This window comes from Lithobates pipiens, unplaced genomic scaffold, assembly GCF_037356315.1.
Source record: "Lithobates pipiens isolate NorthernLeopardFrog02 unplaced genomic scaffold, aLitPip1_a1.2 Scaffold_16, whole genome shotgun sequence".
NCBI classification, from domain to species: Eukaryota; Metazoa; Chordata; class Amphibia; order Anura; family Ranidae; genus Lithobates; species Lithobates pipiens.
Genome location: NW_027507748.1, coordinates 83535304 through 83823661, shown reverse-complemented (window position 1 = coordinate 83823661; position 288358 = coordinate 83535304). Strand labels below are relative to the sequence as shown.

Here is a 288358-nt window from a genome sequence, read left to right as displayed (position 1 = left end):
ATGCCTGCCAGAAGAGACAGTGCCCCTGTGGTCAGGCTGAACATCTCATAGTCCAGTCAGACTGATGCTGAAGTCCAAATTTAGACAATTGTACCCAAACCAAACTGTAGTTCAAGTGTAACCTTAAATTTGAAAAACACATAGCGCATGCTCTTCAGGAGCCAGCGCTACATATACATATTACACTCACTTTTTGATGGCAACGTGCTTGCGCTTACCAAGCCTCACTCTCGCACATGGGCAGAACAGCCTGGGAAACAAAATCAGGAAGTATACGGTGGCTGGAGAGCAGAAGGAACCAGCCATCATGCCTGCCATCCATGCTGCACCCAGCAGACGGGTGGGGGAACACAGGGCACACAAGAGGGCAACAAACACAAGTCACAAATACTGCTGCCATAAAAAGGAACAAGCCGGACTTGTTATCTGACCAATCCGCATCTTGCTTGCCAGTGTCTAGGCCTCTAGCTTCTTCCACTGACTCTTCCATATGCTCACTGCATACCCCGCTAGTATCTAGGGCTTATCTGAGAATTGCGACTCTTCTTCTGATTGTAGGAGGAGAATTTTCGGGTAGGAAGACCATCAACTGGGTCCTTCAGAGGAAGACAAAAAAAAAAAAGAACACGGCTGCTGGCTCCGATTAAAGGTTTATGGGAGTGGAGTCCTACAGGGTAGTAGTAGAGGTGGGGCTAAACTCACACGTATGCTGCCATGGAGTCTGTCAGGAAAAATGAATTGTCTAAGTATTGTAGATTTTGTTTTGTTTTTTTGTTGTTTAATATTTGTTTTGTCTGTCATTTGTTATATTAAAATGTTCAAAAATAAAATCTGATATACCAAAAAAAATTAGCAGGGGTGTGTAATTCCAAATTTTTTTTTTTAATTTTCAACTGACTTTTTTTTTTTAATTGCCCGGGCCCCTGTTCAAATCCAATCTGGGATAAAACCGGGGACAGACTTATTCTAAGGACAGTGTCCTCAGTCTGGGAACTGTCCCCAGAAACCGGGGACGTCTGATCACCCTAAACTACGGACAACCCCCGCTCTATACTATGGTGATATAGAAAAGGTTATTTGTTTTGTAGTTTCAACACACTTCCTGTCCTAGGGTGACAATGCTTCTCCTCCATAAATACAGTAGAATGATTGAGTGTTGTCACCCCTGGACATGAAGTGTGTTACTGACAGGATCAATAGGTTAAATTAAAGGGAAAAATCCTGAAAAGGGGTAAATAATGCACTTACTGGGTATGCACCTTCTTCTTTTTTTTTATTTATTCCTTGCCTATGTTTCATTATTAAGCTGCTGCCCCAGGTTTCCTGTTCCAGGGCATCTCCTTTCATTAGCAGCATCCTATGGAGCCATCCTTGCATGCAGGGACTAGAGCTGTGTCTCCCTACACTGTGTGCATCAATAGAAACACACAGACCTGTAATTTAGGATTGCAGGGAACTCGTCTGTTCCTCCTTCCTTCTCCAAGCTCAAAAGACTGACTCCAGACTGCACTGTCTATTGTTAACGCTTTCCTGTGTAGAGTGAAAGTTCAGGGAAGCAGCTATGAGAGAGTAGAAGCCAGCAGATGAAAGTTGTAAACTGCAAGTTCTGGGGTAAGAATTTTTAAGAATTTTAATAAATAGTTTACTGGGGGTTGTTTATTTTTTTAGTGCCCAATATGTTAAACTAAAAAGTTTAATAGCATAATTTTTATGTCTGACCACATCGTACCTTTGACTCTATACTAAAGCAATAACTGCAGTAGTATGTTAGGAGGGGCTATCCATATTCTTTATCTTATATCCATTTTCTATCTCAATGGCCAAGGAACATAAGCCAAAATGAACCAGAACACCAGAGATTAAATGGCCAGACCTCGGCGTAACATCTTATTATCCCCTATTATCCCCATTCTTCATATTCATGACAAGTTCAGTATGCAGTAAAATATGAAAACATATTCGCTGCAGAGGAGAGAACAAAATTATCACTGCTGTTATCGCTGGGTGAAAAGTTTAAGGTTGGCTGGGAGTACTCGTTCCCTCGGCTCTTCCCTTTAATCATGGGGTCAGAAAGTTAATAATAACAGAAATGCAACTTCAGAGATCTCTTACTCATAGCCTGAACTTAAAACGTAACTTTTTTTTCTAGAGGGCAAAAGTTGACACTGTAATATGTAGGGCAGCCGCCCTTGTGAGGCTTCCATCCTAAAAGAGCCTCTTGTTCCACCATGGGCAGTTAAAAAGTTTAAGATAAATATTTTGGACATGCTTGAGGTCACGCAAGCGGCTCTGGTTAATAATTATTGAAATGTTACTTTGTAACAGACTATGTCTGGTCTTGGAAATAGGACCTAAGCAACACAGATTTTTCATCGTTCAGTAGTTCCAGATTAGCTGTTTGTAGACGGCTTGCAACACATTACGTCTATGCAGACTCAATCACTGAAATTCTCATATAAGATTAAACACGATTTTAAAGCTGAAGTTTAGGTATGGAAATTTTTATATAGTTACATTGGTCCAACATGGACCAATGCAAATGTATACACTATATTGCCAAAATTATTGGGACAGCTGCCTTTACATGCACATGAACTTTAATGGCACCCCAGTCTTAAGCCTCGTACACACAGCGTTGTGGAAGTGAAGAGGTTACTAACCATACGAAAATTCTCATACAACAGAATTCAACTTCAGAAGTGACATAATGTGTTGACTAGTTTTGTATGTGTTCTTTCGTTTCTGAGCATGTGTAGTCTTGCTCTTATGATTTTTTTTTTAGGGACGAAAACCGTACTAATTAAACGGAAATGAGCCGTTGTGTTCACATCCAACAAATAATTTTATAGTTTGCACATTCAGCTTTTGTCTGACAAAAAAGCGAAATAGGTTGTCGAAAACAACATACTTAAAATCTGAAAATTGGCAGATCGTTAGTTGGAAAATATCAAGGGAAGATTGGGACTTTAGATGAAGCGAATTGGATAGTGGCAGTAAATAACATTGTATTTAAATTTCACCATAGAAATGTTTAATTGTTAACATAAATATATAAACAGAGAGCAATATCAGTTCCATATACATACAGGTAACGTACACAAAGCAAAAGCATAGTAAAAAATATCCATATATGTAGTGACACATAGTTTTGATGGTACATACAATGTTATTTACCTCCACTATCCAATTTGCTTCATCTAAAGTCCCAATCTTCCCTTGATATGTACCAATTATCGGGATGGAGGCACTTAATTATTCCTCATTTAAAGTCCCAAACTCCCCCCCTTTGTTTGGATCTTTCGTTGGATGAAATTTTACTTCCGATTTTCGCATTGTGTGTACGTGCCTTTAGTCAGTAGGGTTCAATATTGAGTTTTAAAGGAAAGAAAAAGGCGCTTCTAAGTGCAGAGGTTAAAAGATTTATTACAGGCATAGTGGGGGAAAATAATTCATAGTAACAGGGAAAGTACACAAAAAAAAAGAATTCTACACATTGTTCCACCGAATATGTAGTCTACTGCTCGTCCTGTCCCTGCGGTCTTCATTACGTAGGCCGAACGATACACACCTGAAGCAAACGTTTCTGGGAACACCGCAAGTTTATTGACGCCGACAAAGATGGGCATATTGTTTCTCGACACTTCGCATAATACCATCAAAAATCCACTGCGGGCCTCAAAGTATGGATCATTGAATCCATCCCTGATAGTTTCCCAGAGGCAGAGAGATATCAACGTCTCTGTCAAAGGGAAACATACTGGATATATGCCCTGGACATACTCTCCTCAGGAGGTATAAACAAGGAAATGGAACACCATACTCTAGAACTGAGATACGATATCCTCATACATCATTAACATCCACTGAGATCCTTGCATTTGCCACACACACCTGGACAGATAAGGTATAATTCACAATACTGTGAACAATTCCATTCTTCATTCTGCATCAAATGAACTTGACATTCAACATCAAATGTACTTAACATTTACATTCAATATTGAATGTACCATTTTCCATTCAGCATCAAATGTACTTGACAATCTCACTCTCCATTCAGCATGGAATGTACGTGAAATTTAACATCGAATGTACTGAACAGTTTCCATTCAACCGAATGTACTTAACATTGGCCATTCAATAGCAAATATACTCAACATTTTACATCAAATGTACTTGACTCCCTCTATCACCATATGCATTAAGGCCCAATTGGTTATAATCCATCCCCCTATTTATTTGCATGGACAGTAACTCATAAGTACCTGCTTTTTCCCACTCGACATCGAATGTGCCAAATTTTTTTCATTCAACATCGAATGTTGACAATGTACTTGACAATTTCTCTCTCCATTCAGCATCGATTGTACTTGACATTCACCATTGAATATACTTAACATATTCCATTTAACATAGAATGTACTCAATATTTTTATTCATTGAATATACTTTACTTCCTTTATCACCCAACAAAGTAACTTGGTTGTAATCTATCCCCTCCATATGTATGTATGGACAGGTACATATACATAAATATATATATATATATTTTGCTAATCACCTCTCATAAGCCCATCAGGCAAGCATGGGCGTAGATCTGAAGAAGGAGCCGTGTATGCTTTGAAATGCGTTACTGCCCACCACCTTCATCTGATGTTACATCAGCCGTGTGTGTTCCAGCTTGGTTCCAGAACCCGGGCCGCCTCATCGCATCTTCACCTCCTCGCAGCTGCAGGGTGGCTCTCTTTTTCTTCCAGACAGATGAGGAGTACAGTGGTCTGCATGAGGACTAATTAATACATGTCTATGACCTCTTACTCTCTTGTAAGAGTTTTTAATCCCATTGTGACTGTAATAAATCTTTTAACCACTGAACTTAGAGGCGCCTTTCTCTTTCCTTTATGACACTCCAGAGCTGCTTCTTCTCTATAAAGTGCTGCCTTCAGGGCCATCTCTCCACTGCTACTAAGGACCAAATACCCAGCTTCACCAGAGTGCCCTCATCTCTCCCTGCTTTCTTCAATATTGCGTTGGCCCATCCTTTGCAGCTATAACCCCTTCAGCTCTTCTGGGAAGGCTGTCTACAAGGTTTAGGAGTGTGTCTATGGGAATGTTTGACCATTCTTCTAGAAACACATTCGTGAAGTCAGGCACTGATGTTGGATGAGAAGGACTGGGTCGCAGTCTCTGCTCTAATTCACCCCAAAGGTGTTCTTTCGGGTTAATGTCAGGACTCTGCGCAGGGCAGTCAAGTTCATCCACCCCAAACGCACTCATCAATGTCTTTATGGATGTTGCTTTGTGTACTATTGGGCAGTTATGTTGGAACAGGAAGAGGCCATCCCCAAATTTTCCCACAAAAATTGGGAGCATGAAATTATCCAAAATGTCTTGGTATGCTGATGCCTTAAGAGTTCCCTTCACTGGAACTAAGGGGCCAAGCCCAACCCCTGAAAAATTACCCCACAACATAATCCCCTCTCCACCAAATGATTTGGAGGGGTGGCCAATACTTTTGACAATATAGTGTGGATGAGTGAGTTTGGGATGGAGGAACTTGACTGGCCTGCACAGAATCCTGACCACAACCCGATAGAACACCTTTGGATGAATTAGAGCGGAGACTGTGAGCCAGACATTCTTGTCCAACATCAGTGCCTGACCTCACAAATGTGCTTCTAGAAGAATAGTCAAACATTCCCATAGACACACTCCTAAACTTTGTGGATGGCATTCCCAGAAGAGTTGAGGGCTGTTATAGCTGCAAAGGGTGGGGCAACTCAATATTGAACCCTACTAACTAAGACTTGGATCCCATTAAAGTTCATGTGCGTGTAAAGACAGGTGTCACAGTAGTTTTGGCAATATAGTGTATGGTGCCATACCTGTGGGATCCCTTTGGAAAATGGAAATTACTGTAGAAGTGATTGCCATTAGCTTCCAGATCCAATGCTGAGCGGCTGCCCTGCTGCCTATTGAACAAAGGGGACCACTTACGTGACACGGATACCATTCAGAGAGCACTTATCATTTTTTTCAATAAACACAAGGTGATCTCTGATTGAAAGAAGTGAAGATTGTGACATCGCCACCCCGTCTCTCACTTGTTCTGTGAATGGTGGCAGTGCCAAGCAAGCAGACCACTTATCGTCAATGTGCAGAGGAGAAGCTGCTTGGCACAGAACCTGGAAGATCGGAGCTATCACTGGAGTAGCACTGACTACTACAGTGATTGCCAGCTTTCCAAGCCAAAATCAGGTGTAGCACCCTCTAGTGTGCAACTAGTGTAGGTAACTTTATTTGGTATGACTCATGGTAGTTGTGTGAATCTGTAATTAGATCAGGTTACTGCAGGTCAGGCTGGATGGTTCTACAGGGCAGGTCTCCGGTACCTTCCCCTGGATCTAGAAGCTCGGAGAAACTTCTGGAAGTTAGTGGGCGGAGGTCAGGAGGACCTGATCTGCATGCTTGAGGGAATCTGGCCAATACCAAGGCAGAGGGCCTGGCAGGGTCAGCCCTAAATATCGTGGAACCTTGCCAGCAGGGAAGTCGGGTGGAAGAGTGTTGAGGGTATAGTCGTGTGGTCTGGGAGGAGACCCTGGGGCTGGGGACTGAAAAATGGAAGAAGAGGAATCCTAAGAGAGCAATCTCTATTATGGTTGAACATCCAGGCTGGCGTGGGAAGATCTGATCAGTTGGAGGCCTGAACATGAGTCTTGCCCAGTGCAGCGGGGAGCAAAGGACAGTTTGAGTACCTCAGCACACCCAGTGGAATACAAGGGGAGAGACTGCCAGATGTAGCTTACTTTCTAAGGACAGTGTTGTGCTAAATCCTGATCCCTTGTCTTGGGGAGTTCTTCAGAGCAGCCAGGTGGGTTAGTAGTCAAGCAGCCAGGGAGGCTAGTAGTATCTGCAAGCATCAGACTGGGTGAAGTTCTGCAGAGGAGACAAAATATTTCTGCATACGTTGTGCAATTTCACTAAAGGGGATTGAGAGCTCCTGATTCATAAAGGATCTTGTCACTGAGCCATAGGAACTGTTTTTAATTCAGTGGGTGTACAGTCCAGGATCTTCATTTTTGTACATAGAGAAGAAAGTCTGTCCTCATCTGTTCTTCTTCAAGTCAAGTTGGGCATCCCTTAGCCCCTATACTTTAGCCAAGTTGTTTTCCCCAATAAAATAACAAAAACATGCTTATGGACTGATTTATTGTGTCTGGATGCAAGTTGGAAATGTGTGTTGCCTGGCTGTACAGGAATAGGGGGAACCAGTACCAGCAGCTCCTGCGGGCATAGTGCTACACTGGTATGAAATATGCATACTTATATTGGTCCAAGTTGGACCAACGAAAGTATGTAATACAGATCATATCTGGCATTCAGCTTTAAATCTGAAGATTTTATTGAAATAATACTGGGTGATCCTGACCTAAAGTTCCTTGTTCAGGAACTTCCAGTTCAAGGGTGACAACGTTGTGTCCCCACCTCCCAATTGTGCCCCTCCAAGTGCAGGTTTAGTATCACTGAGTAGAATTTCCTGCCTGCCCAATGCAGGTGCAGAGACCAATTTTGTGTCACTGAAAGCTTCACTCGCTGGGCCCTCTAGGCAGGCAGCTCAGTAAAGCCCCAACCACCTCAGCTGTCCTCATGGGCAGCATGGTCATGTGTGGCACACTGTTATTACCACCAGGAAACCTGCTCAGAAATACACCATACAGCCATTGCGGTAGCACAAGCATTCAGGCAGGAAGTGGATGCAAAGTGACTGCAGGATATAGACACCAAGAAGCAAAAAAGGATAAAAAGAGGTGAAATCAAGTACTTTATTTAAAAAAAAATGTCAGTTGTTTATGGTTCACAGAAAATGACACTAAATGTCATTCATTAGGGCAGCCTTTTTCAACCATGGTGCCTTCTGGGTTCTTCAGGGGTGCCTTGGGTGGATCAGGTTTGCCTTGTTGTTAAACAAAGCCACGGGTTTATTGTGCAGCACTAAGATCTTGGGCACTCTGTGGGCCAAATGCCAGTGTCCAAGAGCCAATGACATGATAGGTTGATAAGGTGGACAACAGGCGCTTGAGGGCACCCTAGTTTGCCCCTCATCTGCTCCTCCCGTTCAGTGCTGGGGTCAAGTTAGCTTAGTGAGAAAGAGAAACTGAGAGAGAAGAGAAACACTAAATACCAGTTATTTCCAGCTTTGTAAGAATAAATCACCTCTAATGTCAGGTCTCCTACATGCGTGCTGCGATATGTAAAAATATTTGTTTTGTTTTTTTAAATTTAGAATGGGGTGCCGTGAGGCTGCGCATAATTTGAAAGGGTGCCCTGACTGAAAAAAGGTTGAGAGACACTGCATAAGGGTATAGATCTACTTTAATCTCCCATTGCCTAGCATTTAAACATTTCCTGTGTACTTCAGAAGTAAAAGTCCAGCTTCCATTACTGTCCATCTCCCCTATATTGAATTAACTTGACATTGTGTGTCAAAGAAGCTTTATGATTAGATTATGAAGATGTCTGCGTGGAGCTTGTGACCGGTGCAATGCTCCCATATGTACTATACCTTCAGGGGTCCGTCATTTCCACATTTTGTTCTGTAGTCACTGCAAGTTCATATGTGATTACTTGGACTGTGTGACATTCAGAGTTTAAAAGGATATTGCCTGCAGCTTTATATGTTTTACATGACACAGAAAAGGACATGACACAAGCTGCCAAGTCAAAGATATAGAGATGCAAGTTGAAGCAACAACTAAAATACAAGATGTGCAACAGTGAAGCCAGATGGTCACAACTTTAAAGTAAATTTGACCCAGTTAGGCCCTGCTCACACAGGTGGCCGAGAGGCGGTAAAATTACGTGGTTGAGCCACAGTTTCACTTTGACCCACCCAGTTGCAATTTAACTGGCCACATTAGTACACACTGCCATGGGTCGTATTTGCCATATGCAGGAGTGACTCCTAAATCTAGTCTGCATGCCTGTAATCAGCCAGTGCTAATTTTAAGTTTTGTCTTGCTCATTTACCCTAGTTGTCAATTCTCCCTTCTGCCACTGGGTGTTACTGACATCTCTGGCACTAGTAGGAGGTTTTAGGAGTTCCCTGTGGCTATGGTGCATGCTGGGTAAGGGTATAAATATTTGGAATGAACAGCTGCAAGCTCTCTTCCTCCAGGGCTCAGGCTTGAGGAGAGTGCACATGATGGAGCTTCTCGTTCAGGTCTGCCTGGATACGAGGTTTGCCTTTCTGGGGAAGCTTACATTGGAAAGGAAGCTAAAGTAGCTCCTGAAAAGTGTAGACCAGGAATGGTGGTAGGTTCTACTGAAGGACAACATTTGAATATTCTAAGGTCTAGCTCAGGATGGGAGTCCTAAGTAATGGTGTTACATACTCCTGAAGATACTACTTATGTCAACTAAAAGGATACTAACACTGGAGTGTTACTATTGAATGGGAAAGGTTTCCTTTAATGTTTGAATATGTACTATGCTAAAGTTCTACCTTAACCCAGAGCATGTATAAGATTTACCCTTTTCTCCATGAACTGTGAGTAATTGAGTTATTCTTTATTTTTACCTAAACGTTCTGGCACCTTCCATTCTTTTGCTTTTCAAAAACCAGGACTCGTCCCTGGGGAATTGAATGTGAGCTCTCTACAGTGCCAGTGCAGCCCAGTGGTGTGCAATCAACTCCCAGGAGTAAGCAAGTTGCCTGTCTATGCATTAAGAATACAGTGGCCATGGCAGCCCAATGCATATGGTGATGTCCGACCGTGTGTACATTAGAGAAAACCTTTTTTTTAACCCTTTTCTCCATGAACTGTGAGTAATTGAGTTATTCTTTATTTTTACCTAAACGTTCTGGCAACTTCCATTCTTTTGCTTTCCAAAAACCATGACTCGTCCATGGGAAATTGAATGTGAGCTCTCTACAGTGCCAGTGCAGCCTAGTGGTGTGCAATCAACTCCCAGGAGTCAGCAAATTGCCTTGTCTATGCATTAGGAATACAGTGGCCATGGCGGCCCAATGCATATGGTGACGGTCTTTCCAACGGTCTTTGCGATGGCGTTCCACTGAAACGGACTTGCCTACCCACGATCACACCAAAGTCCGCTCGTTTAGAACGCAATGACGTACGACAGGACTAGAAAAAGGAAGTTCAATAGCCAGTAGCCAATAGCTGCCCTTGCGTTGTTTTTGGTCTGTTGGAATAGCATACAGACGAACGAATTGATTCTGTCGGAAAGATTTAAAACATCTTCTATTTCTAGGTCTGTCAGAATTTTTGAAAATAAAAGTCCAATGAAGCCCACACACAATCGGAATATCCGATGAAATGATTCCGTCAGACCTTTTCTGCAGGAAAGTCCAACCGTGTATACACAGCATTAGAGAAAACCGTTTTTCTCTTTAGTTTTGGATGGTGTGGAAGGAATAGACAGTCAATTTTCTATTGCTGTCTGAGGGTAGATTCACCCCTCTGTTTCTACTGATGACTATTATCAGAGCTGTCCACAGAGCAAGTTGTAAGGGGAAATTTTCCAATGGGGATACAGTGCCTTAAAAATGTCTTCATTCCTGTTGAAATTTTCCACGTTTTGTCATGTTACAACCAAAAACATAAATGTATTTTATGTAATAGACCAACACAAAGTGGCACATAATTGTGAAGTAGAAGGAAAATGTGAAAAGGTTTTCAAATTTTTTTACAAATAAATATCTGAAAAGTGTGGCATGTATTTGTATTCAGCCCCCTTTACTCTGATACCCCTAACTAAAATCTAGTGGAACCAACTGCCTTCAGAAGTCACCTAATTAGTAAATAGAGTCCGCCTGTGTGTAATTTAATCTCAGTATAAATACAGTTGTTCTGTGAATCCTTCAGAGGTTTGTTAGAGAGTCTTGGTTAAATGGCAGCATCATGAAGGCCAAGGAACACACCAGACATGTGAGGGATAAAGGGGAGAAGTTTAAAGTGATTGTAAAGTCTTTTTTTTTTTCTCTAAAAATAACAAACATGTTACACTTACCTCCTCTGTGCAGTTGGTTTTTCACAGAGCAGCCCAGTTCCTCCTCTTCTCGGGTCCCTCTTCAGCTCTCCTGGCCTATCCATCCTGTTGAGTGCCCCCACAACAAGCAGCTTGTGATGGGGGCACCTGAACCAAGTCACAGCTCCCTGTCTCCATTCAGACACAGACCCCTGATTTGGTCCCCTCCCTTCTCTCTCCTTATTGGCTAACTGACTTTGATTGACAGCAGCAGAAGCCAATAGCGCCGCTGCTGTGTCTATGCCAATCAGGAGGAGAGTCCTGGACAGCCAAGGAACTCGTAGACATTGCTGGAGAGAGATGGGGTTCCGGTGAGTATTAGGGGGTAATGGGGCAGCTGCTGTACACATGTTTTTTTTATCTTAATGCATTAGTATAAAAAAAACTTCTGCCTTTACAACTCCTTTAAAGCAGAGTTAGGTTATAAAAAAAATATCCCAAGCTTTGAACATCTCACAGAGCACTGTTCAATCTATCATCCGAAAATGGAAAGAGTATGGCACAACTGCAAACCAACCAAGACGTGGCCGTCCACCTAAACTGACAGGACGGGCAAGGAGAGCATTAATCAGAGAAGCAGCCAAGAGGCCCATGGTAACTCTGGAGGAGCTGCAAAGATCCACAGCACAGGTCAGAGAATCTGTCCACAGGACAACTATTAGTTGTGCATGCCACAAATCTGGCATTTATGGAAGAGTGGCAAGAAGAAAGCCATTGTTGAAAGACATAAGAATTCCCATTTGCAGTTTGCGAGAAGCCATGTGGGGGACACAGCAAACATGTGTAAGAAGGCACTCTGATCAGAAGAGACCTAAATTTAACTTTTTGGCCTAACTAACTAACTAACACTGCACATCACCCTGAACACATCTTCCTCACCGTGAATCATGGTGGTGGCAGCATCATGTTGTGGGGATGCTTTTCTTCAGCAGGGACAGGGAAGCTGGTCAGAGTTGATGGGAAGATGGATGGAGCCAAATACAGGACAATCTTAGAAGAAAATATGCAAAAGACTTGAGACTGGAGTGGAGGTTCACCTTCCAGCAGGACAACGACCCTAAACATACAGCTAGGACTACAATGGAATGGTTTAGATGAAAGCATATTATGTGTTAAAATGGCCCAGTCAAGGTCCAGACCTAAATCCAATTGAGAATCTGTGGCAAGACTTGAAAATTGCTGTTCACAGATGCGCTCCATCCAATGTGACAGAGCTTGATCCCCAAAAAGACTTGCACCTGTAATTGCAGAGAAAGGCGGTTCTACAAAGTATTGACTCAGGGGGCTAAATAAAAATGCACGCCACACTTTTTACATATTTATTTGTAAACAATTTGGAAAACCATTTATCATTTTTCTTCCACTTCACAACTATGTGCCACTTTGTGTTGGTCTATCACATAAAATCCCAATAAAATACATTTACGTTTTAGTTTGTAACATGACAAAATGTGGAAAATTTCAAGAGGTATGAATACTTTTTCAAGGTACTGTATCTGACACAGGGACAACTACCTAAGGGCTTGTTCACACCAGAGTATGGTGCAGGAAACCCATGTTCTGTGTGGGTTCCTGCATGTTCAAAACATACTGGGTGTGTGATCTGCTGCAGGTGTCAATGTATTCCTAATGAAACACCAAATGCAGATCATAAACACAGTGCGTTTGCCTGCACTGGATTCCATGGTATCACAGTAGCATGTGAGCTGATTGCAGTCTGTTTTTAAAAGTATTGCATGCACTACTCTTGGTGTGATCTGGTGCGATTTAAGCCCACACAGAATTACATAGGAATGCGAACCGCTTTCCTGTGTGATTCAGGTGTGAATTGGCCCTAAGAAGGAATTGCTCTCACTTTGGGAGATTTTATCTAACTTCCTGCTATGTTTCTGGGACAGGAAGTGAAGGGAAATTTCCCTTTTTTTTACCCTTCCCTACTCTATCCAAAAAACACAACAAAATAAAATTGGAAATCTCTCTAAAGTGAAGAGATTCTTCTTATTAAACAGCTATCTCTGGAAGAGGTGTCCTCATTGCAAGAGTTTCCTATCACCGTATGTTTTGGAGATAACAGTACAGGACAAATAAAAGAGTAAATCTTTCCAGTAGGGACAAAGGCAGCAATAGAAAAATACAACTCTATCCTGCTGTAACCAATAAAAAGTTTAAAGAGGAGCTGCACCTAAAAAAAAAATATTAAAAGCCAGCAGCTACTAATATTGCAGCTGCTGACTTTTAATAAAATCACACTTACCTGTCCCAGGTTCCAGCGATGTCGGCGGCAGATGACGAGCGATCGCTCGTCTCGCTGCTGCCACCGCCGCCATCCTCTGTCAGGGAATCGGGAAGTGAAGCATGACGGCTTCACTGCCCGGTTCCCTACTGCGCATGCGCGAGTCGCGCTGCGCGTCTCTTATGGTCCCCCGCTGTGTCTCTGGGAACTGTGTGTTTCCCAGAACACAACGGGGGAGGGGCGGAGCGTCTGCGGGGGTCTGCGGCGGTCTGGCCGGAAGTGGGTGCAGTTACCTGGATTATCCAGGTAACTGCACCCCCCTCCCCCCTGAAAGGTGCCGATTGTGGCACCGGAGGGGGGGAGGGATAAGATTAGCGGAACTTCCCCTTTAGGGTGAAGAACCGCTTTAAGCTTTAGATACATTTTAATCTTTTAAATACGCTACTGGTAAATAAGCAGAGCTTGTGGTCATGCCTGAACCCTCCATCATTATGGACCCAGATCCTGCTCCATTCTCTGCACCTTTATTATCTACACCCTAGTATAGAGATTCTCCACCAGGATTCTGCCACAGTTGCAGCAGATTTATATCAGCCCAATATTGGCTTGACTTCCCCCTTACAGCTACAGGACAGGATGATGCTTGGTGTGACATTACTAGACACCCATAAAAGTAAAGGCTTAAAGTTCTGGCTCTATGGGGATGTCCCTTTTTTTCCTTAAAACCAACCTATACCTGGAGTTCCTGTGTACTGCGCTTCCATCCAAAGCAGCCTGTGTGGACCCTGTCCCTGACGCATGTGCAGTGGGATCTCCTCTCCTGTTCTGACCCTGGAAAGGGGAAGAACACTATGGGGTGAGCTCATTCATGAATTATCAGTCTCCTCTCTTGAAAATGCAGAGCCCCCAAAAATAACTAGCTCCCCTCCGGAGCATTTTTTTTTTCTTTGTCGCACACATGCAAAAATCCAAATTTTTGGCAATAAAATTACATAGACCCCCATGTAATCATTTTCTAAAAGCAGATAGGTAACGCTTTAAAAGCCATTACAGCTAATCAGTTTGGAGTTAACTAGAAGTTATTGTGCTAGAATTATTGTTCTCACTGTGACGTTCGTGGTGATATATCACATGTGTGGTGCAACCACGGTTTATATACAGGTACGCACCCTGGGCTTACATTTGCGTTTGAGCAGGTGTGCGGGGCAACGGGTGTTTTGGATTTATTTTTTTAATTATGTATTTTATTATCTTTTTTTTTTTAATACTTTTTTCCTTTTATTTTTTATTTATTTTTACGTGATTGCTATCACAAGGGGTTAATTACCACCTATGTGATAGAATTAAGCACATGACAGATACTCTTTTTGGAGATATTAGGGGACAGCCCGGGAACCACGGGAGGAGGGTGGGCCGCCAGCGGGAGGGGGAGGGGCACCGTGTGGCCGCTGAGTGAAAGTAATTGGCAGCTATGAAGCTGCCACATAACTTTCACTTTGAAGCAGGTCAAAGGTTCACCCTGCAACCAAAGAGCTGAACTGGTTAAAGCTGAATTCCAGGTATGGCAATTTTTATATCATTACATTTTCCAGCTTGGACCAATGTAAGTATGTATGTGCCATACCTTTGGGATCGTAGTGGAATCTGGAAATCACTGTAGTAAATAATCACTGATTCCAATGATTCCAAATTGGCTACCATTCACAATTGAACCAATATTTTGCACTCTTTAGTTTTAGTAAATCAGCTCTAAAGCGTTTTGTAATTGAACAAGGTGAAGATCGTGCTGGCCCCACCCCTCTTATCTACCTCGTCCAATCAGAAAATGCTTTTCATTTATTGAGAACATGTAAAGCGTTCCCTGCATGGCACCTATGCCGAGTGAGGGACCTCCTTTGATATACAGGACCCAGAAGCTAGTGGGATCACTTTACTAAGGGTGCCTACTACAGTCATTTCCAGATTCCACAGAGAACCCACAGGTATGGCACATACATACTTACATTGCTTCAAGGTGGGCCAGTAAACTAAGTAAAATTGCAATACCTAAACTTCAGCTTTCCTTTTTTTATAGCTGAACACAAACGCAAAGTTAAAAGTGTTACTAAACCCAGGAGCCTGCATTCACTATATCTGGTCTCCCACAGTAACCAAAACATTGAAATGCAATTATTTTAGTAAACATAAACTGCTAAATACTTTTTCTCATCAGCAGTTATAGCAGTCTTGTGACTTCTATTAGTGTCTGGTTAAAGCTTGTAGGCGAGATTTTCACCCTCATCTGAATGTCCTATCAGGCTGCATGACCCCTGACCCTCTGTCTGGACAGTGCTGATTGGCCCTGTTCTATTCACATGCACTCTCCTGAGAAAAAAAAAAAAAACTCTCTAGCAATACACACCAAGCTGAGCATGTGCAGAGTGACTCCTAAGCTCTGTTCTTTCAGGAGAGGAGGATTGGGGACTGTGGAAGGAAGGGGAAGATCAGAGAAGACAGGATCAAACAGCCCTTTTAAACAATGCAGAGGATTAACCCCTTAGGTTCCACAATGAGTATAACAGGCATGCTTTACTGCATATACAGACTGGCTTTACTGCATATACAGACTGACTTTACTTTTATTGGTTTAGTAACACTTTAAAAGTTTGCATTGAGCACCAATGAATATTCAGTGTTTTTTGTGACCCGGTCATTCGGATATTTAGTATGCAATTCTGTTTTATATTTTATTACTGTTTGTTATATCTACATATTATTGCTATATCTACAACTCACTGATCACACTAATGTACCACGAGCTGTAGATAAGAAAATTATTTCTGGGGTTCACCGAGCTCTGAAAATGTTTTCAAGGGTTCCTCGAGCGTTGAAAAAAGGCTGCCATAATATCTACTAATAAATGAAAAAGAAAACTCAATAATAATTACAGAATGGAAAAAAAAAAATTAATTATTCAGTTTTTTATTATTTACTAGAATATGCCTTTTTTTTTATTATTGCATCGCTAATGTCCCACAAAAGAATTCCTAGTTACACTGTGACATGCCAAAAGTTGCTTTGCCAAAAGCTGGCAACAAACCGGGTACTGTATAAGCAAACAGATCATAATCATCAATCTTAAGCAACTCATTAAAATTGTATTTTTAAATAGATTCTTTATGGAGAACAAATGCCTCATTAATCCAGAACATTTCAAACCGTGAGCACAAGTAAGGTCAGAGAGAATAATGACTGACAAGACAGGTCCGCCAGGCTAGGCATGTATCTTACCTTCAAGTCTTCCGCTATATAAAGGTCAACAGGTTTGTTAAAGAAAGAGAAAAATGAACAGTTATCTCACCGATTAGAAGCAAATCTCTGAATTACGGGTTATTTAAAGGTGCTCTCTCATTCATAAGTGCCGAGTAATGGAAAAGTGAACACATGACGATGACAAGGATCATTTGTCTTAAAGACTAATTGTACTGTAAAGTAAATCTGTGTCTATCACATATCTGAAGCGGGAACATAACCCCTTAATGTTCATCACGTAATGTAAAATTCTGCTCTATAAACACTGCAGCAAATTTGCGTACCACCCTCCTAGGTAGGAGCTAGAAGAGAGTATAGTTTTTAGTCTTTCTGCTTACCAGGAAGATTGTCAGGCAAACTTAGACTACTTTCACACTGCAGCCACTCCGCATTAGCTGTAAAGTGGCGCTAATTTTAACGGTGCTTTACTACCGCTTTAGCAGCGCTTTTAATCCCAGCTAGCGGCGCTTTTAATCCCCGCTAGCGGCCGAAGAAAGGGTTAACAGTGCTCATGTTGCGGCGCTACCGGAGTGGTGCCCATTCATTTCAATGGGAAGGGCATGTTGGTAGCGGTGTATACAGTGCTCCCAAACCTCCCCAAAGATGCTGCTTGCAGGACTTTTCAGAATGTCCTGCAAGCGTACAGCCCCAGTGTGAAAAGTCACACTGAAATGAAGGAGGAGGTGGATTTCAGGAGGTGGATTTCTTGCGCTAAAACACTTGAAACCCGCCTCAGTGTGTCAGCAGCCTTATGCCTTATGGTCAGATTTTCCAATGGAAAATGTGTGATAGGACCTTGTTGTTGGAAATTCTGACTGTGTGTAGGCTCCATCACACATTTTCCATAGGAATTTCCACCACACAAAATGTAATATCTGGTTCTCAGATTTTCCAACAACATAATCCGTTGTTGGAAATTCCGATCATGTGTACACAATTCCAACACACAAAGTGTCACGCATGCTTAAAATCAAGCAATAGAGCAGCACTGGCTATTGAACTTCATTTTTCTCGACGTGTTGTACGTCACCACGTTCTTGACATTCGGAATTTCCGACCAACTTTGTGTGACCGTGTGTATGCAAGACAAGTTTGAGCCAACATCCGTCGTAAAAAATCCCATGGATTTTGTTGTCGGAAAATCCTATCGTGTGTACAGGGCATAAGAGTGCTCTCTGCCTACCAGAGAGCAGGATCTATCGGTGGGGTCTGCTCATTGTGCAGCTCAGCTTGTCTGAATGTCCCACACTGGTCCAATAGGGAGGCATATTGGACAGTGGGAGGGAACCTGGCAAGTGAGGGCACAGGCATTGTTACAGCCCTGGCTATTTGCAGAGGAAAGTGCCTCAATGCATGCTGGGATACAAGGGCACATGTGCTTGGGGTCTTTCGGCTGGAGAGCAGGGTCCCGGAGGGAGGAGTAGCTGCCCCTCCTCTGTAGAAGTTGTAATTCGGCCTTGGGTAGTCAACCTAAGGGCATGAAGTCAGAGTTGAGCTGAACCCAGAGGTCCTGCAGAACTGACTGGAAGGGGAACACCGGCAAGGATCTGATTCTGCCTACAATGAGTACAGTACTGTGTATTTGGCAGTGTCCAGAGGGCCACCCCTTCAGCTAGAAGATTTAGTGGACGGGTGTTAGTCAAGGGGATGCTAGAGAGTACCCTGAAGATAAAGTAGTTGCATCAAGTCTGCTGCTAGAGAGAGTAAGAGGACTTGATTCTTCCATACATGTGGCAGTATGGTTAAAGCAGTGTGCCTGCTTTCACAAATCTTCTAGTAATGTCAAGTGAGAGTTTTCCCACTATTCCCTTCTCCCATCCAAGTTCCAAATAAATATCAAAACCACAAATACCCTGGACTGTTTATTGAGTAACGAGCAAGCGGGAGTAAGGGGGGATAAGTGAAAAGCCCTAGCAACTGGCTACAGCTAATGAGAGGGAGGCCAAAAAAGCCAACACACGGTAAGCCCTACGGGGACATTGCTACATTTGGTATATGCTCCTGCTCTGTAGAAATCGAGAGAGGTAGTTTCAGAGAACAAAATATTACAGCGCACACATGCAAAAAACATTTACCTCCAGCAAGGCTTATTTAAAACACCTAGACATTTTCAAAAAATGTTATCAAAAATATGGGTATATGGTCACACCATATTGCTATATGGTGCTTAAGACCACTTACTGCGACAATGTACCCCATGATTAGTGGGTCCTACACTATCCATAGACCTGCTTCTCTAAACCATGGGAGCTATACTCCTCTATATGGGAACTTGAGGTCTCCACCCATGACACAGGTGGACATTAATGAGAGGTACTTCATTTCAGAGATCTCGCTGAAGTCAAAAGTAATTTCAAATACCGTATATACTCGAGTATAAGCCGAGATTTTCAGCCTCTTTTTTGAGGCTGAAAGTGCCCCCCTCGGCTTATACTCGAGTCATCGCTGTCTGCCCGCTCGATCAGCGTGTCGAGCAGACAGACAGCGGCCATTCTATAATTCAAAAGCCGCGCCTCCGGCTCCGCCTTCGCCTGTGATAGGCGGAACACTGAATTTCCCAGCAGCCTGTGTTCCGCCTATCACGGACATCGTATCATCCTCGTACTACGGACGAGGATGATACGATGTCCGTGATAGGCGGAACACAGGCTGCTGGGAAATTCAGTGTTCCGCCTATCACAGGCGAAGGCGGAGGCGCGGCTTTTGAATTTTACAATGGCCGCCGAGGCGCCGACGAAGAGGGCACGGGACGGAGGCAAGGCAAGGCAAGGCACGGCACGGGACGGGACGGGACGGAGGCAAGGCAAGGCACGACACGGGACGGAGGCAAGGCACGGCACGGGACGGAGGCAAGGAGGCAAGGCACGGGACGGAGGCTCGGGACAAAGGCTCGGGACACAGGTAGGCTGGACACACACACACACACACACACACACACACACACACACACACACACGGATGGATGGAGACACACACACACACAGGGATGGATGGATACACACACACACAGGGATGGATGGATGGATGGAGACACACACACACAGGGATGGATGGATGGAGACACACACACACAGGGATGGATGGATGGATGGATGGAGACACACACACACAGGGATGGATGGATGGATGGACACACACACACACAGGGATGGATGGACGGACACACAGGGATGGACGGACACACAGGGATGGACGGACACACAGGGATGGACGGACACACACACAGGGATGGACAGGCATGTCTCACCCTCGGCTTATACACGAGTCAATAAGTTTGCCAGTTTTTTTGGGGGTAAATTGGGGGCCTCGGCTTATATTCGGGTCGGCCTATACTCGAGTATATACGGTAACTGTACAGCAGAAGGCTCTACTTACAATACAATTGGTCACTGGTTAAAATGGCAGGCGCTTGCAGCAGTTGTCAGCACCTTCGTTCTGATTGGGCAAACCTTTGACATCTCCTAGGAATGTCAGAGCTTGCCCATCCCCTTCCACTGCACACATTTCTTTTGGCCAGTGGGGCAGCCAATATAGTGATGGACTAATAGGACTATTTTGGAGGTGGGAGGTAGCTGGTAAGCTCAGACGCTACCACTGTCAGTAGCTATTTTTCCTGTTAAAGTAGTATTAAACCCAAAAGCAAACATTTATTATTTTGCAGCTTATCAATTATTAGATTTGATAGCTGCATTCTTTTCTTTTTTAGTTTTTTTTTTTTCTATTTTCATCTGGTGATCCAGTCAGAAAGTCTGTTGCTTTTCAAAAGCACAAGCTCTCTAGCAGAATGTATAAGTTTAAATGGATGAGACAAACCATTTAGCAATGGCAAGGGTACTAAAAGCGGGACTGCACTGCGGAAAAAAATATTAAAAGCCAGCAGCTACAAATACTGCAGCTGCTGACTTTTAATAAATGGACACTAACCTGTCCCGGGGTCCAGCGATGCCGGCAGCCAAGGCCAATCGATCGCTCGGCTCTCGGCTGCTGCCGCCACCATTCTAGGTGAGGGAATCAGGAAGTGAAGCGAAGCGGCTTCACTTTCCGGTTCCCTACTGTGCATGCGCGAGTCGCGCAGCGCAATAGGAATTGTCCGCGCTGTTTCTGGGACCCGTGTGTGTCCCAGCAGACAGCGCGCAAGGACAGGAAGAGGCATAGACTCCCGTGGAAGTGGGTGTAAATACCTGTCTTTGACAGGTATCTGCATCCCCCTCCCCCCTGAAAGGTGCCAATTGTGACACAGGAGGGGGGGAGGGTTCCGATCAGCGGAAGTTCCACTTTAGGGTGGAACCCCGCTTTAACCATTTCAATACTGGGCACTTTCACCCCACCCCCCGCTCAGGCCAATTTTCAGCTTTCAGCACTATCGCACTTTGAATGACAATTGCAACACTATACAAAAAACTAAATTTTTATCATTCTCTTCCCACAAATAGAGCTGTCTTTTGGTGGTATTTAATCAATAATGCTTATTTTCCTTGTTTTCTAAATAAACAAAAAAGTTTGGCAATTAAAAAAAAAAACTATATTTATTTATACTATGACCAGCGCAATACAGTGTTACCATAGTAACATTGTACTGCTCTGGGGAAGGGATCAGCTTTTTTCTTCTTTTTTCAGTGAATTGGTATAAGCAACCATTTTTACTGAATAAAATTGATTCATTCAGTGTGTATTGTTGTGATTAGCTGTGATTGGCCACAGCTAATCACATAATACAGATGGGCTGTGATTGGCCTTTTTTGTACCATGTGATTACTGTGACCAATCACAGCTAGCAACATAATTGTACACAATGAATGCCATGAATCAATGCCATTCATTGTTTACAATTGTCATGTCATCTGCTGTGATGGATCACAATGATGACATGGTCCTGGCAGTGGGTCAGTACACTGATCAGTCATTGGCTGTGTCTGGTGGACACAGTCTGTAACTGATCGTGTCGCAACACGGCCTGTGGTGCATGTTCTGGGAGGACATCATATGACATCCACCTAGCACTACAAAGGTCCTGTTCAGCCTATTGTCAAGTGACGGAAATGACGGAAATTGGTTAAAATTATCAACTTTTATTTATAGTTGTAAAACTTTGTTACTGTATCTAAATCTGCTAATACATTTAACAGACTACCCCACAATGGTGCTGTGTGCTGTGCCTCATGTGTTCCTTCAGCTAGAGTGGTATCTCACTATTACAGGAGGTGTGTGGATAACCAGATCACCAGGTGAAAACAGAGGGGAAAAAAGCCAAAGAAAATAAAACAAATGCAGCCACCACAACTAATGATTTGTAAACTGCAATATAATATATTTTTTGTTTTGGGTTTAAAACTGCTTTAACATATCACTTTAAATTGGAGGTCCGCCCACCACTTCAAAAATGAAAAGCTAGCAGTTACACATACTGCAGCTGCTGGCTTCTAATAATAGGACACTTACATTTCCTGGAGTCCAGCGATGTGGGCACCACAGCTGATGATTCCATTACTACTGGGTCCTCCCCGGGAACCCTACTGTGCATGCATGAGGCTCCGCTCCTCTCTCCTACTGGCTTGGCGATAGAGGAGGGAGCCAAGCGGTGACGTCAATAGCCGCGGCTGTGGCTCCCGGAAGTGGGAGTAGGTATCCCGTCAACCCCTTCCTCCCCCATAAGGTGCCAAATGTGATATCGGAGGGGGGTGGAGGAGACAAATGAGTGTAAGTTCAACTTTTGAGTAGAACTCTACTTTAAGATATGCAGCCTTTCTCCGGGTATGGTGCAGTAAAGAATATAACCATGGATGCCTCTAATTTTGGCTTCTGGGAAAGATAGAGAGTCAAATGCAGGAACAGGGGGATGAGGACTGGTGAGAAACTGTCTATAAACATTTACAAGAAAAGACATTTGTACATTTTGTCAGTTTCTGAAAATCATGGCTGCATTTTGATTGAAGCTGAAAAGTAATGTATAATGACAGAGTGAAACATGAGCTATAACTTGGAAAGGGTTGGAGAGTATTGTATTCTATGTCCTTCTCAGGGGCGTATTTACCACAAGGCAAACAAGGAGTTTGCCTGGGGCATCATTTTTAGGGGGGCGGTGTCTGTACTGGGGTTATCACCCCAGTATAGTTTTTTTTAGAGGTGGCAGTCGGCTCTCTTGTAATAGCAATCGGAGCGGCTTACTAGCCGCTCAATAGCTATTACTAGCTGCTAAATTGCTATTACAAGCAGAGGGAGGGGATTTCCCCCCCCCCCCCACTGCCTTCCGCAGCTCCCCCGGGCTCCCTCTTCCCCGAGAGACGCGCCGGCTGGCCAGGATCGTCTTGCTCGGCTGTTCGTAACAATAAACCGAAAGTGATGACATGACATTACTTCTGATTTACTCGGGAACCATTGCCACAGTTTTGAAAAATCGAAAGCATTCAAAAACACTGATCTTGGTGTTTTGAATGCTTTTTAGGGCAGAGGAGGGATTTGGAGTCTTATAGGAAAAAAAATAGCGACAGTGTAAAAAAAAAAAAACTAAAAAACTTTTTTTAAAGTGCCCCCATTCTCCCGTGCTTGCTCGCAAAGTCAGTTCCGCACACCAGAAAACAGCGATCGCCCCACACATGTGAGGTATCACCCCAAGTGTCAGATCATGGGCAGTAATTTTAGCACCAGACTATCTCTGTAAATTTAAAGTGGTAACCTGTAAAGGATTTGAAAATGTCACCTATGGATAGTAAAATTTACATTGTTTGTCTCCATTGCAAGGACGTGCCCAATTTTAAAGTGGCTGGAGTGGGACTCTGGGGGAGGGGCCCTGTTTTTAGTCTTGTCTAGGGCAGCATAAAACCAAAATATACCACTGGTCCTTCTCCATACCTCCCAACAGTCCCGGATTGTGCAGGACTGTCCCACATATTAGTCCCATGGTCCCGTATACACAGGCTTTGTCCCACATTATTATCTAATCACAGCAGCAAGCCCCTGCAATCCAGTCTGGAACACACCACTTCAATATTACTAAATGTCTGGAGTAGCTGTTATTAACAGTGTTTGATCTTTTATTCTGGTCTAAATCTAGTTGATCTTTTTACTTTGAACCCTTGACCTCAAACAATTATACTGATGTATCACTAACCCCTTGAAGGAGCTGCTGGTTAGATTTGGGCTTACCGTTACCTTCTGTTTTCTTCGTTGCACGACTACTGGGCCATTTCCCAGTGGTAAATGGCCCAGTAACTTGAGAGGCCGACAACAGATCCACTTGAATGGATTTTATTTGCAAAACTTAGATAATGAACAGTCTCTTAAATTGGGATCAGAGGGTTGGAAAGGAAATTCAGGTACTCCTAGTGTCAAAGTCAAAATGTTAAAGAACTTGCTTACTTTGACTGCATCTAGAGAATAGCCATTCGTAACTGGATGATCACTCAAGTTGGACAGTCCCTCTCTCACAAGGCCTAGCAGCCAACAAGGTGCTTAACTCAGGAACAAGTCTCTCCCACAGACCTTGTTGTAGAACACGTAGGGAAACTTAAGCTTGAAAACACTCGTAGGATACCTGGATCTTTCAGCCAGCTTGGCGATATCCACAAGACCAGATTCTATCGGGTACCTCAGCCCTTCCAGGCTCTTACTAAGAAACTAACCCATACGTGTCTTCTTCTGAAGAGTCCTCCTCTGGAATGCTTGAAGTCACTTGGTCTCTCCCAAACCGGAGACGGCACCCAACCACCTCAGGATTCTTCTTTAGTTTCCTTGCCTCGGGCTAGCCAGCCCTGAGACATCAAAATTGGGTGGATCTGCACCCCAGGACATAGCCTTCCTGGAGGTCAGCACATGAAGACAGCACATCATTCTGGATGTGAACCCTTAAGTACCCTCTCCCAGAAAGCACAGTGAGAGCGCCACTCGCACTGGGCGGGCTCCGAGAGAGAGTAACGTAAGCACCTAACCAGACCATAGTTCCATGCCTGCCAAAAGAGACAGTGCCCCCTGTGGCCAGGCTGAACATCTCACAGTCCAGTCAGACTGATGCTGAATTCTAAATTTAGACAATTGTACCCAAACCAAACTGCAGTTCAGGCATAACTTTAACTTTGAAAAACGCATAGCACGTGCTCTTCAGGAGCTGCCGCTACACTGACAATGACTTCTGACTTTTCTTTGACTTTTGTGAACTGTTTACTTTTTCTGGGTTGGCGATTCAGAAGGAACTGAAGGCCAGTAGGTTACCATAAAGGCCAAAACATCAGTTTTAGAAGACAATTAGCAATGGGAGCTCCCGTTTGCTGGGATTGTCTTCCTTTTAGAAGCAAATCCCTCTTTCCCTCTTTTTCCCCTTAGATGTCCATTTTTGGTCTGATGTGTAGATGTCTATTAAAGAAGTTCTTTTTTTAGTGGTAAAAAACACTTGTAGGCTGAGCCAATTACTTTTGGCATCATGATTTTTCAGAAGCTGGGGGCATGGCAGTGGTGTGTCCTTTGCCTAATTATTTTGAACAACATGGTGTCCCTCATTCTCAATCGCTGCCCGAAGCTTTAGGCCCCACGTCCACGGGACGTTTTTACAACCTCTCCTGAACTATTTAACTTGACAGATAGTAACCCACATTTAAATTGTCAGTTTTGCCGCGTTTAACTTAATTTTGCTGCGTTTGTGTTTAGAAGCGTTTAAAAAAAAAAATTTTTAAATGGGCAAAAATGAAAAAAAAGCCTATAAACAAAACGCCGCTAAATGTGAGCTGCCACGTTTAGATGGGTTTAGCCGCATTTGACATCTGAAACGTCAGAAACTTCTGCGTCTGAACCCATTTTTTTCTTTCGGAGAAACGCTGTTAAACGCAACTGCCTAAAAACATCAATAAACGAGACGTGTACGCGGTCACATAGGATAACATTGAATTAGTTCATGGGCAGTTGAAAAAAGCGTCCGACTGCCTCTGAACATACGTTTAGTAGCGTCAAGTGTACATGGAGCCTTACTCTACAGTACAGTGATATGTACAATATATCCTTACCATCTTGCTGATAATTAGTCTTGACGTGTATTTTATTGACCTCTAGGTGGCATCCTTGCGGCTGTAATTAAAGCAAAAATATACAACAAACACAGGAAATACAATCTATCACCACATCACATCCCAACTATGCAGGGCTTTCATTGCTAACATCTCAGTCGTATTATATATAATAAAACATGACCATACTCCTTTAACAATTAACACAAATTTAGCAATTAGATAAAGCATAAAGCTTAAAAGCAGACTGAAAAAAATATTATTACCACTTGTACCACCTCCCCTCCCTTTAGATTGCAAGCTTCATGAGCAGGGCCCTACTATTCCTTCTTTATTGTACTGTATTATAATTGTACTGTCCTCCTTTATATTGTAAAGCTCTGCGCAAACTGGTGCCGCTATATATATCATGTCCAATAATAATAATGATAATAGCTGCAGAGATTGAAAAATATGAGACCAAAAAAAAATTATATAAATGTCTAGTTCTTGCTGTGCCTAGATTGGAAAATACTACATACAGTGATTAAATAATAATCAAGCTTTAAAAAAAAAAAAAAAAAAAAAAACATACTAGCTGGTTTATAAAACAGACAATACATCTATTTATTACGTTTATATACATTCTTCTTGTGGTGGGGTGACTGCTAATTTGTGTCCTGGTACTTGATATCCTTGGAAACGATAACATGGTCATTGACACCAAGGCACTGTCATACCAAACCATTGAAAGCTTACTTTGCACCATAGGAACTGACACTCCTATCCCATGGTTCAGATCAGTTATGACAGAGGTGACCCCAAACACATGAACACACATCTACATTATTTCTGAAGGTCACCCTGCATGCAGATATCATTGTGCTTATGTAATAAGATACGCGCAAAGACTTCTGTGATTTTTCAGTAAAGGAGTATAAAGAGCAAGGAAGTTGTTCAGCTGAAACCCACAGCGTCCAATAAGATTTCAGAAAAGCAAAAGATCATTTCAGATTTTTATTTGATTTTTTGTACTTTGCACATTTTGCCTTTTGGAATAACCTTGTATAAGGTACAACCCCAATTCCAAAAAAAAAGGGGAGGCTGTGTAAAATATGCATAAAAACAGAATGCACTGATTTGCAAATTTCATAAACTCATACTTTTTTTGCAATAGAAAATAGAAAACATGTAAAATGTGTAAACTGGGAAAATTTACAATTTTAAGATAAAAAAATGGTAATTATGAAAATGATGGCAGCAACACATCTCAAAAAAGTTGATACAGGGCAAAAAAAAGCTGGCAAAGTAAGTGGTACTAACGAAGGAGAGCTGGAAGAACATTGTGCAAATTATTAGATTAATTGGCAACAGGTCAGTAACATGATTGGATATAAAAAGAGCATCTTAGAGAGTCAGAGTGTCTCTGAAGTAAGGATGGGCAGAGGTTCAGCAATCTGTGAAAAGCTGTAACTAAAAATTATCAAACAATTTCAGAATAATGTTTCTTAACGTAAAATCGAAATATATCATCATCTACAGTGCATTATATTATCAAAATATTCGAAGAATCTGGAGAAATCTGTCTGCGCAAAGGACAAGCCCCAAATGCAATAATTGATGCCCGTGATCCCATATCTTGTAATCCTATGGCCTGTGATCTTATGGCCCGTACTCTAATGGCCCCCTTATGGTACTGCATTAAAAACAGGCATTATTCTGTTATGGACATCACTGCATGGGCAGAGGAATATTTCCAAAAATCACTGTCTGTAAACAGTTTGTGCAAATAAACAACAATAAATAAACTGTATTTCATTATCAGCCCCTTTTTTTGATTTTGGTGTCTATATTTGACACAGGAGGTGTGTGCGGCACACCTTGAAGTTTGGAGCACAACTGCACTTTAATATTTGGAGCACTTTACACAATGTATATAGACATTTTTATTTTGTTTCACATATAAATTTTAACATTTTGTGAGTGCTGTATTTATATGTAACATTTGTAACATTTTTTTCAGGTGAATAGCACTTTGTGTACAGCAGCTGCAAACACTAGATCAATTTTTGATATGTATGATATGCTATCACTTCAAGCACAAGTATATATATATATATATATATATATATATATATATATATATATATATATATAGATAGATAGATAGATAGATAGATAGATAGATAGATAGATAGATATAAAAACATTTTTCTGGAGACCATGATGTAAGAGGGAGACTCTCTGGGGACCCTGATGTAAGTGGGGGCTGCTCTCTGGGGACCCTGATGTAAGAGGAGCTCTCTGGGGACTCTGATGTAAGGGGGAGGCTCTCTGGGGACCCTGATGTAAGGGGGAGGCTCACTGGGGAGCCTGAGGTAAGGGAGGGGGCTCTGATGTACGGGGGTCTCTCTGTGGACCCTAATGTAATGAGGGGAGCTCTGGGGACCCTGATCTATTGATAATATACATAATATGTAATGTAATTGTAGCAGGCATGTTGTAATGCGATTTCTCCTTTTGGTCACAAGATGGAGACAGATAGATGCTGACTTGTCCATCCAGAAAACCTAGAGACACAAAGCACACTGGGGAAAAAGGGAAGTTTCAGGAAGTGCTGAGGTGAGAGAAAAGGGAGAGAGACAGGGTTTTCCACATGGCACTACAGAGAGATTGCTGACAGAAGATCCGAAGAGGGCTGTCTGAGGAGAGTAAGGAGAGCAGTCTGAGGTACCAGCATCTGATTGAGGGGAGAGACACAAGCTGAAAAAAGGGACTGTGTGACCCAACAGAGGGAGAGAAAAACACATTTCTCTTGAGACTACCAGGGAGAGTTACCCTGAGAAGAGGTGATAGAGGACAGGAAGGGTCAGGTGATGGGACTGTGTGGTGGAACTCCACCTGAGAGAGAACCACACTGTATACCAGCATCTGAGAGAGAGAGAGAGCCATGCTTTTCCCAAGACTGCTGCCAAGAGACTGAGGATAAAGGAGCCAGGAACAGTGTCACCCACACGGTCCTCCACCATTCAGCCCAGGCACCCTTCTCAGCAACTCAGAACCATCTGGCCCAGTGGAGACAACCCACACACTGCTTCGGGGATCACTAGACCCATCCAGGTGTCCCATTGGCAATTGTCCCATCACCCAGCCGACAGGAGGTGATCCATTGCCTTACAACATTGGCAGGAGACTGCATGCAGACACCTATTCCCCTTTCTACTGTCAGAGGATGCTTGTTTGGAGCTGCCACTTTTAGCCATTCTGTTCTTACAAACCACTACCTAACAGGATTTCCTAGAGGATTACTGTCTCACTTTTGATTGATTAAACCTACTCTCTTTACAAAGGGCCCAACTTTTGCTAGCAGAAGACACTGGTACCCTTCAACTCAGGACCTGTAACATTAAAGAGTTGTGCTTACTGTACCTGTTAACCCATTTTTTCTTTTTTTATTATTACTTTCAATGGTGTTTGTGGCCCAGAAGGAGCTGAGAAGTTGATAGATCTTCTCTCCTCCCTCTCAGCGTCTGTGTTATGGGCATATAGATTACTGCTCTTTTCTAAGTTTACAGTTGCTAAGTATTAAAGGTTGTCTCTTCTAATGTATTCATTCTTTGCAGAAAGATTTAACAGTGTTTTAAGCTTCCATATGCTTTAAACCGTGATAATATATTCAATTTGTTTATCACTACCAGGTGTGTGTCTGTTTTTGGTGATAATCCACAGTCAGGATAACTGTATTTTCCACATGTGTCTTTAAATGTGTTTGCAGTAATTTAATTTAACCAATTGTGCCGGAGGGGCTGAGGTCATTCTTGGGTTGAGGCGGAGATCAGAGAACCTAAATTAATAAGCGGCTCCTTTGGGGGTGGCGCTATATATATATATATATATATATATATATATATATATATATATATATATATATATACATACACACAGACACACACACACAGACATATATATATATATATATATATATATATATTATATACATGTGTATGCCTGCCCAAGCATATGACTTTCTTTACTTTGCTGCTGTGGGCCCTACCCCCAGATCTGTTGTAGACCTAGCAACGCCTTTGGTAACAGTCTGTCAAAGTAATGGCTGTGTTTAGCATAGCTGTAATGCCTATAAGAGAAATAAAGTAGAATGACTAATGGCCAGTGAAGGGGGGGGGGGGGCTTGTGTGGCCATCGAGGGTGGCCAGGGTGGGGGGGGGCAAGTTTGGCCAGCCAGTGTGGGAGAGACCTGTCATCCACACTGCCCATCACCTCACTTCATAGCCGGCTTAGCCTCAGCGCTGCTGCATTACCGAAAGACAGCCAATGGCTGTGCAGCAATGCCGGTTTCTGAAATTCCAGCCAATGAGGCTGTATCAATGTTCCTGATGATGTTAACCCTCCGACTTTACGCAGTGATGTGAGAAGGAAGAGAAAAATACCAAGGAGAATAAGTGAAATAATGAAAAAGTTTAATGAGTTATTTATGACACCTGTCATTGAACGAAGTGTAACTGAAGCCGTGTACACACGGGCGGACTGTATGGCCTACTTAGTCCGTCATACAATCCGACGGACAGTCCGTCCTACTTTCGAATGAACGGACTTGACCACACACGGATGCACAAACAGTCCGTCGAAAGCTTGCGCGATGACGTGTACAGCACGTACGACGGGACTAGAAATAGGAAGTCCAATACACAGCAATGCAACCTTTCGCCGTGTAAATCCTTTCTGAGCATGCGCCATTCTTAGTCCGTCGAACTAGCCTACTGACAAGCGGATTGTCCGCTGAAACCAAAGTATGACGGACAGTATTTAGAAAAATCAGAAATACTTAGTACGCCAGACTGCACGCTGAAAAAGTCAGCTGAAGCCCACACACGAGCGGACTGTCCGCTGAAATGTGTTTAGACGGACTAAGTAGGCCATACAGTGCGCCCGTGTGTACGCGGCCTAACACGTCATTCTAAAGGCATATGCAATTTTGGAATGCATCTTTATGTCTACATAAAGAGTTTAAAAAAAAGCCTTTATACTTACAGTGGAATGTTTTGACTTTTTATTATTTTTTTTACGCAATTGCGTATAGTTTATATACTGTTTTTGTGCGTGATTGCAAAATTAAAGTGGGCCAGTCTGGATGAAGCCCTGCTCCCTAATTATAATATATAATCAAAATATATGTTGTGGTTAGAGGATATTCACTTTAATATGATCTAAGCAAGAAATTTTGTTTATTGTGATGATCTATGATTTGAGTGATATCAGTATTGATTTTTCTACATGTGTCTCCAAAATATTCAATGTTGACGCACAGATTTGCTTTTATACTTTCACACCTTTATCTGCACTGTTTTTTAAAATTTGTTATCTGGATTTTGTTATAACATATGAATTTGTAGATAACCCTTTTGATCGGGCCCCAGTACAATAATTTTTCACTAGATTAGAGCTGCACTTTTTATTTATTTATGAAATCTTAGTCTGCATAGGCTACAACAATTGCCACTGCATGTATAAAAAAGCCTGCCTGTGATAGGTTGTTCTGGCTGCCCATGCATTGTCTCAGTTACCTAACAGCCAGTTACCAATCCTTGGACAATAGCACATTGATAAAGGTGGGCAAGTAACGACTTTCACTTACATGAAGAGACAGCTTAGCCGGAGCAAGGGAAATCTAAAATAAGACATGGCAAGTTTTAATACCATTCGCAGGTATGAGAAAATACTCTATCTTTATGAGCCACCCTACTTTTAAGTTTGTGCCATTGCACTTTCCGTGCCACTAGTGTATGTAAAAATAGTGGGTGCAGTGAAAACATACCGTGACCGTAAAGGGGATAGGACATTGATAATTTGACATTGACTTACATACTGTGAACTATTTAAAGCCATTCAGTGAAAAACCCGATACACATGAACAAGTTATTTCTTGCGTCATCACCTGCTATATTGGGATGTCCGAGTGGTTCAGTAATGAATTGGACAGTGCTGTGTATACATCTAGTCTGTGGCAAGTACATAAGGAACAGCAGTCAAGGTCATTTATTGGTAATGGAATAAGCACACACAGGTGAACATTCTCCCAGGCTGTACAAGGAACAGCTTCACATTACTCTGCCTTTCTAGCGTCCTCAACATTCATAGACGTCACCAGTTTAAAACAATTTCCAAGGACACTTTCTTGTTGAGTATGTAACTTAAAGAAGAATTCCAGTTATGGATATTTTTTCATAGGTACAGCTTGGACCAATGTATATACCATACCTGTAGCTACTCCAGTGATCTCCAATAGCTTCCATGTCCCATGTCAAGTGATTGCCCTGCTGCATTGTGAACAGAGGAGAACCAGGGTGCCATTCAGGGAAGACTTTGCATTTTCTCAATAAATGCAAAGCTTTCTCTGATTGGATAAAGTGGAGAGGCAGGGTGATGATGTCATGATCTCCACCTCATCCATTCGGAGGATGCTTTGCATTCAATGAAAAAATGCAAAGTGTTCTCTGAATGGCACCAATGCCCAGCGGCTGACCTTCGGTGTTCACAATGCAACAGGGCAGCTGCTTGGCAGGGGACCTTGAAACAAGTGGAGTTCACTGGAGTAGGGGAGTCTACTATAGAGATATCAAGCTTCTCAAGGGACCCCACAGGTATGGTATGCATAGGTATATTGTTCCGAGCTTTAACTATGTAAAAATATCAAAACCCGGAATCATTTTTTCAAGTCTACCCCTGACCCATGTATGCTCAACATTTCCAAGCTTCATGTCAGAGCTTACGCAAGGTTGATGATGTTATGGTCCCCCTCACATTACAGGGTTCAGATCTGGCAATTGACCACTAGTCCTCAGCTCTGCATCATGGCAGAAGGTCACATGCTCCCCTTGTGGCATCTCTACTGGCGCAACCGAGCAGCGGGGAGTGTGTGGGGAAAGTGACTATAAGTCAGTGGTTGGTTGGCTGCTAAAGAGTCTCTTTCATCACAACAGTCTCTTTCATCACTGTGCTGTATTTGAGGACACTATATAACTAATAATTACAGATAAAGTGGGATTACAGTCCACAAGCCCTCTGTCGATTCCCTCTATTCAGAACCGACAACTCACTGAGCATCAGCTCCAAAAGGTACTACTGCTGACAAAGCTGTTTGGCTTTACTCAGCACAATGTAGCCATATCTGAAAAAAGCTATTTATTTTTTTATCAATGCAGCTCAAACTGGGAAACCAATTAAAGTCCAACTTCAGCCAAAAATGTTTTGGTACAATAGGGAAGGTAGGTAATGTACACCTGTGAAAGGATTATGCAAGCTGGCCTATCCTTTTACAAATGCTAGTTCCCTGGTTGGCACCTTGATGCTTTGGATTACCTGACCCAAGGCAGGTATAGAGATTTAGCACTCCTAGATAGGTGCTAGGATGTACACAATTAGGTTAGTGTAATTTGCTTCTCCACCTAACCGGATAGCTAAGAGGCAAATGTATTTATTTAAATTTTTAGCACGCTGCCTAACAGAGTGCTGTAATTTATTAATCAGGACTGCTCATGATGTTCTGGTGCTGTTAAAGCAGAGTTCCACTTCATTTTGTGTTTATTAAAAGTTTTAATGACTTTTAATAAACACACACTCACCTGTCCCACGATCCAATGATGCGGCCACCCAAAAACCTTGGTTCTCTCCAGTGCCAGCATCACAAGTGTGGGCACTCGGCTGTGACAGCTTGCTACTTCACAGCTAGGTGAGCACTGCGCATGCGTGAGTCGCGCTGCACCTTTTAAATGGCCGGGCAATCTTCTGGGACCTGTGACGTGTCACTAAAGATTGTAGAAAGAGGGAGAGGAGAACTTCCACTCAAGACGCTTAAGCGCCCCGATTGGAAGTGGGAGCTATGTACCTGTCAAAACTAGGTACTCACTCCCCTACCAAAAAAAAATGACATCCCAAATGTGGCATGTAAGGGGGTGAGGAGACCTTAAAGCAGAAATTCCACTTTTGGGTGAAACTCTGCTTTAAGCTTGCCTGGGCTCCTCCTACCTTCTGGAAACCACTGAAGCTTTCCATAACATAGGTGGGAGCTAGGCAAATGAGCAGCATGAATATGAATGCAGCTCTGGCCAATTACAGGGGAGGGTGCCCCTGAACAAGCTGGGTTCTGGCATTTCTATTCTGTGAAGACATGGGCTTGGGGTCCTTCCCATAGTGGATTGCACCAGCCAGGGTTGAGGCAGGCTTGCCTCCCCTGGCACCTGCTGCCAAGAGGCCTCAGGTGGGCAGCCTGAGGGCCTGAAACTGGAATAGAAGAGTGGCCCTGGTTCTTCTAAAGCTGACTGAGCAGGAAGTTCGCTGAGGATCCGTCATCCATGTGGTATCTGTCATCCATGTTGAGAGGCTGCGGGTTGCTCTACAATGGCCTGTGAGTACAGAAATCTGTGGGATCTCAGGGACTAGTACTTTTAACCCACCTCTGCTATTCTCTGGTCAGCTAAAGGGCCCGGCTAAAAAGATCACTGGCTAGTGATCTGAAGAGCTCTGTCTACCTGTGACTTACAAGAGAAGTCTGCCATCTGCTCCTAGCAAGGGACTTCACCTAAGGCTCAATCTTAAAACAGCCAGTGTCCTCAAGTTGTGAATATTTTTTTTTTCATTATCCTATTGCAATCCCCTTACCCTATCCAAGTTCCTCTAAAATAAAACTACAACACTCCTAAACTGGTCTTTGACTCCAACAAGCTGAAGTGTGGGTGCACCTGGCTGCAGAAATACCTTGTGTCTGTCTGTCAGTACAGAAGTGGGGAATACCTGGGCAATACTCTAGGAGCTCCTACGGGGGGTAGTGCTACAGATATAAGGATTTTTTACACTTTTCGTACACTAATTTGCAGCATACTTTTTCCAGGTCTGTGGCTCTAAAGCCCTTCAGGCCATTTCATGTGGCCCTTGCACCTCTACTGCAGCTGCGGAATCCCTTGCCTCTACCTCCTCTGGTTTCAGCATTCAGCTTACTCCAGGCCTCCTCTGGTCCTTTTCCAGACCCTGTACTTTCTGCTTCCCAGCTTTGTACCCAGCTTTGTCATGACAGTAGCACAGGGTAAGCGGGCTGCACTGTAATGTAAGGGAGGGTGGGGGACTCTTGACTTCTGATGGTGGGGGGCTCCTCACATCTGATGTAAGGAGGGGGGGTTGCTCTGGCCATCGAGTCTTACAGATACAACTGGCCCTTTGAGGACAATCATAATGCTGAGGCGGCCCACAATGAAATTATAAATATATATATATATATATATATATATATATATATTTTGCAATTGTTTATGTTGAAATCCATTGTACTGTCGTCCTATGTTGGAATGACAGCACAATTACTGTAATCACCCTTTGAAACATATTCACAGTAAAATATATTTAATTAAGTATCCAGTTGCGTGGAGTGTTGTTTTCTCCCAGCAAGTGGAGTCAGTGGATCCTGAGGTTACAATACAGGTATATTGTATTATATTATCTTGTACTTTATTGTATTGCACCACAGCTGTGTCAAGGGGACTGAGCCAATTCAGGGGGGTTCATTAGCAGAGTACAGGCCCGAATCAAATTTCAGCAGCTCCTTCGGGGGTTAGTGCTACACGTGGGGGCTCGCAGTCCGGGATTTATCGTTATCTCTCCAAAAGAAAGAACTGCAATGCAAACTGTTTTATGTGACAAATCTTAAATGCGTTTGTTATTTTCCTTCCTTCTCCTTTTCCAAAACCCCAAAAGCTCAGGTACTTAAACATTTTTTTGTAGTGTTAAGAGTTTTTTTTTAGCTAGATTATGAGGACATTGTCTAAATGACCTGGGGGAGTGTGTAACGCCGGTTTCTCCTGAAGAGTACATGCTATGTTTGTAAATTTAGTTTTTCCTAAGACTATAGTTTGGTCTTGCGGTTAATTTCACTAAATTGTGATTCTGGCATTAGTTTGGCTGGACTGTACTATGTTCTGCCTGGTCATAGGTGCATGTATCATCTCTGACAGGCATTGGAACGCAGTCTGGTTGGACGCGTTGGGTACCAATCTCTCTCTCGGAGCCAATCAGGGGGTGCGTTGTCTCGCTGTTTTCCAGGAGAGGGTACTTAAGGTGCTGAAGTCACATGGTTCTGGGTTCCGGTCCAGAAGTATGTTCTGACTCCATGGTCCTGGTCCTCCTGACCAGCTCCCAGAGGCCCTTATGGCCTGGGGTGTGGATCCATCCGTTTTCCGAGTCTCGGGCTGGCTAGTCCGAGGCGCAGTAACTGGAAGGAGGATTTCAAGGTGGTCCAGTGCCATCTCGGGTTTTGGAGAGGCCCAGCAACTCAAAATGCACCCAGGGGAGGACTCTTCGGAAGAGGGCCATGCACGAGACTGGCTGCTCGGTAACAGCCTGGAAGTGGAGCTGTAAGGACACCAAGTAAATCCGCATTCTTATGGTATCGCTGGACCGGCTGCAAGATTCTGGTACTGTAAGAAAGTTCCTAATTTCATCCTTCGATTACAACTAAGTTTCTGTGAGAGGCTTTGCTAAGTTTGAATCACTTGTTGGCTGCAAAATCCATGAACCAGGATTTATCCGACAGTTGAAGTATCCAGTTTCGAGTAGCTATTCCCTGGATCATCTAGAGAGAGACATTTCAAGTGTCAGTTGTTTCCAAACAAGTACTTGAGCTTTCCTACTCATACCCTCTATTCCCAACTGAGAGGCTGTGTTTTGTTCAACGTTTTATGCAAATAAAAATTCCTCAAAAGGGATTCAAGTGTTGGTCTCTGCAGTTATTGGGGCATCAACCTTGGGAACCCCTAGACAAGAACAATGAGGTGGAGAAGGTAAACGTAAGCCCATAAAACCAGCCGCTCCTTCGGGGTAAGTGCTACATATGGGGGCTCGCCTGGGATAACTGTCACTCTGCAGTCACCCCCCAACACTAGAGGACACCCCTACAGCACCAGAATGGATTCTCTCCAGAAGCCTGTTAGGGAGAGAGTCGGGCGAATCCCACTGGGGGATCTTGAAGACTTGAGGGAACAGCTGGCTGAACTCAAATGGACTGGCATTATCAGAGAGTCCTTACGCCTCCTCGATTGTGGTGGTAAGAAAGAAAAAACGGGTCTCTACGACTATAGGACCCTGAACCGGAGGACCATTCCTGACCAGTACACCACACCTCAGATAGAGGATGCCTTACAGAGCCTCTTGGGGGCGAAGTGGTTCAGTGTGCTGGACCTAAAGAGTGGGTACTATCAGATACCCATGTGCCCTAAAGATAGAAAGAAAAACGCTTTTATCACCCCCATGGGCTTCTTCGAGTTCAATGGGATGCCACAAGGTCTGTCTAGAGCCCCAGCAACCTTACAGAGATTGATGGAGAAGACAGTGGGTGATATGAACCTGATTGAAGTGCTGGTGTACCTGGATGATGTCAAAGTGTTTGGAAGAATGCTAGAAGAACACGAAGAACGCCTAGAGAAGATCCTGAAGAGACTTCACGATGAAGGCCTGAAACTCTCGATGGAGAAATGGCAATTCTACCAACCCTCAGTGAACTACTTAGGACACATTGTGTCTGAAGAAGGAGTAGCAACAGATCCCAAAAAACTGGAAGCTGTCACTTCTTGGTCCAGACCCACAAATGTGACTGAGCTTATCATCATTATTATCATGATCATTTCTAGGCTTCTGTTCATACTACAGAAGGTTCGTAGAAGGGTTTACCAAGATAGCTAACCTGCTTACTGAACTATTGAAGAATCCAGAGGAAACTGGCATAGACCCAAATAAGCCTGGAAAGCCAAAAGAAGGGCCCAGGAAGAAAAAGTACATTCAGGATCAGTGGACTCCAGACTGCGAGGAAGCCTTCAGACAATTGAAGTGGAGTCTTACTACTGCTCCGGTTTTGGCATATGCAGACCCTGCCAAACCCTACGAATTACACGTAGATGCCAGCCGAGATGGCCTAGGAGGGGTGCTCTACCAAGAATATGATGGGCACCTGTGGCCCGTCGCCTACGTAGAAGTTTAATTCCTGCCGAAAGAAAGTACCCGACTCACAAGCTTGAATTTCTGGCTCTGAAGTGGGCAGTGGTAGACAATTGAAGGACTACCTCTACGGGGCTGAATTCGTAGTCAAGACAAACAACAACCTCCTCACATACTTGCTCACCACTGCGAAGCTGGATGCCACTGGCCACAGGTGGTTGGCTGCTCTCTCTGTGTTTACCTTCAGCCTGAAGTAGAGACCAGGGGTTGGTAATCGAGATGTGGATGCCTTGTCAAGAAGGCCTCGTGACTCCCAAAGCCCCTCAGAAGACTGGATTCAACTTACCCGGAAGGAAAAGAGCCCTCTGTGAAGGGACAAGCCAGCAAGGGAAAGTTGGAGCCAGAGCCGAAGAAGTGGGAGTGACCTCAATGGGGGTACCCAGGTGCTATTTTAACATCTCTTAGATTATGCAAGAGGGTCTTCCCAAGCTATCAAAAAAAGATCAAAGAAGAGATCAGGAGGAAGATTCGCTCTGTGGATTAGTGCTGAAAGCAATGGAGAACAAACAGCCTGATCTGCTGCGGAAGAAGCCCGGCTACTACCCCACAAGGGGTGGTCTACTGAAGGGGCCCCTCTGAAGATCCCGAAGAGAAGTGGCAACTGCTTTTGCCGGAAAAGCACAGAGAGGGTGCTGATGGCTCTGCAAGACCATCATGGTCATCTAGGAGCCGAGAGGACTCCTCAACTCATAAGGGACAGATTCTACTGGCCTCACATGAGGACCGAAGTGGAGAGCTCTTGCCATTCCTGCCTCAGGTGCATACAACGGAAGACTCTGCCTCAGAGGGCTGCTCCAATGGGCCACCTAGAGAGCCAAGGGCCAATGGATCTAGTCTGCATAGATTTTTTGTGCCTGGAACCCGACCTGAGTGGGCAAGGGGACATTTTAGTGGTTACAGATCATTTCACCCGCTATGCCCAGGCGTTCCCTACTAGAGACCAGCAAGCAGCCACAGTAGCAAAGACTCTTGTAGAAAAGTACTTTGTCCATTATGGCTTACCTCAACGGATACATTCGGACCAAGGAAGAGACTTTGAGAGCATGCTGATAAAAAGACTATTGGATCTACCAAGCATACAAAAATCCAGGACTACTCCCTACCACCCACAAGGGGACCCTCAACCGGAGAGGTTCAACAAGACTCTTCTGAACATGTTGGGGACGTTAACTGCAGAGCAGAAACCCCATTGGAGCAAGCATATCACTGCACTGGTCCATGCTTACAATAGTACCAAGAGTGATGTTACTGGGTATTCGCCTTACAGATTAATGTTCGGCTGTGAAGCCAGGCTACCAGTAGATCTAGCCTTTGGGACCTCCTTGGATCACACATTAGAGACCTCTCATCGAGGGTATGTGGACAGACTGCGGAGGAATTTGAAGATAGCTTACGAACAGGCTAGAGCCACCTCGAACTCCAGAGAAAATAGGAATAAAAGGAAACTTGATCTGAAAGTAAGAGTTCAGGATCTTCAACCAGGTGACCGGGTTTTACTGAGGAATCTAGGTATTCCAGGCAAACATAAGTTGGCTGACCACTGGAGATCACAGCCATATGTTGTGTGCAGGAAACTCCCAAGGCTCTCAGTGTATGAAATCAAGCCAGAAGGAAACACTGGGCTGGTAAAAACCTGGCATCAGAATCACCTCTTACCCCCTCACAGTCAGGATAACTCCAGAGGAAGAACTCCCCTCCACATCCACTGTTGTGCGCAGGCCAGTAACTAGGTCCCAGCCTACACCCTCTGCAGATGAGGAGAAAGAAGCAGAAATTAGTTGGTTGTGGCCTCCTGAGGCATCAGAGACAGACGTTGATGCCCCCCCAAAGACAGGGGAAGATAATAATGGGACTTTTAGGGCAGAGGCCCCAGAGTTTGTGCCTATAACCCATCACACAGAAGAGCAAAATACCCCTGTTTACTCTCCACTACCAGCATCTGAGATGAGGAATGAGGATACTTGCCCAATAGTGGTGGACACACCAAAAATACAAAGAACAAAGAGAGACATTCGCCCACCAAAAAGACTGACATATGATACATTGGGCGAATGCTCCAAAGCGACTCAAATTACCAGCAAGAGAAATCCTGAAGTGCCTTGTTCCTCTACTGCTGATTCAGTAAGGGACAACCACAGCTCACCCCTTGACACATCTGTACCAGCTGTGAGAGCACAGGACAGCTCCCCATCATATGTGAATTGGTGGGAAGCTCCTCTTTCAGATTTGTGTTATAAGATGAACCATTTGAGTTTAGACTCTGGTTATGGAATGCAACTTGGTTGTTATCATACTAACCTGTTCTCTCCGCATGTAAATGATAGCATGTAATAGGCAAAAATGTTTGATAGAACCAAGATTCTAAATATCTTTGGGGACCAAAGACTAAAAGTAGGGAGAGTATGTAGCGCAGACATATTTTCCCTATTAATGTGATGTTAATAGTTTACAATGCGAGCCTATGGACAATTCTATAGCTTAGTATTTGGTGCCATCTAGCGGCCAAATACAGGAAGTGGACTGGGATAACTTTGGTTTTTCAAGCATTAAATACAACACAGGAAGTGACTTATTGTTTACATTGAAGGTTGACCTTTTTTACCCGGGATGCTTGGCGACCTATCCATGGACACCATCTCTTGCACTGCATGCTGGGTAGGACATAAAAGGACCCCGAGCTGCCATTTTAGCTCTCTTGGGATCGCATGGCCTGCCTGTGAGGATCTGTGAGGAGGCCTCCCATGAGAAGGGGCCTACAGCCATCGCAGAGAGCAACTTCAACAGTTTGTGTGAGTGACCTGACGGTGCCAGAGACACAGTGACCAGTTTGGAGAGATCCAGAGACACTCGTTTGCGCATCAGAGGACCAGGTTCACCCAGCGGAGTGGAACGGAGAGACGAACCCAGCTGACGGAGAAGCAAGCTGCAGTCACTGGACCAAAGCTACTACACGGAGCTCCGATTCAGTTAGTGAGCGGGTTACGGCCCACAGTTTGTTAACTTTCACACGCAGTTAGACTCATACACAGGCCTCACTGTGATTTATAGTTCCACGGAGGAGGAGCAGAGCAACTGACACTGAGCAGACTTGAGGCCTATCTACCCTGACGTCCTAGGCTTTGTAATATAGTTACTGAAATTACACCAGGCGTACCTTTACCTCAACTTAACTTACTTTAACCTGTGCATTACAAATCACAAGGAGTTACTTTAGCTAGCAAAGACAAGAAGATCAAGGACTAAGTACTTTAACCACTTACAGACCAGACCATTTTGCTGGTCAAAGACCAGACCACTTTTTGCGATTCGGCACTGCGTCGCTTTAACTGACAATTGCGCGGTCGTGCGACGTGGCTCCCAAACAAAATTGACGTCCTTTTTTTCCCACAAATAGAGCTTTCTTTTGGCGGTATTTGATCACCCCTGCGGTTTTTATTTTTTGCGCTATAAACAAAAATAGTACGACAATTTTTATTTTTTACTTTTTGTTATAATAAATATCCCCCAAAAATATATAAAAAAAACATTTTTTTCCCTCAGTTTAGGCCAATACGTATTCTTCTACATATTTTTGGTAAAAAATCGCAATAAGCGATTATTGATTGGTTTGCGCAAAAGTTATAGCGTTTACAAAATAGGGATAGTTTTATGGCATTTTTATTAATCATTTTTTATTTTATTTTTTTACTAGTAATGGCAGCGATCAGCGATTTTTTTATTGTGACTGTGACATTATGGCGGACACATCGGACATTTTTGACACATTTTTGGGACCACTGTCAGTTATACAGCAATCACTGCTATATAAATGCAGTGATTCCTGTGTAAATGACACTGGCAGTGAAGGGGTTAACCAGTGGGTGGCAGTGTAGGGGTTAAGTGTTCCTAGGGGTGTGTTACTAACTGTGGGGGGTTGGGCTTTCATTTAGTGAACACTGCACTGATCTCTGCTCCAATCACATGGAGCAGAGATCAGTGTCACTAGTTGCTAGGCAGAATGGAGAAATGTTGTTTAGAATGGCATTTCTCCATTCAGCCATCCCGTGAGACGATCACGGGTATGCCCGCGGCGATCGAGTCCGCGGGACCTGCGACCGGACTCACGGGGGTCCCGACCGGCATGCGAGCGCGCTGCCGGCGGCGCTCTTGCGATGGCAGAGCGGCATTGAAGATTGGACTACCTGTACGCCAATATGCCTGCCCGTGCCATTCTGCCGACTTACATCGGCGTGCGCTGGTCGGGAACCGGTTAAGTGAGATCTCACGCGTAGCTTTAAAAGTAGGGGGAGCTCCCTGGTATAAAAAAAAAAATATATATATATATATATATATATATATATATATATATATATATATATATATTTTTTGCAATTGTTTATGTTGAAATCCATTGTACTGTCATCCTATGTTGGAATGACAGCACAATTACTGTAATCACCTTTTGAAACATATTAACATTAAAATATATTTGAGTAAGTATCCAGTTGTGTGGAGTGTTGTTTTCTCCCAGCAGGTGGAGTCAGTGGATCCTGAGGTTAAAATACAGGTATATTGTATTATATTATCTTGTACTTTATTGTATTGCACCACAGTTGTGTCAAGGGGACTGAGCCAATTCAGTGGGGTTCATTAGCAGAGTGCAGGCCCGAATCAAATTTCAGAAGCTCCTTCGGGGGTTAGTGCTACACTAATAAAGAGCTAACCAAATTGGGGTAAAGAGTAACAGAACAATAAAGAAAAAAAGAAACTTAATTTGTCACACAGACTCAGTAAATGTATTACATTTTTATCAGGATAACACAAATTTGTTTTTGTAAATAGAAAATGTCATTTTATTCAAACAATTAAAAACCTGTATAAGGTGTAAAAACACACTATAAAAAAAAACGTAGGCATGCCCAGCCCCAATTTAAGGACTATATCCATGTATTTCAATGTCGATCACTAATACATGTCTATATCTACAAAAATATTTATAGAGACATAAATAATTCAGTTTCTCAACATGTAAACAACGTTAGCATTATACCAGTTCTAGGCTACATAGATTCATCATGCTCCTTACAGTACAAATGAACAATGATTAATGGTGAATCAGTACTCAAAACACCCCCCCCCCCCCCCCCCAGTACCAACTGGGAAGGAAGGTGCCACTAGCAATTACAGACAAGCTGTGAGGCCCACACTGCAAGAGGCAATAGAATGGCTGAATAATAAGTGTTAGGCAAACAGTCCCAGAGGATCCCATAGTTCCATAAATAAATACATATATACCTAAAAGGTCCATTATCGAGTCTAAAAAAAAAAGATATATGATTTGCTGTAAAAGCATATGTAGCATGGAAATTGTTTAGTCAAAAACAAAACATGATGTCACACAGCAGAGTTGTAAAGTGAACTGGTAGGCTATGGTGGAGCAAAACCCTGGCAAAAATTAACGCTTACTGGTGTAAGTAGCAGACAAGTTCATGTAATGATAGTTATATAGAATAATATTTGTAAGTTAGCGAAGCTAGTAAGAATAGTTCCCAGCAGCTGAGGGTGTAGGATCTGTAATGTATATAAATCAGCTAGCGGTCATATGAGATATTCCATGCCAGTGGTAAGCCTAGTTATGCAGACATCCATGTTCTCATATGTTAAAGTATAGGGGTCCTGTCATTATGCGGGCAGTCAACAGAGGTAAATAGGTGTCATCCAAATTTACTCGTAAGGGATATGTTAGAATAGATACTCCCAATAGTTGGTAGTATGGGTAACATCCAAGCTGTTGAAGGAACACTTCAATCAACAACCAGTCAAACTCAAATACTATATATACTTAGCTAAGTCTTCAAAAGCATTGGAGATTCTATATCAGCATAGTGATAGTCAGCAGGTATAGTAGCCTGGAGCCATTATAAAGTATTAGCCAGATATTAGTGTGGCGGGAGGGTGGCCATGTGCAAAGCAAAATCAGTGTGTCACCAAAATGTTTTGCCAGGAAAGGCATCCACAGAGGGTCCCCAACATACATTATCTCCATTACTTATTCCCCACCACCTCATTCCATATGTGATGCTGTATGTTCCCTGTTCCACAAGACCACATTCCATGCTGTGTGCCTATTCCTTTCCATCACCTTATTCTGTATACCATACTGGATATTCTCTATTCCCACTGCCTCATTCTGTATATTCTGCGGTACATTTTCTATTCCTATTGCTTCATTCCATATACCACTCTATATATTCCCTATTCTGCAACATCTCATTCCTATATTATGTTGTACACTTCTTATTACCATCGCCTCATTCAGTATACCATGCAGTATGTTCTCTATTCCCATCGCCTCATCCTTATACCATGCAGTATGTGCTCTATTCCCATCGCCTCATTTAGTATACCATGCAGTATGTGCTCTATTCCCATCGCCTCATCCTTATACCATGCAGTATGTGCTCTATTCCCATCGCCTCATCCTTATACCATGCAGTATGTGCTCTATTCCCATCGCCTCATTTAGTATACCATGCAGTATGTGCTCTATTCCCATCGCCTCATTCAGTATACCATGCAGTATGTGCTCTATTCCCATCGCCTCACCCGTATACCATGCTGTACATTCTCTACTCTTACTGCCTCGTTCTATATACCACGCTGTACATTCCCTATTCTGCAAAGCCTGGTTTCTTATACCTGCTGTATGCTGTATGTTCTCAGTTCTGCACTGCCTCATTCCGTATACCATGCTGTATAATCCCTATTCCGCACTGCTTCATTCCAAATGTCATGTATTACGTTCACTAATCCACATCAGCCTTGTTGTACTTACACATTCCACACTGCCTCGTTCTGTACACTGTGCTGTATGCAGATCCATACTTACCTCATTATCACTGGCACTTCCTTTTTTCCCTTTGTCACCTGCCATAGCAATTAAGGTCTTGTACAATAGGGCCATGTATATGTGTGACTGTGGGTCAGGGAATACCTTGGCCACTTATGATGAGTGACAGCTTCCTGGCGGGATAGCTCAGGCAGGTCTGAACTTGGATCCATACACTCCTGGGCTCAACCCTGCTCCTGAGAATCCAAAATGTAAGAAATATTTTTTTGGTGCATTGTGTGAATAGGAACACATAACAAACATACTGTATAATGGAGTTTTCTCAAATTTAGGGCAAGTTTGCTACTTTCAGTTTCAAAGTACAAAGCCTATTGGTAATAAGGTAATTTTTATAATCAGAAGCTAAACTTCAGAAGTGTATAAAACTAAACCATTTAATATAGTTATTTATAAAAAATCATTAAATATATTTTTTAGTGAAATCAGTTTAACTTGCCCTCTGGAAGATATACCCCCCTTCATGACCAGCACGATATGGCAGTGCGTTACTTTAACTGCAATTGCGCGGCCGTGTGATGCTGTACCCAAACAAAATTGATGTCCTTTTTTTCCACAAATAGAGCATTTTTTTGGTAGTATTTGATCACCTCTGCGTTTTTTATTTTTTGCATTATAAACAAAAAAAGGCCAACAATTTTGAAAAAAAAAAAAAAATATTTTTACTTTCTGCTATAAAACACATCCAATAAAAAAAAATGTAAAAAATAAAATTTCTTCATCAATTTGAGGCAATATGTATTCTGATACATATTTTTGTTAAAAAAATTCCAATAAACGTATATTGAATGGTTTGCGCAAAAGTTATAGCGTGTACAAACTGTGAGATATGTTTATTTATTTAAATTTTATTTTTTTACATCAGCTTATAGCAGGACTGCAATATTGCGGCGAATATTCTGACACTGACACTTTTGACACTTTTTGGGAGCGGTGAAGAATGTGATTAAAATACAAGTGAGTGGGTGCCGCTTTATGGCACAAAATCACGTGAGTGGACTTAAATAAACTCTTATTCATAAACGTATTACACGATTATTGCGCTATTGCTTTTTCCATTTGGGATTTTCCTGCTGGTGGAACTGCATAAGACCAAGGAGGTGAACGCTGGGCACGTACCACCCTTTAAAGTTACAAAAGCTGTGAGGGTCCTGGTGGCCCAAAAGCTTCTAGTGAGTGACCTCCTTTACACTGCATGGTGGATCAAATATTTTAAATAGAGAATTTATTAAATGATGAGAGCATGTAGCACAAGAGCACATGTGGTGACAAGAAGAATTTGAATAGAAGAATAATTATGTTCACAATTTTTTTGGACTTTTTTCGTTATTTTTACAGTCACAGGACTTTCATTTATTGTTAAGTTGAACGTACAGATTGTTTGCACTGCAATTAGTGGTTGACTAATTATTTGTAAATTGGGATTTGTATTTAAATATTTCACACAGATTATAAAAGCTAGCGCCTCAAAACAGGGTATACACAGTTTTTGGTGGCATCCACCACAAAATTGATGGCAGCTGCTTAATTACTATCACAAATATATTATTTAGTGCTCATGCACACGAATGTTTTAAAAAACTGGCTGCAAAGCTAGCCCTGACACCTGGAAAAATCGGCGTTAAAAATGCAATTTTTACCGCGTTTTGCATTGACGTTTTTGCGTGTTTTTGCGCGTTTTTTAACGTTAGCGTTAAGTAGCGTTTTTTAAAGAAACACATCTCTTGGCTATAGCACTCCCAAATTTCCCACAATGCCACAGAAAACAAAAATATTGTACGCGTTTATGCGCGTTTTTGCGCGTTTTTTCGCGATTCGCGTTTTTACAGCTCTAGCTCCGCGCCACGGAACGCACTGGTCCTGGGTTTTTTTTTACAGCTTAAAAACGCCTATGCCATTTGCAGCTCAAGAACGCCTAGGTGGGCATGAAGCCATAGACTAACATGGACAGCCGTTTTTAAGCTGCAAAAAAAGCTCAAAAATGCGGCTGTAAAAATGTCCGTGTGCATGAGGCCTTAGAGCGGTGGTCATCAACCCTGTGCTCAGGGCCCACTAACAGGCCAAATTTGCAGGATAACTGAAATGCATAACAGGTGATATCAGTGATTGGAGTATTCGAGTCTGCATCTCCACAAGGTGATACATAAAACCTGGCCTGTTAGTGGGCCCTGAGGACAGGGTTGATTTAGAGGCGCCATTTTCCTCCTCATTTATATTTAGATGTCAGTTTTGGTACGTCGACATCTATACACAGTACAGATGTGCCACTTTACAGGCAGACTAAGACGACCCTCCCCCGACACAATATTTAAAGGAATTGTTCATTTTTATTGTTTCACTTTAAGCATCATTAAAATCACTGCTCCTGTAAAAATTTTCTTTTTTTAAGGGGGGGCATTTGGCCCATCTCTAATCCATATATATATATATATATATATATATATATATATATATATTTATATATATATATATATATCGATTAATACATATAAATATTCATAGGCAGAAAGATAGGCATTAAATAATACAGTACTTAAAAACAAAGATTTATTTAGCTTTTATAACATTACCCATTTGTGCAGCTAGTTACATCAGCCTGCTGGTCAGCCTGAGCCTGGAATATTGCAGTCCATGTGTTCCCTGGTTCTCAGCTCTGTCCACTGCACATCTTAACATATACTGCGAAGCACTGTGATAAGCCTGATGAACCCACAATTATAGATTCTATAACATTTACATTACAAATAAACTGAGCATCTTCTGCAAAGTAATAAATATTTTAATAGATGCCTGTTATGGTTTGTACCCACAATTATAGATTCTATAACATTTACATTACAAATAAACTGAGCATCTTCTGCAAAGTAATAAATATTTTAATAGATGCCTGTTATGGTTTGTTATACATTTCAGGATCACAGCATTATATTCTATAGCTATAGCACTGTAAGGCTTTCTTCTAGATTAGATGTCAGTTTTGTGCCAAGCAATTTTTCACTTTTGTAGTCGATTCATTTTTTTTCTTTTGGTGGGATAAGTCGATCTTAACTCTGGAAGCAAAATCAAATATATTTACTTTTATATTATAAGTCCTAAAGAAAAACTAAGCTGTAACCAAAAAAGGTAGGCAGAGGGCAAAGGACTAGTCACCAGTATTGGCTGTGGTCTCCCTGCAGTTGATCTTTCCCCCATTAGTGACTTATCATGTCTTGTTCTACACGGTGGCCATCTTTGTAGATGCAGGGCTCTACTTCCCCATATCAGAGTCTCCATCAACGTGAACAATGATCAGCATAGTCCAGAGCAAAGTCTACGGTATCAAAACTCAGCCACAGCTACCCCTTTGGTGGGATGACCATTTCACAACATAACTGAACCAGAACTTGCAGCAGACTTGCAGAATGCTTGCAAAGAAAGTTGATCTGGAGTCATGCAATGCAGACTTGCTGCCAGGGTCATTTTTAAGGCAGGGCAAAAGGGGCAGCTGCCCTGGGCCCTGTCATTGTTGTGGGGCCCAAAGCAGCTGTGTCATACTTGCCAACTATCCTGGTTTAAATTCCCTCACCCTTTGAGGTTTTAGTCCTAATGCTGCCCAGATCTGCCCTATTGTTGTGTACAGATGACTCACCTGCAGACCCTGTGTTTACATGTAAATTACTGGCATTCATATATAATATGTATATAGTAATGGCATTCATATATAAATATTGGCGGCCGGCAGCATTGATGTGTATATTATACCCCCCTGAGGTCATATCCACAGTAATCTCTAGCAACCAATCAACAAGCAGAAATCATGTGCTGTAACCTCTAGCAACTAACCAGTAAGCCGTAATGTGTGCTGTAACCTCTGGCAACCAATCTCAATAGCTGCCTGATCTGATTCAGTAAACCGATTTTGAGTCTAGCTGCTATTTATTGTAGGTATCAGAGGAGGTGGAGAGCAAAACTGCATGGGGAGGGGGGGCCCAAGAAAAGTTTTGCCCATTCAATATTAAAGACGGCCCTGCTTGCTGCAACTGTGCAATAAACACGTGAAGCCTGGCAAGTCTAGCAATAGCTTAGCAAGTCATTTTCAAACCTGCAGATCAATTTCTTACTATCTGGGGTAGTGACATCGCCAAATCTCAGCATCTCCTGGGACTAGCAGTGAGGGTCAGTTGTGCCATAGGTCTTACGCTGCAGATAAACAGCTAAGAGACTGTAAAGCAGGACAAATACACAGCATACCAGGAAGTGCACTGATATTTAAGTTAAAAAAAAAGATTTTTCAGGGTACTCCTTAGGTGTATTTTATGTTCCTCTATAAGATAACAAATCTTCACTTTTTGAGTTCAGATTCACTTAACCACTTCCCACCCGGCCAATGCATATATACGGCCGGGTGGGAGCCGTCTACTCCTGATAGGACGTTCCTGAACGTCATTCAGGAGTAGCGGGATCGCGCGCGCGCGTGCCCGCGCAGCGGCGCGATCCCGATGTGCTCGTGTCACCCGGACACAGCACATCTCAGATCGGCAGGAGGGCTCTGTGATTGGCCCTCCTGATCACATGACGGCCGTGTCCAATCACGGCCGTCATGTGATGTAAACAAACAGCCGGTTGCTAGGCAATCGGCTCTCCTCTCCTCACACGGAAGTCACCGCTGAGGAGAGGAGAGCAGAACGCTGCAGCCGGCTGATGATCAGTGAGTATGGGCTGCTTTTTACAGCTTTTTACTCACTGATCATCAGTGTAGTGTAAACACACAACACACCACACAGTACAAACACAGTCCCCACATATGTCCCCAAAACACACATGTCCCCAAAACATACATGTCCCCAAATAATAAATACACATGTCCCTAATAATAAAAACATGTCCCCCACATATGTCCCACTAAAATCACATGTCCCAATGATTATCTGCACACATATGTACGTGATCACCTGCACACATCTGTACATGATCATTTGCGTACATATGTCCGTGATCACACAAACCAATTATTATACACTTAACGGAATTTTTTTTACCAAAAACATGTAGCAGAATACATTTTGGCTTAAATTTATGACAAAATTTGATTTTATTGGATTTCTTTACAAATAGAAAAAAGAAAATATTGTTTTTTTTCCAAATTTCCGCTTTTTTTGCGCTTATATCGCAAAAAAAAAAAACGGAGTCGTGAATAAATAACACCAAAATAAAGCTCTATTTGTGCGAACAAAATGATAACAATTTCATTTGGGTACAGTGTAGCATGACCGCGCAATTGTCACTGAAAGCGCTAGAGCGCTGAAAGCTGAAAATTGGGCTGGGAAGGAAGGGGGTGAAAGTGCCCTGTATTGTAGTGGTTAAATAAGCAAAACTACAAAAAAAAAAAAAAAAGATTTCTTGTAATTTGTTCATGATTCTTTTTTTAGAAAGTGCAATCCCAGATATGCACTTATCAGGGCTGAATGACACTGTGCTTTGAGAATGCACATTGGGATCTAGATGTTGTGTGTTTATTTTTTTATTTTATTGATTGATTTTTTTACACTTTTATTTGTTCATCTTGTATCAAGTCAGATAATTGGATTCACACCATATGGACGTTTGCAGCAACGGGTCACTTGTAATATCGGGGCTTTCATTTGCAGTTCTATTAAAGGGCTTCAACATTAAGTTTGTCACATGTTGTCCTCCACTTTTACACAAAAAAAACTTTTTCCAGTTCCAGTTTTGCTGTACACTTGTAACCTTCAAATTATTTTGAACAATCTATATATATTCTTGTCTCTTTGCGGCATCTGCTTTCTTCAAGGTTACATTACCTAAATGGATGCCCCTAGCTGCTTCAGATTCATATCTATACATCGGAAATGATATATCTGTTCAGCAGCTTCTCACACCGCTCTTATTTTATAGAATAATTACACCGCTGGCCTTTAAAGAGGTAAATCTGCTAAGACCAAAAATATTAAAGTGAGCTGTTGGCACGCTATTCGCCGTGTCACATATTGTGATCTGCTGATATAAGCTTTCTGTTTATCTAACTTTTACATGGCCAATATATAAGGCAGGGACTCGGCCGCAGTGAAAGCTTGCAATAGGCGTGTGTCATTTGCAGGAAAGATTTTTGGGCAGCCTGGGGGAAAGGGGCACAATACAATTACAATTCATTTTTCAGTAACTATGTCATGTATAAGAACAGACTGTTAGCTCAAGATGTGAAAGTTTCAGCACAAAGTTTTCATAACAAATTCATAACATAAATTGCTTATATGGAAAAAAAAATTAAATAACCTAACATTGTCGAAATTAGTATAAGATTTTGTTATTAATGATGGAAAAATCTATTGTTCAGGGAAAGAAAGGTGAAGGTGATATTGGTTATAAGGTGATATCATTGTTAAGGGTAAGAAAGGTGAAAGTGATATGGGCTATATAGTAGTACCATTGTTAAAGGTAAGAATGGTGAAGTTGTTATGGGTTATATAGTGAAACCAATGTTAAGGGTAAGAATGGTGATGCTGATATTGGTTTATGGTGGTAGCATTGTTAAAGTTAAGAATGGTGATGCCACTGAATAACCTGGTCCAAAATCTGAAATGCTGCGAGGGCTCTCATTACAGCTGAGTGCTTGGTGTCCCTGAAGATGGTAACAGGAATTACAAAGTCCAAAGAACCAGGGATTTCTGGCTGTGCCATGGATATCAGATGCTGTAGTGGCAACCTCCCTGTAGATGGACTCCATGTGAGAGAAGCAGCTGGTCTTGGAAAGGGTGCAAACAGAACACAGCAGGACTGTAGCAGAAAGTAGGTCATAGCAGGTAGGTACATTAAGCTGGCCACAGCAGGTAAATACAGTAGGCTGAACACAGCAGGCAAGTACAGCAAGCTGATTGCATTAGATAAGTACAGCAAGCGAGTTGCAGCTGGTTCCCTAGGTGGATCTAGCTGGTACCCTAGGTGAATCACAGCAGGCAGGGCAAGACAGGAGACATAGTCATTGTCTGTAGCTAAGGTCAGAGAACCAGTGGTCAGCAGACAGAGGATCAGAGACATGGTCAGCAAAGCTGCGGGAAAGCACAGTATTGGAGACAGGAGCATGTCCATGTACAAGCTGAGGTCAGAGCCAGGACCGAGACAAGAGGAATCCAAGATAAGGTTGGTAGTGGGTAGTTCAGTAGTACAAGCACAAAGGGTCATGGGTATCAGGAAGCTGAAGACCAGTCAGAGGCGTCCTGCGTGCATCTGTTATTCCTTTAAAGGCCAGAGGGCACCAGAATCTACCATGGGCGGCGTGTGTCGGCACACACAAGAATATGCCATGGCGCTTATGCGTGCGTCTGCTCACTTCCATTGCGTATGTGCGCATTTCTGCGTAAACTGGTACGCCCATGTTGAATATTGGCAATCATACCAGATCTCTGGGCAAATCTCTGGACAGGAGAAGGTGGTATGGGTTATATGGTGATACCAATGTTAAGTGTAAGAATGGTGATGTTGATATCGGTTTTATGGTGGTGGTATTGTTAATGTTAAGAATGGTGAAGTTGACATGGGTTATATGGTGGTACCATTGTTAAGGGTATGAATGGTGAGGGTGATATAGGTTATATAGTGATACCTCTGTTACCTCGGATAAAAATGGTGAAGGTGATATAGGTTGTATTCTGCTACCATTGTAAAGGGTCTGAGTCATAAGGATGAAATGGGTAATATGGTTCAACGACCAAGGGTAAAAGTGGTGAGGCTGAAATGAATTGCATGACAGTTCAAAGTGAAAGGTGGAAAAGTATGTAAAGAACATGAGGGTATGTTTTGGGAGGGTGGATACTGCAAGTAAGTAATATGTGAGGGTTGGAGGGGGTTTGAAAAGGGAGGGAAGTGGAGTGGGGAGGAAACGATTTGGGAGAGGAGATTAAAAGAAAGAAGGTTGGTGGGGAAAGGGGGCAGAAGGGGTTGGGGGCAGGAAAGAGTGGGGATGGGACCTGAATAAGTCCCAGAATGATGGGGCTATGGGGGTGGACTAAGGTTGTTGGTATGATTATTTTATATTGCACATTTGAGTTAGTGTTGTGTATTCAGGATGCCCATGTGGTTCTAAAGTTTTCTTGCTTGTCGCAAATTGCTTGAAATCATGACAAAGAAAATTTCAAGCTTGCATCTGTATTAATATCAGCACGATAGTACTGAGTTTGTTGTGATGATTTTTTTTCTTTAAGAAATTATGATTAGGGTACTAGGTCTACTTTAAAGTTGTACTTTTGTTGTTCTGAAGTTCTCTTTGCTGTTTCCCTTTGTGTGACGCTTCCATGAACTTCTGGCCAAGAAATGTGCATTAAGCAAACCAATTATTACTAATAATTCATATAGAATAATACGTTCAAATTGTTTTGTAATATTATAATCCACTCTTACCTCTTTCTGATAGAATTCACAGTATTATCTATAGAAATCCCATAGAATTGAGGTGCTGTCAAACACCCTTGTAGGAGGAGCATGACAGGAGAGAGACTGTGCATCCTGTGTCAGGGCACCTACTGCCCTGGAACATGCTCATCCAAGTGGCTCCAGGGTGACCCTACAAGTCAGTGTAGTCACTGGAAAGGCAGAAGTGGAGCATACCAACTTGGATGGCTAATTTTCCTTGAATGACAGGCTGAACCATAAAGGGGACAGCAAACCAAGGACTTTATAAGGTATGCTGCTATATGAATTTTTTTTCTTCACAGAGTTTAAAAAACACTTTAATGTTAGCCAAATGCATGGAAATTTTAAGACAATTTAGATACTTTCGTCTTGAAAAAATTATGAAATAAATCAATACGATATACCAGCCCTTTCTAATAGGCATTGAATAGAAAAAGTGAGAATGCAGCCTGGCAGTCACCAGTTCATGAGCCCACTGCAGCTTCATCTATAGACATTGCATCATGGAAGGCACATTGCACAACACAGGATCATATGACAAAGGCTTAATTTACACTTGCGATTGGGGGGTTGTTAAATACTTTCGGTTGAGTTGTGTTTGAATTGCTCCTGCTCCAATGGTCCCCAACTAAAATGCAAAGACAGCTGTACAGGGGTAAACACATGCTGTGACCATGATGCTTTGCATTGTGGCCCTGCAAAAATTATCCCCTGTCGCGTTTGATAGGCAGTACCACCCAACAATTGCGACCCATTCAAGTGGAGGGCCATGCCACTGCTTTGTGTAGTAGTGCAGGATTTTAGGGATTAGAACAGGAGGGGAGGAAGTAATATAACGTTTGTACACTGACTGTGAAATGCTCTTGATAAAGTGATGCATCATGGATCAACCTTCAGAGCATGAACTAGCCAGATGGGTTGCACCCCTGTACAGAAGAACAATAAAAAATGAGTTAATCTGAATGGATTAAATTTAATTGAATTCATATAACAGTTACATGTTTGTCTACAGAGGTAATTCCTAGACAGAGTTATTGGTTCAGTGATAAGGACTTGTTAGTTGATGTTACCTTTGGTAGGATCAGTCGCCTCAAACTGCTACCAGCCATCAGCTTCTTTGATCTCTCCCAGATGAAAGCATCATGTTTTCTATCTCTGTAATTCCTGGGTTCCTCCTCTATAAGGTCACTGTAAAGGGGTGTTGTTATTTTTCTGTGCACTAAGAACTGGGTTTATCTGTGACCTGTGAAAACAACCATAATGCTTGTGCCTTGCAATAGTCTTTCTGTGCAGACAGTCCTTGGTTCCATCACTGTAGATACATTACATACAGTAGATACTAGACCCCAAGGATTGCCAGTGCCAGAACAAGGGGTTGGCAGGAAGGACAGCTGCCAAGGGTACAGTGGTAGGGAGAGCGCTCCTTCAATGCGCGCAATCTCAAGATCAGTGGTTAGCAACCAGCAGGCCGCAGATTCGTGTCTGCTCTGACAGCTACTGATGTCACGCTATGCTCCAACTTGCTAAGTCTAAACCCCATCTGCCCACAACTGACGTAAAAAAAAATGTGTGCATATGCCACTGCCTTCTATTTGCTAGAAAGCAAGCAATTCGCCAAACGTGTAGTGAACACTCCATAGCAACCATTGACAGCCGGAGCAAGGAGGCAGAGAATGGGTGAACGGAGGTACGCTCATTCTATGGCATGTAGTAGGAGCAGAAGAGGGGGGATGCAGTTCTGCATCCTTGCCCAGGGCGCCAACTGAACCTGTCCCAGTACTGCTCCCTGCGGTTTATTTTTCTGAGGATTCTCTCCTAAAATCTATTCAAACTGTTTGTTTTTTGTTTGCTACTTGAACACCTGTCTCACGCAAGCAACACATACAGTATCAGCTCTAATTTATGTCTATTGTCCCTGCTCTGCCCCTTCATTTCAGCAGCCAGTACACAAACTTCTACTGTCAGCCTGATTTCAAATGTACTGTAGATGTTATGCCAGAGACAATGCAAATGTGAAAATTACAGACTCTTATGCATGGCCCTTTTTTTCCATTACATTTTAATATAGATTTTCTTTTAGTAAAATACATAAACCATCATTGATTGCGAACTTCTTTGCCGAGAAGTGCCGTTGTATGTCCTGTACCGGCTTGCTGTGTATCAGTGAGGTGTTGATGACAGTCTCTGATTGAATGTAAGCATCAGCTGTATTGATTTTATCACCTTCTTGTAAATCCTTGTGCGAGAACTGTCACCTTCTTGTCGTCTCATTAAGATAATGTACTGTGTTTGCAAAGCAAAGCTAAGTCTTTATGGCTCATTAACTTAAAAAGGTTGCAAATGGTCTGAGATCACCAATTCCCAAAGCTACCGTGTTTGTGTAATTTGTAAACCTTGCCCCTTGATTCTAGAGCACACTAGGGCTGTGGGGGCCACTTTGCTGTAGAGTTGGGTGTAAACGTTTTATTTAAAGTAGAAAATAGTCTACTGAAGATAGAGCTCTGTCTTCACATAGGATGTCAATGTCCTTTGCTACCTTATACATTACAAACAAGCATTACCCAAACTGGTTTTGTAACAGCGGTCATCCTTTGACACCATTAGTGAGACCATCTCAAAAGTTACTATGTGACATTTCTCTTAACAAATGCATGCACTTATATAGTGACAATTTGTGAGCTTGTGTCATAATATGAAGCTGGCCATACATTAATCATTTTTTTTCCTTCAACCAGCGGGTTAATAAAAAAAGTTGACCCAATTTTTCCATCCACACATGTACAACCAACCTGCCCATACATTGATCTTAATTCGGACGGTCCCTGCAGAACCTGCCAAATTTCAAACCATGGATGGTTGTCTTTAGGCCCGTTCACACTGGAACGATTTTCTGCTTGAAGCTTAAAGCTATAAAACACTCAACAAGAAAAATCCCATTCATTTTAATGGCCCCTGTTCACATTTGAGCATTCTGTCGTCTCAAGCAAAATGCCTGTCCCTCAAGTAAGTACAATAACTTCTTTTTGGCAGATTAGGCCCCTATAGACTTCAATGGGAATGCCTGAACATGTGCAACATGAGCATTTTACAAGCTCTTTGTCATGCGTTTTCTGCTTAAACAGCAGCTCTCCACCTCTAATCACCTCCACCCTCCTTCCCCTAGTACTTTCTATTTGCTAAACAAATGGACCACCCTCTAGTGTTCAGTCTAGAGTATGATAATGGACTCTGATTCACTGTAGTCTGGGTGAGTCTGGGTTACTGTAGGTCAGGCTGGAGGGCTCTGTAGGTCATACTTCTGGTACCTCCACCTGGTTATGAAGCTTGGGGAAGTTTCTAGAAGCTAGTGGGTGAAGGCTAGGAGGTCCTGATCTGCATAGTTGTGGGAATCCAGCTAATCCCCAGGCAGGAGACCTGGCAGGGTGACTGGGTCAGCCCATAAATATCATGAAGCTTTGCCAGCAGCCAATCTAGCCAATCCCTGGAAGGCTGACCCAGAAGATGTGGCTGGGGAGAAGATAAAAGTTTTTGGAATGTCTGTTATGAGCTCTCTTGCTTTGGGGTCTCCCCCCTGGGATACAGTCTGTGTGTTACAGTTACATAAATACTGTTACACCTCAGCATGTACTTGGCCTCGGAGGAACCTGGACTTAAAAGTGGCTTGCTGGAAAACATAACCTGTGGAAGTTGTGCTGATATCTAATCCCAGTCCAATCGGATAAGCTGCTGCTCCCTACACTATAAGGTTTCACATATAAAATGTTAATGTGTGTCCCTAAGTGCCTATTCACACTATGTGCGGTGACTGGTGGTTTTCTGCACTTGATCAACACCAGTCACCACAATGGCACATCAAAAACCAACCTAAAACCCCTCTTAGTTTTCACCAGAACAGGTGTCCATATCTACCACCACCGGGTACTGACAAAGGATCCCACCCTTCTCCCCCAAAAAAGTGTTGGCTCCAATTAAACATATTATTTTGCTTCGCATAGGAAATTTAAGTAAGCTACCTATAGCAAATGGCTCAATAGCACCTCTAGCATTGATTTGTCAGTCTTTTGAGTCAATATATAAAATATAACTTGGTAAATACCTTTGCATTTTATACATTTATACCTTATACCAGGGGTCAGCAACCCATAGATCGCAGGCACGCTTCCTTTCCTTGTTGACCCACTCACATGCAGAGCCGTGCAGGGAAGTAACAACCTAGTATTCTGCGCTGATCCTGGCCAGCCCTTCTCTCACACCCATCCCAGGTGCTTGTGTGTGACATCACATGGGATGGACAAGAGAGGAGGGCCAGCCGGGATCAGCATGCCAGGAGAACAAAGAGTAGTGTGTCCATGCTCTACTGCTCTACTAGCTCAGCTAGTGCCTCTGTTCCTTCTGGACATTGCTCCTTAGTCAAAGTACTGGTCACCACAAGACATTGCCCTTGTTTTAGGAGTCTATGAACTTTGAAGTCCCAAGTAGGTTAGCTGTGCAGCCAGTTTACTGTCTCTCAGGGAGATGATACCCTGCAGAGCTCACTGAAAGCATGACTTTACTCTGCCTTTGCCGAGCCAATGAGTCCACTGCCTTACTGACACTGTCCACTGCCCTACTGATATTGTCCACTGCCATGTTGACACTGTCCACTGCCCTACTGCAACCATCCACTGACCTGACACCGTCCACTGCTCTACTGACACCATCCGCTGCTCTACAGATTGACACCATCCACCGCCCTTCTGACACCATCCTCTGCTCTACTGACACCATACACTACTCTACTGACGCTGTCTACTGCTCTACTGCTCTACTGACACCATCTACTGCCCTACCGACCCTGCCCTCTGCCCTGCTGACCCCTATAATCTGCCCTACAAACTGACCTGACTTGCACTTTGCCCTACCTACTACTGACCTCTGTACACTGCAATACAGCCTACTGATGCCTGTACAGTACCCTACATTCTAATGACCTCTGTACATTGCTCATTGCTTCTATCCGCTGATGACACTGCCTGATATTTGGCGTGCAGTACTGTGGTCCACCAGCAGATTTCCCCAGGCAGTCTGAACCTGCCAGGGGAGCTTTCCCCTGTTGATAGTATTATGTAATCTTTGGGCCACAGTACTGGCGTCCATCAGCGGGTGGTTCCTGGCAGTGTGTGGCCGACATCATCTCCTGCAATCTGATTGAGATGAGTATAAATACCTGACAAGTGCACACATACCTTGCCCTGGTATTGTCCTTGTGCCCTGACCTGCAGCTTGTTTATCTGCTATCCTGATCCTGAACCTGAACCCTGATTCTTGTATATGACCCTGTTTGTATCTATTCCTCTATCCTTGGATCCTTGACCTGCAGCCTGATCTCTTCCATCCTGTTCCCTGTCTGTTTACTCCTGGCCCTCCATCTGCTGATCTCCTGTTTATGACCCTGGCCTGGCTTGACTACGATTCTGGTACTCCCTTTTGCTATATATGCTGGTTGGTTTATTATCACAATTTGGTTGTTTGGTTTGTTCACTCTGTTTGTATTGGTGGTGTGTTCACATTTATATGCATTTACTTTAATAAATGTACTTACTTTCACCTATTTATGTCTGGTTCACTCTGTCGCAGTCACACAGTTCTGGTCACATCTGGTTGACAGTTAGGCCCGAAACTAGTTGAGCAAGTCAACCTGCAGTATCAGTTGTTCTGCCTTCAAGTTGGACTCTTGTATCAGACTTGTGGGGATGACTAATTACTCTAAATATGAATACAATTGTGAATAAAAGTGAATATATTTTCTCACTGAAGCTACTGTAACTTCAGAGGTAAGCAAAGTTTATATTTTTACAGTGACATTTGTTTTATTATAGTTTTCCTCATGCCATCCAAATCCCGGTGATCTTTGATCTCTTTCATGTTCTCCACCTCTCAAAGGTTGCCTACCTTTGTCTTTTACCTGTATACATTAGATTTTATAACTTTATAAACATTATTTTGTGGTCACATGACCTCTAATCTTCCTTTCTGCCTGGGTTGTGGGCATGGATTTTCAGGGGCTAACATCATTGCAGGAAGTGACCTACTGCATGAACAGCAGTGCAATAAACTTCTAGCCCTCTGCCGCTCACATATATCAGAGGGTATGAGCTGTAGGGATGGGCCTTAACTGTTGCGGCTTGTTCACCTGTGTGGCAGCACAATGGACAGCACCACAGCAGAGAGCTGACAATTCTTGAAAGTTCAATGGTAGACAGCAACTTCAATGGCAGCCAGAAAGTGTTGGTCCTTCACCAGAAGTCTAATGCACAACTGGAAACTGGCAGGAGGACAAGTAATTGCAAAGAGTTATGACAGGAGGTGCTACATTGCCATAATATTAACATTCATTAGATATAATATACTATGCGCATCCAAATTTTTGTTTTTGGTTGGAGAAAAACTTTGAAAGTTACTCCAAGTTTTAGGCCAAAGCAAGGAAGGACATGGTCACTGTCAATTAACTTATCTGCATCACTAAGATTTTCGCAGGGAATTGGAAAATGAAAAAATACACGTTGCCATTAAGTTCTCATTTACGGATACTGCACATGCGTTAACTCTAATCGACTGTAATTAATTGTTGATTAATTGCAACAGCCAATGACATTGACCCCAATTTAGTGATAACAAAAAGCAATTAAAGTGCAATTTAAAACAACCGCATAACAAGTACAAAAATAAAACAACTCTGCACAGTTGCATTTATACCATCCATGATCAACTTAATAAAATGTAATCAAGACTGAAGGTAAAGTGAGAAAAAAGTCACCCGGTGGAGAGGAATAGGCTGTCACCCTACACAGATCTCTGCAGTATAATGGAGATGTACCACCATTAAAAAGTGCTATGCAGTTTATAACACAATGACTTCTTCACAGGTCAAAGCATTTGCATATTCATACCTTATAACTGGAGAATAGATTCCAACTGACTCACCAGCATCTTGGAACATGAAACCAATACAATCTATTCATTATAATATGAGCCTATTTCAAATGGCCATGATCATCAAAATAAGAAAACACGAAGAATGAAAATATATCACACACAATAGAAAATGAATGTATGAGTCTATGTAAAAGTGTTGCGACATTGTGCGTGTAAAATAAATATAATTTAATATGTCTGTAAATCCAAAATCTAATCTTAAGTACGTCTGTCATCATGCCTAACTATACATATATAAATATTTTTTTGTGACTCTACTGCAAACCTGATAGGCAGATCAATGGCCAACTGAAGGATCACATAGCAGGCTGACAAGGCTGCTGCTAATTGTTACATAGTTACATAGTTGGTGAGGTTGAAAAAAGACACAAGTTCATCAAGTACAACCTATGGCAACTGCTTAGTGTTGTCAGCTTAAAATAGGAAGAGAGATGTGACTCTAATAATCTTAAGGTAATAACTTTGCAGCGTATTCACAAAAAAGTATTTACTTAATGCGGAATTGAACCTGGATAGAAAAGTTTAACCACTTCACTCCCAGACCTAATCTGACACTTCTCACATAAGTGTAAAAATATTTTCTTTGTTGCAAGAAAACTACTTAGAACCCCCAAACATTATATATTTTTAAGCAAAGGCCCTAGACAATAAAATGGTGGGTGTTGCAACTTTTTATGTCACACGGTATTTGCTAGAGGTTTTAAAAAAAAAAAATACACAATATAATACCCATTTGTTTCAGAAGATAAAAGATGATGGTACATCAAGCAAATAGATACCTAACATGTCACACTTTAAGATTGCACACGCTCGTGGAACGGCGCCAAACTATGGTACTTAAAAATCTCCATAGGTGACACTTTATAAGCCTTTACAGGTTACCAGTTCAGAGTTACACAGCAGGTCTGGAGCTAGAATTATTGCTCTCGCAATAACATTCACGGCAAATCCCCCTATGGTAATCAGTGTTAACATATGTGTGTGGGGTAGGCACGTGCGTTCGCCTTTGTGTGCGAGCACAGTGGGACTGGGCACTTGAAATGTACTTTTTTTTTGATTCTTTTATTAGATTTTTTTTTATTTACACTTTAACTTTTGTTTAATACTACGGTTGAGCGAACCCGAACTGTAAAGTTCGGGTTCGTACCGGACTTTTGGGTTTTTGGGTTCCGGACCCGAACCCGAGCAATTTACTGTATGTTCGGATTTCGGGTAATGTAATAGCGTTTTTTTAACAGCTGCAGGGAAGCCAATTAACATTCATTTAACTCATGTGCCCTTAGAAGCCATCACAGCCATGCTTACTAATGGCATGGCTGTGATTGGCCAGTGCAGCATGTGACCCAGCCTCTATATAAGCTAGAGGCACACAGCACAGCACGTCACTCTGCTTTAGATAGTGTAGGGAAAGGTTGCTGCTGCTGTTTTGAGGGAGAGAATTAGATAGGAGTCCTTCTTCAGAAATCTTAATTACTCAACGATCTACCTCGATTTAGTTGTGTGGGTGCAGTGCACATTCTTTTTACACTGCCCTGAGCCCAGTGCCAGAGAAAATATAACTTTTATCCGTCTGTTGAGTTGGGGTCGGCAGGCATTTTATGCAAGCTCAGTGCACCAGCACTGCATATGTTACTGTGAGATGTTTATGTTACTTTGAGATACTGTTGCTATATTCTGCTAATCTAAAAACATCCATTTAGGGCAAAAAAAACAAAAAAATTTTAGAGTGTTTTCTGCATCTGTAAGTGTGAGATACACACTTTAGATACTGTTCTTCTATTGTGCTATTCAAAAAAATAATAATTTAGGGCAAAAAATCTTTTTTTTGAATAGCATTTTCTGCATATCTGTACGTGTGAGATACACACTTTAGATACTGCTCTTCAATTCTGCTATTCTAAAAACACCCATTTAGGGCCAAAATAAATATTTTGCAGTGTTTCTGCAGTACTTCAGATACTGTTGTTTTATTCTGCTACTCCCCAAAAAATAATTTAGGGCAAAATATTTTTTTTTGAATAGCATTTTCTTCATATCTTTATGTGTGAGCAGTGGCGGAACTACCGCCATAGCAGCACATGCGGGCGCTATGGGGCCCGCAGTCAAATGGGGCCCGGTGAGGACAGGCGCTATGGCTCCGCGGGAGATAGCGGGCGGCTCCGCGGGTGGCCCGCGGGCAGTCCGCGGCTCCGCGGGCGGCTCCGCGGGCGGCTCCGCGGGTGAGAGCTGGCGGCCCGCGGGTAGTCCGCGGCTCCGCGGGTGGTCCGCGGGTGGACCGCGGGCGGCTCCGCGGGTGAGAGCGGGCAGTCCGCGGGTCCGCGGGGGGCTCCGCGGGTGATAGTGGGAGGCAGATGAGAGTGGCCGGTCCGCTGGTGAGAGAGTGGGCGTGAGCGGGCTGGCCAATCAGGGAGCTGACGGCGAGGGAGCATAGAGATGACATCATCTCTCGCCGCCCTCTCATCCCTGCAGTGCAGTTCCCCCCTCACTGTGCAGGCAACCAGGAAGCAGAGAGATGACATTATCTCTCTGCTGCCTGACTGATAATCTGCTGCCTGACTCTGTGACACAGCAGGAAAGTGGCAGAGCAAGTGAAAATCCATAATGTGTGGCAGGCGACGTGGCAAGTGACAACCCAGGACGTGGCAAGTGACAATCCGTAACGTGTGGCAGGTGACGTGGCAAGTGAAAATCCATGACGTGGCAAATGACAATCCATAATGTGTGGCAGGCAACGTGGCAAGTGACAACCCAGGACGTGGCAAGTGACAATCCGTAACGTGTGGCAGGTGATGTGGCAAGTGAAAATCCATGACGTGGCAAATGACAATCCATAATGTGTGGCAGGCAACGTGGCAAGTGACAACCAGGGACGTGGCAAGTGACAATCCGTAACGTGTGGCAGGTGACATGGCAAGTGACAACCTGGATGTGGCAAGTGACAATCCGTAACATGTGGCAGGTGACGTGGCAAGTGACAACCCGGGACGTGCAAGTGACAATCCATAATGTGTGGCAAGTGACAATCTAGGATGTGGTAAGTGACAATCTGTAATGTGTGGCAATCTAGGACGTGGCAAGTGACAATCCGTAATGTGTGGCAGGTGACGTGGCAAGTGACAATCTAGGATGTGGTAAGTGACAATCTGTAATGTGTGGCAATCTAGGACGTGGCAAGTGACAATCCGTAATGTGTGGCAGGTGACGTGGCAAGTGACAACCTGGATGTGGCAAGTGACAATCTGTAACATGTGGCAGGTGACGTGGCAAGTGAAAATCCGTGATGTGACAATCCGTAATGTGTGGCAGGTGACGTGGCAAGTGACAACCCGGGACGTGCAAGTGACAATCCATAATGTGTGGCAAGTGACAATCTAGGATGTGGTAAGTGACAATCTGTAATGTGTGGCAGGTGACGTGGCAAGTGAAAATCTGTGATGTGACAAGTGACAATCCGTAATGTGTGGCAGGTGACGTGGCAAGTGACAATCCGTAATGTGTGGCAGGTGACGTGGCAAGTGACAACCCGAGACGTGGCAAGTGACAATCTAGGACATGGCAAGTGACAATCCGTAATGTGTGGCAGGTAATGTGGCAAGTGACAATCCGGGACTTGGCAAGTGGACAATCCGCAACATGTGGCAGGTGACATTCTGCAACGTGTGACAAGTGACAATCTGCATCTGGTGGCAGGCGACGTGGCAAGTGGACAATCTGCAATGTGTAGCAGGTGATGTGACAAGTGACAATCCTTAATGTGTGGCAAGTGACAATCCAGGACGTGGCAAGTTACAATCCATAATGTGTGGCAAGTGACGTGGCAAGTGACAATCCAGGACGTGGCATGTGACAATCCATAATGTGTGGCAAGTGACAATCCAGGACATGGCAAGTGACAATCCATAATGTGTGGCAGGTGACTTGGCAAGTGACAATCTGGGATGTGGCAAGTGGACAATCCGCAACATGTGGTAGGTGACATTCCGCAACGTTTGACAAGTTACAATCTGCATCTGGTGGCAGGCGATGATGGCAAGTGACACGCTCAGGGATCCCACTGATTCTGCATTATGGTGAGTTGAACTATTTCATTTTATATAACAGAACAGAAATTGGTTAAAAGGCCTGGAGGTCTGCAATGTGTTCCCTTCAGGGGCTGCATACAGTATACTGCATACTTTGTTGTTCAAAATTAATATAAGCCGTTGCCTGGGTACTGTGCCACATGGGTGTGGTAGTCTGTTGTTTAATGGCATTAGTTCATTTTTTTTGGTGGGGGGGGGGCCCATACAACATTTTGCTATGGGGCCCTGTGATTTCTAGTTACGCCCCTGTGTGTGAGATACAATGTTTAGATACCGCTGCTCTATTCTGATATTCTAAAAACACCCATTTAGGGCAAAAACAGATATTTTGCAGTGTTTTCTGCATATCTGCACGTGTGAGATACACACTTTAGATACTGTTGTTTTATTCTGCTATTCCAAAAAAAATTATTTAGGGTAAAAATATTTTTTTTGAATAGCATTTACTTCATATCTGTACATGTGAGATACACCGTTTAGCTACTGTTGCTCTATTCTGCTATTCTAAAAACACACATTTAGGGCAAAAACTAATATTTTACAGTGTTTCCTGCATATCTGTACGTGTGAGATAGACACTTTAGATACTGTGTGTTTATTGAACACTCAACTCTTCATATGTTTACTCCTTTATTCCTTGTTGGAATGTGTATATATTGATGAAATACTAATTTATGACTGTGCAATAACATGTAAATATATGATTACCTGTATTTATTAAAAACTTGTTTTTTACCCCAAAAAAATTTTTTACCAAAATTTCTTGCTTCTGCCCCCGTGTGCCTCATATAAAGTCCCGCCTGTTGCTCTTTCCTTTTTAAATACCAAATCGGGATGGAGGAGGGGATGTGAACGGCCCCTATTACCTCATTTAAAGTCCCAAACAATTTTCTTTTTTCTCTCCTTTTGTCAAATCAAATAATTAGGGATGGAGGCACGCGGGAGCACTAACATTTAATTTCATTTATATTCTTTTAAAACTTTTCATTTTGATTCCTTGTTTTGTTAGTTTTTTTGGTATGAATTTCGATTATTTGTGTGTAAAAACTATTAATTGGAAACTATATCTTTTCATTTTTATTTTTATTTTTATTCTATATTTTATTTTTTGTTAATCTGCTGACTTCATTGTATGTGCGCATAGGCGGTGTCGGGCGCTGTCTGTTTTGTGGCTGTGCTCGTTTCTGTCATGACCCGGGGTTGCGACATGCACTGGGGATCTCCCCCCGCCCTGTTCTGACGTGGGGCGGGTGGGGTTTCCTCCACTGCTCGTCGACGTCATGCTTCCGGCGCTGGATAAGTGACGCCTTTCTGGTGTGCTTGTTCTGGCTGCCGGGTTAACCATCTCTGACCACTTGGGGGCTGGGTTTGGTGCGTGCGGCTGCCTAGCTTGGGCGGTATGGCTGGCAGCTGTGTGGCTCCTTCCTAGCCCCCTTGGACTTCGGATGCATGACGCTGGGAGCGGGTCTGTGGCGGCGCCATCGGCATGGGCTTCCCCCTGTGCAAGGTCTCACTTTCTGGATCTCCCTCCCTCACTTCCCAATTGCAACTACATGACTTATGGCTTCTTTGTCCTTACTCACATAACACGAGGTATTCTTTATTTTCCCTCTTCATAACATTTCCCTCTTTTCCCACTTTAGTTTCCCATTCTTTTTCTTTTAGTTTACACCCTTTTTTAACTTCTTACACACATTTTAACACACATTAACACTAGTCGCTTATTCTCCATAGGTCCCTCCCTGAAGGTCACCCTATTTTTAACACCAAATTCCAGTCACATCCCACACATCTACCTTCCGGGGGTGTTGTTTGTGCGTTTTTGTTGTCGCCCGGGCGTGCTCCCTCAGCCCCGGTCCGTGGCATTTTTGGACTCTCGGTGTGCGGTGCCGCCTCTGCGCAGATATATATATGTAAGTCTGTGGGTCGAATGTGCATTTGTGGGGGGTTCTCCATGTCTGTACATTTGTCTATCTTCTTTTTTTTTTTTTTTATTAAAATATGGTTGTTTACTCTATCCATAGGCTACCACTACGGTGTTGCTCCTGACGAATGGCTATAAGGTCACGAAACGCGTAGAGCTTTCAACTGCTGTTTTGTGTATACAATTTTCAACAAAGCATGAACGTTCCTTCTTGATTTTTTGTCCTCTTATTTTTGTGTGTTTTTTTTTTCTTTAAATGACGCTTCAATGTGTCACGTATTCATACAGTGGTGTGAAAAAGTGTTTGCCCCCTTCCTCATTTCCTGTTCCTTTGCATCTTTGTCACACTTAAGTGTTTCGGAACATCAAACCAATTTAAACAATAGTCAAGGACAACACAAGTAAATACAAAATGCAATTTGTAAATGAAGGTGCTTATTATTAAAGGTGAAAAAAAATCCAAACCATCATGGCCCTGTGTGAAAAAGTGATTGCCCCCCTTGTTAAAACATACTATAACTGTGGTTGTCCACACCTGAGTTCAATTTCTCTAGCCACACCCAGGCCTGATTATTGCCACACCTGTTCACAATCAAGGCATCACTTAAATAGGAGCTGCTTGACACAGTAAGGTCCACCAGAAGATCCTTAAAAGCTACACATCATGCCGAGACCCAAAGAAATTCAGGAACAATTGAGAAAGAAAGTAATTGAGATCTATCAGTCTGGAAAGGGTTATAAAGCCATTTCCAAAGCTTTGGGAATCCAGCGAACCACAGTGAGAGCCATTATCCACAAATGGCGAAGACATGGAACAGTGGTGAACCTTCCCAGGAGTGGCCGGCCGCCCAAAATTACCCCAAGAGCGCAGCGACGACTCATCCAAGAGGTCACAAAAGACCCCACAACAACGTCCAAGGAACTGCAGGCCTCACTTGCCTCAGTTAAGGTCAGCGTTCATGCCTCCACCATCAGGAAAAGACTGGGCAAAAATGGCCTGCATGGCAGAGTTCCAAGGAGAAAACCACTGCTGAGCAAAAAGAACATCAAAGCTTGTCTCAATTTCTCCACAACACATCTTGATGATCCCCAAGACTTTTGTCTCATCGGTCCACAGAATGTTGTCCCAAAAGTGGAACTCTTTGGAAGGTGTGTGTCCAAGTATATCTGGCGTAGAAGGAACACTGTATTTCATAAAAAGAACATTATACCAACAGTAAAATATGGTGGTGGTAGTGTGATGGTCTGGGGCTGTTTTGCTGCTTCAGGACCTGGAAGACTTGCCGTGATAAAAGGAACTATGAATTCTGCTGTCTACCAAGAGATCCTGAAGGAGAATGTCCGACCATCTGTTCGTGTACTCAAGCTGAAACGAACTTGGGTTCTGCAGCAGGACAATGATCCTAAACACACCAGCAAGTCCACCACCGAATGGCTGAAGAAAAACAAAATGAAGACTTTGGAGTGGCCTAGCCAAAGTCCTGACCTGAATCCTATTGAGATGTTGTGGTATGACCTTAAAAAGGCCGTTCATGCTCGAAAACCCTCTAATGTAACTGAATTAGGACAATTCTGCAAAGATGAGTGGGCCAAAATTCCTCCAGGACGCTGTAAAAGCCTCATTGCACGTTATCGCAAACGATTGGTTGCAGTTGTTGCTGCTAAGGGTGGCCCAACCAGTTATTAGGTTTAGGGGGCAATCACTTTTTCACACAGGGCCATGATGGTTTGGATTTTTTTTCACCTTTAATAATAAACACCTTAATTTACAAATTGCATTTTGTGTTTACTTGTGTTGTCCTTGACTATTGTTTAAATTGGTTTGATGTTCCGAAACACTTAAGTGTGACAAACATGCAAAGGAACAGGAAATGAGGAAGGGGGCAAACACTTTTTCACACCACTGTATATAAATTGTGTTTATTGAACACTCAACTCTTCATATGTTTACTATTAAGTCCTTGTTGGAATGTGTATATATTGATGAAATAGAGAATACTAATTTATGACTGTGCAATAACATGTAAATATATGATTACCTGTATTTATTAAAAACTTGTTTTTTACCCCAAAAAAATTTTTTTACCAAAATTTCTTGCTTCTGCCCCCGTGTGCCTCATATAAAGTCCCGCCTGTTGCTCTTTCCTTTTTAAACACTTTAGATACTGTTCTTCTATTCTGCTATTCCAAAAAAATTAATTTAGGGCAAAATAGATTTTTTTGAATAGCATTTTCTTCATATTTGTACGTGTGAGAGTAGGCGACAGAGTCTGCAGCGGTATTTGGTCGGGCCTAATGCAGCTCTACGAATGTTGAGGCCAGGACAAGTACAGGCGATAGTAGATTGGGTTGCTGACAGTGCCTCCAGTTCCTTCACATTGTCTCCCACCCAGTCTACTTTTGAAAGATCAAAATTGGCACCTGCAGCCGATGTCCATCAGTCTTTCACCTCACCTCCTTGCAAATCAGCCAAGCAGTCTGAGCCCCAAATCATGCAGCAGTCTCCTGCTTTTTGATGATTCTGTTAGCAGGGTTTCCCAGGGCCATCCACCTAGCCTTGCCCCAAAAGTGGAAGAGATTGAGTGCATTGATGCCCCAACCACTTATGTTTGAAGATGAGTACATGGGAGGACCATCGCAGCACGTCTCAGATGATGACGAAACACAGGTGCCAACTTCTGCTGCTTTCGCAATTATGCAGACTGACAAGGAGGGCAGGGGTGAAGACTGGGTGGAAGATGATGTGGAGGACAGTGAGGTCCTCGACCCCACATGGAATCAACATCATGCAGGTGACCTGTGCAGTTCGGAGGAAAAGGCGGTGGTCGCACAGAGCCACCAGCACAGCAGAAGAGGGAGAAGGGTGCAAAAGCGGTCTCCTAGAGTCCGTCTCCTAGACAGTATGCCTGCTACTGCCCAATGCAGCAAGGGACCGAGCACACCAAAGTCAGGTCCAAGGAGTTCCCTAGCATGGCAGTTCTTCAGATAATGTGCTGATGACAAGAAACGAGTGGTTTGCAAGCTGTGCAATCAGAGCCTGAAGCGAGGCATAAACGTTCTCAACCTGAGCACAACCTGCATGACCAGGCATCTAAGTGCAAAGCACGAGCTGCAGTGGAGTAGACACCTCAAAAACCAACAAAGGTTTCTGGCTCCTCCTGCTTCCTCTTCTGCTCGGCCTCTTCATCCACCTCTGTAGTGACAGTGGCACCTGCCAACCCGCAAACAGAGGATCTGCCAGCAACACCTGGGTCACCAACCATCTCCACAATGTCCCGTGGAAGGGTTCAGCTCTCTATCTCCCAAACACTGGATTGGAAGAGGAAGTACCCACCCGCGATCCCTGGTGCCGAATGCCAGCATTTCAAAATTTCTGACCTTTGAAATGCTGTCATTCCGTCTGGTGGAGACGCAGAGTTTTAAAATCCTGATGGCATTGGCTGTCCCACAGTAGCATTGGCTGTCCCACAGTACGTCATGCCCAGCTGCCACTACTTTTCCGGGCAAGCCATCCCTTCCCTGCACAACCAAGTGGGGGACAAAATTAGGTGTACACTGTGCAACGCCATCTGTGGCAAGGTCCACCTAACTACGGATACGTGGACCAGTAAGCACGGTCAGGGACGTTATATCTCCCTAACAGCACACTGGGTAAATGCAGTGGCGGCTGGGCCTGAGGCAGATAGCAGTTTGGCGCATGTCCTTCCACCACCGAGGATTGCAGGGCGCCTCAGTTTGCCTCCTGTTGCTAACTCCTCCTACTCCGCTTCCTCATCCTCTACCACCTCCTCATTCGGTCAGTGTAACGCCTTCACCACCAAATTCAGCACAGCCAGGGGTAAACGATAGCAGGCAGTTTTAAAACTTTCCTGTTTGGGGGAAAAAACCCCACACCTCGCAGGAGTTGTGGAGGGACATGGAACAACAGACCGATGAGTGGTTGGTGGCAGTGAGCCTCAAGCCCGGCCTGGTGGTGTGCGATAATGAGCGAAATCTCGTAGCAGTTCTTGGCCTATCTGGTTTGACGCATATCCCTTGCCTGGCGCATGTGCTGAACTTGGTGGTTCAGAGGTTCCTTAAAAATTACCCCGATATGCCGGAGCTGCTGCAGAATATGCGGGCCGTCTGTGCGCACTTTTGTCGTTCTCACCCTGCTGCTGCTCGCCTGTCAGCGCTGCAGCGTAACTTTGGCCTTCCCGCTCACCGCTTCATATGTGACGTGCCCACAAGGTGGAACTCCACCTTGCACATGCTGGCCAGACTGTGCGAGCAGCAGCAGGCAATAGTGGAGTTTCAGCTGCAGCACGGAACAGCACCACTTCACCACCAATAACTGGGCCTCCATGCGAGACCTGTGTGCCTTGTTGCGCTGTTTCGAGTACTCCACCAACATGGCCAGTGCCGATGACGCCGTTCTCAGCGTTACTATCCCAGTTCTATGCCTCCTTGAAAAAACGCTTCAGGCGATGATGGAAGAGGATGTGGCACAGGAGGAGGAGGAGGAAGAGGGATCATTTCAAAGGCTTTCAGGGCAGTCATTCACAAGTGGCTCCGAGGGTGGGTTCCTGCACCAACAAACGCCAGGTACACAATTGTCCAACAAGGGCACAGTTCTGGAGTATGACGAGGTGGAGGATGAGTAGGAGGATATGGAGGAGGAGGAACCATGTTCACAGCAGGATGGCACCCAGACCAGCTCATGGCTATCACTGGTGCGTGGCTGGGGGGATACAGAGGACACAGACCATACATATCCAACAGAGGACAGCTTTTCGTTGCCTCTGGGCAGCCTGGCTCACATGAGCGATTACATGCTGCAGTGTCTCCGCAACAACCGCAGAGTTGCCCACATTCTAACTGGTGCTGATTACTGGGTGGCCACGCTGCTGGATCCCCGTTACAAGGACAATGTACTGTCCTTAATTCCCTCACTGGATCGTGATTGTAAGATGCGCGAGTACAAGGGCGCACTTGTAGATGCGCTGCTGGTGGCATTCCTACCTGACAGCAGGGGCACAGTGGAAGCACAAGGCAAAGGCAGAGGAGGAGGAAGTGGTCGCCAACACAGCCGGGGCACCGCCAGCACCTCAGAAGGTAGGGTTAGCATGGCCGAAATGTGGAAAAGCTTTGTCAGCACGCCGCAAGAACCAGCACCACTAGCTGATATGGAACGTGTTAGCAGGAGGCAGCATTTCACCAACATGGTGGAGCAGTATGTGTGCACACGCCTACATGTAATGAATGACGGGTCTGCCCCCTTCAACTTCTGAGTCTCCAAATTGGGCACATGGCCTGAGCTTGCCCTTTACGCCTTGGAGGTGCTGGCCTGCCCTGCAGCCAGAGTATTATCTGAACGTGTATTTAGCATGGCAGGGGCATTATCACAGACAAGCGCAACCGCCTGTCCAGAACCAATGTGGACAAACTCACGTTCATTAAAATGAACCAGGCATGGATCCCACAGGACTTGTCCGTACCTTGTGCAGAATAGACATGTATACCAGCCTTACCCAGCCATTGTTGTATTTTTGATCTTTCTCACTCTTTTGGGGTGTACCCTAATTAAAAAATAAAATAAAAATTAAAAACAAAAACCAGTGTTGGCTACCTCGTCCTCCTCCACCGCCGCTTCCACCACCTACACCGCCACATCCACCGCCATCTCAACCTCCTACTCCATATGGACCACGTCCTCCTTTTTTAATTTCAAAGTATTTTATTTTGTATCCCAACAAGATTAATACATTTGAAAGTGACATTCAGAATATCGATTCAGTCAACACATAGAAAGGTTACAGGCAGCGCAACAAGATGAATCGACTGTAACACATCAGAGATATAAAATGTAAAATCATTTTAGACAGACATGGTAGTGTTAGAGTGAAGGGTTGGTATTCCTGTTAATGGTCGGAGGGGTACCTCCTCCCTGGACACCCCCAATGGGAGCTAGCTGTGCCCGAGAGGAGGAACTTAACCACCGACCCCTAGGTGAGAATGTAAGGAGAGGGACAGAAATGACCATGTGTCTTTTTGCCTAAGATAGGAATCCGTGACTAGGCATCAGTGTTTGTTGTTTGCAAACAGGCCACATTTGTGAACCTTAGAGCCACATTGAATGCCTTGTATGTTGGGGTCTCGGCGAATAGAGATGACGAGTGTCTCAATTGCTATTGCAAAGATGAGCGGAGATAAAGGACAGCCTTGTCTGGTGCCTTTGGCTATATGTATTGGTTTGGAGTAGTGGCCTTGAAGCCTAATATAGGCTTTAGGATTTGAATAAAGAGCTATTGATGAGGGAGATGGGTCTATAATTAGTGACTTCTTCTGGGTTTTTATCCGGTTTCGGTATTACTGCAATGTAGGCTGTGTTTAGGTGAGGATCAAGTGGGGTTCCCTGTGTCTTTGCGTTAAAAAATAGTGTCAAATGTGGAGTTAGGGTGGTGGTAATAGGGGTTAGGGAGACCATTGGGGCCTGGAGCAGAACCTGATTTGAGGTTCTTAATGACTTCCTGCACCTCTTCTTCTGAGAAGGGGGCCTCCAGCATATTATTTTTTATTTCTTATTATTTTATGTTATTTTAAGTTATTTCTCTATCCACATTTGTTTGCAGAGCACTTGCCATGCTCTTAACAACATTTTGCTGCCATTTGCGGCCCTCTAGCCCTTTCCATTACATTTTAGAGCCATTTTAGTCTTCAAAACTTTGGGTCCCCATTGACTTCAATGAGGTTCGGGTTCGGGGTCAAGTTTGGGTCCCGAACTCAAACTTTTTTGTGAAGTTCGGCCGAACCCGTCGAACCTGAACATTCAGGTGTCCGCTCAACCCTATTTAATACTTTTATTGCTACCCTGCTTCCCTGAAAATAAGACCCGGCGTGATTTCGGTGATGGCCGCAATATAAGCCCTACCCCCCAAATAAGCCCTATCCCTGTTTCCCTGAAAATAAGCCCTACCCTGAAAATAAGACCCACAAGGACTTTAACTATGGCTTATTTGAGGGGTAGGGCTTATATTGCAGCCATCACCGACAATCACGCTAGGTCTTATTTTCGGGGAAACAGGGTACCACAAGGGATGAACAACATCTCTTGTGATAGCATGGGCAGTGACAGGTCCTCTTTATGGAGATAAACTAGATGTGTGCATCATCACAGGGCAGTACTGTGGATGCTTGTACCTGTATTAAAGTGCCACGTCCTTTCTAAACCAGACTTAGTAAAATGTAACAACCATGGACTTTATATGCACCAAGACGTACAAATTTGTTTAAAAAAATATAACAAATTTTATTTCATATCTTAAAAAGACAAATATTAGCTAAAAAATACATAGATAGGTCAAAAGTACTGCTACTAATAGGGTCCACAGACACACACTAATCCTTGGAGAGTAATCGTGTGTCAGTCATAGATTAGAAGCCTGTAGGTGTCCATAAAGGATTGGCATTTTGGCATAGTAGGTAGAGGGCCGACATGTTTTGCGGTGAACCGCTTCCTCAGGAGTTTGAGCAATTGTTCTTTTTTAAAAAAAAATATATAAAATGAAAAAATAGTGCAAAACATATACTCAATACATATAGTAGCAATAGTTCTCTCTCCCAGTTGGTGCCATAACTAATACCATCCCCAAGTGCAGACAAAATGGCATAGTGGATGCTGGGACACAAGCATAAAAGCAGACCACCACCAGGAGGCACCTCCAGGGTTACAAAGTGTCCATCAGTAGGAAAAGGGACAGTCTAGATCAGGGGTCTTCAAACTATGGAGGGCCATAGTTTGAAGATCCCGTGTCTAGATAAATAACCATATCCACAATTCATATTAAGGGTAAACCAGTATAAGAAAGGGAACGGGTGAAAGAACAGAGAAAAACATATTTTCCCTGTTCTTTTGCCTGTTTCCTTTCCTATCCTGGTTCACCTTATCTGATTATTAATGTAAAAACGAGTGGTAAACTGCTCTACTGAAGTCAGCATGCAGTCTGCTTTATCTACAAATGTAGGTAAAAATATTATCAGTGCAGACCACTAAAAAAAGAAAGGAGAGACGAGTTCACGTTTACTGGACTATAAAGAGCTTTCTGACTCTTCTCAACATCAAGATGTAAGCAAGTGGGGTTTAGCCTGGGTCCCTTAAAGGGTTGCTCCTCCCTTCTCTAGAGGGCTTTTGGGAGTCCCCTTATTATGTGAGTGGGACTGGGGCTCTGGGTCTTGCTGACCGAAGGAGATGAGGACAAGGAAGGCCTGGTGGGGGTTGTCTTGCTCCTTCGTTTGGACGAGGGGCTGCAGAGGGGTCCCCAAATTAAAGAGTAAGGGAGAAGGTGCTTCTCACTTAGAAATAGATTAGATCTCAAAAAGGAACTGTGATTAGGAGTTGGTGTTTCCCTTGGTTCTTCCCTTCAGGGAGAGGTGAATGGTGAAGCTAGTGGTCAGATGGAGAATAGAAAAAATGACTGGTCCAGTGCTATCACACAGAGTGATTAAAAGCTGAAATATGGGCTACAAAAAAATTCTTTTGCAGTGGGGTCCCCACACTGCAATGGTTAAATTCTTGATAGGTTCAGGAGTACAAGAATAAGGAGTAATACTTACCATATTCCTGGCTGCAGTAGACTTCCTCCTCCATGTGAACAGTCCAGCAATGTCGCGTCTATAAGGGTGCTCTCAGCTATGGTTACATGCTTGCCTCCTCCATGTACAATGAAGGGCTGATAGCTGGGAGAATCCTTACAGCCATGTAATACAGCCTTTTCTGATACCCCTAGAAATAAGGAGTATTTAACCATTGCAGTGCAGGGGAATCCACTGCATGGGTATATGTTTTTCACAATATCAGAGTTCATCTTTAATGCTGGGTATTTTCCTCAGCTCCCAGAGCTGAATTTAATACCAAGGAAGTGTAAGAGAAAGGTAAGCATGGGCTCATCTCTGGCTGGGGCTAGTGAAAGATTAAGTACCAAAACCCTATCTCTGTCATGTTTCACCCAATGGGATAGATGTAGGGTGTGCAGGGGTGGACTGACAACTCATGGGGCCCCCGGGCAATAGGAGATTATGGGGCCCCCAGGCAATTAGAGATTATGGGGCCACACAGTATACACAAACACACACACAGTATACAATCACACAGTATACAATCACACAGTATACACAGACATGTTTTTTTTGGCTGAGAAGGTATTGGAGAGGTGGGGCAGCTATAATCTTGGGATTTTTAGACCAAAAGGATGTTGGTAAGGGACATTTCAGAGACGGATGTAAAAAAAACATACATTTTTACATACTGTCCCTGGTTTTACTGAGCCTGGCATGGGGCCCTCGGGCAGTGCCCGAGTGGCCAAATGGTTAGTCCGCCCCTGAGGGTGTGCAGAAATTTTAAGCGTGTTTCAAAGAGGCAAGGAAGAAACCACAAAGAGAAGTCACTGTAGGCTGGACAATAGTGTAATACTTGAGGGACACCAGCAGGACCAATGACTAGTTTCAAAGTGAATTAAAAGATTTTGCAAGTAATTTAGTGGCCATAATAAGAAGCAGAAAATATTTCTTTTTGTGGACTAGATTTCCTTTTTTAAAGCAAATTCACTGTGATCTATCATTTCTATTTTTAAATTTTTTAAAGCCAAGCAGCCGTCGCCAGTCACAACCACCATGAAAGTATGCCGTGTGTCTCATCTTATTAGCTGTTTCAACTCCCAGTTTGTGGCCGTAGAGTAAATTTGGGTGCCCCAGTTTAGTAGTACAAAGGCATGTCAACAAACGAGACACAAGAACTAGTTGTATGGTCGGAGAAAACAAGTCATGACCTACTTCTACTTCCTGACCCAAGGCAAATGACTAACACCAAGACAGACTGTGACCTGCTTAGACTGGTTTAGTGTGTCAACTGCCACCTGGTTTTATGTCATTGAACATTTAATGAAGCCGTCTAAGTCAGGCAGTTAACCTAGAAAAAATGCTCTAGTCTTAAGTTGTATTTTTAGGTTAAATCCTGTTAAATACATTAAGCAGCATCTTAAGCACACTGTTTTGAAACTTTCTTAAATCCTTCATGTGTCTTTGCTGGTGGTAAAGAAATGGCTTCTCCTGTAACTGCACAGCTTCTCGTAGGATTTCATGGCACACTGACTTCAGATGTTAAGGAATTTTATTTTATGTAATTAAATTTGAGTGCACAAAATGTAACAAACACACTGAATCAAGGTTAAAGAGAACCAGTCACCAGAGGGAAAATATAACCTGAATATTAACTCTTGAACTGTTTCTTATATTTTCTATTTGTTAGGGCAGGAGTCTCAGGATGTAAGACAGTCCTGGGTTACATGACCAAAATTAAAAGCTTTAATTGACAATTTTATCCTCCCCCAGATGCCCAGACAGAGAGTCAATTATCAGCTGTGAGCACAGGCAAAAGGCAGGCCAGCCGCCATGGTGGCCTTATGGTCTAACACTAATCTGACCTTTCTACTCTGACACGAAAAGAATGCAAGTGAATAACAGCATGCACAGCTGTCCCTGAGGCTACAATATTATATTAAGAGCAGCAGCCGGTCCATAAGGGGCGCAGGGGTCCATCCCCCTAATCTCCATGCGGGGTGCCAGACTCATAGGTTTCTATGATTTTTTTGATTTTTTTTGAAGCACATGATTAGAGCCTGATGCTTGAAATGGGTTCAAAAAGGTTGGGCTCTGGGCACTGTGAACCCATCTACTTGTGACATTAGTGAATCAATATTCACTATTGTCTTCTGGCTTCTCCTCCCAGCCAATCAGGACAGGAGGGGGATCTTAAGACTGGATTAGTTGGGAGGAGAAGCTGCGACCTGGATGGGAGGGGGGGTTTGACACCCCCCCCCCCAAAAAAAATGGCGCACCAGCGGCCACTATTAAGAGTAGAGATGCAGATTATTCTAATTGGCCAATCCTGACTGTCTTTAAAGCGCATCTATCATATGTTAAAGCCAAACTGCATGTTCATCTCTCTGCCTGCAGTGCCCCCCACCCTCCTCAAAGCAGTATTTCATTCTGTTTTTTTATACTTATCTTTTTACTAACATTTTCAGAGCAGGTACATGATCCTCATCCTTTTCAGTCTTCACATGAAAGTGGGTAGTACTCAATGATACAGAGAACTATCTGACCGAATACATAGTGGATGCTGGGTGCAGAATGAAATTAGATGTAATTCAACCCAGAATACAGAGGACATCTTGTGGTGAAAAGAGAGTACGTTGGGGGACAGTTACAGATGGAAGGTGAGTACTGCAGCCCAGAGTAGCTTTTTCTTTTTACACCTGCAGGGGGCATTTACAAAAAATGCCTTGAGTTGGACTTTATGGAAGCAAACTAAACCTGCAGCTTCACTGAACAGACCTCTTCTAGCATAAATTATCCCATGTACATACCTTCAAATGTTTCTAAGTTAAATTTAAGGAGACATTAAATTATACTTCTGTTTCAATCAAACTTGAATCCTCTATTTGATGATAATGAACACGCCACTCCTAATTATGACAAGCTCTGCCCTTTTGGCATAACTAACCCTTAGTAGATCTTTATGTACTGTATATGTGCGCAAAAATAGGCATCACTGGATAAAATATATATATATATATATATATATATATATATATATATATATATATATATATATATATATATATACCCACCGTATACACATACATAATGCATGTACAGTATCTCTAAAACATTACATCTAGCAATGCCTCTTTCTTCTCTAGAGGACACCGCGTCAATGGCTCTTAACTATATGTCATAAAACCTGCGTTCCTAACCAAACCATTGACTTAATCTCTATAGAAATCTCTACGAAAGGGGGGCTGGGTAAAAAGTTAATGAGCTGCATCTGAATCTAATTAAGATACTTACTCTGCAGTTCAAGGCAATGATAGAGCGCCTTAGGAAAGGAGAAAGAGAGGTGTCCCCACTTCTCCATGCTCAGTGTTATAGGCTTCAGAGACGTGAAGGATCACTTGGAAGGCATGTGAACACTGCTCTTGTTTCTGAACTACATTGCCCAAGGGCATACAGGCCCTACCACTGAGCAAAGCCAAGCCGACAATATTTCTTAATTAACATATGGAAGATGGAAGTTAAAATGGTGAAATATTGACTTCCAAAGTCCTTCAGTCATCCACCATGAATGATAATATAGAGGACCTGCACACCGTAATTATTGTACTTTAACTGGAGATGTAATAAGTGATTGTTGAGCTGGTGATTACTAGACACATTGATAAAAGCATGGTCCTCCAATCTGTAAACTCAGTATTAGTAACTAGTGGACACCAGTCTTCTAAACATTTAGACCATTGTATGTAAAACAATCACTCAATACAAAATTCAGATACAAAATTCTCCCAGCCACCTTTTCCCATACTGCTGCACACTTACTTTAAGAAAGAAAGAGAAAAATAGGATGCAATTGTCTGTATAGATGGATTTGTAAATAGCAGTGGACTCTATTAGTCTCATGTAGCATTTCCCCTATCTCTGCCTAGTAATCTCAACATCCCCAGTGATCCCTACTAGTCTCTATAGTCTCCAACAAATCCTGTATGAGGTCCAAAGTCTCTGACCATGAATCCTATATCAGATCCAAAGTCTCTGACCATAAATTAACTTGTATGTTTGCAGTTTCTGATAGTGTTCACTATCATTACATACATTACAATACATACAATATATGCAACCAATTGGTGATGCTAGTGACTCCCAATATCTCATAAATTGACAGCCACTGGTCAAGATTATTTGAGGAGTGCCAGAGCCACCTAATTCCTCTGGGCTGTGAGAAACCTGTAGGGTTTAATTGCTAACTTTTTGGAAAATGCTTGTTGCCTGGCTTTCCTACAGCTCAACTGTCTCCTACCCTTTTAGTAACTGAACATGCAGGCCATAAGACAAAAAGATAACCCCTTTGGTTCCCAAAACAATATCCGAATAGTTTTTTCCACTACTATACACATGGGAAAGGTCTGAGTGGCAGTCAGAAAAGTGGTTATGATGTGGCTCTTGACCAAATACAGGTGATCCAGAAGGAAGAAACCTGATCTTTGCCGCTGCTATAGCGGTGTTTACTACATGGGCTCTCGGCTATAGGAACTACTACTGTTGAGCTAACCTGATTTGATAGAGTTGAAGTATACCATTTATGGAACCGGTCAAGTGTTAGTTCTCTTTATTGCCTGCAGCAGTATTGGTTGTTATAGGGAACGCCAACAGTAGAGGGGGGGTTTATAGGGACATAAGCATAGTGTGACGTAGAGATAAGTGAGATATTCTTGCTCAAAAAATGAAAGTAAAAAAGATATGCTGCCCCATTTAAGCTGCACACCCACCAACCTGCAATACAAATGCAATAAAAAAAAAAGAGGGCCAGTGTTACAGAGAGTGATGGTGTAGAAATCTACAGCCATTTTTATGTGGACATTTTCTATTATAATTCTAAAAAAAGGCTCAACAAGGGATTGGTAGAATCTACTTGGAAACTAGAAACCCCCTTAAAGTAAACCTAAGCCTATCTCTGGGAAAAGGAAAAATTCTTCCTGGCAGTGGAGCTGCCTCTGCATAACAAGGGTTAAATGCTTATTTAGCTCTAGGGGGCCAGGAAAAGCAGTTTTACCTACCTAATCCTACTTTTCTCAAGCAGCCTGCGCACTCCTCTACTACCCTGTGCTCCAGCAGTGGATTATCCCTCTGTGTCTCCACGTCCAATGGAGATTTTGCACTGGGTATGACAACATCAGAAAACCAAGTTTATTGCAAAATCCATAGCCCTGCATTGCATGTGGGGACACAGATAGATAAATCATACACTAGATTTCAGAGGATCCATGAACAAAGAGGCAGTTTGAGGATGTAGTTATATCCGTACCCTTCTAACTCAGTGCTACCTGGTCAGTTTATCAGAAACTCACTGTACATTGTTCCTTTTGGGTACAGCTTCACACTGTGTCTCATGCCTCTATTCCTTACAGTATATCATTGCTTCAAGCTGTCTTCACTAGCAACACTGGTATCACTTCTAACACTAGTGGTCTTAGACCCATCAAAGAGCACCATTAAAGTTGAAGTTTCATCCCTGGAGTTTATACATGCCTTTAGTTCAATAATGTAATCTTAGATTGCATTAGACACCCCCTCCTCTACTGGGAGATAAATGAAAGGTGCAGGCTGTCTCTTCCTGCCTACAAACAAAAAGCATGCATTGGGGATGCATATAAAATATGTATGTATTTATTTTGCAGCTGAGGGACTATTAGGGCTTATACACACTGGGCATTAAGCCTATGTGCATGAGATTCTGGGGTTTTCATGGGGACAGGAGGCACAGGGCTACCATCCAGCCCTGCGGAGGGGCTGAAAACTGCTGTAGTTAGATGGTGCACCAAATGATACTAATGTTTAGGGCAGCACGTGCCCAGGGATTAATGTCCAGAACATAAGAAGTTTGCTTTCTGGGCCTATGTCCCTGGGCACATACTATCCTAAATGTGAGTACCACTTGGTGCACCAACAGGCTGCAGAAACTTTCAGCCCTCCTACATTTTTACATGCTGTGGCAGTGGGGCTGGATGGTGCTCTTCCGCATTAAAAATACCAGAATCTCATGCATCTGGTGTTTACAATGTTGTGTTGAGTTTAGAGCTGCTTTGTAATTTGTATGGATTTCCAAAGAAAGAACCACTGTTAATGATGGATGTTTTTCCTCGTATTATTTCCTTCCTTGTTTCTGTAATCTCCTGAAAAAAAAATGCAGAAGTAAAAAGTAAGGCTGAAGAAGGTTAGAGTTAAAGCAGTCTTTCTAAACTTTTAAACCATGGAGGTGTCATGTCTCAGAGAGCCCCTCCTACAACCTTTATACATGGTATCCACAGTGCACAGAACAATAATAATAATAATCACACCTATGCACTGTGGTAACAATTATTATCAATAACACCTGCACTCAAATTCACAGAGAAATAGAACAGCTAGCACGATGTGTTGACATAAAATCTTAAAAAGCTTGTATATAAGTACTGACACAATATTAAATATGTGATCTTTAACTAAGCCCTTGTACACACGGTCGGAGATTCCGACGGAATGTGTCCGATCGGAGCGTTTTGTCAGATATTCCGACTGTGTGTGGTCTGCATCGGACTGCTTCTGTCGGAATATCCGTCGGACCAAATTTTCCAACTTGCCAGAAATATTTTCCGACAAAATGCTCCGATCGGACATACTCCGATCATGTGTAGAGAATTCCGATCGGACAAAGTGCCACGCATGCTCAGATCAAATTCCTACATCAAAGCTATTGGCTACTAGCCTGAACGTAGTCCCATCGTAATGAAATTACGTCATCACGTTCTGAAAGTTCGGATTTTCCGACAACTTTGTTCGACCGTGTGTATGCAACAGTTTCGGACAAGATCCGTCGGACCAAATCCGACGGATTTGGTTGTCGGAATCTCCGACCGTGTGTACAAGGGCTAAAACAGTATTATAAAAAATGAAGTCTACTTAATCAGTGAAAGTTAGCTATGTGGAGAAAGTCCATTATAAATCCCAAATCGTGGAAAATATGGACGTTGAAGAAGGAGGCAGTTCCAAAACACAAAGTGACACCAAAAATTCTTCTGTGCAGGAATACCAACCAAAGACACACCAATGGTGAGTAACATAGGCTCCTTACTAGGGATGGGCCGAATGGACCCCTGTTCGGTTCGCACCAGAACTTTCGAACACTGCGAAAGTTTGGACCTGAATAACAAACCACATTAAAGTCAATGGGACCCAAACGTCAAAAATCAAAAGTGCCCATTTTGAATGCTTATATGCAAGTAATTGGAAATACAATGGTTATAAGGGTCCGGGTCCTGCCCTGGGGGATGTGTATCAATAAGAAAAAAGTTTGTGAAAAACTTCATTTTTAAATCAGCAGTGATTTTTGGATTTTTTAAGTGAAAGTCTAAAAATTTAAAATTCCTTCCAATATAGTAGTCTGGGGGGGGGGGGGGTCCCCTTAGTCTACATGTAAAGTAGCAGATCTGTACCCTGTCTAGAATCTGCTGCAGCAATAATTGCATTTAGAAAGCCCAAAAAAATTAAATTTTCCCTGCAAGCCTGTTTTGCTTAGTAACAGCTGGGGAGCCAGTGTGTATAATGAGGCCACAATGTAGTGCACTGGGAACAGGATTAGAGATTTTTTTGGATACATTCTGATGTCACTTTGACTTTTGGATATAAGTAACGGGTGTGTAAAAATTGGTCTTTGGGTGTCGGTGGCACCTTCCCACCGTAACCCTATAAAGGTAGTCTTGATGAAAGCAAGAATTGGCCTTGCTGTAAAAAATTGCAATGATTTCTACATGCCAAACAAGTGCAGAAAAATTACTCTTTGTAGACAAGGAGGCAGGTTTATCCACTCTGACAACTGCAGGGGACTGCACATTTGTCTCTGCTTACGTGACAGAGGATGAGGAGGATGAGGAAAGTTTAGTAAGCCAGTCCACCACCTCCTCTGCATGCTGTGGCTGGATAGCAGGGGCAAACTCACTAAATAGAAGAAATGATGCCCTGCCTGAGGACTGACCACCACGTCCACCTTTGTCTGTGGACACATTTGTTGCTGGCCCCCTTACAGTGCCAAAGAAATGTCTGCCTCTCCTTGTTGTCCTCCAAAACATTATTGGGAGGGAGGGGGCGGTGCCTATAAGCAAATGTAAAAAAGAAGTGAAAATCTGTATTTAGATGCAAAGTGTTGTTTGAGTACTCACACTCCACAGACACTCCACGGATACACTATAATATACTGCAATATAATGTGCCAAACATACAGTGATGCACAGAACTATATGGAGTTAAACTGGCAGTAATGCACGCAAAACTATACAGCGTTAAACTGGCAGTAACACACACAGAAGTAAATGGTGTTAAACTGGGAGTTACATAGTAGGTGAGGGTGAAAAAAGACACAAGTCCATCAAGTCCAACCCATGTGTGTGATTATATGTCAGTATTACATTGTATATCCCTGTATGTTGTGGTCGGTTAGGTGCTTATCTAATAGTTTCTTGAAACTATCAATTCCCCCCGCTGAGACCACTGCCTGTGGAAGGGAATTCCACATCCTTGGTGCTCTTACAGTAAAGAACCCTCTACATAGTTTAAGGTTAAACCTCTTTTCTTCTAATTTTAATGAGTGGACACAAGTCTTGTTAAACTCCCTTCTGCAAAAAAGTTTTATCCCTATTGTGAGGTCACCAGTATGGTATATGTATATATATATATTGAAATCATATTCCCTCTCAAGTTCACTGCTTTCAACCTTTCCTCATAACTAATATCCTCCAGATCCTCCAGACCCTTTATTAGCTTTGTTGCCCTTCTTTGTACTTGCTCCATTTCCAGTACATCCTTCCTGAGGACTGGTGCCCAGAACTGGACAACATACTCTAGGTGCGGCCGGACCAGAGTTTTGTAGAGTGGGCGAATTATCATTTTATCTCTGGAGTCGATCCCCTTTTTAATGCATGCCAATATTCTGTTTTCTTTGTTAGCAGCAGCTTCGCATTGCATACCATTGCTGAGCCTATCATCTACTAGGGCCCCCAGTTGCTTTTCCATTTTAGATTCCCCAGAGGTTCTCCCCCCAGTGTATAGATTGCATTCATATTTTTGCCACCCAAATGCATTATGTTAAATTTTTCTAAATTGAACCTCATTTGCCATGTAGTTGCCCACCCCATTAATTTGTTCAGATCTTTTTGCGAGGTTTCCACATCCTGCAGAGAAGTTATTGCCCTGCTTAACTTAGTATCATCCGCAAATACAGAGATTGAACTGTTTTCCCCATCCTCCAGGTCATTTATGAACAAATTAAATAGAATTGGTCACAGCACAGAACCCTGGGGAACCCCACTACCATTCTAAGTACTCCCCATTTATCACCACCCTCTGAACTCATCCTTGTAGCCAGTTTTCAATCCATGCACTCACCCTATGGTCCATGCTAAGGGGCCTTATTATGCACAGTAAACGTTTATGTGGAACTCTGTCAAATGCTTTTGCAAAATCCATCTACTGGCCTTCTTTTATCTAGATGGCAACTCACCTCCTCACAGAAGGTTAATAGATTGGTTTGGCAAGAACGATTCTTCATGAATCCATGCTGATTACTGCTAATGATACCGTTCTCATTACTAACATCTTGCATATAGTGCCTTATCAATATAAAAAGAAAATTGGTTGCGCTAAAATATAAACATCAAATAAAAGAAAATAGCTGCTAACACAATATTGCTGTATAAAACAATTAAAATATGTGGTAACAGGTGTAGCGCTAAAAGAATGTAATAGTAAGCAAAAAGTTCATTAGTAATATGAAATTGCTGTAATGATCACAACAAAGTCCATCAGGATTGTTCAAGAAGGTGAAAGAGGAAAGACCGCCACCAAGAACCGATATCACCGACTCTTACCGCCAGCGCATTGAATATGGACAATAAATTAATGAAAGATTGGTCAGATCCTCATTTCCTCCTACTCCTCAAATGGCCTGCTTGATTACAGCAAGAAGTCCTTCTTCCACCGACCCACCAAAGGCTTGGCTATACAGTATACTTCCACAGATATGGCATGGCGGTCAATGATTTTGAGAGGATACAACCAGTGATTTATTTTTAATTTTTTTTCAAGGTTGCAAACCAGCCAGGAGCTGAAATGATTCAGTCCCTTATCATCCCTTCCAAGAGTTTACATACTATTTATGTTACGCTAACTGGTCTGTAATTCCCAGGGATGTATTTTGGGCCCTTTTAAATATTGGTGCTACATTGGCTTTTCTCCAATCAGCTGGTACCATTCCAGTCAGTAGACTGTCAGTAAAAATTAGGAACAATGGTCTGGCAATTACTTGACTGAGTTCCCTAAGTAACCTAGGGTGCAAGCCATCTGGTCCCAATGATTTATTAATGTTAAGTTTTCCAAGTCTAATTTTAATTCTGTCCTCGGTTAACCATGGAGGTGCTTCCTGTGATGTGTCATGAGGATAAACACTGCAGTTTTGGTTACTGAAGCCCCCCGATTCCCTCATGACGACTGAGGAGAAGAGTAAATTCAATACCTTCGCCATCTCCCAATCCTTTGTAACCAGATGTCCTTCCTCATTCTTTATCGGGCCAATATGGTCTATCCTCCCTTTACTGTTTACATACCTAAAGAATTTCTTGGGATTTTATTTTGCTCTCCTCTGCTATGTGTCTTTCATGTTCTATCTTAGCTGTCCTTATTGCACCCTTACATTTCTTGTTGCATTCTTTATAAAGTCTGAATGCTGATGATGATCCCTCAACCTTGTATGTTTTGAAGGCCTTCTCCTTTGCTTTTATATGCATTTTTACATTGGAGTTAAGCCATCCAGGACTTTTGTTCGCTCTTTTAAATTTATTACCCAATGGAATGCATTGGCTAATGCCCTTATTTAATATGCTCTTAAAGCAAACCCATCTCTCCTCCTTGTTCTTTGTTCCTAAGATTTTATCCCAATTTATTCCTTCTATCAAGGCTCGTAGTTTAGGGATGCTGGCTCTTTTGAAATTCAGTGTCTTTGTGTTCCCCTTATGTTTCCTATTTGTGTGATTTATACTGAAGCCAATTGACCTGTGATCCCTGTTACCTAAATTTCCCCGTATTTTCACGTCCGTGATCAGGTCTGTATTGTTGGTAATCAGTAGATCCAGTAACACTTTATTTCTAGTTGGTGTGTCTACCATCTGACCCATGAAATTGTGCTGCAACACATTTAGGAACTGGTGAGCCTTAGATGAATGTGCGGTTCCCTCCGCCCAGTCTATGTCTGGATAGTTAAAATCCCCCATTATGATAACACTTCCCATCCTTGCTGATAATCTAAATTGTGATAGGAGATCTGTCTCCCCTTCCTCCCTCAGGTTAGGGGTCCTATAGCATACTCCAAGTATTATTTTCCCCTTAGCTTCATCCCTTTGGAGCTCTACCCATAAGGATTCCACCTCCTCCCTAGTTTCCTTAGCGATGCCATCTCTCGCATTCACTTTTACATTATTCTTAATATATAGGCATACCCCTCCCCTTTTTTTACCCTCTATATCCTTGCAATAAAGGGTAGACCCCTGAATGTTTGCCAGCCAATCATGGGAGCTGTTGAACCAGGTCTATGAAATTCCCACAAAATCCCAATCCTCCTCGTACAACAGTATCTCTAGTTCACCCATCTTGTCAGCCAGGCTCCTGGCATTGGTGAACATTCCACGTAGTTTAGACCAGTTGGATATTATCCTCTTATTGGGTGCTCCGAGATTGCAGTAACACACAAAACTATATGGCGTTAAAATGGCAGTAACGCTTACAAAATGTATGGCGTTAAACTGGCAGTAATGCACACAAAACTATATGGCGTTAAACTGGCAGTAACGCACACAAAACGATATGCCGTTAAACTGGCAGTAACGCACACAGAAGTAAATGGCATTAAACTGGCAGTAACACACACAGAACTATATGGTGTTAAACTGGCAGTAACGCACGCAGAACTATATGGCCTTACACTGGCAGTAATGCACGCAAAACTATATGGAGTTAAACTGGCAGTAACGCACACAGAAGTAAATGGCGTTAAACTGGCAGTAACGCACACAGAAGTAAATGGCATTAAACTGGCAGTAACGCACACAGAAGTAAATGGCATTAAACTGGCAGTAATGCACATAACTATAAGGCATTAAACTGGCAGTAATGCACACAGAAGTAAATAGCGTTAAATTGGCAGTAACGCATTCAAATAGACAGTGTTCAACCATCACTATACTGACAATATCTTAGCAGTCCCTACTCTAGCTACACACTAATGTAAAGATTACTGACACGGTCTCACTAAACTACAGTGAAACTATGTGAGCTGTCCCCACTCTAGCAGCACATTATGGAAAGCTCAATGATGGTCCTCCTCTCTACACCGGAGGATGCTGGGACTGTGACATCATAAGGGATGGGGTCACCATGTGACATCACCTAGTGACCCCGCCCCTTGTCCCTATATAAGTCGCCACACAACGCGTCCCCAGCATTACGGCCGGAGAGACCATCATGTCAACATCGGAAGAAGAAGAAGAGAAGAAGAAGAAGCAGAAGGCGGTTGCGGCGACAGAAGACCAGGCCAACGCTAGTAAAAGAGCTGGAAGAAGAAAGCGGAGGCCTGGCAAGAAGAACCGAAGAGCGGGACAAGACCCCCGAAGAGCGGGACAAGACCCTGACCCGGACGGCGGCGGTGACGAAGGAGAAAGCCGGGTTCTTCCGCTAGTAAAAGATAGCGGAGGAGTCCGGCAAGAAGACCCCCGAAGATGGAAGAAGAGAAGACCCCCGGAGCTGTCTAATAAAGTATTTTACCTGTGTTGTGTTTTTTTATGTACACTTTTTTACCCAGGTGAATGGGTAGCGAGGTGTTAATCTCGCTGATGAAGGCGGCGACATTGAATTCCTTCACTAGTTCAGTCTACCTGGAGCCATGTTCAAAATTAACGGACTTTACTCCGTGTGTGGGCAAGTCCGTTCATTTCAAAAGTTCCACCATAGTCCGACAGATTGTCCGCTGGAAAAGTCTGGTCGTGTGTGGGCAGGTCCGCTTGGGAAAGTCCGGCGTGTTGACTAGTCCAATCGTGTGTACACGGCATTAGTGATATGCATATTGGCTTTTAACTATTTCACTGCAATGTTTTATTATAATAAATTATTTCTCTAAATACTACACAATCAAGTTGTTTATCTTTACATTTCTTATGAACGCAGTATTTAATTGAGGTCAGTATGTGTGTAATATTGATGAAAAACACTATTTGAATACTTATTATGAGACTGCCATAAATACCCTGCCAGGAATCTAGTGCTGACGGTTACCAGTGGATGTTTGAACCAATTCCTCCAATATAAGTGTTACCTGTTTATCTGCAGCCATTTGTCCTGTACATCCTTGTAAAACTCAGAGAAAAAAGGTTTCTCTTATATTCGCCGACCGACACAGCTCCTCTCTTAGCCATTGGGTTGTTATGCCCACCACTAGGAGAATACTAGGCATCAGTTGTTACACAACAGTCCGAACTCTTTAGTTCCGCCCAGGGGGCGTTTCCTTGGGCTACAACCCTCCAGCCTGCCATTCAGTCATCAGTTTTATTTTGCCTAGTGAAGGAGAAGGACCTAGGAACCCTTCGGGCCCATCGGTCCGTGCTTTTTTCTGCAGGAGCGTGACTTTTTGCGCAAGATGATTGATCCTGTGATCTGCTATCAACAGACGGCTGGGTGACAGGCTGGATACGCTTATCCTTGTAGTCTCCCGTCCGGCCATTGAGCGTGTGCAGGCCGCAGCTACGCGCTAGGCAGGTCATGACGAAACCTCAGCTTCAGGGGCGGTCGGTGAGCTTTTATGCTCTGGGGGCATACATATGACCGGGCTACTGATTCTGTGCACTGTAAAAAAAAAAGTACAAGGACATTGCCATGCATTAGCAGCCGCAGGGTCCTCCTTTATTCTCTTTGTGGACGATGGTGGCTTCTAGGATATCACAGGATGCTGCTGGGGCTGAGATGACATTATTCTCGCCTAGGCAAGACTGGGGCTCGGAGGAACTTAAAAAAAGAGGAAACAAAAAAATGTGTTAGCTTCATATTTCTGGTGGGGGGTTGGGGGGAGGGTCGCAATGCAGCAAAGTAGTTTTGCTTTGAAGGTCAACTCTAACATTTTGGCTTTCTGCTATCAATCGAGTAAACTGGTAGCATAAAGGAAGTGGGCAATACTGTCTTCCATCAGCCATCCATTACCAAATGTCTCCAATCCATGACAGATACACACAGTCTGAAGTGTTTGTGTAACAGGAATAAACATAGAACTATTTTTTTATGGTAGAAGGCCAAATTGTATCTTCCATGTGTTGTTGCAATTGCCTCTATAGATTTCAGTTTGATCTCCCTTCTTATAAAATTACATGACCTGGAATAAACTAAGTCATATGACCGCAAACCTCTGCATATTGCCAAGAATCATTCCTAACCTTGACAAGGTCATGGAGCTTGACCTCACAATGCCCAAGTTAGTCAACAGAAGACAGGAGTTAATTTTGTTTAGTTCGGAGGAGGACAATATTTTTAAAGAGGTAGCTGGCCTGAGGGTAAAAATTTTATAAGCCTTCTAAAAGTCCTAAAAAGATTTTGTTAGACTTGTGCCTGATGCAATAGTTTCAAGCAGTGGCTTCATGATCTACAGGAGCTCAGATGGTTACACACTCATGCTGACTAGTGAAATGTATGTATGCAGTGAGTGTGTATGTATATATATATATATATATATATATATATATATATATATATATATATATATACAGTATCTCACAAAAGTGAGTACACCCCTCACATTTGTGTGAGTATTTTATTATATCTTATGTGACAACACTGAAGAAATGACACTTTGCTACAATGTAAAGTAGACACAGCTTGTATTACAGTGTAAGTTTGCTGTCCCCTCAAAATAACTCAACACAGAGCCATTAATGTCTAAACTGCTGGCAACAAAAGTGAGTACACCCCTAAGTGAAAATGTCCAAATTGGGCCCAAAGTGTCAATATTTTATGTGGCCACCATTATTTTCCAGCACTTTACCACAGCTTCATGGGTTGCCACTGAAGTCCTCTTCCACTCATTAATGGCGACATCACAGAGCTGGTGAATGCTAGAGACCTTCCGTTTGAGGATGCCCCACAGATGCTCAATACGGTTTAGGTCTGGAGACATGCTTGGCCAGTCCATCACCTTTACCCTCAGCTTCTTTAGCAAGGCAGTGGTCATCTTGAAGGTGTGTTTGGGGACATTATCATGTTGGAATACTGTCCTGCAGCCCAGTCTTCCGAAGGGAGGGGATCATGCTCTGCTTCAGTATGTCCCAGTACATGTTGGCATTCATAGTTCCCTCAATAAACTGTAGCCCCCCAGTGTCAGCAGCACTCATGCAGCCCCAGACCATGACACTCCCACCACCATGCTTGACTGTAGGCAAGACACACTTGTCTTTGTACTCCTCATGCTTGACACCATCTGAACCAAAAAAGTTTATCTTGGTCTAATCAGACCATAGGACAGGGTTCCAGTAATCCATGTCCTTAGCCTGCTTGTCTTCTGTGGGCTTTCTTGTGCATCTTCTATAGAAGAGACTTCCTTCTGGGACAACAGCCATGCAGACCAATTTCATGCAGTATGCGGCGTATTGTCTGAGAACTGACAGGCTGACCCCCACCCCTTCAACCTCTGCAGCAGTACGTCTATTTCCCAAAGACAACCTTTGGATATGACGCTGAGCATGTGCGCTCAACTTCTTTGGTCGACCATGGCAAGGCCTGTTCTGAGTGGAACCTGTCCTGTTAAACTGCTGTATGGTCTTGGCTACCGTGCTGCAGCTCAGCTTCAGGGTCTTGGCAATCTTCTTATATCCTAGGCCATCTTTATGTAGAGAAACAATCCTTTTTTTCCAGATCCCCAGAGAGTTCTTTGCAATGAGGTAGCACGTTAAACTTCCAGTGACCAGTATGACAGAGAGCGATAACACCAAATTTAACACACCTGCTCCCCATTCACACCTGAGACCTTGTAACACTAACAAGTCACATGCCACCAGGGAGGAAAAATGGCTAATTGGGCCCAATTTGGACATTTTCACTAAGTGGTGTACTCACTTTTGTTGCCAGTGATTTAGACATTAATGGCTGTGTGTTGAGTTATTTTGAAGGGACAGCAAAGTTACACTGTTATACAAGCTGTATACTCACTAATCACTACTACTACATTGTAACAAAGTGTAATTTCTTCAGTGTTCCCACATGAAAAGATAATAAAATATTTACAAAAATGTGAGGGGTGTACTCACATTTGTGAGATACTATACAGTGGTGTGAAAAAGTGTTTGCCCCCTTCCTCATTTCCTGTTCCTTTGCATGTTTGTCACACTTAAGTGTTTCGGAACATCAAACCAATTTAAACAATAGTCAAGGACAACACAAGTAAACACAAAATGCAATTTGTAAATGAAGGTGTTTATTATTAAAGGTGAAAAAAAATCCAAACCATCATGGCCCTGTGTGAAAAAGTGATTGCCCCCCTTGTTAAAACATACTATAACTGTGGTTGTCCACACCTGAGTTCAATTTCTCTAGCCACACCCAGGCCTGATTATTGCCACACCTGTTCACAATCAAGGCATCACTTAAATAGGAGCTGCTTGACACAGTAAGGTCCACCAGAAGATCCTTAAAAGCTACACATCATGCCGAGACCCAAAGAAATTCAGGAACAATTGAGAAAGAAAGTAATTGAGATCTATCAGTCTGGAAAGGGTTATAAAGCCATTTCCAAAGCTTTGGGAATCCAGCGAACCACAGTGAGAGCCATTATCCACAAATGGCGAAGACATGGAACAGTGGTGAACCTTCCCAGCAGTGGCCGGCCGCCCAAAATTACCCCAAGAGCGCAGCGACGACTCATCCAAGAGGTCACAAAAGACCCCACAACAACGTCCAAGGAACTGCAGGCCTCACTTGCCTCAGTTAAGGTCAGCGTTCATGCCTCCACCATCAGGAAAAGACTGGGCAAAAATGGCCTGCATGGCAGAGTTCCAAGGAGAAAACCACTGCTGAGCAAAAAGAACATCAAAGCTCGTCTCAATTTCTCCACAACACATCTTGATGATCCCCAAGACTTTTGGGACAACATTCTGTGGACCGATGAGACAAAAGTGGAACTCTTTTAAAGGTGTGTGTCCAAGTATATCTGGCGTAGAAGGAACACTGCATTTCATAAAAAGAACATTATACCAACAGTAAAATATGGTGGTGGTAGTGTGATGGTCTGGGGCTGTTTTGCTGCTTCAGGACCTGGAAGACTTGCCGTGATAAAAGGAACTATGAATTCTGCTGTCTACCAAGAGATCCTGAAGGAGAATGTCCGACCATCTGTTCGTGTACTCAAGCTGAAACGAACTTGGGTTCTGCAGCAGGACAATGATCCTAAACACACCAGCAAGTCCACCACCGAATGGCTGAAGAAAAACAAAATGAAGACTTTGGAGTGGCCTAGCCAAAGTCCTGACCTGAATCCTATTGAGATGTTGTGGTATGACCTTAAAAAGGCCGTTCATGCTCGAAAACCCTCTAATGTAACTGAATTAGGACAATTCTGCAAAGATGAGTGGGCCAAAATTCCTCCAGGACGCTGTAAAAGCCTCATTGCACGTTATCGCAAACGCTTGGTTGCAGTTGTTGCTGCTAAGGGTGGCCCAACCAGTTATTAGGTTTAGGGGGCAATCACTTTTTCACACAGGGCCATGATGGTTTGGATTTTTTTTCACCTTTAATAATAAACACCTTCATTTACAAATTGCATTTTGTGTTTACTTGTGTTGTCCTTGACTATTGTTTAAATTGGTTTGATGTTCCGAAACACTTAAGTGTGACAAACATGCAAAGGAACAGGAAATGAGGAAGGGGGCAAACACTTTTTCACACCACTGTATATACACACTCACACACACACGCACACACCAGTCCCCTTAGATGTGGTGGCTGCATTAGTTGCCTTTATTATTCCCGGGATGGACTCTGGACTATGGGATTGTAGTGTGCATAGAGCAGTGTAAAGTATATAGTGCACAGCATTGTATACAGATGTGCATGTGCACCCATCTCTATGCAACAGTCAATCAATATAAAAAATACATTGCAGACTGTATCCTAAGACCCCCTGTCACCTGCCCCCGCAGTATACAGTATATATTGCAGAAAATGTAGAGTAGGTATTCTCTAATACATATGCTCTAATCTAGGGGTAGGCAACCTCGGCACACCAGCTGTGGTGAAAATTGAACATGGAGGGCATCAAAGAACATGAAGGGGGCAAAGTATAACAGATAATGCCCAAAGGCATTTTAAAATATCCAAATGTTCCACATATTTTCATAGGGTACATTGCAAAGAGAGTATTATCCCCCTTCTTGTTGGCTATGCCTGAAATAATAACATTCTCAGATATGGTAGCAGCCTCTTACATTGCTGGGACATTTTTTGAAGCTCAACCCATCCTCCTTAATGTGATGCCAGCCTATCAGAGTGTTCGATCTGCTGTATTTTACACTGTTAAATGCTCAAACACATAAGTCTTTAACCAACATTACATTAATGAAGCACAATTTATCCAACAGTTAGACAATATAATCCCATTGGAAAGGTTGAGGCTGTTATGATGAAGTGTATACACTTTTTGATTTTCTCCATGTCTCCAAATCCTGCCCCTACCAATGTGCACAGTGTCAGTAGGTAAGCTGCAGAGCAGTAGTATGCAGCAAGTGCTGGACTGGCATCGTTACTGATTCCATAGTTAATGACAAAACTAGTTACCTTTAGTTAATAAAAGAAAGCAGTGCAATGCTTTATGAGATCTGGCAAACCAAAGAAAGGTGTGGTACACAAGCTTTCTGCACAGAAATAAATAATGCCCTAGCCCAGATGGTCTCTAAAGTTACCCAACCCTTAACCAACTGATAACAATTAAAGTGTTAACTTACCTTTTTGTTTTTTCAGAAAGAGGGAACCAAAGGTGTTCAATAAACTTGGGGTCAGGGAATTGCAGGCCACTTGAGTTCCTCCACAGCAGGAGTCTTCAAACTTTAAAAGTATACTGTCCTTTAGACAGACTGGGGCCAGATGGAGTAGAAAAAGGCCTTGTGTCAGTGAGATTAAACAATGCCAATGTCATTATGAAGAATTGTGCCCAGTGGTTGGTGTCATTTGGAAGAGTTGTGTCCCTTCTTTGGTGTCAGTGGGAGGTCATATGCCCAATTGTTGGTGTCAATGGGAGGACATATGACTAATTGTTGGTGTCCCAAGGACTGGATAAAAGCAAGCAAAGGGCCACATCCGACCCCGGGCCGCAGTTTACAGACCACTGCTCTATAGTAAACTCATCAAGCAATGTCATGGGGCTGGATTTGTGCACAGTCATGCTGGAAAAGTAAAGGACCTTCCCAAAGCTGTTGCTTCAAAAAAAATTGTCTAAAATGTCTTTGTAAACATGTCCCTGAAATTGATGTGTTGAAAGCAGAAAAATGGGCATTGCAGTTTGTTGCATATGGGGCTAGGTAGCCACAGACCGGTCAGGGTGCTCATGCTGACCCGTGTCCACAGCCAAAAGTACCTACACTGGGCATGTATCTGAACTGGAAGACGGAGCAAAAGAAGAAAGTGGCCTGGTCTGATGAATCTCATTTTCTTTTACAGCATGTGGATGGCCAGGTGCCTGTGTGTTGCTTCCCTGGGGAAGAGATGGCACCAGGATGCAGTATAGGAAGGCGGCAAGCTAGCGGAGGCAGTGTGATGCTTTGGGCAATGTTCTGCTGCAAACCTTGGGTGCTGCCATCCATGTGGATGTTACATTGGCATGTACCACCTACCTAAACATAGTTGCTGACCGAATACAATCCTTCACAGAAATTGTATTCCCTGATGGCAGTGCAAGATGTTCCTCTTTTAGCAGAATAATGAGCCACCCTGCCACACTGCAAAAATGGTTTGAGGAACACAACAATTAGTTTGAGGTGTTGACTTGGCCAAATTCTCCAGCTCTCAATCTATTGAGCAGTTGTGGGATGTGCTGGAAAAACAGGCCTGATCCATGAAGGCCCCACCTCACAATTTACAGAATTTAAAGGATTTGCTGCTGACAGTTTGACGGCAGATACTACAGCATACTTTCAGAGGTCTAGAGGGCAGGACTGCTTTGGCGGAAAAAGGGGGAAACTTCTTAATATTAGGTAGGTCATCACAATGTTAGATCTGGTCAAATCTATTCGAAATACCAGCTGGACTGGCATCCCTCAGGATGACCGCAAAGATACAGTCCAGGAGGCTTGAGATCTGTGTACATGTGTGTGCCTGCAAGCTATGTCTTCAGCCATTACTTTATGATTGCTTTTGTTCTTTGTGATGTACCACCCGTTTGTCTACTGTTTGACTTTGAAATATTTGAAAACTTTTTTCTTTGAAAATAAAATCTGATAAAAAAATATGCCCATGTAGTTTAACCCCAAATGATAAACAAACAAACTCAACTGAAGCAATGCAAACATTCCACAGCAAACTGTAATTTCTTATAAACATCTGTTTTATAGCATGCTGTCCAACAATATCACAGTCTAAATTTATTTAGAAAATAAAGACATCATGTATAGATCTAGTTAGAATCAGTCTGTACTGTCCTTGGTTTTACAGACAGGGAAGCACTTTGTACATGTGTAGCACCCTTGTCCTAAACAGAGCTGCTAATAAATATAGTTGTGCTAGGTGGTAATTAGCCTGGCTGATTGATAGCTTAATCCACTGATTTTTACCCAGGAGGATTGATGACCTACCCATGAACACTTTCTCCAGCAGTGCATGCTGGGTAGGACATTTTAGGTTTGTTGGTATCGTGTGGCCAGCCTTCAAGGATCTGTGCAGAGGCCTCCCATTAGAAGGGGCCTACAGCCATCACAGATCGCAACTTCAACAGCTTATGTGAGTGAACTGACGGTGCAGGAAACACAGTGATCGGATTGGGGAAATCCAGAGACACTCATTTGAGCATCGGAGGATCGGGTTCACCCAGCATAGCGGAACGGAGTGACGGAGCCAGTTGACCGAAGAGCAAGCTACAGTCACCGGAGCGAAGCTACTACACGGAGTTCCTATCCAGTTGGTGAGCGGGTCACAACCCACAGTCTGTTAACTTTTACACGCAGATAGACTCAGACACAAGTCTCACTTGGGATTTATAGTTCCACAAAGGAGGAGCAGAGTAACTGACACTGAGCAGGCTTGAGGCAGATCTACTCTGACGTTTCTAAGTTTGTAACATAGTTACTGAAGCTACACCAGGAGCACCTTTAACTCAACTTAACTTACTTTAATCTGTGGATTATAAAGAGTTACTTTAGCTAGCAAAAACAAGAAGATCAAAGACTAAGTATTTTAAGTGAGATCTCACGTATAGCTTTAAAAGTAGAGGGGGCTCCCAGGTATAAATATATATCTATTGTTTGTAATTGTTTATGTTGAAATTCATTGTACTGTCGTCCTATGTTGGGGTGACAGCACAATTAGTGTAATCACCTTTGAAGTATATTTGCAGTAAAATATATCTGGTTAAGTATCCAGTTGTGTGGAGTGTTGTTTTCTCCCAGCAGGTGGAGCCAGAGAATCCTGAGGTTACAATACAGGTATATTGCATTACATTATGTTGTATTGTATTGTGTTGCACCACAGCTGTGTCAAGGGGACTGAGTCAATTCAGGGGAGAGTCATTAGCAGAGTGCAGGCCTAAATAATATTCAGTGGCTCCTTCAGGTGTGAGTGCTACACTGCATTCAGCTTAAAGGCCCTTTATATGTACTGCTGTCTGCCTAGTTATATTTTTGTTTATGAAGTTTACTTGATTGCTATTGCATTTGCCTAAGGGTGTCCTGAGCCCCAACCCTCTCTCCCACCGTTCCAGTTAAGAGAAATAAAACTCTCTTTGTTAATTTTTACAAAAAGTGTCTGGCGCCCAATCTTTTCACCTTGCACCACACCCGCTAGGCATAGTAACCTTCACCATGAGGAGGAATGTCAGTTCTCCCTGGCTCTTGGGGTCACCATCAGGCCCTTGGAAGTTGGGGAGACTCTTACACATGTATACAGAAGAATGCATTACTATGCCTTAGATCAAACAGCTTTTCATGGCACAATAGACCTGAAATTTTTGCTTTTGCGCTGTGATTCCTGTGGAAGCTCCATATTTCTGTACATTGCTCTACTACAGGAAAGTCCAAAGTCCGGCCCACGGGCCGCAATTGGTTCTGGTTTGATGCAGCCCCACTGGTAATTTGGATATATATATCTTTTGTGGCACCCAATGAATCGCCAAGTGCCATGTGGCGCTCAGGGATTCGTTGGGGGTCCACAAAAGATATATACTGTATTTATCATTCTGCTAGCCTTGGAGGGGACAAAGAGGGGGGCGGGATGAGTGCTGACAGATTACATACAGGAGAATCTCCTGTTTACTTGGCAGCCTCTGTAATAGGAAGTTCCGTCTCTGGGCTGGCATTGGACAACTGTTCTGTCTATCATTAGAGGCGGGACTTTGTATTAAAGAGACTGCTGAATAAACAGGAGATTCTCCTGTGTATAATCTTTTGGCACTTGTCCTGCCCCCCTCCGAGGCTGCAGATGGGCATTGATCAGGCTGCACTGATGGCAATGGTGAGGCTGCATTCATGGCACTTGCTGCACTGATGGAAATGGTGAGGCTGCACTCATGGCACTGATTAGGCTGCATTGATGGGCACTGACCCTTATTTTGCTTCTCAGTTCTTTATTTAAAATTTCAGTTTTTTCCTGAAACATCCCTCTCAAAGTGAAGGTTTGTGTTATACATCGATAAATACAGTATATCCAAATCACATGCCCAAGCTCATCCATAGACTCTTCACCACACACAGCTACAAAGGCAAGATAATTCCTGTTGGGCAGTCTATTAGTTAATTCGCATTTAGTTTTAATGGCTCAATGAATGTCAGGCAACATGTTTGGCCCTCATGCATGTTCACTTCATCAAATCTGGCCATCTTTGAAAAAAGTTTGGACACCCCTGATCTAATAGAACGCAAAGTTATACTAGCTTCTACTGTAAGAACTCAGTTAAAGGTTTTAATTGCATGTGCCCCATTGTGGACATTCACCTCCAACTATTTGTTTTGGGGACTATTGTCACCTAGAAACAAAGTGTGCAGGGAATCTACAATTTACAGTTGTTACCAGAACACAAAGGGGTTATCTAGCAAAGAGGACACTTGTTGCAGTAACAGCTGTCAGAGGTGGGATTTTTTGTTAATTTTGAGGTCATTACACTTACCTTCTGCTGTATCTCTGAGGACGGAAAGTGCAGGGAAATCTCTCCCATGGGGACACAGACAGCAATTACAAAAAATGAAATATTTAATCCCTGAAATACGATTTGCATTAAAAAACATTTTTGTCTGGAGTTACACTTTAAAGCAGACCTTTTATGAAAATGCTGAGACCACCCCAACCCCCTAAATTAATTTTTTTTTTGTAAAAGCTAGAAAAAAAGCATCTCCAGAAAGTAGATGAAAGATGAGGTCCGATGAACTTTTTAAAATGGTTTATTTTTACCTCCTTTTATTAAGTATTTTTATTCAGTCTGGAGTTAAACTTTAAGCAATTTACGCAGCTATACTAGCCAAATCAAACAACCACAATTCAATTTAAGAAAATCTTTTATTGATATCACTTTAGGAGCACTTTATGAGGTCCCATGTTTCTAAAGCTGGCCACAGATGGGTATTTTTACTATCCTTACATGACTCCAACTAGAACCAGAATCCACTTTGAATGTTTCCCAAAGCTGATGATGGTGCATAGATAAAAATACAGATTTTTCTCTGTAAAAAAAAAAAAATAGAGGACTTACAAAAGCCCTGACCCCCCCCCCCCCCCCCCCCCCACACACACACACACAACCTCAACCCACTTTAAGGACCCAAACCAAGAGTTACCACTACAATAAGCCCCACACCTCTTAAACCACGATGAGGGCACCCACCCGGATTGTATCTACTCGCAGACCTCTGGTGACTGTAGAGATTCTTGAAATTCTGGTTATTTTATTTGTTTTGCTATGTTTTCAAAAGTAAGATCATACCAATTCTGTACATGTTCGTGATGTTCAATCACCTTTTGTTTGTATAAAAATGCGTATTGACACTTTATTCTTAATAAAAACTTCATATGGAAGAAAAAAAATAAAAAATAAAAAGAAAAGCCCACTGCGAACTAGGTAATGTCTATATTTTGGAGATAGACTGATAAAGAGGAAGTAAACGCTGCCTCTATTTTAAAATTTTGCTGACCTGCAATGTAAAGCCATAATGTGCTACTTACCAGCAAAAAAAGCGAGACCACCAGTGCCGAATGTCCGATCCCACCATGTGAGGGACCACCATGTCAGGGATAACCAGTGCCACTTGTCAGGGACCACCCGTGCTGCTTGTTAGTGATCACCATGTCAGGGACCACCAGTGCCACTTGGTAGGGACCACCATTTCAGGGACCCCCCATGTCAGTGACCATGTCACCAGTGTAAAGGCAGGATTATTGCCAGTAATCACTTGTATGATACAGCAGGGATCTGCCACTGTGACTGTCAGGTATTGTATATGAGAATGCCGAGTGCTGATGCCCCACCCCTGCCATTATTATGATTGACAGCGCACTGTTCCTATAACGGCAGGGGGTGGGAGATCAGCGATCATTGTTCTCATATACAATACCCAGCAGTCACAGTGGGAGATCCCTGCTTTGTCATACAAGTGATTGCTGATGATAATCCCCGCTCTGCACAGAGATAGCAGGCGGGGGGCGGAGTGGAGCGGCGGATTGCAGGCAGGAGCAGAGGAGGAGGGAGGAGAGAGAATAAGGAGGACACCTCCTCCATGGGAGTAAGCAGGATGTCAGCAGGCAATAATGTTTTCTTCAGCAAATTCTGCAGCCTATTACAGAGGAACTACAGAGCTCAGAAAAACGTGGATGGCAAAGTTGGTGAAGATAGGAGATCAGCAACAAGGACATGGAAAAAAAATGTTGCCGCAGTTCTGCTTTAAGAACAATCTTCAGCGTGAAGAAGAACAAGGAGTCCTGGAAGTGATGGTTTGGCCCCCACAAAATCCTGATCTCAGCATCATCAAGCCTCTACATCCACAGATCTGTGGTTAGTTCTCCAAGATTTTTTCAACAACCTACCTGCCTTGTTCCTTCAAAAAAAAAAAAAATTCCCAGTGTACCTAGAAGAACTGATGCTGTATTGAAGCCAAAGGGCGGTCACACCAAACATTGATTTGATTTGGATTTCTCCTCTGTTCATTTACTTTCCATTTTGTTAATTGATAAAAAAATAAACTATTAACACTTCTATTTCTGAAAGCCTTCTTAATCTAAAAAAATCCTTCACACCTGCCTAAAACTTTTGCACAGTACTATATGTGCATATATTATTGTTTGCACAAGGGCCATACATGTTTACCAGATGTAGTGGTGCCATGTTTATGCATTATCCTTGGGCATGATTTTATAAATAAAATTAATTTTTTCGTTTCCTTCTTTCATCATTTGTATATGCGTGAACGTTGAATTTTATATACTATGCTAGGGTACTTGCACACAGTACTGATGTATGAATATCAGACACTCCAGGCATAAAAAAAAAAACACGGGCATGGATTGTATAGCACTTGAGAGTATTTCTATGTACACATGCATAAAACATCTTCTAGATTTATTTTAATCAAGGGAGTGTAATGTAAATGTGTATTTGTGCATTTGCACATAAAAATATGACCAGCAACATAGATTTCTCAATTTTTTTTTGTAGTAATCTATATGCAGTCTGCATGTGTGTACAGGCAGATTGGAAGAAATGATCTGCATTTACATCAGTTTAAAAAAAAAAAGCTTGTATGCCTAAAAAAAGCAGTGTGCAAGAAGACCAAATCAGTACAGATTTTCTTTAAAATAAACTCACCTTTAATATAAAATGTAACCAGACATGAAAAGCAGGCGTAGAGGTACCTGAATAAATAATGCTTGTACAAGGTCTTCAGTTTGTATAAGAGCAGTGTACAGTAAAGCATTTCCAAAAGCACACTGCCCTTTCACATACAGAAGCCTGTATACAAAAGGGCAAATCTTGAGTAGTTCTTGTGTTTGAAAGCTTGGTTCCCTCCATGTCTGCACCTTACTACTGGCCAGTAAGGGAGCCCCATTAGGAATGAGGGACATTGAGAGATTATAGCAAAATTCAGCAATTTTGGTAAAATGCATTGAAGTGAGCAAGGTGAAATTGTGGTGGTTTTTAGGTGTGCAACAGGCTTTATTTGGCTCTTTAAATTGACACTATGGGGGTTATTTACAAAAGGCAAATCCACTTTGCACTGCAAGTCGCTCTAAATCTAAGGGGTAGATCTGAAATGAGGGGAAGCTCTGCTGATTTTATCATCCAATCATGTGCAAGCTAAAATGCTGTTTTTTTTATTTTCCTTGCATGTCCCCCTCGGATCTACTTTACTTCCAAGTGCACTTGCAGTGCAAAGTGGCTTTTCCTTTAGTAAATAACCCCTTAAATTCTGAGTTAAAGGAAAAAAATAAATCAAGTATGTTTTCTTAAGAGAGATGTGCGGAAGTTAAATGTCAGCAGCTACAAATACTGTAGCTGCGTACTTTTAATAAACAGATGTTCACCTGGCCAAGGATCCAGCACCATCCTCACCCAGGCCGCTTACTTCACTGGACACCATCCTCACCCAGGCCGGTTACTTCAGCGGTGACTCCTTGCGGCTTCATGGCCCACTGTGCAAAACATGCAGTACTTTATGAATGGCCCCCAGCCTTCTGGGGCCTGTGACCTGCTCTTGCCCCAAAAAAAAAGTAAACCCAATTAGGAGGAAGAGCGGAACCCCTTTTGGGAGAAAATTCCACTTTAACTCAAAAAATAATCCTCTATTGCCCTCAGCTTCTTCATCCATTTCTTCATGGACTTTGCTTTGTGCACTGGTGCGCAGTCATGTTGGAACAGGAAGGCGCCATCCCCAAACTGTTTCCACAAAGTTGGGAGCATGAAATTGTCCAAAATGTCTTGGTATGCCAACGCCTTAAAAGTTCCCTTCACTAGTACAATCACATCCTCAGATGTATACACACGTTACCATTTCTTGAGTTATCTTAGCAATGCCGCCTTTGTTGACTTGATGTACTATAAGTTTTACTATTGTACGTTACCTACTGCTGTACATCCTATCCTGATTGTTCATTGTATAATGAAAACTTGAATAAAAATTTATTAAGGAAAAAAAAAAGTTCCCTTCACTGGAACTAAGGGGCCAAGCCCAACTCCTGAAAAACGAACCCCACACCATAATCCCCCCCACTTTAGACCAGTGCAAAAAGCAATGTCCATAAAGACATGATAGAGCAAGTTTGGGGTGGAGGAATTTGACTGGCCTGCAAAGAGTCCTGACCTCAACCCGATATGACACCTTTGGGATGAATTAGAGCGAAGACTGTGAGCCAGGTTTTCTCGTCCTCATCAGTGCCTGACCTCACAAATGCACTTCTGGAAGAATGGTCAAACATTCCCATAGACAAATTCCTAAACCTTGTGGACAGCCTTCCCAGAATAGTTAAAGTGGAAGTAAAGGCACTGACATTTAAAAAAAAAATGCAACTTGTAAGGCAAAGGCATAATGAGCTAGTAACTATGCATAGCATACTAGCTCATTATGAATAACTTACCTGAGAACGAAGCCCCCGAAGTGGTCCTCCTTCTTCATCTTCACCGCTGCCATGTATCCCAGAGTGACTTCCAGGTCTCGCTGCTCCAGCGCTGTGATTCGCCGGAGCAGCGATGACGTCACTCCCACGTGTGCGCACGGGAGCCGCCACGAGCGGCATATCGCCGTTATCTGAGGCGCGCTCAGTGCGCCTGTGCGCCACTGTCTATGGTGCATGCTCCGTAGACAGCGGTGCCTGTCTTTTTGTAAGTATCTCCTAAACCGTGTAGGTTTAAGAGATATTTCTTGGACCTACATGTAAGCCTTAATCTAGGCTTACCTGTAGGTCAAAGTGGTTTGTAAGGGTTTACAACCACTTTAAAGCTGTTATAGCTGCAAATGGTGGGCCAACTCAATGTTGAACCCTACAGACTAAGACTGGGATGCCATTAAAGTTCATGTGCATGTAAAGGCAGGTGCCCCTAAACGTTTGAATATAGTGTATGTAGGAATGTAACCACACTCTCTTGCTCTCTCCGAAGATTTACTATTGACTGTGGGATTAGTAGTGTGCATGGAGCAGTGTACATGATCACAACGTACATGCACTGCTTGTTACAAAAAAGTGTGTGTGTGTGCGTGTGGGGGGGGGGGGGGGGGAGTTAGGAGGCTCTGGGGCTCATGGAGGACCTTACAAGGGGGCAGAAAAACACAGTAAGAAATGAATGAAATATAGATGACAGGGTTATTAAGTAGTGGATGAGTATGGATTATATTTAGAGAATAAGGATATAAGTTAGTGTCCCTTTAAGGTTACAGAGGCCACTTTCAACTATTCTGGACATGTTGTGCCAAAAATGACCCCTCATTATTTTACCATTTTTTTCGCAGAAAGAAAAATAGTGTAAAAAAATGCCCTCTAACAAAGAACATTTTTATTCAAGCTAATTCTGCTGAATGAGAAAACCTGAGAATTTCCACACATCCCTAGTGTCCAGTGGTTTTCATGCCTGGTAAAACAACCATGTGTTTTAACACTTGTAGGAGGAAACAAAAGCAGTTGATTTACTGAACCTAAAGAGTGCAAATTCTGGTGCAGCTCTGCAAAGAAACCAATCGGCTTACATTTTTTTTTTTTTTTTGCCAAAGCTTAATTGAACAAGCTGAAGATAAAAGCCAATTGGCTACCACAGCTGCACCAGATTTTGCATTCTCCAGTTTTAGCAAATCAACCCCAAAGTGTCTGAAATACCATAAAAATAATTTTCAATAAACAATAAATAACAAGCATATTACTATTTATTTCTTTATTCAAATCCTTACTAGGAAATGAACGTTACATTATTAAAAAAATAATAAAAGAATCACACTGCATTATATACAAGGCTCGTGACATCACAAGAAAACACAAATAAACATTTTCTATAAACTTCAAAACCCCAAAATGATGGAAACGAAATTTCACTGGGTGGCGCTTGATTCCTTAATTTACTGTGTTTTATTTTTTATATAAAAATTAAAATATAGAAATGCATAACGTTACAGTATTGGGCTTTCAATTGAAACGGAGACTCTTGTTCAAATCAAATCCTGCTAATGGTTTATTTGACTAAACAGAAAAAAAGTACAAAAAACACAATACTGTCATTTGAATTAGCGTCTGACCTGGCTGTTTAAAGTCACTATGCACAGGACATTTTCCCATGCATCGACCATGCAGAAGTAATCACAATTTTAAATAAAATTTAATTTCTGTACATTTCACCCCAAAGTTACAATTTGAAGGTACAATAATATGCACTCATGCAAAACGAAAACAAAAAGAAAAAAAAACAAAACGGAAAATATATATATACACATGTATTCACAGAATTTATATAACCCCCCAAAGAAGATTTTCTTTAAAACAATACAAAAAATTTCTCTGACTTTTATGGAAAACATTATGTACAGCAATCTTTAAAAAAAACATCTGAACATACCAATGCATTAAATGACTGACACATCATATTTACAGATTCAGTCACACGTCTGTACATCTTTTCAAGAAAGGCAATTGCCTAAGACATATTGTTTTGTTTGTACATGTTCAAAAAAATACATTTTATTTCGCAAATGTTAAGCTCAACTGAATATTTTTTTTTTCACAGCTTAAAAAAAAAATATTGTTTTCTGAATGGAAAAATACAATAATAATGAAGAGCTTATAATTAGCAGGTACAGCAGCAGGTACTTGGTGCTCCCAAAGCAATGTAAAGAAATAAAAAGTGATTGATGGATGAGATTACTTTGCCATATAAATTAGTTTATATTTGTAGCAGCCAAGCAGAATCTGGCTAATTTTTTTTTTTTAGAAGAACTCACAGAATGTATGGAAGAAGCTGATTGGCTGCCATAGGGAACAAAAACCTCACTTCAAAACCATAGGGTAGATTTACGAAGACCGGTGCTCTCGGAATCTGGTGCAACTGTGCATGGTAGCCAATTAGCTTCTAACCTCAGCTTGTTCTATTAAGCTTTGGCAATAAAACCTGGAAGCTGATTGGTTTTTAGGGAGAAATGAGCCCGATTTTGCACTCTCCAGCTTTAGTAAATAAACCCCCATGTGTAAACAACCATTACAGAACTTTTTTTTTAATGAAGTGAAAAGAATAACATGTAAATAAGAAATAAGTGTAATTTTAACTGGTTTTCTATACAATGCATGCCATTTAAAGAGGCACTGTCACTTTGCCTACTCACAGGCTTCTTTGCCACCTTCCCACTGCAGAAGACCACCATTTATACTTTTTGGTGTCAAGATTTTTTCACTGGTGGATGCCAGCCAGTGACAATATTGGGGCCTGGTGATTGGCTGCTGAACCCAAAACAACATCACATGGGAGAGGCCACATGCACTTCAAAACCTGGCATCCATTATACCCAGTAAACGAGGGCTCTGAATGACTGGGAAGATGCCAAAGAAGGCCAGATCTTCGATTACACCCTTCTGCAGTAGTGGGATAACTGAAGACAATGAATGGGCAAAGTGATGGCATATATTGAACACCAACTTCATGACCACACTGCTGTCATCTGCTAAATATATACTGTACAGACAATATAGCATGTTTGCAAAAATAGCAATATAAAATGGAAAAACCTAACTGTATCATATGAAAGTTATTGTCCTTTTTTTTTTTTTCTTTGCTTTTTATTTCACCTTTTAACTCAAAATGCTTCTATATACACAAAAATATATATTTTAGGCACACAACAAGTGAGAACATAGAGCATTATCGGTATCTTCAGTGTTTTTCTAGTAGTAAACCTTCTCTCTAGCTGCCTATTATTTGATAGAAGATTTTCAGTGTAGCGTATAAATCATTTTATTTTTTCCCCCCTAAACTTTAGAACCAAAATTGTTCTGATCGATATTCACACTGGCAATATCATCTGAGGAGTGCACTAGAATGACGAGTCTGTCTGATCAGAGGAGGCTTTCTTTTTAATAGATTGTCAGGAAGCTAAACTGCAAGGGATTTAAATTGGCCTAACTCCAACCAACACTTTGGCCCCTTTCACACGAGAGATTAGTCAGTTTTTCAGCCGGACCCCAACAGACCCTCCATTCTCCTCTATGGTGTGGCAGATGAAAACAGACTTGTGTCCGTTTACACTCGGCTACATCCAATTAAATCAAGATCCAATAAAAAAATAAAAAATAAAAAAAAACAGAAGGGGGTCCATTCCCCTCCGGCTGACTAGATCAGGTCGGAGGGCAGCTGGGTGTAAACAGACAGCGGGTCCATTTAAATCAGGCTGCCCATAGAGCAGAGCGGGCTGTGTCCATGTTCGCTCTGCATAAGCAGAGCAGACACAAACCTGTCATGCGCCCCATTCATCAGGGGATTAAAATGTCGATTCCCTGCTGAGCAAAAACAGACCTGGCCTGTGAAAGGGTCCTTACGTAGTTTAGAATGGAGCAAGGAAGGGTTAGAGCCTCTACCAGGGCTTTCAATTCAAGCTGTGTTTCTTATGGGAAGATCCTCCCTTACAGTTCTTGTGAGGATAGGATATAATAAGAAAACCTCCCAAAACATGTTTGTAGCTGCGCATAGAAGAGTTAGACCTTATAATGTTTTTATTCTGCCTGGGACTTCTTGTCCCAGTAACAAAAGTACTCTCCATTTCATGTATGGTTGTCTCAGGGACAGAAAGTAAGGGAAAATCTCCCCAGTAGGGTGATAGACAGAAATATTAACTGGATAGAAATGTTAAAACTCTTTCACCCTTTATTCAGACCTAAAATTGTGACTGGAGTTAAGCCGACCATACATGGATCGACTGGTGTACAACCAACCCATTGTCTTTTTCCTGAATGATTAGTGTCTCCAGTAACACACCATTGTGTTCTGCAGGAGGGAAGGCTCCTCACTGGCAGAATACAATAGCACTGCTGGAGGGATTTCCCCATCAACACTGACTGCGTTCAAGCAATTTTCTTTCCTTCTACCTGTGGTGGAAAGAAAGAAAATTGCATAATCTATGGCAAGCCTTGGACTTTCATGAACCTCAAGTTTCAGCGTAAATGATGGACATGATTTGATCAACGTTTAGAACAACTGGGTGACTACTGAAGCGTGTAGAAATAGGTGTGTTAATATATGTGCTATGTGAAACCGCTTGGGGATCATTCCCTTCTGTATGGAGAAAAGGGAACTAACCACGTGTGCAGAACATGCATGCATTGCAAAAGCGATAGTGATAAGGAGTAATGGAGGAGTGAGCGTCATTGGCCAGCCTTTCTGACATATCACACTAGCTAATATTTGTGGCAGCTACAGATGTCTCCAGTTTGTAACTAGCTATGGAGTTGCTATTGCTTGCTACAATATTTCTCTACAAAGCTTGGATGTTCATCAAACACCAGCTTATGGGTTGGGTATCCTGAGTAGCTGCCGAAGCTGGTCAATCCCAAGGTTGGATCTATACCTCTGCATTTATGTTCCGATGCATTTTACATAAACATGTAGCAAACTGCATGTCAACACACATTGATGTGCAATAAAGTGTCTTGCAATGTGCGACGAAATGCACAGCTTCACACATTGATGTGCTACCAACGATTTCAGTGGAAAATGCATCAGGCAAAAAAATGTACCAAAAGGTGAAGGTGTGACTCAGCTACAAGTCACTGGATTGCTGTAATATTTATCTTTCATTAATTATTAATTTAGGTTATCAGTTAATTTATTCCTAAAAAAAATAGATCTTTATCTCTTGACATGGCCCAAACTCCTTTAGACTAAAAGGTATCTAGAAGTTCAGTATAAAGCTGCATGCTGCATAAGCAAGATATAGCGCCATTTCAGTTCTGGTGTTGGCATTTTATGGACATGGTGTTAATGTTATTATTATCATCTATTTAACTTAGAATTTTTCTATCAAACCTTAAAAAAAAAAAAAAAATCACAGATGTCAAATCACTAAAGCTGCATTTGTTGTCGTGGGTTAAGAAAAGAAAGTGTCAATACAATATCAATATTTTTAGCGCAGGAACTGACACTCCTTATTTCATTTACCACTAGGTTACACCACGGTGACCTTGTGGTAACTAGCCATGGCTCACTGTGCTGACTGCATTGATTTTACATTAAAGAACAGCTGCCAGGAACATAAAACTATCCAAAACTAAACTATAATTATTGCAGTAAGAGTTACATACTGAAAGGGGGGGGGGGGGGGTCACTTTCCTTTTAGTCACATTTGTGCTTAAAATGAATGTCACTATAATCAGGCAGCCGATTGACTTAAATATGTTAATAAAGGTTCATGTATACAGTTTAATTATTAACATGAGATGGACAAATATTCAGAATATATAAACCACAACTGACCTACTGTAGCCCAATTAAAACTTCTTGGCGTGCTCAGGACAATGGTAGCTAGGGGCCAACACTATCTGATCAACATGCACATTTGGGGCTTATTCACATTTCTGTGCTTAAAAACATTTGTGCATTTTCTTGTATGAAGCTGCAAGCATGAAAAAACATGCAAATGTACAAATTTGCCATAAGGAGGTTGATGATTGTACTACTAAAAGCAACGGTACATGTGCTTTAGGTGCATATTATGGTGCAATAAAGTATGCCTACAGTGCAGAACCTAGGGCTTGGATTCACACCTTTGGACCTAATATACAATAATACATATATTAACCCCCATTTAAAAGTGCATTACCACAAGGTAAGGTAATGTGCTGTATGTATATGCCTGATTCAGTGTGTTGTCATTCCTTCTTAACTCCCCATATGTGTGCACTGAGGGACCATTCAAAGTGAATGGGCTGCTTTATTGCAAATCACCTTAATGCACGAAAACACACCCAAAAGGTGGGAATAGGCCCTTATGCAGCTCACTGTGTGACCTGAGCCAAAGCAGGCACACCTAAATCAACAATGGTGATTAGAAACTGTGAGATAGAGTCTAAGAGCCCATTCATACACGCGTGTTACTGAAACATGCTATAAAGCAATGCACATGCATTGGTGCACTGCCATTCATGTTCAAAGACACCCCAATGCACCTATTTTCAAAATAAAAAGTACAGAAATACCTATTTTTTTTATTCAACCTGTGAAAATGTTATAAAATCCCCACCCCTCCCTCCCTTACATGGTAGATGCTCTGCCACCCCCTGGCCAGAAAATCAATCTGACAGCTTTGACCTGAACCAGCAAATGGGTATGTGCAGAAGGTGGAAGGTTCCCACCTACTAAATCATTCCTCCCAGCTTAAAAGATTAGACAAATACAGAAATTAAAGCCCCCAACTACCTAAACCTGATTTGCAACCAAATTACAAAAAAAAAAAAAAAAAAAAATTCTCCTCTCTTAGGGGTCAGAAAATTGCAATAATCCCACCAAATTGTGACATTTGGGAACATGAAATACTGGTTGAGAATCAATAGTTTTGTATTCCAGTATTCAGTCAACTAAAACTTTAAATAGATTAGGACTCATTCATCTAGTCTCCATGAAATCATGCCTACCTCTTTGAAAGGACGTCTATCATTTCACAGCAAGACACAAAACTGAAAAAATATTCTTTGCACAATGTGTGTGCAGGTCCTTAAAGTTTATTGTCCTCTTGTCTGTGCCTAAGTGGACTTTCAAGTTTCCAAGGCAGAATGAATCAAAAAATGTAAACAGAATATTTTATGAGCAATATTTTATAGCGACGATAATGTAGGCAACAGGAGGGCTTACGCACAAGGCTGCTTTTGCGTAGTTTGAATTTTGCTGTAGAACCAGGAAAGAGAAGAGAAAACAGCACTCCCATGGAGAAAATTATTCTCCATTTAAAACAGACCCAGTCCTCTTCAAGGCACAGCAAGCCATGAGTTAAAGTAAGAACCTTGCCTAATGCCTTCTCTTAAAATGTGTGGGCTTAGCCCATTTAGGGCAAAACAAAAGGTTCTGCCGTAATTCCAGTCTGCCAGCTGCTTATGCTCAACTTCTTTATGCTCCTACATCATTCTGTGCATCTATAGGAGCCTGGAGAAGAATTCTTGTGTCCGCTCCAGGCTGCAGTTAGGTGTGTACACAGGACTGAAGATTTCCTTCATTGGCCTACGTGGCAGGCCAAACTACCTGAGTGACAATTTTCAAACACCACTGTTAACGATTGGGAGAAGGAGTTCTTCGCATGTTCCTATATACCTGGAAGTACCTGGTATGTAATTTTGCTTTCCTGGGTAAACAGTTTCATGAGACAGCAAAGAAAAGAAAAGTACAAGCAACTGTGGGCGCTGGGCATTGAAATTAATCTGTCATTTTGCTCTGCATGGTCAAAGCATGAGTTTACTTTGGGTATGCCATCTGAGACAAGATTTTCACTTAACCTTGCCCGTAGCATGAATTGCCTTATCTTGAAAGGGCAAACATGGGTACACACACATTGCGCTACTAATTTCAGCACAGCAATGTGCGTTTATCCATTTCACTTACTTTGCTCTACTGTATGTTGTCTTTAGCAATTAGGTTGAAGGTTGCCATTAAGTGGAATGCAGTAACCATAATATAGAAAGGTTTCAACAAAAACTTTGTGCACTCTCAGCCCAAAATTGCTGACATTATCCTCAATACAAAATGTGAAATTCAGATCTGCAGATGCTAAATTATACAACAGGCAAAGAGAAATTATGTACATATAGAAATAGGCTACAGTCACAAACAAAATCATCAACTTAGGTAGATGAAATGAAACCATGTCCGTAAAATCATGCTTTACTTTTGTAATCATGCATGTCAACTTTGAAAAAAAAAAATATTTTGAAACATTGAAAGCAAAAGGGTAAATTTTTCATTAAATTATTCAGGTTCCTTTTTTATTGAAAGCATATCGAAGAGCCCGTACTTACTGCCATTGGAATTGTGTAACGTTTTATTTACATTGTGATTGGAAGGCTTATTAAAACCAAGCATATTGGTTCCTGGGGAGTGGAAGGGTTCTCTTTTTAATGTCATCTCTGCTGCTTGTCCCAACAAAGATTCCGTCCAGCTTGTCTGGTCCCGGAAATTATGACCAGCTGCTGAATGTGCCCCCTTTTGCAACATATAATACAATATGGGATTAGTTTTTGTCAGCCTTGGAGAATCCTTTCCCCGATCATTTTTTTCATTGTCCGCAATAACCCATTTGATGGGGCCTTTGTCACTAGGATTTGGGCACATATTAATCTGTCCAAGCTCAGTCCGTGGGGAGCTATTTCTGAGAATGTCTGGGGAAGAATGAGGAGGGTTCTTTAAAGGAGATGGATACTGAAATGCTTGTTGACCAAAACTATTTTGTTGAGAAGGTTTTCCCATAAACATATTCAGTGAAGGAAGAAGAAGTTCAGAATTGCCTACTAAGTTGCTTTGGTTTCCCCTCATCAACTCTTCGACTGCAACATTATTCCTATGCTGAGAGTCTCGGACACAGTTTTCTGAAAGCAAAAGCTGTTTCAGCACATTAAAACCTTTACTCTCTCTTGACCAGCCTACATTTTTATTTTCACTGAAGACATTCTGAGCCATAAGATTTTTCTGGTCATGATCCATCTTTGTGCCATTCACTTCTTCCCGAAGGAAAGATGATTCGCTTGCACAGGGTGTATAACAAAACTGCCTGTTTCCAGTGTCTGGAGAATTAGGTTTTGCTATTTTGACATGGTTGTCTGTAGGATCATTGGGATGCATTTTTCTTTTTTTGGGTACTATGCAAGACATCTTTGATTCCACTTGCTTGGATTCTGGGTGGTGGAGGTTTAAACCTAGATCACAAGAGTCAAATACGTCATTGGTCTGACGTAATAAGCGGCTCAAAAGACCATTTTTTGAAACTGATAAATCATGTGGGGTAGGGTGCAGAGATTTTATGTCCTCAGAGGGAGGCCTAGGTGCTTTCTGCAGAAATACACCTGTGTTCGGGGTATTTGCCTCTCTTGTTTGATGGGAATTGGATTCATCTTCTGGCTCGGTTTTTATTTTGACAGCTACAATCTGCTCATCTGCCAAGTTTTCAGTCCTATCTGGTATTATTTCATCTTTAACAATAGGTTTCTGCACTGTTTCACTTCTGCATTTGTTAGGTGCAGCAAGAAGTAGCTGAAGTACTGTGCGTCGTTCTAAAAGGTTCTCAATTTCAGATCCAGGAAATCTAGAATCTAATGGAGTAGATGGTCTGCTAAATCCCCTACCTTCATCAAATGGATGTGACTGATTTGTGATTAGAGGACTGTTTAGTCTGTCAATCAACCCTACAGCATTGGAATTAATTGCACCCATTGGTTTCTGTGGCCTTTGTTCCTCCGAAGTAGTGCTCTGCATTCCACATTGAGCTAAATTTTGTAGCAGCTTGCTAGCGCTAAAAGCAGCATTAGTTTGTGCATTGTCTTTTGGTGTGGGGACTGCAGTTTGAAGTGTTTTGCTTCTTGTAAGCTCCACCAAATGCTTTGAAGCTGGATTAATAATTCTTTCTGGCTGAACACTGCTTACATAGGAAGGGAAGTTGGGCTTAACTGGAAATGGCTGATGAATTAGATTTAAAGGAGAGGCAGAAGCTGTAGACCTATGCAAAGACAGTGTGTTTAATGGAGAATTATGAATGCTAGGACTTTCTGAAAGATGGACAGGTGGGGTCAAGTTAAACTTTGACAAGTCGGCTATTTTTTGTTGTGTTCGTGGTTCTTCCATTATTCGTGTGTCATCCAATATTGTAGGACTCTCATCCATTTTATGGCCAAGAAGCAACTGTAATAGTGTTACTTTCTGATATGGTTTTAGCGTTGAATCCATGGAAGAGTCTTTGTTTTCAATACCATTTTCAAGTCCATTAACTTTTGGTTCCCAGGTTTTAAGCAAAGATTCCGTTAAGTTATCTATAGAGGCTGATGAGTGCAATGATTGAGGCTTATCTGTCCGATTTTTAAAGGACAAATCTATAGGAGCACAGTTAGAATGAGTACTTTCATCATCACTGCTCTCCTCTTCTGTAAAACTAGGATTGTTATCCGAGTAGTCATCTGTAGTTGTTGGTGTAGCACTTTCTTCAAAAAGAGAATATTTTTCACTATGTACATGGCTTTTTCCAACACTTGAACCATTGTGGCTTTTGAGCAGATGCAAAAGCAAACTGTTGTTGGGTGAAGGCTTTGGATGGTTTTTATCTATATGATTCTTATAACCAACTGATTTAAGAGGAGAACTTGGAACTCCAAGTTGACTTGAAAAAGGAGACATATTGCCTGGATCACTTAGTCCATTAGTTATTGTCCGAGTTTGACTGTTCAGGCTATTTGAAACATTTGCTGACAACTGGAACCGGTTAAGATCTTTTTCAGAGCTCTCCTTCAGTCTTGCCATGGCAGCCAGTCTTTCACTGGCTAACTGACTTGCACTCTGTGCTTTTAAGGCATGTTCCCTAGAGTATTGCTGCAAGTGTGCTTCACTAGAGAGCAGCAGAGCTAACTGACTGCAGGCCACGCTCGGTTTGGGTGAGACAGTAGGACTTGACCTTTTTTCCACCATGTTTGCAACAGCTTGAAGTCTTGCAGCACATGAAACTTGCTCACTTGTGCTTTTGGCAGCACTCTGGGCAGGAAGAGGAGGCTCAATGTGCTTCTCCGGTAGCGCATTTTTACCTAAAACAGTCAGATTGTTCTCAACGATTTTATCTTTTGATCTGCTCTTGTTTAATAGTGACCTTAGATGATTGGAGGCCATTCCATAACACTGGTCCTCTTTTTCTTCATGAACAACATCTTGGTTGATGGAAAATCCTTGGTCTTTCAGACTCTGTTTTATCTGCTGAGTCAGAGCAACACTTTGGAGCCTGGAACTAAAAGATTGAAGTAAAGAGGCAAGCAACGTGCTATCCTGCTTCCCTTTGGGGACATTCTCACCCACTCCAGTTAAAAGAGGTTCATCCTTGCCATTCACACTGAGAGAATCAGACAAGCGTCTCCTCTTTGCAGCGTTCCAGTCTTCTGAAGATTGCAAGAGCCTGGCTTTCTTGAGATGCAGCATGCCAGACCCTTGACCATCACTGTGAACTGAGGCATTATTCTTACAGTTATTGAAAACACTGCCAGAAATGTTAAAGTTGTCTTCAACTTTTACACGGCCAACAGAATGTTTGTCAACCACCGTCCCAGAACCTCCAGCTGCTTGATGCATTAGTAATCCTTCTAGGTAGGTTAAAACAATAGAATCCTGTTGTTTTTCAGAGCTAAGCTCTTCTCCATGAGTCATGTTCAACAAACGTATACGGAGAAGCTTTGTCTTAATCGACTTTAGACGAAACAAGAGTTATAGCAAATTTTCAAAAGTAGATGACTGCTATTTTAGAACAGCATTTTATGAGGAATTCCAAACAGATGTCCTTTGAAAAACCATTGCCAAGAAATTGAAAATCCCATTTTAAATTAAAGTTGATACAGCATGTTTAAATGCGACTTTTTCTTGGAATATTTCTCATATAAATAGGTTGTCACAGATTTTCCACTGAAACGGCACTTCCATCTTTTTCCAAGAATTTACCTGCGAAACAAAAAACAAGACAACCATAAGAACTATTGTTTTTATTAGCCAACATCATGAATATTTAAGTTCATTTTACACAGATAAGACCATTATATTAGGTAATACTAGGATATTCTAGTTCTAGTAAGTTAGTAGAAGCAGATAAAACCCCCCGTTGATTTTTATTTCTTTTTTGCCATTTGTGTCTTGTTCAAGAGTTTTACTTCATGTTCTGTAGTCACAACATTAAATGAGAAGAAATATTTTCAAAGTGAGGTAATTTATTTTACAAAACTGTCACGAGGACAAGTGTTACTATAGGAACATGTTCCCTCTTTTTCTGTTCTGGTGACAACTTTCAGCCCCACTCATAATGGTCAACAGAAAGAAAGGGTTACAGGTGACACAAACAGCAACAAAACATGACAGTGTTCCCCACTTTATCCAAAATTGAAAAAAACGTTTTTCTTCTTCTTTGGATAAAATACTTTAAATACAATATAGCACTATGATAAAGTCAAATAGAAAAGCATTCTTAAAAAGCTTTAAAAACAACATGCAAGGGGGAAGCCCATACATGTAGTAAATCCTCATTACATGTGTCTCACTATATTAAATACACTGCTGTCGGACCATGAAAACATGATCATAAACATTCAATTATAAATGCCACTGTAAATAATCTCATTACAACATATAGGTAAACACACAGGTCCACCAAATCAAGGACCCAGTCCAGTGTCCAATATAAACTCTTATACAATATACAATGGGCACTGCTCTGCACACAGGTTTTAGCTACCGTATTTGCCTGCTTTAAATCTGCACAGGTCACATGGATATATTTAGGAATTCCTGTTAACTACACCTACAAATAATGGAGTTCCAGTGTTTCCAGTTAAGGATAATGGTAATGTAGACAATATAAACACAACTGTGCATTTCCAACCTTGGAGCAACCAGTTTGGGGAAGACCCTTTTCTATTCTACCATGTTTATTCACAAAGTTGGGGTATATAAAGACATGGTTTGATATATGGTCTGGCAGAACTTTGGGTCTTCTTATCCAATATTAGTGTTCAACCTCACAAATGCTATATTTCTCACAGACACTCTCCATAAATTCTCACAGACACTCTCCATAGTTGTGAAGGGGCAAATCCATATTAATGCCTATATTTTTGGAATAGAATGTTCGCCTGGCCATATGGAGTAGTTATACAGCATAAAGAGGATGTCCACAATCAGGATTTCTGCAGATTTCCCTCCACTGCTTTGCCGAATGCTCACCCTGATCTCTATGGTTTCCCTACCTCTTCCCAACAAAGCAAGCCCAATTACAGTTTTCAGTTGCATGGAATCTTCCGTGTTATGTATTCTAGACAATTACACAAGCTGTTTGATTCCATGACTTCTGAAAAAACACATTAGTGAACTAAAAGGTCTTCTGAGATATATGCTTGGACCATTCCTTTAAGGTCAACAAAAAGACCCTTTATACTCTGAGCGCTTTTTTCCCTAACCAGACTGTTTTTTTTTTTTTTTCACTGGCTGTTTAACAGCTTAAGATTCATGATAGAAACTCAAACACGGGAAAGTCAACTCGTACCACTCTTAAAATAGATTTAATACAGGGTAAGTCCACAATTGCAATGTCAAGGTCATAGAGTAGACTGTAAGATTACAGACAGGACTGATGTAACAGCTGGCACTTGATCCAAGCTCGTGGGGTTTAGACTACACTTACTATACACGCTTAATTTACACATACTGTACATTGTGTCACAAGCGTTTATCACGCTTAGGAACAAACAAGTATTTGGCCCTGTGTGACATCCAGTGGGAAAATGTGTAGATAACCTTACAGATACTGATTACAACAGAGTATATAAGTCACGCTAAGTTTGCAAGTAAACAATTTTCTGTCTTTGAGATCTTTCAGACTCTTCTGATCTTATATGTAAATCTGTTATAGCGAAATTCCAGATAATATGAAACTGCTATGATGAAAATTGAATACATATGAGCACAGGGCATCACAGCAAATGATAAAGTGACATTATTATAAAATTACTCAAATATGCAGTCGTAACTCAAATTAAAACATTGTGAAATAGTGCAAAGAAAAACGACCACAGCCCATTTCACCTTACAGAGCACACAGTGACAGTGAAGTCAGTGTTTAGCCCTCTGTAAGCCCTCATACAGACTAAGACCTTATACCCCCAACCCCATGTGACCCTGACCTCACCTAGCTACTGGCTGCTCTGGAACCAAGCACTGCATAGGATTAGAGAGTCATGTGCTCAAGCACATCTAGAAGTACCACATATTTTGATGGGCTCCAGAAGGCAAGGGAGCAAAGAGGGTGGTGAAGGTAACAGAAGCAGGACATAATGATCTATGCAACTACATTCCCTTCCAAATGAATATATAGCACCTTTAATTCACATAATTTGGCACAAAGGCAAGAATTTGGTAGGAGGCTAGTGATGGATGAAGCCTGGAATAAATGGGCCTGGACGTGCCCAAAAAAAAAATGTATGTGCAGTTTGGGCAAACTGAGGATTAGCCCTAAATAGATTGCTAATATTAATTTAAATGTGAGGACAACAAAAGAACCTTTGGTTGTTAAATGAAACATAATGAGAAGTATGGAGGCTTCCATTATGGACAACTCTTCCTCAAAATGTTAGGTCCCTGTCTGTTTAGTGTCCCATGTTTATCCCGTGGGTTCAATACTTTGAATCATGCCTTAAATCAACATGCAAACAATAAGTTCTGAATTCACTTGACTTTCCTGATCTGCATGCTTGTTGAGGGTCTCACAAAGGCTGGAGATAGCAAAAATGGCAACCCATGTATTCATCTCTGTGAGTGTCTTATTTAAAAAGTGTAACTCTGTGAACACTTAATCAGTAAACCAGGTAAAGGAGAAGGTAGTCTGTAAAGAAGATCCAACGTTTATACATCTAAGGAACCCTGTTGGCAAAGTGTCCTGGGTTCCATGTTGTGTTTTAACATAGTCACGCCTGATGGATGGAGGTGTAGACAGCTGGGTTCAAAAAGTACCCTGTGAAGGAGTGGCAGGCTTGGCATAGTCAACGGTGAGCAACGGTGTGCAATTAACAATATTCACTTAAGCAGACCTTCACCACTAGCGGACATTGTCTCTTTAAAGGAAAATTCCACAAAGACTGAGACAGTCCATGAAAAGCCCCCATCTTCCATACATCTCCCGTAATTTATGGACGCTCCATCCAAGGTTAGCCTGTGCGAAATACCTGGGGGTTCCAGGTATGGGGGCACGAGACCTACTCCCATGCAAAGTACTCTGGTTTTATGGCCAATTGCTAGGCCCGGGCATATCACATGTCGAGGAGTGTGAAGTCACAACTCATTTTAGTCTCTGACAATAATCAATGTGGGGTATTTTGATGGCAACTGCTATGGAGGACTGCTGAAAAGGTAAATATCAGCTGGTGATAGTGGCATTGTCTGTGAAAGAGACACAATATGTCCTGAATGGTCAAAGCGACTGTGCCTCTTTAAACATTTAAATATGTTAAGGATTCTATTAGACCTTTCGGTGAAAACATCAACCTTGCACATATCTTCCAACCCTTTATAAAATATTATCTTTATAAAGATGACTTTATCATGTAAGAAAGTAGAGCAGTGTTTTTTTTTATTTTTTTTATAAGAATAAGATGCTTTTCCTTTAAATTAGTCTCTTGGCTTACTGGACATTCATCTATTGACTGACAGCAAAATTAACTTAGTGGTTTCTCTCCGTGTACAGTAATTGATATTTCACTTAAGATTCCTGGAAGAAACAGCTCAGCTTTTCTTGCTAATCTTCAGTCCCTGAATTGTTCCTGTAATAATTTAAGGAGCACTGCATCTGTAGCCAACAAGTGTTAAACTTTTCCACCAGTTTTACATTTGGCCAGTAAAAAAAGCATAAAGCAGCATCTAAATGTAAAGCTTAATAGTATAAAAGCTCTATACTAGGTGTGCAACACTGAGACTACTGTATAAACATTAGTTGTGACTTCAAACTAGTTTAACAAAACAAAAAAATGCTATCAGCACAAAAAAAAAAAATGCAATCACAAAAAATATATATATATTTTTTTATAATATATATATATTAAATATAAGAAAAAAATCTAATTACTAAACCTCCATACAAAAAGGAAGACTAACTTCCCTGTACATAATACGGAATGTGAGCATCAGAACTGGACCACTGGAGGCAATGCTTTGGGCAACATTCTGCTGGCAAAACTTGGGTCCTGCCATTTCTGTGGATGTTACTTGACACGTACCACCTACCTAAACATTGTTGCTGGCCAAGCACATCCCTTCATTGAAACAGTATTCCCTGATGGCAGTATTCATTTCAAACAGTATATTGCGCCCTGCAACACTGAAAAAATGGTTCAAGAATGGTTTGAGGAACACAACGATGAGTTTGATGTGTTTACCCCAAATTCTCCAGATCCCAATCCACTCAAGTATCTGCGAGATGTGCTGGAAAAAAAAAAAGACTGGTCCATAGAGGCTCCACCTTGCAACTGACAGGACTTTTGTTAACGCCAAAAAAATAAAATAAAACTAAAGATCCTGTTCCTTTAAAGCGTGTTATACAGCACAATTCTTGTGCTGTCATTTGGACCCCTGTATCACTTGAAATACCTGGCTGATCCTGCCAGTTTTTACCCTCCCCTCTGTACGCTGACTCTGATATATCAGGGCTGCTGAGCCTGACACTGTTGCCTCCATCATAGGCAGCTATCTGCAGCTCTCCTGTCGCCTTCTGTCCTCCCCCTCCCCTTCCTGGCTGTTATCTCTCACTATCAGCAATCTGCTCTTCTCCCCACTGCTTCAAAACTAGCTGATCTGTATATCATCCCCTCTGTCAGATAAAAAGCTGTGTCCTAGTGTCTATACTTTATAAAAAAAAAAAAAAAAAAAAAAACATTTTCTACCTGATTTAACAGGGTCTTACAGCGATCACATGACTCCAGGCTCTCAGCTCCTCTCTTCCCCTCCTCCCTGGCTGACGTCAGCAGGGGAACCTCTGCCCCACCCAATGGAGATATAACACGGGGAGCGCTTAGGGCCTGGAGTCATCTCATCGCTGGGAGATGCCGTTGAAACAGGTAGCAATGTTTTTTTTGTTTTTTTTGTTTTATAAAGCACAGGAACTAGGATGTAGCTTCTTATCTGACAGAGGGGATGATATAAAGATGAAATAGTGGCTTAACAACTACTTTAAGGGCCGCACACACAAACAGCCAGGTTCTGTTGGCCCAGCTTCCGCACACACAAGCTGAATGTCGGCTGGCATGACCAAAAAAAGCTCTGCAAACGGGCACCTGATCAGCGCCCCTGGCCAATGACTGAGAGCCCTGACCAGTGTGTTCTGGTGGGGGGGGGTGTCCTCCTGTCAGAACACAATATCTCAGCGGGGGGGGGGGGAGATCACTGTACTAACATGGGGTAGTTAGTACAGCGGCTCCTCCTGAGCTCTTCAGTTTTTTTTCGTTCAGGCCGCAGGGTTGCATGAAAAGAAACAAACAGTCAGTGTGTACCAGGCTTTAAAGGGGTTGTAAACCCTTGTGTTTCTTCACCTTAATATATCCTATGTATTAAGGTGAACAAACTTCTGTCACTGATTCCCACGCCGGAGACGTGATCTTCCCCTCTGCCCATTGTCTCGGCTCTTGATTGGATAGATTGATAGCAGCGCAGCCATTGGCTTCCACTGCTGTCAATCAAATCCAATGATGCCGGTGTTCTGCCGTATAATGTCCAGCCATCAGATAGTGTCTGGGCCGTACTGCGCATGACGAAGCTTCGGAAAATCTCCGAAGCTGAACGGCGCCTGCGCCGTGAGTGGAGGTGGTAGCCCCGCCATCCAAGCGGACATAGGGTTGTGAATATTAGAGGGTCGCTTCGCCACGCTTCGCTCGCCACGCTTCGGGCTCGGCCTCGCTGCGCTCGGCTCTTTTTTATTCCTACTCTATGTCCACTTGGATAGTGGGGATAGAACCTGGACTCACGGCGCAGGTGCCGTTCATCCTCTGCAATTTTCGGAATCTGTGTTGCTGTGTACTGGCATTATGTGTCTAGGGATGCAAATGCTGGACTCGGGAGCTCGCCCACAAGCTAACCACCCGGGGAGAGGGGGAGGAGCTACCAGCACCGCCCGGGGGATCCCAGAAGTCAAGGATTGGGGCCACTCTGTGCAAAACGAACTGCACAGTGGAGGTAAGCATACCATGTTTGTTATTTAAAAAAAACAAACAAAAAAAACTTAGCTTTACAATCACTTTAAAGAATCTGCTAGTGACGGCTTGGTGCCAGATACCACAGCGTACCTTCAGAGGTCTATTGGCATCTATGCCTTAACAAATTTTATATATATATATATATATATATATATATATATATATATATATATATATATATATATATATATATATATATATATATATATATATATATATATATATAGTTTTTTTTTTAAAACAACTACTATTTCCCTTTAAATATCAATAAGCACGTCTCTTGTTCTTTATCTTTGAACTGCCATTTGCATAATCTTGACATATTGTCTTAATGCAGAACAAAGCATGCATTTATTTCTACTCCATGTGACCTCATGCTAAACCCCCAGGCTGTCAGCTAATTTGGCACAAAGACATTCAGTGCAACGCTGTACCTACTTACAGCCGAGAAATGACCCGATAGATGAACTCTGAGCTACAAACAATGCTCTCACTGTACTGCCAATGTCACTAAATCAACAACTTGTTTTGCCTTTTGTGATCTGTACAAAGTTCCCTTTATCTCCTAATGGTCAATGGCTAACATAGTTACATTTCCTTTATTGGCCAACTTAAGTTATTAAAGATGCAAGCATTCAGGCTCACATCTTGCCCAGAAGCCTACATCCTTAAGTGATTGTAAAGTTTTTTTTTTTTTTTTTTATTAAAATACGCCATACAGACAGTGCCATATCGGAGATACAAACCAAGGATCCCAGTGTTGCAAACCACTAAGCTGTTGTACTGGCCTTTCATTACTATAATGGTATAATTATGCTTCATTTTATATTATTACTTTTACCAGGTATGTGTCCAGTACTTTGAAATAGATGTCCTGTCTATAGAACATTTATCAACTTATTCAATAAAATGCGTTCACGCAACAGTGGATAGCAGCCAGTTTTATTGTAGTCAGATGAATCCTGATTGGTTGCTCTGGGTTGCATTGCCCACCGCACATCTTCCTTTCTGAGATGGGCTTTGTGCAGCAGGTTGAGCAATGCATTGTTGATCTTACTGGCTGGGAGCCCTCGAGTTTTACATCCACTTTCCTCCAGCGCGCCATGCCATTCACATTGCTGGGAAGGTGGCAGACCCCAGACTTTAGCCAGCTGTCGGCTAAATCTGGGTCAAAGGAGAACTAAGTGCACTCCAGTGACCCACAGGAGAAGTAGAGCAAAAAGAGCTTTGGCCATCCTCCTTTAAAGAACGTTGTTTTGCAGATTTCTTCCCGTTTCTGCTCTGAAGGCATAGTGCTTTGTTACATGTCCTGTGCACAGCGATTCTGAATGGGGGTGACCAATTCATTTTAGGGTTTTATGCTTTCAGGGTTCTGCTGAGAAAAGTTGCAGTGTCTGCATCACTTAAGGCCTCATGCACACTGGACGTTAAAATAATGTTATAAAAATGGCAGTAGCTTTGCAGTGAGTTTTTCAAGTTTTTTTTTTTCCAATGGATCAAAAATGTCAAAGCAAAGCTGGTGAGCTGCGTTTTTGAGCATCTATCTGCATTTTTTTACTTTAAAGCCAAAAAAAAAACACCCCAGCCCAAAACTGCTGATAACAGCCTATGTGTGCATGAACACATAGGATAACATGATGGGGGCTTTATTGACTGTAGAAAAAAAATCTGAAGTCTGAAGCCAAAAACAACCGCTGTAAAAACTTCCAGTGTGCATGAGGCCTAAAAATGACTAACACTTCGGGAGTATCTCACCACAACCAACATTTTTGTAACCCGACTTGTATTTTAGTGTGGAGTTCTTAACACAAGCAGGAAATAAAAAAATTGGGGGGGGGGGGATGTTCTGTACACCAACACCAACTGTGTATGGAACTCCACAGGGTTGCCATATTTCACAGAATGTTACAGAAAATTACAGAAAATTACAGCGCTGCAGATTGAAAAGGTTAGATCGACATTTAACCCAAGAATTGAACTTCCGCTTTAAGTGAAGGTGACCCCGACTCGTGTCCTTTTTTTTTGGTGGGGGGGAGCAGATAATCTCTTTTTTGGGGCATCCAGCTCCCACTTCCTCCTCTGGCTCCGCGGAGCCAGAAGGAAGTTCACCTCTAATCCCTCCCTCCGTGCAATTTTCTGGGACACGTCACAGGTCCCAGCAGGTTGCCCCGCCAAACACAGCGCGACCAGTGCGTGCAGTGCATGCCCAGCTGTGGCGCCCACAGTCACAATTCTGGCACCGAGGAGGAGGGCTTTGTTTGCCTGCATCGGTGTACCGTGGGACAGGTGAGTGTCCACTTATTAAAAGTCAGCAGCTACACTTTTTGTAGCTGCTGACTTTTATATGGGTGGAACTCCGCTTTAATTACACCATGGCTTGCTTAGCAATTGTATGCACTTTTTATTTGATACTATATTTTTTTTTTTTTTGCAAAAGTGGAGTTATCCTTTAAAGTATTTGTGGAAAACCTTTCCAGAGAGGAAACCCTTTCCAGAGATTTATTACATCTATAGGTTATAGTACATTTTATATAAACAATAGCATAACAAGATTATTTGAGTGTGGGCGTGACCTAGTTGGAGGCTATCATACACAACCTTAAAGGGTTTTGCGGTGTGATGTACGGCCTTTAGGATTTCCTTTCCCTACTAGAGTATTTGACACCCAGAGCAGATAATGTCCGTAAAAGACACAAAAACTTAAAACTATAATGTTGGACTGGTACTTGTATCCCTTTTGGTGGTCATTGTAGGTGGGAGATCACTGCTCACTAAACCTCTGGCGCCCTCTGGAGGAACCCAGGTTGGAAAAGTCTGCTACAGTTTTACTCAGATCAATAAGGATTCACTGAGCACGTTGCAATCTATGGGTGGCTTGCTCTGAAATTGATTGTATGGCAGCAAAGACACTGCCTTCACTGTTTGGTATGATGACAGCCACCAGAAACAAATCTTTGTATAAAATACAATCTTTAGAATTTGAAGCAGCAAGTAAGGAAAGTCACATCAAAAATAATTCTATAGCAATAACTCAAAATCGGTTCTTGGTGAAAATACACTAGAACTTCAATTTTACAGACTAGGACTGCAAAGTGTGACTAACTCTGCCAATATATTTGCTGCAAAAATTTATGTATGCATGTATATATATATATATATATATATATATATATACACACACACACACATACACACACACACTGATAGTGTGTGTAGAAGGAAAGAATGCTTGCAGTCATTATGAAGGAATCAGAAAGCAGAAAATTTGTGAACAATCTGTCATGACTGCCGAAAGGGACCTCAGAAGACCTTTCCCAATGTTACCTTCTCCTGTCACTTTATACCATAAGCCTCCATCCAGATTTAAAACTTGTCTAAGTCTGCCACCTGCCCAGCAATGTGAATGGCATGGCGCTTTGGCAAAAAGTGGATGTAACACTCGAGGGCTCCCGACCGGTAAGATCAACAATGCATTGCTCAACCTGCTGCACAAAGCCCATCTCATCCATAGAAAGGAAGATGTGCGGTGGGTAGTGGGCAATGTAACCCAGAGCAACCAATCAGCATTCATCTGACTACAATAAACAAACAAAAGTCTGTAACAACCCTTTGCAAATCATCTACTGTTGCGTGGAAGTCTTTTACTTAATAGGTTGGTTATATAGATATAGATATAGAGATATATATCTACATTTAGAGATTGAGACATATCTCTCTCTCTCATCTCCCATTGTGTGTGTGTACAATGGCTATACATGTGTTATCCAACATTTAGCATGCTGGTCCCAAGCTGTACAATTGGGGAGGATTGTAGAAAGACCCGGCGACCTACCTCATAGGGAAAGACCGTGGTGAAAGGTTCTTAAGTGTATCACCCATGGTGCCCTGAGGGCCGGCCCATAGAATAGCCGAGAGTCAGAAACAGAAATGACCAAACAGTGTCTGCAATCGAAGACCAACTTTTTAACATTCATTTTTTTATTTTAGATAGTGTGACCAAAGGGTAGAAAGCATGTCAGGCTATTACTACTGTCTATGTCCCAGTTACGGAGAGTAAGCTTCTTGACTTGTCTTGGTGACCATTGACAGTGGGACGAAAAGTGGCGTTTTTTTGTTTTGTTTTTTAAATAGAAGTCAACACCAGAAGAGCATAAGAGGTTAAACCTTCAATGTAGAAACTTTTCTCCAGTGCCAACAGTCTAAGACAGCATTTCACTTACTTCCTGCTGTGTCTACAGGACAGGAAGTAAAAGGGAAAGCTTGCCAATTGGACACACACAGCAATAAAAAAAAGACAACATGGGTTAACTTTTAGCAATTTTATATTCAATTAGAAAAAAAAAATGTGTCTCTAACTTGACAAAGCTATCTAAACATGGTCTTGACAACTACACCAATACAAACATGTACCAATGTATACAACACAAATTGACTTTTATATATACAGTACAAAGAAAATTGTAAGAAATTTTTTTTTTTAATAATGTTATTCTTTGTCAATGGCAAGGGGCGGAAAACAAACCCCCCCCCCCCCCCCCCGGTCAACCCTTCACCGCAGCAGCCTCCTGCTCAGATTGGCCGGGAGGAAAAGCTGGAAACCAATGGTGAATATTGATAGTGTTACAAGTGGGTGAGTTTTGGGCACAGTGCTCTGCTCCCCGAGTCCAACCTTTTTCAAGCCAATTAGATTCTCAGGCTCTAATCAGGTGTTTGAAAGAAAAAAACAAAACAAAAAAAACCTAGAAAGCCATGTGTCTGGTGCCCTGCATACAAACTAGTGGGGTGGGCCCTTGCATCCCTTATGGAGCGGCCACTGCTGTTCTTTGTAAAAATAAAAATCAATGTATTTATACATCTTTGTATTTTTGTATTTTTTCCCCTTAAAGTCCAGTTTACCGTATTTGCACTCTTTATATTATATATTGGGATGTTGGCATCTGATTTGAACTCAGGTCACACCTTATATTCTGTGTAACCTTGCCAATTACAGTGAGAGCTACCAATCTGAACAATTTCCTTTCGATCTATATAGTGCAAAGGCCAACCCACTTGGATAGAAAATAAATGGATTAAGTAGACTTATCATTATTTTTGTAACTCTAAAGGAAGAATGGGCCCCTCTACAGCTGGCCATACCTGGCTTCATTTCAACCAAATCCTGGGAAGTGGCCAAAACTCAGGCCAGAGGAAAAAGTTGGCTGAACTGTGACTGTATTCAGTCAGCTGCAGTCCCCGTTTGCGTACTCTGGCAGCTGCGGGTGCTGGCTACCGCAGTACAATAGCAGGATATTCCCCCATTCGCACAAAATCATCATGTCTATGGCCAGCCTAAGAAAGACCGTTTGAGACGAGACCTGTATAACACAAAGCAAGCAATCAGATGAACAAAACAGGATTTACTCACAGACATAGAAACAAGGAAGTTTATGAAATGGGGAAGCAGCTTCCCCCAAATTGTCACAGATGTGTGGTTCAGTACTGTAACAACTTGGTTCATACCTGCTTTGCAAAATACGAGCTGGAGTGAAAAAGTTTGCTTCCGATTGGCTGCTGTGAGTTGGCCAATGCAGGAATTATAGAATTTTATAAATTAAGACTAAAGCTCAAAGAATCACGGGTCAAAAAACATTTTGATGTTTGGGAATCCTTTGACCAAACTCTTCCTGTTGGCATGCAGCGGTCTATAATAAAAAGTGTTTCCAATATACCCAGTGTTATCAAACTAGATTGACAATTGATGACCCTCCAGTTGATTCTGTATCCTCCATTTAATTGGAAATATCCATTAATACCTGGTAGTTAAGGCGCCCCCTCTCAATTTCCCTCTCCACCTATCAATTTTTTTACGGACTGCTGTCCATCCTAGTGCTCACTGTGACGTCTTTCTAGACCCTGTTCTACTAGTTTTTTTTTGTTTGTTTTTTTAAGAACTGTATATTGTCTTTTTTAATTTTTTCTTTGGCCAAATGTTGTGGCCCCCAACATTGTTAAATGCGTTCTCATCTAAAATATCAGTTAAAAAAAGAAATAATAAAGTCATATAAAACAAACAAAAAAAAACACAAATGCAAAATCTCACAGCATGCTGGCAGATTTCAAGGATCAATGCTTTTTTTGTTCGTTTTTATAAAAAAATAATCACTCACAACAGAAGTTTATTTTAGAATTGTATAAAGAATAAAACCAAAATATAAAAAACAAAAAAAAAACCCACAGGTTCAAAAACTCACAACATGCTGGCAGATTTCAATAACCAATGTTTTTTTTGGTCCTTTCTAGAACAAAAACAAAAATCACCCACAACATAAGTTTCTTTTGGAATTGTATATGTAAAGAATAAAGCCATATTCAAAAAAAACAAAAAACCCACAAGTGCAAAATCTCACAGCATGCTGGCAGATTTCCACGACCAATGAGTCTACGCCCAAAAAAAAAAAAAAAAAAAAAAAAAAAAAAAAATCACCCACGACATAAGTTTCTTTTAGAAATTTATAAAGAAAAAAGTACAAAAATTCACAGCATGCTGGCAGATTTCCAATGCTTTTTTTTTTTGCACCTTAAAAAAAAATTATAATATTTGGACTCCCCCACGCAGTTTTATAAATGCTTCCCAGTAAATGTAATATGTGTCTTCCATTTTTGGTCTCCTAACCATCATTATTTCATTCTTCCTAAAGCCTAAAAAGAAAAACAATACATCTTCAAAGCACCAGAATTTGTGATACACTAACAGATTACAAGCCTACCTCTCTCTCTCTCTCCCCCGTCTCTCCCAGCATAGTGCCCAGCGCAGGTAGAGCTTGGCAATCAATTTGTTCTGCAGACAGAACGGCTTCCTTAGAATACTAATGTAAAAACATCCTTCTTTCTCCTACGACTTGACTCCCCAATGCCCGGGTCCTGACCAGCTCGGCGGAGGAGACAATATCCTCTAAGACACCTACTGGTACTAATCAACAATATGCGTGTCACAGTATTGGATTAAACCTCCACTATACTTGAACCACTCAGCCCGGCTAAGCGTATGCACAAGCAAGGTCAGTGGTTAACACGTCATGCCCACCCAATCCACCGGCAACTGGACTTCGGTGAACATATCCATCACTTCTGTGCCATTGACTGACTTTTACCTCCAGGGACTCCAATTACATCTTCGAGTGACGTTCAAGCCAGACGGGGGGGAAAGAAGAAGGAGCACCAGACGCTTTGTGTTTTCCCAGAAAATGCTGCTTTGATGCACTCCCGTTCAAACAATATTTCCTGTATTTTATTACCGGTACAAAGAGGTCTATTTTTATTGTGTTTCGGTGATGTGCACCTTGACAGAGGTCAGTTTGTTAAAGGAGAAAAAAGGGTAAAAAAAAAAAGAAAATGTTCATTTTTCATTCGATTTGTGCCACTACACCTGAGTGACAATTGAATTGTCTGTGCATGGCTTGCTTCACCCGCTACGGCATCAAACAGCAGGTAACCTCTTTGTCCACAGACGTCTGGGGGCAGACGAGGGGAAGGAAAAAAAAAAAAATCTAGAGAGCGATTCCCCTTGACTGAACATCTACTTAAAAATCAGCACTGGATAAAAAAAAAAAAAAAAAAAAAAATTGATGGGGAAGTCAACCGTTCAACATCTTATTAACCTTTCAAATGAAGGCGGAGGAGAAAGAGTTAAGAGCTAATGTGGAACGGTGAAAGACAATGAACGCTAAGCTGTACGTTTCATTCTCCGTACGTCTGACGGCCCCATTGTGTGTTCCCGCATCTGACAACATTTCAAAGTAATTTTCAGGGACACTTTGCTCACGCAGTATTTCTAAGCTTGCTCTCTAGGAAGGACCACAGAGAAGATTTTAAATTTTAAAATACGGCTGTAAAAAATAGTCTGGAAGGGAAATTAAGGTGGAGAGAATCCTAAGGACCCATTCATGCCAGCCGGTGTAGAACACATGCCTGCTGTTTGTGGCTTTTTATTTTTTTTAACTTTCCCTAAAGCATTTTTAAACCCAAAAGTAAAAAATGTATATATATTCCACTTTACTAAGGCTTCATGCACACTGAGTTTTTAGCAAGAAAGCACAAGCTATGGCAGGGTCTCTAAACTTGCTAGGCAAAAGGCCATTTTCTGTACTTCAGTCTTTGGGGGGGGGGGGCTTGACTGCATCCAGTGGAAGAAGAAATGCCCCGGCATCAGTGCCCCGTCATTGGTTTTAATGAGGAATAGTGCACTATTGATGGTGTCAGTGGGGGGAGTCATGCCTATCATTGGCGTCAGTGCCCCAAGGACTAGATAAAGGTAAGCAAAGGGTCAAATCCTGGCTCTGGGCCTCAGGTTGGAGACCACCTAGCTATGGCATAAAAAAAATGCTGGTAAGCCACTCTGCCTCTAGTTCTGGGGTTTTTTTCAGCCAGAAAACGCTGATAACAGGCTATGTGTGCACGGACACATAGGATATCCTGCTGGGGCGTTTACTGGCTGTAGAAAAGAGCGCCAAAAGCAACAGCTGTAAAAGAGTACAGTGTGCATGAGGCCAAAGGTGGTGTCTGCAGTTTTCTTTTTTTCCTTTATTTTCACTTGTGTTATCTTGCCTGTAAGTCCTTTTATTTTTTTCACGTTCTTTAACAGACCAAGCTAGCCAGCAAAAGTGACAGTTAAAAGGTTAAGACAAACCATTTAACATTGACAGTGGTGCTTGCAGTGGTCATTTATTCATTTAGGCCAGCCATAGATGATTCTAATCTCGGCCGGTTCAGTAGGAACTGATCAAGATTCGAACCTTGTGTGGGCAAGCTGAATGCAAGTAAATCGATCAACTTGGATACAACCAGCCTGCTGGATTCACGTGATTATCGCTGGCAGCTGTTATAGAAAGCATGCATTCAGGATGCACACAAAACATGTATGTATTATGTATTTTGCAGCTGGGGGAATATGTCTGGTCATAGACGGTTCAAATTCCAGCCAGTTCAGCAGGATTCAAACCATGTATGAGCAAACTGAATGCACCAAGTTCATTGGGTACAGCCAGCCTGCCGTATTTTACTTGCAATCAATGCTAGCGGCTGATATAGCTAAAATCACTGTCTTCTCCAGGCAGGGATGGTCCCCCTCCCACCCCAATAGGGAGATCACAAGGGCTTTGGCAGGGGCACTGTCTGTGTTGATGGGGGAATCGTGCAAATTTCTTCTCCACAGGTTGCAGGAAAGATATTCCAACCATCTATGGCCTGTCTTAAGTAAAGCCCAAGTACGGGCAAAAAAATAATTTTCCGTGCAGTGGGGCTGCACAGCATGGGTCAACTGCTCTTTTTGTCCTAGGGAGAGGGGAAAGCTTATTCTCACCTGATCCTCAACTTCACCAGCAAATGGCACCCCACAATCCAACAGTGGAGTGTTCCCGACGTCCTCATGTCCAGAGAAGGTCTATGGGCGTGATGACGTCAGGAACAGTCTACTGACCAAGACTGCGGAGGGGCGGGAGTATCAGGGACAGGTCTTGTGCGGGAGAATCATAGGATTTGGTAAGTAGATCTCCATTCTCCAATCCCCTGGACAAAAATGAGCAGCTGACCTGTGCAGTGCGAACAAAGCCCCACTGTATGGGAAGACGCTTCAGCTTAAATTTTTTTATCCCAAAACATTTCTGTAACTGCTTAAAAAGTGTTAACTGGAGTTCAGTTTTAATTTGTTAGTAACTTATGCAAAGTCCATTTACTCTACTAGCTCATTTAATACTACCCTGTTCAGACAATGCTGCTGTCCAAAGGTGTCGCCCCTGCCCCTCTATAGAGGAGACACCCTAAAACAGGAAGAGAGTTACTGGCCGAATCAGCAGGTGAAAATAAAAGGGAAAAAAAAAAAACGGAAAAATTATGTAGACACCATATATCTAAGGAAGGGTAAACTGCAATATGCCACACGTTTGTTTTTGGATTTAGATATAACTTTTTTTTACTAAACCCAGGACCCTGCATTCACTATATCTGGTCTCTCACAGCACACAGAACATGGAAATGCAATTATTTTAGTAAATATAAACTGCTGAATACCTTTTCTCATCAGCAGTATATAGCAGTCTTATGTCTTCTATCAATTTCTGGTTAAAGCTTGTAGAAGGAGTTTTCATTCTCCTCTGTCCTATGAGGCTGCATGGATCCCTCTCTGGACTCTGTCTGGACAATGCTGATTGGCCCTGTGCTGATCACATGCACCCCCCCCCCCCCCCCTCCAAAAAAAATTAAAAAAAACTCCACACCAAACTGAGCATGTGCAGTGTGCCCCCAAGGCTCCCTATTCTATCAGGAGATGGTTTGGGGGCTGTGGAGGAAGGGGAGAATCAAAGACAGTATCAAACAGCCTTTTTACACAAGGCAGAGGATTAACCTCCTTAGGTTCCACAGTGAGTATAACAGGCATGCTGTACTGCATACACAGACTGATTTTGCTCTTGTGGGTCTAGCAACACTTAACAAAATAGCATTTTATTTGACTTTATGTATTTCAGTGCACTGCAATGTGGTGTGTAGTGTGCCATAACATGCAGTGCAAAAATGAATTCTTTGCTATATTTGTTAGTGTACAATAGGGTAAATATATTAAGACTGTTGGGCAATGCTGCCCAACTCACATGGTGTGGAGATAATCAGTTTGTTAAAGCATTTTGTATCTCATACAGTTGCCATTTAAAAAATAAAATAAAAAATGCTTGTTTTCACATCTTAGTGCTGTTGATTCCCTTGCAGCCTTTTTACTGCCACTTCTTGTTTCCATACAGGTACCCCAATGATGGCTACAGGGAATTTCTCAGGGCTTTTTTTTGCCTTGGTGACAGCAGCAGACACAGTGTATTTTATGGCAAAGCAATTATTTGTATGCAATTAGTAAAAAGGGCTGCCCTCATGTACATATACAATTACAAACAATACTGTATATTGGAACAAAGTATATACACCATAGGTGTGCGCAGCCTATTGCATTAGGATGTGCACCCCAAAGCTCCAACAAATATACATTTGACATATTTAGCAGCCTCTTCCCCGCTGTCCAGCCTGAGGAAGGGGGAGCAAGGGAGCACATGGGGGACCCGGGCATCAGAAGAAAGGAGGAACAGGAAAAGGAGGGGTGGCATATATTAGTACCGATCCCCTATATATTCCTCCTGTGACAGCTGAATGTTGACAAAAGGGAGAGGAGGAGAAGCCTAGCTGCTGAGGAAAATACAGATCGATTTCACTAAATTCACCCCCGCCACCTCTCCAGTTCAGGTTCTGAGAGTTGGCAAGGAAGGATTGCGGTTTACCTGTCACTTGCTCACCATTGACAGGTTGCCAACACAAGGATTAGGGTGTGCCCAGGCACACCTGGCACACCCCTTGTGCACGCCTATGATATACACTTTTCACACAGATTAAAAAATAATCAACCGGATCCCCTAAGTTTGCTTAAAAAATAGCATTCCCTTTAGAACATGGCAGCTTGCAGTAGGACTGATCAGCATGGAGGAAGAACTCCGCTGAATGAGACCCGCACCATTGGATAAGTGCTGCAGTTCCCTTCCATATTAGCAGAAAGCATGAAGCCGGAGAGACTTTCTATACACCAGCATAAGGAATTGCTCAGATACTATTAAAGCGGAGTTCCACCCAAAAGCGGACATTCTGCTTTAAGGTCTCCTCCCCACCTCCTGTTTGGGAAACTAAGCTTTTAGGGAGGATATGGGGGAACGGCTACCGGTACCCGCTCCCACTTCTGTTCCAGTCGTCTTAGGTGATAGAGAAGTGGAAGTTCTTCCCATAGTCTTCTAGAACACGAAAGGTCCCAGAATACTTCAGAACCTGTCACATACTGCAGCGCCGCTTGCACATATGCAGTGGGCACCCAGGCTGTGAAGCTACAAGCTGCCACAGCCGGGTGCCCATACTGGAGATGCCGGCACCACCGAGGGAGGACACAGGGTGTAAACGGCAGGGGTGAGTGCATGGCTGGATCGTGGGAGTGTGAGTGTGTGTTTACATGTTTTGTAGCTGCTGACGTTAACCGATTCAGCCCCAGAAGATTTTACCCCCTTCCTGACCAGAGCACTTTTTGCAATTCGGCATTGGGTTGCTTTAACTGACAACTGCGGGTCGTGCGACTTTGCACCTAAACAAAATTGATGTTCTTTTTTCCCCACAAATAGAGCTTTCTTTTGGTGGTAGTTGATCACCTCTGTGGTTTTTATTTTTTGCGCTATAAACAAAAAAAGAGCGAAAATTTTGAAAAAAAATATTTTTTACATTTTGCTATAATAAATATACCCCAAAAATATAGAAAAGTTATTTTTTTCCTCAGTTTAGGCCGATATGTATTCTTCTACATATTTTTGGTAAAAAAAATAAATAAATATCGCAATAAGTGTATATTGATTGGTTTGCGCAAAAGTTATAGCTTCTACAAAATAGGGGATAGTATATGGCATTTTTTATTATTTTTTTGTTTTACTAGTAATGGCGGCGATCTGTGATTTTTATCGGGACTGTGACATTATGGCAGACACATTGGACAATTTTGACACATTTTTGGGACCATTGGCATTAATAAAGCGATCAATGATATAAAAGTGCATTGATTACTGTAAAAATGTCACTGGCAGTGAATGGGGTCAACACTAGGGGGCGATCAAGGGGTTAATGTGTTCCCTAGTGTGTGTTCTAACAGAAGGGGGGAGGGGACTGTGCAGGGGAGATGACAGATCGCTGTTCATACTCTTTAGGAACAGATGATCTGTCTGTTCTCCCCTCAGAGAAACGGAAACTGTGCGTTTACAAACACAGATCCCGGTTCTCCGTGTGTCAGTGGCAATTGCAGGAGCGTCACCTCGGGGGGTGAGCCGGAGGCGCCCAGGGCGAAGCGACGTTACACAACATTGTTTCACCCAGCCGTGCCATTCTGCCACAGTACAACTGTGGCGGCTGGTCGGCAAGTAGTTAAAGAAACACAAAAAATGACAAACTCTGCTTTAAGAATAATCGTGAGCTTCCATTTGTGTATATAATTGGTAAAGCAAAAAAAAAATGGCAAAAGAAAAGAGTTGTGAAAAAATATAAACTGAAGTTTTACTTTCTTATTTTTTGCCTTCCCTGGTTCCTCCCTCATCAAAACCCTAATGAATCTGTTTAATAAAACCTGTTTCCATTATATACTTTAAGACCCAATGATGTCATCACTGGGACTCTATGCTTCTATATGCCATATAAGCATATTATGGCTGGTGGGAGGGGCCAGCAGGATGCTGTATATAACTTCCTGAAGAGATCACAGCACTCTGCCTCAGTACTCCTTTCAAATAGTCAGCCATTATACAAGCAGTGGGATGACTGTTGGGAGGAGTTATGTAAATATCAAAATGCGCTGAAGAGGAAGAGGCCATCCCCAAACTTTTCCCACAAAGTTGGGAGCATGAAATTGTCCAAAGGGTCTTGGTAAGCTGATGCCTTAAGAGTTCCCTTCACTGGAACTAAGGGGCCAAGCCCAACCCCTGAAAAACAACCCTACACCATAATCCTCCTCCACAAAATGATTTGGACCAGTGCACAAGAGCTTCAACTCTTCTGGGAAGGCTGTCCACAAGGTTTAGGAGTGTCTATGGGAATGTTTGACCATTCTTCCAGAAGCACATTTCTGAGATCAGGCTCTGATGTTGGGTGAGAAGGCCTGGCTTGCAGTCTCCGCTCTAATTCATTCCAAAGGTGTTCTATTGCATTGAGGTCAGGCCTCTGTGCAGACCAGCCAAGTTCCTCCATCCCAAAGTTGCTCATCCATGTCTTTATGGACCTTGCTTTGTGCACCGGTGTGCAGTCATGTCGGAACAGGAAGGGGCCATCCCCAAACCGTTCCCACAAAGTTGGGAGCATGAAATTATCTTGGTATGCTGACGCCTTAAGCGTTCCCTTCACTGGAACTAAGGGACCAAGCCCAACCCCTGAAAAACAAACCCACACCATAATCCCCCTTCCACCAAATGATTTGGAGGGGTGGCCCAATACCTTTGACAACATAGTGTCAATGAGCGAGTTTGGTGTGGGGGAACTTGACTGGCCTGCACAGAGTCCTGACCTCAACCCACCAGAACACCTTTGGAAGAAATTAGAGTGGAGACTGCGAGACAGGTCTTCTCGTCCAACATCAGTGCCTGACCTCACAAATGCGCTTCTGGAAGAATGGTCAACCATTCCCATAGACACTCCTAAACCTTGTGGACAGCCTTCCCAGAAGGGTTGAACCTGTTGTAGCTGCAAAGGGTGGGCCAACTCAATATTGATCCCTACAGACTAAGACTGGGATGCCATTTAAGTTCATGTGCGTGTAAAGGCAGGGTTCACATATGTGCGGCCGCGGTTTCCAGCCTGGGGTCTGCTGCGTTTCTGTTCGCCTAATCTTTCTTTAATGGTGGTTGGGGGGTGATTTTTTTTTTTTTTTTGCATTAAAAATCCCAACGTACGTGGATGGCAACATCACAAAACTGGGCAAACAATCTGAAGTGAACTGTGAGCTGTGTAGGCAGAATAAAGGTAATAGGGAATGGCCTTATACGACCAGCTCTGTACAGTACAAGAGATCAGCCGCAGTCCGCTCTCTGCCAGGATCGTACATTTCCAAGAATTCCAGTGACAAGGACATAGATCAATGATCCAGGATCTCATTATTAGAATTTCCATCCTCCGTGGCTCGCCTAGCGCAGCGTACGTTAAACACTGACATCCAATATATAAACAGCAGCAATGAGACATCATGAAAAGGACGATAATCAATAATGTAGCAATCGCCCTTGACACGGTGACATTGCCTAGTGGCCATGTGACAGCCAGTCGTCGTTGTCCCCCCCCACCTGGCTTGTGACCTTGTCCTCCAGATGACCCGAAAGCCTCCCGCATGATGCCGGAGACTCCTCCCTGCTGTCTCAGCAAGGTCGAACGGGTCAGCGTGTCCCCATCTATAATCCAGCACCATTTGTCAGCGGGGAGGCTTGAAGGAGGCATGCTTGCTACAAGGAGAGAATGCCCAATTAGGCAGCTGTCACACAAAGCACTGGATGCAAAATTATCCCTTGTCAAAAGAAAGAGCAGCTGCTGGTGCCAATTACAACAACCTTTCCGCCCTTTATGCGCTGGAAACCGCGCAGACGAGGTCTACTGGAAATTTGTCACCGTTTTCGTGCAGCCGGCTAGAACAGTTGTGTTAAATAGCTGAGGTTATGCCCCCGGGGTCACCCCAACGTTTCCACAATGATGTTCTTGAACTTGCGTCCTGTTTTGTGAAACACAAAGCCCAAAACGGGGTTAATCGCGGCTCCCATCGATGTGAGTGACGCGTCGTTTTTCCATACCTGTGCGGGGGCATGAATCACCCGTCAGACTGCCGCTTTGTCACTGGCCAACGTGGGAGCGTTTTCACCTGCCGCTTTACTGGCGTCTGACTAATAATCCGATCTAGAGCCGTGACCTCACCGGTAACTTCATTGCATTCCGCAGAACAATAAGATCAAAAGAGGACACTGTGTGCTAAAGGGGAAGTCTCGGAGAAAAAGGGAACATGGTGAAAGCGTCCTGTTGCAAAGAACACATTTTAAGTCGCCGATACATATTACAAGACATTCAAAGCAAATGGGTCACAAGTCACAAAAGTGCAAAATGTTCACAAGTGAGTAAAGGGATCATAGGGGGCAAGTATGTACTTAAAGTGGTAGTAAACTCCATTTTACAACTTGTACCTCCAGGTAAGCCTAGGAGATATTCACTGAATCTACAGGTGAACCTTATCATAAACATGAACTGTTTAGAACAGTGATTCTCAACCAGGGTTCCATGGAACTCTAGGGTTCCTCCAGAGGTTGCTGGGGGTTCCTTCAGCATTGGGCCATTTCTGCCTCTCAGATAAGTTCCCACCGACACCATTGATCTTTTTAGCTATCTGTAAGGAGGTAATTCTTCCCAATGACCACAAGTGTAAGGACCATTCTTCCCACTGACCATCACCCTAAGGTATCATGAGTTGTAGATTTCTAATTTTTAGCAGGGCTTCCCCCAAGACTGGAGAACTATTTCAAGGGTTCCTCTGTGTCGAAAGGGTTGAGAAAGGCTGGTTTAGGAGATATTCACACTGCATGCAGCCGGCGAAGTCACTGGCACATGTGCTCTGAAGGTCCGGAATACAGTGCCAGACCTTCAGAACCCGTGCCGTAGCTGAGGGGTCCCGTGAGCATTGCGCAGGAGTGATGTCATCGGTCACTCATATAGCTGGAGGCCGCAAACCCAGGAGAAGAACCGGGGCAAGATGGAAGCCCTGTCAAGGAAATATGGCTGGTCTCACTACTAAAAACAGCTTTTATTGAAAAAAAAATAATAAAAATCAATAAAATCAGCAGAAAATGCACAGCAAGGGGCTGAACTGGATGGATTTGTGTCTTTTTTCAACCTATGTAACTATGTAAGGGGATGGTGACAGCTAATGCGTTTCACCCTTACAAACACTTATTCACAGCTAGGCATGTGCCATTTGTTTCATTATAAATCGAAATTTGGACAAGTTTTTGTTATTCAGAAACTCATTTATACCTGAATCTCCGCATCACAATAGCAATGAATTTAAACAAATCTGGAATAAATTATAACAAAAACAATACATTTGTTTGTATTCAGGAGGGGTTTTGTAAGTTCAATAATGTGTGTCACACTCTGTATTGTTATGATTGACCAAAGCCGCAAATGATCAAAGTCCCAGGGCAAGTTGCAACAAAATCGCAAGACGCAAGGCATGGAAGTCGCAAGAAATTTGCAGTGCAAAGTCGCATTCGAAAAATAAGGAATTAACCCGAATTTTCAGAAAATACATATTCAGAACAATGAATATACAAAGTGAATCCAAACATATGAAACAAATCCTGAAAATGAATCGCTCTAACATAACGACCACTATGAAACTAAAATGATTGACTTAAAAAATTATTTCAAAACTAAGCACATTTTTTTCATCATGTACATCTCTATTCAAAGCATTTATCAGTTTTTTTTTTCTTTTTTTTTTCTAAAGATGGTTTTAGTAGCGAGGCAACGGTGCTTCTTCAGGTACTAAGAAGCACCAACCTAAACATGGCCATAGATGGCTCAAATTTCAGCCGACTCTTGCTGAATGGATTTGAGCAGTGGATGGACTTGCAAGTGCAACTCGGCTTCACAAAAGTTGACTAAGCCATGGAGAAAATTATTAGCCCAACAGTGACTGTATCCGATCAGTCATGGCTGGTGCATTGAGGCAGCTTTGGGTGTCTGAATACAATAGTCGGTAATGGAAATACCTTGTTTCATGCTGTTAGCATGGATATGGGAAGCAATAGAAGGAACTGATGATGGAATCAATTGATTTTCTCTCTCATTTAGGCAGTATGGCCAGCCTAAGGCCGCGTACACACGGGCGGACTGTCTGACGGACTTGGTCCGCTGAAACGTGTTTCAGTGGACAATCCGCTCGTGTGTGGACTTCAGCTGACTTTTTCGGCGGACAGTCTGGCGGACTAAGTCTTTCGGAATTTCCGTAATATTGTCCGTCCAAACTTGGTTTCAGCGGACAGTCCGCTCGTGAGTAGGCTAGTTCGACGGACTAAGTATGGCGCATGCTCAGAAAGGATTTACACGGCGAAAGGTTGCATTGCAGTGTATTGGACGTCGTATTTCTAGTCCCGTCGTACGTGCTGTACACGTCATCGCGCAAGCTTTCGGCGGACTGTCTGTTCATCGTGTGTGGTCAAGTCCGTTCATTCGAAAGTAGGACGGACTGTCTGTCTGATTGTCTGACGGACTTAGTTGGGCAGACAGTCCGCCCGTGTGTACGCGGCCTAAGATTGCAGCTTTTTCAACTTTTTTTTTTTCAAAAAGTCCTACAAAGGGGAGCTCCTGGGTTATGCAATGGCTTATTATGTTCCCACTTGAATGTAAATCTTTGCAACCAAATACTTTTCAGGTGTGTTGGATGCCTGTATCCCAACCACATTGTGTGGTTCCTCCCGCCAGATCTATGCCATGTCCTGTAGTGACATGGGTTTTTTTGGCAGGAGGAACCACTAAGCAAAGCAGGTGGGGACCAGAAGATTGACACTCTTGGAAATTCAGTTTCTGAAGAGACTTAGGTGGATGATTTGTCTTCATTAGAGCAGTGTTTTTGGTGGCATGGGCAGTGGGAACGGTATTTTCTTCTTTGTAAGGAAACCCTTTTCCTTCAAATTTTCACTTAAATTTTACCCACAGGGTCATTTTAACTGCAATGCATTTTCCATGCATTTAACAGCATCACAACTGTCTTAAAAGGGGCCTATTGCCTTCGGTCTTAAAGAACAAGCAAACCCTCCTAATAAATGAATGCAAACTATTTTACATTGCAAACCCTCCATGTCAGCACCCCTAGAAAATCTTATTCCAGCACATGCTTTCAGTGCAGCGTGTACATTTAAAATACATAGGGAAAGTGTTCATGCTAGGGGAAGAGAGACAATTTAAATCATTTTTCATCATTATATAACAACATGTAGATATAATAAATGGTTACTTATTGATGCCATTCTGATAAACTACGAAGCTCCTTACCAGACACAAGCTAGCATAGGAAGCTTACTCACCTAACAGGATGCTTTTTAAATGAAAGCAATGAGCTCTCCGTAAGCAGCGATATCAGTTGTCAGAACATTCTTTTTTGCCATGGAGTCAACTGATTCTGTTCAAAAGCCCTTAAAATTTTGCATCCAGACCTGTTAGTTGAATTTAATCCCAGAGGCCTTAAACAGGTTCTATTACAAATCAATATGTATGATTTTATTCTGAATGAAAACCACATTCACAATTAAAATTCTGTTAATTCAAAGTAAACATTTCCATTCGCCTTTTTTAAATTTTCTCATCATGATGGTCAAAAACAAAGTTTGATTTGACCCCACTAACCATTAGAAAATTAAACAAAATTCCAAAAACAACATTTTTCAAACTAAATTCTACTGGTGTATGGCCATACCTTCAAGAAGAATTAAACCCTGATGGGTTTTACTTCCTCTTTGTTTCTCAAAGGTAAAGTATAATGGGCTACTATGCATCCCATAGTAGCCCGTTATCTGTCACTTACCTAACACAGGAGTCAGCGATTTCACCTTCTGGGTATCATGACTCCAGCGCTGTGATTGGCTGGAGCCACGATGACGTCACTCCCACGCATGATCGCAGTTAGCACCAGCACGCTCAGTGCGCCTGCGTGTCGCAGACAGCGGTGCCTGTCTTTTGCACATATGTAGGTTTAGGAGATATTCCTTGCACTTACAGGTAAGCCTAGATTAAGAGTGGTCTGTAAGGGTTTACAACCACTTTCAGTGTTCCAGGGTCCAATGTCACTCGGCAGCCCGTGGCTACTAGTATAAGGAGGCCCTTCTCCCACCGACCACTGGTGTAAGAGGATCCTTCTCCCATCAACCACCAGTGTAAGGAAGTCCTTCTTTCAACCACCACCAATGTAAGGGGGTCCTTCTCAAATCAACCACCAGTGTAAGGAGGTCCTTCTCCCATGAACCACCAGTGTACGGGGTCCTTTTTCAATCAACCACCAGTGTAAGATGGTCCTTCTCCCATCAACCACCAGTGTAAGATGGTCCTTCTCTAATCAACCACCAGTGTAAGATGGTCCTTCTCCCATCAACCACCAGTGTAAGATGGTCCTTCTCCCATCAACCACCAGTGTAAGGAGGTCTGTCCCATCAACCGCCAGTATGAATTCATCCTTCCCCACCAACCACCGGTGTAAGGAGGTCCTTCTCCTACCAACCACCAGTGTAAGGAGGTCCTTCTCCTACCAACCACCAGTGTAAGGAGGTCCTTCTCCTACCAACCACCAGTGTAAGGAGGTCCTTCTCCTACCAACCACCAGTGTAAGGAGGTCCTTCTCCTACCAACCACCAGTGTAAGGAGGTCCTTCTCCTACCAACCACCAGTGTAAGGGGGTCTTTTTTACACTGACCACTAATCAAAGAAAGCACTTATCCAACTTACCATCAATGTAAGGGTGCGCTTCTAAGCAGACTATAAGATTAAAGTAATAAAAAAACTAAAGGTTTTATTGATCATATATCTATAACTTACTGATCATACTTAACTTACTGATCATATTAATGCATTGTAAGCTGTAGATCTAATCAGTTTTACCAGGGTTTCTCCAAGACTTTTAATTTAACTTTAAGTTTATTTCAAGGGTTCCTTCAGGGCAAAAAGAAGTTGGGAAAGGTTGAGAAGGGCTGAGATAAGATATATTCAATGTGTTCCCTGTGCTTTTGAGAAACCATTTCCCAGCATGTTATAGATTTTTCAATGTTTAATGCCATGTGAGAACTGTGAGCTGGTCTGCATGAATACACAGTGATGTATAGCTGCTCCAAGAAAAATTGCAATAGGTTCCTCCTAAAAAGCCCAGCTTCTCCCAACTGCAACATCATCAACATTCAGCAGCAGTCTGCATACTTTCAAAACTCTTTAGGCTATTCCAGCAGAAAAATGAACCTAGTAAAAGGCTAACCGTTCTCTACATGCCTGTTACCTGAAAGACGAGGTGTTCAATAAAAAATGTATTTCATTACCATGAAGATTTCTTCCTGGGTTCTACCGACACTTAGGGGTCAATGCAACCACTATGGATCTGATGTGCTCATTCCGTGACCACTTCCTTAACAGGGTGTAGTTCACTTTTCTTGTGGTCAGGAACACAGACCACACCATGACTATGTACAAGCCTATTTTTGATGTACAGTGAGTTGGTTACTGCAGGGTCATGTCCTGATCATACAGCCACAGATGAATGGGGCCATGCCAAACTTACTGCACTGTTGCACAAGTATCATTTATCTAATGAAATAGTTTTTTCTATGCCAGCAGAGGTTTTGCGAATATTCTTACTGTACATGGACATGAAAAGAAGTTTTGGCAGTAAAGTATGCTTTTTCTCAGGGCCAAGAACCCATTGGGGAAGAGTGCGCATTTAGGATTCAACAAGTTCAACATAGACAAAGTGATTTTTTAAAGAGTAATAAACCAACCAAAGCAGCCAAGATCTATAGCAAGTAGGGTCATAAGGTCTGTATTCCCCATTGTCTTGCTGAAGTTTTGACTTTGGGAAATCTGTACAAGCCTAAGCGGCTGCCTCCCCGGTCCCCATGCGACTAGATTGGAGCCTGGTAATTGGCCATTTAGGCATCTAGTGTTGTACTTTGGCATTTTATAGGGCATAGAAAAGTACAGTACCCATGGGCGTAAAAAGAAAATCAATTGACTCCTCCATCCATGCTAAACGGTATGGATTGCGGAATCTGCACTGCAGCACCAATGGCTGACTGAATACCCAAACAGTAACTGGATCTGATTGGATACAGTCACTATTTCTTTCAATAGTATTCCAACCAGCTCAGTCAATTTTTTAATTGACTTTTGTCAAGCTAAATTGTATTAATCAAGTGATCAATGGCTTGAATTCCACTGTGATTCAGCAGGAATTGACCAAAACGTGACCTATGTATTGCTAGCTTTGCTCACCTCATCCACTTCTTTGATCGCCGAGTTAAAGCGGACCTTCACTCAAAATTGAAAGTGCTAATTTATTCAACTCTCCACCCTCATCCCCAACACTTTCAATTTTTTTTTACAGTGATCGGGCACCTTTTCTGCCTGGTACCCACTTCCACTATCTCAGTTCTCACTTAGGAGAGAATAACGTGCACTTATGCATGCCCCCTGCAGCCTCCTGGGATATGTCACATGTCCCAGGAGGCTTCAGGACCAGTCACACAGTGCCACGCCAGCTTGTGCATGTGCAGCGGGGAACTAGAGTGATTCTTCAGGAAGTCAGTCGACTCCCATATCCAAAATGGTGGCACCAGAGACCCTCAGCTGTAAGAAAACGGAAAGACAGTGCTGGACCCCAGGCACTGGTAAATACCTTATTTTTAAAAATCAAAAGCTACAATATTTGTAAGTGCTGACTATAAAAAATAAAAAAAATAAAAAAAGTTAAGAGAAGTACTTAAAGGAAAAGATTTTACACAAAAATAAGAAAACAAATAAAAGTACACATCAGAAGTAGTAAACCACTCAAACCAAACTACTTAATTTCTCATTGTTGCCAAGCAGCCAGTATTAAAATACAAACGTTATTAAAAGGGGATACGGTTATTTTGCATGCACATTGAAATAAATTTGTCTTGGCTTACACCGAGATTACCTAAATCCGTAGTCTGTGTTCCCTAAATGCTCCTCTGTGTAACATGGGGATGAATAAAAGCATGGTAAACAAGAATGAGAGAGGTCACACTGCCGTAATCGCAGCAACGTCACCGTCTCGGTATATAGGTCACTGGATTTACATCCATTAGTTGTCAGTTAAATGAGCAATGTATTTGACACCCTGGCTGGCAAGTAGCACAGAAGGAAGGCGGCAAAAAGGGGAACTGGCGTTAAGGGCGATGCCTTCTCATTAAGCCCAGAAGCTCCTGGAAGACTGCTGAGAGCACTGTGGCCTCATCCAGAAAATACAAGCTATTATTTCCACTTGCAGCCAGCCAAGATGCATTTTCATGCAGCAACCTTGAACTGACGTGAACTGGAAGAGATCCTGTGTTCTAGCTCTGCTCCTAAAGCCTGATTTACTGTCTAAAGAAAGAAGTACAAAAAAATCAAAAGCAGAGCAGTAAAAAAGCTGAAAAGCAAAACTGCTTGGCTGAAAGCACTTATACAGGGGCACCAATTGTTGCATAATCCTATTTTAATGCTTGAAGTAATTGCATATTCAATTGCATATGGGATCAACCAAGTGCAGCACACCAGTACTGACTCTCAGCATGCCAGTTGGCTAGGTTGGAAAATCAATTACAATCCCTATTGTTCTCTACTGAGTCGTAATGGTACCATGCTTACTTTACTGCTCTATGGGAATGGGGATACTATCCAGTGAATTAACACATTAGGTGGAAAAAGATCACTTAGGCCATGATTAATCCATTCCAAGGTAAAATCTTATTGTCCAGTCTACTTTAACTTTACCAAAATCAAGAATTATGAGAACCTAAGTAGCCCAATTGATCTGCACCCTAGAATATAGGCCACTGCACTACATACTTTTGACAGATCTAAAAAATATTGTACAGACTGTAATGGTGTACGGTGAGCTTAAGGTTGGCTAGAGACAAAAAAAAGACAGCAGTTAAATAAAATTTGACTTCTGCATTATCCTTCCATGCAAATACAATGGCAATAATATGCATGCCTACATTGGTTGATAGTTTGTTCACCAAAAATCAACTTACACAGTTTGGGGGTCAACCCACAGCCATACAATCTTTTCTTGATCAGGCCTTATTACACATATGGGTAATGATATCTAATAACTTGCCTTATACCAAGTTGATCCAGTTTAATGTGAATCTGTGGCTAAGCTATAGACATTCAAGTAATTACATATTCTTAACAAGAATTAAGCGTTTCAAAGATCTACAGCAGTTAGACTGCATGATTTATTGATTCAAAAGAAAATGGGTCAGAAGAAGTCCACATGGCCACCCAAGTACTGAGCAATATGCACCCATGCAAGAACAACGGGTCAGGAGGTGCAGAAACTGTTAGTCAGATTGGGAGTAAATGATGTAAAGTCTGAAGGTCCTATTGACCAGATTAGAAGACCATGATCCAAAGTCTGAAGGTCCTTAAAGGATGAGTTCACCTTTTGGGAAATAATAAACGCACATATATTTACAGAGAAAAAAAATGTACATTCATTATTTTTTCCCTACAGTAAGGAGCCTGGAAAGCATTGCACCAATGATCAGTGTATCAGAGGTGCAATGACAGATTCCTGTAGACAAGCCCTTCATACGGGCTGGCTGTTTACAAGCTGCAGGGCTTGTGAATGAACTATGAGGCTGCTTCTTAGCGACCTTGCAATTCATTTAGAACTACAAGCCGTCAGCCGCAAAAGCTTATGGTACTTTGTATTTCAAATCATTCACAGGAAACTGGGAATGAATGACACAACGGTGTGGGCAGAGATAGGCTGCAGCTATTGGAACATGTTACATGTTCCACCTTAAATACGGGTGGGACATGTAACATCTTCCAACAGGTGAACTTATCCTACAACCACATTGAACTTCTGAAAGTGGAAATGTAATTGGTTGCTCCATGTAGTGACTTATGTTCTTTGAGTATTTTTTCCTTCTGGCCTTTGTGTAGGAAAAAAAAATACTACCAGCGAATGAGATCTACCACATCAGCTCTTGGGTCACTATTCCATCCACTGACACCAATGAGGCACAGATCTCCAATATCCTATAAGACTTCATCTGTGCTGGTCTAAGGTAAGGTGACCAGATTTTTAAAATGAAATCCGGAATTTTTTTTTTTTTTTTAACTAGTAATGGAGGCAATCTAATTGCAATTGCAATGATACTTTACGCTTTTTTGCAATCCCTACATGCAATATACTATAGGTAGAATTAAGATGGCACTTCACAAGGCCACTTGGAAATAACTTTTTGAAGACGGTGCTGTGTAACTTCCCATCTCTCTGCTTTCCGTGTCACCAATCCCATTGAAACTTTCAAGGAAAGTTTGAATCTGAATAGTGGCTGGGAGTAAGATCTTAAGCAGGGTTTCTTAACGAAGGTTCCTCCAGAGGTTGCTTGGGGTTCCTTAAGCAATGAGCAAATTCTGCCTTTCAGATAAGTTCCCACTGACACCATCAATCTTTATAGCTATCTGTAAAGAGGTGGTTGTTTCCAATGACCAAGCGTAAGGAGCATTCTTCCCACTGGTCATCTCACTAATGTATCTTAAGCTGTATATATAGTAATTTTTAGCAGGGGTTGTAAATGTAAAGTTTTTTTAAAGGGTTCCTCTGTTTTGAAAAGGTTATGAAAAGCTAGTCTTAAGTATGAACAATTTTTTTAATAAAATTTCAGTGTATGGGAGAAAAAGGCAAGGAGCCTGCACTGGGTGTATTTGAGAATTGTTCTTTTTCATCAAAGTAGGGGTTCTCAGATCAAAAGATCTTGGATAAAGCGGTAAATCCTCCGTGCATGCATCTCAAAGTTTAGTTTTCAATTTTGACCGGATCATACCTTTAATAAAATCGAACCACTTTGAATGATCTTCTTGCTACAAATTGGCTACTGAAATTTCACAGAACTTATGCCAAAAGATGAATATGTACAAGCTGAAGGGTGAAGGTATTTAGCATTCTGAATCTATCCTTCCATGGGAGACTAGCCCTTTAAATAATTGAAATCCTCTCTATCAACTACAAAGCTGTTTTGAAGCACTATAGCTTTGTTCTGTACATGTGTTTTAATTAAGTAAGAAATGACCTTGTCATCACGCACAGTAGAAATCCTGGATTATGTCTTACAGCACAGGAAAAAGAGAAAAAAAAAAAGGAAAAAGAAATAATGTAAGCACCTCGTTCACTGATGAGTGGAGAAGTTTTGGTTGGCTGGATGCTGAAGCAGTTTCACTGCATAATTTTGTGTGCGCTGAATGTCACGGGGCGGGTTGGATTGACCTTGAGTTGCATCAGCAACACAGCAAGGGTCGAGATGCCTGCAGGCGTCCTTGTACTGGATTTACAAGACAAAAACCTTCAAACTGGCTGAAGGACATCTTAAATCTCTTCAAAGGTTTTCTGAACTAATCTGGGCTGCTCTTAGCCGGATCTGTGCCAGTATGAAAGGCAAAATGAAAAACAAGGTCTTTGACAGGGATGTGGTCTCTGATTAACCCTCTCTGAGCAGAGGAGATGCACCAAAAAATTTCACCAGGCACTGGTTGGCACTAAGATGTACAAAAAATAAATAAATAAAAAAACAGGTACATAAATGCTGTGGCAGTCGGACATATGTAAATGTTTACAGGCAGTGTGCAACACATCTGAGAATGTACAAGAGTGGTAATTCGACCATGACTCAACAACTTTTGAAGCTTAGTTTGTAATATAATACCATATACAGATACAGCTAGCTAGATGAACAGATATCTCCACTGAGAACAACTTGTAGTTATCTTCCTGTCTCCCTATCCAACACCAAGACCTGCTGTAATACTTGAACACTGATATTAATACATATGTACTTCTGATCCTTCATTCTTCCACATTGTAGAAGGGTTGCAAGATTTTCTAGCATCTCTTCGATTTAAAATCATGATCTCCTGCTGCCCAAGATATTGTAAGCACTCTTACATAGGGAAGGAACATCCCACTAATCGCAAGCAAAGCTCGAAATGAAGATCATATCATTAATGGTTGGTTTATGAGCATCCTAGGGTAACAATTTACAAAGTAACAGGTTCACTTTAATGCTTGGCCTTCAGTTTGCTACCCTACCGGTATGAATACAAGGGAAAGTACAGTTACATACCCTAGACTTCCACATATGGGGAGCATGTGAAATTGCTGGCGCTTTGCCAATCAAGCACACAGCATTGTCCTAAGGGTTAGGTGGGAAAGTCCTCAGCCCTGTGTAAGCATGGTGCCTAAACAAAGCAACTTCTTCTCACTCCCAGGGCATTGCTTCCTCAATCCCGTTGGTGATTAGAGAGCCAGTGGCTCAAAGAGAAGATAAGTATAAACAGCAGCATAGATTGTAATTAAAGGGAATGTGTTGGCTACATATGCAAACCACACCCATACAATAGGTACTTATTCTCAAAATCATTGGTCTCCAAACTGTAGCCCGGGGGCCATATGAGGCCCTTTGCGTTCATTTATCCGGCCCTTGGGGCACTTTACCGTCCACTGATTCAAGACACCATTCCTCTCACTAACACCAACAATGGAGCACTATTTCTCCCATTGATGGTGCACTATTCCTCCCCCAATACCAAAGATGCATTGTTTACTTCCATTGATGCCAGGACAATTTCTACTCTTAATGGCCACAGTCTGGCCCACCTAAAGTCTGAAGGACAGGAAACTGGTCCTTTGTTTAGAAAGTTTGGAGACCCCTGCTCTAAATTATACATAACTAAAAGACTGGGTCAACAGGCTTTTGTTTACTTCAGAACAGCTTTTCTCCCCATACAAATTCACGGGAATGCAAAAGCAGCTTGAAGCAGGTCAAATTCACTTGCAATACATTCTGAATGCTCTCAGAAGTGGCGCAAACTGATGTCAAAAGCATGTAGCATTTGCATTTTTACACAATCCTTTGACGTTGGCACCAACTCCAAATCAGCCTTTAGACTAATCATGGCAACAGTTGGTTCCTGTGTGGAAAGTGCACATATTCCCATCTGAACTTTAGCTGCTTGTTCATCAGGATTAAAAAATCAGCCTGCACAATTACCACATTTGACCACGTAGGAAGTCACTGATTCTTTGTCGTCTACCCACCCAGGATATGCAAATTTGACAAGAGTGTCAAACCAATGGTGGATACCAAGAATAATCATCACACCAGATTAATATTATACCAAACAAAGTTGCATTTTTATCTTACATTTCTCTAGTCCCACTCTAGCAGTACCATCAATGGTGCTACCAGCACTGCTAGCATTACCTGCTTACATAAAACAAGCAGCGCTGGTTAAAAGTGATGGCACACACAACACGCATACCACTACCATTTAATTATTTTTTCCTATATAGAGTGTACATTAAATAGTGTACAAACAGGGCCATATGACTTAAAAATTGATGCTAGCCTCCATTTTTAACCAACCCACTATGCTGCTTACACAAGGCATGTGCTTCTTTTGCATGGCATCAGCTTTAAAACAGACAGTATGTCCATTACTGTGCCAAACAAGCATTCATATAGATCTCACCATACACATGAGTTGTAGGCGATCAGACCCCAAGTTAGCTAAGCCACACTGATCTGCAAGCATATGCTCAATCTTGGGGTATCTAAACATACCCACCAGATCTCTGTCATGGCTTCTTCTACTCCATGACTAGGGCAGATCAGAGGACACCATTACCGATAACCCCTAGCCTACATTTATCTTCTGCATTTGCCAGGTAAGTAAATACCAGTAGTTTACAGTATCTTCAACTTCCAAATATCTCTAAATCTAAACCAATGGAAATACAGTCCAGAGTGTTCTATAGTTCCAGCTTTGCCAGCTCTGAGCTCACAAATACTGGAGCAGAAGAGCACAGGCTACCATGAGAAAAGCCTGATCCGGAAGCCCAGAGATGCACCTCTGTAGAATTTTATCTTCAAGTATTATATGAAATACAGAGAAAATGTGAATTTCCAGACTTGAACACAGCCGTAAAGTTTCCTGAACAGCATTCGCACTTCTATGACTGATTTTGGTCATTTTTGCCTGGAACCGCTCTTTAAAGTATACAAACACAGTGAACCGGCCCATGGGAAATTAAATTAAGTGAAACGAAGAACAGCGATTTGCCAAATAATTTTATTCTGACCTTATGAGGCTCACCTTTAAATCTTTAGCCTGACTAATATTGACTTAGATTGTATCAAAGCAGATGAAAATGACTGACCTGAGCGAATATATATAAAGCAAATAAGAACAGAGCCGCAGTGGTGAACTGATCGTATCTCTTATGCCTAGCATCAGCACAGCGGTTACATTCGGTTCGAGCAGGAGAAATGTAGCTGGTTAAGCTCAGTATGACAATGCCTTCAAGCATCTTTAGCGTATAGGTCACAGATGTCCTTGGGGGAAGACAGGAGAGGTGAAAGAGAGACCAATAATACATGTGGAGGGTGATCAGATTCATTCGCTATGCATCATACAATCTATTTTAATCACCTCTGCATGGTTAAAATAAGGTAACAGCCAGTAGAGATGGGAAGATAAATGATACAAATCATACTGCCTCTGCAACTCGAAGTATCTGCAAAATATATTATCTACACACATATACACGAAAACAGTGCCATTTTTTGTCCAAGACTGCATACAAAATGTCAACCTAAAATTGAATATTCCTGATATGTGCCTGCTGTACTATGTACTTGTATAAGAAAGTGTCCTGTTGTCTTGCTATTGCTTCCTTTGTGTGAAATCCCTGGTGTTCCTGCACTAATCCCTCTGCTTTCCTTTTAAAAAACTAACCACACTAGGCATGAGAGCACAGCATTGCCCATTTTCTGGCTGTGCTGGGAACTCAATGATCAGCCTTGTCCCGACAACCCCCTCTGCACAGCCATTCACTAGGAAGATCAGTGTGCTACTGTCTTTCCTCTCACAGCTCTCTGTGCTCCTTATGCAGTTGAGAACAGAGATTTTGTGATCACTTAAAAAAAAAAAAAAAAAAAAAAAAGAAGTTTATAATTTTATATGCAAATGTTTTGCCTTTCATTTCTATTTTAAACGGAATGGGTTGTTTTACAAGGTGAGGGTTCACATAGAATTTAGGTAATATAGTATGTGTCATGCAGCATTATAATATTCAGTGTGGAGTACAATTTATAGGACTGTGAATACAAAAAGTTGAGTGGTATAGTATATGTCACACAGCACAATATTCAATGTGGAGCATATTTCATACAGTTCTGTAAACAAAGGTTATGTTATACAGTGTGAAGTAGGTTTCATAAAGCACTATACACAGTCAAGTATACCATATGTTGCACAGTAAAGTATGATGCAGTGTGCAAAATATTTGGTGTAAACAAAGTAAAGCGGAGTGGAATATGTGTAGAGCACAATGTATAGTATGTAGTTTCATAAAACTGTGTACACAAAGAGGAGAGGAGTATATGTGATAAAGCAGAGTGAAAAATATATATTTTTTTTAAAAGTATACAAAGTGAAGGTACTGTATATGTTGCATAGCACAATGTACAGAGTGGAATATATTTCATACAACTTTTTTCAAAGCAGAATGGTGTATATATTACATAGCACAATGTACAGAGTGCAATAAAATTTTAATACAACTCTATAAAAAAGTGGAATTTATATGTCGCATAGCACAATGTACAGAGTGGAATATATTTCATACAACTGAATACAAAATGGAATGATACGTTGTGCAGAGTTCATACAACTGTGTATACAAAGCGGAATGGAGAATATGTCGCATAGCACAATGTACAGAGTGGAATACATTTCATACAACTGTATACAAAATGGAATGAAGTATATGTTGCATAGGACAAAATACATAGTTCATACAACTGTGTATACGAAGTGGAATGGAGTATATATCGCATAGCACAATGTACAGAGTGGAATACATTTCATACAACTGTGTATACAAAGCAGAATGGAGTATATGTTACATCGCATAATGTACAGAGTCCAATATATTTTTAATACAACTCTATACAAAAGTGGAATTCATATGTCGCATGGCACAATGTACAGAGTGGAATACATTTCATACAACTGTGTATACAAAGCGGAACGGAGTATATGTCGCATAGCACAATGTACGGAGTGGAATACATTTGATACAGCTTTTTACAAAGCAGAATAGAGTATGTATCACATAGCACAATGTACAGAGTACAATATATTTTATATACAGCTGCATACAAGTGGAATGGAGTATATGGGGTTCATTTACTAAAGGCAACTCCACTTTGCACTGCAAGAGCACTTGGGAGTACAGTCGCTGTAGATCTGAGGGGGACATACAAGGACAATAAAAAACAGCATTTTTGTTTGTACATGATTAGAGGATAGAAATCAGCAGAGCTTCCCCTCATTTCAGATCTTCCCCTCAGATCTACAGCGGCTGCACTTCCAAGTACTTACAGTGCACAGTGGATTTGCCTTTAGTAAATCAAACCCCAATGTCACATAGCACAACATACAATGTGAAGTGATGTGAAAAATGTCAGACAGTATGCTGTACAAAGTGGAGTAATGAGGAGTATACATCGTACAACACAATACACAGAGTGGAAGGCAGTATATAACATACCACACACCGTCCAAAAAGGAAAATGATACAAGAAGGCACTTTCCAAAGACACAATTAGAGGAGAAAAGGGAACGTCAGGGAATAAAAAACTATGTAGTGGGAATCGGGATACATCAGAGGCGAAGAGTGAAAGCCATAAGTAGCGCGGAGTCCTGTGATCATAACACATTCATGTGGTGGAGGATGGACGCAAAGGAGAGGGCAGAGCGGGCATAGAGCACAAACACATATACTGAATGTGGGCATGGAGTGAGGAAAGGTGGATGTCAGTAGAACAGGGGGGACATGGGGGGGGACGACGACATTGGACAGTGCTGATACTCATACAGACATCGGTAAGCGATCATTATAGAAAGCAAAAGGGAAGAGGGACAGAATAAGAGACAGAGACAAGGTACACAGAAGATCCGAGTGATCAGAAACCATCAAGCAAGAGCACAGAGACGGGCACACAGCTATGGGTGGATGGGGGAATTTGGGACTTGTGACCCTGATGAAGGCAGGAACCCACACAAATGGGGGCGAGGACAGGCAGGGAGCAGGAGAATGAGGGGCCGGGGGCTGGACAAGAAATGTATGCAAATTAATGGAGTCCTGTAGACTGTTATTTTATAAAATATAATTTCTATTTTAAGATATTTCTAGCTGAGCTCATATATTAACGATTATATACGTTTATGGAAGCAGCTTCATCTGCCAACTGATTTGTATTTGCTTCCATGCAGTTCTGAGATTTACACAGCTAAACAATACAGCCCTGTCTGGCAGGAGACTGGGACCTGTTCCTTCTATGCGGCAGTCTTACTTTCTCAGGTCTCCTTCCCACCCCCATCCCGTGACTGGACAGTGAATGGAGAAGCAGCACACTGACATTGCTCTGTCACTCTGCTATCTCCACCAGTTAGCAGGCACCTTGCACTGCAGTACATCTGACTCCTTGTGCTGCTTCTCCCTGTCCCAGACTGAGTTCTGCTGTACAGGAAATGCTAGAGGCTGATACCAGGTGAAATTCAGATACTTGCACATACAAATAAATCTATTGCTGTATTACTGAAAATTAAATTATGTATTTTACATCTCAACTATTGAAAAAAGTTCACTCTGCAGTCAAAGATGAGTGGTTACAAAAAAAATAAAAAAATCACTGAGCAGTCTCTAATGCCACACGTTTAGGCCACTGGCAGCGCCCCCATAACCTGGCTGAAAAACTCCCATACGATACCGGTCAAGGGTTTTAGAACCCATTTTTCCAGTTTTTATTGAGATTGAAACAGTTCAAGTTCAGTGAATAACCTAAATTTGTACACAGGTAAGCAGAAAATGGCAGAACATGGACAGCACCAGCAGGTAACCACCCCCCCCCCCCCCACACACACACACACACACACACACACACACACAAAAACAAAAAAAAACACAAACAAAAAACACCAAGCTCATCAATATGTAATACATATCTAACACAAATTTTAAGGGGGTGAACACCCTCTTAAATGTTGTGCCTCTTACCCTTTGTGGATCTCCATGGCTTGATTTTTGTCACATCTCCAGTTGTGTCTGCCCCAATACTGGCACTATATGTCCACACTCCCAAGAACAGTTAGCAAATAAGAGTTGACAAATCTGCAAGATAGAGTAGGGACTCTGTAGAGAGGGATCACTTTGACACAGTTGACTGGCCTGAACATGTATTGCCATATATACAAACTAAGAATCCCCATTTTATAAGCAAGAGTTTACTATAGGTAAGTGCCAACACCTCCTTAGTATCATATGTATTGTATAGATTAAGCTATTTAAGACTTGAACACACATATCTCCATTCCTCGTGCATGGTGCAGGATGGTAACTAAGAAAAGGAGCAGGGGTGGCTGAATTTGCTGTATTACTGGTGCTAAAGTGTTACTAAACCCAGGACCCTGCATTCACTATATCTTCTCTCCCACAGTACAGGGAACACGGAAATGCAATTATTTTAGTAAATATAAACTAATAAATACCTTTTCTTATCAGCAGTATATAGCAGTCTTGCAACCTCTATCAGTGTCTGGTTAAAGCTTGTAGGAGGAGTTTTCATTCTCCCCTGATTGTCCTATGAGGCTGCAGGACCCCTGACCCTATGAATGAACAGTGCCGATTGGCCCTGTGCTGATCACATGCATCAAATTACTTTAATAAAAAAAAAAAAAAAAACTAACCTGTAAAGTTAGCTCATGTTTTATTTTTTATTTTTGTATAATGTGAAAGATTTTACATCGTGATAATCGTGATCTTTTTATTCTAAGCAAACAAAAATCAGGATTCCCACAGCCAGAATTGTGCAGATCTAATGTGTAAATATATAATATTATACAAAAATGTGTGTATATGTATATATACACAAACATACATACACACCGTACATATATACACATTTTTGTAGATTATTTTATATTTTTATATATATATATATATATAGAAAATATATAATGTGTAAATATATAATCTACACAAATGTGTTATCTGTACTGTTATACACACACTTGTGTAGATTATATATTTACACACACACATATACAATAAAAAAAAATCTATATATACATACATATACACACATACATATACATAAACCATATAGTGTATAAACATACATAAACATGCATACATAACATTGACAGACATACTTATATACAAAGATCTGCTCGGTCAGGTAACCAGAAAATCGTCCACATCCAGTACTTCAATGGGACTCGTCCCCCCCGGGGGGGACACACTTGCTTGCCCCCCTTCCATCCACAGACAATAATGACTCTGATGACAAGCGCCTTCCTTTAGGATAATAGATGTGAACAGTCTCTGTGAAAAGTTTCCCAGTTAACAACATTGTTAAAATGTTTGCAGTGTCTAAGATGACAGCTACCTTGTGCTGTACAGAGAGCCAGCATTCCAGGGGCTCAGGAAACTCCCACACAAGTCACAAGGGGAGGCAGGAAAATAATGAACAGCGACTCCTGGGATTCCTGGAAACTCACTGTTATCATATCAGCCGGGTTGTAAAGTAGAAGAAGTGAGAGGCTGTGAAGCAGAACAGAGACATGCACCACCAATCCCCAGGATCTACATTACAGATATGTTTCATTTTACACGCTCAGTCCATGCAAAGCCAGGAATTCAGCTCTAGGTTTGCTCCATCACCTTCTGCACTCTTCACATCTCCAGAGCAGACTTCCCAAGGCTCTATTTCACCCTGCTAGTGTCTCACTTCTCCTGCTGCATTTTTCAGATATTCAGAAGAGACTAAAGCCTAGTATATACTATCAGTTTTTTTTTGTTTTTTTTTTTTACTTCAACCCAGCAGGAAGTGAAGGGAAATCCCTGCAATGGAACACAGATGGTGAAAAAAAAACATCTGAGATGGGTTATAACTCTCCTGTACCCTATCCGAAAAGAAATGCTGCCTAGAGTTCTACTTTAACCATTTCAGCCCCAGAAGGATTTACCCCCTTCCCAACCAGAGCACTTTTTGCGATTCAGCACTGCGTTGCTTTAACCGACAATTGCGTGGTCGTGCAACATGGCTCCCAAACAAAATTGATACCCTTTTTTTCCCCACAAATAGAGATTTTTTTTTGGTGGTATTTGATCACCTCTGCGGTTTTTATTTTTTGCGCTATAAACAAAAAAAAGAGCGACAATTGTGAAAAAAGCTAATTTTTTACTTCTTGCTATGATAAATATCCGCCAAAAATATCCGCCAAAAATATATATATTTTTTTCCCTCAGTTTAGCCCGATATGTATTCTACATATTTCTGGTTAAAAAAATAAATAAAAAAATCGCAATATAGCATATATAGATTGGTTTGCGCAAAAGTTATAGCGTCTACAAAATAGGGGATAGTTTTATGGCCTTTTTATTAATATATATATATATATATATATATATATATATATATATATATATATATATATATATATATATATATATATATATATATATATATATATATATATATATATATATATATTTTACTAATAAAGGCAGTGATCTTTATCCTGACTGTGACATTATTGACAAGTCGGACAATTTTGACACATTTTTGGGACCATTGGCATTAATACAGCAATCAATGCTATAAAATTGCACTGATTACTGTAAAAAATGTCGCCGGCAGTGAAGGCGTTAACCACTAGGGGGCGTGGAGAGGTTAAGGGTGTCCTGGGGAGTGTCTGGGGGATGGGCTAGCAGTGACACGACACTGATCGCTGATGACCGGAAGCAGACGATCAGTGTGCTGTCACTAGGCAGAACGGGGAGATGCGGTTTACATCGGCATCTCCCCATTCTTCAGCTACGTGACGCGATTGCGGGTATCCCAGCGGCGATCGAGTCCACGGGTCCCCCCGGACACGCTCACGGAGCTTGCGCTAGGTGCGCGTGCACAGTGGGAATTACAAAGTAACGTACGGGTGCGTTACTTTGCCCGGCTGTGCCATTCTGTCGATGTGTCTATGTATGTATGTATGTATGTATGTATGTATGTATGTATGTATATATGTATATATGTATATATATATATATATATATATATATATATATATATATATATATATATATATATATATATATATACACATATATACACACACATATACACACACACACACACACACACACATACATATACACACACACACACACACACACACACACACACACATACATATACACACATATACACACACACACACACACTGACAGCGGTCAGCAAGTGGTTAAGAGTAGCACACCACACTTACATCCTGTATTTCTATGTGTAATAATTCCTTTATAATAAGTCAGGAAAACAAAGAAAGAAAATATTTTCTTTCACATGAAGACAAAGTTCATCTGACTTCACTTTCTGTTGTATTGACATTTTATCCACTTGAGATTCTTTATTGTAAGAGCAGAAAACACGAGCGCCGGGCGCCAGTACTGAAGGTTTCCTATGAAGTCAAGGACATTACACACATTATACACATTACACAGGTTCTGCAGCCTTCAGGAGATTTACATAGAGAGCACATTGACTCCTTCTGCAGCATAATACAGAGCTATGTAAAGTGTTATTACACCCAGATCATAAAAATAACATTACATGGTCACACATACCTGTGAGATCGTTTGTAGCCCATCTTCTTTGCGCTCTCTCCTGTTCAGCACAGGATTGATTTCTTTTCATTGCTAACTACTTCTGTTCTGCGGAGACTCCTATTGCTAGTGCTGTATCTATGTAGCCACCACCAGGCTTGCCAACCGCCAGTAAACTTACTGACAGTTTGTAAAAAACAATGTTTTTACAGCTGCCAGTAAATATCAGGAGCTGATCATTTCATGCTGGGTTGACTTTTTAAGTGTAAATCAAGCAAATTACTTTGTTATAGGTATTGTCAGTGTTTCCATATCATGTTTATTCTGTTCCAATATTCATAAAGAGTTCTGTAATTCCTCAGGTCGCCAGTAAAAAAAAAAAAAAATAAAAAAAAAAAAAAAAAGTGTTCCGGCAGTAAATTTTCCATGTTTTGTCAGCAAAAAATGCTACGGGAGGTTGGCAACCCTGGTGAGCGCTGACCCCCCCAGGACCAGATTGCTGTGTCCTGTCGCCAACATTTTGTTTCTCTTGTTTAAATCGGAACTTTATCCTAAAAAGGGAAGTTCTGCTTTTGAAGATTTTTTTTATTTTTTTTTTGGGTGGGGGTAGCTAGTTTAGCAGGTACCTGCCCCCCCCACTTATGCTCCAGCCACCTAGGCGATCAGAGCAGAAGTTCTCCCACCTCTCCTACCCACCCTGCAACCAAAATGGCCCTAGGAGGCTGCAAAAGGGTAGCATGGCCCACGCATGTGCAATGGAAATCCGGCTGTGCAACGATCTAGGCGATTTGAAAGCCCCACTCTCCTACCTTCTTTCTGCAGGGCTTCTGGAGTGGATCAGAGCGATTCTGATTGGTCAGAACCAGCAGAGAGACACTGTTCGGTCCCAGTAGACCTGGAGAAAGAAGAGGGAGTAGAGTAGGGATTTCACAACTCCTGAAGTAGGTGGCGTTTGGGAGATGCTGGGAGGGGGGAAAAGGGAAAGAGGATGATAGAATGTGGAGACTAGGAAGCAGGGCTTGGTAGTTTTTAAGAACTTTCCTTTCACACAGGCTTTCCGATCAGGTCCGCCTGTCAGTTTCGCAGGCGGACCTGATCCGACCTTGTAGTCTCCCCTATGGAGCGCCAGATGTCAGATTTTTTTTTAAAGGTGACCCTTAGGTCTGGTATTAATTTTAAGGGAAACCCCATACCAAAATGTAAAAAAAAAAAAAAGAAGGGGTGTGGGGGTCTCCTCCAAAATCCATTTCAGACCCTTATCCAAGCATGTAGCTTGACAGGCCAGGAAAGGGCACCCCCTAACCCAAAGCACCCCCCCCCATGTTTATGGCATGTGACCTGGTAATGATTCAGGAGGGGGTCGGGCCAATCGCTCGTCCACCCTTTTTCCTGGCCTGCCAGGCTGCACGCTCGGATAAGGGTCTGGAATGGATTTTGGAGGCCACCCCATGCAATATATATTTTTTTATTTTATTTTGGCATGGGGTTTCCCTTAAAATGTATACCATACCCATGCTTTTTCAATTTTTTGTTGCTGGCAATTGTTTAGTTTACATTCAGCTGTCAGCAGGGAAGCCCGCCGACAGCTGATGAGTCATCCGCTGTTAAGGAAGCGGCAGCCAGCCCACTCCTGGGGAGGGTTACCGTATTAGATCACCTTTTGATTTATTTTTTTCAAAAGGTGAAATAACTCTTTAAAGTGGTAGTAAACGGCAGTTAAAGAAAAAAAAAAATCCAGCGCAAGGCAATGTCATAATCTGCTAGTATGCATTGCATACTAGCACATTATAAGAGACTTAACTTAAAATGAAGCCCTCCAGCGTCACGCTGCCACCACTGAGAGGGCTTCCATCTTCACCTGGCCTCCTTCTGAGCTTGTGGCCTCCAGCTACATGAGTGGCTAGTGGTGTGATGACGTCACTCCGGTGCATGCGCGCTGGAGCTGCAGTTTACACCACAGGTTATGAAGCTCCAGCACAGTTTGCCGAACCTTTGAAGCGCATGCAGCGGTGACGTCACCGGCTGCATGCACTCTGATTATCTCCTAAACAGTACAAGTTTAGGAGATATTCACAGTACCTACAGGTGAGTCTTATTAGAGGTGCTTACTTGTATGTAAAAGATGAAAAAGTGGGTTTACTACCACTTTAAATTGTCCCTAGTATTTGTATCAATGCGAGATGGGGATTCGATTGTAAACTCCTTGAGGACAGGAACTGATGTGACTGTACAATATGTAAATTGCTGGCGCTATAGAAATGCCTATAAAGAATAATGCTTGCTGTAGAGAGCCACTTTAAATGTCCCCAACATTTATGATGGTAGAAGTGGTAGCCGGCAAACAGAATGATTGGATTTAATCTCCATCGTCTGGTTTTTATGAGATGAACACTCAGAACTCTCAGATTAGAATCTCTTAAACTTTCTGTGCTCTTGGCTCTGTGTCATTGGATGAAGAGTCAAAAGACGACCTTTTGTACCCAGAGCAATCCAAGTGACCAGTGGTCATCATAGACAAACAATGGCAGGAAGCAGTGCTGTGAGAATGACCTACTGTACATCGGCTCCCGTCTGTTTCATCACCAGCAAAGAGGAAAAGTCAGAATGAGAAATCAGCTAAGGACTGGCGTCATAATATACAGAGACCTATATACATACATCAGCCATTCTGAGAGACGTTAAACAGGAAACAGACTGCTAAAAATGGCCAGCCCTACAAACAATAAAAAAGACTGACAATTTTGAAAAAATAAAAAACAAAAAAATGGTTTACTTTCTGCTAAAAAAAAAAAAAAAAAAATCCTATTTATTCATACATTTAAGCCAACATGTATTCTGCTACATATTTTTGGGTTAAAAAAAAAAAAGATACCAAGCAATAAGCGTATATTGATTGGTTTGCACAAAACTCATAGCATCAAACTATAGGAGATATACTGGAATTTTTATTTATTTATTAGATCAGTAATGGCGGCGATCAGCGGGACTGCGATATTGACAGACAGTCTGAAACCACCTGACACTTTGTGGGAACCAATGACACTAACAGTGATCAGTGCTAAAAATATGCACTGCCACTGTACTAATGACACTGGCTGGGAAGGGGGTAAACATCTATGGCAATCAAAAGGGTTAAATGTGTGCACAGTGTTTGTAGTGTGCTATGTGTGCTGTTTTTACTAAATAATCTGATACATTTTATTCGCTGCATTGCAGGGTAAGAAAATTCATCACATCCCTGCTGACAGAACAGGTTTACATAGCCAGAACTCTGTTCTACATCTCTCTTTTGCCGATCAGCGGGTGCCGGCAGACATACGTTGGCTGGCACCCGCTGATCAGCTTGTGCTGTGTCCAAATCACGGCAGCGGTGCACGCCCCCTACCCGGTAGTGCCAACATATGCACTAGGTAGGCACAAAAACACAATATAATACCAAATTGTTCGGTAAAATGTAAAAGATGGCGTTACACCAAGTAAACCAATACCAAACACATCACACTTTAAAACTGTGCAAGCCCCGTGCAACGTTGACAAAAACAAATTTTACTATCCACAGACAATACTTCAAAAGCCTTTACAGGTCACTTTAGACTTACACAGAAGGTCCGGCGCTAGAATTACTGCACTTGACGTGCTCAATGACCTCTCACACATGTGGGGCGATTGCAGTTTGCGTGCGGGACTGACGGGGGTACTTTAAACATTATTTTACTAATATATATATATATATATATATATATATATATATATATATATATATATATATATATACATATATATATATATATATATATATATATATATATATATATATATATATATATACACACACACACACACACACACACACACACACATACACACCGTATATATAAATATATATGTCATTTGTATTTATTTTTTTATTACCGTATATACTCAAGTATAAGCCGAGATTTTCAGCCTCTTTTTTGAGGCTGAAAGTGCCCCCCTCGGCTTATACTCGAGTCATCGCTGTCTGCCCGCTCGATCAGCGTGTCGAGCAGACAGACAGCGGCCATTCTATAATTCAAAAGCCGCGCCTCCGGCTCCGCCTTCGCCTGTGATAGGCGGAACACTGAATTTCCCAGCAGCCTGTGTTCCGCCTATCACGGACATCATATCATCCTCGTACTACGGACGAGGATGATACGATGTCCGTGATAGGCGGAACACAGGCTGCTGGGAAATTCAGTGTTCCGCCTATCACAGGCGAAGGCGGAGGCGCGGCTTTTGAATTTTACAATGGCCGCCGAGGCGCCGACGAAGAGGGCACGGGACGGAGGCAAGGCACGGCACGGCACGGGACGGGACGGAGGCAAGGCAAGGCACGACACGGGACGGAGGCAAGGCACGGGACGGAGGCTCGGGACAAAGGCTCGGGACACAGGTAGGCTGGACACACACACACACACACACACACACACACACACACACACACACACACACACACATGGATGGAGACACACACACACACACAGGGATGGATGGATACACACACACACACACACAGGGATGGATGGATGGATGGAGACACACACACACAGGGATGGATGGATGGATGGATGGAGACACACACACACAGGGATGGATGGATGGATGGACACACACACACACAGGGATGGATGGACGGACACACAGGGATGGACGGACACACAGGGATGGACGGACACACAGGGATGGACGGACACACACACAGGGATGGACAGGCATGTCTCACCCTCGGCTTATACACGAGTCAATAAGTTTGCCAGTTTTTTTGGGGGTAAATTGGGGGCCTCGGCTTATATTCGGGTCGGCCTATACTCGAGTATATACGGTACACACTATCGCTTTACATTTTTTTAAATCACTTTTATTGTTACCACAGAGAATATAAGTATCCTCTGTGATAGCAATAGTGACGGGTGCTCCTTATGGAGAGATCTGGGCTATTAGACCCCAAATTCCTTCTCTGCCCTTAAAGCGGAGGTCTGCCAATTTTTTTTTAAAAGTCAGCAGCTACAAATACTGCAGCTGCTGTTTTTTAAAATAAGGACACTTACCTATCCAGGGCATCCGCGATGTTGGCAGCCAAAGCTGACCCATCCCTCGGTCATCAGATGCTGCTGCTGCCGCCATCTTCGGGAAGTTAATCAGGAAGTGAAGACGCAAGGCTGGTTCCCTACTGTGCATGCACGAGTCACGCTGCGCAATCCCAATGGTCTTTGGGACCCATGTGTCTCCGAGCAGACAGCGGGGAGGGGGGGGCAGAAGTGGCGTAGTCCCCTGTGGGGGTCTATGCCCAGAAGTGGGTGCAAATACCTGTACTATACAGGTATCTGCACCCCCCATACTATACAGGTATCTGCACCCCCCACACAAAAATGGAACTTCTGCTTTTCGGGAAACCCTCCCCCCCTCTGGTGTCACATTTGGCACTTTTCAGGGGGGGGAGGGTTTCCCGAAAAGCAGAAGTTCCATTTTTGTGTGGACCTCCGCTTTAAAAGCATTTGATTACACCAAGATCTGTGTGATCAAATGCTTTTCATTTTTAAAAATAGTGCCGTTTACATCCAGGAAAACCGCGTGCTCATCTCTTTCAGGTGCCTATATCAGAGACGAACAAAGCCGATCCAGTCCCCGTATGCCTCTATGATCAGTTGGTGGGAGCACTGGCTGGTCGATCTGGACTTTTAATGGGACGGGAGATGCCAGGAAAGCCGTGGGGGGGGCGTCCTTTCACGCTGCTTGTGAAAGCAATCCAGTGGCTAGTTAGCTACTAGAATTGCTTTTCCAAGAGCGCCAACACTCAATTCGAAAAAAACAAAAACAATACAGCTACATTGCTGGTTGTCAATTGGTTAAAAATTTTAGTATTCTATTCAAGTAGCGGGTCTGGGTGACATTTTAAGTATTCCAATAGTCAGTGGCCAGTTTAAGATTTCAGCCTACAATACATACAAAACATTACGCAGCATTTATTTTGCTCACACAATTATCTGTTATTGAAAATAAAAATAAAATGAATGCTACAATAATATGTACATCTGGTAACATATAAATACAAAACAAACAAATTGCATACAACCGCACATTTTTATCTACAAAAAAAAATAAAGTAAAAGAAAACTGAGAAATGATCTGGTTGTTTTATATAAACAAGAGTCTGCGAAGAATGGAAAGCAGCGAGATAAGCAGGTCAGCACGACCAGTCATTCCGTTCTTCAAATAAAAACACATAACAAAATGAGTTATTATGAAAGCAGATCCCAGTCCACCGACTTGTACATGTCTTATTGGGATCCGGCTCCATCTCTTCCTCATGTCCCCTATTGGGTAGGGACTTCGTTATGCGGGTATATATGGTGGGCGCTGTATGAAGCATGCAAACAGCAAATATCTAAAGTGCACCTGTCACATGTATACTGATGCCACTATATTTTTTTGCTTGTGGGAATGAAATGGATGAGCTCGTTATGCATCACTTTACATATACACTCATCGACCACTTTATAAGTAACACCTGTTCAATTGTTTGGTAACAGAAATTGCTAATCAGCCAATCACCTGGCAGCAGCTCTCAATGAATTTAGGCATCTAGACATGGTGAAGATGGGGATGTATGTGACTTTGCCTGTGGGCAAGTTTGTTGGTGACAGATCTGCTGGTCTATTTCAAAAACTGCTGATCTACTGAGATTTTCATGCAGAACCATCTCTAGCTTTTACAGAGAATGGTCCAAGAAAGAGAAAATATCCAGTGAGCGGCAGTTGTGTGGAGGAAAATGTCTTGTTGAGGTCAGAGGGGAATGGGCAGACTGGTCTGAGATGATAGAAAAGATAAAGGAAGTTAATAACCACTTGTTAAAACCAAGGTATGCAAAATACAATCTCTGAATGCACAACACATCGAACCTTGAACGGCTACAACAGCAGAAGGCCAACACCGGACGCCACTCCTGTCATCTAAGAACAGGAAGCTGAGGCTACAATTCACACAGGCTCACCAAGATCAGACAATAGTGGAAAACATGCATAAAATGCATATAGAGGACGCCTCCTTGGACTTTTTGAATGGCAGAATAATACATATAAAAAGGACCAAGATCAAGTAAAAAGGCACAAAATCAAACAATAGAAGATTGGAAAAATGTTGCCTGGTCTGATGAGTTTCGATTTCAGCTGCAACATTTAGATGGTAGGGTCAGAATCTGGTGTAAACAACATGAAACATGGATCCATCCTGCCTTGTATCAACGGTTCAGGCTGGTGGTGTAATGGTGTGGGGGATATTTTCTTGGCACACTTTGGGCCCCTTAGTACCAATTGAGCATTGTTTAAAATGCCATGCCCAACCTGAGTATTCTTGGCGACCATGTCCATCCCTTTATGTCTACAGTGTACCCATCTTCTGATGGCTCCTTCCAGCAGGATAATGCCCCATGTTACAAAGCTCAAATCATCTCACCACTGGACAATGAGGTCACTGTACTCCAATGGCCTCCACAGTCATCAGATCTCAATCCTGAATAGAGCACCTTTGGGATGTGGTGGAACAGGAGATTTGCATCATGGATGTGCAGCTGACAAATCTGCAGCAACTATGTGGTGCTATCACTATGTAGCGAAATCTCTGGGGAATGTTTCCAACATCTTTTTGAACCAATGCCACAAAGGATTAAAAGGGGTTGCAAACGTTCATGTTTTTTCACCTTAATGAAAAAAACTTCCATCACTGAGCATCCAATTGGATGTCATGACATCATCCACCCCCCTCTTCATCCTGTCCAATCAGAGAACACTCTGGGGTTGATTTACTAAACCCGGAGAGCGCAAAATCAGCTTCCGTTTTTTTTGTTGTGTTTAATTGAACAGGCTGAAGTTAGAAGCCGATTGGCTACCATGCACAGCTGCTACCAGATTTTCCACTCTCCAGTTGTAGTAATCCAATCTGCTTGTATTCATAAAAAAAAAAAAAAAAACATTTGTCTCCAAATGGTGCAGGTGCTGAGGGAGCGAGCCCCTGTGCAGTATACAGAAGATAAGCGAGTGATCCCTCAATGTTTAGTATACAGATGGCAAGCAAATGACCCCCTGTGTTTAGTATACAATTGGCAAGTTAGGCTCTTTCATACTGGTGATGGACTGTGGTGCCCTCTGAAGATTGACTTGTGTTTGGATCGCCTTTCAGAGGGCATTTGGCCTCGAGCCTCCTCAATGGGCAAGTTTGACAGGCTGTACCACCTGTCAAACTCTGCACTCCATGCTAAAAATGCCACAGCCACAAAGCATCGCAGCCATGGTATGTGAACAGCCCCATCTAGCCCGTATTTTGCCAATTTGGGTTGAGGCTGGGGGGGGGGTTAGGTTCTGTAAAACCTTGGGTCAGCCACCTGTTTTTTACAGGTATAGAGAAGGACTTCTGTGGGTGTTAAAGCCGGGCGGATAGCATTTTCAGAAGGAGGTCATTAAGGGCAGACTCTTTCATTATCTGATGACAGATTTACTTTAATGCCTGTCTGGGCAACAAAGCCTCTTACATGATAGTCACCAAAATCAGTCGCTTTCAAGCAGCACGTAGCGTTCTGTGAGCACGAAGGGGTTAACACAATCCAGCGCACACTTCCTCTTATGCGGCTCCAACTCATCTAAAAGCACCTTTAAAGTGTAGGATAATAAAAATGGGAAAATAAAACTCTGGCGTCATTTTTACTGGCTGCCTCCTTATTGCCTGTAACAGAAGGGTCAGACGCGCTATAAGTAATTTATTAACAGGTTCATCAGAAAGAATAGAAAGGAAAAGCTTGAAATAATTCCATCTCCAGCAGATCAACCGCTTTTACGGAATAGCTAATGAGCGGGCTTCCTACTCGAGTAATTGAGTTTCATTATTCATTTATCAGCAGGACGACTCTTGCAGCATCCTTTCTTCTCTGCCGAGACTCCAAATGTTCTGCAGCGATCTCAAGTCAAAGCTCTCTATCCTATGATGTGCCAACGCTGGCAGTGAAAAATGGACGCGCTGCTCGCTGCAGCCCATTCAATTCCAGATTTTACCTGCCTGCGCTAAAATAAAAAAATAAAAATGAGAAGTCGGATCCGATTGGCTGGCAGTAAATCCATTCTCATAGCACGTCTGCATAAAGGATTGTATTAGACAGCCCACAGCAGTACAGTGCGGGTGACTGAAGAAAAGGATCCAATTGCCAGGGAAGCATAAATTGGTCAATGCTTCATTCAGGCTCGGTTCACATCTATGCAGTTTGTGATTGGTGCGTTGCTCAGTGCATTTTGCCAAACGTTTTGCACACACAATTTTACTTCTATTTTGTTGCGATTTGCATTTTTTATGATTCTTTTTAGTCAATTTGTTGTTGGGGAGATAAAAAAAAAAAAAACGCAAAATCAAGGTAAAAACGCACCACATGCTTTTTTGCAGCTTCTTCATTGAAGTCTATGGAACCAAAAAAAGCACCTGACTCTTTCCAATAACACAGTGGCTGAAAAATATTTGAACGTGTTACATATGAAATCATGTTAAATGGACCGTAGTGCGTTTCTGCAAAAAGCACCAAAAAACGCATAGGCGTGGACCAGGCCTCAGACAGGATAATTGACCCTTGCTTCACTATACAATCTGATGGTACAATCTCCATTAGCCTTATCACTCATATAGTGCAAGGGCCTCCCTGATTGGACCAAGGAACTAAAAAGATCATAAAGATGTGTGTGTGTGTGTGTGTGTGGGGGGGGGGGGGGGGGTGCTAGAGTGAGGGGGCCTGGGGCAGCTTCCAGGAGGCAGCAACACCTCCGATCGTGGCTCACTGTCCAATCGCTGCCTTTCTGTCCCTCTCCCGCAGGGTGGGGGCCGGTGTGAGGGGGGCAGGTATATTGAGCACCAATATTGGGCGCCGCCACTGGTTAACATCATAGTTCACCAATTGTACAACAAAATTCACCAATTGTACAGCATTAATTCCTAATCAGATTATAGGAATAAGTAGGTCCATGGACTAATATTTCTTATTTACAACTTGCAGCCAGCAGGTGTCAGCAGACTACTACAGGCTGAGGTACAGATGCGTTCTGCAATAAACATGAGATGCAGGGAGATCAGATTGCCCTCTCACTTTCTCCTACAGGACCATCTGGCTTAGTCAGTTATACACAGGCTGCCAACAACTTGGCAGGCAGTAGGGATGCACTGATACTATTTTTTATTTTTTTTTTTTAGTACTCACTGATACCAAATTACCAATTCCTACCGTAACGTTTTTTTTTTTTTTTTTTTTTTTTCAGCTTCAGCTGCCAGCAATGGCACAAAGCATTGAAACGTTATTTATAAATGAAATAAATAGTTTTTTTTATTTTTTTTTTAATTTAGGGATTTTTTAATGTGAAATGTGTAAATATATGTTAATATATATGTGTTAAAATATTCACTAACAATGCAAACAAAAAAAAGTTAATTGTTTATCTTTTATAAAATAGACGTGAAAAAAAAGAAAAAAAAGCAGGAAAATAATAATTAAATGGAGGAGACTAGGGAGTCAATTAAGGCTGATTAGAGTAAATTAAGGGTTATTAAAGGGTTAAACAGAGAAACATTTGTTCATCCCTTTGATCTGCAGATGAAGAAACAGAAATATGAAAAAAAGAAACAATGTTGCCGGCTGTTTGTTTTTTGACAGCTCCAATTACCGGACTTCTTTAAGTCTACTTTCACACTGGGGCGGGCGCCGGTGCTAAAGCGGTGCTATTTTTAGCGCTGCTTTACCGATGCTTTAGCTAGCGGCTAAAAAAGGGTTAAAACCACCAGCATTGCGCCGCTGCAGCACTGTAGGGCCCGTAAAGCGCCTCAGTGTGAAAGTAACCTAACACTGGGGAGACCCTCTAACAGCACAAAGAACCGAGCCTGAAAGTCTCGGTTTCAGGTGTCGGTGCATTTGCACGAGTATTGATACTGCAAATACTTGGTATCGGCACCTATAACGATACTAGTATTGGTGCAACCCTAGCAGGCCATATTGGACATTCTTAGAAAGAAGAGCCATAGAGCCTGTATTACCATTATAAAAGATCCTACATAAATACAAAACATATAATACATTAAAAAGTGGGATTGAACAAAATCATTATAACGTGTCTTTTAAATGGGTGGAAGGTCACGTCATGAGTATCATGGACTTCTTTAAAGCATATCTCCAATTTTGCAATCAAATTTGAGAAAACCTCACTATACAGTATGTGTTCACATTCACACAAGAGACCCATTAAAAAAAAAAAAAAAAAAAAAAAGGTGAAGGCATCATTGTTGATTCCATTCTAAGAATTTCTGGACATCTTTGTCCCCATACCATCCCTCATAACACAAAATGCAGGAGGGCAATTTCCAAATTGTAACCCTTTGTTAAGACAGACAGTGTTCAAATCTAGTTAACAGCTGATAATAAAGAACATAACTCTAAACCCTACATTAAGCCTAAAGCCCCCTTCTAAATCATTACAAAGCAGGAAGAGCATGTAAGGATATTTAAGTAGAAAGCACATAAAAAGGTAACTAGCAATTTTTTTATTTTGTTTTTTAAGTTATGCTATGTGATTGGGGAACATATAACAAATATAAAGTAGGGGTGTTGTAGGTGCAGTGGAAATATACTTTGAGAACCATAGGTATTTACCTCCACCACTGAAACCCCAATATTTTGTAAAAGAGGGATTGGGTCCCATGGGCGGTTGACCTGAAGGTGTTGCCACCTTGCTCCCCCAAGACAAGAGAAGCACACGACCATCGTACAGTACAGATCTTAATCCAGCGATGTGCAGAGACCTGAGGCTCTCTTGGGTCTCGCCCTCCCGATTGGCTGGGATGCAGCAGCAGGAGTGGCAGGAGGGGGGGGATGTCCCTGCTCGCTGCTCGTAACAACAACTGATTGGCGGCTGAGCTGCATCGGTTGTCATTACAATAAAGTCGACCGTCCGCTCTAAAGAGCGGTACCGGCATGATGTCTGCAGCTTGCATGCATTATTTGGGTAAAACCCTTTGAAGCAATATCGCTAATGATGGTCAGTTTTTTGACCGTTACAGAGACTTCTAAAGAAGCGAATATAGGCAACACTAATAATTAGTCGATCCCTAGTGCTCATTACACAACATTTCATAGTATACAGACAAACCCTCATCTACTGACCCCCTGGAGCACAATACACCTCATTTCATAGTATGAAGGCAGACTCTTAACTACTGGCCCCCCCTCCCCTGGTACACACTACACCTCATTACAGTATAGAAAACCGGCCCCTTACTACTGACCCTTTGGTGCTTACTATAGCTTATCTCATAGTATGAAGACAGACCTTCAACTACTCACCCCCTGGTGATTAATACACACCTCATTTCAGGGTATACAGACAGCTCCTCAACTACTGACCCCCTGGGGCTTACTACACCTCACCTCATGGTATAACCACTGACCCTTAGGTGCTCAGTACAACTTACCTCATTGTTTATAGACAGACCTTTAACTACTGACCCCCTGGTGCAACACTGTACCCCATTTCATGTTATACAGACAGCTTCTCAACTACTGGGGCTCACTACACCTCATTTCATAGTAAACAGAAAGACCTATAACTACTAAGCCCTGATGTACACTACACCGACCTCACCTCATAGTATACAGACAGACCATTAACTACTGACCCTCTGGTCTCACTACACCACATATCATTAGCCATGCCCTCTGTCCCCAGGCTGGGAAGGTTGCCACTATGCTCTTGGAGGTGAAGAAAAACTCCAGCTAAAGATACAAAGCACAGTTACATAAGAGCTTGCTATCATTAAAGAAATATTGTTTCATATGCTGAAAAGCACTCTTCCCACGCAGTACATAATGGTTTTCCATTAATCTGAAGAGAGTGAACACCTCCCAGCACAAACAGAACAAAAAAGGAGACAGATAAACTCCAAAGACTATTTCCAAAAGAGGGAGGAAAAAAAAGTGCAGAATACTGCTATAATCATTACAATGGTAACCCTAAAATTAAACGGAAATAATTGACTTTTGATACAAAACGCAAGGGTTGGCAAGATTTGACTTATAAAAAGGGAGATTCTAAGCAAAGTGGAAATTTTAGTAATAAATATTTTAGGTCTCCAGTTAACAATTACATCATTATACAGGCACATTCTGCATTCACTGGTCTCTATCAGACCAGAATTCTTAGGGGGCAACAATGAATACTCCTAGGGCCCATTCATACTATATGTATTGGCAGTCCCAACACATAGACAAGACAAATGGCAAATGCCATATGTCCTATTTTTTCCAAGTTTCTGATTAGGTGGGTGCTGAAAAAAATAGGATGGGTTGTATTTTTGCGTAGCGCAATGCGAGACACCACACCGCAATGTATACCTAGTCACCCTGCCATGAAGGTACTTGCTATTGGGATGAAAATAGTCTCCCTTTTGTAGGCCTACTTTGTCGCTATCACATTTGCCCCTGGTGGAGACTGCCAGTGGCCACACCAGTGCACACTGGCAGACATGGCTCACCGTTATTATTGTGAGGAAGCCAGTCCAGAGCAATAGCGTGCAGCTGAAGCAAGTCCATGTAGACAGAAAGTGATCAACAGCACTAAAATGCAAAAAAGGTAAAACCAATATATTAAGGAAAAATGAATTGTCTATTGATCATAATACACTATGCTTTACCATACCAAAAGGTATTCCCATTAGGGTTTGATCTACTTTAAAGAACACCTGTGCCAAAACTATGGACAAAGATTCTCTTTAACTGTAAGCTCTATGACTCCTTCCCTGTACCAAGGAAGACTGTATTATGCAAATCTGATGTTGGATAATGAAGAGTTCTCAGACACTAAACCGATTTGAACACTCAAAGTCAATCAAGAACACAGATAGGCGGTACATTGACACTATGCCACACTGAAGTAGAGAGAATAAGGCCCCTTCAACTTCAGCTCTTTTTATGCGATACACAAGTCAAGAACAAAAACCGACTGCAATGTATCCTTATGGGTGGCTGAATGTAAACCGATGTGTGCTAGCCTATATCTGCCTACATCCGGGTCCATTAAGGTTCAAATGCAATAAATTTGGGTCCAAGTCCAAGTTTGCTGACCTGTCCAAATGTAGGTAGATATAGGTGGATGAGCATCACCTTATATTCATAAGGATTTACCCAATGGACATGGATGTCAAATATGTGACAATAGTTTCTATTCTGTTCTGAATTTCCCACTCAGATAAAATAAGGGGTACCAATGTGAAAGGGGTCTTAGGATGCTCCATGCCAATAAATGGCCTGGTCTTGCTCTTCCATTTCTAACCTAGCAAATCTAGTTGCTAGAAACTGGAATAGTCAGTCAGCATACACCATATTACAGTAGACAGGTCTGCCTTATAAGCAATGGTTACAAAAACCACATTTACACAAGTCTTAGTTAATCCGATCTGTGCAGTCCTTCGGTCAGCGATATTAAAGTAAATTGCTGCTTACTGTCATGATACTATGTAAGGAAAAGAATGGCATTTTCAAATTGCTGCTCCGTCTTCTGCTTAGCTCGATGTCGATGAATGGAACAAGTCAACTAATGAGGAAAGTTTCCTTAGCTCTTCTTTATAGAATGCGGGCAAGTCTCTGTATGTGATAACAAGCACTTCCAAGGGTCAGCATTGCTCATTATATCAACCAATTTAAACCTCTATGCAGCCCAGTCATCGGATGCAATGGTTGAACTTGCTGTTTCTCTAGATTTAGGCTGTCTATGGCCCACCTGTAAACTAGGGTTACATAAATGCAGATGGGAGACTTCTCTGAAGTACTATTTAAATTCCAGGATAGTTCTGATGTAGGAATCCTTTTGTGGTCTGCGCCCTCATTCATGTATCTACATCCTGGACCCAAAACTTTAGAGAGGTTTTATCAGTACATATTCAAAATATTCTGTGAAAGAATGTGTTTTTCAAGAGCAACCCAACCAAGTGCTTTGCGGTACATGTTTCTTCTACAGAAATTGTCAAAGCAGATAGACAGCCTGACAAACAATTACAATTTCAAAATAAGGCAATGGAAGCCAGCATCTTAAGATCAACGGCTTTTGTTTGTAAGGCACGGAAACTCTGCAACAATACGCTCCTGGCAAGGTTGATAAAATATATCCAAAGCTATAGCTGAAAACGTTACTTGGCAAGGAGAACAACAGAGATTTCAAGGTCTCGCTAAAGCTTCAAATTCAAAGTCTAAAAAACTGCCTGCCTCCATAGACTGAGACCGATCTCAACACTGACCTTCACATACCCGCACCTACTGTATGTCCTTCATACAAATACCATTTAAAGTGATAACCAAAAGAAGAAAAATATACCCAAGCAATGTGCTCACCTTTGAAATAATGTCTATATCATACGATGTCTATGGAGCTTTATAACTCCTCTTTATGTTAAATTCTTCCATTAAAAAAAATAAAAATAAATAAAAGTTACACAAACAGGTCAGACAAAATTCCAAAATTTCCTTCTAATTCCTTCATATTTCCCAACACAGCGCCCTAGAGTTGGAAAGCGAGATGCCGTCTCATCTTTCAAGGGGTGCTGTTTTGCCAGTCTAAGCCCTTGTACACACGGTCGGAGATTCCGTCGGAATGTGTCCTATAGGAGCGTTTTGTCGGATATTCCGACTGTGCGTGGTCTGCATCGGACTGTTTCCGTCGGAATATCCGTCGGACCAAATTTACCAACTTGCCGGAAATATTTTCCGACAAACTGCTCCGATCGGATATACTCCGATCATGTGTAGCCTACTCCGACGGACAAAGTGCCACGCATGCTCAGATCAAATTCCTAGACCAAAGCTATTGGCTACTAGCCTGAACATAGTCCCGTCGTAACGAAATAATGTCATCACGTTATGTACAATCGGATTTTCCGACAACTTTGTCCGACCGTGTGTATGCAACAGTTTCAGACAAAATGGCTGAAAAAAACAACGGATTTGGTTGTCAGAATCTCCGATCGTGTGTACAAGGGCTAATAGGTGTGATGCTTCCCTCCGCCCATTTTACCATGACTGACCTACCCCCTTCCTAACAAGATGACTTGTTCCTCTATCCATATAGTTCCCATCTATCACAATGGCACAGCTATAGGGCCTCCTAGGTCTAAAGGACAAACCAATCATCTGAAGTGAATGCTGGTCATAGACAGCTTGAATTTCAGACGATTAATGCTGAATTGAAGAAAAAAAAACCCCATATGACCCTGTCAGCACCATCCAGCACAGCAAAAGTCAGGTGGACAAATATTGGCCATAGAATAACTGCATCCTACTAAATGTTGGTGCGTCAGCTGCCTGAATACAATAGCAGTGAAGATTGCTCCATCCCCGTTATTCAGCATGGATGGAGGAATCTATTGATTTTCTCTCATTTGGTCTGTACCATTAGAAATTTAGCCGTTTGTAGATAGCATAAGCAGTATTGGAGCAAGGGTGCCTTAAGCGAGCAGATAACTGCTTTGTCTCACTGTAGAGGCAATTAACAGGAGATTCCAGTGGCCCAACAGATACAAGCAGGAAATCTGACTTGGAGGGAACAAGTAAGCTGCCATTTGTTTCTACAAAGGCTTCAATATTTGTGGTGTTAACATGGAATAAGTATGTAATTTAGGAGCAAGTGCTGATGCTTATCCAAACTACAGATTATCTATCCATCCTTCCATAAGAAGCCAGGCAACAACCATGGAAGTAGACATGAATTTCCACAGGAACTTTACAGGACAGGGTATTTAAATATGATTTGCCTTGGCTGCTCCAGTGTAAAGGAAACCTCTGATGTGAAGAACCTGAAGACTTCTAGTGCTGACTTCTAAAACTGTGGTGGCCTGCTCAATATATGCCGATTTAACATTGCCAAACATCTCTAAATCATTCACCCAGAACAGTGATCGTCAAACTTTGCCCTTGGTTGCTTTCATCCGGCCCCTGAGGCACCAATCCGTTAACTGACACCAACAATTGCACATATGTCCTCCCACTGACACCAATGAAGGGGCACAATTCCTTCCAATGATACCAACAATGAGGAACAATTCCTCCATATGACACCGATAGGGCACAATTCTTCTCACTGACACCAACGAAGGAATGAAGGGACAAAATTCCTCCTAATGAAAACAACGATGGGACGCTATTCCTACCACTGACACCAACTATGGGGAATTTTTAACTCCCCCTGACACCAGGGCATTTTCTACTCCCTCTGGCCTCAGTCCTGCCCCCCTACAGTCTGAAGGACAGTATACAGGCCCTTTGTTTAGGATGTTTGGAGATCCTTGACCTAGAACAAGCATGGCGATCAGAAATTCTGAAATGGTCCTACTTCACCTGCTAAATACTTTTTTTGGGTCAGCTGTGCAAAGTATTGAAAGGCAGTAACAGCCAAATAACATTTTTGCAAAAGGACAGCAGCAATGGCCACCATTGTGATTCTCGGAGTATAGATGAGAAGTACGTTTAAAACAAACATAGTTTGCCTTTTTAATTCTGTAATAGGTGGTAATCACGTAAAGCAGAGGACCTGTCCCCAGTCCTCAGGTACCCCCAACAAGTCATGTTTTCAGGATTTCCTTCACCTTGTACAGGGGCTTTAAATCAAGGTCACTTGTATTTATTAGAACTGCTTTATCGAAAGGAAATTCCCAAAATATGGTCTACTGGGGGTATCTGAGGACCAAGTTTGGGAACCACAGCCCTAAAGAAATTTATTTTTGATCGAGATTGCGGACTCTTACCACATGATGCTGTACTGTGCAACCTCCCTCTTACACACACGGAACCCTGAATGAGAAGAGTCAGGAACAACGGACCAGCACCCTCACATGGCACAGCAATTGGTGTTCCAGAACATCAGCTTGGCATCAACAGGATGTGTGCAGCCTGTGTCTGGATGAAGAAGAAAAAAACCCTTTAGCAGACAGACAGTCTTCCACCCTTGCACACATTTCATCGTTTAGTTTTCTGATTGACGGAAGCGTGCCTTTAATAGGAGGTTTTCAGTTCCCCCTGACAGATACAAATTAGGCAAGTTATTGGAAACTCTAAATAAAATGACTGACCTGGCTTATGACGTGATCAAGACGTTGATGCTGCGATGCGTACTTAACCTTGCCTGATTCTGAAACTCTGTGCTTCTTTGGTTACAAGATACTTCATAAACATACTTCCCAGCCATGAAGAAGGCCCCTTTATGGACTGACTAGTCTCACGTTTGGTATGGGTCACATGTTTGTGCCAGCAGCAATAATTACTGGGTCATGTAACTGAGGTCAGGTTACTCCCTTATCACGCATTCTCCCATGACCTCAAGAACTGGAAAATATTAGAAGTGGAAACCTAACCTCTATTAACCTCCAGTAACCCCTGCAATCTGGAAGGGCAGTCGGGTAGAAGTAAACAATCCGTCAGCTCAACCAATACTGTTCCACGCTTTAAATTAACAGAAAAAAAAAAAAAAAGTTGGCCACGTTCCATATCAAACAATAACACAATAGCAGACTGCGACTCTACCGTCTGTATAAGCCTGTAATACCACTTGCTGATTTAACCTCTACTGCACTCACAATTGTTTAATCGCAGCTTTCCGCAATTGGATGGTGATGTCAGTTTTCAAGACAGAGTCGGAAGGGGCGAGAAGGTATGGATGTGTAGAAATGCCACAAAATATACCTGACCTAAGGGGGACAAGAGCTAAAGCACAGGAGGCAAGTTTCCCGTAGGCCCATCATCATAGTGCATGTCATTCTTACGCTTGTTAAACCCAAATAATCCCTTCTTGACGTTCAACACTCACCGAGTTGTCACAGCCAGATCCTGATCTCTGTTTATGATCAGGAGCTGGTGGGACAAGCTCCTGCTCATGAGACCGCTGTTATGACCAGTCACAGTGATCACATGATGGGAAGTCTGTCTTGTCCCCTGGTGTTAGGATCCCCTTTAATGGCTGTCGGAGGTGGCAGAAAGAGGATAAATAGAGTTAGCGCTCATGCATATGAGTTGTTATGCATGTCAAATCCCAGTTCTACCCAACAGTATAGTTCATGTGATTATTATTAATAAGGATTTATATAGCGCCAACAGTTTGAGCAGCACGTTACAATGACAAGCAGCATGCTGATAGGAGGAGAAAGCAGGGTTCTAAAGAGATAATCACTCTGCTTCTTCTCTTTTTCTGTCCAGTGACAGGTTGGGGCAGGTCCATGACAACCTAGGCCTGGTAGAAGTGGGTTGAATGATGCTGGCTGCCATTCAACACAGAAGACTTAAGGGCCTGCTAGTGCACAGTGCAGTTCAAGACAAAAAGGTAAATCCTTCTGTTTAGACATATTTATTACTTCTATAACAGTGGTCTCCAAACTGTGGCCCTTTGCTTGCTTTTATCTGGCCCTTGGGGCACCATTTCATCCACTAAATATAACTGAGACCAGTGAGGAGGCACAATTCCTCATGACGACACCAAAGATGGGGCAATTCCACCCAACGACACCATACATTGGGCCCAATGACCCCAATAATGGGGCACAATTCCTCCCACTGACCCCAAAGATGGGGCATAGTTTTTACCGGTGATGTGAGGACCTTTTCTACACCCAAAGGTCACAGTCCGGCCCCTCTAATGTCTGAAGGACAGTAAGCTGGCACCCTGTTTAGAAAGTTTGGAGACCCCTGCTATATAAGATAGCAAATCTACACATTTTGAGTTTAGATTCGAGAATTTTTTTTGAGAAAGGTGTGGATTACCCCAAAAATTGTGTGTTGCATGCAATCCCTGTGACCCATCTGTAACTAATGTTACCTTGTTCTTAGAGATGACATCAGGAGACTGTGGCTGCCACTCTGGGAGCAGATCTTGTCAAAGGAGATGCATAATAAGGTATCTCGCTAATGAGGAAACCCTTGTGGCAGGGGATACCTATAATCCGACCTCAAGCTTTGTGCAGACATCTCTGGATAGCATGAAGCTAAATCACTCGAGTAGAGGGACGGTATAAACTATAAAGAAGTAGTATAGAAGAAGTCCTGTACATAGAGTACTGTTGTCATGGTTACAAGAAAGTGAAATTACATTTTTTGGCACATTTCAGGAATCTTTCATGGCTGTCAATTAAAATGTAAAAGTATATTTTTTTAAATATAATAATATAGAGTAAGCAAGTGATTTTTTAATGTTCCTGTTGGGGAGATTTTTCTTTACTACCTGTTATGTGACATCTGTCACCTGGACAGAAGTGATGGAAGCCAGGACACAGCAATAAAAACGTCATCACCATATTAAAATATAAAGAAAGGGGTCTCAAAATTACAAACCATCTTTTATAGCAATAATACAGTATACTCTATATCAATCTAGCACAAGTGATGTTTTCTATTTTCATTCTGCCAATCATTTCCTACAGCGCCCTCCGACATGTTGGTATTCTCATCTCCTAGTGAAAAACTGTACAATGGAAATTGGAGAGAGCACTAGGCTCTATCACAAACACTGCAGCATGAGAGGGAGGTTGCACAACAGAGAACCATATAACAAGAGGCTACATTTCCCCTGTGAAGCACAATAAAAAGCCAGATGTAGCTGGCAGAAACTCAGATTTCTGCCCAACTCTAGCTAAAACTCTTTTATTGGGTTTTGGATAGAACAGGGAAAGTTTAGAGACACTTTTCCGTTTTTATTTTGCCATTTGTTCCTGTTAGAGAGATTTCCTCTAACTTCCTGTATCGAACAGGAAGTGATAATAAATCCCTCCAACAGGTCAAAAGACAAAAACGCAGTTATCAGAAAAAGAAAAAAATTAGAACATTGGACAATGTTTTTATTGCAGTCTTTCACCTCCCCCATTCCCCTATAACGCTTATAACCACTTCAGCTCTGGTAGGTTTACCCCCCCCCCCCCTTTCATGACCAGGCCATTTTTTGTGATACAGCACTGCATTACTTTAACGGACAATTGCATGATCATGAGGTGCTGTACCCAAATAAAATTTATGTCCATTTTTCCCACAAATAGAGCTTTTTTTTGGTGTTATTTGATCACCTCTGCCATTTTTATTTTTTGCGCTATAAACAAAAAAAAAATAAAAAATAATAATGTTTTTTAATATCTGCTATAAAATACGTCCAACAAAAAAAAATTTAAACAATCAAATTTCTTCATCAATGTAGGCCAATATGTATTCTGCTACATGTTTTTGGTAAAAAAAAAAGCTCAATAAGCGTATATTGATTGATTTGCACAAACGTTACTGCGTCTACAAACTATGGGATATATTTATGGATTTTTTTTAATTTATTTTTTTACTAGTAATGGTGGCGATCAGCGATTTTTAGTGGGACTGCAACACTAAGTGACACTTTTTTGGAGACCAGTGACACCGAAATAGTGAATGCACTGTCACTGTACTAATGACACTGGCAGGGAAGGGGGTTAATATCAAAGGGTTAAATGTGTCCCTAGGGCAGTGTTTCTCAACTCCAGTCCTCAAGCTGCTGCAACAGGTCATGTTTTCAAGCTCCCCATTATTTTGCACAGGCGATTTGATCAGTTTCGCTGCTTTAGTAATTACCACAGCTGTATCATCTGAGGAAAATCCTGAAAACATGACCTTTTTGAGGCGCCTTGAGGACTGGAGTTGAGAAACACTGCCCTAGGGGGTGCTTTCTAACTGTGTGTGTGTGGGGGGGCTTTGACTGGGGCAATAGAGAGATTTGTGTCCCTGCTTAAAAAAAAAAAAAATAAACACACAAGATCTCCATCTTCCCCTCTGACAGAACGGCTATCTGGCTTGTTTACAGAGCACCGGTCTGCCTCTCTCAGTAACAATCGCCAGGTGCTGGCGAACATCGGGTCTGCCGGACCCTCTGATTGTACACAGCGGGAGCGAGTCACCGGTGGAAGGGCCGTCCTGCTGCAGTAAATGTACATGGGGAGTTCCGAAAGCAGTTAAAATGGTTGTAATCCTCAGTTTTTAAATTCTGAAAAAAGCACATATATCCTATAGTATTTACTTACGTCTCTCCAAAGCTCCAAATGTTGGTGCTTCGTTCCTCTGTCATCAGCATGAGTCACTTCTGAGAAGTTATGCAACAAGCTAAAATTTGTGTCGGGGAGGAGAGCTCAGCACACAGCTTGTCTATTCACAACACAGGGCTTCTGCTGTGTGGAGGGGGGGGGGCGTGAACCTTTCCTCCAATCAGCTCTCACACACTAACTGCAGCCTCTCTTCCCCCTCCTTTGTAAAACCTAGCAGATGAAGAAGGATTCTAACACGATTCTGTCCATTTTAAGCGGTGTAGAAAAGAGAAGACAGTAGATAAACAAGTAAAACCTTTGTAGGAGGATGTGTGTCATCTAAGGTTGGTCACTTTACTGGGAATATGTGAGGGTTTACAACCACTTTAAAATGTGTTGCCAGAGAGAATACCGTCAATATAAATATAAAAACATAAGTCTAACAAAAGTTTAAAACACAATAAAATACTACATATCCAGTACCATATGCCCATATCAAACATATACATATGTATATATACAGTGGGGAGAACAAGTATTTGATACACTGCCGAATTTGCAGGTTTTCCTACTTACAAAGCATGTAGAGGTATTTATCATAGGTACTTTTCAATCGTGAGAGATGGAATCTAAAACAAAAATCCAGAAAATCACATTGTAGGATGTAATTGCATGAAATAAGTATTTGATCACCTACCAACCCATAAGAATTCTGGCTCTCACAGACCTGTTATTTTTTTTTTATAAGAAGCCCTCCTGTTCTCCACTCATTACCTGTATTAACTGCACCTGTTTGAACTCGTTACCTGTATAAAAGACACCTATCCACACACTCAATCAAACAGACTCCAAACTCTTCACAATGGCCAAGACCGGAGAGCTGCGAAAGGACATCAGGGATAAGGGGTAGACCTGTACAAGGCTGGGGTGGGCTACAGGACAATAGGAAATAAGCTTGGTGAGTAGGTAACAACTATTGGAGCAATTATTAGAAAATGTAAGAAGTTCAAGATGACGGTCAATCTCCCTCAGTCTGGCGCTCCATGCAAGATCTCACCTCATGGGGCATCAATGATCATGAGGAAGGTGAGGGATCAGCCCAGAACTACACAGCACGACCTGGTCAATGACCTGAAGACAGCTGAGAGCTGTGTCTCAAAGAAAACCACACTACGCCGGCATGGATTAAAATCCTGAAATGCACGCAAGGTCCCCCTGCTCAAGCCAGCTCATATCCAGGCCCGTCTGAAGTTTGCCAATGACCATCTGGATGATCCAGAGGAGGAATGGGAGAAGGTCATGTGGTCTGATGAGACAAAAATATAGGTTTTTGGTCTAAACTCCACTCCCTGTGTTTGGAGGAAGGAGGACGAGTACAACCACAAGAACACCCCCCCCAACTGTGAAGCATGGAGGTTGAAACATCATTCTTTGGGGCTGCTTTTCTGCAAAGGGGACTGGACGAATGCACCGTATTGAGGGGAGGATGGATGGGGCCAAGTATCGCAAGATCTTGGCCAACAACCTCCTTTCCTCAGTAAGAGCAATGAAGATGGGTTGTGGCTGGGTCTTCCAGCATGACAACGACCCGAAACACACAACCAACTAAGGAGTGGCTCTGTAAGAAGCATCTCAAGGTCCCGGAGTGACCTAGCCAGTCCCCAGACCTGAATCCAATAGAAAATCTTTGGAGGGAGCTGAAAGTCCATATTGCCCAGTGACAGTCCCGAAACCTGAAGGATCTGGAGAAGGTCTGTATGGAGGAGTGGGCCAAAATCCCTGCTGCAGTGTATGCAAACCCGGTCAAGAACTACAGAAGACATATGATCTCTGTAATTGCAAACAAAGGTTTCTGTACCAAATATTAAGTTCTGCTTTTCTGATGTATTAAATACGTATGTCATGCAATAAAATTAAAATTAATTACTTAAAAATCATACAATGTGATTTTCTGGATTTTTGTTTTACAGTTGACGAGTGCCTATGATAAAAATTACAGACTTCTACATGCTTTGTAAGTCGAAAAACCTGCAAAATCTGCAGTGTAGCAAATACTTGTACTCCCCACTGTATAATAAATGGTGTAAAATGGATCAACGCATTTCATGAACAAGTCGCTTCCTCAAGATCCATGCCTTTTGACAATATGTTTCTTTATCTACGTACATTTAATTCCAGACAGGAAAGTCATCAAATTATTTGTAACATTTCACAAATGTATGCCGTTAGATGATGGGACAAAAAAAAAGGCGAGATGATGGGAAAAAAGAACAAACACATCTGACGGGGAAGGAGGTCTGTGGGGGGATGGAGTGACCAGAAAATAAATAGGCAGACCAAAATCTTTTTTTCAGTGCATTTTTTTTCAATGCGTGGCAAACTCATAGACCTGTAGAAAAAGACGTAGGTGAATGGAATTAGTTCACAATGGTGCGTCATCCTGATATGTGTTAAGATAAAGGAGTCCAGCCTGAGATTTTTAAGCTGGGCTTCTCCACTGGGTCACAGAAGTGCAATTCATTTTGCACTCCTGTGACCTGTTTTCAGCAGAGAGCGGTCTGAAGTCTGCTCTCCGCTGACATCATTGCCATCAGTCAAGGCACCGCGTCATCCCGAATTCCCAAGTCTGGATCCACCAGCTGCCTTAATTGATAGCAGGCTCAGCGAGCTGCTGAGATGGCCGCTCCCTGCCCCTCCACAGCTCAGCACTCTAATGAGCGTGGAGAAGCAGAGAGCAGAGATGCTGACTGACAGTCAGCAGCTCTCCTCTCAGGAATCTGTGAAAACCGAGCCATTGGTGATGTTTGGTGGCTCGGTTCTCAGTGCAGAAATGGCGGGGGACAGATGCAGCATCGATCTGATGCTGTATACACAGATAAGTATGAATAAAAAAAAAAAAAAAAAAAAGAAGTAGAGTAAAGCAAAAAGTTCAACGCAACACATTGGATAGTAACGCACGTCAGTGCAACACAACAGGCATCAACACACGGGTAGATCAGCATACAAGTACAAGTTTGGCTTCTCTGCCATGTCATCTTCCTAGAAGTGGGGATAAAAGTGCATGTTTAAATGCAACACATTACAACTCTGCATGCCAATGCAAGTGCGTTTACTTGCAATCAATGCCCTTCAACAGGCCCTTCATCTGGTGCAAATAGTAAAATAGTTACATAGCTAGGCAGATTGAAAAAAAAGACACAAGTCCATCCAGTTCAACCAAAAAATAAAAATAAAATGCAATCCCATATACACAATCCTACATCCACAGTTGATCCAGAGGCAGGCAAAAACACCCCAGCAGAGCATGATCCAATTTGCTACAGCAGGGAAAACAAAATCCTTCCCAATCCCCTGAGAGGCAATCGGATTTTCCCTGGATCAACTTTACCTATAAAATGTTAGTACCCAGTTATATTATATACATTTAGCCCTGATTCACACCTATGCATTTTTTGTTCTTTTTGCATTTTTTGTGCACTACAGAATGTTTTCTATAGGGAATCATGTTAAATGGGCTGTAGGGCAAATCTGCAAAATGCAAAAAGCACTAAAAATGCATAGGTGCAAATCAGGCCTTTGGAAAGAATCCAAGTTTTTTTTTTTAAAACAATCTACTGAGCTTGCCAGAACCAGCTCTGGAGGGACTCTATTCCACATTTTCACAGCTCTTACTGTGAAGAAACCTTTCCGTATTTGGAGATGAAATCTTTTTTCCTATAGACAAAAAGAGTGCCCCCTTGTCCTCTGCCATGACCTTAAAGTGGAGGTCTGCCCAAAAACTTTTTTTTTTTTTTTTTTAAGTTAGCAACTACAAATACTGCAGCTGCTGACACCTGTCCAGGGTGCCCGCGATGTCGGCACCTGAAGCTGATCTGTCGCTCGGCTCTCGGGTGCTGCCGTCGCCATCGTCTGTAAGGGAATCAGGAACTTCACTTCCTGGTTTCCTACTGCATGAGTCGTGCTGCTTAATCCGGATGGTCCCTGCCGTTTGTTTCCCAGCAGACAGCAAGGAGGGGGGTTGGGAAAAAGGAGCAGACTCCCACGGGAGTCTATGCCCAGAAGTGGGTGCAAATACCCAGAGATGGGGGGGGTTCCATTTTTTGTTTGAACCTCTGCTTTAAAAGGGATAATTTAGCACCAATTTCACCATATGGACCACTCACGTATTTGTACATCAGTTTGGTTGCCCTTCTCTGCACTTTCTCCAGTTCCCCGATATCCTTTTTGTGTACTGGTGCCCAAAACTGCGTATTCCAGATGAGATTTGTACAGGGGAAAATGATATCTCTCTCTCTCTGGTCTCTATACCTCTCCTAATACTAGAAAGGACTTTGCTGGCTTTGGAAACCACAGCTTGGCATTGCTATTATTGAGCTCATCATCTACCAAAACCCCCAGATCCTTCTCCACCATAGATTCCCCCAGTTGTATTCCCCCTAGTATAAGTATGATGCATGCATATTCTTAGCCCCCAAGTGTGAAACTTTTGCCACTCAGTTGCCCCATGAAACAGTACATTGCAGTCAGGTGCACGGTGCCTTTAATTCTATAACTTGCAGGTAAACACATTAACCAGAGAAAATCATAAACGGCTCTTCACACACAGTTGACGTTGGTTAACAGATGCTAGCGTTGTTTTAACATGAACCATACACCTAACACGCCCCGCAGTTAACAATAAGTACAGGGCGCGCGGTGCGGGGAAAGTCCAATGTCCTGTGTTCAGAAGGGGTGTGACAACCCAGATCCAGCAGAAGGAACACAGAAAACAAAGCGGCCTTCTGATATCCAGCAGTACAGGTCTCTCTCTGACTGAGTGCCAAGTCAATCACACGTCCTTGAGACTGCGTTAATATTAGACAATGCGGCCTGACCTCCGGCTGACATTAAACCAGAGAACAACCTTGAACTGTACATGAACTACAAACCTTATCCCCGGCAGCGTTTTCTCTCATCAACATTTTATTAATAGGATCCAATTGCCAGAGATATCTCAATTCTAACTTTACAATGTCACGCTGCCGAGAAAACACGTTCCATATAGAGCTCAGGCAAAAACACGAAGGCTGCAGAGTTCCAACAGATACAGATCATGTGAAAGGTAGCAAATACTGGGGGCAAAATAAGTAAATGGCAAGGACCCATTTCTATGCAGTCGGTTAACCCTTTGACCTCCGGAAGATTTACCCACCTTCATGACCAGGCTATTTTTTGTGATACAGCACGGCGTTACTTTAACTGACAATTGCCCGGTCGTGCAACGCTGTACCAAAAAAGAATTGATGTAATTTTTCCCACAAATAGAGCTTTATTTTGGTGATATTTAAAGCAGAGTTCCACACAGATTTATATAATATATATATATATATATATATATATATATATATATATATATATATATATATATATATATATATATATATTCTTTTTTTACTTTCTGCTATAAAACACATTCAATAATATATATTTTTTTTTAAACCAAATCTCTACAAATTTAGGCCAATATGTAAAAAATCTTATAAGCAAACATAAGCAAAAGTTATTGCATCTACAGACTATGGGATATATACTGGTATTTGTAATTTTTTTTTTTTATACTAGTAATAGCAGCAATCAGCGACTTATAGTGGAACTGTGATATTGTTGCAGACAAGCGGACACTAACTGACACATTGTGGGAACCAGTGACTCTAATACAGTGATCAGTCCTAAAAATATGCATGGTCACTGTACTGACACTGGCTTGGAAGGGGTTAAACAGCTAGGGCAATCAAAGGGTTAAATGTGTGCCCAGACAGGTGTTTTTACTAAGGGATATGATGGATTTTCTTTCCCTGCTTAGCAGGGAAAGAAAATCCATCACATCCCCGCTGTCAGAATGGAGCTCTGCCCTGTGTGTCTTCTCGATGATCAGTGGGTGACGGCAGACATCCATTGGTTGCCACTTGTTGATCAGCCTCTGCTGTGACTAACCACAACAGAAGCGGCGTGCCCCCTAGGCGGAAGTGCAGAATCATGTATATATACTTGATGCTGCTATAGGGCGGTGGTTAAGTGATTAAATAGATTGCCTAATGCACAAAACACACACAAAAAGAGACACATGTACAATTTTTAGCCATGCACTACAATGCTTGCCAGTGCGTTACTGTGCATTGTGCTGCAATTTAAGAAGTATGCTTATAGGAAGTGGTGGCAAAGTGACCGGGAGATGACCTCATCAGTACACAGCTTCTCCTTTTAATGCCCAATCACAGCCTGAGGGAAGGGGAATAAGATCTGTAAGTGAAAGTAAAACTGCAGCAGAAAGCATACAAGTCTTCTCCAATGCCAGACAGGTCTGTGCTGTGTGGCAGGGCTGTGTGAATCTTAGGACTGGATGGACAGCAATACAAATACTTTGGATGGTAAAATAGCTCACTTCTACCAACAACTTCTACGTATTTACCGGTTAACCAGGAGTTCAGCTTTAATTCTGATGTGGTTTGCTGCATGCGTGTTCGAGGTCAGTGACTCAAAGTATTGATGTCAGAGCCAGCCAAGCACTTAGAACCTTCAGAGGGTGGTTAATGACGGCAGCTACCATGTACTTCTCTCCAAGCTGGCTTTAATATAAACATGTTGCAGGGACACAGAGACGTGACTTCGCTGCTGTACAGCACTCAACCCTAGGTAATACATAATAGAATAAGGCTTGTTTCACACGGACTTGTATAAGAGCAATGTGAACAGCAAGCTTTGACAAAGCATTTGCAGAGCTTTCAATAAGCTTTGTTGAAGCTCTTAAAGTATCATTCAGCTCCAGTTTGTAAAATGATAAACACAGATTTAATGGGAGTGCTGATTGCCACTTTAAACAAGCTGCTAGCAGGCTTCAGCAATTCTTGACGCATGTTGAAAGCCTGCTGGCAGCTTGCCTATAGCAGGGCTTGACAAATGTGCTTTGAATCTAGGGGCTAACTAAAAAAGTTAGGAGCCAGTTTTTTGTTTTTTTTAACTAAAAAATCTCATTAACATGTTCCCAAAGCTGAACTTATCCTTTAACCCTTGCACAGCCAGAGCCGTTTTTGTACATCTTTAAAAAATAATTTTAGGCCTCAAGATTACATAAAACCCAGTGGTGGCTGCAAATATTCCCCCACTCCCCCCCCCCCCCCCCAGGCCGCCGGTGGAGTGGCATTAGCACAACTGACACCTACCCCCCGCACGGCACTATCACACACACACACACACCACCCCCACCCGCTGTCCTTACCCTGGATTCGAGAGCAGTGGTCGGATCTTCCAACGTGGCGGGCTCTGAGAAAGCTGCTCCGGTATCCTCTCCTGTAGCAGCTTCCGTGGTGTCTCCCCTCTGCTCCTCCCAGCGCTAGGCATCCAATAGGATCGCCTGACGTTTTGGCTAATCAGGAAACAGGTTTCATACCTGCTTCCCGATTGGCCAGGAGGAGGATCAGTGTTGCAACAGCGAATTTTCATTCGCTGTTGCAACACACCTGGGTGGGCTCCAGATGCAATGCTCTGCATCCCGGAGTCCATCCTATTTTCAAGCCACCTCTGGCTCTAATCAGGTTGTTGTTCTTCAAAAAAAAAAAATGGCCCCTGTAATTCATGCCCGGTGACCCCGAAAAGGTCCACTGCATATAGGGGGGTGGCTGGAGAGAGGGGACGGGATGGGCTGCCACTGATAAAACCCCTAAACATTATATATTTTCTGAAAGCAGAAACTCTAGAGATTCTAAAACTCTAAAACTCTAAAATTGTGGTAGTATTGATTTTTTATTTCACATGATATTACAGCAAATGTCTAGGAAAGACATAAGACATAATTTCAATAAAAATATAATAAAAAATCAAAACACACAAGTAAATTTTAGGGGGCATTCAATTACCCAATTTTAGGGTAAAATATAAAAGCCGAGGTTACATAGGGTAAATAGATACCCAACATAAACCTTAAACATATCCGTATCCTATCATTTCCATAGGCAACGCTTTAAAAGTCTCCTATAAATGATCAGTTTAGTGTTACGAAGGAGGTCGGGTGTTACAAATATTGCTCTCATTTTAGTGTGCGCAGAGATATGCAACATGTGTATCGCAATCAACGCTGTGTGTATGTAGGGGGCTTTATTTTTGGGAGTGGGGTGGGGTTTGGGTGTACCTTTCATTTTTTACATACATTTTTTTTTTTCCCCCCCATCACATATGTGATGATTTTTTTGCTGACAGGTTCTCTGTCATAAGACATCCAGGGTCTAAAATAGCCTGCATGTCTCCTCTTTGCTCCACTGAATGGAATGCAATGCAAATTGCACTGCATTACATTCTTGCCCGGCCTTGATGGCCAGAGAAACTGTCAACAGGGACGTCACTTTTGGGTCAACAACTAGAAGAGGAGGGCGGATGTATGTGTGCTCTGCTCCCTCCTCCCCACCCCCTTTACCCAGGGGCACCCACTATGCCAGTCCCGGACCTGCAGATGGGCAAGAGGAGCCCAGGATACAAAGGGAAGGATGGGGGACGCAGGTGGAGTGTGGGGAGCATTCTTCAAAACTTCTGGTCGCCATGGCGACCTGGCTCCTGGGGTTTGTTTAGCCCTGGCCCAAGTACCAATCAACACAGGATCTGTGTTCAACATTTACAAACTGGAGCTGAATGGTACTTTAAAAGCTTTAACAAAGCCATTACTGCTCTTCCTCCAGCTTCGCTACCATCCTGGTCGGTCACCAAAGATACAGTACCATGCAAAGACTGACTTTTCAGAATGTCATTCACATGGCACGAAGGTCAAGGTCATAAAAAGTGGAAACCCAGGAAGATGTATATATTAAAAAAAAAAAAAAAAAAAATACAAAATTATTGCAATTCCATATTTATTAATATATCATTAAATGCATTTTTTTTTTTTTTTTTTTACAAAATGCGAGTAACTTCTGTAAATTCGGTCACAACCCAGAATCAAGTAATGGGAAAGTCTGCACACTTGGGCTGCAATGGATTATATAAAGCTCTGAGGTGTTTCAGATTTTTCAGATTTTCAACATAGGCCAATTTTTCAAAAAACATTTAATAAAAGGACATAAAAAGACAACAAAATTTCATGCAAAAAAATAAAGCCCATCCATTGCTTGCACACTATATTCCGCTTCAACTGCCACAACATGGAAAAAGGCATCTTCTGATTCATAAAAATGACAAAGAATGCTTACCGTGTCACAAAGGTGGATCCTGCTACCCTTTACGCCAAGGCAGTCATTGAGCGTGAAAAATGGCAAAGGGGCAGGAGGACTGTGGGAAATCCACTTAATTGTCACATCTCCACTCCTGCAATGGCCTAATTAACGCACTGTCTTCACATCGTGACCTTTTGTTCCAACCTATTATCGCTACCAAGCAGAAGTTCAAATACTTAAGAAGCATAAACTTAATTGGGTAAAATTCACAAAGTGGCATTAGAAAAAAAATAAATAAATAAAAAAAAAAAAAAAAAAAAAAACACGGTGTGCATCTTGTTTTATATTCGATTTTTGGTTACTGCAGAAAATGAAAATGTAATGTTCTTAGCGCCTTTAGGGACATAAATAAAGTACTTATGTATACCCAAAATCTATTTTTTTAAATGCTTAGTGACAAGATTCTCTGTATACAGCTTATTTAGTGAATCTATTGTAAAGTTTCTTTCCAGTAACAGCGCTTTCCATCTCCTTCAGCGCTAGGCCATTACTTTGCAAGTAGGCCTCATTCACACGGGCGTACTGATCTGTACACCTGTGCAGAATACACGCCTCCCATGGATATACATTCTTGAATGTGCTTGGAGATCCATGTAGCCGGCAGCTTGTTTTTCATTTCAACAGGCTACTGCATGTGGCAGCAAAGAATACCTGTGAAGATGAAGATGACCCTTTGCTTAGGTGTACAGATCAATACGCCCATGTGAATGAGGCCTTAGCAATAGCGTTATTAGCCAGCTATATTAAATCCTTCATTTGGCCATCAGGTGTATTAGATAAGCTTGCGTGCCAGGCTGACAACACTTTTGCTAATTATGGGGTCTTAGCTTAGCGCTGTCAGCCCCAAACAGGAAATACTGTTACTGGCAGAATCTCTAGGTAAGAAACACTGAAACAGAACCACCAAAACAAATTTGCTTAACCACGTCACTTCCAGAAGACAGCATTTTTTTGCGATACGGCACTGCGTTTAACTGAAAAGTCGTACGATGCTGTACCCAACTAAAATTTGAGTTCCATTTTTGCCCACAAATAGAGCTTTCTTTTGGTGGTAATTGATCACCACTGCGATTTTTATTTTTTGCGATATAAAAAAAAAATTACTGTCAATTTTGAAAGAAAAAATATATTTTTTTTTTTACTTTCTGCTATAAAACATATTCAATAGTGGAAAAAAAAAAAAAAAAAAAACACATTTCTCCATCAATTTAGGCCAATATGTATTCCGCTACATATTTTTGGTAAAAAAAATCCCAATAAGCGCTGATTGGTTAGTGCAAAAGTTATAGCGTCTACAAACTATGGGATATAGTTATGGAATTTTTATTTATTTATTTACTAGTATTGGTGGCGATCAGCAAATTATAGCCAGATTGCGATATTACAGTGGATAAATCAGACACCTGACACTTTTGAAACTTTTTGGGAGATTAGTGACACGAATACAGTTATCAGTGCCAAAAATATACACTGTCACTGTACTGACAATGGCAGGGAAGGCGTTAAACATCAGGGGGGATCAAAGGGTTAACTTTTTGGCTAGCTGGTATTTCAGTGTAGTGAGGGAAGTGCTTTTACTTGTGGAAGGCATGGATCGGTGACCCTGCTTTACAGGAACACAGGATCCATGCCTTCTGTAGTGACAGAACGGTAATCTGCCTCATTTACATAGCCAGACTGCCCTTCTGTCTGTGTACCGGACGATCAGCGCGAGCCGGCAGACATCGGGTCCGCAGGACCTGCTGATTAGCTCCCACTGTGTAAAATCACAGCGTGAGAGAGCCACCGGCCATGTGCCCAATACATGCCTGAACCAACCAAAATACTTACCTATCACATGTATAAGATTAAACAAAAATATACTGGAGGGTGTGTGACCTCTATGTCTAAATGCCTTGGGCGGGGCGAAACGCGTCATTGAGGGCCCCAGCTGAGTCCGCAACATACTCACTTATGCACTATGGCTGATTTTTCTGAACTTGTTTAATGCATTTTAGCCAGGGCCAGGATGAGCTCCTCTGATGCCAGCACCCACACACTGTGTGACACACCAGGGAGTTTTAGAACCCTTTCACACCGAGGCGGTTTTGCTCTAGAAATACCGTCTGAATACCGCCTTCCATTCATTTCAGTGCGTCTTTTCATACTGGGGTTGTGCGCTTGCGGAACGTTAGGAAAAGTCCTGCAACCAGCATCTTTGGGGCGGTTTGGGAGCGCTCTCAAAACCCCCTGCCCGTTGAAATGAATGGGCAGTGCCTGAAAAACGTTTCAGAAGTGCCACAAGACAGTTATTTTTAACCTCTGCTTTTGGGTTAAAAGCACCCCGCTAATGCCCGAAAAGTGCCGCGTAAACAGCGCTAAAGCGCAGCTAAAACAAGCTGGACTTTAGCACCAACGCGGCTGCTCCTCAGTGTGGAAGGGGTCTTACAGTGGCGCTGTGAGAGGTGCTCCAAGTTTCAGCATTACACACCCTGTTAACTCTTAGGGCCGGTTCACACAGCGAGGCGCGGCGAGGCGTCTCCGACTTACCTCGCCGCGACCTGCGGGGAGCTCAGCGGCGACTTGCAGAGGACTTCTGTATAGAAGTCAATGCAAGTCGCCCCCGAAGTCGCCCCGAAGTAGTACAGGAACCTTTTTTCTGAGTCGGAGCGACTCGAGTCGCTCCTCTCAGAACGGTTCCATAGTACTGAATGGGGGCGACTTGCGGGAGCGAGGCGAGGCGAGCCGTGTCGCCTCGCCTCTCTGTGTGAACCGGCCCTTATCCTTTCTGCCCTCCGTCCTCACTGTCATGAGGCCTAATATAGTATAAACATCATAAAAAAGGGGCTTATTTATAAATCGGTAAATGTGATATTCACCAAAACCCAAGCGCCAGGAAGATTCGCCTGCAGTGAATATTTAAGGAATGCCATATTGGCTACTTTATAACTATAACCCAAAGTGTTTGTTTACTTCTTATGTGTTGTAACCAGAGCAGTGAAGACAGCCTGGATAGACACATACACAACACCATGCATGCCCTTCTATTGCCCATGTAAACATTGTGTCAGGGATTCTGATTAAGCATGTTATTGTGTCAAACTGGAAGCCGATGTTTGGTTCAGGCTGGCTCTAGGTCATAACTCCATGGGATTAAATATAGAAAATTGTGTCATTTAAAGATGAAGGACAGGTTCCACTAATCGTCATGATGTCATCCTGAGCTCATTACAGGTCCAAGGTCATTTATGAGTCATTTATCTGGAGCCGCTAAGCATAATGCTAACACTGAAGTAACACAGACACTGGACATAATGAACAAGACCTTGAAGTGGGGGGGGGGGGGGGGGCATATTTCACAAAATACAGAATCAGAGCTCAAACAAAGTAAATCAGGTACCCCAGCTGTGCCACTTCATAGGATGCACAGCTAAAAGTTGTATTTGGGCCTTTATAAACAAGTCCCACATCACTTGAATATCGCAGAGAATGCCACAACTACATAGGAAGTTTCTAAGCACTTATGACGATGGCCAAAAGACAAGACACAAAACCAGTGGTGGCTGGTGCTAAAAGTTTTTTTTGGGGGGGGGGCGCAAACAAACTGAAAAAAAAAAAGCCCCATCAAATGCAGCCACTGTGCCCATCAAACGCTGACACTGTGCCCATCAAATGCTGTCAGTGTGCCAAATTTGGCCAGTGTACCCCCCGCCTTCTGCCCGGCACTTACCCTGTCTTGTGGGGCAGCAGGTAACAGCGACGAGCGGGGTCCTTCATGCACTTATTCTCCCATCCTCTCCTCCCGTCAGGCGTCCAATAGTGGCGCCTGTTTCAGCCAAACAGTTAACCAGACCTGAGCAACCTGAATGGCTGAGAGGCGGGTCAGTGTTAGGGAAGCGATGTATTTGGTTCCCTAACACACCAATGACTACTCAGCGAACGCACAGCAGTGCGCCCACTTCCTATGGCTCTAATCAGGCGCTTCCAAAGAAAGCCCGCTGCTCTAATTCATATGCCTGGTGCCCGAAAAGGGGCCAGGCACATGAATAGGGGGCAACAGCGGTGACCATAGATAGATTCACGCATTGCATGAATCTATGTGAGAGAGCGAGTGACAGGGGGTAGGGGTGTTGCACCCTTTATGGACGCACCGCTGATGCACAAAACAGTTTCAGACTATCCGTTTTAATTCTAAGGATTCTTCACGCATCGTGGTGCGCTTGTCATGTGCCGTCATAGAATACCTAGTATACCCGATGAAAAAAATACTGCTTTTGAAGAGATCGTACGATAATCTGATCATTATTACACAGCTTTTGAGAGCTGATCACGACAGTTCATACGAAAATATCCGAAGAGACAAAACATTAACATTTTTCTTGTAAAATACAGAACAATTTTAAATTTAATCAGAAGTAAACCTATTGATTTGATAGCATGCCGGAAATGCTAGCTGTCAATTTGCTTGTGTTCTTAACCAAACTGTCAAACCATCCAATGGCTGGTGTCATAACGGATCACATGCGAAGCATCATGACAGTTGCAGATTAAACAGAGGCCAAGATGGCTGCTTCCTTGGCTGAAAACTTTAATCAGTATAGTATTAGTCTGGAAAAAATAAATAAATTGGAAGACCAAGACCAAGTATGCTTGGAAATGAAAGAATATATTACAATGCAATACAACACCTTATATCACTTCGGAAGTTGTATTCTGTCGTATGAGAATTTTCGTAACTTTAGTGACTTGGTTTTCGATATGAAACTAGCATGCAAAAATTAAAAACTGACAATCTTTCGTCCGATATTCTCACTGTGTGTACGAGGCTTCAGAGAATGTTTCAGAATCAACTCGATCCCTTCTCCAAACGCCAAAGCAAGGCTGGTGTTAAATGGATTCCTACTTCCTAAAGGCCAAGAATGAGAACTCTGTAACTTTTTATCTGGATACTTCGGCTAAATCAATAAGATTACCAACATTTCTGGATTTTGCATTTTTGAATGATCGTCCAATTTCCCAATGGATCAATTTTGACTGCAATTACGAGAAAATTCAAAAGTGCAGCATGGGAAGTCTTTTGGATGAAATTTTACTGCAAATGTGATTTTCACTTAGGAAAATTTTACAGATTGTAATGCCCATGTTCTGGGCACACAAGAAACTGGTTTAATATATCTGGGGCTCCATTCAAGTATCAGGTGTGGCAAAAATGTTCTGTGCTTTCAAGTTTAAAATTAGTTAAAAGAAGTATGGGTTTTGGGGTTTTTCCTCCAACATACTTGCCTAGGTGGATGCAGCTCGCAGCATCTGTCCCCCGGCGCGTCTACACTGAGAACCGAGTGATCGAACATCTCACAGCTCTCCTAGCAGAGGGCTGCTGACCATCAATCAGCAGCTCTCCACTCCGCTCCTCCACACTCATTGGAGAGCTGAGCTATGGAAGGGGTGGGAGCGGCCGTCTCACCCTCTCAGCGGTTTGCTGAGAAAGTAAGACGGGTATCAGTTCAGGTACCTGAAGGATCCAGACTCCCGTTGTTGGGATGATGCGGTGCCTGCACCGATTTCTGTGACGTCAGCAGACAGTAGATTTCAGTCCGTTCTCTGCTGAAAATGGGTCACAGGAGTACAAAACAAATTTCAATCGGAGAAGCCCAGCCAAAACTAGCTTTGGCTGGACTTCTCCTTTAACATTGAAGTTCAGTCAAAAGATAACTAAGCTTAAACACCTTCCCACCCCCATTCTAAGACTTTTCTATCTACCCTGCAAAAGGAAAAATGCCTATAACTTACCTAATCTGAAGTTACTCCGGCCTGGTCACATGATCTCTTCAACGCCGGCTTCAGAGTAAAGGAGAGATCACCGACAATGGCTGCAGAGCCTATGCAAATATCTCCCTCATAAGCTTACTATAGGGCATCTGTTGTCGGCTGTCCCTCCTCTATATTGACGCTACCACTGGAAGATGGTCATGTCATTCTGAAGTTGCTCTGGTCCCATCACATGACTGGCTTCCAGCAGCGGCTTCAGTGTAGAGAAGGGACAGCCGCCAATGGATGCCCCATAGTAAGTCTATGGGTGCCATCACCATCCAGGCTCTGCAGACGTTGTCGGCGATCTCTCCTCTACACTGACGCGGGGGCTTGAATAGGTCATGTGTGCAGACCAACCTCAAAATAGGGAAGTATAGGCATTTTTCCCCTTTTCAGGGTAGATAGAATAGGCTTAGAATGGTAGGAGTAGGTTTAAGTTTAGTTAGGTTTGACTGAACTTTCATTTTAACTTAATGATTGCAAGATCAAATGTTCTAAAAAAAAAAAAAAAAAAAAAAAAAAAAATTAAATAATAATAATAAAATAATAATAATAATAATAAAAAATACTTCAGAATTAATTTATTTTATTAGAGGTACTTCTATAGTGCTGACAATTTACAGTGCTTTTTGTATATATATTGCACAGCCTCTGTACTTGTTGAGGGGAAAAACTTAATCCCAGCAGCTCCTTTGCAGGTATTCTATCACCAACAACTTATGCAAGTATATATTGGACATTCACATCAGTCACTGCACTTAAAGAGCTTACAATCTAAGGTCCATATCTCACAAATAGGGTCAGTTTAGACAGGAGTCAATTAACCTACCAGCATGTCTTCGGAGTGTGGGAGGAAACCTGAGTACCCAGAGGAAACCCACACAAACACAGGGAGAACATGCTAACTCCATGCAGGTAGTGCCATGGTAAGGATTTGAACCAATGACCCTGTGTTGGCAAGAAAATGTGCCAACCATCAGTCTATACAAAAGTTTAAATGAAATTCTACTGGTGTATGGTCAACTTAAAGCAAGCCATACACACATAAGGCAAGACCACAGTTTGGCTTTAACCCCTTCCATTAACCTCACTTACAGCCTTCAATCTCACATTTCTGGATTCCCTTCTATTGTCTCCAGACAGCTTTTTAACGGGTACAAAAGCGACCCTTAACCACCGGCAGTACAACACAGTAATCAATCTTGTCATTAGAAAATGATGACAGCACAGGAGACAGCCAAGGATCCTGGAAATAAGAGTATAACCCCCCATTGTTCATCAGCCCCTCGAAGGCCTGTGTGATCAGCAGAGCATGCTGGGAGTTGGAGTAGAACATCTGCTGAACCCCAGGTTGTCGGCTTTCTATGGGGCTCTATGGAGCTTGCACACAAGCCAAGCTTAGTTCAGTAGTTCAAGGTCAACTGCAGGATTCAGCTTTTTCTATTCCTACCTATAAATCAAGCAGACGAGCTGCAAGTGCTGGAAAAGAAAAAAAGGTGGAAACGTGAAAAGGAGGAACATTACAGAAAGTTTAATGTACTGTAATAAACAGACTGAATCAGACAAGAAAAGAAAGATTAAAGGAAAGCTAAAATCTATTTTCTGAAGGTGCACGTTATGACTTTCTGATTTTTATATTTTTTACTTTGTATTAAATTTCATTATGGAAAATGTGGTACATCCACAGATGACTGGTTATCTGTACATCATCCAGTGCAATCAGCATTTTTGCTGGACAACTGTTGAAAACCAAAGTTATGGTACCAGAAGTTATGGTATAGATAGCATTGTGTTCAGTGAATGAACAGGAATATGTGCTGACCCCACCAGCAGTGATATATAGAGAAGCAGGAAGAGTGTTCTGTGTACGTAAATAGAGAATATGTTTAATCAACTATAAAAATACAAATTTTATCCTTCCTGTGTTTGGACAGGAAGTTACGAGAAATCTCCCCAATGAGAACAAGGAACAATTAAAGGGGTTGTAAAGGTAAATGTTTTTTCACCTTAATGCATTCTCTGCATTAAGGTGAAAAAACATCTTACCTGACCCCTCAAAAGTCCCGCGCTCGCCCCCGACGTCCTCTTCGCCACTCAGCCTGGCCGCTGATTGCCTGGAGTGGATGGATTGAAAGCAGCGCAGCCATTGGCTTGCGCTGCTGTCAATCACATCCAATAATGCGGCGCGCCGGGGGCGGGGCCATGCGATACAGCGAACGGCTATAGCCGCCGGTGTTCTGGCATATTCAGTCCGGCCATCATATAGTGTCCGCCTCGTACTGCGCATGCGCAGTACGGAGCAGAAGAAGCTTCGGAAAATCTCCGAAGATGAACGGCGCCTGCGCCGAGAGTGGAGGTGGTAGCCCCACCATCCAAGCGGACATAGGGCTGGGAAAATTAGAGGGCCCTTCGCAGGCTCGCTTCGCTCGCCACGCTTCGGGCTCGGCCTTGCTGCGCTCGGCTTTTATATTCCAACTCTATGTCCACTTGGATGGTGGGGCTAGAACTTGGACTCACGGCGCAGGCGGCGTTCATCTTCGGGTATTTTCGAAATGTGTGTGTGCTGTGTACTGCGCATACACAGCGGACACTATCCGATAGGGGACTGTAAATGATAGGACACCGGCTGTATCACGGGAACGCGCCCGCAGGTGCTTCTCACCATGCGAGGGAGCTCGCATGAACATGAGAAGTACCTGCGGGAGGAGGCAGAGACAGCCGCCGAGGGACCCCAAAAGAGCAGGTTTGGGGCCACTCTGTGCAAAACGAGCTGCACAGTGGAGGTAAGTATAACATGTTTGTTATTTTTAAAAAGCTGGCCATACACTAGTAGATTTTCAAATGAAGTTCATATAAAAATTCATCAGTACATTCAACGTCATTCAGAAACTCTTCAAAATGACATTTAAAAAATATATATATATTATATATATATATATATATATATATATATATATATATATATATAATAATTAAAATTAAAGTTCAATTTTGCAGCGAATGCACACGACCTGCAGGAAGTATACCCCCTGGCACTTTCAGAAACCGACCACCACCCGTTCAAATGAATAGGGCCACTCTACAAGTGCTAGTGTGACAATCATGGGGTTAAAGTAGGCAGCAAGGAGGCAATACGCCACCTCTTTACCACCTGTTAAATGCTCTCTGAAGAGCAATCTGAATGGGGCTCGCTCTTGAGACCAAATCTAGTGTGAACAAGCCCTAAAAATTCAATTCAAGCAAAGTTCTGCTAATATATGGCCAGCTTTGCGCTTTGCTTCTCTACTTAAAAAAAATATATATATAAATAATTAATTTCTTTCTGGTCTCAAATGGAGAGAAACCCTCCAAAGAGGAACCCAAGCAGCAAAACAGAAATATAATACATTGACAAACATTTCCAACCTTTCTAGACCACTAAGAAAAAAACAAAAAACTGCCTTGGCTGTAGTTGAAGTTTGATAATTACCCTTACAAAGTCTGACACCAACCATAGGGGGCTACAAGACAACTGGACTCCAAATAAATTACACACATGAAATACATATGCGAGAACCATTCTGCCTGCCAAAGGATTTCTATTTCTGTTTATTCATTCCCGAGATTTACACAGCTCCGTGACACCGCACAGCCAGGAGGATGACGCCACCGTCTCTGGTATCGTTTTAGACTGCAGGAGGAGTATAGCGGTATCCTTCTGCACCCTCACTCTGATGAATGGACAAAGAAGGAGCAGCAGAAGAGTGTGGAGGTCATCTGTCACTTAGCTCTTCTCCTATCAGCAGGTTTCATCTTATTGTCTACCACTCCTTCTCCCAATGGATTATTGTCTTTTTATTGCAGCATACACAGCAATGGTGTCAAAGTTTTAGGCCCTGGTCACACTGTTACATTGTGGGAGCATGCACATTTTTGTGCACATTACTACAACGCCTGGCACCAGCTACATGCGAAGGTGTGATGTAGTGTCATTGTTTTTGAATGGCACCCCAATCTAACTTAACAACGGACATGTGCCACATCGCACTGCACTATGTGCATTGCAGGGTCGTGTACTGCCAAAAAAAGGTGCAGGTCCTGTTGCTGGACCTGTGAACTGCATGACAACCCATTCTTTTTGAATAGGCTACCTAATGCAGTGCATGTTGATGTCAAAGAAATGCACATGCTTTTAATGCACTGCCCATCAATGATCATGTGTGAACCTAGATATAGAGAGGAACTTCACCTGCCCATCTTAACTAAAATCAGCCAATCTTGGTAGGATAACACAAAAACACAAACTTTTCATCCATGCAGTCCAGCACCGTCTTCCTTTAGACTCTGTTCACAGTGGGGCAACTTGTCAGGTGACTTAGCCGCCTGACAAGTCGCGCTCCATTCTGTACAATGCAACCGTTCTAACAGGAGCGACACAAGTCGCTCCGACTTAGAAAAGGGTTCCTCTGTACTACTTTTGGGGTGACTTGCATTGACTTCTTGACAAAAGTCATTTTGCTAGCTGCCGCTGAAGTCGGATGCAGGTCGCCTGAGGCAGTCATGCTGCAAGTTGTGCTGCCTCAGTGTGAACCGACCCTTAACCTAAAAGCTTCCACATTGTTTCCTTTCTTCTGCACTGTCATTTTGGATTTGGCCCCAGAGGTCACTTCCAGGAAGCGACAGTTGTCTCCCAAATCAACGATGGCAATGCTGCTCCCTCAACCAATGGTGCAATGTAGACTGTTCTGACTCCTCCTTATATGTGCGACCCAGCCCCATGATGGCACATCACTGTGTATGCATGCTCTAGACCAGGGGTCTCAAACTGGCGGCCCTCCAGCTGTTGCAAAACTACAAGTCCCATCATGCTTCTGCCTGTAGGAAACATGCTTGTAACGGTAAGCCTTGCAATGCCTCATGGGAGTTGTACTTTTACAACAACTGGAGGGCTGGCAGTTTGAGATCCCTACTCTAGATTGTTGGAGACAGTCCTGAAGCTTCCTGGAAAGTGTGACGTGACTATCCCAGGAGGCTGCAGGCAGCTGGGGACTATGTCTTCCTCACTTAGGTCAGACATATAAATGTATAAATTATCAGATGAACTGCCCATACTTTACCATTCTTCCAATATAAGTGTTGTTTGACACATTCTGTACAACTTTTTGCTTGTACAATTTACCCAGAAAAAAAAAAATATATAAAAGTGGAGGGATGGCAACTTCAAAAAGAGGTGCTTATTACAAAACCCCATAAAAATCTATATACAGTATGACAGCTCAATAGGTAAAGACTAAGCCTGGCCACGCCCCTTTAGAATTTTGGTTGCCATTTTTCTTTTTTTTTTATTCTTTTTATTGTACTTTTGTTTTAAAAGACAAGTACAAAAAAAAAAAAAAAAAAAGACAAAAGGAAATGAAAAATGGTGATGGAAATTCAACAGGTGCATAGCCAGCTTACCCAGTTTGTTAGCTTTTCTAATGGTCAATTGGGTCAAACGTTCATTTTCGAATGAGAACATTTGAAGGCACTGCATGAAAAGTATTTTTTCTGAACAAATTCATTTCTAAGAGCAAATGTGGTTTTCATTTGGGAAATAACATTGACAGTATTTCAAAATTGATCGTTAAAAGGAAACGGAATGTTGAAGTACTTTTAAAATGATGTTCGTCAAGCCATCGAATGTATCGATTATATTCGTATGAATCTTCATACGAAAGTTTGTTCAAAAAATCTACTGATGTATGGCCAGCTTAAGATTTCGGAAAGCTGAGAAAGGAGGTGAGAGTTTGCTTTAGCGCATGCAATGTTTCATTACCATATGTTATTTACTTGACTTTAACTTGAGCCTTGCTTTGGTGTATATGGGTAAAGGAACGGCTCACTTCAAACCTAATGACAGAGGAGAGAGAAGTTCATTGGCGTTCACCCACTCAAGGTTGCCTGGAGCACTGCATAAACTTTAACAGGTGTTGTGCAGAAAACAATGATAATGAGCAGATAGAGACTTCTGAGAAGTGAAAGCACAGGATGACGACAATGCTCCAAGCGCCTTTCTCCATTGTGTAGAGTCTTATGGCGTGCTCCTACTAGATCACGCATTCCCCACCACACATAGGAGAGCTAGTAGACAGCAGATTTCACCATTCACCATCATTTCCGAATCTTTGGCGCAGCAGATCTCTTCTTTAAGAATAAGGAAAAGTGCACTATGGTGGTACACACTGGGGGGGAAATAGACTAGCCTCCCTCCCTAGTGCTTGCCTTTCAACTATCCTGGAGGGCCTCAGAGGTCTGTATACATCCTGCTGCCAATTCTCCATGCACAGGCTGCAACAACTTCCCAAGGGTTCTATGGGGTTGTTTCCTGGGTCACCCAGTTGGAAAAACAATTAAAAAAAGCCAGTGTACTTAAAAGCAATACAAGGAAAAAAAGGAGAAAATTCAAAGAGTACCCTCTCAACCCCCCCCCCCCCCCCCCCAAAAAGGCCAAAGTGTACCAAGAAAATAAAATTACAGCCAAAGTATGCCTAAAAAAACAATATTTTTAAGAATAAGTGCACTATCGTGGTACACATGGGGGCATAATAAACTAGCCTCCCTCCCCAGGCCCATGCTTGACTTATAACTATACTGGAGCATCCAGCTGCCAACTCTCTGTGCACAGGCCGCAGCAACTTTCCAAAGGGGTTGTCTCTCAGTTGGAAAAAAAAATGAATAAATCAAAAAGTCAAAGTGCACTTAAAAGTAAAACAAAACCAAAAAAAGAAAAAAAAAAAAAAAAAACACAAAAACTGCCAAAGAGTGTTCCCCTCCCCAAAAAAGCCAAATTGTACCTATATTAAAAAAAAATATATATTACAGCCAAAAGTATGCAGGGAAAAAACAAAATCAAGCAGAACTTTAAACCAAAAGATTATTTAAATAAATGCCAAATTAAACCTGATAAAAAAAAAAATTGTAAAAATTGTACCTAAAAAAAAAAAAAAAAAAAAGGAGAACAAAAAGCCAAAAAGTGTACCTAAAAAAGAAGCACACAAAAAAAGTCACTATGTACCAAAAAAAAAGCCCAAAAATGTACCAAAGTGTACCTTTTAATTTTTTTAATGTAGTGGTGGAAGATTAGAACCTCTGTCAGTTTTCTATGGCTACCATGTTACTACTAGGGAGGTTCCTTCTCTTTCTGTCCTAGTGCCCATTGTCAGCTGGACTAAAAATGAGGGGAAATAAAAAAAAAAAATTGAGCTGTCACCACCAGCCCAGGAATAGAGGAGAATGTTTTGAATGGGGACGCATTCCAGTGACAACAGTCTTAGATTGGATTTACATGCCGTTTTTGCTTGTGGGAAGAAGTGCTGTACAAGCATGTGCTATGCAGAAGCCATTGGCATTTACCCAAGCGTGGCCACATACGGCCATTCACTATTATTGGCTGCTGTACATGGCTTGCCTAAGGCTCCATTCACACCTGAACGCTTCAATTTACAGTTTTTTTAAGCTTTTTTTTTTAAAAAAGCGTTTTAGAAGTGTATTACAAGCGTTTTACAGCTTCAGGCATTTTTGTTTAGCCAATAAAAAGCACTGCGGGGAAGGGGGAGGAAATTAGGGGGTGGAGAGCTGCTGTTTGAGCAGAAAACGAGCAACAAAACGCTTGTAAAATGCTCAACTCAGGTGTTTCTACTGAAGTCTACGGGGCCAAAAATGTGACGGGCGTTTTGCTTCAGGCAACAGAATGCACAGATGTGAACAGGGGCCATTTAAATGAGTGGCATTTGGTTGTTGAGCGTTTTAGCCCTTGTACACACGGTCGGAGATTCCGACAACCAAATCCGACGGATTCTGTCCGTCGGATTTTGTCAGACGGATCTTGCCCGAAACTGTTGCATACACACGGTCGGACGAAGTTGTCGGAAAATCCAATCGTTCAGAACGTGATGACTTTATTTCGTTACGACGGAACTACGTTCAGGCTAGTAGCCAATAGCTTTGGTGTAGGAATTTGATCTGAGCATGCGTGGCACTTTGTCCGATTGGAATTCTCTACACACGATCGGAGTATGTCCGATCGGACCAGTTTGTCGGAAAATATTTCCAGCAAGTTGGAAAATTTGGTCCGACGGATATTCACACACAGTCGGATTATCCGACAAACGGTCCGATAGGACACATTCCGATGGATTCTCCGACCGTGTGTACAAGGGCTAAGAGTTTCAAGCAGAAAATCTCCCAGGCATGAACAGGGCCTAAGTGTCCATGTGCATGAGCCCTAACCTGATAATCATCACATTGTTATATGGTCCAAGTACATTTTTGGTGTTAATCAGAACTAAAGGGGGGGCATATGTAAATATATAGTAATCCCGTAGAAGGTGCCTATGACAAGCTTTATTAAAATGATTGTCAACATTCAGCAGTAGCTTACATGTAGCTTTTTATCAAAGGTAACTTTCATGTTAAATTCTCGAGTTCTGTGCCTATAAAAAGAACCTTTATACATCAGCATGATTGCCATAATATTTTTTTTCCCATAAACCTAACTTGTCATTTTTTTTGGTTAGCGGTCCTTAAATTTGGAGTGAGGATGTTTCCTAATGTCCTTGGCCTCCTTTAAGTCAGCGTTGTTTCTGTGTGAGTGATAATACCATGTAGAAGGTAGTAAGCCGTTACTCATCAGTCATCACGTACGAATCGTCTGTATTCAGCATTGCAGCTCATTTTCAGGCAAGGGCAAAATGCTTAGGCCTGCAAATATGTACCAATCATTTTATGACTCACAAACCATAAAGATAATAAGTGACTGTGGTGCAGGTTAACTGAATTACAGCTTTTATACAGCTAAATAAAACAAACCCAATCCTTCCCTAATGTGAGGAGAGACCGCTGATGGCCACTTTGAAGTATTCTGACCTTACTTTAGCTAGATGACATCTGCTAACCTGGCTTGAAAATAAGAGCCAATTTAAAAGGACCACTCCAGACAAAAACTTCCTCCTACAGTCCTCTAACACATCCAAACCTTTTTATGTTCCTCTTACCTGGTAAAGACAGAGATACCCAAGTTTTTTAATTCCCCCGACTACAGGTGAGAAGGACCATTGATCCAGCTCTGAGATAGCATCCTGATACTACGAGCTTCCTGTGCCCCCCCTGCGATGGTGTTGTCCTCTTTTTCTCTCTCCTGAGGTGACCCCCTGGTGACCATCCAATAGGATGGGGACACCCAAAAGAAGGAACCCTCCAGGAAGTACACAGAAGAGACCAGGGGTGGCAAGTGATTGTGGCTTCTGGTCAATTAAAAAGGGTGGTAGCTATTTGTTTGTTTTGTTACTAAAGTGATCAGTTAGAGGGAGGTGGGGAGTCCGAGGGGGACATTTGTATTCTGAAGATGGGCTTTAAAGCTGGTCATAGATGGTTCAAGTCTCGGCCAGTTCAGCAGGAACCGGACAAGATTTTAAGCATGTATGGGCAGGTTGAATGTACCCAAGTTGATTGATTTTATATGCGATTATTGCTAGAGGCTGTTCTAGCCGCTAACAATAATCACTGCGTTCTACCAGTGGGGACGGCTTCCCCTGCACCTCCGCCAGCAGAACACAATGGCCCAGAGTGTGGGATTTCCCCAACATCACAATCAGATTTCATCGATTTTCTTTCCTACAACCCGTGGTTACAGGAAAGAGAATTTCTCTGTCTATGGTCAGCTTTAGTTTGGCCATAGATGGCTCAAATTTCACCCAATTCCTGTGATTCAATAGTTATGGGAGTAGTTGGTGGCCCTGCCAACACCACCCAGCTGGACAAACTCAAATTGAGAAATTAAAGGTGGGCAGAAAAAAGTCAGCTGGGCAGTTGTCGTTGTTAGAGTATTCTGAGAGCCATGGGTTCTGGCCATCAGAAATTCAATACCCGGACGTGGGAGTGTTGTTTATTCATTTCCCACTGGGAGAATTACAGCTTTCACCTATTTTTGATCTGTTTCTGCATCTCAACACTGAAAGTCTCCTATACTCTCTTTCAGCCATGTCCTGTCTACATTCACTCCCATTGATTACACATCATTGCTTTGAATTGGTTTCCTTATAGAGACAACATTGGACCATGCTGACACAACGAGTGGACCTCATAAATTTAAGTAACTGTTATTAACCTTTTTAAGGTCCCCTTAAACTGATTCAAAGGGGCTGATTTACTAAAAGTAAATAGACTGTTCACTTCGCAAAGAGATTTTCCCTTATCTTAGTGAATGTGGTGAAAATTCACGTTACAAAGAATACCCAATCACATGCATGGAAAATAAAAACAGTACATTTGCCTGCACATGACTGGATGATGGTAATCAGCAGAGCTTCACCTCACTCACTAAGCTATGGGAAATTTTCCTTGCAAAGTGATGAGCCTATTTGCCTTTTGTAAATCAACCCCGAAATGTTAAAGTGGTTGTAAACCCTTACAAACCACTTTGACCTACAGGTAAGCCTAGATTAAGGCTTACCTGTAGGTCCAAGAAATATCTCCTAAATCTACATGGTTTAGGAGATATTTACAAAAAGACAGGCACTGCTGTCTGCGGCGCGCAGGCGCACTGAGCACGCCGCAGATCACGGCGATATGCCGCTCGTGTCGGCTCGCATGCGCGGGAGTGATGTCATCGCGGCTCCGGCAAATCACAGCGCCGGAGCAGCGAGACCCAGAAGTCACTCCTGGATACATGGCAGCGGTGAAGATAAAGGAGGAGGACCACTTCGGGAGCTTCGTTCCCAGGTAAGTTATTCATAATGAACTAGTATGCTATGCATACTAGCTCATTATGCCTTTGCCTTGCAGGTTGCATTTTTTTTTTTTTTTTAAAGTGCCTCTACTTCCTCTTTAAACTATACTTGGCGAGTTAAAACAAATAGAAAGAAAACTGTATACTGCTTTCCTTAAACAAACTACAGGTACATTAATCATGCATTTGTGTTGTATCAGCTAATACACAAGTGCATACAATCATACGTCAATGTATTTTGTTATAAACATTGTTCCTAAATATAGGAATTTGTACATATGTGCTACGTCCATTTTGACGCATAGGCAAGAGGCGCACATGCTCGCACTGAGGGAACTGTTCCACTTTTTATGATGGCTATGCTTAGCTAAACAGCATTTGACAGAAACCCAATCATGTCAAAGGCTGACTAATGATGTGTACAGTCAAAGCTGGATCTTCAGGTCAATGTATTGTAGAGAAGCAGCCTTCCCCGCCACTGCACTTTATGGCTTACTATATGCTTGTGTCAGCTGTGTGCACCACTGTGTTGCTATCCGGAGTGTTTAAATGAAAAGAGGAAAATATAGATCATTGATCCCAAATGGGACTGGTCACATAAGTGACTTACCATGCAGCTGAAACATATACGTATTCTACAAACTAAAATACATAATAGAAGATGCCTACATAATTCCAGAACCATGGTGGTCAAGACATAAGATCATGGTGGTCAAGACATAAGATCATGGTGGGCGAGACCCAACAGCTCAACAACCTCTTTCTTTTTTTATATAAAATTATTGCTATAACATTCTTGCACAAGGAAACTGTTGAGAATGGCCCATAAATACAGAAAGAGAAGATCGCCTGACCCTCCAGAATAATCATATACCTGTCGCCGAAAAGTATATTATATTACACAATGATCAACTCTCATGGATCAAATCAACCACAAATTATATATTTTTTCCTATAAGGCAAAATTTACAAAAATTATAGTTGCCTTCCCCTAGATAAGAGCAAGGGGAGTAGAGTGGTTGAAATGGATGGAAAATGGTCTTTTCTCAACCTTAAAACTACCCTTCCATTTTTCCATGCAGGGTAAATTAAAAGGGTCACTCGATTATTGAGTTAGTTTCTTTTTAGTGCTCAGATAGGGCTGTAGACTCCTTGCTGGCCTCAATATTGAACAGTTGGGCCAACCAAGAGGCCACTAACAATGTCACATGTGAGTGAAAGAGTCACATGTTTACCCATACCCAGAAGAATATAACTTTTCTCTTAAAAGCAAAAGCAGAGTGAGAGCAAGAAAGGCAGGCTATGCTTCTTATGGAGGGAAGATGAGCAGAGTTAAGTGACCATTTTAGTTTTCCCAACACGGGGAAAAGGAAAGGGCCTCTCTGCCCCGGCACGGGGAAAGGAAAGGGCCTCTCTGCCCGGCACGGGGAAAGGAAAGGGCCTCTCTGCCCCGACACGGGGAAAGGAAAGGGCCTCTCTGCCCCGACACGGGGAAAGGAAAGGGCCTCTCTGCCCCGACACGGGGAAAGGAAAGGGCCTCTCTGCCCCGACACGGGGAAAGGAAAGGGCCTCTCTGCCCCGACACGGGGAAAGGAAAGGGCCTCTCTGCCCCGACACGGGGAAAGGAAAGGGCCTCTCTGCCCCGACACGGGGAAAGGAAAGGGCCTCTCTGCCCCGACACGGGGAAAGGAAAGGGCCTCTCTGCCCCGACACGGGGAAAGGAAAGGGCCTCTCTGCCCCGACACGGGGAAAGGAAAGGGCCTCTCTGCCCCGACACGGGGAAAGGAAAGGGCCTCTCTGCCCCGACACGGGGAAAGGAAAGGGCCTCTCTGCCCCGACACGGGGAAAGGAAAGGGCCTCTCTGCCCCGACACGGGGAAAGGAAAGGGCCTCTCTGCCCCGACACGGGGAAAGGAAAGGGCCTCTCTGCCCCGACACGGGGAAAGGAAAGGGCCTCTCTGCCCCGACACGGGGAAAGGAAAGGGCCTCTCTGCCCCGACACGGGGAAAGGAAAGGGCCTCTCTGCCCCGACACGGGGAAAGGAAAGGGCCTCTCTGCCCCGACACGGGGAAAGGAAAGGGCCTCTCTGCCCCGACACGGGGAAAGGAAAGGGCCTCTCTGCCCCGACACGGGGAAAGGAAAGGGCCTCTCTGCCCCGACACGGGGAAAGGAAAGGGCCTCTCTGCCCCGGCACGGGGAAAGGAAAGGGCCTCTCTGCCCCGGCACGGGGAAAGGAAAGGGCCTCTCTGCCCCGGCACGGGGAAAGGAAAGGGCCTCTCTGCCCCGGCACGGGGAAAGGAAAGGGCCTCTCTGCCCCGGCACGGGGAAAGGAAAGGGCCTCTCTGCCCCGGCACGGGGAAAGGAAAGGGCCTCTCTGCCCCGGCACGGGGAAAGGAAAGGGCCTCTCTGCCCCGGCACGGGGAAAGGAAAGGGCCTCTCTGCCCCGGCACGGGGAAAGGAAAGGGCCTCTCTGCCCCGGCACGGGGAAAGGAAAGGGCCTCTCTGCCCCGGCACGGGGAAAGGAAAGGGCCTCTCTGCCCCGGCACGGGGAAAGGAAAGGGCCTCTCTGCCCCGGCACGGGGAAAGGAAAGGGCCTCTCTGCCCCGGCACGGGGAAAGGAAAGGGCCTCTCTGCCCGGCACGGGTAAAGGAAAGGCTTCTTTGACGGACAAGAGTAAAGAAAAAGGGTCGCTTCACCCAGCATAGGTGAAGGAAATGGTCACTTTAATAGTCTATGATTGTCATTATTCTTCCCAGACCTAAAGGGTCTTTGCACTTTCAACATGAAAGTGGTGAAGCACGTTATGGAAAAAAAAAAAAAAAAAAAGTTACACCGTTTGGCAAGGGTCACACCTGTCACAACCTTGACAATTAATTTTTACAGTGATTATTGAAAAAAGCAAATACAAGGCCACCAGAGTAGCTTTTTCTTCTATGATGCAGCTCAAGCCTCGGGAACCTATTCACTCACTGGTGCTGTTGTGGACTGCACAATTAAATTTCCATTTTTATTTGTAAAGAAATCTCTCCAAGGTAGGCTATTCCTTTATCAAGAGCACAAAAGAACCCAGTGTAGTTCAAATTGACATATAAATGAAAATGTATAACCTCTAGACAACATCATTCATCCTGAGCCTTTACCATTCCACCAGCGCTGAGCAGAAATGGAATGGCCGGATCTCATCAGTTAGTGCAAGCACTTGGTAATCAGGGAGCATGCAGACCCCTAATCAGTTACATAAAAAGAACCAATAATTTTTATTTTTTTATGAACAATGTTTTTTTTGAACATCAGAACAACCAAAATGTTTCACTATACGAAAATGTTTGTAAGTAAATAGCACAGATTTTTCTTGCTGTAAATGGACCGTTAGCAAGTTGTAAACAGCAAGTTGATATCTGAAGCATCATTGCAAGAACAGTAAGTAGATGGCCAATATAAACACACCCAGATAAAGACAATCTGCAAAATCACTCGAGAGCAAATTACTGGCATGCTGGAAAGCTCTTATTTGAAAGCCACTTTAACATGGACCTACAGTGTCAAATTAACATACTATTACTGTAATCTTCAGCCCGCATGCTATCTTGAAATGATAAGGAAGCAGTCTATAAGCATATCCTTTTCATGTAATAAAATCAATTCCTTCCCCTCTAGTACTCGCATGACTAAAACCAAGATGGGACTTTTTTTCTTGACATTTTCCACCGACCGCGACGCAAGGGGGGGGGGGGGACTTTACTAACCACCAATGCAAGGGGGGGGGGACTTTACTAACCACCAACGCAAGGGGGGGGGGACTTTACTAACCACCAACGCAAGGGGGGGGGGACCTTACTAACCACCAACGCAAGGGGGGGGGGACTTTACTAACCACCAACGCAAGGGGGGGGGGGACTTTACTAACCACCAACGCAAGGGGGGGGGGACTTTACTAACCACCAACGCAAGGGGGGGGGGACTTTACTAACCACCAACGCAAGGGGGGGGGGACTTTACTAACCACCAACGCAAGGGGGGGGGGGACTTTACTAACCACCAACGCAAGGGGGGGGACTTTACTAACCACCAACGCAAGGGGGGGGGACTTTACTAACCACCAACGCAAGGGGGGGGGGACTTTACTAACCACCAACGCAAGGGGGGGGGGACTTTACTAACCACCAACGCAAGGGGGGGGGACTTTACTAACCACCAACGCAAGGGGGGGGGGACTTTACTAACCACCAACGCAAGGGGGGGGGACTTTACTAACCACCAACGCAAGGGGGGGGGGGACTTTACTAACCACCAACGCAAGGGGGGGGGACTTTACTAACCACCAACGCAAGGGGGGGGGGACTTTACTAACCACCAACGCAAGGGGGGGGGGACTTTACTAACCACCAACGCAAGGGGGGGGGACTTTACTAACCACCAACGCAAGGAGGGGGAGGAGACTTTACTAACCACCAACGCAAGGGGGGGGGGAGACTTTACTAACCACCAACGCAAGGGGGGGGAGACTTTACTAACCACCAACGCAAGGGGGGCAATTTTGCGCTGACCACATATAGGATAATTTTTCCTCAAATCACCAATAAAAGGATTCTCCACTGTATGGGGCTTTCTTCCAACTACTCACTGCCGATGTTAAAGCGGTGGATATAGTCTTGTGCATCAGGTGAGATGTCAGGGCTTCGTTCTAAGGTAAGTTTTTCATAATTCTAAGACAAGTTTTTTTTTCATAATGCCCTAGTAGTAGGAGGTGCATACTAGCTCATTATGCCTTTTCCCTTGCAGGTCTGAAAAGGAAAAAAAAAAAAAAAAAATATGTCAGCGGGTTTACTCCCGCTTTAAAGGACATTTTGCTATTGATGATCAATGTAATGCAGCAGTGAAATGTTACTTTGCAAAGATAATCACGTGTAAGGGGGGGGAAAAAACAGCATTTCTGCATGCACATGATTGGATAATGTCAGCAGGTGAAGAATTACACAAAAGTTATTTATGACCTCTCTCATTATAATTGCATGATGGCAGGTCTTTTTTTTTTTTTTTTTACATATCTGAATAGAGCATGGAAAGGTTAAACCCCGGCCAGGTTATTTATTAATTTTTTTTGCTGTGTACAGCAGGGGAGATTTTCCTTCAATTCCTGTTCTGGAGATGAAAAAAAAAAAAAAGACATGTCAGTTTTTCAGGCGGACCCAATTGGACCCTCCATTCACCCGTATGGTGACATGTCTGTTGACATCTGCCATAGGGGTGAATGGAGGGTCCAATCACTGACTGCAAAATACAGACGGATGGTGGTCCTATTTTCCATCAGTCTGGTGGATCGGATATGATCAGATGAAAAATGGACATACGGTTCACTTTCACTCGATTTCCCCATAAAGGAGAATGGCGCTGGGTCCGTCTCCACTCTGCACAGTGAGCGGAGGTGGACTTGTCTTCCGTCTGCTCAGCGGAGCAATCCCCCGCTTAGCAAGCAGAGTCTGTCCAAAGGAGGTGCCCGTGTGAAAGGGGCATTAAAGGATCTGCTGTGGACACCGATTACAGCAGTAGGTACCTCTGTACGGATGTGTTTCCGTATGCCAATTTTGATGCACTCTGGTGCGTATTTGATGCGTTTTGCTGTGTTCCAAACAGAAAGAGTGATCCTAGATACCTGGTGTAATTTCCCAATGTCTTCCAATGTCCATGCCAAGTACTGCAACTGAATGGATGAATGTGGCTGCGCTCTTGTAAACCCCCATGCTTCTCTGAATTGGCAATTACCCGCTTATGTGCGTTCAACATATTTTCCAAGTGCAAAACTTTTTTTGCCCAGCATAGTCCCACCACACCTTGTGTAAACAAGCCCTAAATGTGTGCGAAAAGTAATGCAAAACTATGTAGCCTAACCCAGAACAATGCAGTGTTTATGAAGTGGACCTGATTTTCTAAATTGCAGTTTCATTTTAACGTAGGTCTCCCCACACAGCGCTCTGACTGGACAGTGAATAGAGAAGCAGCACACTAATGAGCTCATCTTTCCATCATTTTACTCTCTCCTCCTATTAGCATGCCCCTTGTACTTTTGAACATATGATTAGCTGCTTCCAATTCCCCCTGTCTGAGCTCTGGTGGATTGGATCAGATCTGGCGGGGGAGTTAGAAGCAACTAATCAGATATTCAGAAGTACACAGCTGCACAAACTTTACAGTAGACTGCTGGAGGCCGATACCAAGTTATATTCAGGTACATAACACTGATTGCATATAACAAAATGCATTTAATGATGTATTAAAGTGGTTCTAAACCTCAGACATGAACTATGAACAAAGCATATCCCTCTATAGTGGGTACTGGTCTCAATCCAGAGCACTAAAAAGTCATTTCTGTCTGCTGTCCTGTTGCTCTACTATCAGAATCAGTCACTTATGAAAAGTTTTCCTGACACCAGGAGAAAAAAGGTGACAGGGGCGGGAGCTCCAGCTGATTGACAGCCTCAACTCTATTCCTGTGTGCTGTGTAAAGGGGGATGTGTCCCTTCCCTCCAATCGGCTTCCAGAGCTCCCCTCATTCAGTGTAATTTCAGCTTCCCGCCCCCCCTGCTTTCTGAAAGCTCAGACAAGCTGTATACATTATGGATTTTGAAGGGCAGTAGAGAAGAGATGGCTGCAGGTAAACAGGTACAACTTCTATAGGAGGATTTGTTTCATGTCTGTGTATCACCTGAGGCCAGTCACCTCACTGGGTATATGTGAGGATTTACAACCACGCTAATGAAAACAGAACTGCATTAAATTGTGCCTTTAGCTCCGTGTCCACATGTTTTTTGCAGGAATTTACAATTTAGTCATGTTTTTTGATTAACTATGGAACCAGTAGAGAATTTTCAAACTTTCACTAAATTAGTAAAAATGGTAAAAGTAAGCCGCTACATTCAAAAAGGACATAAATGTACTAGAATATTGTTTTTTTATAAGGACCAAAAATTGTTAAAATTGCATTTTCCATAACAGGCATCCTTAGCACTTCTTACACTAAGACCCCTTTCACACCCCACCGCCCATATCGTGGGCGGTAAAACGCGTTTTACCGCTGGATTTGCGGCGCATTTTGGCCGCTAGTGGGACACTTTTACCCCCCCCCACTAGCGGCCGAGAAAGGGTTAAAAACGCTGGCAATACGCCGCAATAGCAGCATTTTGCCGGCGGTATTACAGCGCTGCCCCATTGATTTCAATGGGGAGCAGCGGTGGAGGAGCGGTAAACACACCGCTCCAAAGAAGTTGCTGGCAGGACTTTTCCCTGACGTCCTGCCAGCGCACCGCTGTAGTGTGAAAGCCCCTTCGGGCTTTCACACTACAAACAATGGTGCAGCTTTTTTAGGGCGGATTGCAGGCGCTATTTCTAACGCTATATCGGCTGCAAAGCGCCCTGGTGTGAAAGGGGTCTTAAACTCCCGTCATTCTCAAAGTGTTTGCAGTCAATTAAGACGGCAATGATGATTTGTGATATTTTAAAAAGGCAGATGTTTTGTTTCATGCAAATCGCCATTTTTTCACGCGATCATGAATCGAATTAATCCATTTGCTAGGGAAAAAAAAAAAGTTGTAGTAGGAATTCTTGAAAAAATATTTTGATTGTCAGACCACCGCGTCTACTTCAAAAACGACCTCTGTAACCTCCGCCATCAAAGTGTTTCCACCCCAAACAGAGAAGCAACAGTTTAAACTAAGGCATGCAAAATAGCATTAGAGAGTTAATGCACCGTGACTTCAAAATAAACATTAGCCCATCACTTGTAATCTCCTTCTACAAAACCCTCCCATTGCGAACTGGATCTCCGACAACAACACTCATATTTATTTCCATGCTTTATGATAAAAATCATGACTTGCCAGAGACTTCTGAGACAGAGGAACAGGACAAAACCCCGGACAACATTAACATGACTTGCCGAGGCGGCAATAAACACAAATCAGGCGGCCGTCACTTTGTTGGCTGCTATTTTGAAGTTGACAAACATTGACTAATACTTGATGACGACTCAGTGATGGGATCATGTTCTCTGCGAGGGCAAAATAAGGCTGCAGAGAGCTGGAGATTATATTATATATATATTTTATTATGAATAGGCTTGAAGTATAAAAACACCCATATAAACATGAAGGAAGATAAATTCTAAAATTACTAAGCAGACTTTATAGCAAGGAAAATTAACTCTACCTCCTAAAACCAGGGAGCAGGTAGATCGCGGACCTACCTTACCATCAGCTACTGACCCCGCTGCCTGCCAACCCTCAGATCAGAGTGGCATTATGAATGCAGAGCCAAGGGAAGACCTCAGCTCTGATATATTAGAAGACAAAGCCGAGGCAGCTGGGGTCTGCTAAGCAAATTATCACAGGAAGAGGGGTTTGTACCAATTCCCGACCCCCTGCACCCCGCATTACTCACTCCCGACCCCCTGCACCACGCATTACTTACTTCCGACCCCCTGCACCCCGCATTACTCACTCCCGAACCCCCTGCACCCCGCATTACTCACTCCCGAACCCCCCTGCACCCCGCATTACTCACTCCCGAACCCCCTGCACCCCGCATTACTCACTCCCGAACCCCCTGCACCCCGCATTACTCACTCCCGAACCCCCTGCACCCCGCATTACTCACTCCCGAACCCCCTGCACTCCGCATTACTCACTCCCGACCCCCTGCACCCCGCATTACTCACTCCCGAACCCCTGCACCCCGCATTACTCACTCCCGAAACCCCCTGCACCCCGCATTACTCACTCCCGAAACCCCCTGCACCCCGCATTACTCACTCCCGAAACCCCCTGCACTCCGCATTACTCACTCCCGAACCCCCTGCACTCCGCATTACTCACTCCCGAACCCCCTGCACTCCGCATTACTCACTCCCGAACCCCCTGCACTCCGCATTACTCACTCCCGAACCCCCTGCACTCCGCATTACTCACTCCCGAACCCCCTGCACTCCGCATTACTCACTCCCGAACCCCCTGCACTCCGCATTACTCACTCCCGAACCCCCTGCACTCCGCATGACTCACTCCCGAACCCCCTGCACTCCGCATGACTCACTCCCGACCCCCTGCACTCCGCATGACTCACTCCCGACCCCCTGCACTCCGCATGACTCACTCCCGACCCCCTGCACTCCGCATGACTCACTCCCGACCCCCTGCACTCCGCATTACTCACTCCCGACCCCCTGCACTCCGCATTACTCACTCCCGACCCCCTGCACTCCGCATTACTCACTCCCGACCCCCTGCACTCCGCATTACTCACTCCTGACCTCTGAACTTTCTAATGGGGCCTTGCTAGATTATCCCTGTATTACTTTGGTCTGACTTTGATGCGTGTTGAGGTCCATAGACCAAGTTTACACAGGCATTCCCTGAAATTGTGGCAAAAAAAAAAAAATTAAAATCGCACAACTTTCAAGCAGCAGCAGTGTGAAAGGGGCCCAAACCCACATTCATTAGTGTGATATTTTCTTTTTTTTCTGGTACCAAATTGTATGCACATCTTTGCCCCTTGTATTACGGAAGCAGAATTGAATTTTTTTTTGACTCACAGTCTTTTAAATAGAAATGCCTGAAAATGTGCGCAAAACACACATTTTTCAAGTCTAAAGACAGATTTTGCCCCAAAGCAGCTCATGTACTTGTTCGAATGTCAAGCCACAGAATCTTAAGCTATAAACAGGCCCACTAAGAATAATGGGAAAATTCATTTTGAGCAGTGTCGCTCTTCAGGAATCGCATGACAAAACACTCAGGTGTGAATGGAGCTAATTAACTAGTGAATTGCTGCATGTCAAAGTGCCCTCCATCAGTAGCGTTAGCGGTAGAAAGCTGTAGCTATCAAATTAGTTTTGCAGCATTTTTCAGCGGTTTTTAGCTTATTTTTTTAGCAAAACTATACTCCCACAAAAGCTTATGGCTCCAAAAAATGCTGATAAACACAAAATAGTCAAATTTTTGTTAGCTTTTTCAGAGTTAGACCATTTTTACAGCTGAAAAACTCTTCTGAGGCCTGGGTCACACCTATGCTGGTTGCACTTTGCATATTCCGGGTGCATTTTGCATTTCTCAATACATGTTTTTGATCCATTTTTAGTCTAACCAAAAACCAGAAAAAAAAAAGTCTCTGGCCCTTTTCATTAAATGCACAGATGTGAACTACATCCATAGGAAACTATGTTAAATAGACTGCAGTGTGTTTCTGCAAAACTGAAAATGCACAGGTGTGAAACAGGCCTTAAGACCCATTATTTCTGGGGGGTTTTTCCAGACAGAAAATGCCCCAGCCAAAAAACTCTCTATGTGTTATCACATGCTGGAGAGTCTACTGGCTGCAGAAAAAAAAAACGCCTGAAGCCAAAAACAACAGCTGTAAAAACGTTCAGTCTGCATGAGGCCTAAAAGTCTGTCCCTGGTTTTAAAACTGACCATGTTGTTCAAGGATTATAGTCTTTCATGCGCTAAGTTAACATTTTAGGAGGTCCAGTGACTTAAAGTAGAACTATCGGCAAACCCCACCCCCCCCCCCCCATTTTGGATAGAGTAAGAAAGGGTTACAAACCCCGTCAGGTTTTTTTCACCATCTGTGTTCCAGTGCTGACATTTCCCTTCACTTCCTGTCCCATAGCCAAACAGGAAGTGAGAGAAAATCCCTGCAAACTAAAGAAATTCTTTGGGGACCGCTGGGTCACCAGAACTAGTGTCCCCATTGGAAGGTTTCTCCTCTATTAATTTTCTGAGGACAACCCAAAATTTGGGATTTTCTTTTACCTTCAATGGTAAACAGGAGAAATAAAAGGAGGTCGAGTCTCCCTAACTGGGCCCCAGACAGCAAAAAAAACGGACTCATAAGGCAACAGCCCCAATCTCTCTCCACTCTATCCAAAACTATAAAAAAGTTTTGTCTTTAGTTATACTTTAAGCTGGTAGTAGAATTTAAAGTGGGGTTCCACCCTAAAGTGGAACCTCCGCTGATCGGATCCCTCACCCCCTCCGGTGTCACAATTGGCACCTTTCAGGGGGGAGGGGGGTGGAGATACCTGTCAAAGACAGGTATTTACACCCACTTCCGGGCATAGACTCCGGTGGGAGTCTACGCCATTTCCTGCCCTGCCGCGCTGTCTGCTGGGACACACACGGGTCTCAGAGACAGCGCGGAGAATTCCTATTGCGCTGGGCGACTCGCGCATGCGCAGTAGGGAACCGGGAAGTGAAGCCGATTCACTTCATTTCCTGGACAGGTGAGTGTCCATTTATTAAAAGTCAGCAGCTGTAGTATTTATAGCTGCTGGCTTTTAATATTTTTTTTTTTGGTGGAATCCCTCTTTAATTAGAAATGTTGTATTTTAGGAACTTTCTTTTGATTTTCCTATCATTAGCAGTGTAAAGTCAACATTCTGCTTCTAGTTGGTTGAACTAGCGTTTCCCTGAAAAGAAGACCTAACCTGATTTTCCAGGAGGGCTGCAATATAAGCCCTACCCTGAAAATAAGCCGTAGTGTGTGTGTTTCTGTAATAGAATCTGTAGTCAAATACCTTCAGTATACAGCGCCACTCTGCACTCAGCCGATCTCCTCCTCTTCCTGTCTCGCCCCCACGCCCCCTGCAATGCTCGAATTGCAGCGGGCTATGGAAGTGCCAAGGGGCGCTGAGCTCATCTCTTCTCCTGCTTGTCAGCAGGGAATCTCGGCCCCCCTCCCTCTGCAATGCTCTGATCATGGAAGAGAGCTCAGGCGGGTCATGGAAGAAGGTATGTGACACAACTGATTACAGAAACACACTCAAAGGCACTCGATAGGAGGGAGGGACCAGGAGAAGTGAAGAGGGACCCGAGAAGAGAAGGAATTGGGCTGCACAGGGCAGGCAAGTATAACATGTTTGTTATTTTATTTTTAAACAAGACTTTACAATTACTTTAAGGGCCGGTTCACACAGGGGGCGATGCGAGGCGACACGACTTGCCTCGCCGCGACCTGACAAGTCGCCCCCGTTCTGTACAGTGGAACCGTTCTGAGAGGAGCGACTCGAGTCGCTCCGACTCAGAAAAAAGGTTCCTGTACTACTTTTGGGCGACCTCGGGGCGACTTGCATTGACTTCTATACAGAAGTCATTTGCAAGTCGCCGCTGAGGTCGCGGCAGGTCGCGGCGAGGCAAGTCGGTGTCGCCTCGCATCGCCCCCTGTGTGAACCGGCCCTTACTCTCCCAATGAACATTGATTATTTTTAATCCTCATGCTGCTAGCATTAGTAAACAGATATACTCCTGCATGCATACTTGAGCTAAGGGCAGATGAATTTGAGGAAGTAAATGCTACATTAATCATTTGCCCTTACTCAAGATGGCCTTGCCTAGAAATGCTAGGGGGCGTTTTTCAACAAAAGAAAGTTTGCTTTGAATATTAAAATGTTAAAAACACTTTTTTTCTCTACTTCCCATCCAGTCAATGTATATATAGAGCCGGATGGGAGCTCTCTACTTCTGACTGGACGTTCCTGAACGTCCTTCAGAAGAAGGGGGGGGGGAAATCGCCCGTGTGACGCGATCCCGATGCGCTCGTGTCACCCGAACGCGGCGCATCTCGGATCGACAGGAGGGCTCTGTAATTGGCCCTCCTGATCACATGGCAGCCGTGTCCGATCACGGCCGTCATGTGATGTAAACAAACAGCCGGTTGCTAGGCAATCGGCTCTCCAAGAGCAGATAGCTGCAGCCGGCTGGTGATCAGTGAGTATGAGCTGTTTTTTACTCACTGATCACCAACCTAGTCTAAAACACAGTGTAAACACAATGTCCCCAAATAATAAACATACATGTCCCCCACATATATCCCACTAAAATCACATGTCCCAATGATTAATCTGCACACATATGTCCGTGATCACCTGCACACATCTGTACATGATCATTTGCGTACATATGTCCGTGATCACACAAACCAATTATTATAAACTTGTTTTTTTTCCAAATTTGTGCTATTTTTTCGCTTATATTGCAAAAAAAAAAAAAAAACGGAGTCGTGAATAAATACCACCAAAATAAAGCTCTATTTGTGCGAACAAAAAAATGATAAAAATTTAATTTGGGTACAGTGCAGCATGACTGCGCAATTGTCATTGAAAATGCGAGAGCGCTGAAAGCTGAAAATTGGGCTGGGAAGGAAGGGGGCGAAAATATTGTAGTGATGTATGTATTATAAAAAAAAAAAAAAGTGTCTTTGGTTTGTGGTGATCAGATGCAGTGAAGAACCACTAAGAAGCAATATATAATTGAGGATAGAGAGCTTCCAGGTACCCTAAGGCCATGTCCAGGGGAGATGGCCTCGATCAGAAGCAAGGTGCAGCTAAAAGTGGATTTTCTAAACCAGGACACCTTCATTGGGGTCTTTCAATAGATAATCTATCGTGAACCAGAAAGCAATAAAATCTGCAGGGCCTGACACCGCATTAATTATTGGATAACCTACTGAGGCACTAATGCACCCAGCATGTCGGCCTGCTTTGGACATTGACTTTTCTAATATATGCCATTAAAAAAAAAAAAATATGACAAGGATCCAATTTGCTACACTGTACATTCTACTGTATCATGAAAACTGCAAACAACACATTTTTTTAACAGGCAACCCTTTCAGCAAGATGATATAATACCGTACACTGTATACATAGCATATAATGTAACATAGCAAAGAGGATGTAAAATAATAAACACCATCGCCTGCTATGGTATGGAACAGTAAACGATGCATCCACTCAAAATATATCATACACACACACACCGTATAATATATAAAAAAAAAAAATTATATATAATATATATATATATATATATATCTATATCTATATCTATAATCTAGATTTTTTTTTGTAGATACTGGAAAGTTAAATCACCTGACTGTTCCCTATTTTCTCCCAGGGACCCGACTGGTGAGATCTTTGTGCTCAGGCTCCCCCGGGGTTTACATGCTGACTGGGACCATCATCAAAGGTTCCAACTATCTCTATAGATTTATTTCCTATTTATTTTTATTTGGGAGAATGCAACATTCAAACAAACACTTGCAGTAGGTTAGGATGCACAAAATCCCTAGACAAAAATAAGCTGCATTAGGAATAAAAAGGTAAGGAACTCACTATTCCAAGATACAGAAGACAGGAGCCGAATCAGCCCAAAAGGCTCCACCTATAATCAAAATACTGCTTTTGGCCAGTCCAGCCCTTTAAGACAGTCATTCTCATGCTTACCATTCTGAAGATGAACATATTTCCCGACACTGAGTGATTTGGTTAGACTTCGGGACAGCCTATGTAATTACAAACTGGTCATGTAGATTCTAGAGAACTAAAATTTGCAATGGGCAATATGAGGTGTAACTATGCTATATGTGACCTTATACTAGTACGCAATCACAAAAAGTTGATCTGTAAATATTCCCTCTAAAATTCATCATTAATGGAGCAAAAATAAATAAATACAAATTACATATAACAATGCAACGGAAAATTGGATGAATAACTTGTGAGCACCAACCGACGTGCTAAAGCCAGGAACGCACGAGCCACAGCCTCTACGCCAACAGATGCATAAAACATTTTTTTTTGTTATTATTATTTACAAATGCAATTAAATAACCAGGGATTATTCATGTTAATAGAACTGTGCACAGCCACTCTCTGCTTTCCAATTGCTCAGAATAGGCACTTGAATCAAAACATCAAAGGCTTCTGACACCACAAACCAGCTTATTTAATATGGGAAAAGGCTGCGACCCACAGCAACCAATCAGCTGTCATCTTTCATTGTCAAAGCTGTAAATTGATAAAAGGAGAAATGAGGCTGGGTAATATGGATTATTACAGTTGACATTCCATTGCTGCTCTTTGCGCACTCTAATTACATAAACCCTTATTATAAAAGAGTAAACCATCCGCCTTGCACAAGTCAAAAAAAGGTTTATTTTTTTTATAATTTTTTTTTTTTTTTTATGTATTTTCTGATACAATGTAGCAAATATATTATATTTGTTGTTTCTTTCCTTATACATTATTTAGAAATCAATTTTATCAACATAAAAAATAGCAAAGCACACATACGGCAACAAATACTTGTAAAAACAGATTACTAAAAAAAAAAAAAAAAAAAAAAATCTGCAGAATGCCAACCATCATTTTTTATTTATTTTTTCCCCCAACAAAGACTGCAATTTGCTGTCAGTCAATAAGCACCAATCTGCCTCTTTACATTTGCGTTCCATGAAATGTGACATCTTAAATTGCGATATAAAGTCAGAACAATGCAGGGGAAGCCAGCTGTGGTTAAAGTAAACCACACTTGCGAGATGATTACAACCATAACTTGGGAGTCCTGCCAGTTATTGGCCAGTCAGCGTGAGTCACTGGAACAATCATTTTCCCGGCTCTGCTACATACTCCAATCATGAGCTTTTTTTTTTTTTTTTTTTTTTTTTTTTTTATTTTGCTGTACAATATAACCTCCGTCACCCTACTGAGAATCGGTAAACTCTTTCCAAAAGATGTAATTTTTTTAATGAACAGACTACGGTGCCGCTACGTATTTTCGGTCTCCATTGATACAATGCAACAAGGTCAATGGCAAGTCCCAATGTGCAGCAACCAGTAATCATATGAGATTATCCTGACTACACTGGTAAAACTTAATTTTACGGGCAGTCTTTTCACCTTTCATTTTTGAACCAGCAGATATTACATATGGGTCTTATGCACCATAATGATAACGTTCTGCAGATTTGTCAGTTGCCCCAATAGGAGTTCATCCAGAAAAAGTGACCACGTGCAGTTCCAAACGTTCCCTGTACATATAGGTTGTCACTGTGATGAATCAGTAAATATATCACATCCTAGAAGGGCTTGTCTGACATTTTCACCCTCCAGCTAAGCATGAAATACTTTTAAACACGTCCATGCAATGACAGTACAATATATGTTGCAACACAATGCATGGCCCCCTATGCTTTAAAAGGAAAACCACAGCTAGAGAAATAAGAACACCGCTGACCTCTCCCGAGTATGCACGCTTCCTGGCTGGCTCCCACCCCCAACTTGTGACATCACTGACCCCTGGACCTTCATGCTGCTAGTGAGGTCCGGAAAGGCTTAAAGTGGCACTAAACTATAACGTTATTCTGCAAAAAAACATTTATGCATGTCCTTCTCTTCGTTCCTCCCAAGACCTCCTGCTCTGTAGCTCTCTTATCACCTCATCCCATGCTCGCCTCCAGGACTTCTCCCATCCTCTGGAATGATCTACCCAAATCTGTCCAACTTTCTCCTAGTTTGTCCACTTTCAGACGATCCCTGAAAACTCATCTCTTTAGAGAAGCCTATCTGGCCCCCACCTAACAACTTTACATGTATTTCCTCCATCAGCACCCCCCCCCCCCCCAACACACAGTTATTACCTGTTGTATCTCTCGACTTTCCCTCTAAAGCCTCGTATTCACGATCAAATTTTCTGCAGACAAGGTGTCTGACTTTTGTCCGAAGGCATGTGCTTGGATTTTGTCTTGCATACAAATGGTACACAATTGTCGGCCAACAAACACGAACGTAGTGACGTACTACTAGCCGATAAATAGGAAGTTCAATTGTCAGGCGCCACCCTTTGGGCTCCTTCTGCTAATTTTGTGTTAGAAGTTTGGCGAGTGTTGTTTCACCCTTTTCAGTTTGTTTCTGAACGGCCGTTCATCAACCAGACATGTTGCGGAATCAGAAGAGATAACATGTTATTATTGGCCCTGGAGTTATTGCTTTGACCCAAGTCCATTTCAGGAACAGGAGGAGGATTTCTTGGACCAAAAATTGGTTGCTTTATTAATTGTGACCAATCATGTCATATGCCATTGCTGCGGGAGCTCCAGGAGAATAATCCGTATGATTTTCGGAATTATCTCAGGATGACGGACCCCTACTTTCACCAACTTTTGGCATTGTTCCCCCCCTATATTAAGAAGCAGGACATATGCATAAGGCTTTTATTTTATTTTTTGGTTGAATAATGATGATTTGATATATTTTCTATATTTTAGAATGCATAGAATGCAAGTTCTATTGGCCGATAGCATGTCTAATTGTGTTTTCTGTTTTTAATGCACAATAAAAAATATTGTGGAGAATACTTGGCTATGTGTTTTACTTCAAATTACAGTTTGGGAGTAGGTAGTTACATTTAAAAAAAAAAAAATACAACTTAAAATTAACAAGGGACACCAACATAGTTGTATCTTTGATCTTAAAAATGACTGGATAATGGTATTGTGGTAACTTGCCCAATAAACAAAAAAACAAAAAATAAAAACAAGCATAATACTATTATACTTGATATCACTAGAAAATAAAAGCCTTTTAAAATACGTTTGGCAGAACTCCATCCATATCACCAGCAAAGCAGCTTCATTATTATCCCATTAAAAAAGAAGAGAATTGTGCGCTGCATTTCGAGATTTTATAATTTGCCGCGTCACAAATGTTAATTCTCCATTACGAATGCTAGATTACAAGACCGACCGCTTCTGGCTCATCCTTACTTCCAAGCATGCGCGTTTGTACTTTGGACTTTTGTCCGACAAACTTGTGTACACACAATCGGAAAATCCGACAACAGACATTTGTCCGTGGAAAATTGATAAGCCTGCCATCCAACATTTGTCTGCGGAAAATCCAACAATTGTCCAATGGAGCATACAAACGGTCGGATTTTCCGCCAACATCCTGTCATCACACAATTCCCGTCGGAAAATCTGATCGTGTGTACGAGGCTTTAGACTGTAAGCTCTACAGAGCAGGGCTCTCTAATTCCTACTGTATTAAAGTGTATTGGATTTGTACTGTTTAACCTCAAGTTGTAAAGCGATGGGTAAACTGTGGGTGCTATATAAATCCTGTATAATAATAATCTGCTACTTAATGGCCATAAAATCTATTTTCAATAAATCATTTCTGCCTCTTTGTAATGTCCTCGGTGAGCTCCTGAACATCTCCTTTTCCCTCTCACAAAGAGCAATGCATGTCAGCTGCACTTCTCTATAGAGGCAATTTACTAAAACTGGAGTGCGAAAAATCTGCTGCGGCTCTGCATAGAAACCAATCAGCTTCCGGGTTTTATTGTCAAAGCTTGATTGAACAAGCTGAAGTTAGAAGCTGATTGGCTACCATGCACAACTGCGCCAGATTTTGCACTCTCCAGTTTTAGTAATTCTCCCCGTATGTCCATAGTCTCTAGTCCATCTCATAAGCGAGCAGGAAAGGGTGGCTATTTACACAGTGGCAATGATCGTACGCCACTCTCTAACAGGAAGTCAGATCACAGCAGCTATATAAAAAAAAAAAAAAATTGGGAGGAGGCCGAGATCAACCAAAGATACTTTCTGAGCTAAGAATACATAGGTTTTTTTTTTTTTTTTTTTTTTAAATCAGGGTCTTAAGTGTCATTTTAACACTTGCTCCAGGTCAATGGCATTGTAACAGCCAGGTAAGCCGCATTTTCAAAAGGCAAAGATTAGCAATCATCCTATACAGGTTTCCTTTAGTGTCTTCTAGTGTGTCTATTTGCCTCAACTAAAAACAATTAAAAATACATATATACTCAAGTCCCAAACACCTCCCGGCAGGCACACAACAAATGAATGGAAGCTTTACTCACAGCACATAGTATGATCTCTCTACCCAAGGAGCTAGCACTTCATCACAGCATCCTATGCATCATAACGCAGATGTCACAATCTGTCAGACATTTTATTAAAATAATAGTAATAAGCAAATCATCAGCCTGCTGAAGGGATCAGAGCCACCAGAGATGCCACCACACAAAACTGTCACAAACACAGACATTCTACTCTAAGCAAAACAGGTCACTTGGGCTCAAATAGTCATCTCTGTAGCATGCTGAGCGTACCAAGATCTGCACGCCTGTACAGAATTCCATATTAGTGTCATGTAGTAATACTGCTACAAGTAAACATCCTGTACATGCTACATACAGCAAACCTTCATTTCACACCCCCCACCCTGATGAGTCAAATCTAGCAGTGTGACAACCAAGATGTGTGTGTAACATCCCCCCACCCCCAGGCAGGTTAATGATTACTGCCCTCTTTTCCTGTAAGTAACTAGTCTGGACTTCTGTGACCTGCTCGCCATCCTGGGGAGGTGGGGGTTGGGCCCCTGGGTGGCAGTCCTCTCCTGAAATGTCACTGTGCCAGATTCCCAAGGTACAGCATTACCTCATTTCCATGAGCCCCTGAGCCAGAGGTCTGATCACAAAGCCAGACATCCTGCTCACACAAGGGGGCACCCAGGCCGGAAAGAGTATGTAGCCTGTCATTCCTGATACCAGCACCCTACTCTGCTCAAAGCACCCTGCCACCCTTCCTCCCAGCACCCCGACATCCCAACACCCTGCTCCCAGCACCCTGGCATCCCAATACCCTACACCCTGGCACCCCAATACCATGCCATCCCTGCACCCCGCCACCCCAGTATCCTGCCACCCCTGCTCCCAGCACCCTGGCATCCCAATACCCTACACCCCGCCACCCCAATACCATGCCACCCCTGCACCCTGCCACCCCTGCTCCCAGCGCCCTGACATCCCAGTACCCTGCCCCCCCTGCTCCTAGCGCCCTGACATCCCAGTACCCTGCCACCCCCTGCTCCCAGCGCCCTGACATCCCAGTACCCTGCCACCCCCTGCTCCCAGCGCCCTGACATCCCAGTACCCTGCCACCCCCTGCTCCCAGCGCCCTGACATCCCAGTACCCTGCCACTCCCTGCTCCCAGCGCCCTGACATCCCAGTACCCTGCCACCCCCTGCTCCCAGCGCCCTGACATCCCAGTACCCTGCCACCCCTGCTCCCTGACATCCCAGTACCCTGCCACCCCTGCTCCCTGACATCCCAGTACCCTGCCACCCCTGCTCCCTGACATCCCAGTACCCTGCCACCCCTGCTCCCAGCAGTCCGACATCCCAGTACACTGACACCCCAGCTCCCAGCAGCCTGGCATCCCAGGACCCTGTAACCCCAGCACCATGTCACGCCTGCTACCAGCACCCTGACACCCCTGCTCCCAGCACCCTGACACCCCTGCTCCCAGCACCCTGGCATCCCAGCACCCTGGCATCCCAGCACCCTGCCCCCCCTGCTCCCAGAACCCTGTCACCCCAGCACCCTTTCACCCCTGCTCCCAGAACCCTGTCACCCCAGCACCCTTTCACCCCTGCTCCCAGAACCCTGTCATCCCAGCACCCTGCCACCCCTGCTCCCAGCACCCTGTCACCCCAACACCATGTCACCCCTGCTACCAGCACCCTGACACCTCTGCTATCAGCACCCTGGCATCCCTGCACCCTGACACCTGCTCCCAGCACTCTGGCACCCCTGCTCCCAGCACCCTGCCCCCCCTGCTCCCAGCACCCTGGCATCCAAGCACCCTCCACCCCCCCCCTGCTCCCAACACCCTGGCATCCCTGTACCCTGCCACCCCTGCTCCCAACACCCTTGCTCCCAGAATCATGGCACCCCAACACCTGCTGCCCCTGCTCTCAGTACTCTGCCATCCCTGATCCCAGCACACTGCCATCCAAGCACCCTTCCATCGCTGCCACTTTCAGCACCCTTCCACCCTCGCCCCTGTCTCCCTGCCCCCAGAAAACTTCGGGCTGGGTGTTGATGGGTGGGGGTCCCGGGTGGTGCAGAGGGCAGAGCAGGCGGGGTGTATTCATCATAGTGATGCCCGATCTCCCCTCTCCAGCCTCCCTCCCTCCACCTCCCCCCAGGCTGGCCGAGTCAGACACAAGGCTCATCCGGAGATACAATGTAACCAGCAGCATTTCCCCGACACAATGCCGCCCGCCCGCCCCCAGTCCCCCGTCCCCCGTCCCCCGTCCGCACTCACCCCCGGAGCTCCGCTCCTCCGTCCTCTCCGCCCCGAACACAAAGACTCCACATTGTCCTTCCAAATCCAGCGATCTCCTCCGGCCCCGTCCTCCTTCCTCCTCTCTGCAGTAATGTGTGAGTGTCAGCAGAGCCTCCCTCCCCGCACCACTAATCCTCCTCCACCACCTCACCCGGCACACTGCTCTCCCCCCTCCCTCCGGACTCCTCTCCGCCTGCCTGCCATCCACAGCACAGCAGCTTAACCCTTCCCTCCCTCCACCCTCCACCCACACACACTGCTGTCACCGAACCTCTGTACTCCGCCACTGCTGCCGGGGGCGCCATCACACCGGGGGGAGACACCGATCCCTCTAATTACAGGACAATCATTTCCTGCGACCACTTTATTCATTCTATTTATTCATAAACAAATGCCATCGGATGGGCTGGGGAGGCTACTGTATAATATCATTCATAATAATAATATGGGAACAATTATCTGCTTATTCCTACTACTATTTTACTTACAAACCAAGTTGAATAAATTCCACTAATAGGGCTGAGGGAGGCATATTATTATTATTATTATTATTATTATTATTATTTTACTCCTCTATTTGGAATCTAGGTATAACAAATGCCAAGACATGGGTTGGGGGAGGCAGCAGAATTATTATTATTATTATTAATATTTCTATTATTCATATTATTATTATTAGTAGTAGTAGTAGTTTACTCCTCTTCTCTAGTTGGAATACAGGTAGAACAAAAGCCAAGAAATGGGTTGGGGAAGGCAGTAGAATTATTATTATTATTATTGTACCCTTGCTAGAAAAAGAATGCAATAGAACGGAATAAATTCTTTATTTACTGCTACTACTATTCTAGTTAGAAAGTAAAATAAATGCCATCTATTGATCTTGGGTAGGCTATATACTGTATAACAATAACAACAACAATAATACTACTACTACTCAGTTGGCGGCCTGCCCATAGAGGGCGCACGAGCGCCACCTCCCCTATCCATGCATCTGGCCCCCTGATCTACATCTCAGGGCGCCGGACTATGGATTCCAATGTGGCAGGGTGATTTTTCGAAGCACGTGATCAGAGCCAGAGTCTCTAATAGGCTTCAAAAAAGGGTGGCCTCAGAGCGCAGAGCATTGCGCTCCGAGCCCACCCAGTTGTGTGATGATAGTGAATGAATTTTCGCTATTTTCGCACTAAAGTCCCCCCCCCCCCACCAATCAGGAGGCAGGTCGTGAAACCTGTTTTCCGATTGGCCAAAGCATCAGGCGATCCAATTGGATGCCTAGCGCTTTGGCGGAAGAGGAGACACGCGGCGGAGGAACCTGGAGGAGTGGACACCGGAGCTGCCTCTGCCCGCACTCTAGGACAGGAGGAGAGGATACCACAGCCCGCCACACGAGCGGGTAAATGCCAGACCATGCCCTCGTACACGCGCGAGGGGGGGGGGGTTGCTGTCTCAGTGCCACCCGGGGGGGGGGGGTGTTGTTTGTATATATATATAATTTGTATATACATCTATTTATTTATAATCAAACTCAATTCCTCCTTTCTTGAGCCATTCTATATATGCTTGACTGGTAGAAGGATAGAATGTCTTTTTTTTTTCAATTTTGTTTTATTAAGGTTTTCAAATATATATATAAAAAAAAAAAAAAAAAAACAGAGCTTAAATTTACAATAGACAAAGAAGATTCTTTATAAAGAAGTTACATATATTTAAGATGCAATATCTGCTTAATGTCTCTTTTTTTAATTTGCACTTAGGTTTGGTTTAGAGACTGATTGTGCTTAGTAGAAGTCCTGGATCTATTATTCAGTAAATAATGTACATACTATTTCATTGTAATAAAAGCCTAAGCCGCTTCCTGTAAATGATATTTAAATTACTATTATTTGAAGAAAAACTTACCTACCAGTACAGTTACAAGCCCACCTGCAGTTTAAAAGTAGCACATTCAAGTATATGTAAAACCAGTCATTGAAATCCCATATACAGTGTCTTGGAAAAGTATTCATACCCCTTGGAATGTTCCACATTTTGTCATGTTACAACCAAAAACGTAAATGCATTTTATTGGGATTTTATGTGATAGACCAACACAAGGTGACACGTAATTGTGAAGTGGAAGGGAAATGATAAATAGTTTTCTAAATTTTCTACAAATAAATATGTGAAGTGCGGTGTGCGTTTGTGTTCAGTCCCTCTGAGTCAATACTTTGTAGAACCGCCTTTCACTGCAATTACAGCTGCAAGTCTTTTTGGGGATGTCTCTACCAGCTTTGCACATCTAGAAAGTGACATGTTGCCCATTCTTCTTTGCAAAATAGCTCAAGCTCTGTCAGATTGGATGGGGAGCATCTGTGAACAGCAATTTTCAAGTCTTGCCACAGATTCTCAATTAGATTTAGGTCTGCACTTTGACTGGGCCATTCCAATACATGAATATGCTTTGATCTAAACCATTCCACTGTAGTCCTGGCTGTATGTTTAGGGTGGTTGTCCTGCTGGAAGGTGAACCTTCGCCCCGGTCTGAAGTCTTTTGCAGACTCTAACCAGTTTTCTTTTAAGATTGCACCGTATGTAGCTTCATTCATCTTCCCATCATCTCTGACCAGCTCTCCTGTCCCTGCTGAAGCAAAGCATTCCCACAACCTGATGCTGCCACCACCATGTTTCACGGTGGAGATGGTGTGTTCAGGGTGATGTGCAGAGTTAGTTTTCCACCACACATATCATTTTATTTTTAGGCCAAAAAGTTCAATTTTGGTCTCATCTGACCAGAACACCTTCTTTCACATGTTTGCTGTGTCCCCCACATGGCTTCTTGCAAACTGCAAACCGGACTTCTTATGACTTTCTTGTAACAATGGCTGCCTTCTTCCCACACTTCCTAAAGGCCAGATTTGTGGAGAGCATGACTAATAGTTGTCCTGTGGACAGATTCTCCCACATGAGCTGTGGATCTCTGCAGCAACTCCAGAGTTACCATGGGCCTCTTGGCTGCTACTCAGATTAATGCTCTCCTTGCCCGGCCTGTCAGTTTAGGATGAGAGCCATGTCTTGGTAGGTTTGCATTTGTGCCATACTCTTTCCATTTTCAAATGATGGATTAAACAGTCCTCTATGAGATGTTCAAAGCTTGGGATATTTTTTAATAATCTAACCTTGCTTTAAACTTCCCCACAACTTTATCCCTGACCTGTCTGGTATGTTCCTTGGACTTCATTATGCTATTTGTTCACTAAGGTTCTCTAACAAACCTATGAGGGCTTCACAGAACAGCAGTGTTTAACTGAGATTAAATCACACACAGGTGGACTCTGTTTACTAATTAGGTGACTTCTGAAGGCAAATGGTTCCACTAGATTTTAGTTAGGGGTATCAGAGTAAAGGAGGCTGAATACAAATGCACGCCACACTTTTCAGATATTTATTTTTTTTAAAATGTGAAAACCATTTATCATTTTCCTTTCATTTTACAATTATGTGCCACTTTGTGTTAGTTTTTCACATAAAATCCCAGTAAAATAAATTTACGTTTTTGGTTGTAACATGACAAAATGTGGAAAATTTCAAGTGGTATGAATACTTTTTCAAGTATTTAATGTGGTAAACAGCGCTTGGACACTTGTACATGTAGGTAATCGTACAATAAATCTTACCTGTATGTAAAAGAAATATATCCTAGACGTGCACCGTTTAGGAGCTATTCATTGTTTCTGCAGCTGGTGACATCATCAGTGCATGCACTCTGAAAGAACGGCATATTCTTGCCATTCCTGCAGAGCACCCTGCCAAGGCTGTGATTCCTGTGCACATGTGCGGGAGTGACGTCATTGCGGCTTAGTCATTCGAACAGTCGGAGGCCCTGAACCTGGAAGGAAGATTGAGTGAAGATGGAAGCCTTGTCCGTGGTGACAGCGTGCCTCTGGGAGGCTTCGTTTTAAGGTAAATCTTTTATAATGTGCTAGTGTGTGATGCATACTAGCACATTATGCCCTTAAAGTGGTTGTAAACACTTACACACCACTTTGACCTACAGTTAGGCCTAGATTAAGGCTTACCTGTAGGTCTAAGAAATATCTCCTAAACCTACACGGTTTAGGAGATATTTGCCGAAAGACAGGCACCGCTGTCTACGTTGCATGCGCCGTAGACAGCGGCGCACAGGCGCACTGAGCGTGCTGCTGTCAACGGCGATGTGCCGCGAGTGGCGGCTCCCGTGCGCATGCGCGGGAGTGACGTCATTGCGGCTTCGTCGAATGACAGCAGCGGAGCCGCGAGACCCACCAAGAAGATGGATGCTCCGGACTACAGGGGACAGCGGTGACTTCGCTGGCTCCTGTGTCAGGTAAGTGACACATATTGGACTACTATGCGATGCATAGTAGTCCATTATGCTTTACCTTTGCAGGGAATAAAAGAGGAAGTAAACCCATCAGGGTTTACTTCCTCTTTAACCTCCCTAGCAATTTTAACGAGTGTGGCTCGGGGTTAAATTTCAGCACCATTAGCAGTAACCCCGAGCCACACTCGGGATTGCATTGCAGGATCCTGGTGCAGTGAACTTACCTTGTCCCCAGGATCCTGCGATGTCCCCCCCGCTGTGTCTGCGGACTCTGTCCTCCGCCCCGATGTCCTGTGTGCGGGGCTCCGTTCCCTGCGAGCATCGTGACGCACGGGGGTAGAGCCTGACGGCAAATTCAAAACATTGAAGATTCATAATACATACAGTACAATGTAATCTTACAGATTACATTACTGTATGAAATTATTTCACAACCCTTTTGTCCCTAGTGCTCCAATGCCCTGCATGTAGTTTTATATTATATATACAGTTCTTTCTGCCTGGAAACTGGAGATTGTCCATAGCAATCAAAAAGTGTCCCTTTACATCAAAAGTGGTTTTAAACCAGCTAGAAAACAGCGATAGTAAATTAGAACACTTGCAGAATTAAACGATAGTAAACCATGGGAAAATGAATTTTATTATTATTATTATTATTATTATTATTATATTATTATTATTATTATTATATTATTTTTTATAATTATTTATAGTTATTTATTATATTATAATTTATAATTTTCAATGTCTGCCGGGTACCCGCGATCGTGTCACGGAGCTGAAGAACAGGGAAATACCGATGTAAACACAGCGTTCTGCCTAGTGATTGTCTGCTCCCTGTCATCCGGTCACTGCTAGCCCATCCCCCCCCCACAGTTAGAATCACTCCCCAGGACACACTTAACCCCTCCCCTGCCCCCTAGTGGTTAACACCTTCACTGCCAGTGACATTTTTTACAGTAATCAATGCAATTTTATAGCATTGATCGCTGTATTAATGCCAATGGTCCCAAAAATGTGTCACAATTGTCCGATGTGTCCACCATAATGTCGCAGTCACGATAAAAATCGCTGATCGCCGCCATTACTAGTAAAAAAATTGTTAATAAAAATGCCATAAATCTATCCCCTATTTTGTAGACGCTATAACTTTTGCGCAAGCCAATCAATAAATGCTTATTGTGATTTTTTTTTAACAAAAATATGTCAAAGAATACGATTTGGCCTAAACTGAGGAAAAAAATGTTTTTTTATATATTTTTTGGGGATATTTATTATAGCAAAAAGTAAAAAATAATGTTTTTTTTTTCAAAATTGTCAGTCTTTTTTTGTTTATAGCGCAAAAAATAAAAACGACAGAGGTGATCAAATACCACCAAAAGAAAGCTCTATTTATGGGGAAAAAAGGACGTCAATTTTGTTTGGGAGCCACATCGCACGACTTCTTAATTGTCAGTTGAAGTGACGCAGTCCTGAATCGCAAAAAGTTTCTTTGGCCAGCAAAATGGTCCACGGCAAAATAATTAGGGTTAGGGTTACAAATATTTGAATCTTGAGCTTCTTAAAGCAGAACTATAAGCAAAACTTTTTTTTCATTTTAGATAGAGCAAGGGAAGGTTATAACTCCTGATTTATTTTATACATCTGTGTCCCATTGCAGAGATTTCCCTTCACATCCTGTCCCATAGCCAAACAGGAAGTGAGAGAAAATCCCTGCAAAATTAAGGGAATTCCTTGGGAACCCCTTTGGTTCCCATTGGAAGATTTTCCCTCTATTACTTTTCTGCGCACAACCCAGAATGTGGGATTTTCTTTTATTTTCACTTTCAACGATAATGGTACAGGACAAATAGAGAGGGGGAAACTCCCTAACGGGGCAAAGACAGCAAGAAAAATTGTTCTAATCCCTCTTCACTCTGCCCAAAATGAAAAAAAAGTTTTGCCTTTAGTTATACTTTAAAATCAGTGGGGTTATTTTGAGCATTTGAGTATCAGCACCAAAAATTTCAGCACACAGATGCTCATCAGCAATAACATCTACGTGGATGTCTTTTCTTAGCCCATACATATTTGTCATCCATCTTTGTAATTAATCTGATGATTCAGTGCACATTTATCAGACCAGAAGGCTAATAATAAGTTACTACTGACCCCTAACTAACGTAACTCCTAAACGTAACCCTCGCCTCAACTCCTTAAAGGAAACGTGAAGGAGGCTGGCATTGCAGACCCGTCCATCTAAAATTGCTATCTGTATGGTTGTCATGCTGACCCGGGGTCTTCAACACTTTCTAAGCCACTGTCCTGGCTTACAAGAACACAGATCAAGAGTTCTGGTGCCATTGACTGCATAACCATTCTAGGTCATGGTCTCAGAAAGTACAGCACCCATAAACTAGTATTTCTTCAGAAGACGTTTAGTAGAGGCAGCACCAGTGGCGGCTGTACTGCAAGGCGCAGGGGCGCTGCACCCTTATCCATGCGTCCGGCCCCCTAATCTACATGTGGGGCGCTGGACACATAAATTCCAATGAGGGTTTTTTTTTAAGCACATGGCTCTAATAGTCTTCAAAAAAGGGTGGGCTCGGAGCACAGATCACTGCCCTGAGCCCACCCAGTTTTGTGACAATAGTGGAGGAGGAGAAAAGGGGGAAGCCGCTGCCTGGAGGAAGCACTGCCCGATAGATGGGGTATGTGCGGGGCTGGTCACCGACCGACTGGGGGTGCATTGTTTGCTGCCCCCCCCAAAAAATATACCACCAGCCGCCACTGGGCAGATTTAGCTCAGCACAGGTTTCCTTTCACCTTGACATAACTGTACACTTCAAGATTTACCATAAGCCTAGCCTGCTATGTGCTTGATTTTTAAAGTGGTTGTAAACCCTGTTACACCACTTTTACCTAAAGGTAAGCCTATAATAGGGCTTACCTGTAGGTACTGTAAATATCTCCTAAACCTGCACGGTTCAGGAGATATTTACCATATACTCTTGCGCTGATGCCATCGGTGTATACGCACTGCCATTTCTAAAGGGCCTCTGCTGGGACCCACGGCTCCGGCGGGTATGAGCCTTAACAACTGAGGTCAGCCGCAGCAATAGTAAATCCTTGCCCAAAGGAATATGCAATCTAAAGTAGTGGTCTCCAAACTGTCAGATGCAGCCCTTTGCTTGCCTCTACCCGCCCCTTTCTTACTGACACCAACAATGGGGCACTATTTCTCCCACTGACACCAACAATGGGTAACCGATCATGTTACTGATATCAACAAGGGGACACTATTTTTCCCACTGACCATAACAATAAGGCACTATTCTACCCACTAACACCAATGATAGGGCACTATTCTACCCACTGACACCAATGATAGGACACTATTCCTCCCATTGACTCCAATGGGGCACTATTCCCTCTACTGACACCAATGAGGGGGCACTATTCCTCATGCTGACACCAATGATAGGACACTTATCCACCTACTGACACCAATGATGGGACACTATTCCTTCTATTGAAACCATTGATGGGGAACTATTCCTTCCATCAACACCAATAAAGGGACAGTATTCCTTCCACTGAAACCAATGATGGGGCACTATTATTTCCACTGAGACCATCAATGGGCTACTACTCCTCCCCCTAATACCAAAGATGGCATTGTTTTCTTCCACTGATGCCAGGCCAGTTTTTGCTCCTAACAGTCCTTCCCCCATAAAGCCTGAAGGACAGTAAACTGGCCCTTTGCATAGAAAGTTTGGAGACCCCTGCTCTAAAGGATGACAGCAGTGGAAAATAGTATGCATCTTGTCCAGTAGAAGATGATCCAATACACTATGTGCTAGCATTTCCTAACCAATGGCTCAAGAGTTTATAGGAACTTGCTACTAACTTTGGACTAGTACACTTATGGGTGGATTTACTAAAGGCAAATAGACTGTGCACTTTGCAAGTGCAGTTGTTCCAGAGGTTAGTAAATGAGGGGAAGCTCTGTTGACGCCATCTTATGTGCAAGCAAAAATTATATATTTTTTTATTTTCTTCTGCATGTGGTTGGGCATTCTTTGCACAGTAAAGCTTTATCTCATTTACTAAGCTCTGGAGCAACTGCACTTGCAAAGTGCAGTATTTTTTCCTCTATTAAGACCCCTTTCACACCGAGGGGTTTTTGCAGGCGCTATAGCGTTAAAAATAGCGCCTGCAATCCGCCCTCAAACAGCTGCTCCATCGTTTCCAGTGTGAAAGCCCAAGGGCTTTCACACTGGAGCTCTGTGCTGGCGGAACATCAGGGAAAGTCCTGCCAGCAGCTTCTTTGGAGCGATGAAGGAGCGGTGTGTTTATTGCTCCTCCACCGCTGCTCCCCATTGAAATCAATGGGGCAGCGCGGCCATACCGCCGGCAAAACTCCACTATTGCGACGTATTGCGGGCGGTTTTAACCCTTTCTCGGCCACTAGCTTGGGTTAAAAGCGGCCACTAGCAGCTGAAATGCGCAGCAAATCCAACGGTAAAACGCAGCTAAAAATAGCTTTTGATATGCGTGTAAGATGCATTTACCATATGTATGCCACATATCACAAAAAAAAAAACTCAAACTTTCTGTTTGATAATCAGCTGTATTATATGATCCTGAGCAAGAAATCAACTCTGAAGCCAAGCAGAGGTCATTTGCTTTGATGTAACCCCTCCCCCATCCCCCAGAGCACCTTGCCCAAATGCCCAGTTAGTCCCTGATGCCGCATAGAGCCAATGCCGCTCAGCCTCAGCAATCCGATCTGCCAGAGAATATAGGCTGAGGGGTAGTGGCGGTGTGGTCCGCAGACTTCCCCCCTCCTCTGTTCTTGCCCTCCTTCTTCTCTGAAAGTTGGGTCCTGGGGGCGGGGCTAGCATGTGATTGGTTACTGGGACATCGACAGTCCTAGCAACCAGCCATGTGCTTACAAGGAGGAGGGCAAGAATGGAACTTCCTCCATCAGACCTACCTGGCCAGGGTGGTATCACTGCAGGCAGAAAACACTTAATATACATACAGTATAGTTGAACGGTTTTACCTGCTAAAGGTTCTGTATGTAGCGGCCATAACCCTTTGCAGGGCGGCCTTGACTTATTGGGCTTACCAGTTACCTCCGCTTGGCTTGTTCTTCCACGTCTAAGGGTTCCCAGGGTTGATACCCAACAACTTGAACGCTGACACCAATAAAGTCCTCTTGAAAGGTTTTATTTTGCAGGGGTAACATCCAACAATACAGTCTCGTATATGAACAGAGGGCAAGGGTGAAGAACTCTAGTACCACCCAGAGAGTAGCCACTCGCAGCTGGGTGCTTCAAGGTTGAAGAAATCTCTAGCCAGAGATTATGGCAGTGAGCACTTTGATTCAGAACTTGTAAAATCTCTGACCTTGAACAAGTTGTAACAGAAAGTGAACAGGAACCTTTTTCCTCAGTACCTGGAACGTTCTCTGTCTCCTTGATAATACTGGGAAAAGAGTGGATTTGTCAATGTCCTTCCCAACTCAGTAACCAGGCACTTCTCAGGATGCCAGCTTGTTGGCCCTTCTCCGAAGAGTCCTCCCCCGGTCACTTTCACGAGCTGTGGTGTCCCTCCAAGCCGAGAGCACACCCAAACGCCTTGAATCCTCCCTCAGTTACTGTACCTCGGACCAGCCGGTTCCGAGACCCGGGAACAGACGGATCCCTGCCCCAGACCAGGCGGGTCTATTGGGGGTAACCAACAGAAGCGTGTTGCAGGATTTCGCGGGGCTACCCCGGTCCAGGAAACAAGAACAGACCACTCCGGCCTCACAAACTCCTACTGAAAACGTGACTTCAACATCTTAAGTACCCCTCCCCAGACTCCTCAGCGGGGCCCGACACATCCACTGATTGGTTCCGAGGAAGCTGATACCCAAAACGTCCAACCAGGCCTGGTTCTGGCCTGTCATGTGCACCTCACTGTACACATAACTAGGCAGAACTTCTAACACAGCCCAGCCAAACTGATGTCAAAGTTAACCTACATAATTAACCCTCAGAACCCCACTACTGTTCTGAGGCAAAAACTAAATTTACACATGAATGACACTTTGTCCAAAATGTCATCCACTACATGTATTTTTGTTCATCCAGTCCTGAGAATTACAATGTCTGACAAACAGCACAGCCAGATTGGTGGCCTGACTTACTGTACTGCAGTTATGCAATACAGCCTCATCCCCTCCATGCCCCAGCTTGTGATTGGCCAGTGAGGGAGTATCAGTAGTCTGATAATGTCATCTTTCTCCTCCCCATCAGCATGTTCTGTAAAAGCAAGTGTTTTTGCAGCATGTCTGATTGGTTCCTGCTGCTACCCTTCCCTCTCCTAATCAGACTTTCACCACAGAAGGGATGACATAAGGCTGACATGAAGACAGATTCTGGTAATTAGTTTCATTTAAAAATACTTTTAATTACTTTAACGAATATACAATTGCCACTATTTTTTTTTTTTACATATATAACAGAAGTTCAGCTTTAATAATCATCACCGCTATCCTAATTAAGTTATTAATAGTACTTTTGTTGTTTGAGTCTTTCAGAATGAAAACTTAATATATTATTTAAATAAGCATGTATAACAATCCTAAGAACGATGATTATATTTTAAGCACCTAAAAACGAAATGTAACAAAAGTAATATCAATATTTCTTATTTATTATAACCCTTCTTGTCTTGAATTCCATTGTAACTGTGCTGAATATTATAAAGCGCTGCACAAGCTGTTGGAGTTATATAAATCCTGTATAATAATAAAAATAATAATAAAATAATAGTAATAATAACAACAACACATGTACAGCATCTTAGTTTAGTACTATTAATAGTGGCAATAACGATTCCAAAAACAATATTATGATGGCATGAAGCATATTTAGCTTCTAAATAATTAATAGTAAAAACAGCATGAATAATAATAATAATAATAATAATAATAACAATGATAATAATAACAAAAAAACCTCCCCCAGCCCATCAAATGTCATGTGTCTTACTGAGCTTCTAATTAGAATACTTGTACAAATAATATTATAAAATTATAAGAATATTTGTGCAATGTGCAGAGGGGGCTTTTGTAATAGTATGTGATAGTGTAAATGTGTATAAATCAATAAAAATAATACCATACAATGATATATTAGAAAATACAATATAGTGAAAAAAAAAATTTCTGCATGTGATATAGATATTTGCTCATAACAATATAATAACATTACAGCATACAGTGATTGCTTTTATATAAGTAGTCCCAAACAAAAGTTCATAGTGATCTATAAAAATTCTTCTGTGCAGATAGTCTTCCAGAGAAATAGTGAGTATTCCTTCACCAGACACTGTAAAACACACCCACGCGTTGTAGGTAAATAATCTGCTTACCAGAAAAAATGGACTCCTTTAATTAAAAAGAAAGTCAAAAGAAGCTTTGTCAGGATAATGCCTGCTACATTGGTGTAACCTGGAGCTATATGGAACTCTTCCTCCTCAGATATTATGCATGGGATATGTAAAAAGAATTATGGAAACCCATAGCGTAATCCTATTTTTTAAAATGTAATAAAAAATACAATAGCCGAGTGGCTGCTTACATGTATATGTGCCTTGACCCGACACTGGGGCTGCTGGCTTGTCTACGCTGGATGACTGGATGGCGCCTCGCTTCTATTCTACCTCCGTGGTTGGCGTGCGTTCCACCAACCCGACTGGAAACAACCAGAGGGACCGGAAATTACGTGACCAAGTATAAGAATATTACCATTAATTATAATAAAAATATTATTATTATTATTATTATTATTATTAATAATAATAATAATACAAATTAAATAATTCAATTTAGCCTCTATGACAAAATATAAGGTTTATACTTCAATATAAGAGTTTTTATATCTATTAAGGAGTTTGCCTTATCAATAACTAGTACCTCCTTCCAGCTTGGTGACACAAACCCATTAATGTTGTTACATAAAATTAGGCATCCCCTGCACCCCCCCCCCCCCCCCCAAGACACACATTTGTCCTAATTATATAATAATTATTTATTTATTAATTATTAATTCATTATTTTTTAAATGCTTAGAGAAGTAGCTCTCCAAGCTTCATTATTAATGCATTATATTTAAAGCGGCCCAAAAAAGGTATTTTGCTCACCAATACAATCAACTTAAATGTGGCAGAGACTGGTAGAGGCAGCTGTGCACACAGTACATGGGCCATTATAATTTGCTTGAGAAAAGATGTTTCTTTTGTTTTAACTACTGACTCCAAATTATTGACTCCAGAGTGCAAATACCAGGCACAGTTGCTCTGGAATGAGTCTGGGGATGCTGTGTTTTAGGAAAGATTGTTTCCTGTGAGTCTATGGGGGAGAGCAGGACAGGAAGAGGAAGTGTGCCAACCTCCCAAGAGGCACCTGAAAGACAGAAAGCTGGCTGGGAGTCTTGTGACTTGTGATCAGGATTGCCTGGGGAAAATGGTATTTAATGTTTTTATTATTACAGTACAAGTCTTTTTTTTGTTGCTTGATGGCTGTGTAGTGGAGCCACCTATGGGATTGTTCATTTAGACCAGTGGTCTTCAAACTTTTAAACAAAGGGCCAGTTTACTGTCATGCAGATTTTAGGGGGGCCGGACTGTGGCTATTGGGAGTAAAATATGTCCTGGTATCAGTGGAAGTAAACAATGCCCCATCATTTGTGCCAGTGGGAGAGATTGTGCGTCATCATTAATGACATTGGGAGGAACTGTGTCCCATCATTGGTTTCACTTTGAGGAACTGTGCCCCATCGTTGGTGTCACTTTGAGGAAATGTGCCCCATCGTTGGTGTCACTTTGAGGAACTATAATACTTCTTATTCCCATCGCACACATTCCTGGTATAAGCTCTCAAGGTCTGGGTGCTGCTGCAACAGCCAGCTGGATACTGGTTCAAGTCACAACATAGATATTTGCCAGCACACCAAGGATCGGCACAAAATGGCATCCATGATCACAACACAAGAAAGGTGCAATGTTTCGGACTCACGCAGGACCCCTTCATCTGACTCCGAAACGTTGCACCTTTCTTGTGTTGTGATCATGCAATAAACTACCAGTTTGGACGCCACTTTGTGCCAATCCTTGGTGTACTGGCAAATATCTACGTTGTGACTTTGAGGAACTGTGCCCCTTCATTAGTGTCATTGGGCGCCATTGTTGGTGTCATTGGTAAAAATTCTGCCCTATCATTGGTGTTATTGGAGTAAATTGTGCCCCATCATTGGTGTCATTGGGAAGAATTGTGCCCCATCATTAATGTCAGTTAATAAAATAGTGCCCCAAGGGCCAGACAAACGCAAGCAAAGGCTTGCCGGGCCTGCAGTATGCAGAACACTAATTTGAACCTTAGCTGCACTTTAAACAGAAATCCTCAGTTGTCAGGAAGAGGAAATACAATCCGGGGTTGCTCTCTGGTTGTAGTTGCAAGCAACTCAGAGAAGCACAAGTCTGCAGATTACAAAAATAGTATCAAAGAGGAAGTACATAACTGCACTATAAGAAAAGAGTGAAAGTTATACACGTAAGTTGTTTAGCAGAAGACAAAGCCTTTTTAAATGTCTTTTTTCATCAGCCCACCTCTGTGCATGTATTTTTTCAATCATTTTCACCAGAAGGAGAACCCTTGGGGCTCATCTACAGAACTGGAGTAAAGTGAATTGTTAGCATTCGTACTGAACTTGAAAGAAGAAACCTGTTTGGTTGTTGTAGGCAACAACTTCACTTTTCTTTACTCCCCCTCATGCACATCAGCTGCTTTATCTTCTCAAACCTTTGCAGCTGTTGGCTCTCCATCAGGGAAATTGGTGCTCATGGATGCATGTGTCAGTGTACACCATACTCCATAGGGTAGAAAGCTATTTAATCAGATAATAAAGTTGCATTTTCTGTAACCGCTTTCTCTCTATACACAGCTGGATTGTCACATTATTGTGCTGAAATCATTTGAACCATTAAGGTGACCACTTCTGAAATGGTTGTTTGGCTAAATCTGTTGCCACTGTCTAATAACACGGACAGTTTACATTGGCTAAAAGAACATCCATCCATCAGAGGGGTCCTCAAGGGGTCCTGAAGGCTTTTAGCAGTATCCTCATGACATCACAACCCCCAGGCGGGCCTGGGCTGTGGTGGCGGATATTTGGTCTTTACTATCAGAAAAGGTGACAGGGAGGGTCATCTGACAAAAGTTTTGGTTAAGTTAAAATTAACCTTTAACTTTTTTCTGCTTTCCTTTTTTTTTTATCAGATCAGCTTTCACCACATAGGTGTCGGCAAAGGAGATTCTTCAATCAAATTGTAATGTTCATAGTGTATCTACACCCAAAGCTTTTTTTTTTCTTGATAGAATGGGGATCAATTAGAATTCCTGTAAGGTTTGACAGCTATCCAGGGCTCCATTAGAGAGATTTCTCTATACTTCCTGTTATAGAAAGAAGCTTTTACCAGGAAATCTGTGACAATAATAAAAAGATGCCAGGGTTTCTAGAATTCCCTGACATTTCGTTTTACTTTCTGTACTGTATTTAACTGTCTGTGTTGCTGTTAGGGAGATTTCCCATCACTTCCTGTACGGAGGACAACTTTTTCACCAGACAGGAAGCAAAGGAATTCTTCCAACAGAGCCTCCAATGGCAGTAAAACCTGACAGTTCTGATTCTTTCCAACTCTATCCAAAACTATACAAAACATTTTCTACATTATAACTGTGTAATAATACATACATACATACACCGATCAGCTGTAACATTATGACCACCCACCTAATATTGAGTAGTTCTCCCTTTGCCACCAAAAATACTCCTTTTGCTGCCAAAACACTCCTGACCCCTCTAGGCATGGATGCCACTTGGCTGCTGAAGGTATGCTGTTGTATCTGGCACCAAGCCATCAGTAGCAGATCCTTTAAGTCCTGTAAGCTATGAGGTGTGGCGTCAATGGATCGCACTCCATGGATCCCACAGATTGGATTGAGATCTAGAGAATTTGGAGGAAGTCAACACCTTGAACTCCATGTATTATATAAAACCATTCTTGGCAATTTCTGCAGTGTGGCAGGGCACAATATCCTGCTAAGAGAGGCCACTGCCATCAGGTAATACCATTTCAAGGAAGGGGAGTACTTGGTCAGCAACAATGTTTAGGTAGGTGGTACGTGTCAAAGTAACGTCCACATGAATGGCAGGACCCAAGGTTTCCAAAGCAACAAACTGCTACCTCTGGCACTAGATATATAACCTTTCCAAACAATCAAAACCCAACTCTGAGATGATGGAAAAAATCCTGAAGTGGTCCACCCAACATTGCAATGGATACAGTGCCTGTAAAGTATTCATACCCCTTGAAATTTTCCAAATTTTGTCATGTTACAGCCAAAAATATAAATGTATTTTACTGGGATTTTATGTGATAGACCAGTGATGGCGAACCTTGGCACCCCAGATGTTTTAGAACTACATTTCCCATGATGCTTATACACTGTGCAGTGTAGTTGAGCATCATGGGAAATGTAGTTCCAAAACATCTGGGGTGCCAAGGTTCGCCATCACTGTGATAGACCAACACAAAGTGGCACATAATTGTGAAGTGGAAGGAAAATTATAACTATTAGTCATTCACTCCACAAATCTGGCCTTTATGGAACAGTGGCGAGGACAAAGACATTGTTGAAAGAAAGTCCCGTTTGCAGTTTGCGAGAAACCATGTGGGGGGGGGGACAGAAAACATGCAGAAGAAGGTGCTCTGGTCAGATGAGACCAAAATTTAACTTTTTGGCGTAAAAACAAAACACTATATGTGGCAGAAAACTAACACTGCACATCACCCTGAACACACCATCCCCACCGTGAAACATGGTGTGGCAGCATCCTGTTGTGTTTTTCTTCAGCGGGGACAAGGAAACTGGTTAGAGTTGATGGGAAGGTGGATGGAGCCAAATACAGGGCAATCTAATGCTGCGTACATACGGTCGGATTTCCATCGGGAAATGTTGAATGTGAGCTTGTTGTTGGAAAGTCTGACCGTGTGTATGCTCCATCGAACATTTGCTGCCGGACTTTCTGCCAACAAATGTTTCTTAGCAGGCTATCAAATTTTTCCCCAATAAAACTTTGTTGTTGGAAAGTCCGATTGTGTGTACACAAGTGCGTTGCACAAAATTTCACGCATGCTCTGAATCAAGCAGAAGGAGCCGCACTGGCTATTGAACTTCCTTTTTCTCAGCTCGTCGTACTTCTTGTATGTCACCGCGTTCCCATGTTCGGAATTGTTGGCCAACATTTGTGTGACTGTGTGTATGCAAGACAAGTTTGAGCCAACAAAATTCAAACAAAAATCCACTGTTTTGTTGGCGTAAAGTCCGATTATGTGTACGCGGCATTAGAAGAAAACATGTTAGTGCAAAAGACTTGAGACTAGGGTGGAGGTTCAACTTCAAGCAGGACAATGACCCTAAACATAGCAAGGAATGCAAGGAAATTACATTGTACATGTACATGCATTGTACATGGAGGAGGCAGGTGTACAATCATGGCAGGGAGAGCCTTAGAGAGGAGGCTTCACAAGGCTGGTTGCACTGCGGGAGGGAGCCTGAAGGATCGAGCAGTAAGGTAACTTATCCCTGTACCCCCAGACTTGACCAACAATTACCCTTATGCCGCATACAAATGATCGGAATTTTGGTCGGAAAAAGCTGTGATGGTTTTCCCAATGGAATTCCAACAGGATTTCGCTCAAGCTGTCTTGCCTACACATGGTCACACCAAATCCCGACTGTCAAGAACGCAGTGACGTACAAAACTTACGATGGGACTAGAAATAAGAAGTTCAATAGGCAGTAGCCAATAGCTTCCGTCTCGTAGTTGAATCCGAGCATGCGTGAGTTTTTGCGTGTCGGAATTTCATACACACGATCAGAATTTCCGAAAATTGAGAACATGCTCTAAAACTTTTGCAGGTGGGAATTCGGCCAGCTAAATTCCGAAGGAACATACACACAATCACATTTTCCAATGAAAAGCTCTCATCTGTCTTTTGCTGGCCGAAATTCTGATCGCGTGTATGCGGCATTAGAGTTTGGGGGTCCCACTGCAATGATCATTTTTTTCTATTGTGCCTACAGTTGGGCTTTAAACCCAGCTTCACCAAAAACTGTTTGTTTTTAGTTTTGGATAGTGTGGGAAAGCTTTAGAACCCCATCAACCTTATGTTGATGTCTCTGTATTTGAAAGATTTCTCCTCACTTCCTGCATATTGGACATCAGGATGAACAGGAGAGAAGGGGGAACCTATCCAAAGGGTACACAGAAAGCACTAAAAGGTTTTTCTAGTAGAGGATGGTTAAAACCTTTGCCCAATTTTTACTGCTGTCTGTGTACCCACTGGGGAGATTGTAACTACCGTAGCTTCCCGTCAAGGTGTCACACAGAATAGGAAGTGAGAGGAAATCTCCTTGACAGAGAGACATCATTTAAAACCTTACAGAAGTTCTAAACCTCCCCCGTTAGGAAGGAATGGAGTGAATTCTGCTAAATGTATATGAAATTATCTTTTAAAATAAAATATATAAAAAATGTAGCTTTAAAATAATCAATTTTTTAAAATTATTTTTTTAGGGGGGTTATTGAGAGAAGTATAGGGCAGTTAAGTTGGTTTAATTTAGTGTTCTTTGTATTTCTCTTTTTTTCATTATGGTGTGTTTGATCATTATTTACATACTGTAGTCTGCAGTTTTTTTCTTCTGTTAAAAAGTAATGTACAATAATTAGGCTAATCAGGCAGTTTTTTTTTGGCACAAGAACAGGTCCAGGATAGTTGAAAGCAGCTTCAAGGAATTTTTTTGGGCTTTGATGTCTGTCTATGCATCATGAACCAATGTTGTATGCTTCAGCTAACTTCAATTACTTGCCTTTTGTAACTTTTTGTCTAAAATAAAGGAATTACATAAAAAAAAAAAATTAGCTTCAATAACCTGAAGGTTATCATGAACATACAATGTGCCTGTATTCCATAGTCTGTTTGGCATGAGACAATATGCATACTGTGATTGATCGGGGGGGAGAGGAGGGGGCATGGTGGCTGAATAAAATACCCTATACAGGTATGCTGTGTGTCTGCACAGTGTCCTTTACCTCCGAATAGACACGACCAGAGGATCAAAGCTGACCACGCAAACACAGATCAGCTTCTGTGCTTTGTGTGGTCACTTTAGAAGAAGGAAAAAAGGTGACAGGCAGGATCAGCCAGGTATTTTGGACTGAAGAAGTATATGAAAATGATAGGGACTATCATTTCTAAAATACACATATGGGAACACACACATCCCCCCTTCCCCTCCCTCTCTTCCTTTTCTTTTCCTCATCTACCTGCCCCCCCCCCCCTTAACTCTTCCTTTTCCACTTCTCTTTCCGCTATCTTTCCCCTCCTCTCCATCTCCTTATGTTTGGAGGCCCTATATTCATTTAGCCTCTTTTTTAAAATGTCAATTTCATCATGAATACTCAGCATGCCATCAATATATAGGAACATCCTTCCTAGGTGTACGCGGAGTTAATCCTCATGGGCTCCTCAGGCATTAATCTCCATCAGCCCGGTCGCCAACTTTTTACAGGTGAATCTTCAATTATTTATTTATAGCTCTTTATATTTCTCACATGCTTCAAATTTATGCAACTTTCTAAAGTATAGGCTATATGTACACTTTGCCTAAGATACTCACCCTCTTTTTCTCTCCCAGTACTCTGTACAACAAGCTTTATCACAATCCAGTCGGTAGACTTAATAAATTATTCTTATCAAAAGAGAATAAAATCAGATGTGATGTCGTTGGATAAGTGTTGGAATATCCAATTAATCTTTCCTAAATCCAACATGTATTTTTGTGCTAATGACTTGCTTGTATATCATTATAATATAATTTGTTCTAAAATCCGAGGCCCTGATGAAGCAGGTCATCCTGTGAAACGTGTAGGAAATTTTTCCGGATTCTTCCGCCAGGACAACAACATCCTGGACAACCTAATGTAAATGTGATTTTAACCAATTCTCTCTTTATTTATTATATTATGTTATTATATTTTATTTATTTATTTACAAACTATCTATATGTGTACAATAAAGACTTGCTCATTTTTTAATGTTCAAAGGTTTTAGTATTCATTAGACCCTACAAGGTACATGTAAGGTCTCACCCAGTTTTGTTCTAATATAGTATGTCTCTCCTATAATGGTGGAGATGAGCAGTGATGACTAGGCCTCACTTAGCAACATCCTGGGAGTATTCCAGTCAGGTTTCATAGGTATGTAAAAGCCCTCCACCTATAGCAAGGGCTTTATTCAACTTTAGTCAGAGCTGCACAGTTTGATTTATCTACAGATGCCCCTTATCAGCATAGGCAATTTTGTGGTAAAGGTGAACTATCCCTTTAACCATTTGCCGCCCGCCTAATGTCAAAAGACGGCTGGGTGGCGCGGCTCTCGTTCTGGGTGGATGTCATATGACCGTGGGGGCGTGCATTGCGGCGATCAGTGTTGTAGTGTGTCAGTCTGACACACCGCTACAGCGATCTCAGTAAAGAACCTCTGACGGAGGCCCTTTACCATGTGATCAGCTGTTTCCAATCATGGCTGATCACAATGTAAACAGGAAGAGCCATTGATGGGCATTTTCTCACTCGTGTCTGACAGACGCAAGTAGAAGAGAGACGTTTGGCTGCTCTCCTGACAGGGGGGGGGGGTCTTTGCTGATTGTTTATCAGCACAGCCCCCCCCCCCTCGGATGCCCACTCAAGACCACCAAGATGCCGCCAGGAGCACCAGGGATTGCCACCATACTGGACCACCAGGTATGCCACCCTAGACCACTAGGGAAATGCCAATCAGTTCCCAGACAGCTGCCAATCATTGCCCATCCCCAATGCCTGCCAGTGTCAGTGCCATCTGTGATGCCTATCAATCCCATCTATCAGTGCCGCATATCATTGCTCATCAGTGCCATGTATCAGTGCCCAGCAGTGCTGCCTATCAGTGCCACCCATAATTACCCATCAGTGCAGCCTTTCAGTGCCCACCAGTGCCACCCATGAGTGCCCATCAGTGCTGCCTATCAATGCCCATCAGTGCTGCCTACCAGTGTCCATCAGTGGCGCCTATCAGTGCCCATCGTCATTACCCATCAATGCCACCTCATTGGTGCTGCCTTATCAGTGCCCGTCAGTGCTGCCTTATCAGTGAAGGAGAAACTTACTTGTTTGCAGAATTTTATAACAGAATCAAAAGAAAAACTTTTATTTTTTTCAAAATTTTTGATATTTTTTATTTGTTTAGAAAAAAAATAAAAAATTAAGTGGTGATCAAATATCACCAAAAGAAAGCTCTATTTGTGGGAACAAAATGATAAAAATTCTATTTGGGTACAGTGTAGCATGACCGCGCAATTGTCATTTAAACAGCGACAGCACTGAAATCTGAAAACTAGCTTGGGCAGGAAGGGGATGGAAGTGCCTGGCATTGAAGTAGTTAAGGGACATTGAGCTATTGATTGATTGTGCTATTGATATCTATCTCCACTGTAGGCTACTGCTGGCTTCATTTGTATTTCTTTTCTAACAATAATTGTGTCTTTCCTATTTATTTATTTTTTGTTTTGTTTAACTTGTTACTACTTTTGCACACTTTTTCCCATAACTTCTGAAGTGCATTTGTTTTTAAACTAAGTCCATGATATTGTTTGACAGCAAGCTAGAGAGTAATGTGTCTCCTCTCGCCAGGTCTGGGAATAGGGAGCAGAGGCTACAGAGACATGCTGTTGGCTTTCTCAAGCAGAAACACACTACTTGTTCACAGTGGCTGACAAGGCACCAGAGACTTTTCTGTAAGCAGAAAGCATAGAAATCTTTGACCTGTTTTAAGGGATAGGGCACAGGCTGCAGACGGCATTGTGGGTCAGCATCAATCTCCTCTTTATCAGCTGGGAAAGGAAAATGGATGTGGCTAATAGAAATGGCTCCATGTGAGGACATGAGTATATAATGTGACTGCAGCCAACATGGCCGCAAGCAAGTTTCATGTCATTTCTGGGGAGAATTTTAGAAAATCTTCCATATTAGAAGCCTTTCAAAGTAGAATGAGACAATGCAAAAGAGAAGCCATGGGAAATCAGTGATAGATAAGAGGTATTATGCCACGTACACACGGTCGGAGAATCAGTCAGAATGCGTCTTATCAGACCGCGTCGTCAGATAATCCGACTGTGTGTGGTATGTATCGGACTGATTCCATCTGAATCTCCGTCGGACCCAATTTTCCAACATGTTGGAAATATTTCCCGGCCAACTGGGCCGGTCGGACGTAATCTGATCATGTGTAGAGAATTTTGATCGGACCAAGTGCCACGCATGCTCAGATCAAATTCCTACATCAAAGCTATTCGCTACTAGCCTGAATGTAGTCCCATCGTAACGAAATCACGGCATCACATTCTGAAAGATCGGATTTTTCGACAACTTAGTCCGACCAAGTGTATGCAACAGTTTCAGACACAATCCGTCAGACTAAATCTGACGGACAAAATCCGACGGATTTGGTTGGCAGAATCTCCGACCGTGTGTACGTGGGCTTACACCCAAAATCAAAAATGTAATATATTGCAGCTATCCACTCCTTAGATGTAATGGCTGCATTTGTTTTATTTTTTAGGCTTTTCCCCCTCTGCTTTCACCTGGTGATCTGGCCTATAACACACCTCCTGTATTAGAGTGCCTCAGCCCTGGATGAAGGAGCACAGGGGGCGCCTTTGGATAGCATCATTGTCAGTCTGGGGGGAGGGGAGTGTTAGATATACTTGCAGATTTAGATACACTAATGCCCCGTGCACACGATCAGAAATTCAGCCAGCAAAGTCCGATGAGAGCTTTTGAACAGAAAATACGATTGTGTGTGCGCTCCATCAGACTTAACCGAATTATTGAGAACATGCTCTCAATCTTTTGCTGGCTGGAATTCGGCCAGCAAAAGATTGAGAGCATGTTCTCAATAATTCGGTCGGAAAAAGTTCCGATTGGAAATTCCGATCATCTATACAAATTCCGTTGTGCAAAATTCCTACGCATGCTTGGAAACAATTTGACACATGCTTGGAAACATTGAACTTAATTTTCTCAGCTCTTCGTAGTGTTGTATGTCACCGCATTCTTGACGGTAGAAAGTTCAGAGAACTCCCCCCCCCCCCCCAAAAAAAAATTTAAAGTCAGAAGCTACACATACTGTAGCTACTGACTTTTAATATTAGGACACTTACCTGTTCTGGAATTCAGTAATGTCGGCACCCCAGTCGATGTTTCCATCGGCTGTCGGGTGCTGCCGCCGCCATTGCCTGTAAGGGAAATGTGCAAAGCATGCTGCACTTTCTGAATGGCCCAGTGGCGGGGGGAGTAGCAGGGGGGGGGAGTTGAAATTCTGACGGACTCTGCAGTGGCGGGATCCGCTAGAAGTGGGGGGAGGTCCACCCCACCTGAAATGTGCCAAATGTGGCACCGGAGGGGGAAGGAATCAGATTCCAATTTTGGGTGGAACTCCGCTTTAAGTAATTTAGTCAAAATGATTTACATAGTTACATAGTTAGTCAGGTTGAAAAAAGACACAAGTCCATCCAGTTCAACCTTAAAAACAAATAAATAAAATAAAAAATAATCGTACAGATTTTCATCTGTCTGGATGGAAAATCTGATCGTAGGAAACGAAAAAGACCAATACAATCATTACGTACGCGTGGGTGGCACATTGACCAATATTTTTATGCAATTCTGATTATTTAATTAATTGTTCATTTTATAGTTGTTTGGGGGGGCGGGGGGGTGCTGATTTTTTTTTTTAATCAAGACAAATTTGAAAGAGATGTTTTGTAAATGCAAATTTCTAAAAAAATTACCATTATTTTGTTTTTATGTATATAGAAAATATTTATATAGATATTAAAATAGGTATTTGTTGTACCTATTCCCCTACAAGGAATGCCTCTGCCGCTTAGGATTTACTAGAAGCATGTTCGGGCTTCCGTGCAACTGAGTGCAGTGTGCTTGTGGGTGACATCATGTGAGGAGGACTGGCAGGATTGGCACAGAATAGGAGCCATGCCACAGCAGTTTTCCTTTACAGCTCTGCATCAGGAAAACACTTCTTGTACTCTACTGACCCCAGTACTATACCCTCCTTACCCCTCTATGTGCCCTCCTGACCCCCTGTGCCATGTCCTCTTGATCTCTCTGTGTACCCTCCTGACACTCCAGTACTGTGCCCTCCAGACCTCCCCAGCCCTGACCCCCCATTACCGTGCCCTCCTGAACCCCCAGTTCAATACCCTCCAGACCCCCCTGTAGGGTGCCCTCCAGACACCCTAGTACCATACCCTCTTAACCCCTCATGCCCCCTAGTTCCATACCCTTCAGACCACCCTGTACGGGGCATTTATGACCCCCCCTGTACCAGGTAATCCTGAACCCTCTGTACTGTACCTCCCTGAACCCCCTTTGCACTGCTGTGCTGACCCCCTGTCCTTTGTCCTATTCTCTGGCCAGCTAACCCCTGTCCCTCTCACCCCTCTCATCTGCCCTACTGATCTTCACTTCTTGTCATACTACTGACCTCTGTACACTGCCCTACATCCTAATGACCTCTGTACACTGCCCTACATCCTACTGACCTCGGTACACTGCCCTACATCCTACTGACCTCTGTACATTGCCCTCCATCCTACTGACCTCTGTACACTGCCCTGCGTATTACTGACCTATGTACACTGCCCTACCTACTAATGACCTCTGTACACTGACCTACCTACTACTGACCTCTCTTCACTACCCTGCGTATTATTGACCTATGTACACTGCCCTACCTACTACTGACCTCTGTACACTACCTTAACTTCTACTGACCTATGTATATGTATGTATATGTATATATGTATGTATATGTAACTATGACCCCTGTACACTTCCCTACATATTAATGGCCTCTGTACACTGTCCTCCATCCTACTGACCTCTGTACACTGCCCTACATACTACTGACCTCTGTACACTGCCCTACATACTACTGACCTCTGTACACTGCCCTACCTACTACTGACCTCTCTACAGTGCCCTGTATATTACTGAACTCTGTATACTGCCCTACCTAACACTAACCTCTGCACACTACACTAAATACTACTGACCTATGTATATGTAACTATGACCTCTGTACACTGCCCTACCCACTACTAACCTCTGTACACTGCCCTACATACTACTGACCTCTGTGCTACCTACTAGAGCTGCATGATTAATTGTTACAAAATCGCAATCTCAATTCACCCCCCCCCCCCCTGACGATCTCTGATAGTAGGCGATTCTTTAGGCGATTCTAAGGCCTAGGCTAAAGGCCTGAATCAGCCATATGGGAAGAATGTAAGCCAGGAGGCTAAAGTATTAAGTGAACAAGATACAGTAATGGTGGAAACACCCCCCCGTGGTCACTGATGTCTTTGTGAACTTTTCTGTGCTTTGAAATAAAAGTGGGCTATAAGGCCCTTAAAAATACAGTTTTGTACTGGCGTACTCGCTGGAAAACGCACCTACTGTTTGAGTCTGATAACCCTGATCTTACTATATATATATATATATATATATATATGAATAATATATATATATATATATATATATATATATATATACATATATATATTACAAAGTTCTGAAGTTGTGCTCATAAGTTTACATCCCCTGGCAGAATTTATGATTTCTTGGCCATTACTTGGCCATTTTCCAGAGAGTATGAATAACACCGAAACTTTTCTTTCACGCATGGTTAGTGTTTGGCTGAAGCCATTTATTAGAATTTAACTGTATTTACTCTTTTTAAATCATAATGACAACAGAAACTACCCAAATGACCCTGATCAAAAGTTTGCATACCCCTTAATACTTAATAATATATTGCCCCCTTTAACATCAATGACAGCTTGAAGTCTTTTGTGGTATTTGTGGATGAGGCTCTTTATCTTCTCAGATGGTAAAGCTGCCCATTCCTCTTGGCAAAAGCCTCCAGTCCCTGTAAATTCTTGGGCTGTCTTGCATGAACTCCACGTATGAGATCTCCTCAGAGTAGCTCAATGATATTGAGGTCAGGAGACTGAGGTGACCACTCCAGAACCTTCACTTTATTCTGCTGTAGCCAATGACAGGTCGACTTGGCCTTGTGTTTTGGATCATTGTCATGTTGGAATGTCCAAGTACGTCCCATGTGCAGCTTCCTGGCTGATGAATGCAAATGTTCCTCCAGTATTTTTTGATAACATACTGCATTCATCTTGCCATCAATTTTGACCAAATTTGCTGTGCCTTTGTAGCTCACACATCCCCAAAACATCAGCGATCCACCTCCGTGTTTCACAGCAGGCAGGGGCGGCCTGTGGGTGCATGGGCGCCACCCTTCTTAATCCCTGCTGCTGCCCTTCTATCCACACGACCAGCTCCTTTCAGGACGCTGGACACATGGACTCCTGTGGCAGCATGAGAGGGGCTTTTTTGTTTTTTTGAAGCACCTGATTAGAGCCTGAGGCTCTAGTAGGCTGCAAAAAAGGGTGGGCTCGGAGAGTGCGCCCTGATTCCACCCTGTTCTGTGACCATAGCAAATACATTTTTGTTATTTTTACACCACAGTGCCTCCCCGCCAATCAGGAGGCAGGCCAGTGAGAAAAGAGAAAAGTGAGACCCGTTTCCCGATTGGCCAAAGCGCCGGGCATCCTATTGGATGTCCGGTGCTTTGGTGGAAGAGACACACAGGGGAGGAAGCTGGAGGATCGGACTCCTCTGCTGCTGCTTCTGCACACATTGAGACACATGAGGAGAGGACCCAACAGCCCGGTAAGTGCTGGACCTCCTCCCATGAGGGGGGTAGTACTGCTGGTGTGCGTGCCTTGTGCTCCGTGGAATGGAGGAGGAGACGCACAGTAACCATGGAGGATGCAGGAGCCATTTCCTGCCCATCCCACAGCTTGCTGCCATCACCCAGATGGTGGGTGAGTGGAGGGGGTCACAGTGGCTGTTTATGATGGGCACAGAGGCTGCATATGGGGGGCACAGAGGCTGCATATGGTGGGCACAGAGGATGCCTATAATCGGCACAGAAGCTGCATATGGTGGGCACAGAGGCTGCATATGGGGGGCACAGAGGCTACATATGGTGGGCACAGAGGCTGCATATAATGGGCACAGAAGCTGCATATGATGGGCACAGTGGTTGCATATGCTGGGCACAGTGGCTGCATTTTATGGGCACAGTGGCTGCAATTGATGGGTTTTTTTCAGAATTTTTCAGTTTGTTTGCGCCCCCCAAAAACTTTTAGCACCAGCCGCCACTGACAGTATGAATGGTGTATCTTTTATCATAGGCCTTGTTGACTCCTCTCCAAAGTAGCTTTTATGGTTGTGGCCAAAAAGCTACATTTTGGTCTCACCACTCCAAATGACTTTGTGTCAGAAGGTTTGGGGCTTGTCTCTGTGCTGTTTGGTGTATTGTAAGTGGGATACTTTGTGGCATTTGCAAAGTAATGACTTTCTTCTGGTGACTCGGTCATGCAGCCCATCTTTCTTCAAGTGCCTCCTTATTGTGCACCTTGAAACAGCCCCACCACGTGTTTTCAGAGAGTCCTGCATTTCACCTGAAGTTATTTGTGGGTTTTTCTACCTGACTGTGGTTTGCTTTAAACAGCACCCCTAATTTTACACTTCTTGATTAAAGATTGAACACTGCTGATTGGAATTCTCAATTCCTTGGATATCTTTTTATATCCCTTTCCTGTTTTATACAGTTCAACTACCTTTTCCCGCAGATCCTTTGAGAATTCTTTTGCTTTCTCCATGACTCAGAATCCAGAAACATCAGTGCAGCACTGGATGAAAGATGGAAGGGTTTGTCAGGAGTCCAGAAACTCATTGACCTTTTATACACACACACTAATTACAAGCAAATAGATCACAGGTGAGGATGGATACCTTTAATAGCCATTCAAACCCCTTTGCATGCATGTTATCAGGCCAAAATCACCACGTTATGTAAACTTTTATCAGGGTCATTTGAGTAGCTTCTGCTGTCATTATGATTTAAAGAGGAAGTAAACCCTGATGGGTTTTACTTCCTCTTTTACTCGCTGCTGCAGCCTGCAAATGAAAAGCATAATGGGCTAGTATGCATCGCATACTAGCCCATTATGTGGATCTTACCTGCAAAAGAATCCATCGATGTCCCATGTGTGGGCAGCGTCCATCTTCTGGCCCTCTTCCTTCTGGGCCGCGGACTCCGGCTCTGTGATTCGCCCGGAGATACGAGCACAGGCTAGGGAAGAAACGGCACTTAGTCTAGTTTCTTCCCCGCGCATGCGCCATTGGAATTTTTGGTGGACTACAAGTGAAATATCTCCTAAACGGCTGACATTTAGGAATATTTCCACTACTTATAGGTAAGCCTTATTCTAGGCTTACCTATAGGTAGGAGTCAAATAAGTGGGTTTACAACCACTTTAAAAAGAGTAAACACTAGTTGATTAATAATAAATGGCTTCAGCCAAACACCAACCATGATTGAAAGAAAAGTTTCTGTTATCATTCATTTTCTCTGAAAAATGGCCAAGAAATCATAAATTCTGCCAGGGTATGTAAACGCAGGGCTTTTTTTCTCAAAGAATAGGTGCAGGAACTCCCCCCTTCTGAGATATTTCTCCTCCCTACCCACCTCTGAGCATTGTCCCTTGGTTCCACCAACTACCCACCTCCCAGTACCAACCCTTTTAGAGAATACAGAACCAAGTATCATCTTGTGCTACTAAGTGATATGCATGGAATTTGTTAATGATAACAAGAAAAGCAGTAAAATAGAGTACATTAAACAACAATAGACCCCACCCCAACAACAATTGACCCCCCCCCCAGCAATGACAGACCTCACCCCAGCAACAATAGATCGCCCATACAACAATAGATTCCCCCCAGCAACAATGGACCCCTTGTAACATAATACCACCCTAGCAACAATAGACCTGCAGCAGCTGGCATCAATAGACCTCTCCTTCAACAGTAGATCCCTCCCAGCAACAATTGACCCCCCCCAGCGACATAACACCCCCCTTTGACATCAATAAACCTATCCAAGAACAACAGTCCTCTATACAAAAACAGATTCCCCAGCAGCCATCATCAATAGACCCTCCAGCACACCCCAGCACTTCTTTCTATTACTTACATTCAATGCTGTCAAAACTGCGTTCCCCCACCCACGCTCCCACTGAAAAAAAGCCCTGTGTAAACTTATGAGCACAACTGTATGTATGTATATATATATATATATCTATATATATATATATAGATATATATATATATTACAGTATGTACAAACTTTAAAAAGAAAAAAATATGTAATAATGTAGTTAAAGGAAAACTATAATTAAAATAGAAAAATCAGTATGTAGAGACATAACATTAACCATGCTCATATTTTATATTTTTTATGCTCTAATAATTTACATCACATTTTGGCCTATTAGAACCCTACAGGCCTTGTCACAATACAAAGGTTCCTGTGTAATGTTCAGAGCCTAGCTAGCCAAAATACACTGTATGATTTGTGTGTCAAATGTAGAAAACAGAGAGAAATGAAAAGATCACTTATACAAGATGGCACTATCACAAAGAAAGTATAATGAGGAATAGAACGTTCCTCGTAAAACCTCTTAGTCATCTGTTTTAATTAAAATGTACCATTTATAATTAAAAATGTATTTATTATTAAAAATGTTTAAGATGCATTATTGATTGGATTGTTTAAAACCAGCCAAGAAGCTAAATACACAGTTGAAATACAAATATGGAAAACTATCTTGCTATATCTTTTAAGTCGTATGATACAGGCACCCCTCACAGACAGCATAGCTAGGTCCATGACCTTCTTTGAAAATTCAGCAGTTAAAGTTTGGTCAAGAACCCACCCAACATGCTTACTGGCCAATAAAGAAACAGCTGCACAGTAACATGAATTGTATATACAGTGATTCTATGACTGTCTATTGCACAATATGGGGGTTTGGATCTGTGCGTTGATTTCATATAGCTCTCAGATCTGGTGACCAATGGTGGTGGCCAAATTTAAAGGAGAACAGGGGGGCATATAAGTGGGAATGTTCCTTATCTGTGCATGCATGACAGTCCTAAAGTGCCACTAAACCCACATCATAAAAAAACTATCAATAATCAATAAATGCTATATTCCTTGCTGTTCATACTCAGTCGCTATGAGACTCCTTTTTTGTATTCTGCAAAAAACTGGTTGATCCTGCTGCTCTCTATCTCCACCTTCAGTCCAAGTCTCCAATTCAGCTAGGGATTTTGCAGAGCATTGTTGGCAGCTCTGCACATGTTTTCAGTGCGTTTCTATGCTGAGCATTTCCTCCCTATCACATCTGAGCAGCCCAACTGTCTACAGAGTCACACATGTGGGCATATACACAGTGGTAAATGACAGCCCACTCTCTTGCTCCTCGTCTATGTTAGGGTTGTCCAGGATTCAACCGGACAGTCCGGGTTTTGAATCATGTGTCCGGGTTTCAGTTTGCCTGTGGCTCCTCTATTTACTGAGATAGCCACACAGAGCTGTGGACAGCTGTCTGTGGGCAGATTTGGCAGCACTGGGGGGGGGGGCACGGGGTGATGATGTCAGCAAGAACAATTTGGCCACACCCACTGTTCACCACATCGTGCATAGCACGCCGCATTCCTTGGGGTACTCAAAGGTGTAATCCTATAGTGTATGCTACGGAGAAAAAGAAGTGCCCTGTGCCGCTATGATGTTCGGGTTTGGCTGGAAGAAAAGGTGGCAACCCTAGTCAATGCACTAACCAGCTAAACACAATAGGGGTGAGATATTACATGTAGATTGATGGAGGCTTCCCCTTCCCCTTATTGTAAGACATAGACTGGAGGTGCGTGACACAGCTTGTGACTGGCAGAAATCCACCCATACCATGTTATTGCCAAAAAATAATAAGGAAATTAATGGAAATCTCCCCAATGGGACACAGATGTTGAAAAAAAAAAATTGACGGGTTATAATCCTCCCTTACTCTATCTAAAATGAAAAAAAGGTTTTGCCTATAGTTCTACTTTAACTCCAAATATCATGACAATCCCTGCTGATAATGCAAGTGATGCATCATGCTGCCAGTGTAGAAATCACTTCACTGCAATACTTAGCCCGAAAGTGAGAATCCATCATAATGTTTGCAATGTCAGGCACCCATTGGTCAGTGGTAAGCGCAGCCATATGAGAAGCACATCTGAGGCTTCTTTCAGTAAGGTGTCCCCCGAGGAAGAAACGCTTCTCATTGCTCAGTCTTATAATGGATTTATAATAATGGTCTTGTTCTTATAATGGATACTCACAGGGTTGTCTTCTGTGGTGTATGGTGAATTTACCGCTACACCACCAGCATGAGACTTTACAGTAGGTATGTGCCACGGAGTCCGCAGTGGTCGCCAGGATATTTTAATTTAATTTACCTTTTCATTTCTCGGGGGAAAGGTGAACTTACCCTTTGTGCATCAGTACTGCTGGGACCTTAGAAGAAGGGGGTATGTCAGTGGCGGCCCATTAATAGGGGACGCAGGGGCATCGCCCCCCCCCCCCAAAGTTTTAACCCGCTCAAAAAAAATCCTTTACGTGTGTGAGGGGCGCCGGACCCACAGGTGTGTATATGGGGAATAACGTTTTTTAACTCACGTGATTTAGGCTGACAGCTTTATTGGCATCCTTCAGAATGTCCTCGGGGCATAGAGCGTCAAGAACTCTTCCACTGTTAATTTCAGCTTTCTTTCCCATGGTATGTGATTGGCAGCCTGTAGGGTGTAGGGCGGTGCTTTCAGTCAAATTGCATCATAATGTAAGTGATTGGTGAATGTGAAGTGAGTTAATTAAGTGTACTGTACTACTAAGGCCTTATATCATCTCCACACAAAACGGTATGGCAATATGTATCCATTGATTCGCTACCCTTGCTGCAGCACATCTATTTTCATAATTTACCAGTGCCACTGCCAGTGAAATTCTATCATCAGGGCAGGCTGTCCTTAACTTAACAGACCGTGCAGATCTCTGTCATGAAAGGGATAGAGACTATGTCATTTGAAGCTGCACTGAAATACATATTTTGATGTTCTGTAATTTGAATCTGCCTTTAACCACATCAGCTCCGGAAGGTTTACCCCCTTCATGACCAGGCCATTTTTTGTTATTCCGCACTGCGTTGCTTTAACTGATAATTGCACGGTCATGCGACGCTGTACCCAAATAAAATTGATTGTAGAGGATTCACCCAGAGGACCTAATTGTTGCCAACATCCCAAATATTGGAAACATACAAAGGAGGTGCCCACCAAGAGTACACAAGAGACTTTTAAGGCAACTATATACAGACTAGATATATATAATAAAATAGAAAATATATTGAAAATATTAAAAAGTTGGTGCATACATCACCATATGCCACCAAGTAAAAACAATAGACAAAATTGGATCAAATTATTATTATTATTATTATACAGGATTTATATAGCGCCAACAGTTTTTACTTTACAATATCGGGGAAGACAGTACAATTACAATACAATTCAATATAGGAGGGATCAGAGGGCCCTGCTCGTAAGGCCGCGTACACACGGGCGGACTGTCCGCCCAACTAGGTTCGTCAAACAGTTTGACAAACAGTCCGTTCAAAATCAGCATGAACGGACTTGACCACACACGACGAACGAACAGTCCGCTGAAAACTTGCGCGATGACGTGAACGGCACGTACGACGGGACGAGAAATTCGACGTCCAATACACTGCAATGCAACCTTCGCCGTGTAAATTCTTTCTGAGCATGCGCGAGACTTAGTTTATCGAACAAGCCTACACACGAGCGGACTGTCCGCTCAAACCAAGTTTCAGCGGACAGTCTTACGGAAATTCCGAAAAACTTTGTTCGTCAGACTGTCCGCTGAAACTGTCCACTGAAGCCTACACACGAGCGGACTGTCCGCTGAAACACTGTTCAGCGGACAAAGTTGGGCGAACAGTCCACCCCTGTGTACGCGGCCTTAGAGTTTACAATCTACAATGTTGTTCTCCAGGTATATCGTCAGATCAGGAGAACAACATTGTGATTTGATCCACTTTTGTCTATTGTTTTACTTATGTGGCATATGGTGATGTATGCATCAACTTTTTAATATTTTTCAGTACATTTTCTATTTTATATATATATATATATATATATATATATATATATATATATATATATATATATAAAATCTATCTCTAGTCTATACATAGTTGCTTTAAAAAGCTCCCTATGTACTCTCGGGGGAAGTTCTTTTGTATAGTTTCAAATAAAATTGATGTTCCCACAAACAGAGCTTTCTTTTGGTGGTATTTGTTTGCATCCCCCCAAAAAAATGTGAGCACTAGCCGCAACTAGGGCATGCCTTGAAACTTTGTCCTGAAAATGTAACTGGTAGTGCTAATAAAAGTGTCAAGGACAGTACTCAACTGTGTTGCTGCAAGAATGCACTTATATTACTGCAACCACTGATAGTCCTTGTTCACATGGAATTACTGCAGTGTACACCCGGGTGAGGGCTGTGTGTGCCTGCACAAGGATGCACTAGTGTTCCCTGCATCCCTGTGCAGACAGTCCCATTCCCATTCTTGTCAATTGGGACAAAGTGACTGCATGGGCACAGCTGCTGCTCCAAGCTTGCCATTCGTGCCCCAAATGCACACTGTCTACAGCCGCACTAACACGGATATCAAATTGGAATCAGTGGCTGGGTCCGTGCAGCCACTGTGTGAATGGAACTGCCTGTATGGACATTCATGCAACACCTGTGCTTCCTGTGTGGGCAAACAGGGCCCATCTACATACTCTGTAGTATGCCCATGTGAGTGAGGCCTTAGTTCAGTCATATCAATCTTAAAGCGGAGTTCCATCCAAAAGTGAAACGTCTGCTCATTTTTCTCCTGTCCCTCTCCGGTGCCACAATTTGCACCTTTCGAGGGGAGAGGAGACAGGATACCTTTTCCCACTTCCAGGAGTCCGGGCTGCGGCGGTGACATCACCACGGGGCTCCATCCTCCTCCTCTCCCTGTCACCGGGCCAGTAGGAGAGAGGAGTGGGGCCTCGCGAATGTGCAGTAGGGTTCCTAGCATGAAACCGTAAGGCTACACTGCCGGGTACCCTTATCCGCATTGGCGACGGCAGCACCCAACAGCTGATGGAAACATCAGCTGCGGTGCCGACATCCATGGACTCCAGGACAGGTAAGTGTCCGATTTAAAAGCAGCAGCTGCAGTATGCAGCTGCAGTATGTGTAGCTGCTGGCTTTTAATTCTTTTTTGAGCGGAACACCGCTTTAATATACATTTGTGCAATTTGTCTCCTACTGCCCGCTGTGGTTGGAAGTTGTAGGGGCCAATCCGAAAACTTAAACTGCCACAAGGCACCTGCAGGTACACCACTATAGAGATCAGTTGGGCTACATCTCCTTCAGTGTGTGATTGCGAAAGCAAAGCTCAGATTCCTTATAGCTTACAGACAATACCATATGTAGCACCCTCTACTGTACAATTTTGTTATGAAAATTTAGCTGACTCACAGTAGCTGAAGTGAGTCTGGGTAATTGCTGTGCGTTCAGATGTAGGTCAGGCTTCTGGCACCTCCCCCTGGTTCTAGAGACTACCAGAAAGTTCTAGAAGCTAGCGGGCAGAGGTGAGGATGCATTGATCTGCGTATTTGTGAGAATCTGACCAATCCCTGTGCAGGAGGCCTGGCAAGGTAGTTGGATGGGCTCATAAATATGGAAGAGTTTGGCCAGCAGGGGTTGTTGTTGGGTGGAAGATGAAGTGTTGTGGCTGAAGTCATGAGGCCTGTGAGGGGACCCCGTAGCAGGGGAGCTCTGCCTCCAGGCTGGAGATGAGTAGAGAGGAAGAGAAGCTGCAGAGGGATCTCCACTAACCTGCTGTGTCATCCAGGAAATACCCTGCCCAGCAGTGGCGGCCACTCCATTAGGGGCGCAGGGGCATGGCCCCTCTAATCCACTCACCTGGCCCCTAAACTACATGCAGGGTACTGGAGACATGGATTTCAATTTTTTTTTTGAAGCTCATGATTGGAGCCTGAGCCTCTAATTAACTTAAAAAAGGGAGGGGCTCGGGGCGCAGTGCCCACCCACTTGTGTGACATTGGCGATTTAATATTCTCTAATGTCTTCCTGCTTCTCCTCCCAGCCATTCAGGAAGCTTGTCCTGAGATCCAATTGGCCAGGGAGTCTTAGGACTCCCAGCCAATCGAGTCTCAGGACCCACTTCCTGTTCCAGAGGAGAAGCAATGCCTGCTCGGCCTGGAAGAGAAGCAACAGCCCTCGACAATCATGAGAGAGGAACAGCAGGTGGTGGGGCAGCAAAAGCCTCTTTAGGCTTCCAGGAGCCCTACCCCGGATCCAGCACCACCTTGTGATCGGCCTCCTAAGGTAAGGCCACTGATCGCCACCTTCCTGTCCATCCCGCAGGAGGGAGGGAGCCAGGTTTGTTTGCCGCCCCCCCCCCCTCCCAAAATACTGAGCACCAGCCGCCACTGCTGCCCAGTGAGCAAAGATCTATCCAGCAGGAGGCCTGAACAGCAGTCTATGCAAGCAGCAGGATTCAAGGGACAGTGTGAGTATCTCTGCCTGATTACTTCTAGGGCCAATAAGGCAGAAACTGTCAGATGCAATATCCAGCATGCTTTCATGGGACAGTGTCACAGCTAATCTAAATCCCTTGCTCTGGGACATTTTTTTTTAGGATAGTCAAGTGGGCTGATATTGTCTACTGAGGAGATACAGAGCTCCTACATATAGTTGGGACTTTGCTATCTTCCACCAAGGACATAGTGGTCCTGAAAACAGTTGGGACTTCCCTATTTCTGTCAATGGGACACAGTGGTCCCGCATACGGTTAATGACTTTGCTATTTCTACTAAAGGGACATAGAGCTCCTGCCAATATTTCCTACTGATCCATTGGGGACTGATGTTATTTTGGAGGGAGCACAGTCTAGGATCCATTTTTGCTGCAAATTGGATAGAAATGTTGTCCTCCAAGTTGTTGCTGAACCGAACTCCCATAACCCCTCATCCTTATCCAATTTATATTCCCTCAATAAAACATAAAAACAGACCAAGGACTGGTTTCTGTACCTGGAAGCAAACTGGAAAATGCATTTTGCTTGGCTGCGCAGGATTAGGGGGATCCAAAATCCAGCGGCCCTCTAGGGGGTTGCGCTACACATATCTCATCGTCTGCTGTGCTGAATGCTAACAACGCAGAAGGAGAGTGGGGCTAACTAGCTTGGGTTAAAAGATCAGTGACAGACAACAAATGCTCTGTTGCCTCTAGCAGGTTTAGGGTTCTCAGAGGAATCAGAGCTGTAAAGCAATAAAACAGGCTAGTATGTCACATTTCTATGTATGGATGAGTACACAGTGTGCTGCCAGAGGGTTTGGGAAAGAGGCTGAACAGCAAAAGTGGAGCAGAAAGGTGACGTTGTAATTTGTATACAAGCTCTCAGTGCTCAGGTACAATACTCTTGGCTGGGTACAGGCACTGCCGTCTGCCTCTGAGCTGTAGGGAATCAGACCGTCCTGAGATTTTCCAGGTCTCTGCCAAGTCTCCACAATCTGTGCCGGTCCCTCACTAAGGTCATTGCTTCTTATTTACTGGAAAAACACTGTTTATTTTCTCTTAAGTGAACAGTAAAACATATGGAAATATTTTATATGGGCACTATTCTGAGACCTGCTTTTTATAAAGCAGCAAAAAAGAAAAAATCAAGCAGGATAAGACGTCAAGTGGAATGATGCCTCCAGCTCATTTAAAGGGACCATTTCATCTTTATAATGAGGTACAAGCATTTAAAGGGTCCATACCTAGCTGATTTTTCAGTTCTACGTAGAGGCAGGTGGATTGAAGCAGTATTAAACTCAAAAGCAAACATTTATTATATTGCAGCTCACCAAATTTTAGATGTGATGACTGTATTCGTTTTCTTTTTTAGGCTTTCTTTCTTCTATTTTCATCTGATGATCCAGCCAGTAGACATGTGCGCCGTCATAAATGTGTTTAGTTTCGTACGAAAATTAATTCGTATTTCGTAATTCGTGTCCGAAATTCAGTTCGGATTCGTAAACTTTTCATAAAATAACGAAAGTTTGTTATGATGAATTTATCATTATAAGGGCTCCCACCATCCCTGTGCTGTACTGACTTCCTGGGTTTTTAACCTTTAGGTTTGTTAACTTTTTGTAAAAATAACGAATGTTCGTTATGATGAATTTATCATTATGAGGGATTCCCACCATCCCTGTGCTGTGCTGACATCCTCTGATTGGTGAACAAAACACCAGTCACATTTCTGTTGTAACGGAATTTGGATCCGAAATTCGTTAACGAAATTTCGGATTTTGTATAAAATTCGTAAGCATAGAAATTCCCATAGGGTTCCCACCATCCCTGTGCTGAGTTCCCAGGTCTGTACACCTGCTGTGTGTCCATTATGAGGGGTTCCCACCATCCCTGTGCTGAGTTCCCGGGTCTGAGTGTACACCCGTTATGCCCATTATGAGGGTTTCCCACCATCCCTGTGCTGAGTTCCTGGGTCTGAGTGTACACCCGTTGTGCCCATTATGAGGGGTTCCCACCATCCCTGTGCTGAGTTCCCGGGTCTGAGTGTACACCCGCTGTGCCCATTAAGATGGGTTCCAACCATCCCTGTGCTGAGTTCCCGGGTCTGAGTGTACACCCGCTGTGCCCATTATGATGGGTTCCCACCATCCCTGTGCTGAGTTCCTGGGTCTGAGTGTACAACCACTGTGCCCAATACGAGGGGTTCCCTTCATCCCTGTGCTGAGTTTCCGGGTCTGAGTGTACACACACTGTGCCCAATACGAGGGGTTCCCACCATCCCTGTGCTGAGTTTCTGGGTCTGAGTGTACACCCACTGTGCCCATTATGAGGGGTTCCCACCATCCCTGTGCTGACTTCCTGGGGTTTTAACTTTTAGGTTTGGTAACTTTTCGTAACAATTACGTATTTTCGTTATGAATTTGGATCTGAAATTCGTAAACGAAATTTCATATTTCGTACAGGATTCATATGCATAAAAATTTGTATTTTGGATTCGTACGAATGTATGAATTTCCAGAAATTTGTACAAATTTTCGATTCGTACGAAACTAATCGCACGTCTACCAGCCACCAGCTCTGGTGTTTTTCACAAGCTTCCCTAAGCAGGAAGTATCAGTTTGCATGTATTAGATAAACAACACTGGCGGGGGGATTAAAATGAGCATCATTTTATTTAACTCAGATCGTGTGTAGGGGCATAAGGATTTTCGTAATGTTAGTAACTTACTCATTTTTGATGTGAGACTAGCATGCAAAAAAATAAAAAATAAAAGATTATAATTTGTCCGATATTCTCATCATGTGCAGCTGGCCTAAATGTATTAGCAGGTTTAGAACCACTAACAAAATGAAACCAAACTCCAGCTCATACTTTATAATATTTTTCCTTTTGGATAAAGGTTTTGCATGGATAAACGCTGCTGCTGTGCCCCCTGTGCTTATCACTCCAGAGTTGTGTCTTACTACTACAGGAGGTTTGTTACTGGCCAGATCACCAGGTGAAAACAGAGGGAAAATAGCCAAAGAAAAGAAAACTGATGCAGCATCCACATCTATTGATCATGGTTATCTGCAACATAACACGTTTTTGGTTTTGGGTTTAATACCGCTTTAAATCTTAGATTGTTCATGGACTCCAGGTTTGAGATTTTTGGTGATAGGTCTGCTTTGCCTCCTATGAATTTTTTGCTTGTATCTCATTATAAAGATTGAAGACTGAAGTTCCATGGTGAGGGTGGCAGAGACTGATGTTGTGTGTACTGGGCTCACCAATAGTTGTGTGTGTAGCAGTCATTTTTTTCACGCTCATCCATTACATTTTATTTGTCATTAACTTCTCTGTTTTAAAACCAGAGATCCAGCAGCTCTGATTCCTTTCCCCCTCCACTCTTCCTTCACTTTATACAATACACAAATTGTTAACTGATGCCAGGACCTTTCAATCCACTGATCAGACACACAGACCTTTCCATTCCCCAATCTACAATTTAAAGCGGAGTTCCGCTTAAGAAAAAATAAAAATAAATGAAAAGTCAGCAGCTACAAAAACTGTAGCTGCTGACTTTTAGTAATCTGAGACTTACCTGTCCTACGGTCCAGCGATTCGGGGGAACAAAGCCCCGCTCATCTCTCCCTCCTCTCTGCGGCGCCAGTATTGTCACAGTGGGCACCTGGCTGTGACTTCACAGCTGGGCACACACTGTGCATGCGTGCTACGCACGGCGTGCCTTGACTGGCCAGGCAATCATCTGGGACCTATGACGTGTCCCAGATGATTGCCGAGAGAGAAGGGGGAGAGGTGATCTCCATTCCGATGCTGCGGTGCAACGGCAGGAACTGGGAGCTGGAACCCTCCAAAAAGAGGGAATCTGCCCTCCCCCAATAAAATTACATGCCAAATGTGGCATGTCAGGGGGTCACCTTCCCTTAAAGAGGAAGTTCAATTTTTGGGTGGAACTCCGCTTTATGTCTAGAAATGCCCCGTACACACGATTGGAAATTCTGCCAGCAAAAGTCTGATGTGAGATTTTGGTCAGAAACTCCAACCGTGTGTATGCTCCATCGGACTTTTGCTGGCGGAATTCCCGCCAAAAAAACAGAGCAGGTTGAGAGCAGGTTCTAAATTTTTCGGTCGGAAAAAGTTCAGATCGGAAATTACGATCGTCTGTACCAATTCCGACGTGCAAAATTCCTACGTATGCTCAGAAACAATTTGACGCATGTTCTGAGGCATTGAACTTAATAATCTCGGCTCGTTGCAGTGTTGTACGTCACACGTTCTTGACGGTCGAAAGTTCAGAGAACTTTTGTGTGACCGTGTGTATGCAAGGCAAGCTTGAGCGGAATTCCGTCGGATAAACCATCCAAGGTTTTTCAGATGGAAATTCCGCTTGTGTGTAAGGGGCATAATAAAGCTGTTACCCTTGCAAGCCAAGCAATCCAGAGAGCTAACAGATACAGGTCGTAAATATCTCAGTTGGAGGGGATACCCAATACACATCCCTGCAGACAGGTTAGCAGTTATAACTCTGAAACTTCAGCATGTTTCATAACTCAAACACCTCTGCCCTAGGTATACTGCGAGCAGAACCAGCCCAATTCAGTTCCTAGATAATCTGATACCTGTCAAGTTTATATTAATTTCGAAGCTATATTTAAGCTGGACAATAATCTTTGTTAGCAGGCTGTACCTGGTAGGTATTCAGAGCTATGATTACCTATAGAAACCTGTCTCCTCAGACACTCAATTGGTCAGATGGCCTCTGTCAACACCCCTTTGATCTCAAAGATAGAGGGATGCCAGGACAGTTTGACAGCTCTAGTTAACATCAAACCAAGGAACACCTAACAGGACTTGTGAGAACCACTGTACCTTTTTTTGCTTATTTGCAGCACTATGCTGAAACCAGGATTTGCAAGTATTCTTCCTTTTCAACTCTTTTTTTCCTCTGTTGTTTTATTATCTCTTTATTGCTTCTATTGTTGTTTTCTCTCCTCTCTGTACTCAGACAAGCTTTTCTGAGGAGCCATTGGCTCCTGCTGCTGTGGGTGAAATCTTGTAAGGACGGATGGGGAGGGCGGGTCCGAGCTGTGCTATGTGTGTCTAAAGACGCACAAAACCTGGCTCAGGATCAAGCCCACACAAGTGCAAGCTGCATGCCATGGGAGGAGGAGTCGAGAAAGAAAAGCCAAAACGATTGCACAGAGCAGGTACGTATATTATGTTTGTTATTTAAAAAACAAAACAGAGTCTTTAAAATCACTTTAAGCTGGCCATACACTAGTAGAATTTTGTTCAAATATTTTCCTTTTTGAAAAGTTTGTTCAATTTTCTAATATATAGTGGTTAGTGGTTAGTCAAATCAATGTTCATCTTTGACTGTAGTGAGGGTACAGAATGAAAAATGTTTCCTGAATGAATAAATGTCCAACAGTCTACGTAGTTTTCACTCCAAAATTGAATGGTAAAGGTAAACAAAATTTAGAAGTAGACATGTGCAATTCGTTTTGTTCAGGATTCGTTTTTTAACTAAATTCGACAATTCGTTTATATGGAAATATTCCAATTAACAAAAACCCGTTTAGTGAACTGTTCCGAAATTTGTAAATCCGAAAACTCAAAAATTCGGACATTTGAAAATGAGAAAAGTAGAAAATCAAACTTTCGGAAATTCAGAAATTACAAAATCTGTAAAATAAGAATGAAAATCCAAAAATTAGAAAACCTGAAAATGCTAAAATCTGGAATAATAACTAACAAACTAATAATAACTATTACTGACTATTAAATTATAGGTTTTGGAATTTATTTTCAAATTTGGCTGTTAGTGAATGTAATGAATACAAATTTATCCAAAGTTACGAATTATCGGAAATAACGAATGCCAAATCTAAATGAATAATAATAATAATTATAAAAACTTTTTATTATTATTTATTATTATTAATTTGTTATGCTCCATTTGTTTAGATGCAGCATTCATTGTTTCGGATAATTCATAACTTTGGATAACTTCATATTCGTTACGTTCACTAACAGCCAAATTTGATACGAATTTCCAATGCCTATAATTTAATAGTTAGTTATTATTAGCTAGTTAGCTATTATTTGGGATTTTAAAATTTTAGGATCTTCGAATTTTCAGATTTATGTTTTTATTTTCAAATTTTTGGATTGTTGAATTTTAGAATTTCCAAATTTTCAGATTTCTGAATTTTCGAATTTCCAATTTACCAATTTATTCAAAATAAGGAATTTCGATCATAGCGAATGATCTGAAAAACAAAAAACAAAAAAACGATTCAAATGAACAAATTTTTTGGCAGTGCACATGTCTATTTTGAAGTACTTTCAAAACAACATTTGTTAAATCTCTGTATGCTTTATCGAATGTACTGATGAGACTTTTTGTGTACAATTGTTTGTATGTAAATCTACCAGTGTATGGACAGCTTTAAAAACAACCTGCATTTTTGTGATGGTTTATTGTTGGTGTCCATCCTGGAGTGCAGCCATTGAAGCTGGGGCTTGGGGTAGGGTGTGATGGCTTTTTGTGAAGGTGGAACTCAAAGTCCAACTCAAGTCAACCCTATATTTATAAATGTATTTTTTACATTTAGTCATATAGTCAATATATGCAGCACTTTATATATACATTGGACATTCACATCAGTCCCTGCCCTCAAGGAGCTTACAGTCCCTAACTCACATTCACACATACACATACAAGGGCCAATTTAGACAGGAGGAGCCAATTAACCTACGGGCAGATCTTTGGAGTGTACCAGAGTACTACTCCAGGCAGGTAGTGCCATGGTTGAGATTTATAGCTGTTATAGCTGTCAGGGTCCACTTGCTGTAAATTCAGCCTCACTTTCTGCTTCTGTGGCAAAAAATAAAGGCAACGGCCGTCACTGGGACGGGAGGACACAAACAAAAGGAAAAAAACTGACTTTCCAACGTGTCTTCCCCTTACTAAAAAATGGATTTTAGAATTGTTTTTAGATTTATTATATATTATTAGATTTACCCTAATTTGAACATGACACCTTATTGCTTGAATAGGAAGTGATAGCAATCCTCCCCAGTCTCCTCAATGAGAACACAGAAAGCAAGAAAAACCTTATAGAAGTTCCAACTCTGTTCAGTTTTGGGCACCAGTTCTCAAAAAGGATATTGGGAAACTGGAGAAAGTGCAGAGAAGGGCAACCAAACTGATAAGAGGCATGTAGGAACTCAGCTATGAGGAAAGATTAGAGGAACTGAATTTATTCACTCTTGATAAGAGGAGATTAAGGGGGGATATGATCAACATGTACAACTATATAATGGGTCCATATAGTGAACTTGGTGTTGAGTTATTCACTTTAGAGTCAACAAAAAGGACAAGGGCCACTCCTTACGTCTAGAGGAAAAGATTTCATCTTCAAATACGGAAAAGTTTCTTCACAGTAAGAGCTGTGAAAATGTGGAATAGACTCCCTGCAGAGGTGGTTCTGGCCAGCTCAGTAGATTGCTTTAAGAAAAGCCTGGATTATTTCCTAAATAAATGTACATAATATAACTGGGTACTAACATTTATAGGTAAAGTTGGTCCGGGAAAAATCCAATTGCCTCTCGGGGGATCAGGAAGGAATTTTTTCCCCTGCTTTAGCAAATTGGATCTCTGCTCTGCTGTTTTTTTTGCCTTCCTCTGAAACAACTGTGGGTATAGAATTGGGTATATGGGATTGTATGATATTATTATTTTTTTTTATTTTTTTGTGGTTGAACTGGATGGACTTGTGTCTTTTTTCAACCTGACTAACTATGTAACTAACTATGTAACTAACTTTGTAACTATTCTGTGATACAAAGGTAACAAGGAGCAAAACAATATCTTATAATTGTTACAGTAATGGAAATCTCGATGTCAGGAGTTCGCAAGAGCTATAAAAAGACACTAATTCACCCTGCTAGTACCTAAAAATAAAACATCCATTTTGTTGACAAGGCCCTTTATTTGCATAAAGTAAACCAATGAGTATTGAGTGTTCATTATTGTTAGAGCAGTAATGAAATCGTCAGACATTTCCAGGAAGCGTGAAAGCCTTTGACCTTTGGTTTAGGGGTCATCACAAATGATCTTGGATGGTTGGTAAGCCTGATGACATGTTTAGACAACGATAGTTATGTGAGGGGCTTGCTGCTCCAGACTAACTGCTTTTTCCTCTTCAAAAACATTCCATTTAATTAGCAGGAAATTGAAATTTTTGATGTTTTCCATCTCTGTATCCTGCTCATCGGGGTAGAAACAACTTCACAAAATGAACTTTTAATATAAACCCTGTGGTGAAGATGGGATCACCTACTTGTCATTTTGCTATTGTTGTCTACCAGATACTCAGTATCATGTATCCACCTTTATCTCTACTATGGCATGCCTTTAAAGATGACAGGACTTAAAATCTCCACCCTGGTGATAGGGCATCACTTTCCTACCCCCGTGCTAGCAGTTAGAGCCTTTTGCCTTTGGCATCCCTAACCAGTTACTGCTCAGAATTTGCTGATCATCTTAGGCTTGATTCACATCTATGCATCTTGCCTTTGAGCGTTTTTGCAGTGCTTTTTGCGGTGCTTGTCGCGTTTTTGGACACACATTTTTACTGCGATTTTGCCGCGTTTTGCATTTTGCGGGTTTTTTTACACTGTGGTTGCTTAGCAACCAGATATATACAGTGAAAAAAATTAAAAAAAGAAATAAATAAGAAACGCAAAACGCAAATCGCGGCAAAATCGTGGCAAAAACCCAATAAAAACGCGGTAAAAAAGCGGTACTTGCGTTTTTGATGCAGGTCCATTGACTTCTATTACATGCAAAACGCTGCATTTTGCATGAAAAAAAGTCCCCGACCCTTTCCAAAAACGCAAAGGCACAAAAATGCATTGATGTGAACATGTTCCATAGGAACCCATGTTAAAAAATATCCTTGCATTTCTGCAAAATGCATCAAAAAACACGCTAGTGTGAATCAAGCCTAAGAAACCAAAGTTTCACTATTTCATCAGATCTAGCTAGATGTTTAGGTGAGTAGATAGAAGCTACTTGACAAATCAGTAAAATGCTGTCCAAGAACTCTCCAAAAACCTTCTGTATATTGACTTCCACTAACAGTAACCCCCTTTATTTTCTTTTTACCCAGATTCTTGATTGGCTAGGAGAAGATGAATGCTGAAGTAACCTCCTAGGCATTTTTTAGATCAATTCAGAAACATCATGTTCTCCAAGTATTCTATTAAAAACTCTCACCACCTAAAACATCCACATATGCTAATAACTTTAAAAAACGTATTTGTTAAATATTCTGTTATAAAAAATGGTATATATATATATATATATATATATATATATATATATATATATATCATTTTTAATTTTTTTTTCAAAATTTTAAATTATACTACACTGCAAGGTCGGCTGGCTTGGCCAGACAGTCACATGACACTCTCAGACACAACAAATTACTACTCCTTCCACCCTCACTGTTTAAAACAAAAACATAAAAGTGAAGAAAACTTTTTGGAGACCCCTCTTGTATATGTGTGTGTATATATATATATATATATATATATATATATATATATATATATATATATATATATATATATATATATTGATTTCTTATCGGAAAGCAAACATACAGTTGTTGCATACATGTAGCATTGGGACCTGCTATTAAATTGATGTCATTGGTATGTTATGTCACTGATCTACTCAAAATAATCAATTTTATTGAGGAGATATAGAATCAACATGGTTTTCCAAATCATTTGAAAGAAATAGCTAAAATTGCTTGTTGTCTATAGCAGTGGTTCTCAACCCTGTTCTCAAGTACTTCCCAACAGGCCATGTTTGCAGGTTTTCATTTATCTTGCACAGGTGCGTTAAATAGGAGTCAATGGTATTTTAGACAGCTATTTTATCTAAAGCCTTGTACACACGGTCAGAGAATCCGTCGGAATGTGTCCTATCGGACCGTGTCGTCGGATAATCCGACTGTGTGTGGTATGCATCGGACTGATTCCGTCCGAATCTCCGTCGGACCCAATTTTCCAACATGTTGGAAATATTTTCCGACCAACTGGGCCTAATCCGATCATGTGTAGAGAATTTTGATCGGACCAAGAGCCACACATGCTCACATTCAAATTCCGACACGGAAGCGCTCGTTCAGGTAAAACTACTGCTCGTAAGCGATATAGCACATTCGTCACACTGCAATGTTAAAAATTCTTTCATCAAGCGCATTCTCTTGTTCTTTACAATGCTGCAAGAATGAACTTCTTTTGGTGCTCATAGTCACACACACTTCTCCCGAACGGATTTCATTACTCTTTTTTAACCATTTCAGCAATACAATTTTATTTTTCGTCACATCTACACAATTTAAGATTTGTTTTTTTCTTTTTTGGATGTTTTTTTTTGGGGGGGGGGGGGGAGATTCCCTAAAAATCTCCTTTAAAGACAGTTTGCTCATTTTTCCTTATTTATTTTTATTTTTTTTGTGTGTAAACTTACAACAACAACATTATTGTATTTTTTATATTTTCTTTTTCTTTTTTAATCTACAGGAGGTTGTTTAGTGTTGTTACCCCTTGTTATTTAGTTCACTTTGTATTTTGGAAATGTACCTGCCTGCTCACAAATAAACTGTACTTTTTGAAGGAAAACACATTACACAAGTATTTCATAAAACAAAAAAAAAAATTATTTTGTTCGCTAGAAACTAAAAATAGGAACGCAGCACTGGAGAAACTTCTTAACTTTGGTGCAGCCTTTGGCCCCCAGGGCAGACATGACTAAATTAGATATGAAAAAATTGGTGGCCTGAGGAGTAGATATCTCAGGGAGAGAAGTCTGGTCCCGAAGTCCTAGAGAGCAGGAAATTCAGATGCCATTTCTGTCCCCAGGATGTGGATCTTCAAGAGGCTGCATCTTCTGGCACACCAGACTCAACCCAGGCCATCACTCTCTCGTCTTCCTTCGGGACTTCCCACCAGGCATCCTTCCAGGCTGTGGCTGGGCTCCTGTAGCTGGGGCAGGAGAAGGAGGGCGTTGGTCAACCTCCTGGCTGCCACTTGCCACAGCCTCCCCCCGACTGAGGTCATCCTGTGTATGAAAAGGGGACATAGTTTTAGTTTTTTGATCATCAATCACACCATTTTGTGCTCCTGGCTTTTGCTAATTGAATGTTACCAAATAGAACAGACTATCATTCTGACACCAGCATTTTTCTTTCCCATCCTAATCATTTTTGGTCACTACTGTCTCTTGAGATGTAAACCACTTTGAGAAATCACAACTTACTGATCAATAAGAACATCTAGTTAACATCATTAAATGTAACACAAGAAATATGTTCAACAATGCAATACCTGTCTCAAGCTGGGCCCCACCACATGGTGCTGCCTGGAAGGCCCAGGTTGTACATCAGAAGCCTCAGCTGGGGGTGAAGGATGCCTTGGAGGAAGCCTGGAGAGTGGTGGCCTGAGTGGTGGCCTGGGTACCCCTTGGTCTACCAGAAAATGCAGCCTGTCAAAGTGCACCATCCTGGGGTAATAAACAGCATTTGTATCTCCTGCTCTCAAGGACTCCAGGTGTTTCTTTCTCTCCCTGAGATATGTCATCTTCATGGCCACAATTTTGCGATTCAGATAGGTCATGTATGCCGTGGGGACCATGATCCGCAACAAAGCAAGCAGTTTCTCCAGTGCTGCGTTCCTCTTTGATCTGTCAGTATAAAACTTGTTGTGGAACTGTCACAGGCAGGGAATCTCCATGTACAGTTCTATGAATAGCCCCATAAAGTTGGCATTTGTAAATGGATCCATATTGTCTGCAAGACACAACACAAGACAAACCCTGAAATACTAATAATGCAATTAAAATCCCTCCTAATCTTGTCCCAACATCGGCCTAGATAGAAGCAGTCTAGTTTAGTGAAGCACCAATTTAAAAATGTTACCTTCGTTTCCACGTTTGTCGCGTCCATGCCTCACACTCTCCTCCCAGATCGTACGGACGATACACGCGTGTTGCGTTTTATATACAGTGCGCATGCGTGAAACTCCGCCCGCTCCTGACGTTCTTTCCAGACTATTCCCCGCCCCTTCGCTTCTCACGCAGTGGGGAGAGCACATGGCGGAGAGAACGCAGGTGCGCACTAATAGTTCCACTAACGAGGAGGAGGGTGAGGAAAGCCCAGAGCCTGAAACATCCCGATCCAGGAAGACAAGATTTAAGGCCTCAAATATGTCTTTTGGAGAGATGTTGGAGATGGTCGACATATTGAACAGGACCGACTATGATGGGAAGTATGGACCTTACCCAAACCCAAATATCAGAAAGGCCAAGATCATGAATAAAGTTGTGAAGAGTCTTCTGAAGAATTTTGGGGTACGCCGATCCAAGGATCAACTGAGAAAACGCTGATCAGACCTGAAACTGAGGGAGCACGAGCAGTACCTAAGGATCAAGCGTGTTCTTAAAAAAAGTAAGTAGTTGTCGTGTGTTCATATGATTATTCTTGCTTGCATACATGCTCCATGTGCTTTGATTTCATGTTGTGCATTTTAAAATGGCCACTTTCAAGGTCATGGTTTCCTTCGTTCGTATGAAACATTGTTCTGCAGAGAAGTATTCCAGCTTAACAGAGTGTCCCCAATAATGTTCTCACCTTGTAACTCGGCCCAAAAACACAATTGTACAACACTTCCAAGCAATGTTTCATATTCCTATTTCTGCCCTCTGTGTGCTAATTAATCTTTGTTTACATTCTCATATGGAAGAGAAGACTCTGCAAGTATGAGAACACCAGGGACCACACCCCTCCCAAAGAAGGCCAACTTCCAAAAGCAGAAACAGAGGAGCAGGAGCAGGAGGAGGAGGAGGAAGGAGAGATTGTGGAGGTTGGACAAATTGTCACCACAACAGGTGAGTGTCGGAGAACACAGCTTCCGGTAAAGCTCATCAATGTATGTCACCATATTTTTATTACATGGTGTGTTTGTTTGCTTTGTTTTGTAGGTGATGTGGAAGAAGATTCCCGTTTTACAGTGAAAGTGCCCAGATCTTGATCGGGGAGATAATAGGGTGCAATCAGGATTTTGAAATTGTACAACAAAACATCAATGATGTTAAAAATAAAATGAAGAACATCATTGATGTTTTGGGGAGAGTGTGAAAACTAAAAAACTAGATGGGTTTTATTTTTGCTTTTTAACATAAAAATGTATTTTGCAAAATAAAAAATTTGGAAGATGCACAGAGTGTGTAAACATGCGCTATCTCCCATCATGGGGGATCAATGTACATGTTTTGTGTAAAGTGTCTGAGATGAAGGGGTTGCAGCCCCAAAGCATGTACATTGATCACCCATGATGGGAGATAGCACATTTGACACACTGTGTGCATCTTCCAAATGTGTTTTTTTCAGGGGTCACACCCCATGTGATGAAGGCAATATCAGCCCAGTTTGTACATACTCATGTCTGATATTGTCTTCACTTATCAAAGTTGAACTTTGTAAGTTCCTGTGTTCTGTATTTTACGGTTTGATACATGCCTGTTTACACAAAAAAAAAAACAAGTAAAAAAAAATATGATTAAACTCTGTTTTGGATACACAAAATCTCTTGGTTTGTTGTAAAAACCTTTAATAAACGCACATATGAATGTACTTGTATTAAAAAGTTGAATTCTCAACAATGTGTGGCTTCCTTTTTCATTGGGCATAAAATGTATTTGTAGTCAAATTTGAGTTTGTGCTGAGAAGGAGTGCGATTTACTAAAGGCAACTCCACTTTGCACTCCAAGTGCAGTTTCAGGTGTACTTTTGCAGTGCACTTGTAGTGCATAGTGGATGTGCCTTTAGTAAAAGGCACCCACAGTGAGGTGTAAATTTGGACAATCATGCCATTTTCCTGCCATGGTGCTGAAAATGAGCACGATTTTGATCAGTAATGCACTACATACATTAGTTAACAAAAAGAAGGTGTGTGTGTAGCAGACCCACAACATTATTATATTATCTGAAGAAGAGACTGTCCCCTCGTCTCGCTCTGAACTTGGGTTTGCACTGTTGGTGAAAAAGGCACAACTTTAATAAAACTGGCAAAGTGGGAGGCCACAGTCTGCCATTCCTGTGGCGTTGAAGGACACTGTGTAGTGAAACAAGAACAAAAACTAGTAATTTGACAAATCAACATTGCATGCAGATTAGACACCCACACTTTTTGACAAAATGAGCATAACATTTTGGGAACTGAGTATTTAAAGCCTAAAGTATAAGGTCCCCTTATGAGAGTCATCACCCCCCCATCCCCCCCCATATGATGGGCCCTTGCTAAAAAATGAGGGGGGATGTTTAGGACAGGTAACCCTCTCCACTTGATTGAGAGCTAAATGCCTAAATAATGTGTGATACTTTGGGAAGCCCCTCCTTAGTTACACTATTGGCAGCCCACCAGACAGGTAAGAAGTGTCATAAGAACAAAATGGAAGCACATTTTGACATTCTGCTATTACATAGCAAGAAAATTAATGTGTTAAAAAAATAAAAATAGCATTTGAAAGTATTGAGGCAGGCCCTTACACTACATGCTTTAGTGAATTTGTCCATAAATGTCATCATGAAAAAGGTATTTAGAGTGTGTATTGGGTTGGGTCAAGTCATCAGATAGAGGATTGCTATCAGCTGAGCTAGCAGTTGGGGAGAGGGGGGTTACTAATAATAAAAATAATAATAAAAAAAAAAAGGTCACTTTGCATGAATTGAAGCACACACATCACATTTGTAGACATTTTAGTGGGTGTTTAGGGGAAAACAATACTATGGAGCTGCCAAAAGACATTGTTAAGTGACTAGACTATAGTTTTAGGGGCCAAGAAGAGCATGGTGGGGAAGTTAGTAAGGCAAATATGCATGAGGACAAAGGGGCAGAGCATATGAATTAGAGCATATTGCAATGATGGTAATTAGGGAATGAGGAAAGAAATGCAAGACATGAAATACATAGAATGTGATGTTTAAGGATAAAGCTTAGCATAATATAGTCCTTCTGCAGGAGCTGAATGATGGCAGAACAGGTCTCTGGAATAATGATCTCCAGAGCCTGGGGGGGAGATGCCTGTAGAGAACTTGAGGTCCTGAAGACTTCTCCCTGTCGCCAAGTAGCGCAACGTGGCGATGAGCCTCTGCTCCGGAGTGATGGCTTGATGCATGCAGGTATCCTGCCTGGTGATATAAGGGGTCAGCAAAGCCAGCAGACGGTGAAAACGGGGTCCGTCATCCTGAGAAAAATCGAGAAATGATCAGGATTATTCTCGCCAGGGCTGGTGCAAGGATTTTTGGCACCCTAGGCGAAACCTCATTTTGCCGCCCCCCATTGGCCCCGCCCCTGACTCCACCCCCAGAATACCGCTTCACCAGCGCTCAACAATTCCGCCTCACCAGTGCCCATAAATTGCAGACTTGGGGGGACATTTGGCAGATCAGTCAACATAATTGATATATATACACTCACATTTTAAAATTAAATGTCATGGTCATCACATTCACATAATGTTATTCTCATTAAGGCCCCTTTTACTCTGGGGCGGTGCGGGCGTCGGCGGCAAAGCGCTGCTATTTTTAGCAGTGATTTACCATTGTTTTAGCGGCGGTCTGCGTTTAACGGCCGAAAAAGGGTTAAAACCGCCCACAAAGCGCTGCTGCAGTGGCGCTTTGCCGGCGGTATAGCCGTGCTCCCCCATTGATTTCAATAGGTAGGAGCGGTTTCACCGCTCCGAATATGTGGCTAGCAGGACTTTTTTCACCGTCCTGCTAGTGCACCGCTCCAGTGTGAAAACCCTCAGGCTTTCACACTGGAGTGAAAGGGGCCGATTTTTTCAGGCACTATACAGGTGCTATTTTTAGCACTGTAGCACCTGAAAACCGCCCCAGCGTGAAAGGGGCCTAATAGAGAGAAAGCAACAGTTTTTTGCTTACCTCACGGTCACACCAGTAACCTGTTGCTGGCACCAACTGTATTTGCCAGCCTGTGTACCTGCCTCGTGTGGAGTGGTGCCTCTTCTCTTCCTGTTCCAGCTAGCCCAGGCTGCGCGCACCTGACCCCAAGCTCAGAGAGCGGCCTTCAAGTGCCACACCGCCGACGTCGCCCTGCTGTATCCCATGATGATGCATGCTGCATCCATCCTCCATCCATCCTCTATTCCAGGAGAGCGTGGGGGTGGGGCCAGGGGTGCTGTGCTATCAAATGACACCTGTTATCATGTCACAGAGGACTGAGGGGGAGAACGGCTGCTGCTGCTGTGCCTGTGTTATCATCATGAGTAATGTCACAGACTGTCGGACTGACAGAGAATGGAGGGGGGGGGGGGGCGGCTGCTGTGCCTGTGTGTTATCATCATGACGACCCCCCCCCACTCTCTGTCAGTCCGATGATCTGTGACATACTCATGATAACACACAGGCACAGCAGTCGTCTGCCCCCCCCCCCACCCCCCCTCCTCTCCACTCTCTGTCAGTCCGATGATCTGTGACATACTCATGATAACACACAGGCACAGCAGTCGTCTGCCCCCCCCCCCACCCCCCCTCCTCTCCACTCGCTGTCAGTCCGATGATCTGTGACATATAACTCATGAGAACACACAGGCACAGCAGCCGTCCGCCCCCCCCCCCCACCCCCCCTCCTCTCCACTCTCTGTTAGTCCGATGAACTTATGATTCATCAGCTGCTGCGTGTCATCATCATCATGGCTAATGTGACATAGAGCGGACAGAGACAGACTGACAGAGAGCGGATCGGAGGAGGGGGGGGGCGGATCGGAGGAGGAGGGGCGGATCGGCGAGGTGATACTATAACAGAAGAGAGGATTACTGTACTGGAAAGCCAGAGCGGGGCGGGGCGGGGCGGGGTGGGAGGGCGGATGGCGCTGTTGCTTGGCACTGGCACAGTAGTAGTTGCAGCAAGGACAGTGCAGCCAGCCAGGAATAAAATAACCAGCGGCCGGGCGCCCTAGGCGGCAGTGCGCCCCAGGCGGTTGCCTAGTCCGCCTAGTGGTAGCGCCGGCCCTGATTCTCGCGGATCTCACGGAGCAAAGGCATGTGGGAGAACTGGTGACGCTGGCGCAACCAATTCTTGGTCCACAAACGCCTCCCCTCCCTGTTCATGGACCGGGCTTGTGTCAAAGTAAGAACCCCAACACGAAGCCCCTGCACAGCACAAACTGTACGATGAGTACGTAGACGAAACATGTTTGGAAAACGGTCGGCTGGTCAGAACGGACACCAGAAAGCACCGATAAACAGCAAGGCCTGAAAGGACGACCTGAATAGCAGAAGCAAGCAGACAATAAAAAATGCCTTTCAAAGCGTACTATACCAAGATATAGTCCACAATGAGAAGCAAATACTTAATGACTGCACGCACTGATTATCAGATACGCAAAGACAAGCACAAACTGAAGAGCGGTAGCGATCTGAATCACTAATCTGAAAAGCGTGAATCGTCTCTCACCAAACTTCTACTAAAACACGAGATCAGCAGAAGGAGCCCAAAGGGTGCCGGACGTGGTGCTGAACTTCCTTTTTCTAGTCCCGCCGTACACGGCTTACGTCACCGCGTTCTTGGCAACCGCTAAATCAGACAACTTGACCCGACCGTGTGTATGCAACAGTTTCGGACACAATCCATCGGACTAAATCCGACGGATTTGGTTGTCAAAATCTCCGACCGTGTGTACAGGGGCTAAGAGAAATTCCCAAAACATGACCTATTGGGGGTGCTTGAAGACAGGGTTGAGAACCACTGGTCTATAGTATGCAAATCCTTGAGCTATGGTGCAACCAATTGCCCTAACGCAGTGGTCATCAACCCTGTCCTCAGGGCCCACTAACAGGCAATAGGGAATAGCAAATGATCTCACCTGTGATGTATTTCAGTTATCTTGCAAACCTGGCCTGTTAGTGGGCCCTGAGGACATTGTTGATGACCACTGCCCTAAAGTTCATTTTTTGTAACATGTAACATGTTACTGTTGCAACCCCTCCCCTGATCCCCCTGTTGTGACATCAAGCCGAGGATTCTCTTGCACTGCCACTGTCACAAGTTTAAAAAAAAGGGGCTGTGTGGGGCACCGCCCACCCGGCCTCATCATTCATTCACAGAGTTCTGTGAATGGGAGAATTACAAGTACCAACAGCCTTTGCAGCTGTCGGCTTGTAGTTCTGAATGAACCACCAGGGTGCAGATGAGTTCTCTAGTTAGTTCATTGATGCTTCCTATCATTGTGTAACTGCCTGCCCCTATGAGGTATGACCGACAGCTTACACAGACAGCCTGCAGGAGTCCTGCATTGCAGCCGCGATCTGGTGCTCATGGGTGAGATGCTTTTCATGCTCCTGGTAAAAAAATAATAAATGAACATTTTTTTTAGCTACAAAAAGATGTGCGTTTATTTTCATTTTTTTTTTTTTTACAAAGGTGTACCTATACTTTAAGATGTCACAAGATTAGTTGAATGAAATTCATATGCGTACATATGAAGTCTTACATATTTAAAAAAAAAAATAATATACCTATTATCTGGAAGACCATAGATTTTGGTAGATAAAACAAAAAGCATAATGAAAAGTAAATAACTTTTCAAACAAAGTTGGTATACACTTTGGAGAAGCACTAGGGTTGAGTTTTACTGTGCAAAACTAGCTCAACTCTGAAATTCCCCAAAGTACCCCTAAATTCTTAATGTAAAATATGGAAAGATTATGGCACAGCCATGATTCCGCCTAAAGAAAGCCAACACAATGAGCAGATAAGGAGAACATTGATCAGAGATAAAACCTAAATAATCAATTAAGAATCTGTGGCAAGACTTAAAAATTGTTTGGCAAGATGAATGGGAAAAATTGAGTGAGCCTGATCTGACAAATATTTGCAACCAAAGATGGTTGTACCAAGCATTGCTATGAGTGTCATACATGAGCCAGAATCTCAATATAGGAAGTAGAAGATGCTAAAACAAAAAAGTAGTTAAAGGCATTGTCAGGGTACTGTGATCTTTATTAGAGACAATAAATACCTGGAAGTGTTACACATAAATAATGTATTGCTTATCATGTACAATATGTGCTAATCAAGAAAAGCATAACTGGCAGGTACGCTTCAGCTTTATTACGACAATATAAAAATATTCTGAACCCTCAAAGTATTAGACACTATATGTAGTAAAAATCAAATTGTAAAAACCAAAGTTCAATCATTTAAAATTGCAAAATGCAGGAAATTCCATAATGAACTGGTACATACCTTTCATAAATATATTTGCCCCCCTATTCTTTTTGCATTGGAATGCTGGCTTTCCAGTTGAATATGCTCTGAATTTTTGCGGGTGATTGAGTATTGGGTCTTTTGAGAGTTTGTTAGGAATTAATTATGAACTCGAATCTTATATGATAGATATACACTAGGTTTAACTATATAATCATGTCTCTAGGTGTTCCATTACATGATGTTTGAAAAGAGCTATTTAGACACTGAAAAGAGTCAGCTGTGATGGCCTTTACCAGTGCACAATACTTTCTAATGCTTTTGTGCAATGTTCTACTAATGCTTTGAGTGCATTATGAGTTTGATATATGAAATGCTTTTATTACAGTTTTAGGTACACATTCAGTTAATTGTGTTCTTCCACTGTCACCTGTCAGTGTCAGTAGTCAAAAGATGTAGAGAACAAAGCAATGGAATGGACAAATGGTTGCTCATGAACTACTTTAAGTGACCCTGCTGCTATACAAAAGTTGCCCAGCAAAGATACCTGTAAAAGAAGACTCTAAATATTTACCTTTCTTATTGCTCATGCAACATTGCACTGATACTTTAAAATCGCCTCTGAAGTTAGCTGGGAAGCTTCTGGGAGTGTTGATCTGGGTTCCACTGGTTCTTCCTGCAGAACTGCATGCCTTTTTTTAGGGGTATGTGGGCAAGTTGAATTGTATGCTGGCCTGGCTGGAAGGGTTAGAGTTAACTCTGTTTCTCATTTCTTTCATGGTTAGCTTTTTGGGTCCAACCCACTGGTTCTGTGCTATTAAAGTTACAGGGGTCCAGACCCAAGCACATGTAGTCGCTGATACTGGCTCTTCATTACTTTTCCTTGTGGTACCACTGCCAGTGTCCGTCTGGCTAGCCTGCTGAATATGGCCGAGTCTGGAGTGCTTGCTAGTGAACATCTGTCTTCTGCAATATAAGGGGATTGCTGGGTTCTGCAGTCTGCCCTGATAATGCCAATTCTGGACACTACCATCATGGGCTCAACCAGTTATGGAATCTATCCTATGCGAGTATGCTGGGGCAGCCACGAGTCTAAGTTAGGGATTAGTTTAGGGAAAGACTGCTGTCTTTGTTCTACTGTCATGCCACCTATTTAACTAAAACTTTTGAAACTTTGTCCTTGCCTGGTCTGAAATTACTCAAGGGGTATAATGCAAGTAACCGACACACATATACAGCTCAGGATAGCTACACACATAGGGTTATGAAGACAGCAGTAAAAGAGTTAATACAGTGTGAAGACACAAGTGGGTACCAAGGGTAATAAAGGTTTCTCTAGCAGCCAGGTATAAGCATGTACATGTGCCAGGTGAGATAGCTTCTTGCAGGAAGAGTTGAGAACCGCAGAGGTCTCCATCCTGTGCACAGGTAAAAAAGAGGAAGAGTTAATGAAGTACAAATATTGAGTCCTCGCTAGGTGCACAGAGGGACCCCATACTGTTACAGGGAATGAGGTAGTGGTAAAATGCTGGACAGATGGTGAGGGCATTAGCTCAGCATGTCCCTCCTAAATGCAATAGTGACCACGGTGGTGTAACTTAACATCAAGAGAGTTAAAGGGCTTGTAAAGTCAGTGCTCACAATCACTGCCAGCCCCTCTGCCAGGATAACATACTATACAATGTATGCCATTTTTAAAAATTCTTCTTCTAAATACCTTATTTCTCCTCGCCGATCAGCATTCACATGACCGCCCGTCGCTCTCTTTCTCGGATGTACATACTACAGATCGAAGGGCCGAGATCTCCCTCTGACATCTGCCGGGCAGTCACAAGACTGCTGATCGTCGAGGAGAAATAAGGTATTTAGAAGAAGATACATGCTATCATTGCAGAGGGGCTGGCAGTGATTGTGAACAGTAATTTTGCTGCTGCTTGGAATGGTGCTAGAAGGGGAAGGGAGGGGCGGCTCACACACAGGAGCTGATAGGGAGAGAGGAAGGGGGAGAGAGCAGAGCTGCGGATGACGGAGAAACGTAAACTGACCACAATGTCAGGACTCAGCAGCCATGATTACCATGGCTTTTTTTTACCGTTTAGAATTTATCATGCTTTAAAATAGCAGGATCTTTTTTTTTTTAGGGTAACAAACGCTTTAACTAACATTAAGTTGTCTGCTCAAGTAAAGGTACACCAGTACAATACACAGGATGGAATTAGATGACTGAGCACAGCTGCAATGTGCACACTAGTATTCCAATGTTTCAGCTAATGTGATCCCAGTGCTGACAGAGGGGAGCAGGGGAGGGTCAAACAAGGATGCTGTGCAGGTGCCCAACATTATCCCTATCAACTGATAATGTATTTGGTTGGTAGGGCTCTGGTGGCTAGAAGGCTGTAATGGTGCACAATGAAAACCTATAGCTTTGTGTAATTTAAAGGCAGGCTTGATCCACCCACTGGCTTTTCTACCATTTTTGGGCAATTTTTTTTCCAAACAACGTTTTTTTATTATTGAACCAAGGTACAGACAGTCAAAGCACGGTGTACATTACGTAAACATACAATAATGAGAAGCACATGTAACATGGTATAACATTGTAATACATCATACATCGATCAATGGTGACCCCATAAGAGGGCAATACCCATACATCAGACTTGGAAATGAGGAATATAGTCCAACTCTAACCAACTGGTCCATGGCAGCACATGCATCACCTGTCTACCCACATAAGCTTGCATCATTTATCCATTTGTCCCATACTTTATAATATTTGGCTTGGCAGCCCCTGTTAGTGTACATACATTTTTTGTAGGGGAGAGTAAGATTATTGTCCGCTTTCCACTCTGCTAAGGTTGGGGGAGTAGGCCTCATCCACTTCCTGGCAATGAGTTTTCTGGCTGAGAACAGAGTCTCTTGCATAGATGTTTTGGTGTATCTAGCAGGCTCCTCGGGGTAGATGCCCAGGAGACACTGTTTGGGATCCAATCCCACAGGTGTACCCATATTGTCATGTAAAAAATGTACTACTTGTTCCCAAAATCCCTGAATTCGTGGGCATGACCAGAGGAGGTGGAAGAAGCTACCAGTACTGAGTCTACACATTGGGCAAGTCATCGGGAAGTTTTTCCTATATCTTGCTATTCTGAGAGGGGTAAGGTAGGCCCTGTGTATTATAAAAATTTGTGACAATCTATCCGACAATTTGGGGGAGACTTCCCTGCACGTCTCCAGTGCTTCTTCCCATTCACCATCCTCAATGGGCCCCAGATCTCTTTCCCAGCGTGATTTGGGGGCATATGCACATTTGCTTGCTACAGGGGCAGACACCATAGCATAATAGGAGGAAATAAGTCCCTTAGGGTCCTCGCTTCTGGCTATGGACATAATAGGATTGGGAGTGGGCAGAGGGAATCTCCCTCGTGAGAACTGCGTCAAAGCCGCGTGTTGCACCTGTAAGTATGAGAAATGCAATCTGTCATGGACCCCAAATTCCTCCCGCATTCGACCAAAGTTCTTAAGGGCTCCATCTAGAAATAAGTGTTGTAAATAATATATGCCTTGCTTTCTCCATACCTCTTGCCTTTGTAAAGCAAGAAATTCATGCATATGTTTATTAGCCCATAAAGGCGTAAAGTCATTATACGTTGGGATCCCAAATCTGAGGGTAGCTTTATCCCATATACATCTATACTGTTGCAGGATTGGTTCCACCCAGACCCGAGGCTCCCAAACCCACAGTAATAGCATATAGGGGGTCTCCTGTTTGCCGGGCCCAGTTGGGGCAGAGCATTGTCATAAATCATTCCCCATCAGATTTATCCAGATGAAAAAATTGAGAGAGCTGTGCTGCAATGTAATAATGGCTAAAGTCTGGTATTGCTGCGCCTCCCCTGTCTGTTGGACATTTTAGAGTCTGCCAGCAGAGTTTATGCCTATTTCGCCCCCACACAAATGGACTCAAAAGAGCCTCTAGTTTCCTAAAATATTTTAAGGAAAGATAGACCGGGGAATGCCAGAGGACATATAGTACTTTAGGTAATAAAATCATTTTAATAAGATTAATGCACCCCCACACTCCAAGGGGGAGATGGGACCATGACTGCGTTTTACTTTTAATCATAGTGAAAAGGGGTTCAATATTAAGGGCAATATAATCCCTTGAGGCCCTGGAGATGTGTAATCCTAAATATTTAAGCGTAGCAACTCTTTGCAGAGGGAGATTGCTAGAAGAGTGCACAGGGGGGAAGGCATCTAGTGGCAATATCTGAGACTTGTCCCAATTCATTTTTAGGCCTGAAAATGCTTCAAATTGCTCTATAAGTAGGAGTGCTCTAGCTAGTTATGAGTCTGAATCAGCGAGGTATAGTAACGTATCATCGGCATAGAGGCTGATCTTCTCCATAACATGTCCCACTTTCAGTCCCCTGATCTCTGGGTCTGCTCTAACAGCTACGGCTAAAGGCTCTGCCGCTAGGGCGTATAAGAGCGGGGATAGCGGGCAGCCCTGCCTCGTGCCTCTACCCTCTAGATCGAAGAAGGCCAACCATTGGCCTGTAGATTAATAAAGAGCCTCCTAAAATTAAAGGACGTGTTGCGTCCGGGCATAAAGCCCAACTGGTCGGGGTGTATAAGTGAAAGTATAACCTGATTAAGGCGTAGGGCAAGGAATTTTGCCAATATCTTAATGTCTACTTGTAGCAGTGATATCGGACGATAAGATTCCGGGAATAGGGGATCCTTTCCCAGTTTGGGTATCAGGACTATAGTGGCTTCTCTCATAGATGCAGGTAACTCAGAAGTTTGTAAAAGATGAGTATATAACAGTAATAATTTAGGGGCGAGAATTTCTGAGAATTGGGCATAAAATTCTATTGGCAAACCGTCCGAGCCCGGAGCCTTGGAGCGTGCAAAGGCTGCAATGGCCCTTGTAATTTCATCCACCATCAGCGATGCCTCTAAAATAGAGACTTGTTCCGCTGTGAGCTGAGGGAGCTCCACCATATTCAAAAACCCATCCACAGGACCACCATCCGGGGGTACTGTAGACGAGTATAACTCAGAAAAAAATTCCTGAAACTTAAGTGTCACCTCCGGTGGGTCCGTTAACAGAGTGCCACCCGGGCCATGCAAAGAGATTACCACGGGGGGTCTATCCTCCCCACGGGACAGGTACGATAGTAGTTTGCCCGCCTTCTCCCAATGTTCAAAAAACGATTGCTGAAGAAAAAATTGTTTCTGTTTAGCCTTTTCGTATTGTACCACTCTAGTTTGAAGCCTAAGATGTGCTGCATTAGCAGGCGAAGGATCCCGCATAAGATTGTGCTCCGCCTCAGTTAGCCTCCCCACTTCCACCTCCAAGCTTTCTATAGCCCTGTCCTTAATCTTGTTTATACGGGAGATTAGGGTAGCACGTGCGTGGAGCTTGAAGGCCTCCCAGACAGCCGAGGGATTAGTTGAGTGATCGTTATCAGCAAAAAATGCATCCCATTCCATCTCAAGCTCATCATCTTCAGGCAAGAGAGTGAGCCAGAAGGGTTTCAAGCGCCACGCCCGTGAATGTCTACGCTGTGGTACACTGAGAGTGATCTGATAAGGACTGTGGTCCGATAAAGTTCGGGGTCCAAAGGATGCATCAAGTAGTCTCGGGGTGAGAATCTGGGAGACAAAAATATAATCTATCCTGGACAGAGTATCATGAGAGGAGGAGAAACACGAGAAGGCAGGAGCAGAAGGGAACCTGTGCCGCCACGTATCCACCAGCCGGAAGGAAGTCATTAATTTAGACAAAGTACTATCTCCAGACGGGGTAGGCCTGACATGGGAGGAATGCAATCTATTCAGGAAACTATTCATAGTAGCATTAAAATCCCCCAACCACACAGCCGGTGTTGCGGCATATCTTGACATAAATGAGAAACCCGCTGAGAGAATTGAGGTGCAGAATGGAGGAGGCACATAACAGGCTAGCACAAGCATGGATTCACCATAAAATTTTGCATGTAGAAAGACATAGCGACCAAGTGGGTCAGTCTCAATTTCCCCTAGTTCAAAAGGAACTGTTTTGGCTATCAACACCGACACTCCCCTTGAGTGGGAAGTGTAGGTTGAATGATATCCCCAACCCACCCATGGGCGACGTAGCACCATCTGAAGCCTCCCCTCCACGTGGGTTTCAACCAGTACTACCACGTCCACTCTGTACCTTTTAAGAACTGTGAAGGCTGCTGCGCGCTTAATTTTATCGCGCAGCCCTCTCACGTTCCATGTAAGAAATTTCAATGACGCCATACCTTATACCAAACACATATCAAAAAACAGGTCATCAGATAATAACTCTGAGTACCCCCCCAGCAGGAAGGTCCTCAGCATCACAAGCCCAATGCACCCACATCAGTGTTAACATTACCCTCGGGGTCACCCAGCCGGGTGTACCATACCAGTGACAATAATACCCAGTCTGTGCCTTTTGTACCATACATATCGGTTTAACCGTCTGAATCCTTAGTATAACTACCCCCCCTGTTCCCCCCACCCCCCTCCCTGCCCTGCATCCTCCCAAACTGATGCGGGCATCAACCCTAAACCAAACAAATACAACCGACCCCAGGTCCAATAAAAAAACAAAGTTCTGAAACGGAGTGTAGTGGCAGAATCCAGGCAGTCCCAAAAGGGTTTCTTGCAGTACAATAGGGAATATTAGTAAGGCATTGTTGTTTTGGATCTTAGGGTTTCAACAGAATTGACGATGCAAGATAAGTATAAGTCCACCACATCCACTAACAATAAAAATTAGGATCCAGGTTGTAAGCGGGGGTAAATTGAGCTGCGTAACACACAAGTCAGGTAGGATGCTCACATTCTCACGGCTCCCGCCACGGATATAAGAAGGTAGAGCATCCGGACCCCAAGAGGACTACAATAAGTGTAGTAATATTCACAGGAAACTGTATAGCACCTATAAGGATGTTACAGTAAAATCACCATACAATAAGGGGTGAGCAGGGTAAGTTGTGCATGTGTCAAGAAAGATGGCAAACAACATCAGGATGTAATGCCAGTCCTCGCCATCTCCCCTCCACCACGCATCCAGGCATGGGAAAAAAAAAAAAAAAAACACTCCAAAGGGGGGAAAAGTTCAGCGTCTATCAGGCTGGACACAGAGTTCCAATATAGAGCAGGTCACACAGCCCAACTGTAAAAAATGGGGGATAACCACATACTCACTCCAGCTTCAGTCTCTCCTCGCCACCGCCGTGCGATGTTCCAGCCAAGTAAGCACTTCCTCTGCTGCATCAAAAAAGGACACTTTCCCATCATGTTCCACACGCAGCCTAGCTGGAAAGATCATGGCATATTTGTAGTTGTGAATCCTCAATCTACGCTTAGCCTCCAGGAATGTGCGGCGGCGGCGCTGGACCTCTGAGGAGAAGTCAGGGAAAAGTGCAAGTTTGGCATTGCCAAATTCTATGTTGCCCTCCAATCTGGTTAGTCTCAGTGCTGTATCTCTGTCCTTAAAATTAAGCATCTTGGCTATAAACATGCGTGGAGGGGCCCCCTGGGGTGGCCGCCTAGCCGGCATGCGGTGGGCTCTCTCAACCGCCAACATGGGGGAGAATGCCTCTCTGCCATAAGTGTCAATAAGTAGTTGCTCTAAGAACCCAGCTGGGTCCTTCCCTTCAGCTCCCTCAGGCATGCCAATGAGCCTCAAATTGCATCTCCTGAGCCTGTTCTCCATTTCATCATGTTTGGAAAATAGTTGCTGTATCTGCTGTTGCAGGCCTTCAGTCTCGGTGTGTAGCGGCGGTAACGCATCTTCCATGGCGCTCAATCGATTCTCAGCTGCTTTCACCCGGTCGCGGAGCTTATGGAAATCCTGGCGGAGGTGAGATATATCCACCTTCACCTCCTCAATCTGTGAGGTGAGCAAAGTGCGGCATAAGGTGATGGCCTCCAGGAGTAGAGCAATATCTCCAGCAGGCCGCGCCTCCTCCTCCTGCTCCCCGTCGCCATCTTCCCCAGGCCCAGCCGATTCTCTATGGCGGTGCTGTGCCAATTTCTCCGCTGCAGCTTTCTGAGATTTTGATGGTGACATGGTGCTTAGCTTACCGGGAAGGCAGTCAGGTAAGTAGCGCGAGTATTTACCGGCTATAGAGTGCAGGATGCTGTGGATAGCAGGATAACTGAGCGGAGCTCCGTGAGATGCGTCCTACTCCATGCGCTCGCAGGCCATGCCCCCATTTTTGGGCAATTTTTTACATTTTTGGCAAGGCACCCCTGAAAAAACCTGAATCCACTCCAAGGTGTCTGAGC

General features: G+C 42.7%; 1 protein-coding gene across 2 annotated transcripts; it reads right to left on the bottom strand.

Moving 5' to 3' along the window:
- Window positions 1-103581: 103581 nt before the first annotated feature.
- Window positions 103582-225709, bottom strand: NRIP1 (nuclear receptor interacting protein 1). 2 transcript variants are annotated; one of them, XM_077480064.1, is made up of 3 exons: window positions 225522-225709; window positions 174522-174672; window positions 103582-114368 (listed from the first exon to the last, which is right to left on the bottom strand). In XM_077480064.1, the coding sequence occupies exon 3, from the start codon at window positions 114078-114080 to the stop codon at window positions 110658-110660; it is 3423 nt and encodes a 1140-aa protein (XP_077336190.1). In that variant the 5' UTR covers window positions 114081-114368; window positions 174522-174672; window positions 225522-225709; the 3' UTR covers window positions 103582-110657. The 2 variants fall into 2 exon arrangements, with proteins under 2 accessions (XP_077336190.1, XP_077336189.1); XM_077480063.1 differs by lacking the exon at window positions 174522-174672.
- Between the last annotated feature and the right edge of the window lie 62649 nt (window positions 225710-288358).

Coding starts and splice junctions, on each gene's coding strand:
- NRIP1 (XM_077480064.1), bottom strand. CDS start 114,080: ATGACTCATGGAGAAGAGCTTAGCTCTGAAAAACAACAGGATTCTATT.